At 36.3% G+C, this 214,093-nt stretch overlaps 2 protein-coding genes, 1 long non-coding RNA gene and 1 pseudogene across 8 annotated transcripts; 1 reads left to right on the forward strand and 3 right to left on the reverse strand.

The window, feature by feature from the left end:
* Positions 1 to 23,916: 23,916 nt before the first annotated feature.
* Positions 23,917 to 122,788, reverse strand: SESN1 (sestrin 1). 2 transcript variants are annotated; one of them, XM_025444971.3, is made up of 10 exons: positions 121,625 to 122,788; positions 38,494 to 38,559; positions 37,520 to 37,720; positions 36,674 to 36,856; positions 34,511 to 34,753; positions 30,692 to 30,839; positions 29,211 to 29,323; positions 26,943 to 27,133; positions 25,630 to 25,774; positions 23,917 to 25,074 (listed from the first exon to the last, which is right to left on the reverse strand). In XM_025444971.3, the coding sequence occupies exons 1-10, from the start codon at positions 121,904 to 121,906 to the stop codon at positions 24,988 to 24,990; spliced, it is 1,659 nt and encodes a 552-aa protein (XP_025300756.1). In that variant the 5' UTR covers positions 121,907 to 122,788; the 3' UTR covers positions 23,917 to 24,987. The 2 variants fall into 2 exon arrangements, with proteins under 2 accessions (XP_025300756.1, XP_025300757.1); XM_025444972.3 differs by lacking the exon at positions 121,625 to 122,788 and adding an exon at positions 45,601 to 45,747.
* LOC112658728 (uncharacterized) lies at positions 93,007 to 117,125 on the reverse strand. The gene is made up of 3 exons (XR_007401349.1): positions 117,073 to 117,125; positions 107,719 to 107,767; positions 93,007 to 106,248 (listed from the first exon to the last, which is right to left on the reverse strand). It is a non-coding gene; the product is annotated as an uncharacterized LOC112658728 (long non-coding RNA).
* A 541-nt stretch (positions 122,789 to 123,329) lies between the features above and the next one.
* On the forward strand, positions 123,330 to 192,185 carry CEP57L1 (centrosomal protein 57 like 1). Of its 5 annotated transcripts, XM_035697561.2 has the most exons (13): positions 123,339 to 123,477; positions 143,029 to 143,158; positions 163,033 to 163,115; positions 165,202 to 165,367; positions 167,591 to 167,770; positions 169,118 to 169,239; positions 179,448 to 179,564; positions 183,606 to 183,683; positions 184,458 to 184,544; positions 188,268 to 188,345; positions 188,460 to 188,695; positions 189,758 to 189,902; positions 191,754 to 192,185. In XM_035697561.2, exons 4-13 carry the CDS (start codon positions 165,205 to 165,207, stop codon positions 191,970 to 191,972), a joined length of 1,425 nt encoding a protein of 474 aa, XP_035553454.1. In that variant the 5' UTR covers positions 123,339 to 123,477; positions 143,029 to 143,158; positions 163,033 to 163,115; positions 165,202 to 165,204; the 3' UTR covers positions 191,973 to 192,185. The 5 variants fall into 5 exon arrangements, with proteins under 5 accessions (XP_025300258.1, XP_025300257.1, XP_025300259.1 ...); XM_025444473.3 differs by lacking the exon at positions 143,029 to 143,158 and having other exon boundaries at positions 123,330 to 123,477; positions 163,040 to 163,115; XM_025444472.3 differs by lacking the exon at positions 143,029 to 143,158 and having other exon boundaries at positions 123,333 to 123,477.
* Positions 186,139 to 188,000, reverse strand: LOC112658366 (ubiquitin-conjugating enzyme E2 D3-like; annotated as a pseudogene).
* Positions 192,186 to 214,093: the final 21,908 nt, after the last annotated feature.

The following is a 214,093-nucleotide window of genomic DNA, read 5'->3' on the forward strand; positions in this document are numbered from 1 at the left end:
CTTGGGTATATACCCAGAAGTGGAATTATCGGATCATATAGTAGTTCTATTTTTAATTTGGGGGGAGGAATATTTATAGTTTTTTCCATTGAGGCTGCACTGTCTTACGTTACCACCAACAGTGCACAAAGGTTCCAATTTCTTCCCATCTTTGCCAACACCTGTTATTTATGTTTTTTATAGTAGCCACCATAAGGGTATAAAGGGACATCTCATTGTGGTTTTGATTTGCATTTCTCTAATAATTAGTGATGTTGAATAATATTTTCATATTTTTGACGACCATTTGTATATCATCCCTGGATTAATGTCCTTTCAAGTCCTTTTGCCCCATTTTTAGTTGGTCTATTTGGGTTTTTGTTGTTGTTGAGTTGAAGTTCTTTATGTATTCTGGATACTAACCCTTTATCAGGTATATGATTTGCAAATATCTTCTCCCATTCCATAAGTTGCCTTTTCATTCTGTTGATTGTGCCCTTTGTTGCACAGGTTTTTGTTTTTTTTGTTTTTTTTTTTAAAGCAATCTCTACATCCAACATGGGGCTCAAATTCATGATGCCGAGATCAAGTGTCACATGTTCTACCGACTGAGCCAGCCAGGGACCCCACTGATGCATAGAAATTTTTAAGTTTGATGTAGTTCCATTTGTCTATTTTTTTCTTTTTTGCCTCTGCTTTTGGTGTTCAATTAATCATTGACAAATCCAATGTCCTGAGGCTTTTCCCCTGTTTCTCCTAGAAATTTTATAGTTTTAGTTCTTACATGTAGGTCTTTAATCCATTTTCGTTACTTTTTGTGTATGGTGTAAGATAAAAATAGAACTACTATATGATCCGATAATTCCACTTCTGGGTATATACCTACTTCATTCTTTTTGGCTGTATCTAGTTTTCCCAGCATCCTTTGTTGAAGTGCAGTCACTTCCTCACTGAACATTCCTGGCACCCTTGTCTATTGTTTGGCTATATGCATGAGGGTTTATTTCTGGACTTTCTGTTCTATATGTCTGTCCCTATGTCAGCACCATGCTATTTGAATTAGTGTAGCTTTGTAGTATGTTTTGAAATCAGGCCATGTGAGACCTCTAACTTTTTTTTTGAATGGAAGGATAGTTGACCTACAATATTATATTAGTTTCAGGTGTACAACATAATGATTCAACAATTTACATTCTGAAATGCTCACCAAAGTAAGTGTGGTTGCCATCTGTCACCATACAAAGTTATTATAACATTATTGACTATATTCCCGATGCTGTCCTTTTCATCCCCGTGACTTCTTTATAACTGGAAATTTGCACCTCTACATCTCCTTTTTAAAACGATTTATTTATTTGAGAGAGTGTGTGTGTGGGGGGGGGTGAGGGGCAGAAGGAGAGGGAGGGAAAGAGAATCTCAAGCAGACTGCTGAGCAAGGAGCCTGACATGGGGCTTGATCCCATGACTCTGAGATCATGACCTGAGCCAAAAACAGGAGTCAGACGCTTAACCAACCAGGCTACCCTGGCGCCCCACCCCCCTTCCTCCCTTTCACCTATCTTGCCTATTGCCCATCCTCACCTTTAGTAATTAATTACCGGATTATTCTCTGTATTTATTAGTCTGCTTCTGTTTTTTGCCGGCTTAATCATTTGTTTTTCGGGTTCCATTTGTAAGTGAAATCATACAGTACTCGTCTTTCTGTGTCTAATTTATTTCACTTAGCATAATATCCTATAGGTCTACCCATGTTGTTGCAAATAGCAATATTTCATTTTTTATTGCCACATAATATTCCATTGTGTATATATACCACATCTTTTTTATCCATTTGTCTATCAATGGAAGCTTAGGATGCTTCCAAAACTTGGCTACTGTGAAAAATGCTGCAATAAACAGAGGTGCGTGCATCTTTTCAAATTAGTGTTTTCCTTTTCTTTGAGTAAATACCCAGTAGTAGAATTACTTGATTGTATGGTATTTCTATTTTTAATTTTTTAAGGAACCTGCATACTGCTTTCCATAGTGGCTGCACCAATTTACGTTCCCATCAACAGTGCATGAGGGTTTCCTTTTCTCCCCATCTTTGCCAATACTTGTTAGCTCTTGTCCTTTTGATAATAGCCATTCTGACAGGTGTGAGGTGTTCCTACACAGTGGTTTTGATTTGCATTTCCATGATTAGGGATGTTGAGCTTCTTTTCTTGTGTTTGTTGGCCATTTGTATGTCCATTCTTTGGAAAAATGTCTATTCAGGTCCTCTGTCCATTTTAAATCAGATATTGTGGGGTGTTTGGTGTTGAGTTGTAGGAGTTCTTTATGTATTTTGGATATTAACTCCATATTGGATGTATCATTTGCAAGTATCTTCCCCAAACAGTAGGTTGCCTTTTCATTGTGTTCGTGATTGCCTTCGCTGTGCAAAAGCTTGTTAGTTTGATGTAGTCCAATAGTTTATTTTTGCTTTTGTTTCTCTTGCCTGAAGAGACTGATCCAATAAAAATAGTACTAAGACTGATGGCCATGAGTTCACTGCCTACATTTTCTTTTAGGAATCTTATGGTTTCAGATCTTACATTTAGGTCTTTAATCCATTCTGAGTTTGTTTTTCTGTATGGTGTAAGAAAGTGATCCAGTTTCATTCTTTTGCATGTTACTGTCCAGTTTTCCCACCCAACACCATTTATTGGAGAGACTGTCATTTCCCCCATTGTATATTCTTGCCTCCTTTGTCATAGATTGACCATATAGTATGGATTTATTTCTGGGTTCTCTTTTCTTTCTCTTTTTTTTTTTTGAAAGAGAGGATTATTATTATTATTTTTTAGATTTATTTATTTGACAGAACACAAGCAGGGGGAGAGGGAGAAGCAGAAGCAGACTCCCCACTGAGCAGGGAGCCCAGTGCAGGGGATGGGGGATCATAATTTGAGCCAAAGGCAGACTTTTAACTGACTGAGCCACCCAGGTGTTCCATGGATTCTCTATTATTTTCTATTGATCTATGTGTCTGTTTTTGTGCCAGTGCCATACTGTTCTGATTGCTTTGTAGTATAGTTTGAATCTGAAGTTCTTCTTTAGCTTTGTTCTTCTCAAGATTGATTTGACTATTTGGGATCTTTTGTGGTTCCACACAATTTTAAGATTATTTCTTCTAGGTGTGTGAAAATACTAATGGCATTTTGATAGAAACTGCTTTGAATCTGGAGATTACTTTGGGTGGTGTGTACATTTTAATAATATTTTTCCAGTCCATGAGCATGGAATATCTTTCCATTGTATATGTGTTGTCCTCAACTGTTTTTTCATCATCCTCATAGTCTTCAAAGTACATATTTTTTACCTATGTATTTTATTCTTTTTTGATGCATTTGTAAATAGGATTTTCTTAAATTTTCTTTCTGCTAGTTTGTTATTAGTGTATATCAATGCAATAGATTTTTTATTTTGTATCTTGCAATATTACTGAACTCATTTATTAGTTCTAATAGGTTTTTGGTGAAGTCTTTAGGGTTTTCTGTATATGGATCATGTCTTCTGCAAATACTGATAGTTTTACTTCTTCCTTACCAGTTTGGGTGCTTTTTATTTGTTGTCTGTTTGCTGTGGCTAGTGCTTCCAGTACTATATTGAAGGAAAGTGATGATAATGAGCATCCTTGTCTTGTTCCTAATCTTAGAGGAAATGGTTTCAGTTTTTCACCATTGAGTACATTAGCTGAGAGTTTGTCATACATGACCTTTATTATATTGAGGTATGTACCCTGTATACCTTCCCTGTTGAGAGTTCTTAATCATGAACAAATGTTGAATTTTGTCAAATGTTTTTTATCCTTCATTTTCTTAATGTGACATATCATGTTGATTGATTTGTGGATATTGAATATCCTTGCATCCCTGAAATAAATTCCACTTGATGGTGATAAGTGATCCTTTAACTGCATTTTTGAATTCAGTTTGCTAAGTTTTTGCTGAAAATTTTTGCAACTATGTTCATCAGGGATACTGGTCTATAATTTTCTTTTGTGGTCTCTTTGTCTGGTTTTGGTATCAGGGTAATAGAGTGAATCAGGAAGCATTATTTTTTGTATTTTTTGAGGATAGGTATTAGCTCATCTTTAATGTTTAGCAGAATTCACCTGTGAAGCCATCTGGTCCTGAACTTCTTTTCATTGGGAGTTATTTGATTTCTAATTAGTAATGTAATCAGACTGTTCAAATTATCTATTTCTCCCTGATTCAGTCTTGGAATACTCTGTTTCCAGGAATTTATCATTTCCACTAGTTTGTCCAATCTGTTGACATATAGTTTTTCATGATAGTCTCTAATTATCCTTTGTATTTCTGTGGTGTCAATTGTAACTTCTCTTATTTCTGATTTTATTTTTGAATGCTCCTTTTTTTTTTTTTAACTGATGAGTCTGGCTAAAGGTTTATCAATTTTGTTTATATTTTCAAAGAATCAGCTGAGTTTAATTGATCTTTTCTATTTTTTTAAGTCTCTACTTATTTCCACTCTGATCTTTATTATTTCCTTCCTTCTGTTAACTTTGGACTGTGTTCTTTTTCTAATTCCTTTAGTATGAGGTTAGATGGCTTCTTTGAAGTTTTTCTTGTTTCTTGTGGTAGGCCTAAATTGCTATAAATTTCCCTCTTAGAAATGCTTTTGGGGCATCCTGAAGATTTTGAACCATTGTTTCCCATTTTTATTTGTCTCCGGGTATTTTTTTTTATTTCCTTTGGATCCATTGACCCATTGGTTGTTTAGTAGCATGTTTAGTCCCCCCTCTTACATGTGTTTTTTCCAATTTTTTCTTGTAATTGATTTCCAGTTTCATACTGTTATGGTCAGAAAAGATAGTATTTTAATCTTAAATTTACTGAGACTTGTTTTGTGGCCTAACATGTGATCTGTCCTAGAGAATGTTCCATGTGCACTTGAAAAGGATGTGTATTTTGTATTTGGATGGAACGTTCTGTATACATCTGTTAAGTTCATCTGGTCTGTGTCATTCAAAGCTACTGTTTCCTTATTGACTTCTTTGGAACATCTATCTATTGATGTAAATAGAGCATGAAAGTCCCCTACTGTTATTGTAATACTGTTAATTTCTTTATCTCCGTTTGTTTTACATATTTATGTGTTCCTAAATATGTAGATATTTACAATTGCTTAGATATGTTACAATTGCATAGATATTTACAGTTGTTATAGCTTCTTGTTGGATTGATCCCTTCATCCTTATGTAATGCCCTTCTTTGTTATTTGCTATAGTCTTTGTTTTATTTGTTTATTTTTTAAAGATTTTATTTATTTATTCATGACATAGGCAGAGGGAGAAGCAGGCTCCTCACAGGAAGCCTGATATGGAACTGGATCCTGGAGTTCCAGAATCATGCCCTGAGCCGAAGGCAGATGCTCAACTGCTGAGCCACCCAGGCGTCCCTATAGTTTTTGTTTTAAAGTTGATTTTTTAAAATTTTTTAATAAATTTATTTTTTATTGGTGTTCAATTTACCAACATACAGAATAACACCCAGTGCTCATCCCGTCAAGTGCCTCCCTCAGTGCCCATCACCCATTCACCCCCACCCCCCCGCCCTCCTCCCCTTCCACCACCCCTAGTTCGTTTCCCAGAGTTAGGAGTCTTCATGTTCTGTCTCCCTTTCTGATATTTCCCACACATTTCTTCTCCCTTCCCTTATATTCTCTTTCACTATTACTTGTATTTCCCAAGTGAATGAGAACATATAATGTTTGTCCTTCTCCGATTGACTTACTTCACTCAGCTTAAAGTTGATTTTGATGTAAATATTGCTATGCCTGCTTCTGCTTTCCACTTCCATTTCTATGGAATGTCTTTCTCTATCCCTTTGCTTTGTTTCTCTCTCTCTTTTTTTTTTAGGATTTTATTTATTTATTAATGATAGGTGCAGAGGGAGAAGCAGGCTCCATGCAGGGAGCTCCATGTGGGACTTGATCCCTGGACTCCAGGATCAGGCCCTGGGCCGAAGGCAGGCGCTCAACCCACTGAGCTACCCAGGTGTCCCTACTTTCAGTTTCTGTGTGGCCTTAGACATGAGTCTCTTGCAGGTAGCATACAAATGGATGCTGTTTTTTGAATCCATTCAGTTTTTTGTTTGATTGGAGTATTTAGCTCCTTTACAGTTAATTATTGATAAGTATGTACCTATTGCCCATGTCGTCAATTATTCTCTGATGGTATTTTTGTAGTTCTTCTGTTCCATTTTTCTTCTCTTGTCCTTGTCTCTTGTGATTTGATGATTTTCTTTAGTCTTGTGATTGGATTTCTTTCTCTTTATTATTTGTGTATCTACTATAGGCTTTTGGTTTGTGGTTCTCATGAGGCTCATCTAGAGCATCCTCTGTATATAGCAGTCTATATTAAGTTGGTGCTTGCTGAAGTTCAAACTCATTTTAAAAACACTACATTTTTACTCCTTGCCTGTTTTATGTATATGATGTCATATTTTACATATTTGTATTTTGTGTATCCCTTAACCAATTTTTATAAATATAATTGATTTTTACTATTACTTTTTGTCTTTTCACCTTCATGCTAGTCTTATGTGATTCATCTATATCTTTATATGTTCGCTTTTACTGGTGAATTTTTTTCCTTCCATAGTTTTCTAACTTCTAGTTATGGCCTTTTCTTTTCCATTTAAAAGCATCCTTTTAACATTTCTTCTAATGGTTAGTGGTGATGAACTCCTTTAACTTTTGTCTGGAAAACTCTATCTCTCCTAAAATTTTGAATAATAACCTTGCCAAGTAGACTATTCTTGGCTATAGGTTTTCTCCTTTCAGCACTAAATATATTATGCCACTCACCCTCTTCTGGTCTGTAAGATTTCTGTTGAAAATCCAGCTGATAGCTTTATGGAATTTCCGTTATACATAACTATTTGTTTTTCTCTTACTATTTTTGTGATTCTCTCCTTTAATTTTCAGCACTTTAATTATTACGTGTCTTGGAATGGACCTCTTTGGGTTCAACTTGTTTGGGGCTCTCTATGATTCTTGGACCTGAATGTCTGCTTCCTTCCCGGATTAGGGAACTTCTCAGCTATTATTTCTTCAAATAAGTTTTCTGTTCTTTTCTTTCTCTCTTCTCCTTCTGGGACTCTTGCAATGCAAAAACATTATTCTTGATGTTGTTACAGAGGCTCCTTTATTTTTTTTTTCCAGAGGCTCCTTTAACCTATCCTCATTTTTAGAAATTCTTTTTTCTTTTTGTTTAGCTTGAGTGCCTCCCATTACTTTGTCTTCCAGATCACTAATCTGTTCTGTATCCTTTAATTTGCTGTTGATTTCCTCTAGGGTATTTTTCATTTCTGTTATTATATTCTTCAGCTCTGATTGGTCCTTTTTAAATATTTTCTATCTCCTTGTAGTTCTCACTGAGTTTGTCTACATTTCTCTCAAATCTTGTATCTCTGTGACTATTAATTTGAATTCTTTATCAGATAGATTTCTTATCTCTATTTTGCCTAGGTTTTTTGTTTTTTTCCTGAGATTTTTGTCTCATTCTTTCATTTGGAACATTTTCCTCTGTGTTGTCATTTTGTCTGACTCCCTTTGTTTGTTTCTATGTATTAGGTAGGTCAGCTACCTAATATCTATCTCCTGGTCTTGAAGGGAGTGGCCTTATGTAGACAGCTTCCTGTGGGCCCCCATTTCTCTCCCTGGTCACCAGAATCAAGTGCCTTTAAGGTGTCTCCTGTGTGGGCTCCACATGTCCTCTTGTTATGACATAATTATTATGTGCACACTGGTGGCCAGGGTTGGCTCCCAGTGTGGCTGGTTGCGATGACTAGCATGACTATTGCAGGTGCACAGGTGGGCAGAACTGCCCCTCTAGTGTGGCTGGTTGCAATGGCCAGTACAGCTATTGCAGGCAAACTGGTAGGCAGGGCTGGCTGCAATGACTGGCATGACTATTGCAAGCATGCTGGTGAGTGAGGCTGGCTCTCCCCTTTCCCAGGGAAGGATTTGTACTGCTGGGGCTGCCCACTGGATGTTGTAGGGCACTAGTGACTTTGAGGGGGATGCTGGTCCCAACTGAGGCTACCTGCCAACTGTGGTGGGGCAGGAGCCATTTTTGGAAGGATGGCTAGTGGGGTGGGTCCTCAGAGAAATGCCAGGGCAGCATGAACAGTGCTAGCAAGATAGATGGAAAACAATAGAAATGGCTCCTGCCAGTGTCTGGCCAGTTAAGCTGAAAGAAGGCAAGAAAAATTGGTACCTATTTGTATTTCTGTTCCTGGAGAAAGTTCCTGCAGATCTTTGCCTCTCTGGAACATACCATAAGATCAGTCAATGAATCTCTGTCACATATAATGTAAGCACTTTTCAAACTTCTGTTTCTAATGCTGGATCTTGGGCAGAGTCATAAGCCACTACCTCTACCTCAAAATCTTAACCTCCTATAACACTCCAGCTCTCCTGGAATTAAGCCTTACTGATTTTCAGAACCAGATATTATGGGGGCTTGTTTTCCCAGGGCAGATCTTCAGAGTCAGGACACCCAATGTGGGGCTTAGTTTCTCTGCCTCACAGGGAGGACATCTACACCTGTGATATGCCTCCTGCTATGGGTGGCTATCTTGGAGGTTTCATGCCTGACCATGTCTCTTCCTCCTACCTTTCTCAGCATGGCTTCTTCTTTATGTCTTTAACTGTCAAAGATGTGTTCCACCATTCTTCAGGTCATTTTCAGGGTGAGTTGCATTATATTAGCTATTGCCTTGGTGTGTCTGTGGGAGGTAAGCTCAGGATTTTCTCACTCTGCCATCTTCCTGGAATAAGCCAACCTTGTTCTTTCTCAAGAATGTTATAGCTTTTTGTCATCCTTTGAGACTCCATATGAATTTTGGGATGGATTTTTCTATTCTTGCAAAAAAAAACCCCAGCATTTTCAGAGATTACATTGAACCTGTAGATTGCTGTAGATATATTGACATCTTGACAATATCCTGAGGACTGTCAGTTCACGACCATGGGATGTCTTTCCATTTATTTGTGTCTTCTTTAATTACTCACAGCAGTGTATTGTAGTTTTCAGGTTACTAGTCTTGTATCTTCTTGGTTAAACTTATCCCTAAGTATTTGCTCTTTTTGGTGCTATTATATATGGAATTGTTTTCTTAATTTCCTTTCAGATTGTTCATTTTTAGTGTATACAAATGCAACTGATTTTTTTTTTGTTGATTTTGTGTCTTGTAACTTGCTGAATTTATTCTAACAGGTTGTGTGTGTGTGTGTGTGTGTGTGTGTGTGTGATCTTTAGGGTTTTCTGCATCGAAGATCATGTCACCAGGAAACAGATAATTTGACTCTTCCTTTCCAGTTTGAATGCCTTTTCTTTTTCTTGCCTAATTGTCCTGGCCAGGACTTCCAGAACAATGTTGAACAGAAATGGTGAGAGCAGGCTTGTCTTGTTCCTGATCTTATAAGAAAAGTTTTCAGTCTTTCATTGAATATGATGTTAATTATAGGTTTTTCATATATGGGCTTTATTACATTCAGATAGCTTCCTTCTAATTCTATTTTCTTGAGTGTTTTTAATCATGAAAGGGTGTTGAATTTTGTCAAGTGCTTTTTCTGCATCAATTGAGATAATCATGTGTTTGTGTGTTGTTCCTCTTCCATTCTGTTAATGCGGTGTATTGCATTGGTTATTTGTAGTATACTGAACCATTCTTGCATTCCAGGAATAAATCCTACTTCATACCTTTTAATGTGCTGTTGAATTTTCTTTGCTAGTATTTTGTTCAGGATTTTTGCATGAGTATTCATCAGGGATATTGGTCTGTAGTTTTCTTATAATGTTTTTAAATTTTTTTTAAGTTTTTAATTCCAGTTAACATACAGTGTTACTTTAGTTTCAGGTGTACAATATAGAGATTCAGCCTTCCATTACATCACCCGGTGCTCATCATGACAAGTGCACTCCTTAATCCCTATCACCTATTTAACACATCCCCACACCTACATCCCTTCTAGTAACCATGTGTGTGTTCTCTGTAATTAGGAGTCTGTTTCTTGTTTTGTCTCTCTCTCATTTTTCCCCATGCTTGTTTCATTTCTTAAATTCCACAGGCGTGAAATCATACGGTATTTGTCTTTCTCTGACTGACTCATTTCACATAGCATTATACTCTCTAGTTCAGTCCATTACACCCCACTTCTGTATCCACTCATCAGTTGGTAGAAACTTCTTTCCATAATTTGGCTATTGTAGATAATGCTACCTTAAATATAAGGATGCATGTATCTCTTTGAATTAGGATTTTTGTATTCTTTGGGTAAATACCCAATACCACAATTCCTGGATCATAGGGTAGTTCTATTTTTAACTTCTTGAGGAATTGCTACACTGTTTTCCAGAGTGGCTGCACCAGTCTGCATTCCCATCAACAGTGCCAGAGAGTTCCCCTTTGTCTACATCCTCACTAACATCTATTATTTCTTTGTTGTTGACTTCAGCCATTTTGACAAGTGTGTAATTTTGATTTGCATTTCCCTCATGAAAAGTGAGGATGAGCACCTTTTCATGTGTCTCTGGGACATCTGGACGTCTTTGGAAAAATGTCTATCCATGTCTTTTGCTCATTTTTAATTGTATTTTTTGTTTTTGGGGATGTTGTGTTATATCAGTTCTTTATGTATTTTGGATACTAACCCTTTATTGGATATGTCATTTGCAAATATCTTTTCCCATTCTGTGGGTTACCTTTTAGTTTTGTTGGTTGTTTCCTTTTCTTTCTTTTCTTTTCTTTTTTTTTTCTTTTTTTTTTTTTTTGGTTGTTTCCTTTTCTATGTAGAAGCTTTTTAGTTTGATATTTCCCAATAGCTTATTTTTGCTTTTGTTTCCCTTGCCTCAGAAGACATACCAAAAAGAATTTGCTACATTTGATGTCAAAGAACTTAATGCCTGTGCTCTTCTGTAGCATTTTAATAGTTTCCTGTCTCACATTTAGGTCTTTAATCCATTTTGAATTTTTTCATGTTTGGTGTAAGAAAGTGATCCAGTTTCATTCTTCTGCATGTTGCTGTCCAGTTTTCCCAACACCATTTGTTGAAGACATTGTCTTTTTTCCATTGGATATTCTTTCTTGCTTTGTTTAAGGTTATTGCCCCATTTAATTATGGGTTTATTTCTGGGTCTTTCTATTCTGTTCTGTTGATCTCCATATCTATTTTTGTGCCAGCACCATATTCTTCTGATGATTAGAGCTTTGTGATATAACATGAAGTCCAGAATTGTGATGCCTCCAACCTTGCTATTCTTTTCCAAGGTTGCTTTGTGATTTGGGGTCTTTTGTGGTTCCACACAAATTTTAGAATTGTCTGTTCTAGCTCTGTGAAAAATGATGTTAGTATTTTGATAGGGATTACATTAAATCAGCCCTATAGACTTAAACAAATTCATTTATTTGTTTCAAGAGAGAGCATGTGAGCATGCAAGCAGAGGGAAGAGGGAGAAGGGAGAGGGCATCCAAGGAGACTTTGCACTGAGCATGGAACCCAGTGTGGGTCTCAGTTTCATAACCCTGAGATCATGACCCAAGCCCGAACCAAGAGTTGGACACTCAACTGACTGCACCATGCAGGTGCCCCAGATAGTATAGACATTTTAACAATATTTGTTCTTCCAATCCATGAGCATGGAATTTCTTTGTATCTACTTCATCTTCTTTAATAAGTGTTTTTTTTTTTTTTAATGGTTTTCAGAATAGAGAACTAAACCTCTTTGGTTAGGTTTATTCCTAGGTATCTTATTATTTTTGGTGTAATTGTAAATAGGATTGTTTTCTTAACTTTCCTTTCTGCTGCGTCATTATTGTTGTATAGATGTGCAACAGATTTCCATAGATCGATTTTTGCATCCTGCAACTTTACTGAATTTGTTTATCAGCTCTAGCAGGTTTTGGGTCGTGTCTTTTGGGTTTTCTACATATAATATATGTCCTCTGCAAATAGTGAATGTTGTACTCCTTTCTTACCAATTTGGATGCTTTTTCTTTCTTTTTTTGTCTAATTGCTATGATAGGACTTCTAGTACTCTGTTGAATAAAAGTGGTGAGAGTGGGCATCCTTGTCTTGTTCCTGACCTTCAGGGAAAGCTCTCAGTTTTTCCCCATTGAGGATGATGTTACCTGTGGGCTTGCCATAGATGCCCTTTTAGGTTGTTCCCTATAAATCTAGTTTGTTGAGGGTTTTTATCATGAATGGATGTTATACTTTGTCAAATGCTTTTTTCTATATCCATTGAAAAGATTATATGGTTTTTATCCTTTCTTTTTATTGATGTATCAGATTGATTTGTGAATATCGAACCATCTTTGTAACCAAGGAATAGATCCCACTTTTTTAAACATATTGTTGAATTTTGTTTACTGGTATTTTGTTGAGGATTTTTGCATCTGTGTTCATCAGAGATATTGGCCAATAGTTCTCTATTTTTTTTTGGGGGGGGGTGATGTCTTTATCTGGTTTTGGTATCAGGGTCATCCTGGGCTCATAGAATGAATTTGGAAGTTTTCCTTCCTTTTCTAAGATTTTGGAGTAATTTGCAAAGCATAGATATTAACTCTTTAAATGTTTGATAGAATTCACCTGTAAAGCCACCTTGTCCTGGACTTTGGGAGCTTTTTGATTACTGATTCAATTTCTTTGCTGATTATCAGTCTGTTCAAATTTTCTATTTCTTTCTGTTTCAGTTTTGGGAGGTTATATGTGTTTCTAGGAATTTATCCATTTCTTCTAGGTTGTCCGATTTTTTGGCATCTAATTTTTCATAATAGTCTCATGATTTTTTTTTATTTCTCTGATGCTATTTCTCCTTTCTCATTTGTGATTTTATTTGGGCCCTTTTTTTTCTTGATAAGTCTGGCTAGAAGTTTATTAATTTTATTATGTCTTTATTTTTCAAAGAACCAACTCCTGGTTTCATTGATCATTCTATTGTTTTTTAGTTTCCATATCATTTGTTTCTGCTCTAGTCTTCATCATATCCTTCCTTCTGCTAGTTTTAGGTTTTGTTTGTTGTTTTTCTCTAGCTCTTTTAGGGGCATGGTTAGGTGTTTTTTTGTTTTTTTTTTTTTGTTTGTTTTTGTTTTTTTTGAGACTTTTCTTGCTTCTTGAGGTAGGCCTGTAATACAAACTTCCCTTTTAACTGCTTTTGCTGCATCTCAGAGTTTTTGGACCACTGTGTTTTCATTTTCATTTGTTTCCATGTGCTTTATTTATTTTTTCTTTTATTTCCTGATTTACCCATTCATTGTGTAGTAGCAGGTTATATAACCTTCATGTATTTGTGGTCTGTCCATATTTTTTCTTATGGTTGACTTCTAGTTTCATAGTGTTGGAATCTGAAAGATGCATGGTATGACTTCAGTCTTTTTGAATTTGTTCAGGTTTGTTTTGTGGGCTAATATATGATCTATTCTGGAGAACCTTCCATGTGCACTTGGAAAGAATGCGAATTCTGCTGTTTTAGGATGGAGTGTTCTGAATATATCTGTTAAATCCATCTCTTCTAGTGTGTCATTCAAAGCCATTATTATCTTGTTAATTTTCTGTTTAGATGATCTGTCCATTGCTGTATATGGTGTGTTAATGTCCCCTACTATTGTATTATATCGATTAGTTCCCTTATGTTTTTTTTATTGACTGTTTTATGTATTTGGGTGCTCCTATGTTGTGTACATAAATATTTACAATTGTTAGATCTTGTTGGATTGTCCCATCTATTACTATATAGTGTCCTTCTTTGTCTTTTGTTACAGTCTTTGTTTTAAAGTCTTTTATAAGATTTGCTACTCCAGCTTTCTTTTGACATCCGTTGGCATAATAGGTGTTTCTCCATCCTTTCACTTTCAATCTCCAGGAGTCTTTAGGTCTAAAATGGATTTATTCTTGGTAGCATATAATAGATGGGTCTTTTTTTCTCAAATCCATTCTGTCACCCTATGTCTTTTGACTGAAGTGTTTAGTCCATTTACATTCAAAGTGATTATTGCTGGGTATGTATTTTTTTGCCATCTTATTACTTGTTTTGTGGTCGTTTCTGAAGATTTTCTCTGATCCTTTTTTGTCTTTCATGTTTTGTTGATTTTATTTAGTATTATATTTGAATTTCTTTCTCTTTATTCTTTGCATATTAGTGTTTTTTGATATATAGTTCCTGTTAGGTTTGTATATAACCCCTTCTGCATATAGCAATCTATAAGTTGATAATTGGTTGAGTTTGAACTAATTCTTTTCTTCTCTCCTCATGTTTTAGATATGTTATTATATTTTAAATCCTTTTTTGCAAGTTCCTTGACTTTTTTTCCCCCAGAAATATTCATTTTTATAGCTTTTGTGTTTCCTACCTCTATACTGTGTCACTCTTGGTCTCTCCTTTCCACTCAGAGTTTCTTTTAATATTTCTTGTAGAGCTGATTTAGTGGCCATGAAGTCCTTTAATTTTTGCTTGTCTGGGAAACTCTTTATGTCTCCTAATCTGAATGACAGCCTTGAGGGATAGAGCATTCTTGGCTGAAGATTTTTCCCGTTCAGCACTTTGAATATGCTATGCCACTCTCTTCTGGCCTACAAAGTTTCTGTTGAAAAATCTTCTGGTAGCCTTATGCATTTTCTGTTATAAGTTAATGACTTCTTTTGTATTGCTGCTTTAAATTTGTTTTCTTTATCACTATATTTTACAAATTTAATTACCATATGATTTTGAGGTGTTTTTTATTTTGTTGTGGGTTCTCTGTGCCACCTAGATCTGGATATCTGTTTCTTTTCCCAAGTTAGAGAAGTTTTCAGCTATTATTTCTTCAAATGAATTTTCTACCCTCTTTTCTCTTCTTTTTTTTTTTTTTTCTCTTCTTCTTCTGGGACTTCTATAATGTGAATATTGTTACATGTGATGCAGTCACTGGGTTCCCTAAATTTGGTCTCATTTTGCATAATACTTTTCTCTTTGGTTCAGCTTGATTACTTTCCATCACTCTGTCTTCTAGGTCATGAATTTGTTCTTCTACTTATTCCATACTGCTGTTCATTCCATCAAGCGTGTTTCTCATTTTATTCATTGTGTCTTTTATCTCTGCTATGTTATTCCTTATCTCTGTGTTAAGGGTCTCATTCACGTCTTCTACTCTTTTCTCAAGTTCAGTGAGTATCCTTATGCTCATTGTTTTAAATTCTGTATCAGGCATGTTACTTATATCTGTTTCACTTAGATCTCTGACTGTGGCTTTGGCTTGTTCTTTCACTCAGGATAAATTTCTCTGTCCTCATTGTCTGTCTCTCTGTGTTCTAAGAAGGTCAGTTGTGTCTTCTGCTCTTGAAAGTTGTGACTTTATGGAGTGGTCCTGGGTTGCCCTGCAGTGCGGTGTCCCCTGTTCATCAGAACTGGTGTTGCAGGAGAGTATCCTATGTGTGTTGTTTATGCCCTGCTGCTGTGTCTGAGTCACTCATCCTTTCAGTGCAGTTGTTTGCACTGACTCTCTGCTTGTTGTGGGCTCTGCTTGCTCTCTGTAGCATTAGTGGGAGCCAGGCAGGCAAGCTCTGAGGGGGTGTGGCCCTTGGGTAATTGGGAACAAGGCAACAGTGTTAGCAAAATTTGTGCTAGGCCACTAGTCTCCTGGATCCCCAGGGGTGCTTTGGTGGCTGAGGGCTGTGCACCCTCAGTAAGTCTGGGCATGGTTAGCCAATGCAAGAGGGGGTTTGGGGATGCCCAGCTGGGTAGAGTGTGGCAATTGGGCACAATGTGCAGTGGCAGCTGTGCACTCAGCAGCTGGCTGGGGCACTCGTGTGGCCTAACAAAATTTGCCCTGGGCCCAGGGCTGAGAGTAGCAGACTTGGCATGGGCAAGTCCTTAGGAGAACTCATGGGCATGGTGCACTGCTGGCAGGTTAGGTTGAAAGTGTCTAGATAGCCCCCAGCTCCTGCAGGTGGCTCTCTGTTTATGCTGGGTGGCAAGGGAGGAAAATGGCACTTGCCAGCTCCCTTGTTTTCAAAGAAGTACCCCAGTGTGCTCCAGAAGCACTGTGAACTGATCTGCCTCCCATTTGCCCCCAGCATTGTGTAAACTGCTGTTTTTATGTTACCTCTCCACATGGGCTGCTGTCTCTTTAAGGGCAGTCCCAGCTACCACTTGCCCTCCTGGCTCGCCCAGTGCTGGGTCAGCTGATTTTCAAAGCCCCATGTTTCAAGTCCCACTGTTTTGTTGTTGTTTTTTTTTAAATGACCACTTTATTGTGATATAATTCACATACTATAAAATTCGCCCTTTAAAAAAATTTTTAAGATTTTATTATTTATTCATGAGAGACACAGAGAGGCAGAGACACAGGCAGAGGCAGAAACAGGCTGCATCCAGGGAGCTGGATGCAGGACTCGATCCTGGGACTCCAGGATCATGCCCTGGGCCAAAGGCAGGTGCTAAACTGCTGAGCCACCCAGGGATCCCCAAGATTCACCCTTTTGAAGTGTACAATTCAGCAATGTTTTTTTTTTTAAATTTAAATTCTTTATTTAAATCAGTGTAGCTAACATATACAGTATTATTAGTTTCAGGGGTAGAATTTAGTTTCATCAGTTGCATGTAACACCCAGTGCTCATTCTGTCAAGTGTCCTCCTTCATGCCTGTCACCCAATGATCCCTTCGCCTCACCCTCTCCTCTCCAGCAGCCTTCAGTTTGTTTCTTAGAATTCAGTGTCTCTCTTATGATTTGCCTCCCTCTCTCATCTTACTTTATTTTTCCTTCCCTACCCCTATGTTCATCAGTTTTGTTTCTTAAATTCCACATGTGAGTAAAATCATATGGTATTTATCTCTCTCATTTGTTTTGCTTAGTTTAATACCCTCTCTAGTTCCATTCGCACTGTTGCAAATGGAAGCTTTCATTCTTTTTGATGGCTGAGTAATATTCCAACACACACACACACACACACACACACACACCCCCCCCACATCTTCTTTATCCATTCATCTGTCAATGGACATCTGGGCTCTTTCCAGTTTGGCTATTGTGGACATCACTGCTATAAACATTGGGGTGCAAGTGCCCCTTCAGATCACTACATTTGCATCTTTGGGGTACATACCTAGAGGTGCAATTGCTGGGTCATAGAGTAGCTCTATTTTCAACTATTTGAGGAACCTCCATACTGTCTCCCAGAGTGGCTGCACCAGCTTGCATTCCCACCCCCAGGGTATGAGGGTTCCCCTTTCCCTGCATCCTCACCAACATCTGTTGTCTCTTGACTTGTTAATTTTACCCACCCTGACTGGTGTGAAGTGATATCTCATTGTGGTTTGATTTGTGTTTCCCTGATGCCCAGTGATGTGGGGCATTTTTCACATGTCTGTTGGCCATCTGTATGTCTTCTTTGGAGAAATGTCTGTTCATGTCCTCTGCCCATTTCTTGACTGGATTTTTTGTTTTTTTGGGTGTTGAGTTTGGTAAGTTCCTTACAGATTTTGGATACTAGCCCTTTATCTGGTGAGACACTTGCAAGTCCCACTGGTTTTACAAACTTTTGGGCTTTATTTCTTAAGTAGGCACAATGCCCAACATGGGGCTCAAACTCACAACCCCAAGATCAGGAGTCTCCTGTTCCACTGACCTGAGCCAGCCAGGTGGCTCAGTCCCTCTGGTTTTTAAAGCCAATGTCATGGGGATTAGTCTTCCCTGTGTGAGCTCTCTGGTGTGAGGGCCTGTTTCTCTGTCCTCTCTGCACACACAGCCTCCTCCCTCCTGTGGGCAGCCTCCCTCCACCTTTCTGACCTTCCTAACCTTTTGGATGCAACTTCATCTTTATGTTTAGTTGTGGAATTTGTTCTTGCCAGTCTTCAAATCATTCTCTGGTGTATTGACGTGGATGCGGATGATATCTATTTGAAAATGTGGAGAAGAATGAGCTCAGGGTCCTCCTACTCTGCCATCTTCCCAAGCTCCTCTCTTGGAGTGTCTTTGTCTGGCTCTGGTACCAGGATAATGCCAGCCCCCAAATGGATTCGGGAGTGCTCCCACCTCTCCAATTTTTTGGAAGAGTTTAAGAATTGGAGTTAATTCTGTAAATGTTTGGTATGTAGAATTTTCCAGTGAAACTGTCTGATCTTGGGCTTTGTTGGAAGGTTTTTAATGACTGATTCAGTCTCCTTACCGGATCTAGGTCTGGGCAGATTTTCTATTTCTTCATGATTCAGTCTTGGTAGGTTGTATGTTTCTAAATTATCCAATTTGTGGGCATAGAGTCGTTCACAGTATTCTTTTGTAATGCTTTATTATCGTGGTTGTAATATCCGTTTTCATTTCTGATTTTACTTGAGTCGTCTTTCTTAATCGAGTTGATTCCTCCCACCACCACCACCACCACCAATAGTGTGTGTTTCATTTATTTCTGCTCTTTTATTTTCTTCCTTCAGCAAACTGTGGTTTAGATCATTTTTTTTTATCTAGTTCCTTGAAGTGTGAAGTTTAGATTGTTGATTTGAGATCATCTTTAAGGGTTGATGGCTATAAACTTCTTAGCACTGCATCCTGTAGGTTTTGGTTTGTTGTGTTTTCATTTTAATTATTCTTGAGGTATTTTCTAATTCCTTTGCAATTTCTTCTTTGATGCACTGGTTTGAGAATGTATTTAATTTTCAGATACTTGTGGACTTTCCAGTTTTTCTTTCCACTTCTGGTTTCTAGTTTTATTCCATTGTGATCAGAAAGATACTCTGATTTAAATGAAACAAACAAACAAACAAACAAACAAAAAAACGTTTTAAGACTTGTTCCATGGCCTAACGTGTTCAATCCTGGAGAGTGATCCATGTGCACCTAAGAGTGTGAAGTCTGCTTTTGTTGCCTCGAGAGTGTTCTGTGTATTTCTGGTAGGTCCAAGTAGTCTGTAAGTATTCAAAATCCTGTCTATCCATCTTCTGGTTGTTCTATCCATTATTAAAAAGTGAGTTATTGAATCTCCTACTATTATTGTCTTGCTATCTATTTCCCTCTTGAATTCTGTTTTTGCTTCATATATTTAGGTGCTACAGAATTTGTTGCCTATATAAACTGTTGTATCTTCACAGTGAATTGACTGCTTTGTCTGATTTTAGTATAGCCACCTCTGCGCTCTTTTGGTTACCATTTACACTGAATATCTTTTTCCATTCTTTCACTTTCAGCTTTTATGTGTCCTTAGACCTAAAGTTAGTCTTTTATAGATAGTATGTAGTCAGATTCTCCTTTTTATCTTATCCATTGAGCCAGCCTGTTAAGGTCTGTTAATTAGGGAATTCAATCCATTTACATTTAATGTAAATACTGCTAGGGAAGGAATTACTATTGATATTTCATTAACAGTTTTCTGTATGTCTTACAGCTTTTTTTTTTTTTTTTGGTCCCTCATTTTCCCTTCCTTTTCCTTCGTGTTTCATTAAATTTTTGGTAGTGACAAGCTTTGATTTCTCATTTTTGTGTAAATTCTGGAGATATTTTGTGATTACCATGGAGATTATATATAAAAAAATCTTAGTTATAAAAATGTATCTTCACTGCTATCTTGAATTACATACAGAAACTCCATTCCTTTACATTTCTGCCCACCTCCACTTTACTGATGTCACAAATTAGATCTTCATAGATCTTGTGCCCATTAACACAGATTTCTATCTTTTATGCTTTTGTCTTTTGAATTCAAGAAAAAGTGGATTTATGTGCCTAAATTACAGTAATATAGGTTTGTGTATTTGTCACACATTTACTGTTATCAGAGAATTTTATATTTTCACATGGCCTTGCATTGCTCTGCAGTATCCTTTTCTTTCAACTTAAAGGACTTACTTTAGCATTCCTCATAGGGCAGGTCTAGTGAAAATAAATTCCCTCAGATAAATTCTGGGAAAGTTCTAATTTCTCTCCCATATTTTTAAAGAACAGTTTTGCCAATACTGTATTCTTAGTCATTAGTTTTTTCCTTTCAGCACTTAGACTGTATTGTTCTCCTGCTCTCTGGCCTGTAAAGTTTCGTTGGGTTTAAGTAATCTCTATGTTCAACATGGGGCTTGAGCTCATGACCCTGAGATCAAGAGTCACCTGCTCCACCCACTGAGCCAGCCAGGCACCCCTCTGGCCTGTAAGATTTATGCTGAGAAACCTGTTGAAATCTTGAGATGCTCTCTTGTACAAGACAACTTTCAGGATTTTTGTTTTGTTTTGTTTTTGTTTTTACTTCATCAGTTTGGTAATAGTGTGTTCCACTGTGGATTTCTTTGGATTTATCTTAGAATTTGTTGAGCTTCTTGAATTAGTATGCTGTTTCTTTTTTCAAATTTGGTAAATTTTCATTTCCTCTAAATAAGTTCTCTGCTCCTTTTGCTTGCTCTTTTCCAATAACATGTACATCGACCTGCTTGATGATGCCCCATAAGTCCCTACGGTTCTCTGCATTTCATTTTTCTTTTTTGTCCCCCTAACTTGGTAATATCAAATAACTTGTCTCCAGGATCACTGGTTCTTTGTTCCATCTGCTCAAATCCGATGAGCTCTGCTAGTGAATTTTTCAATTGTTTTCTTCAGCTCAGAATTTTTTTTTTTTAAATAGTTTGTCTCTTTGACAACAATCTCATCTTGTGTGTTTTCCTTCTTTTTGTTAATCTTGTTTTTAGTTCACTGAGTATCTTTTAAGGCAATTGTTTTAAATTCCCATCACTTATTTCAGAGATCTGCATTTCTTTAGGGTCAGTTTCTGGAGATTTTTGTGTTGTAGATTAGCCATGTTCCCTTGTTTCTTTATGTTTTGTGAACTTTGTTGGGATTTGGGCATTTGAAAAAGTAACTTATTCCAGCTTTTACAGACTGGGTTTTGTCATCAGCTTAGCCAGAAGTTCTGGAACCTCTCAAACCTTTTTTGGGGATGTATCCTCTGGGTTTGTGTGTATACTTTCATTCCATTCTTCCACCCTAGTCGGTCCTTCAATCTGAAGACCACTAACCCAATTCCCCTCACCCGCTATGCCTCCTCCTTCTCCATGTCACCATCTTTTAAATGGTCAAATTTATCAGTTGATGATTTGACAATTTCTGCTTTTAATGGTCTGAATTTTTCTAAGAGGCTTGCCTGTTTCTTCTCAGGACTTTGGTTTTGGTTTTTATTGTATTTGTACTCTCTTGCAACCTCTGCAGTGCCTGCAAAGCTGTAAGCTTCCCAGTGTTCTAATGTATCTGTGTGCTCACAGTGGCTTTCAACCAACATCCAAACCATGCCACCACTCCCACTAGTGCTCCAAGTAGGAGAGAGAGACTCTGGTGTGTCAAGGCAGGCCCAAGTCAAGCTAGAATGTTGGACACAAGTTCTACTTCTTTTTCTTTCTGCCCTGAGGGAGGAGCCAGGAATTAGGACTTCTCATTTGTGCCATGCTGTGCCTGTAGTAGGGAGAAGGCCAGGATGAGCATGTTTCCATGAACTTTCCTGCACTTTTTGGTACAGCTGCCTCCTGGTTTTGTGTTTGCCTGGGTGCTGTAGCTCCCCAAGTGGGCTCTAGGGTCTTCACAACGGTTATTTTGGTCCTGAGTGTTAACTCGGTGTCTCCATAGGAAATGAGGACCTGGAACTTCATTGGTGGTGTCCCTTCCTATTCACCTGGCTTTTGCTATGCCTTGATATTCACTAGTCACAAATATGCCAATAAACTTTTACGGTATCTTGATGGAAGGCATGCTTATCCAACAAATTTTATTTAAAACTAAAATATCTAAACTATTAGAAAAATAACCTCTAAGCTTTTAAATGAATTTGAAATCAGCACCATTTGTATAAACTTAAAAATTGTAAATACAGATGTGTTTGGAATTTCTTAGATACTGAATTAAATTTGGCCTAATAAAAAATTTCCCCAATTTTTACAAAAAGACTTTTAGATTTAAAAAAATGAATCCTGTGAACCTCAACCAGAAATCTTCATGATTTAATTTTCCTCTTACAGGGGAGGGTTTTGGTATCCCATAAGTATTCTATTTTACCTTCCTCAATTATTTTGTCATCTTAGTTTAAAAGATTATAGTAACATTACAAATCCTGTGTGTTTAGTTTTGAGAAAACATTCAGAGTAACAGGAAACACCTGTTCAATGAACAGTGTTGAAACATAAACTGTGTATCACAGGCCTGTCTTTGTTACTTTAGGTAGAAGCATACTTGTTGGTTTTCATTTCAACTTGTGATTTCTAAGTGATTCTATAAGCTTCAGTGGACTAAGATAATACATTCAGTTGATCTTGTTTTGTGATCATCCTATTACTTGATTAGAACCTCTATTAGAAATTTTGTATTAAGAGGAAGTGTAAAGAACCAAGAGCTGAATGAGCAAAATTTTAACCATATCCAGTGTCACCTTACTTGTTGGGTTCACCTGTACTGCTAGAACTCAGCAGAAGGCAGAAAAGGGCAAAGGCATGATGCAAATTCAAGAGGAAGGTACATGTATACATTACTGGAAGCTAATTAGAAATGGACATATGTTTCTTTAAATATAAAATATATTGATAATAATAGCCTTGTCTTCTCATCAGGGTAACTTTGAAGGCGGGAACCACTTCTATTTAAAATTATGCCTCCCTCCTCTCACCCACACATCATAAATTTGTAGGTTACTAGATTGAGCTCAAATGTTTTGATGAGTAACAGTTATTACAATAGCTTTGATTAAATTTAGAGCTTGATGATATAATTGATGTAAATTTGACAGTCTCATTTTTGTTGTCACTCTAATTAGCCTGTTTCTAATTTTTTTTAAAGTAATCGCTACACCCAATGTGGGGCTCAACCTTATAACCCCAAGATCAAGAATTATACACTCAACCAACTTTTTTTTTTAAGGGGGTAGGAGAGAGGTTTAATATATTCACCAAATTAAAGGACAGCATACTGTAGACACAAGACAATTTAGAAATCTAAACAAAATGGAGGGATCCCTGGGTGGCGTAGTGGTTTAGCGCCTGCCTTTGGCTCAGGGCGCGATCCTGGAGACCCGGGATCGAATCCCATGTCGGGCTCCTGGTGCATGGAGCCTGCTTCTCCCTCTGCCTCTCTCTCTCTGTGAGACTATCATAAATAAATAATTAAAAAAAAAATAAAATGGAAGGTAGACTAGTGAAATTTACCAAATTTTGGTTAAGAAAACTATAACACTGGTGCCTCCTTTTCTAAAAATTACAGCCTAAATAATTTAGAGAAATGAGAATTGCTGTATTTAAGATTTTATTTATTAAATTAAAGCAGGAAAAGGGCAGAGGGAGAAGCAGATTCCCTGCCAAGACCCCAAGGAGGGGCTTGATCTCAGGACCCTGAGATCATGACTTGAGCTGAAGTCAGAGGTTTAATCAACTGAGCCACCCAAGCACCCCAACAATTCGAATTTTAGTTTACATTCGTTATTAACCTGTATGAACTGTCCTACTTGGCAAGATTCACAGATTTATAGACCAATTATTTGCAGGCCTTAGCCTGCCAGGTGTCCCTCGTTTCTAATAATTATTTGAACTCTAAAACCTCAGTTCAGGGATCCCTGGGTGGCGCAGTGGTTTGGCGCCTGCCTTTGGCCCAGGGCGTGATCCTGGAGACCTGGGATCGAGTCCCACGTCGGGCTCCCGGTGCATGGAGCCTGCTTCTCCCTCTGCCTGTGTCTCTGCCTCTCTCTCTCTGTGTGTGTGACTGTCATAAATTAAAAAAAAAAAAAAATTAAAACCTCAGTTCAAAAGGAACATGACATGAGGTCATAAAATGGTCTTAGGTAAGATCATGAAGGTCCACTCTTCTTTGTAACCTTTAAAAGGGTGTGAATCTACCAGGCTAATAAAAGTAATGGTACCTCTGAAGTCATGACTTTTTAAGAGATTGAGACAGCACATAAAATTGGAGAAAAAAATGATTCTTTATTGAAAAATACCAATAATACTGACAGACTTCAAAAGCAATTCACGCTTCCAGAATACAAAGTATACTTAATATATTTTTTCAAATCTTTTCGCATTTCAAAGTTATTAGCATTTTTGTAAATCAAATTTGATAACCTGACTAAAAATATTTTCCAGCTTTATTATTTAAAGAGCTGCACAATCTTTAAAGTGGGGACCGTGAGGTGGGCAGGGACAGAATGCACCTGGGACTGCGCAGCAGTCTACAGCAACATTTCCCACAATGTCAGTGCTGGAAACAAAATACTGCACAAGACAGCTGCCCTCCAGTGTCAGAGATTTTGGGAAACAGCACATCAAAAGATAGCTAGCTTTTCTTATAAGTCATACACTTTCATTTAAGATTGCTTTTCGAGGGAAATCTTTAAGAATGCCACTGTAATTTAATTCATCCAATGAAAGAAATGAACTGTTACCATCGACAGGGTCTTTGCCGAGCTGTAATAATTCTATGCTTTTTTTTAGATGCAAAAAAATTAACACATATGCAAGTTTAATTCGAAACCACACAAATTATGTATGTAGGCTCAGATAGTAGCAGTGTTCACTTTTATTACTAATAGCTTAACTGGAACAGCCACTCTATTCATTCCACCAGCAGAAATAGCAGCACCAAGATCTAAAATTCTTTATGTATAAAAAGCTTATATCATTATCCAAGTCCCATTCTTTGCATGCTCCAATTCTTGTTATCTTATTTAACATAAAAGCAACAGGATTTGGAGAGTTACTATTTGCTGTATTAAAACAGTTGTACAGCATCTTGTACTGTCAAAAAGCAAAATACTGTGAACGGCAGCCCTTCTTCACAGCTCTACACTTGAAGCTGCCAATAAGCGTTCACTGCTCGTGCCAGCAGTGGTATTTCCACAGTAACATAGCAAAAACTAAAGAAATCATGGCACAATGGATTTCTGAATTCTTTTATCTACCATTGGTCCTGGGGCTTAGTACCATCCCCTTGTAGACTATATCTGATCATTCCATCATCTCTAATGGAGGAAAGGCATCAGGTCATATAGCGGGTAATGGCTCTCAGAGCGTAGAGGAGTTCTGCTTGCATTCTAGCTTCTATAAGAAGCAGATTAACATGAACCTAAATATAAAACACAACATTATTTAAGCATTCTCAGTTTTTCAATGCATCTAATAAACCCCCAAACTAAGTATATTTTCTGTGTGCCACTAAGTAACTTAGAAATCTTGACTTAGTCTCAAAATGAAAGTCACCCTAGATTCTTTTTGGATAGATGTTGGGCTTATATTTCAGAAAACCTAGACATTACTTTAAGTAGAATACCAACTTCCCCTGTGAAATCATTTACTAATTTAAATAATTTTAAAACGATAGCTCAAAGACCAGACATTTCTATCTATAAACAATGAAAAATGAAGGAAGAGCTCTTGCAAAATGGTTTTCTTTCTCCCAAGCGGTGACAGCCATGCCAGCACTTCTGAACTGGGGCCAGCCACCGGTCTTTATTCTTTTACTCTAGCATTATAATGAGGTTCCTTCCAGGGGATACCAGACAGATGTGCAGGTATGTTCTTCTCTGGGTTGGAAAAGGATTTGAGGGCCACAGATCAGGAGGAGAATGAGAATCACTAAGTTAAAGAGCAAAAAAAAAAAATAGGTACAATAGGTACATACCTTCTCAGAGTGCTTAAACTGCCTCCAGAAGCTATCATACATTCTTTTGGTAACTTTTTCGGGAGTGCAAACAACAGTTTTGATATAAACTTTAAAGCTACGATCCAATAGCTGGTTAATTTCACCATAGTCATAGTCGTCATATCTGTTAAGAGAAAATGAGAATTACTGTATTTTCAACATATGGTCTGTTTTATTATGAAAGCATGGACGTTAATGATAAATGCTGTATTCTTCTTCCCTGTGTAGGCATCTGTCCCCCACAATAACTGCTTTACAATGTTTAATTGGGGATGGATGAGTGAATATAAAGGGATAAGAAGCAGAGAAGTTAGGGAAATGAATAGAAAATTTGTTAGCGCCCAAGCAACAGTATGAGTATTGCTGAAATTAAGAATTTGACAAACTATTTACTATTGCATGATATATATATATATATCATAATCCACTTGAAATGACTACAATTAATCCTTTTTTTCCCCCCAGGTTTCCAGGAGTTTCTGGGATCAGATGGGGAAAAAAATAGTGGGGGAGTGGGAGACGATTATTCCAGAGGGAAGAATGATCTATAGATGGCCTCACAGAGTCTATTCAGGATAGGCTGTTCTGCTTTAAGCTGAGATGGTTGATGGTTTTTAGGACTGCCAGACACTGAAGTCTCTTATTTGGTTTTCAGCGGAAAAGGAAAAAAGCTCTTGCAAAGCTGGCTCTCCTACTATTCTGGAGGCCGAGTCAGTAGTCTGCTCACTGATAAAATGAATAGCAAGAGAAACCCTGATTCTACAGCTAAAATATAGGGTGGAGTTCGTGTGTATGTTAGAAGATGGTGGGTATGTGTATATATAATGGTTGCATTGCCTATTTAACATAATGTGGCTCAATACCTAACAGGACATGAAAGTTTTACGTTTTGATGAAGTATCACGGGAGCAGGTACTCTTCAGAAGTAGCATGAGAACAGCTAGGAGGGCGCTAGTGGGGTACTTAAGGGTACTAAGTTCCAAGAAGATAGGAGATGATGCCAAAGATGTTTGATGGTGAAATTTTCATCTATGCTCTAGGACAGCTTGCTTGCCCACCCCTTCCCTGGAGGCATCTGTCATTTAACTCTTGCCAATGTCCCTAACTCTCCCTCCTGCCTAGCTAGGAGAGAGGAAATAAACCAAGCTGCAATAAATTGATTCATAAGCAGCATAAAAATAAAACCCTTCCCCCAATAGCTTGAGTATTTGTATATGTCTGTGTGCGTGTTTCAAGCACCTGAATAATTTAGCCCAAAGGAAAATATTTCTTTATAAACAGAAGAGACTAACCTTATTCCAAACATGCAGTGAATATAGTTCCAAATAGCCCGTCTAAGCATTGAGGTATCGACATCTTTGTGCATTGCCATTGTATTATAAGTAAGATTGTAAGCAATGTGAAATTTTTCATCAATCAACTGTCCCACATCTGGATAAAGGCGATTTACCAAAGAATAACCATGGTCTTCCCAGCAATAGTCCTAAATACAGAGAATAGAACAAATGCAAATAATTAAAATGTAGCCAAGACAGTTCTATGTCTACTGCTCTGTCGTATGGGGAGTACTGCCTCTCTAGTGCATCCTAGCTCCCAGCTTCACTTGCAGTGCAATCTGATGTTTTCAGTTTCTATACTGCAGCATGCAAAGCTTTAGTAACTCAGTGAGTTTAAAAACCAATGGAATCGTTCTTACACAGAGGCCACCCATTTTCAGCTTTCACTCTCTCCTCATTCCACATCCAGAGGCAACCTATCTTGGGAGTCCTCTCTCGTTTTCCATTGCTGCAGCTATTCTGATGGTCCTCAAATTTTGTAAATTTTTAATTCAACACAACCACCACTCATTTCTTTCCCTTCTACCTCCTTTCTCTTAGGACTATTAACTGAGTTTCCTAATTAGTTTTCCTACATTAAATCTTCCTGCTTCCTTTCTATCTCAAGCAAAATAAGCCCCTACACTACTATATTGCTCTCATAATATTTTTCCTGAAACACCTCTTTGATATGTTATCACTCTGGTCTCCAAACTCTACAAACCTGACCGATTTTCAACTAGCTTCCCCCTAATCAGAAGCAGGAATTCTGTGCTTGAAGCACTCAGCAGCCCAGCCAACTTCTTTATAATCCCTTCCTTCACTCTCTCAACATAAGCTCAATTATTGCCTACAGTCTCCTCTGCTTTACACAATGCCCATGCTTTTGGACCATTAAAATCCGTCAAATCCTAACTTCCTCCATAAAATTTCCAGCCCACATGATCTCAATTCTACTTCATGACACACTTACACTATCAAGCAGAAGTAATCTATAAAACTGTTATGCCTAATTTTTGTCCCTTTATTTTTATGTTTTTTAAAAAACGTTTGTCCCTTTAAACATCTTTATCACTTGAGCAAGAATAAAATCTTACAGATCTCAAATTTTCATATTTCTGGGAAGTTATTTAACATTGGCCCCTCACAATAATTGAAGGAGTTGGAATATCAACTCATGTGAATTAAATATTTACCTATCTAAATTAAATATTTATAGAACAGACTATTTAAAAAAATACACTTAGGCTGCAGTATGTTTCTACTAATGGATTGGACTGGAAGCAGTCTTACAAAGCTTAGAGCATAGAATAAATATTTGCTAATTAATTGATGATTCTCAACTTTTAATGTGGAACCAGAGAAGATAGCATAGCTACTGTTGCTCCTGAGAGGTGTTTGCAAAGCACTTTTAGCATAGTGCCTCCTACCAAGCAAAAAAAGGAGGCTGGTATCCTACAGCCATAACTGGTATCCTAGAGGACACTGGGTCCTTAAGTTTCCATGGACTCAATATATACACAATTGTACTGAGGAAGTTTTACTGTGTATTTCAAAGTTAATGATTTGGAAGCTAAAGAAATTGGGTCTACCAACAATAATTCTATTCCCTACTTCACTAATTTTATTTACTCTAAGAAGTGCTAGTAATTTTGGAATAACATCTATATGAATCCTCTCAAGCTTTCAATTTAAAATCCTCAAAAATTCTCTTTGCCTCAAATAACATTCAGTACATATTTTAAAGGAAATTAGGATACTGTAATTGTCATTATTTATTTTCTATGCTATCTGTAAGAACTCACTCTCCCTAAAAAGAATAAAGTACATCTTTTACTTTTGATTTTTTTCATCAGCTTTCTCTCCACTCACATACATATAATGCTTGAGATGCTGGGGACATTTCTCTTGTCACTCAGGCCTGGTGTGTATCAGGGCCTCACTTTAACACTGGGGCTCAAGAGGAAAGAGGGAGAAAAACCAATGCTACATACATGCTACTATTATTCATTGTTTAGATATATTAGGAACTTGAGTTTTAGCACACTATCTGGGAACCTAACCCACCATTATGAGAATGTGTTTTGATTTCTGATCAACTGGTTTCTGAACTTTAACAATAAATATATTTAAAGGAATTGCCTGACATAGAAAAGTTATTTCTTTCTGGAACATTTTGGAATTCTCATATCCAGGGGACTTTTCCTAAGCAGTCACGTGCACAACAGTACATTGCAATTTTACCTGAACTCGAAATGTTGGAACATGCATCCCATGTCTAGAGAAATCCTTATAGCCATAACTAGTATCCTCAAAGTGACGAGATACATCTCTTGCTGGTGTGACTTCTTCATCATCTGAAATAATTAAAAAAGCCACTGAAAGCTTTTCAAAAACAGAATACTAGTTATAATTCATTTTACCTATAACAAATAAAAATAGGATAACCCTTTCTCTGATACCAACTAATCAACTGAAAGTCTTAAACCACAGAGAAATAGCTTATCAGTAAATGGAACGTAGTAAGATTCTCTGTTATAAAAAGTATTCATGGTTGAATTTTCCATGCTTTGCATTCCTTTCTTTCATATGTCCTCTGCATCCCCACTCCAATTTTGGATATTAAGTTTTATCTTAAAAGTATGCAAAGTTAAAAAAAAAAAAGTACGCAAAGTTGAACACTCTTTTGGAAAATTTTTATGGTGATTGAATAATCTATATACTTTAGCACCTGGATTATTTCTGGTTGAATATTAATGTCCTACAATATATAGTGTGATCTAACACCTCAAAGGTCCTAGAAACAATTCTGGAATGGTGAATCAATTTTAATAATGTTTCCTGAACTGCTCTAAGCCTTTCTGGATTATTTTCATGTTTGAGGAAAATAGAAACAGAAACTTTTCATCAAGGAGAAACAAGATAACATCCAACCTTCATTTATACGAATTTGATTTTTTCTTTGCTATTAGGAAATTTAGTGCTTTTAACACATATATTCTTTATCCCCACTCTGTTATCAAAATACATTTTGAGACACTTTAACTGTTTTTCCTTTAAATTACCTGGTTTATATATTAAATTCTATAGCCTGTATATAAAGGCCAAATATAAAGGATTCAAGTTTGTTGTTAGTTGTCTAATAAATAGCTCCTTTGCACAAATCATTGAATTTTTTTTTTTTTTTAATTTTTATTTATTTATGATAGTCACAGAGACAGAGAGAGAGAGAGGCAGAGACACAGGCAGAGGGAGAAGCAGGCTCCATGCACCGGGAGCCCGACGTGGGATTCGATCCCGGGTCTCCAGGATCGCGCCCTGGGCCAAAGGCAGGCGCCAAACCGCTGCGCCACCCAGGGATCCCCAAATCATTGAATTTTAAAGCTGAAAAGCAATTTTAGGGCTTTATGAACTCGATTTCCTAATTTTAAAGAGAAAAAAAAGAGCATTCATATGTTAAGTGACTTACATTCACAAGGTTTATTGGCAGTGATTTTAGTACTAAAACTCAAATGTCCTCTTTTAGTCTAGTGCTATTTATATCCTCTTCTCGGTTTCCTGCTTTATTTATAAGTAGGAATACCTATGCAATAATAGCATCTCTAAAAGGAAAAATATATTTGCACTGATGTTTTAAAACTTATTTAAATTCTTTAAATAAAAAAGTGGGCTCTTTTTTGGTAAGTAATAGAAATTTTGTTGAGTATGTAAAGATTTTTTTTTACCTGAAGAGAAGACAAACATGCTCTCCCTTTTTTCTATTTCAAAACGTGAAGCCATCTCTTCCTGACTTGCCTCTTCTTCATCTCGACATTCCTGTAACTGCCTCATCTTTTCCATGAGGGCTTCGACCTCAAAGAAGGAATCACTTACCTAAAGAGAAAATACAATTAATGTTTCATATGTCAGAAAAAGGATGACATTTAAAAATTTTCTTTTAAGATACAAATTCTTTTGAGACAGGCTTAACAATATGGGAAAAATAGATCTTATGATTTTAATGTACATGAATGAATAAAAAATAGAATTATTTTGGCCTATCACATACATTGATATGCAGATAATGAAATAAAAATGATCTTAGGAACACATTCTTCTTACCTTATAAAATTAGTAATATCATTACTGTTAATAAGTTTTAAGAATTAAAATTTAATACTAGTTGTCAATTTAAAACAGAACTGCTCAACTAAATAAGATACAAAGTGGTTTTGCATCAGCTAGGCACATTGGGCATACTGTTAACATGTGTCTATCTTCAAATTATAGTAATCATCTCTAGTTTACCAATTAAGAATGAAATGTGTCCTTACAGGGCTGGAATCTCCACCTGACCTCTGCAAATGAAACTGGCAGCTAGCTGTCACTTACTGGGATGACTACAGCAGTGACATCTGTAGTGACAGGTCTGACACAGGCGTACTGGCCAAGTGGGCTTGCACTAGCCAAACGATATATACTGCTGCATCCTTACAACGAAAGTAGCATCAAAACTGTGGAATTTATCGTAAAATAGTAAAATATCTTCCTATTTCAAGTCTCAGTGTTCAAATACAAAACTAAAGTTTACCCCGTTATAAATATCTTTGGCTACGAATGCCTCTTCCCCCTCCTCTTACACTCTACTTGGCTTACACCCTTGATATGCTTTTCCTGTTCTATCCTCCCATCCTAAATCTTGCCACCGTGTTCTCACACAGCACTCTGCTCTTTGATTCAGAGCACCAAGTACAGTTTGTCTTGTTATTGCAGGACACTGGTTTAATGCGTGCCTCCCTCAGACCGACCCTTCATAAGGGCAGGGGACTATAGGTATATTATTTAGGTATATTAATATACTAGTAAATTATTACTAGTATATGGTCAGAATCTAGCATAGTACTTGGCACATAGTAGATATTTGCAAAATACTTGTTGCAGAAGCCTCATCAAGATAATTCTATATTAAGAGACAAATAGTCTAGACTACTAGTGCTTTATATTTTCATACGATCTTAGTTACACCAAAATACCCTCTAGTAAGCACTTTCTCTCACAACTTTGTGATGGAAAGTGCTTCTATGATGTACTGAAGATTCTTCTGGTACATACATCTCCTTAATCACTCCTGAAACAGAGCTAGTAGCCAAATAAAAAAGGGCTGAAAAAGATTATGTTGCTTAAAAGAATGAACTAAGGTTAACAAAAAATAATAATCAAGGTTTCTGTCAACTCACATTACCATTCATTATACTGTTTATCTACTTCCTTCTAAAATAGACCATATTTAAGTATTCTTAAGGAAAGACAATTTTTGATATATTTACAGTGAAATAAGAGGAAAAGAAAACAAAGTATATTTCTTTTGCTCTTTGAAAAATCTTTTAAAGCTGTTAGTGTTTAAAAAAAAGGTACTTAATATTAAAATGTTAATATTGTCTGAGGAAATTCTTTGTTTTTTTTTTTAACCATTTGTATCTGAAGAACTGAGTCAGATATCTAAAATGTACCTGAAGAATAAACTATCAGCTACTGACAAGTGTCATCAGTGTAGGGTGTAAACCTTTTTAAGAATAGCCAACTCAATACCTGAGAATGGGGATTTTACTAGAGAAATTTAAAATTTCTAATTTCTATTTTACTGTTATCTCATGTAACAGAGGGATACCTAGAAATAGTCAAGTGCTTTTTCTTTAGACTTGTTTTTTATTTTTTTAACCCTTTCCCCAAAAATTTTATTAGGAGAAAACAAAACATTTACAATGTTTACAGTCACAATATGTAGTGAACTGACTCCCCAAAATATATTACAACTCAGTTTGACTTTTGTCATACTCAAAAACCTACTTCTAAGTAGTCCAGAGTATATACATACACGGTGCCAACTATATCTACATATAAACTAAAGCTACTGCTCATTCATCTATTGTCCAGGAAAGTACTCCTGCCTTTCTACACACACACACACACACACACACAAAGGAGAAGTTTTGGAATTTTCTATGATGAAACAAGGCATATATATATATATATAGTGGTAAATATCTTTTCCTTTTGTGCAGTTGAACTCATCCCACATTCAAATTCTCTCAAGCACTAATAAACAAAATACTTATTTGGTTGAAGAACATTTAGGGCAAGTTCTGGCCCTTCCAAAGGCACTGTGAGACTCCCCGACCTCATTATTTTCTTAAGCCTCGTACTAAATCAAAGGTGAGAAGGACAACAATCCAATTCCAAGCATCCTAGCAACGGATATATATACCCTCCTTTAGACCATCTCATAACCCTGTTTTAATAAACAATCAGTGGCCACAGATGGGCCTATAACATTAATCCAGGTAGCTCAATAGAAGGTGAAATTGATGGTCCTGAACTCTGTCAGCACAGCAGTGATCAACTCTGGGAAAAGGAGTTTTCCCTTCACATGCTAATCTCATAATATTTAAATAGTACTTCTTATTTAGCACCTGATAAATGCCAGCTGTATTAGGCCTTACTTTAGAGACCTTTCATTTAAACCTCAAATAATCATGTGTTTGACCTTTATTTAGACATGAAAGAACAGAGGCTCAGGGAGTTTAGATAACTTGCCCACAATCAAATATATATATATTAAAGGTAATTCAAACTTTAAATATGTTTCAAAGGAATAATATAACTGAGAAAATCTATGCTAAGTATTCAGAAGACTGTGATGCTGTTTCTGTGATTTCTCTTTGGAAACAGAAGTACACTATCACTATAGCAAAGAATACAAAGGGAATTTTGAATCATTGTATTTAGGAAATTAAAACCTGCTTATAGAAAATTCAACTTTTTTTTTTTTTAACATTTTATTTATTTATTCATGAGACACACACACAGAGGCAGAGACACAGGCAAAGGGAGAAGCAGGCTCCATGCAGGGAGCCCCATGTGAGACTTGATCCCTGGACCCCAGCCTGGGGTCACACCCTGGGCTGAAGGCGGCGCTAAACCGCTAAGTCACCAGGGCTGCCCAAATTCAACCTGTTCTAATTTATTTTAAAGGAATTACAAAATTTTGAAAATAAAAAAGTCAGAGAAGAGAAGGAATAGAAGTGAAAACATTTTAATAAATTTACATTCACTTTTAATGAATTTGTGCCGAGTTAAAGATGAAAAAGAATTTTAAAAGAAATTTCCAGGTAAGGGCTGATTTCTTTTATGCAAAAGGAAGGAAAAGAATGTGATCAGCATCAGGGAGTCTGGACCACCAAGTTGCATGGTCTCAGCCTCCCCTAATCTCATTGCAGCACCCATTCAATACTAGCTGGCTCTGATGGGGCACATGCTGGTGACTCCAGATCCTAAATTACTCAAGTGTAACCTCCTAGAGGGTCTTATATATAGCCCTTGGCACTAAACTAGTGCTAGGCATTTAGAGGCAGTCAATAAATACTTGCTGAATGAACAGAGAAAGGGGCCTAATATCTCTATGGACTTAAAAGGATGGGTTTTCTAAGAAATCACACGAAAAAATAATAAAATGGCAATTACTGTGATTAGTCTTATGATGATCCTAACAGATAATACGTACTTACCGAAACATTTCCTGCTGAGTTGACCTGCATTTCATCCATACTGTGATTGCCATTTGTAATGTCACAGATGCAGTAGTTACTAACCGAAGGAGGTCTGAAGGTATGGCCACCATCACAATGAATTTCTGGACTGATTCCACAGCCAAATGTGAATGAAGCAAGAGAATGATAGTGTGTGAGGAGAACTACTGCATGTACCAGTTCTGCAAGGGACCAGCTGTGCTCTTCAGCTTTTAAAAGTCCCTTAAGAAAAAAAGAGAACATATTTATATATTGGGTTATGGTGCTGGTAAAAGCGAATAGTTCATCTTGGTATTTAATCTATTTAAAATAGAATTAGTCACTATATAAAACCTATGGTAAAATTATAATTTAAGACATGGAGAACCAGAATTTGCTAAAATCATTTTTTATGAATTATGTATTTACAAATAGAGCTTAACATAACCTGATAATTAGATTTTCATTATTTTGATTTTCTGAAATCCTGATTTAAAAATGCAATAGAGTGCATTTTGCTTAAAGGCAGTTACCATATTTCAGACGCTGCATTATGAATGCATTAATTGTTGTTAGTTCAAAGTCTCAGTCCAAATGCATTTCAGGTGGAAGGTACTGTATAAAATATGCTTCTATTTTTCTCTATTATCAAGCTTACTCAAATAATATTAGACAGTAGTCTGAACAACTTTACTCTGAATATTCCTAAATCATCAAATTATATTTATTTTAAAAATTATCCTCAAGGTAAAGTCTTAACAAATCTGTATCCCTTCTGCTTCACTACTTGTTTTATAATCTTATGTAATTTTGTATCACCACACAATATATACATTAATCCTATTCAAATCATATCCTAACAAAGATGCTTCAATTATGTAATAATATCTAAAATGTTCTAAGAACTAGAAAGATAAACCGCAAAATATGTCGTATTTTTAAGAACTTCTACTGCATGGTAGATACTTTTAGAGAATGTCTCTACCTTTATTCTATTAATAAACAGAACCAGAAGAAAACAGTTTCAATGGGATTTTAAAAAGGCACACAAGATGCCACTTCACACCTATCAGAATGGCTAAAATCCCAAACACTGATACATCAAATGCTGGTAAGGATGTGGAGAAATAGAAATGCTCATCCAATGCTGGTGGGAATGCAAACTGGTACAGCCACTTTGGAAGACTGTTTCAGTTTCTTACAAAGCTAAACATAGGTTTACCATGCAATCCAACAATCACACTCCTAATTGTTTACTTGAGTTGAAAATTTGTGTCCACCAAAAAACCCCCAAACCTGCACGTGAATATTTATGGCAGCTTTATTCATAATTACTCAAAACTATAAGTAACCAAAGGGCTTTCAAACAAACTGTGGTACCTCCATACATTGTATTACTTAGTAATAAAGAAATGAACAATCAAACCTGGGAAATGCACAGAAGAATCTTAAATGCATACTGATAAGTAAAAGAAGCTAATCTGAAAGGGCTATACACTGTATGATTCCAACTATGTAACATTCTGGAAGAGGCAAAACTATAGACACTCAAAAGATGAGGGGGAAGGAGAGAGAGATGAATAGGAGGAGAACGAGGATTCTTAGAGCAGTGAAACTATTCTGTATGATAGCGTAAAGGTGGACAGGTGACATGCGTTTGTCAAAATCCATAGAACTATACAACACAAAGAGTGCACCCTAATGTAGACTACAAATTTTAGTTAATAGTAACATATCTTTTTTTTTAATTTTTTTATTTATTTATGATAGTCACAGAGAGAGAGAGAGAGAGAGAGAGAGAGAGAGAGAGAGAGGCAGAGACACAGGCAGAAGGAGAAGCAGGCTCCATGCACCGGGAGCCTGACGTGGGATTCAATCCCGGGTCTCCAGGATCGCGCCCTGGGCCAAAGGCAGGCGCCAAACCGCTGCGCCACCCAGGGATCCCAATAGTAACATATCAATATGGATTCTTTAATTACAGCAAATGTACTAATTAACGATCCTAGATATTAACAAGAAAGACTAGGGGGAAGTTCAAGGGGGTAGTACAAAACTCTGTACTTTCTGTGCCATTTTCTGTAAATCTAAAATTGCTCTAAAAAATAAAGTATTTTTAAAAAATCATTTTTTAAGTAACACCCTAGATACATCACATCTACTTACCTCAATATGTTCTTTGGTAATAAGCCAAGGCCTATGGGCTAACACTTTGTTAAGTTCTCCTAAATTTTGTAGTTTTTGAGGAGCATTCTCTAAACCATTAAGCCACTTGGGGTCCCCACCAACATGAAGGAAATCATTTACATGGAGGTTCACTAAGTAGGAACACTGATGTCTTGCTGCAGCCTTAAGAGAAAACAGAAGATCAATCTAACTATATATATTAAAATCTTCCTTTATAATGTGCAAAAGAGCAAGTTTTTGATTAGATTGTTTATAAGTTTTCCATAAATTACAGAAATGCGGTTTTACATAAACATTAAAAAATTACATATACCACAGAAAGTACCTCATAAAAATCCCAAGAACAAACGAAATATCTGATAAAAGTATCTGAGCCTTAGAAATTGTGTTTATATAACAACTTGCAAAAAAAAAAAACAAAAAACAAAAAATAAAACAAAAAAAAACAAACAACTTGCAGATCCTCAGATTAAAACAAACTTCAATTAAAGTGCCAACCATAAAATAATGGAGTATAATTTACAAATAAAAAACGAATAGCACCACTTATGTCAATGTGAACTACTTGTAATAATGGAATAGATCTTGTATTCTTCTTTATTCTCATTTAATGGAAAATGGTTCTGAATAGTATATACTTTTTTTTTTTTTACTGTTACACTTGAAAGTATACTTATTTAGAAAGAGGAAAACCATATCCTACCTAACAGGAATCCAATTAGAAGTCAGAATAGAAGTATTTATCCCTGTGTTTAAAGCATTAACCATCTGTTAAAAACATTAATAAAGGAGGCAGAAAGAATTTTTCACTTAATGTTTACAAACCATAATTCCGATGTAGTGCCGAAAATGTAAGGGTAATGGCCCATCCATTTGCAGTAGATAGTGTTGAGTTTTTAGAAAACTTTCTAGATATTGTGGGTGAAAAACCATCACTAATGTAATGTTATCCAAACGACCCAAAGCAGCAAAAGAATCTGCAAATAAGGAGTGCATCTGTGCGTCTTCACTCCCCACTTGGAGAATCTGTATAAAAGAGAGGAAAACCATGGTTACATAAATTGTAAATTGGTGTTAGAATGCAGTGCATACCTATTTTAAGTGTCATCTAGAAGCAGGTTAAATGTGAGTTGAGAGAGAGGTTATAATTCTGAAAATTTAACTCAACTGGTAGCAAGACAGAAGAATAAACAGTCACATATTATGTAGGAGGAGATAAATAAAAAAGCCTGAACATTAAAGGCCATCTAGATAGGCTGCTTGCAGACTTGGCCAGAATCCAAATAAAGCAGCAGATTTAGATTATCAAATTTGCAGACACTAAAGCTTTTCCCCTTTCCTTTTACCATCTACTCTCACTTATTTATAGAGAACCAAAATTAACGGCAAACAATCTTTAAAAACAAAGCATAGGAGCCTTCACATATTTAGAATTAAAGATCCAATCTTGCCTTGATACCAGCCTGTGGAGATGGCCAAGACCAAGTAACTCAGCTTATGGGCATACACCTAAACATCTAAATATAAAGGAGATGGTGTTTCACTGATCAAAAACAAGTCTGGCCTTTCCTTGATTTTAAATATGGGTGTTAGAAAAGCACCATGAAATACTAGAAATCAACATGACTATAACAGCTTTCTAATCCCACAGATTCACTGCCAGAGCATGATAATTAACTGTGATCAACTCTGTGTAAAACATGTTGTTGTCCAACAGTTGTTCAGATGCCAAGATGTGGGTCATGAAAGCTTTTCCTTAAAAGCATATGGTTCACTATGTACTTTCACAAACAACATACCTCCTTTTCTGGTATGAATCTGCTTGGTCCGTGTCCTAGTGGTCGAGGAATTCTAATTCCAAGTTCCTAGAAAAGAAAATTACACCATCTTAAGCCTCCAGCTGTAAACAACATGAACTGAGGCTACAGGAATAGGAGGGAAAAACAACCAGTTGAACAGAGACAGGCTTGTTTTGGTGGCTTGTTTTCAATGCCATATATATACACACACACACACACACACACACACACACACACCAATTCCTCTGTTTGCATCGCATAGCTGACAACAGCTTATAACAAGACTCTAACTAAAAACAATAAAACCTGTTTCACTAAAACCAGAGTTTTGCATAAAGTACTTGGCAGAAAGTCTAGAACAGAAAGTTCAGCACATAGCAACCAACCCTGTGGATTGTCAGTGATACAAAATAAGACAAATGTGTTTGTACATCCAAAACTCAACAAACCAAAACATCAATCCCTGTGTATCTTGTCAGGAAATGAGAAAGCACTAACTTTTACATAGATGTCTTAAACTGAAAAAGAGTGTAATTATTATTAGATCTATAATAACATTTCACAATAAGAGAAGAAATAATATGAAAAATAAAAAGTAGTTAAATACACAAAAGGGAAAAACAGGGCATGTTTTTCTAAACTGTGGCAGAGTAAAACAATCTTAGAGAAAGTAATTTTTTGAGTTTGCTTTAAATTTTTTACATACTATAATGGTATCAACTTTGCTTATATTTTAGAGAAACTCAACTAATTAAAAAATAAAGGTTTTCTGCCCTTTGACATAGTGAATCTAGAATCCTGTACTTGGAATCTACTAAAATCCTTTATTTTATGTGACAGCATAGCATGGTTAACAAAAACTGATAATCAAGTGGTAGGGGTCCATCTTTTCCCCCAATACAGAGTGCCTACAGAAACAAAACTAAATTAATACAACCTTTTGTTCTTTAAGGTTCATTTCTTATCAATCTGGTTTCTTAAAAAAAACAAAACAAATTCCTAGAGTTTACATATCTAAATATTAACTCTTGCTTATACAATTACATACAAATCTTATTTCTACCCTACACTGCTTCCAAAAGTCCAACAAGATGATCCTTTTAAAGCAAATAAGAGGGGGAGAAGGTAGACAGAGATGAATAGGTGTCAGCAATTCAAAAAATCTGGTCCAAGTGAATGAAAACCTTTTAAGCAGAATGGGTTTTTTAAAATTAAGCCAGCAGGACAAAACTGAAGAAAATCTTTATTGGGAGAATTTAAGACTTGGATTCAAGGTATGCTATCATTGCCAACTAAATCTATGAAATATAATTCAAACAGTCTTGTATTGGAAGTTAGTAATGTCTTATTCCACACTTTTACTGTACATAGCAATACTCTATACCCTTCATTAGAGAAGGCACTCAGTTCACTGGCCGTGTGTGTGTCTTGATTTTAACAGCCTATTAAAAAATTGCAAGAAAAAACTCCACATTCCTGCTATTCAATACATCATCTTGGCACAAATGCAGCCATTTATATAAAACAATGACTCTATCAGCCTTTCTAACTGCTGAATTTCTGATCCAATTACATAGATTTCAAACAAGATATACTGGGCAAAACATTAAGGTTAAAATCAGTATTTATTCCTTCTCATTTCTTCACTATCTTATTTAAATTAAATGGATTTTAGGAAAACACCCATTTTAAGGTTTTATTATTCATTTTATACCTAAGAGACACTACTATTCTTGACGCTTTAGTACATAAAAAGGTAGTATTTCAAATGGAGGAGAAAAAGATTATTCAATAAATAATCTTGATACAACTAGAAAATCTAAACTGCCACTCAGAAAAAAGTGAAGTTGGAACCATAAATCATACTTGACTCCACAACAAATCAGAGGTAAATGTAAAAACAAAAACAAAAAAACATTAGTGTTAGAAGAAAACACTCATGGAATGAAGTTAGGCCTAAGAGTGCCATAAAAACCCAGACGTTACACACCAGGAGACTGATAAATGTGATGACATAAAAATACTTTCACATGGGAAAAATAAACATATAAAAAGTCAAAAGCAAACAGAAAACTGAGAAATACATTTGCAACTCCTCCATCAAAAGGGTTAAATTTCTTGAATACATAAGATTCCTACAAATAAGAAAGAAAACCCCCAACAAGTTGATAGAAAAATGAACAAAGGACATGGACAGTTAAAAAAAACGAAATACAAATGGCTGAAAAATTATCACCCTCACAATAAACCTTCAAGTTAACTACACAGAGATACTATTTCTCACCCAAAAGATTGCTTAAGATCAAAAGTTTATTAACAGGCTGTGCTGAAGAGAGGTTGTGAAGTAGTCATTCATTACTTTTATGTTTCTGATGTGAGTGTACTGAATTGTGAGGAAATTCGATCAAAAAATATGTAAGTATAAACTACAACCCACAGAGAGGGCATTTTGTAATAATGATTGAAATTAAAAAGTCAGAAATCTTTTGAGTCAACAACAATGTTAACCTGTACACAGAAATGTCATATGTAAAAAGACAATCACTGCAACATTGTTTCTAACAGTATAAGATATAAAACAATCTAAGTGCTCATCAACAGGACTATTTCAATATAGTATGACCATAGACTGGAATAGCATGCAGTCCTTACAAAGAATGAAGCAATTCTACATGAGTTGGCTTTAAAATATCTCCAAGACAGATACAAATATATATAGGTAGATATAAGTGCATATATCTCTATATAAACATATACCTATATTAATTATTATGTATTATTATAATTAATATATTAACTATGTTATTAATATATCAGTCATATTATTATATTGATTATATCTATATTAATTAATTATATCTACATTAAAACATATATACACACACTGTGTGTGTGTGTGTGTAGGGAGCAAAGTGCCTAATATGTATGTATGTATTATGTTACTACCTGTAAGGAGAAGGAAAACATTAGCAATTCCATTTCTAGGATTTTACATTTACATTAGCAACATATGGATGGCATATACATATTTTTAGTAACAAGACTGATAGCACATGGGCTTCAAAACAAAAAGGCCGAATTATATTATTTGGTTTTGTTTCTATACCAAATATATATTGAGCTCAAATATATTTGAGCTATCATAAAACAATAGCTTTAGAATTCCAAGAAACTATCAGTGTTTCAAAAATGGAGTATCTTCCTATAGGTATAGCCAAGGGTCTTTCCCAATGGTCCTATGTAATTGTCAAGTCTGTAAAGTCCACCCCTACAGCCAAATTTAGTGATTATAATGGTTGTCACTGTCTCCCTATTCCTTGCTTTCAATGGGCAAAACCTTCCTTCCCAATTCCTTTAAAAATATATTCCTTTAGAATGAAAAACTATGTGTTTCAAAGAAGGATGTTAATCAAAAGCAAACATTCTTGGGAATGAATTATAGTAGACCATTATGCCAAGAGCCTCTTAGTGCTAAGGTCATATTCATTTGTTGATGAGGTATAAGTCTGGCAAGAAAGCTGGAGACAGTAAGTAGAAAAACTGAAGAAAGGAATGGAAAAAAGTCTCTGTCATTTGAGATTCTAATTTCATTATTTTCCTTAAGGCTAGTTCCAGATAAAGTTTTACCCAGCTCATACTTAGACTACCAAGGTTAATTTCCTACTAAGCTGAAGAGGTTGTGACAGGTTTGTGCTATTCCTAAAAAGGAGCAAGGGAAATGGTAGGAAGGAAAAGGAGAGGAAGTAAAAGACAGACTGGGGGTGGGGGAAGGGAGACACTGATTTTCTTAAAAAAAAAAAAAAAATCACCACGTCTTTCTCAAAAAGAGTTGATCAAGACTGATATAATGGAAAATATAGTTAGTGCTGCTCTAAACTCACATCAATTTACTCTCCTAGACTTGAAGGCTAGACTCAAAAAGATGTCCCTTGTTCTCTTTCTTACGTAATAGACCAGGTACATGAGAAGGATACAAGAATATGACTTGATGAACTCTAAGACTCCATTCCAATTTATCCTAGTCTAGATTCAGGCAGGAAAGAGATTTTATAATTTATATTTACATATATCCAATTATATATATTTATATAACATAGCTATAAAATAATTACATATGATATTTAAAAATATTAGTACATAATTTGAAATCAAGTACTTAGTTCTGTTAGTGAGTGGTGGAGAGAGAGGCCGAATCTAGGAAATCTGGTTCCAGAGTTGGTGTTTTTAATTTTTACTCTTTTGAGCCTTTTTAAGAGTTTCTGATACCTAAAAGGTCCTTCTAGATACCACTGTTAGCATGAAACAGTATTTTTGGTTCCTAAAAGGTTAAATGTTTCAGTTTTCTGAAAAATTCATTTTTGAAACACTTCTTTTCCTAGTCAACATGACAAATTAGTTACTGCTCTATTTTCTAGCAGGTACTGATTTAAAAAAGGTACGGCAGGTCTTCAATAGGGTGATCAGAAGCCAAACTAACTGTGTTTCATAACTTCAATCATGCCTTATCTGTAGCTGTTAAAGAAAATGAATTACAGACTTTGAACAAATTTTGGCCAATCCAGATTCTAAGAGGCAGAACTGCCAACAGCAAATGGCCTTGTTTAAAAAGCAGATGTAGATGCTAATCACAGCACAAACCTCACAGGCTCTTGGTGAAGGTGTGGCTGGAAAAACTAACATGGGAACTAACAGTTCTCTCTCCTCTCAACAATCCTCCTAATCAGCATTTTGAAAAAGAGAGCAACAGCCTCTGCCATGACAACACTGCTGCAAATCTGACATAATACCTATTTCTTCTTAGTGTATAATACTAACACACTCATTTTCACAATATGAAAATTCTTAGCAAATGTTGACAGTACCGCAGTATATACATATTGTATGTTTCACTGTGTGAATCAGTGTTTGTACACTAAAAGTACCGTTCTAATCATAATTTCCAAATTTACTAAAGATACATTTATGAATCTATAGCAATAACCTTAGGTGAAAGAATGAATGATTTGCCACAAGTGCAAAATAAAAGCATTTCTTGGCTTACGGTGTCTACCCACTTGCAAAACCAGTTAAGAAGTAAATACAATTGGACCATTTGAATGATCTTTCTCACAACACTTGGGCCACTTTTAAAAAACTGTCCAGATGTTTAATGCAAATAACCACAATACTGATATTTTTGTTTTTAAAAAATTACAAAAGCAGTATCGGCTTTTTCAAACAAACTTCAAGAAGACAATGATAAATTGTGTAACAAGTTAGAGTTCCCACTCCACTTCTTCCTTCTTTAGGGGAATCACTGCTTATAGCTGGGTGCTAGCCTTCTGACATTAAAACATTCTTTTTTTTTTAAATTTTTTATTTATTTTTATTTATTTATGATAGTCACAGAGAGAGAGAGAGAGAGGCAGAGACACAGGCAGAGGGAGAAGCAGGCTCCATGCACCGGGAGCCCGACGCGGGACTCGATCCCGGGTCTCCAGGATCGCGCCCTGGGCCAAAGGCAGGCGCCAAACCGCTGCGCCACCCAGGGATCCCGACATTAAAACATTTTGAAGAGAAATACAGAGGTGTAGAAGTGTTATTTTAAAAAATTCCTGTTCTAACAAATATACTGGTGCTTCTTTTAAATCTGTCATTAACTGTACTTGGGGAACTTACAAAGACTCTTTTTCTAGTATTCAGACTTCTATGAAATACATTCTAAAAAATAACCCACGGGCTTCAAATTACTGGATTTGTAAGGCTGACTTAGCCATATGTGTATCCTACACTTTAGTCGGGAGTTCCATCCCTGAAAAGTGTTTCATTTTAAAGCACCATGGTAGCTTGCTATGTGAGAAGAGTCATGTTATTGTTTTGTAAAGTGATGTTTTCCTATAAGGCACTACTTCCTAACTTATTTTCCCACATGTTGGGTGTGTTAAAAATAAAATTCAACTCTACAGATGCTTCCTAGTTTCCTAAACGCAGTCCCATAGGCACTATAATCAATGTGCAAGCTGAAATGTATCTATCTCTTTATCTTCCAGTTTACGTGGCTATATTTAGAAATTCTAAATCTGTGCAAGAACCAGGATCCTGCCCACAAATACCACCAGAAGCAGGATAACTGGGGATCACTTCTACTCAAAATGAGAAAAGACAGGTTATGGCCTGCAAACAGAAACCACGAATGCTATTTCTACCCTTGCACACATTTTTCTTTCTTTGATGGACTTTCCAAAGCAACAGTTACATTAATTACTGCATTATCTGTAAACAATCAAGCGCGTATCACCCACCTACAAATGTTAAAATCTAGAAAAGTCTGTTCTACATCCCTCCTGACAAGGTGTCTTCATTTAAGGCTACGTGAACGTAGGCGGCATGCTCGCGACGTAAGCTCCATTTACGAAAAAATACAAATCCTAAAACTGAGTCATTTAAGTGGGCAATGCTGCAGAAAAATTACTTTCCATCTAGATTTCTTGAACTAAGGCAACGCGGTGTTTCAACTCAGATTTTAATCACAGTTTCTTTCTCCTTGGTCGCCCTTTGGGTCAAAAGGCTCAAATTTTAGCTGTTAGGTTTATTAGTGACTTTCAAATGGGGCGCTATTTACAACCACTTAGAAGCCCCCCCCCCCCAGGCTACTTCAGGCACCAGAGATGCGCCGCCCCGACGTCAGGTGCTGGGGGCACACGCACCCCAGGCAGCATCGTCTCCACGGAGGCAAACAGTTTTTTTTTTTTTTTCCTTTTTTAAGTAGGAGGCAAACGGACTGAGGGGAAAGAGCGAATCCCCGGGCGGCTCCGCCGGCGGACTGGAGCTCCGTTCGGCCCCGGCTTGCGGAGACTTGCAGAGAACTCGGCGGCACGGACGCTTCCGAGCCGTGCAGCGAACCACCGGCCGCCGCCTCTGCAGCCTCAGCGTTTTCCGCTCGGGGCCGACTCGCCGTGCAGCCGTGGGAACCCCGTCCCCGCCCCCGCCCCCGCCGCCCTCCCGGGAGCGTCCTCCTCCTCCGCAGCCGCGGGGCGCCAAGGCGGGGCGGCTTCGAGGCCGGGGCAGCCCCCGCGCCCCGCCGGGTGCCCGCCCGCCCGCCCGCCCGCCGGCCCCGAGCCCGGGTACCTCGTCCTGGCCGCGGCCCCCGCCGCACTGCTTGCAGCCCAGCAGCTCCGAGACGGCCAGCGAGGCCGTGTACGCCGCGTTCGCGGTGGCGGCCAGGCGCATGTCGGCGCGAGGGCCGCTGCGGACGAGCGGGAGGGCCCGGCGGGGCGGTGCGGGGCGGTGCGGAGGCGGCGGCGGCGAGCGCGGACCCGCGGGGCTCCCGGCTGCAGCGCCTCCGTCAACGCGGACCGTGGCGGCGGCGGGGCCCGGACAAACAAGCCGCGCGGCCCCGCCCCCGCCGTCACTCCGCCCGCACGGCGGCCGCAGGAGCCAATCGCGGCCCGCGGCGCCGCGGAGCCCCGCCCCCTCCGCGCGGAGGGCGGGCCTGGAGGGGCGGGGCGGAGCCGGGGCGGGGCGGAGCCGGGGGCGGGGCCACGGAGGGCGGGCCCTGGGGGGCCTCGGCCGCGGCCCCAGCCTAGCGCAAAACCGCCGCCGCGGGCGGCCGAGCCCCCCCCAGAACCTAAGGCTCCCGTCGCGAACGAGCTCGGCCGGCGGGCACCGTGGCCGGAGGGCGCAGCGCGAGCCCCGGCGCCAGGCACAGGCGGACGTGCCCCTGCCCCCAGCATCAGCAGTCGGGAGCCTGCCCTCCTCGCACCCGCTCACGTCCGTGTACCTCGAGCCAAGGAGCATCCAGCCTCTGTGCTGACCCGGACACAGCCGGCGAGACCCAAGTTCGCTTTACGTTTCATAAACTATTGAAATCCCCCTCGTCCTGCCCCATAATGCCCAAACACTGCTGAATGGGCCCGGAATGTTGGAACAAGTACCGGACTATGGCCTATATTCAATATGAAATTAGTTTTGGCAAGCTACGTAGAAACTATAAATGTCACTCTCCTATGCAGATAATATGCCTTGGTGGCCAATCTCTGCATTTCCTTTTTCTTTTCGAGTATATTCGAAGGCTTTAAAATTTTAATGGTCTCTCATAAGTGCCCTGGGTTCTAAAGAAAGAATTTCCTCTATGAAATCTGATGAGGAACTTGAGAAAATATAGGTTACAAAGGAGCATAAATAACTGCTATTGTTGGACCCGGAGAGCGAATCTCTCAAGTCCTGTGTTAACCCTATTTCCTTACATGGCCTCATTAACTTCTTTTAAAAATCAACTAAATAAGATCTCTTTTTTTGCATGCTTGGTGTTTTCAAAAGCTTACGTGTTCAGGTTAAAAGAAAAAAGAACATTCTGACAGAAGGAAACAAGCAGAGTGTATCAATAAAAACTGACAGAGAACCAGGACTCCTCCGTGCAAATAAGTTTCAGTCTTAGAAGTGAGGTTACAATGTCTCAGAGAAGACATTGTAGCTCTTATAGCTCTTAATATGTCATTTTAAAAGCAGGTTAAAATGGTTACTTTTTTTATCTTCTCCAGATAAATAAGATAAATGCTGTATGTTCTCATAGGCTGCTTTTACAAATTGCTAAAGCATGCAAAAAGCTTTTTACTGGTCAAGAAAAGCAATTTTGGTTAATATTAACATAAAAGAAAAGGCTACAGAGGCTTCCACTCTCTCTCCCTTTGAGCACAGCCACAAAAGCAAACAGTGTAATCAAATGCCCACTCAGTCACAAACAAGTAGCAAAAATAAATGGAGTAAATCATCCAATTTGCAGCAATAGCCTCCAAGATAAACTGGTTGTAGATGAATACCTTGGAAACACAAATGGACTTGATACATGAGGTTCTGAGCCATAATGCTAGATAATGAAAGAAGTATGTGAAAATGATGGCTCCGTTTCTGTAAGAGTTGAGCTGTGATTTTTATCTTCTGGAAGGGAGAAAACAGTGGGGTTAGTTGTCTAGTAGGGCATAGCCTTGTTTATGACATTAAAATTATGTCACTGGCAAAATGGAAAATGCTTAACTTTCTATTTTTTTAATGAGAGGCAAGGGAAATGCCTGCATTTAGCTAACCCAAAAATGGTTTAAAATAATTAAATGCCAAACTGCAAACTATATATATATTTAGTAGGGTTTGATCTTAGAGCTTCATAAATATTTACTGAAGAAGCATACACTGAAATTGTATAGTAAACTGCAATTAGGATTACTTCCTCCCACCCACCCCCCTAGAAAATTTCAGTTTAATTATTTTGATGCTGCCTTGCATAAAAAGAAAAATAATTTTAACTCATTCTAATTCACTGGTTTACTGAGGACCCTCAAGTCATTAAATGTCAGGAATCTTTTATGGTATCTATAAAGACTGACTTAAGTTCTTCAGAGAGTTCTAATTTCTGCCCTTTACAATAGAGCAGTATGTTGAATTAGTCACTTTATTCTCCAACATAAAAGGGTTGTTTCCAAATAAATCTATAGTAACCAAGAATTCCAACCAATGTACTAACTTGCAAATATCATTGTGTAGATTTCACTTCTGGAAATGATTGGTTTCAAATCACTCAATAAAAAGTTTGCAATTTCCAAAGATTTTGCTTCTTGAGAAGGCCAGATGTCTTAAAGGTATTTCTCCTAATGAGAAAATAACTGATATTTTATATAATGAGAAAATAACTGATATTTTATAATCAGTTAGGGCTAGGCATGTCATAGGCATATAATAAACATCTGCTTAGGGATCCCTGGGTGGCGCAGCGGTTTGGCGCCTGCCTTTGGCCTAGGGCGCGATCCTGGAGACCCAGGATCGATTCCCACGTCGGGCTCCTGGTGCATGGAGCCTGCTTCTCTCTGCCTGTGTCTCTGCCTTTCTTTCTCTCTCTGTGACTATCATAAATAAATAAAAATTAAAAAAAAAATAAACATCTGCTTAAAAAAAATGAAATCTTGAGCACAGAACAGTAATTGGAAAGGATATTTATCACAGTTTATCATTATAGGCCAGCAGTTACTTTATAAAGTCTGCTACTTAAACATTTCAACATTTCTTCTAGGAAGAATCCTGATATCCAACCTAAGAAGTAACAGTCATTCTGAAATACTTCCTTTCCTCTAAAAATGTTTTGGTAGACTTAGCAGTATCAAGGTGAGGTTTTTGTATCTGTATTTAGCAGTAATGGTCTCAACTCTTTAATTTTCTCAAGAATGAGGTGACATACCTATGTAAAAGCAAAGTGGTATCAAATGACTTTATCTGAGCTGAGAACTATGATGTATTAGAGAGTCTGGACTTGAAGTTTTGGTATAAGACAGGCTTCCTGAAGGAAGAACATCTGAACTGGAGCTTAGAGGTTTGGTGGAGAGGTCTTGGCATGAAAATTTAGGGGGCGGACAGGAGGGAAGGCTTGAGAGTAGAGAGTTCTAAGCAAAGGAACCAGTACGTGCAAAGGCCCAAAGGCAGGAGAGAGTGGTCCAAACAGGGTCACTAAATAAAGCAAATTTATTTGGTCTGGAAGGAGGGGAGTATGGACAGAGAATTCAAGTAAAAGATCAACAGTAAGGAGGGAACTTGTTCAAGCTTCATTGAAGAATGTAAATTTCATTCTTAAGTTGACTGTGGAGTTACTGAAAGTTTTAAACAGTAGAAAAACATCAGATTTGCTGCTTTTACTAAGGTTTAGAAAAATATACTAGAAGGGGCAAAATTGTGGAGACAGAGAGATGAGCTAGTAAGGCTGTTGAGGCAGTATGGTGGGTCTGAATAATAAGAATGAAGCAAAGTATAGGGATGAAGGTGGGTTTTCTCTAACATATTTCTTGGGAAAGGAAATCATGGCTCATACTCTTGCTTTTGAAATTGAGGAAATTTCAAATTAGCTGCTGTCTGACCAACTGGGTTCCCTACTCCATTAGACTTTTAAAAATATAGTTAATTCATGGAACACGTATATTTTAGTAGAATGCTTACCAGGCCAAAAGGCATAGTCACACTTTCATGGACCACATATTAAACCTTGAATATTCCCATTAACCAAAGGAATTATATTAAAGTACTACAGATTTGTAGATCTATTCATTAGAATAGGAATTCTATTTAATAACTGGTTAGAAAACACACAATGGTTTCAGCCATTAAACCAAAGAACATCTTTTAAGAGTGGGCTTAAAGCATTCTTGAAAAATGTCCTATTATCATTTAAAACATTTAGAATAAATACTGGTTTATAAGATTACTTCTGCTTACTAATTTTGTCAAGATTTTTTTCCTGCAGCTCATATCTTCCTGTTTTTATATATATAGCTTGTCTGCTAAGCACTTTTTTCCTTTCAACATGTTTTGAGTACAGTGAGATCCTTTTAGCACTGAACTTTAATTTTACATTGTTCTCTTATTTGTCCTCTACTTTTCTCACTTCTTCAATTTAATTTTTAGAATTTATCACTTATAAAGGAGTAAGACTGTTGACAGATCTTTGCCCTCATTTTCTCCTTTGGGATTTTTTCTTTTAGAAATGCAGTTTTAAATCTCTACATAGGGCTTTAGAAACATAGGCTATCACCCATATTAGTAACTAAGCAGTATTCCAAACAATGTCACTGGTTTTAAATAAGAAAATCACATTCCCCTAAAGAATAAACATGTTAAATTGGGGTTAGATTTTCCAGGCTAATAAAACTAGTAACTTACCAACTTCTACCTATCTGTAACTGACATGTATACGGCAGATAATTATTTCTATTTCCAAATATATAAAACAGAAACTCATAAGTATGGGTAACTTGTCCAAGATTGTAAAAGTGGCAAAATGCCATCAGGGATTAGAACCCAGGTCTATCAGAATCCAGAGCAGCAGAAGCTGGGTTGCCTCTTTTAATGAGCATCTTACACATTTTGATAACTATGTATTAGTCTCAGTTCTTGATTCTGAGGACAAAAGGGAAGGCAAAAAAAGAAAAGCTTCTCTCCCTTTCTTATACTGAAGATGAGATCTGGTTAAGGAAGGAAAGGAAGAAAGGAAGAAAGAAAGAGAGAAAGGAAGATGGATGGATGGGGTGGCTCAGTGGTTGAGCGTCTAGACACCTTTGGCTCAAGTCGTGATCCTGGGGTCCTAGGATTGAGTCCCATATCAGGTCCCCCCCCCCCCCCCCCCCCCGCGGGAGCCTGCTTCTGTCTCTGCCTCTCTCTCTGTGTCTCTCATGAATAAATAAAATCTTAAAAAAAAAAGAGTGAATGAATCATGGAATGAGTGAGCTTGGTCTTTGAGAACTTCTCTTCTCTACTTCTCATTCCTCTTAGTGTGAGGCCTTTAGTAACCTCATGCTACCTACAGCTCCTCTTCTACAGAACTCACCTGAATCTATTCTAAGACTCCACCTGAGTTTATTTGGTCTGGAAGGAGGCACTCATACTACCCTTATTTCTCTTAGAATAACTGGTTAAATGCTAAGAAAAAAGGCTTCTTAAACCAATTCACACTATTTATTGTATGAAGTACTTATATCTCATACTAATTTATTTATTTAGTCTGACTGACTCCATAAAATCAGATTTTTTTTACTGCTGTATTTTCAATGCCCAAGTGCCTAGCTCACAGTAGACCCTCAATAAATATGTATTGAATGAACTCCACAGAGATATTTCTATTAAAAAAAAAAAAACAACTTAACTCAAGTGAAAGCTTAATAATGAATTTCTAGTTCAATATTTAGTTTATGAAAGATTTAGGCCATCTAGACAAACATTTTTGGAGGTTTCTGGTCTACTATACAGGCAGGCAAGACTGCTAGGGAATCAGCTTGTCCTTGGGTTGAGCTCTGCTAAAGCAACTTCTGTTTTTCATAGTCTTTCCCTATCTTCTCCTTGGGAACCCACAGATACTTCCAAGCTTTTTTAATTTTTTTTTTTATTTTTGCTTGCTTTCCTTGCACTACTAAGATAGCTATATAGGTTCAGGCAATGGTATACACGGCTCACTTGTTAGGTCAGGCAGGTATTTACAAGTCAGATACTGCCTGTATACATACCATTGTTTGACAAGATTCATTGAGTATTCTGTAACCAAGTTTGGCTTTCAACATCTTTAGGTCTAAGGTGAAACAACAGGAAATAAAGTGTCTGTTGCCATCTCGTGATTAAATGGGAGACCTCATTAAAAAATGCTACAATTTTTAGAACTGAATTCTCTGCATTATTGTTGAGTTAAATAAGAATTGGTTTAATCTGGAATAGGTTGAGGTGCAGGTAAAAAGCTGAGTGTGGTGGGAAATAGGAATTTATCACATATGTATGTAGGAGCTACTGAAAGTTTTAAAGAAGGAGAAAAAGGAAGTGATACAAACTCAAAAAAAAGGTAACTGAAGACACTAAATATATGACATATTTAAGTAGAAAATATTTCTTAGACCATGTACATATACTACTCTACTGTATAATTTTTGAAATACTTTTTGAGCTGGATTTAAACGTTATCTAAAAGTATATGAAAAAATATTTTTTAAATTCACAAAGTACTTCTGTTTGTGAGCAAGAGCACAAGGCAAGCGCACAAGGCTGGTTTTAATGTTACCTGTAATTTTTAAAAGTTTGTTTATTTATTTATTTTTAGTAATCTCTACACCTAATATGGGGCTTAAACTCATGACCCTGAGATCAAGAGTCAGATGCTTTACCAACTGAGCCAGTCAGGCACCCCTAAAATCTTTTAATGGAGTTACTTTTTTATTTATAAAAACTATCCTCACCTCCCTATCCATGCCCACCCCACCCCATGATTATTACTACCATGTAGGGAATAGAGATTTACAATGCTTTTCTTATACAGCGCAAATTCAGTTCCTCTGTGATAATCTTGAGTTGTAGGCCCTTTACTCTTTTAAATTACCTTCTTTCTTTGTCCCTCCTGAGATCTCTTGTTTTCCAAGAGGGTATTAAGTTGTAGGGCCTTAACCTGGTCACAAAGTACAAGGCCACATCTAGGGACTACCTGAATGTTATTAAGCTTCTCAGAAATAAAATGCCATTCACTGAACTTTCCCATCTGATCATCTGCTCTCCAAAATCCTCACTGTACCACTGTGGGCCATTTTCCTCTTTGTCCACAAAGTACATATACATTCAGGGCATTGCAGTTCAACAGAGATGTTTATTTTTACTTATCACTACTATCTTTTTGGTTAGCTAAAAATACTAAAAAAAAAAAAAAAAAAAGAGAGAGATAAAGCCATTTAAAAATTATGCTTTTTACATGAGCTCAAATTTTTTTTTTTAATGAACTCAAATTTGAACAGAATTCAAGATCATTTCATTTGTAGTAACAGAAAATCTGGTTTTCCTAATTTTTGGCAAATGATTGAGAAATACTCAAATAGGATTTTATTCAGATATTACAAATTGGAGAAGGTAGTATTCATTCTTAATTTGTTATAATGTTAATTTTAAAAATACATTTTGGCATAGGTTTATGTATAGATGTCAGTGCTATTTTACCAATTAACAGAAATCTTGATATAAGCATTCAATCATTATTTATAGAATTTACTGAATGCCAAATTACATGTATTTAATTTCTTAAATCCTATGAAAAAGCAGAAATATCTTGAGATTGGTTGTCTATTTTATTTAGACTTAACACCTTTCACATAAGTCACACAGATTGGCTGATAGCTTGGGACTCTGTTAGGGAGCATTAAATGGGGAGTCATCTTGGGCAGAATTGCTGCCCAATTCTGAAACAGCCAGACAAACAAAAAACAGAAACCTAGTCTGTAAATCTCTTAACAGACCTTCCAGTTTTAGTTCCCTCAAATTTAAAATGAAGGGCTGGTGAACTTTATAGTCTCTCAAACTTTATTTCAGCTCTAAAGTTCTTCTCTGTTAATATAATTCCTGATTTTTATCAAGAGTTACATGCTTTAAGCTAACTAGAATCTGACCTCCTCCTAGACCAGACTTTTCCATTACTAGAGGTTTTCAAATTGTATTCCTTAGAATCCATTTCTTACAGGTACTTTAAAGTTATGTTATGAAATATTAGATTTGAGCTTTCTTTTTCAAGGCAACCTACAAATGTATATCAACATTAAATGTATTGGAAATAACCATAATAATAATTTGTTGCCACTAGCAATTCAGTTCATGGACTAAATAAAGCTTTTTCACCATCTCTGTGAGTACAAGTTAGAACATTTTTGTAAATGTGTCAGTGATTAGGAAGGGTGTAGTTAATATGTTCTAGCCTTTAAAAGAATTCATGGCTCTCTGCATCTGCTGGAGTAAAACTATAGCAGTGAGTGGACTGCTACAGCATGTGGGTATTTTGCTGTGTGCATCCATATTTCTGGGATATTATGTATACAAGAAAATACAGAAGTAATACTGCAGCCATAACCCGTAACATCTTAATTGGTTTAAAACATAAAATATCAAGTCATTGTTTTGATTTGATAAATAATTTAACTTTATTTATTTGAACTTAAAGCTATCATTACTAAAATGCCAGTTTTAGATATTACATATATCTAAATTCAGATAAATTCTAAATCAGAATTCTGGTAATAGTAATACTGTTTGACTAAACACTATGCTCACAAAAATATTAGTGACACATTTGAATATCACTGTCTTATATATACATCACATCTGATCTGCATTCTAGAACCCACCATGGGTTTGAGGATCCATGCTAGTCTAACAGCTCCCTACATTATTCACCCAAGGCTTGGGTCTGGCTTTAAGGTTCAGAGAATGATCCAAGGATTTCTGCTGATTCCAGCAGAATGCAGGGGGGATTTAGTTCAAAGTCTCACTCCCATCAGTGTTAAGTAGAGCCTTAAAAAAAAAGGCTCTTAGAATCACAATGGTTTAGGGCAGTCTACTGAATTATAAACCAAGTTTGCCTTCCCATAGAACTTTCATTTAGCCTGTCCTGGATATGGTCTATAACTAAAAGGATAATCAATCCTTCTAGCTCTACTCCGAAAAACATGAAAAAGTCAATCCTATCCTTCAGTGACATACATGCCAGCATTAGCAATAAGAGCTTTTATTCTAAATCACAAAAATTTGACCTAAAATATGTACAATGAAGTAAAAGTACAAAGTAGTACTTTGAGATTTTTATTAACAATGAAGATATTATTGATATCCAAATAATCTTTTCTGTTTGTAACAGGTAGGTTCTTAAAGTTTGTTCTCCACAATTAGAACTTACTTTATTGTGAATTTGAAGTCAGAAACTTCAACTTTCCAGTATTTAATGAGATTTAAAAAATTAAACCACAGTACTTTAATTTGCACAAGTATACAACTAAAACCATAAACTCCTAAAATATTACACATCAAATTTACATATTGGGGGTCTGAAAAATATCTGAACTTCAAAAGATATCAGAAAAAAGTACATGGGTCAGGAAAAAGAGCAACGCAGAGTCAAAAGCAGGATGCAGTTCAAGTAGGTCACACTCAACTTTTAACTTTTTCTATGAGCAAAAAACAAGCTTAGCAACAGCTTTCAGCCAACCACAAAGCAAACAGGTAAAAGAGTCAACCATTCCAGATACCAATGAGGTCCAGCCTTCACTGTTTTTTTTTAAAAAAATTATACAGTGTCAGATCAGAGCACATTATAAAACAGGATATACTGTCCTGAGTTAAAAGTAACAAAGATAAAATCTCTTTGCCAATCCTTAAAAAAAAATCAGGTTTTAATAACATAATGATATTCTGTTTTCATCCTTGCTGTGCCAGATATCGTACATTAGTATCTTTAATGTTAGTGTAATTGTAACAAAACATAAAATGTTCTTTCTTGTTTGTGGATAGAGGACAAGGGTGGGAATATCTACAGGAAAAGATTCTTCTCTTTTTAAATTCCCTACTACTCAATTTCCAAAATTCATGGGAGGGGGGCAACAATGAAATATTATAGTCCAAATCCAAAAATATGAGTAAAAATAGTCACATACAAATATAACCTTCAAAGCAAGTAAGGAAACTAGACAGACTGCACAGTGCTATTCTGTGCAATTTTTCTTCTTTATCAGTCAATACATGTCCTTCTTTGAGAAGAAAATTTTCTAATGATTTAGGAAGGATTTTCAAGAGCTACAGATTTCATCATTGTTATGCTTAGTGCAAACCTCAGTATTTGCTCAAATTGACAGGTTACTTGCAATAGAGACACAAACACTGTGAAACAAGATTTGATTTTGCTTTTGGCTTGCCAAAGTATTCTAAGGCAGTTAACAATATTTTCTGTAAAAATCTTCAAGAACTACCTTCTGTTTTTTCTTCAAGTACTGCTTAAACCATTTGCTGGTTTTAGTTCCCTAAAAAATAATTATTTTAAGTAGATCAGCTTGACCAGTCATATCAATGATTTCCTGTACTATAAAACATAGGACATTTACTACTAATACTGTAGGATGCTGTCCAAAATATATGTCTATTTCCCCTCAATAGTTCATTATAAATACTCCAAGGAAGGGGGGGGCAGAAATTAAATAGTACTGGAGACTAGCTCTAGATTTTATTTATTGGTGATACCTTCCCTTCATCCTTTTCCTCTATCCTCAATTGTCATAAATAGCTGAGCTGTGTGGAATCAAGAAAATGGTAGTTTCAATACATCATTTGGGAAAGACACACTTTACATCAAGCTCATATTTTCCTTGGGCTCTTAAATCTCAGAATCTTTTTTAAACACAAGCCACCCAAATGTTACTGAAGGTTTTATCAGTTACTTAACACTCGTATCTATATGCCAGGGACTCATATATGTTTCTGTTAAATTCATGAACCTCTCTATGTATGGATATATTGGATCTACGTATTCAACATTCATTCAGTCAATATTAATTAAGCATCTACCATGAGACAAGTTTTCTTCCCTCCACATCTTCTTCCTTTTTCCTCCCTCTTTCTTTTTATGATTTCCTATAGTGATCCACCCTCTAAAGTCTTTTTGCAGTCTTAAAGGAGCACCTGGACTGAGAATGCCTTAAACTACAAATGCAAAGAGGTACAAAGGGCTTGGAAAGCAGGATTCTGTGTTAAGGTGACATCTGATAGTTATTGTAGCAGCTAGGTAACATGCGCCAATTGATTTTTCATCGATTTCACCAATAGCTCATATTTTTAGTCTCAGATTGGATTCTGGGAGTAGACACTATACTTCATGGTTTCAGATATGATAATATTAATAGAATAGCTAACATATTGTTGCTAGTACTTATCAGGTATTTTTCTAAAGCATTTTACATGTATTTTAACTTTATATAAAATTTTAACTCATATTTAATATTTAACTCATTTATCCCTCATAATAACCCTTTAGATAGATGCTCTTTTCATTTTAGAAATGGGAAGCAGAGACAGAGAGGTTAAGTATTCGACCCAAGGTCCCATAGCAAGCAAGCAGCTTAAGGTTAGAACTCAAGCCAGTCGGACTCCAAAGGGATGTTCTTTCTACTATACCATGATGCTGCCTGATAATGTTTTAGGTTTCTTTCCACTGGTAAGATTCTAGTGATTGTGCATCCATCAGGAAAGAGACCCAGGACCATAAACCCTTCTCTTCAACCCTTCCTATCTTAGCCTGCACTATTTTCTATGTAATCTCCTCTCTATGACAGACTGTTCATCTCACTCTCTGTGCCCCACTCCCACCACCAAAATCATTAGAACATCACTTCTCTCCAGGAAATCTGAACTTGTTCCCCACTGAGCCTACTGCCAAAATAGAAAATGATCCACAACATCTCTCAATATCCCTTCTCTCTGGCTACTGCCTTTCTTATACATTTTAATCTGATCCCAGTTTCTTTTATTCCATTTACCTACTTTTGGTCCCTCTCTGAACCTTTATTCATTTCTGACACTTGAAAACATTCTTCCCTCACAGTTTCATTAACAATATATTATAATTTCCTTCAAAGGTCTTCTAAAATATCTTCTGCACAAAATTTTATAAATTTTTTCATAATGAATGAGGAATATCTTCAACCACTTTACAGTTTACCACACTGTCTTTTAATCTCAAAAATACCATACACTATGTTTTGGATACAGTTAATAATTACTATTTGTGGATGTACTTAAGTTGTGTTCACAGTTTTAAAGTACAACCTCAGAGTATTTATATGTTCCTTTTAGCTATGTTGAGAGTACATTCTCTTTTAGATGCAAGGGTTTGGGAAGTGGAAGTGTATTAATCTTGCTTTGAAATTATAACTACTAGCACATGGAGTTAAGTATTTAAAAATACATTTTCGTTATATTATTGGGCACCCAAGAGAAAACAATAGGTTTGAGTCTAACTAAAACATCATCAAGATAGCTAAATGAGTAAAATTATCTTTTAGAATAAACAAAATGTATATTTTATGTAAAAAAAAGTGAAAACATAAATGAAGACAAATTGGCACATAGTCATTATTAAAGTCACTCTATGAACTAACTGGAATTTAAATAAAAACTTAAAAACTTTTTCAAGTAAAAAAGATAGTCACTTTTATAGACTTGAAACATTAGAAAATACCACAGTTTTTTCCTTAGTGGCTAAATATGGTATTGTGTACTCAAAAATATGAAAGAACTGAGAATGATTTAGTAGGATTAAATCCAATGCTTGCTTACACATTCTCTCTCTCTCTCATACCTTGAGATGGTTCCTCCCACATTTGAAAATTTGGCCAAAATAGTTCATTATTATAGACTGCTGATATAATAATACTTCATTATACCTGAATTGACTTTTTCGGGTCAATCTTAACAGAAACTGTACTTAAAGGAAAACCTTTGCCCACCTCTCAGAGACAATTTATTTTACTTTGTGCAAAATTATAACACGCTTATTTATCTAGTTTCTAAGCTAATAGTAATTTAGAAGGGAGTAGGGACTACTGTTTAAATTGATAGCAGAGAAAATATGATAGCCATTTAATGACAAGGGAGGAGTCAGAAAAATTCTAAAAAGCAGAAACAAGAACTTGGACAGCATAATAGTAGGAGGCCATTTACTATAAGGATACTTAGTTCTAGGCTATAACTAACCCTGATAGTACCACTTTCTGATAACTAACCTCTCTAACAGTGATCCTTACTCATGTTGGACAAACCACCTAATTAGCTGGTTGTAAAACATATGGCTGAACTGGCAAAGTAACAGAAATCCTCAGAAGTAAAAAATGACCAACAGGAGGAATCCAAAGAGATAATAATTCCTGAGGTTGGTAGTTATGGAAGCCCAGTAATCTAGAGCAAGAGCATGGGGAAGAGAAGACAAAGACTAGGACCTGGGAAATTAGGGGGTAAACTAGAGACTCAATCGTAAAGCCAAGCCCCAAAGGGCTATATACTACCAATATACACATGAGCTAGGAAAAACAGCCCATCTACAAAAGGAGATAGAAAATTTGCCTCTTTCAAATTTTTCTTGATGGAGAATTTAAGATCTCAACCCTCATTTTTTCCAGGAAGCACAATGAATCCCATGTACAATACTGAAATTCATATCTTGACATATAGTAAAACTGAAAAATTCCAAGAAAAGGGAAGACCTTAAAGGTTATCCAAGGGAAAAACTAGATTACCTATAAAGTTTAAACTGACAGTCTGGTGTTTTTAAAGATTTATTTGTGAGAGAGAGAAAGAGAGAGACAGACAGACAGACAGCAGGGGAAGGGACAGAGGGAGAAGGAGAGAGAATCCTTGGGCAGACTTCCTGCTGACCAGTGGAACCCAACAAGGCCAATCCTAGGACCTTGAGATCATGACCTGAACTGAAATCAACAGTAGGCCACTTAACTGACTGAGCCATTCAGGCACCCTTGACAGTCTGTTTTTTAATAATGGAAGTCAGAGGACCATGGAATAGTATCTTCAAAGCACTGAAAGAGAAACTGGCCACTCTTAAATTGTATTAACATATGAAACTGTCTTTTAAGACACATTTTAAGAGATAAAAAGTTTACCATCAACAGATCTTCACTGAAGAAGCTTCATTTCAAGAAAAAGCAAAATGATCCTAGAAGGAAGTGTGAAAAATACCATGTAGCCAATAAAGAAAAGGTTCTTAGTACCTGAGATTTTCATTCCATGGGTAAAATTCTTACCTATGCAGAACAGTGCATTCTCTAAGGATTTTGAATAGCTTTGTGTGAACATAAGCTTCATTTCTCTTGGTTTGGAGAGAAATAGCTAATTCCTATAATAGTTATAGCTTTAAGTTTTTAAGTAACTGTCAAACTTTTTCCACGGTGGTGGAAAAAAAATTTACATTACTACCAGCAATGTATGAGTTCCAGTGACTATATACCTTCATCAACACATAGCATGGTCAATATTATTTTAATCAAGCTAATGGTGTAGTGCAGTAGTTCTTACCTGGGGATGATTTTGCACCCTAGGAAACATCTGACGTCAGGATTCATTTTTTATTTTCTCAACTGGTGGGTAGGTGGGTTGCCACTGGCACGTAGCTGGTAGAGGCCAGGGGTGCTACCAAATATAGTACAACACATAGGGCAGCCTCTCACAATAGAGAATTATCTGGCCCAAAATATTAAGTGCTGAGGTTAAGAAGCCCTTGTGTAGTAATATCTCATTTTGGATTTAACTTGCATATCTTAGATAACTATTGACATTGATCATATTTCTAAGTGATTATTGGTCATTTATGTATTTTTTGTGAAGTATCAGTTCAAATAATTTGTCCATTTTTGAAAATTGTGTTGGCTGTCTTGTTACTGAGTTCTAACTGTACTTTATACATTTTGAATACAAGTTGTTTGATATATGTGGTTGTGAATACTTTTTATCCAATCTATGCCTTGTCATTTCATTTTTCCTAATGGTGTCTTTCAAAGATCAAGAGTTTTAAGCTTTTTAAACTTTGATGTAACCCAATTTATCATTTTTTTTCTCTAAGGTTTTATGCTTGTATAGTCTAAGAAGCCATTGCCTGCCCTAAGGTCACAAAGATTTTTTTTCCTGTTTTCTTCTAGCAGTTTTATAGTTTTAGGTTTAACATAATAAATTTTATTATATATGAAAAGCAAACTAATAAAGTGTTTCTCTCTAGGGAATGGAATTATGAGTGAATGGTATTTACTTATTTATATATCTTTTGCATTTATCCTCTGCTATCATGATTAAAAATTCCAGCTACAGATAACTTTTTCGGGTAGGGAGAGAATGGGAGGAGGGAGTATAGCTCAGACAGGGCTAATTTTGCTTTTCTGTTCTAGTGACTAGATCTGATCCTAAAGTTGGCTCCTACATTGCCAGATATGCATGTTAAATTAAGTACTCTGATAATTTTTTTTATTACATTAACCCATATAGCAACAAGTAAAGTGGTCTTTTTTCCAGAGATTCGAGCAGGCAAATACTGGAGTAAATAGGGTTAAACAACATAGGTTTACTTACAGTATGCTTGGGTCATAAAAAGGCATTTCTTAAAAACAGTATTAACTGATGCCACATGGAAAACTGGGCAGCATATATCATAGAAACAGAGAATCCTCTACTTAAAAATGATTCTCCCCCCCCCCCCCACCAATCCCAGGACCTTATACAGAAAAACAAAACAAAACAAAAAATAGTCCATGGAAGCAGTGTGTTGGGCAAGGAGATCTTCTATTATTCTTTTTAAAAGATTCTATTTATTTATTTATTTAAAGAGAGAGAGAGAGAGAGAGAACAGAGGGAGAGGGACAATCAGATTCTGCACTCAGCATGGAGCCTAATGTGGGGCTTAATCAAGGAGATCCTTTAAAAAAAAGCTGCCTTTTTTTTTAAAATATTTATTTATTTATTTATTTATTTATTTATTTATTTATTTATTTATTTATTTATTTATTTATGATAGACATAGAGAGAGAGAGAGGCAGAGACACAGGCAGAGGGAGAAGCAGGCTCCATGTCGGGAGCCCGACATGGGACTCGATCCTGGAATTCCAGGATCACGCCCTGGGCCAAAGGCAGGCGCTAAACCGCTGAGCCACCCAGGGATTCCCCCCCAAAAAAGCTTCTTAAACCATGATTATTTGTATCAATAAATAACCCCCCAAAATATTCCAAGAAGTCTGCTGCTGAAGAAATGAAAAATGGTACTGGAATTGCACAATGGTGCACACTGATATTAGAAAAGGTATCTTTGAACTAGTCTGAAGATTATCTTGAAAAATGTACATTAACTATCTCATGTAGATTTAGATTTCAGATTGTTCACTTGATAATAGTCTAAAATTCTTACAGTTTCATACCTACTCTGAAACAGAGATTTAGTGTATAATGATCATGATTTCAAGATACTTTTCTACCCTCTGTACTTAAGAAAATTGTTTATTATAGAACATTTGCAACAATGTAAGCAGTAAATGGAGGAACTTAAGTAGCAAAAACTGTCCTAAATTCTACAAGGAATTTCAGAGAGCTAACATTTATAAGAATTATAGAGCTCTGAGTCCTAGAAAGACTTTTTCCTAGCCACTGATAACTAAAGATGCTATTAGAAACAATGGAAGCCATGGTTTAAAATACAGTTATTGTACCAAAAGGTGGTTTCCAGGCTAAAGACACTTGGTTCATGACAGTTCTACTATTCTGAACAATTCTTATGGGTAGCAGGGATAATTCTGCTTTATTAAGTATTTTTCTTGAGTACAAATTATTGCCAAAAATGCTGTGAATACTGACTTTAAAAAGTTGCCATCTTTCTACCACTTCCTCTCCCCTCAATCCAGTCCTCTCCCCAATAACAACCAGATCTGTCTACTCTCTGTGTTTTTCTTAGTTAAGAAAGGAAATGTTCATTATTTTCCTACATAAATTGTATTCAATTAGTAAATTTTACTGAGCTTCTTCAGCCCCTCAGTAAGATTTTTAGGTATAGTCAAAACCTGAAGGATAACACAAGTTCTTAGATATTAAGGTAACCACCCTCAGAACGTTAAACCCCCCTTCCCTCTCACCTTGCCCTAGTACAAGTGGCAGGTAAATATTAGTAAAATGGCCATTTAACTTGGTTATAGATTTTCCTGACACATGGGAATCAGGCTCACATGTCTGCTTCCTCGAATTCTCTCCATTCTTTGGCCCTCATTAGCTTGAGCAAGACCCCTAGCTCTGGAACCTTCAGAATCTATGCTTTAGTACCTGACCAGAAGTCATTGCTAGGGCCCCCCCTCTGACCTGAGAATCTGGTCTAATGAGAGGTAGAAATAGTAAGAAGAAGAAGAATGAGTTCTGAAGAAACAAGGTTATCAGAAAACTACTTAGGACTATGAATGTCCACAGAGGCATGAACAGTGCAGAGTGTGTATATGTGTGTGTGTGTGTGTGTGTGTGTGCACGTGCGTGTGTGTGAGAGACAGACAGACAGACAGACACAATGGGGGATTTATCAATAGATGAGGCAACTGAACTTTCGTTCATGACTCAAAACATTCTTTCCTTAGCTGCCTAAGTGACTTCATCCATGAGTTTGAGAATAGGGTAGGTAGAAATAGGGGAAACAGGGAAAGAATAAACATAACCAGGACCTGAATAAGAAAGAAGTCACAGAGAAAAAATATAGGTCTGAAATTCTCAAGATCCTAAGGTCTTGGAAAGAACCATGAAATCTCATGTTATGTAATGAATAGGACTCTACATAGGAACTGTGGAACAAAGAGTAAAATGTATACAGAGTTCTACAGTTCACAAATTTCACAGAGTGACTTGTGCAATTTCTCACGACAACCTTGTGAGACAGATCTCATTATTCCTGTATTACCCAAGAAGAAATTTGTCATGCAACAGAAAAGTGGCAGAGCTACATGTCAAAAGTAAGTCTGTGTGACTTTAGGTCCAGTGCCCTTTCCTTTCCACCTCTCAGCAGTTACAAATGCAGCTTCAGGACTTCAGTGCATTGCCCAGGGTGAGGACGTGAGCTTTGTTGCTCGGGACCCAGGAAGCACTACTGGAACTTTGAGACAGCTTGGGGCTGAGACCACCAGGAGGAAAATTTTTCTTGTACACAGTCCTGACAGCTAAGGAAGGGGGCTCTGATGAGGTTTCTCCCAGAAATTTCAAAAATAGATAGTTTCTGTGGAGGAGGTCTGGTCAAGATTTATATTCTGAAAACTTCCAGTTGAATAATTGTGGGCATAGCGAGTGTCTGACCATGGAAGACAGATGTTCCCTTATGCATGCTTTTAAAAAGTCTTAATGATTATTTTCCCATGACACTGATGTGATTTAAAATATATTGAAAACTGAAGAGTAGATGTAGTTTAAATATTTAATGTTTACCAAAGGCAGTAATGTTTTTAATTTACTATTTTTTAAACTTCCTTTATTTTCAAATTCAGAAAGTATATACATGTGTTGTTCAAGTTTCACATTCATCTAGCATACTTTTTTTTTTTTTTTAGATTTGTTCATTTATTAGGAAAGAAAGAAGGAAGAGAGAGAATGCAGGAGTGGGGGAGAGGAAGAGGAGAAGGAAAATAAACTCTGCATTGAACACGGAGCAGATACAGAGCTCCATCTCACAACACTGAGATCTTAACCTGAACCAAAATCAAGAGTCGGGAGGCTTAACCGACTGAACCACCCAGGTGCCCCTGGCATACTTCCAAATTTACTTTCATTGGTTATAAAATGAGAACAAAACATGTGAGTAATCATGCTATTTTACAAATTGTCAGGAGTTTTCAGGGGAATCTTAAAATTGTCAGGAGAATCCTAAAATTTAGTCCACTTTGTTCAAAGTATCCTACACTGCTAATTTGGATGCAATTCTGTAATCTTTCTGCATGAAGATGCTATTGATTTCAGCACAGTATATATCTACATTTGATATTCCATGATTATTTGAGTAATGTTATTAAAAATAGAATAAAATGAAGTGAAATGCAGCTTATGAGGCAGCCCTCAGGGAGCTTACAATCCAGTTGATGATAAAAGATTTATAAACAGAAGACACTAATACTGTGCAATATGTAATTATGCATTAAATTACATGCCACAAACTGCAAATATTCAGGAGTATAAAATATTCGTAAAAGCTTAGAAATCAGGTAGAGAGGAGTAGAACAGAGGAGAAAACAAGGTGGGTGACCTCAAGAGATTATAAGGAGACTGCCTTGGCTCTGGCAGGGGGATGTGAGTTAGTCAAGGGTGGGAAATAGGTTAGGATCAGTTGTGGGGAGCCTAGAAACCCAGTGACAGGAGACTCGATAAAGCAGGAGGCAATAAAGGAGACCTAAAAGATCTCTCAGTGGTGGCATAAAGTGGTGAAAGCAGTGACTTTCACAAGTGTACAAGACGAATGCAGGCAAAGGAAACTGTACATCTAAGGAAGAGGTAGTGAGACTAACCACTCTCCTTCCTCTTCAGCCTCATGAGTTTACCTAACTTTGTGGTCACCCAAAGGGATCATTCTTGGACTTGTGTATATGTCTTCCCTCCAATTAGAAGTCTGTCCCCTCTGATCCTGGCCAATATCTCACCTTCAGTCTGAAGTTAGAAGTCATTGCTTTAGAGAAACTTTCCCTGGCCCCTCTCCATGGGTTAGATACCCCTTTGTATAATTCCCATTATAGCACTTCTCTCTCTGTACTGAAAGTCTTAATGGGCTAGCCAGTCTCTTTTATTAAACTCCAAACTCCAGAAATGACCCATCTTTTCCAAGACTGAATCCCTCTGGGTAAATCAGAGGAATTAATGAGGGGTATAAAATCAGGAAACAGATTTAGGGGTTACTTTCCCTAAAATTATATGAACAGGTGAGAAGACAGATACATATGTAGGCATGCTAAAATAAGTAAGACATAATTTGGAAGATGGCCTCAATCTCAGTGAAAGAGATATTTTAAGCCTTTTCTTCTATCTACCCAAGTCCCTTAATGAAGGGGAGAGTTGGATTAGGGCCATAGCAAAGGTAGGAAGAAGATAAATTTTTTATAACCACTCTAGAGGATAATAGCCTATAATTTAAAAAAAACAAACAAACACATCTTGGCCTTAAAGGGATCAAAGAATTTAACAATTTTCATTTAACAACTATCTACAGAGAGCACAGTGCTTTGCAAGAGCCATGCAAAGTATTCAAAGATGAAAGAAACAATTCCCTAAGGAACCTTATAATCCAATAAATACACATGGTGGAATTATGTTACAGGTATAAGAGGCTATGAATTCAGAAGGGAAGAAGCCAAGGGATCATAAAAAAAAATTTAAGCAGGGAAATGAAGTTACTGAGTTTTGATTTTTGAAGATTAGGAGAAATTGCCAAGATGGTCTAAGTAGCAAGGAAAAGCTAAAAAGGCAGGTAGACTATGTCTAAGAGGTAGGGGCACTTGGATGGCTCAGTAGATTAAGCATCTAACTCTTTGTTTTGGCTCAGGTCATGATCTCAGGGTTGTGGGATCAAGCCCAATATTGGGCTCCGCCCTCAACAAGGAGTCTGCTTATCCTTCTCCCTTGGCTACATCCTGCCCCTGCTCATGCACATGAGCTCTCTTCTCTCTCTTCCTCCTCTCAAATAAATAAATACATACATACATAAAATCTTTAAAAAATATATGAAAACTGCTGGAAATAAGTAACTTACAATACTGACAGTGCCAATATTTTGGCCCCTTCATACCATCAGATTGCCATCTGGATAGGTGAAAGACTCCTAATAAACAAGCATTTAGTAAGCATGGTCTCTCACAATTGATTCCAGCTGTGTTCCCATGAAGACCCAAGATAACATTCAGATACATTATACTATTAAACATTTATAAAGAAAGAGTAGTAAAGTACAATGACGAAAATCATTGTCATTTGAGTCCAACAACCCTGGGGTCCAAGAATAAATTAAATCTTTCTTAGCCTTGATGTCCTCACCTGTACAATAGGCCTAGTAATACAGCAACCTTAGAGAGCCACGGGATTACCTGAGATCAAGCAAAGTGGCTGTAGGTAGTCAATAAACAGTAAATGATCACTAAATATTAGCTGTGGGAGCTACATAGTAAGAGCTACAATACATAAAATCAGCAGCCATGGTATACTTGGAATATAAATTAAACAACTATTTAGCATAGTATTTGTGAAATATTCAATTTTACTCCTTCTTTTGGTGTTTTGGGCTTGAACAATATGTATTTAGGATAAAAATTACTAGGTATTTATGTAATTTTAAAATTTTATATTTGTGATAATTCTAATTATAGTATTTACTATGTATCTGCAAATAATGTCAACTGCAACCCAGACTCAGTGATCTTACATATTAAGTAAAATATATATTTCAAAAATAATACAACATTGAAAATACTCTAACAATTCTTTGGCTACCTTTGTATTATTGATATTTTTCCAAGAAAATTCATTAGTCAACGTGCTAGAGAGAAGGCTAATTATCCCTAGAGTCTGTTTTTATGCTTCTTCCATAGTTAATAAACCCCTAAATCTTTAGCTGGGCACACTGCCACTCAGAATAAAGATACATTATTCAGTTTTCCTTGTAGCTAGGTGTGACCAAGTTAGTAAGCTTTGGCCAGTGTGATTATAAAAGGAAATGGAGTATGCCTAGTAAATGTCACTAAAATGAGGAAGCATATGCTAAATCTCCTAGTAAATTTTTCCACTGTCTGAAATGTGGATGTTGATTCCAGAGCTGGAAAAGCCATCTTGGACATCAGTTTTAAGAGATTAAAGCCTCATCTTGAAGCTGTTTAAAAGATACAGAAGGATTTTGGGTACCTGATTGATTATATGGAGCTTCTAAACCAGTCCCAGACTGCTTTCCTTTATATGACAGAGAGAGAGAAAAAAAAAAAAAACAACTGTCCTATATAAGAAATCTTATATTGGGGGATCCCTGGGTGGCTCAGCGGTTTGGCACCTGCCTTCGGCCCAGGGCATGATCCTGGAGTCCTGGGATTGGGTCCCACATCAGGGTCCCTACGTGGGTCCTGCTTCTCCCTCTGCCTGTGTCTCTGCCTCTCTCTCTCTCTCTGTCTCTCATGCATAAATAAATAAAAACTTTAAAAAAAATTTTAGCTTTCATTTTGTCTATATTTTTTAGGATTGAATTAGATTAGGTTGTCAGTGACAGAAAACCCAATATACCTCATTATTATTATTTGTGCCTTTTGCATTGCTAAAAGCAAAGACCTTCAGATACCCTCAAAACGCTCCTTGCAATTATTTCCCAATTTTAGCCCCCATTCAGAACTTCTAACCCCTTCCTACCTCTCACTGGAACCTTACTTCTACAGTGTCTCCTGAGAGAAGAGATGCTTCAGGAGAATGAGGAGAGAGTGCAGTTGAAATCTCCAGTGAAAATTTGGGTTAATTATATAGAAACGTTGTGATAATAGAATGCAAACATCATTTATGCTATCAAATCTATAGTTCAGCAACCTCATGCAGTTAAAACTGCCTTAAAGGATGTCTTCAGGATTTGCCAGAGTGAGAAAATAAATCAGAGTTTCAAATAATTAACATGAATCTAAACTTTGTGAGACAGAAAACCTGAAGACCATTCTCTGCCTAAAATATGAAGATGGTACCACTACTGTTAGACACCAAAAAAATAAAATGTTATGGCCCCAGAAAAATGAAAACAAAAACAAAACACCAAGCAACTCAGCAACTTATGTTGGGATTTGGCCCTTTTTTGTCATCATTTTCATCTTAGATGAGGGAAAGGGTATTCATTAAATATTACTAAAGCAGTTTGACTGACATTTAGTTCTTAATACTCTATAATAACATTATGAATTTTTCTTTCTTAGATTGTGGTTTTAACACATCATAAGTAGTTTCTTTTCCTGTTAACTTTCAGACGATTCTGCTTAATCTTGAGCTAAATACCTGGAGGAAGTGCTACCACAATTTTAGCTTTCTTGTTTCCAGCTGAGCAATATTATTCTCAGCTTTTCTGCATTAGGAAAGTATCATATATTTGCTTATAGTTCTCTTTCTAACCAAATAGAAATGCTCTTGGGGCACCTGGGTGGCTCAGTCGGTTAAGTGTCTGACTCTTGATTTCGGCAGGGGTCATGAGGATCCTTAGGATCCCAGGGTCCTAAGATTGAGACCCTTATTAATGTTCTGTGCTGGGTGCTGCTTAAGATTCTCTCTCCCTTTTCCTCTCTCTCCCCTCTCCATTCTCTCTCTCTTAAAAAAAAAATGCTCTTAAAAATAATCATAGTAAGGGGTACCTGGCTGGCTCAGTTGGTACAGAATGCAATTCTTGATTTTGGGATTTAAGCCCACATTGGTGGTACAGTTTACTTAATAATAATAAAAAAACACAGTAATGAACAATTACAAATCTGAGAGAGAAAAAGAGGAACACTGCCCCATCAGTACTAGCAAAAAGGCTTACAGGATGCTTAAAAACTCTCTTTGGTTTTTGTTCAGCACCTGAATCAGGAAACTCTTATTGATCACAGTCCCTTGACCTTTTCTACAGGCTCCCTGTCTGCAACATGCAGGCAAAATGTAACTCTTGTTATATTCCTGATGTAGCATAAAAAAGCATGAAAATATTCTAGGCAGTAAAAACAATCTTTCCCTTCCCAGTGGACCATAATTCCAGAAAAACAAGTTACTTCACTTATGAACCATGTTATTTTTAAGATTCTGTGATGTAACAATATTGAAATACTATTTATATAAAAATATATTCTTTCAATTAAGATCTTAGCTCAAATGTCATACAAAAAAAGTTCCACAAATCAGGGCTTTGTCTTATTCTTTTTTTCTTTTTAAAGATTTTATTTATTTATTTGAGAGAGAGGGACAGCATGAGCAGGGAAGGAGGGCAGAGGGAAAAGGAGAGGTGGATTCCCCACTGAACAGGGAGCCCAACATGGGACTCGATCCCAGGACCCTGGGATCATGACCTGAGCCAAAGGCAGACACTCAACTGACTGAGCCACCCAGGCACTCCAGTCTTATTCTTTCAAGTTGGATTTAGGGCATATAAAAATGTATGTTTTTACTTCACACAGTAAACATCACTAGGCTCTAAAAACTATAATTCTCTACCAATTAGTATCTTTTCATAGCAATAGTTATGGCAATCTCAATTCATGGGGATGACTTTGAAGTACTGCAAGGTGTTAAAACTCCTCAAATCAAACAGTGCAATTATAGTCATTATCCAGTCCACAGGTGATGTTTAACCACAGAGTTTCAGAGCTAGAGTAATCATAAAATAAACTGAGTGAAGCTAGAATGGGAATTTAGAGAGTGTCTAAATGGCCAAGTTCTTATTCTATAGATGAAGAAACTAAGAACCAAGGTGAAACATATAGTTTTAATGTTTATGTAGTATTATAGTTTTATGAAACTTGGACATCTGTGTGTAAAATCAGGGCTAACCTTAGGATTTGGTAGAGTAGGTGGCTGTTTATTTGATGTAACTTTAGAAGTGCTATTACAAAAAAAAACAAAACAAAAAAAAAAACAAAAACTTGTCATCCAAGTTCTTCCTCAGAGATGAAAATGGTAAAAAGATATGTAGTTGTCTTTCTTTTATACATTTAGATGTCTATAATTCCATAAGCAGACTAATTCCATTATTTCCTGTTAAGATGTAAATACACTGCAAAAGAGAAAACTCACTGAATGATATATAATGGATTCAAACCTTACATAGGCATGTAGGTTAAAATCATGTAGATAAAATTATCCTTCAAAATCTCTTTGGAAGGTACCAGATTAGAGACTGACAAGCTACTTTTTAAGAAGTCCAAATCAGACATTTTGTCCTCTGGCATCAGAACAAATGAGAGTTTATTTGGTTCAGCACATGCTGGTGGGAGTCACTGGCTTGTATTTAGGAGCCTTATATTTAAAAAGCACATGTCTTTTACATCTGAAATACCCAGAAAGTGAGATGCTCACTTTATGAGAAGCAAGCAGCACCTTAGATTAATGGAAATCTAAGTGTTCTCAATGGAGAACACTACAGCTTTCTGTTTCTCATCTCACACTCACTTGGGGTATATATTCATTGAGTAGGATGTCAAGCAGAATTGCCATGATATTTACATTAAAAATATTTTCTGGGGGATCCCTGGGTGGCTCAGCGGTTTGGCGCCTGCCTTTGGCCCAGGGCCCCATCCTGGAGTCCCGGGATAGAGTCCCACATTGGGCTCCCGGCATGGAGCCTGCTTTTCCCTCTGCCTGTGTCTCTGCCTCTCTCTCTCTCTCTGTCTATCATGAATAAATAAATCTTAAAAAAATATATTTTCTGCCTCACATTTAAAATTTTTTATTGAGCGAGAATAATTGCATTTGCGTAAGCTAAGTGTATGAATGATGTTAACCTCCACTGTAGGGGTCAGTTCCTTCCTTAAAGTAGGTTTGTGTTTTTTTTTTGTTTTTTGTTTTTTTTTAAATTTTGTTTATTAGAGTGAGAGACCATGAGCAGGGGGAGGAGCAGAAGGAGAAGGAGAAGCAGACTTCCTGATGAGCAGGGAGCCCCAATCTGATCTCAGGACTCTGAGATCATGACTTGAAACAAAGGCAGACATTTAATCAACTGAGCCACCAGGCATCCCAAAGTAGGTTTTGATGTGCATCTTTTCTGATCACAATGCTATGAAACTGGGAGTCAACCACAAGAAAACATCTGGAAAGACCATAAATACAAGAAGGTTAAGTAACTGCTACTAAACAATGCATGGGTCAACCAGGAGACAAATGAAGAAATAAAAAGGTACATGGAAATAAGTAGAAATGAAAACAACAGTTCACAACTTTTGAGACATAACAAAAGTGGTTCTAATAGGGAAGTTTATAGTAATACAGGTGTACATCAAGAAGGAAAATCTTACACAACCTAACCTTGCACCTAAAGGAGCTGGAAAAAAGAAAAACAAAATCTAAAGCCAGTAGAAGGAAGGAAATAATAAAGACTAGAACAGAAATAAATGAAACTAAAAAAAAAAAAAAAAAACCACAAAAGATCAATGAAACCAGGAGCTGGTGCTTTGAAAAGAGGAAAAAAAAAAAAAAGAATAAAATTTATAAACATCTAGTCAGATTTATCAAGAAAAAAGAAAGAGAAAAGACCCAAATAAAATCACAAGTGAGAGAGGGAAAGTAACAACACAGGAATACAGTTATAAGAGAATATTATGAAAAATTATGTCAACAAATTGACAACCTAGAAGAAATGGATAAATTCCTAGAAACATATATAACTTCCCAAAACTGAAACAGAAAGAAATAGAAAATTTGAACAGACTGATAGCCAGCAAAGAAACTGAATCAATAATCAAAAAACTCCCAACAAAAGTCCACGATCAGATGGCTTCACAATTCTTCCAAACATCTAAAGAGTTAATAGTTCTTCTCAAACTATTTCAAAAAATACAAAAGGAAGGAAAACTTCCAAATTCATTTGGTGATGCCAGTATTACCTTGATACCAAAACTAGATAAAGACACTACAAAAAAAAAAAAAAAGAGAGAACTGCAGGCCAATATTTCTAAGGAACACAGATGCAGAAATCCTCAACAAAATACTAGCAAACCCAACCCAATAATACATTTAAAAAGTCATTCACCAAAAAAAAAAAAGTCATTCACCACAATCAAGTGGGATTTATTCCTGGGTTGCAAGGATGGTTCAATAACTGCAAATCAATCAACATTATACATCACATGAATAAGATAAAGGATAACAACCATTTGATTATTTCAACAGATAAAGAAAAGTACAACATCCATTCATGATAAAAACCCTTGGGCAGCCCGGGTGGCTCAGCGGTTTAGCGCCGCCTTCAGCCCAGGGTGTGATCCTGGAGATCCAGGATTGAGTCCCACATCAGGCTCCCTGCATGAAGCCTGCTTCTCCCTCTGCCTGTGTCTCTGCCTCTCTCTCTCTGTGTCTCTCATGAATAAATAAATAAAAAATCTTAAAAAAAAAAAACCTTAACAAAGTATGTTTATAGGGAACATACCTCAACATAATAAAGGCTATCTATGAAAAACCCACAGTTAACATCATCCTCAATGGGGGAAAAACTGAGACCCCTTTCCCTTAAGTCAAAAACAGGACAAATGTCTACTCTCACTTTTATTTTATTTTATTAAAGATTTTATTTATTTATGAGAGAGAGAGAGAGGCAGGCAGAGACATGAGCAAAGGGAGAAGCAGGCTCCATGCAGGAGCTTGTTGTGGGACTCGATCATCACACCCTGAACCAAAGGCAGATGCTCAACTGCTGAGCCACCCAGGCATCCCTACTCTCACTTTTATTCAACAGAGTACTATAAGACCTAGCCACAGCAATTAGACAATAGAAAGAACTAAAAGGCATCCAAATTGGTAAGAAAGAACTAAAACTTTCAGTATTTGTAGATGACATGATATTACATGGAAGACCCAAAAGATTCCATCAAAAAAAAAATGCTAGAACTGATACACAAGTAGAGTTACAGGATACAAAATCTATCCACAGAAATCTACTGCATTTCTATATACCAATAATGAAGCAGCAGAAAGAGAAATTAAGAAAACAATCTATTTATAACTGCACCAAAAACAATAAAATACTTTAGGAATAAACCTAACCAAAGAGGTGAAAGACCTATACTTCAAAAAAAATAAAACATTGATGAAAGAAATGGAATAAAAGCAAAAATAAACTATTGGGACTTCATCTATATAAAAAACTTATGGGTAGCAAAGGAAATAATCGACAAAACTAGAAGGCAACCTATTGAATGAAAGAGGATATTTGCAAGTGACATATCTGTATCCGAAATAACTTACTAAACTCAAACCCAAAAAACAAATAATCCAATTTAAAAATGGGCAGAAAACATGAACAGACATTTCTCTAAAGACATCCAGATGGCCAAGAGATATATGAAAAGATGCTCATCATCACTTATCATGAGGGAAATGCAAATCAAAACTACAATGAGATATCACTTCATACCCATCAGAATGGCTAAAATCAACAACACAGAAACAACAGGTGCTGGTGAGGATTTTGAGAAAGGGGAACCATCTTGCACTGCTGGTGGGAATGCAAACTGGTACAGCCACTCTGGAAAACAGTATGGAGGCTCCTCAAACAGTTAAAAATAGAACTACTTTACAATCTAGGAATCATACTACTAAGTATTTACCTAAAGGATATGAAAACACTAATTCAAAGGGATATATGCACCCCTATGTTTAAAGCAGCATTATCTACAACAGCCAAGATTATGGAAGCAGCCCAAGTGTCCATCAACTGATGAATGGATAAAGAGGAGGTGGTATATGTGTGTGTATATACACACACATATATATACACACATACACACAATGGAATATTATACCCATAAAATATTATATTTATAATATTATATATTAAATATTATATATAAAATATTATAGCCATAAAATAGAACAAAATCTTGCCATATACAATGATATGGATGGAGCTAGAGAGTACAATGCTAAGTGAAATAAATCAGTGAAAGATAAATACCATTATGATTTCACTCATACGTGGAATTTAAGAAACAAAAGAGCAAAGGGGGAAAAGGGAGACCAAAAAGCAGACTCTTAACTATAAAGAACAAACTAATGGTTACCAGAGGGGAGGAGGGTGGGGGAATGGGTGAAATAGATGATGCAGATTGAGTGCACTTGTGATGACCTATTTCTCTATAAAGTAGGTTTTGATGGCATTTTAGGGCAAAAGGAAAAGGAATATTCTCTGAAAGCAAGGAAGAATTCCATAGTGGGAGTGGGGAAAAACCATGGCCAAAGATAAACTTTTCCTACTTTACAAATTTGTTTAGAGTACAGATATGCATATGCTGCATAAAGCCTTTAAGTCATGATAGTTTATTAATCATAACATCCCACATTCTAAAACATGACAAGTAACAGTTTACTGTAATTTACCTTTACTTTTGCAAATAGTAACTATTACTATCAAAATATATCTTACTTCACTCCAATTCATAGTAACTTGGAGGCAAAAACACCAAACTGCAGGTTACAGAGCTACCTTATAAACTCTTCTTATTCAGTACTGCCAGAGTATTAGCTATGTTTATCTTGATGAGCACTGCTGAAGCACCTCAAGTGAAGGGGCATAGTCCTAGGTCCAGTATTAAAAATCCTCAGACACCAAATTATATAAAGACAATTTATACTTACAGATTCTAAATTGGTTGATCCATATAGCAAAATAAATTTGCTACAAACAGGAACAAATACTTTCATAAATTTACAAACTAAGTTTCTATTAAAGATGTTTCAGCTATAAATTCAGTTTTTTAAAACCCTTGTTGATATTTTTTTTTCCCTAACTACAATCTTATTCATGCAGAAAATAAATTAGTCTAGTAAATTACTGTGGGTTCAAATCTTAAAAGGAATCAGGGATGGAGAAGAGGAGAAAGCACAGTTGAGGGGGCTTTTCTCGGGCCACACACTGCACCACAGCTGTGGCTGGCCTTTCAAACGTGTGTTATGTACCATCAGTGCGTAGATGGCTGAGCTCACTTAGGAATCATGACTGGGAAAACAACTACCTGGAAACACATGGCCTATTGATACCGAGTATTATCTTTAGCATGAAACCTTCAGTCATGGGATTAGAGATTATTACTTGACTTGCTGGTCCTCAGCAAGAGCACTAATGAAAGTTATTTAATCAACAACAATAACAAAAAAGACAATTCCCCCTTTTTTAACAGAAGAAATAGTTTGGCAGGTCTCCTCTCATTTACAGGCTATCCCTTTTTATTATATTTAAATATACTTTAACTAATTAGGCACAAAAGTACCAGACTGAAGGTTTAAGGCAGCGGTGGGGGTTGAAAAAGGATGAAACGGTTGTATTTGATGTTTAGGCTTTTGATTTCTCTGTCAGCTTAGCTGTTAAATGTGGGAAAGTTATGAATTTATCAATTTAGTCATGCCACTCTATTCTTTGTGTAAACATTCGTCCAAGGACTCTTGGGGAAACTCCAGCAAATTACATCAGGTGTTTTGGTATAATGATTAAATTAAAACAGGAGTCCTTGGTATCACTTCCTTGATTTTTAACTTCTTAAAAACAAAAGTTAACCATCTACATGACAAACTAGAATAAATTTTTAAATAGTATATCCAGTCTGCAGGGTGTGTATCATTTTTAGTTGAAACATAAAAATAGCAGACATTTTAAATTTCTTCTTTCCACGAACAACTTACCGTTCACTTGTATAAATACCTGTGCCACTAACAAGTAACCGCTGAGCCAAAGAAGGGATTTTTGAGGGCAATAAGTGGTGGAAGTTTCCAGGACATAGAATCAAAGTGCAATTACAAAATTTTCTCATGTCATGGGAAAACAATAGGGCCCATAATCAATATGTGAATAGTATATTTTAATAATGTAGCAATGGTCAGTTTAGAATTGATTGTGTAGCTAAGAATCCTGGGATCTCTTCTTTCCCAAACCATGCCATAATTCTTGAAATGTTTTAAAGTTTCATAGCAAAATATTCCAACATAGCATTGAGAAATAATCTTGTAAATAACAGCAATAAGAAAAAAGGCAACAGATCTAGGGGATAAATTAATCAAATTAATACAGTCCAGCAGATAATTTTCCGTGCACTTAACATCTTTGTGCTCAAAAGCTTAAGCAAACCATTTAAAATACTGATGACAAATATATGAATGCTTAAATAGGTATATACATAAATATTTCTAGTTTTGGCTTAAGTACCACTGAAAAATGGAAAGATTCCTGGTGCATAAGATATATTTCATTAAATGTACATACTAGATAGGAAATCTATCACAAATCATATATTTGCAAGTATATGAACTCAATATCCCTGTGTCCTCCTACCACAAAAAGTTGAAACAATACAGCCACCATAAGTTTAGACTCATCTGGGAAGGAGCTTTTTCTAACAATGCTTTAGATAAATTATTATAGATGAGAAATATAAAAGCCTATTCTCTTACCCAGAGGACCAGGAAGGGGACAGCCTCACAAGACAGAACATTTTTTTAAAATAGCCAAAATACCTTTAATAAAAAGGGAGAAATTACATTAATTCCAAAACAATAACATACACATCAACAAAACATACACATCAACAAAAAACATACACATCACATAGAAAAAACATACACATCAAAAGAAAACATACACATCAAAAGAAAAAATACAATCTATAATTAGGGCCAAGGATATGGGTAACTGATTTTTGACAGAAGTCAAAAGCAACAAAAGTGCAAAGGCAATCTAACAGAGAAAGGACTGTTTAAGAAAGAGAGATTTATTTTTAACAATAGCTACTCAACAGCAAACACTACCACCACCACCACCAGCATCACCACAATAAAATTGTGGCCCTACTCCTACTTGTACCAGCCAAGGCTAAGTGGATAGACTAGGCTGTAACAGGGTACTTACCAGGCTGTAACAAGGTACATGCCAGGATAGCATCAAGAGAACGTTGAGTTCCCAAAAAATCTGGAAGTTTCATCCTCACTGGGCAGTAATGCTCCTCATCTCCCACCCCACCCCTCTGGCAATGTCAGTGTAAGAGACCACATTGGGAACCTAGGTATCCACTCATGCCAAGAAATGACAATCCCTCCTTCTCTTCTAGGGTAGGGTCAGAGAAGGCCTAAAGGAAAGTCAGGATGCTCAGCCTAGCTCAGAGGTAATGAGGTTACCTCTACTTTATTGTGCCATGTGAATAATAACAAGGCACTCCTACTTGTTAGGAGTTTCCAGCCAGGAGGGTGTTTTTGGAGGCCTGGTGGAGAGCTAGAACTTGAACCTCTTCCCCTCATCCCTCTGTTTGGGTGTTGGTGGAGGCCAAGCAGGGTCCTGGGATTTCTACTTTCACTACACAGGGGATGCAGTGTCTGCTCTTTCCTGTTCTGGAAAAATGTTAAACAAAACCAACTAAAACAATATTTAAGTAAGGTTCGGAGTTTCATAACATAATACCCCAAATATACAGGTTTTAGGAGAAAATTATTTGTCAGACTGAGAACCATGAAAGTCTAAAAACTGAGTGAAAAAAAAGACAATCAATAGATACCAACACACAGATGACAGGGATGTTAGAACTGTTTTAAGGCAGCCATCATAAAAATTCTTAAGCAATTACGAAACACTTGAAACAAGTGATAAAATATAAAGTCTCAGCAAATAAATAAAACCATAAAGAAAAATCAAATGGAAATTTTAGGACTAAAAAATATACTAACTGAAATACAAACTCAATGGATGAACTCAACAACAAAATGGAGTAGACAGAAAAAAGAATCCATGAACCAGAAGACAGAATGACAGAAATTACCTAATCTAAACAATAGAGAAAACAGAAAAAAGAGCCTCAAAAACCTGTGGATCTGTAACAAAAATCTATCATTTATATCACTGGAATTTCAAAAGAGCTAAGACAGTAGGATTGAGAAAGTGCTTGATGAAATAATGGCTGAAAACTTACCAAGTCTGGCAAAAGACATAAGCCTACAAGTTAAAGAAGCTGAGTGAACCTCAAACAGAATAAACCCAACACCAAGACACATCACCATCAATTCTGAAAAATAAGACAAAAAACTCTTGAAACCAGTAAGAGAAATGACACTTTACCTATAGGGAAAAACAATTTGAAGTGCAGATTTCTCACAGGAGCCAGAAGGAAATTATACAATTTCTCAAGTGCTGAAGGAAAAGAACTATATACCTAGAATTCTATATCCAGTGAGAGTATCCACTGGGAAAACCAAGACATTCTCAGATAAAGAAAAACAAAAAAATTGTTAATTCTGGAAGAATAAAGACAGGTCTTAAACAAAAATAATACAAGAATGAACCCTGGACTATTAGGAAGAAAGAACACAATCACCAAAAATATGGTTGTATCAGTGGGCTTTCTTTCTCAATTTTTCTTAATTATGTTAGATTGTTTGATAGAAAAATTATAACACTGATGTGGCACTAAATGAATACTGAGGGAATTCTTAAGGCAATTATAAATAGGTAAGAGAAAAAAAAACATACAAGGAGGTAGTTTTTATACTTCAAGCAAGTAAAAGGATAACACCAGTAGACTAGGCTAAGTTACAGATATATAATATAGTACTTACAACAAACATTAAAAAAATCCTATAGAGAAATCAAAACAGAATCCTAAAATAAACAGCCCACAGAAAGGCAATAAAAAGGGGGGCTCCTCATGGCACAGTGGGTTAGGTGATCGACTTTTGGTTTTGGCTCAGGTTGTGATCTCAGGGTCTTGAGATGGAGCCTTATAACTCTCCCTCTCCCTTTGTCCCTCCCCCACCACGTGCTCACTTTAAAATAAATCTTTAAAAAAAATCATTAAGATGGAAATAAAAATAAACCAAGAGAACAAACAGAAAACAAAACAAAAAAATAAAATGGCAATGTTAAGCCCTAACATATCAATAATTAGTTTAAATGTAACTGATCTGCTATACCAATTAGTAGATAGAGATCATCGGAGTGGATTTTAAAACATGACCCAACCATATGCTGTCTACACAAGACACTCACTTCAAATATAATATAGGCAGGTTGAAAGTATTTGGTTAATGCAAATATTAACCAAAACAAACCAAGGAGTTCTGAAGATGAATGGTGGTGACAGTAGCACAACAATGTGAATGTACTTAATGCCACCAAACTATACAGTTAAAAATGTTTAAGATGATCTATTTTATGCATATTTTGGCTATATTAATATCAGATACTATAGATGTCAGAGCAAAGAAAATTAGGAGTGGGGGGAACATTATCTCACAATGAAAAGAATCAATACACTGAGAAGATATTAGTAATCCTGAATGTGCATCCACCAAAGACAGATGAAAAATATATGAAGCAAAACTTGATAGAACTGAAAGCAAAAACAGACAAATCCATAATTATAGTTGGAGACCAACATTCTTTTTTCAACAATTGGTAGAACTGGACAGAAATTAGCAAAGATGTATAATGCAAAATGTGTCCTCTGATCACAATAAAATCAAAGTAGGAATAAACAGCAAAGATAACAGGAAAATGGAAACTTGGAAACTAAATAACACATACATAATTCATGGTAAAAGAAAGTATCAGGGGAAAATTTAAAAATGCACTGAGCTAAAAAAAAATGAAAATACAACATATCAAAGTTTTTGGGACACAGCTAAAGCAATGGTTGAGAGCAGCATTTATAACACTATACGCATACAATAGGAAAAAGGAGATTTTTAAATAAATAGTTTAAGTTTCTACCTCCAGAACCTATAGAAAGAAGAGCAATAAAAACTGAGAAGCAAGCGAGGAAGGGAATAAAGACAAAAACAAAATTAAGTGAAGCTGTAAACAGAAAAACAATAGAGAAAAAATGAATGACACAAAGTGCTGGTCCTTGGAAAAGAAAAAAAAAAACTGAAAAATCTCTACCAAGTGAGCAAAGACACAAATTACCAGTATCAGGAATGAAACAGAAGATCATCATTAAAGAACCTGCAGAGACTAAAGGTGGTACTATGAATAATTTACAGTCATAAATTTAACAATTTAGATGAAATGGATCAAGTTCTACTACAACTAACTTACTATGAAATAAGTCACATAAATAGTCCTATAACCATTAAGGAAATTGAATTTATGATTTTTAAAAACTTATAAAAAGTAAATTTCCAAGTCCAAGTGCTTTCACTGGATAATTCTACCAAACATTTAAAAAATTAACACCAATGGTAGTTATACTTGTGAGCATAAGGTATAGAGTTGTCCAATCACTATGTTGTACACCTGAAAGTAATTTAACATTGTGTATCAATTATATTCCAAATAAAGAATGAAAAAGAAAAAGAGAGAAGTCAGAGAAACAAATACTGCATGGTATCACTTATATATGGAATCTAAAGAAAGCCAAATTCATAGAATGGTAGTTGCCAGGGGTGGCGGGGCGAGTGGGGAAAATGGAGAGATATTGGTTAAAAGGTACTAAATTCTAGTTTTAAGTAAATTCTGGATATCTAATGTATAGTATATCTGGAACTTACACAGTGTTATATGTAAACTATATCTCAATAGAGCTGGAAAAAATCATCTTAATTAAAACCATCTTAAGAACAAAAAACGGGACAAACATCAGTTTTACACAACCTCTTCCAGAAAATATAATAGGATGGGGTGCTTGGATAGCTCAGTTGGTTAAGTGACCAACTCTTGATTTTGGCTCAGGTAATGACATCAGGGTTGTGAGACTGAACCCCAACTCACCCCAAGCTAGCATTAATACCACGAGTGTACAAAGACAGTACCAAAAAAAGTACAACCCTCATGAATATGGATGCAAAAATCCTTAAGAAAATATATGCTACAGTAATCAAGACAGTATGGTATTAGTAAAAGAATAGACACGTATCTCAGTGGAACACAGCAGAGAGCCAAGAAATAGACCCATACAAATATAGTCAACTGATCACTGATTGACAAAAGATCAAAGGTAATTCAATGAGGAAACGATAATCTTTTCAACAAATGATGCTGGAACAACTTAACATCCACATGTCAAAAAGAAAGGAAAAAAAGAAAAAAGAAAAAAAAAGAATTTAGACAACGACTTTCCTTATACTTCTCACAAAAATCAAGTCAAAATAATTTTTACTTAGGATTACAGAACCTAAAGGTAACACATAAAGCCATAAAAAATTTTATAACAAAACAGAAGATCTAGATGACTTTTCATTTGGTGACTTTTTAGATACATCACCAAAAGCATAATGCATTAAAAGAAAAAACTGGTAAGCTGGTCTATATTAAAATTAATACCTCTGTTTTGTGGCAGAAACTTAAGAAATGAAAAGATAAGCCACAGAATGAGAAAACTTTTGAAAATCACATATTTGATAAGAGATTTGTATATAATTAAAAACAACTTTTAACACTTAACAATAAGAAAACAATCCAATTAAAAAGTGGACAAAATACCTAAACATATGCCTTAATAAGGAAAATACACACACGGCAAAAGCATGTGAAAAAATTTTGCCATTAGGGAATTACAAATTAAAATAACAAGGAAGTATCATCATATACCTATCAGAGTGACTAAAAATTTTAAAAACCGACAGTACCAAATGCTGGTGAAGATGTAGAAATAGGAACTTTCATTCACTGCTAGTGGGAATGCAAAATGGTATGGCTACTTTGGAAGACAGTTTCCTAATATCTCACACACAGCTAAATTTTTTCAATCAAATCTTACCATACAGGGCAGCCTGGGTTGCTCAGTGGTTTAACGCCACCTTCAGCCCAGGATGTGGTCCTGGAGTCCTGGGATACAGTCCCATGTCAGGTTCCCTGCACGGAACCTGCTTCTCCCTCTGCCTGTGTCTCTGCCTCTCTCTCTCTCATGAATAAATAAAAAGGTCTTAAAAAAAAATCTTACCATACAATCCAGTAATCATGTTCATATGCTTTTACACAGTTGATTTAAAAAACTGCACATGAATGTTTAGAGCAGCTTTAGCCTTAACTGCCAAACACTGGAAGCAACAAAAATGTCCTTCAGTAGATGAATGAATAAACAAGCTGATGGTACAACCATCAGCGGAATATTAAGTAATAAAGAAGCTATCAAACCATGGAAGGACATGGATGAACCTTAAATATAAATTGCCAAGTGAAAAGAACCAGTATGAAATGGCTATCTACCAGGATCCCTGGGTGGCGCAGTGGTTTGGCGCCTGCCTTTGGCCCAGGACGTGATCCTGGAGACCCGGGATCGAATCCCACATCGGGCTCCAGGTGCATGGAGCCTGCTTCTCCCTCTGCCTGTGTCTCTGCCTCTCTCTCTCTCTGTATGTGACTATCATAAATAAATTAATTAATTAAAAAAAAAGAAATGGCTACCTACCATATGATTCTAATTATATGACATTCTAGAAAAGGCAAAACTATAGAAGCAGTATAAATAGTTAAATAGTATAAATAGTATAAATAGATCAATAGTTGCTAGAAGTTTGGAGGACGAGGGGAAGATTGAATAGGTTAGGTACAGGAAATTTTTTAGGTGGTGAAATTATTCTGTACGACACTGAAACAATAGATACACGACATTACACATTTGTGAAAACCCAAAGAACTTGACAGCACAAAAGTAAAACTTAACACAAATTTTAAAAAATCATTTAGAAGGTGGAGGATCCCAGGAAGTAAGGCAGATTGTGAAAAGTGAATCTAACTAAACTACAAATGTATGGAATAACTTTACTGATGGGGTGGAGGAAAAATGTGCAGGCTAAGTAACTATGAAAACAAGTAGAGTCTATATGATGAAAGCAAAAGGAATTACATGTTAAGAACTGTGTTCTCATTGATAACGTTTCTTACAGGGGTATGGGTTAACAATTCTATATTGCTATACATTTATGCTGAAATTAAGTAAATAAATGGATTGTGGATGGTATAAGCCAGATTTCTCACTGTTGGAGTGGGAATTTACAGATAAGTAAGGGTAGGAATCTAGAGTGATCCATGTAGTAATGAATTAGAGTTAGAGCAATAACAGAGTCATGCTCAGGTTAGTATAGAGATGGTTACATATAGAATATTTATAGACATATGCATATACATTGGTTAGTATACACATATATATGTCCTTGCTTTGTCTGCCAAGAGGGCCCAAAATCAATGGATGACATCCTAGTAGCAAAAAGCACACCTAAGTTGATGTTTCTCTAGCATTTTGGTACTCAAAAGCTCATTCTTAAATAGATTCTACAGGAAGTATTCTTAGAAAATAAATTCTCTGAGCTCATATATATGGATAAGTTTGTTTTTATACTTGAAAGTTAGAAAATACTTGGCTCAGTATCTTAAATATGTTGCTCTATTTTCTTCTGGTATTGCTATTGAGAAGTCTAATGCTAATCTAATTTTCCCTTTTAAGTTAGTATGACTGTGTCTTGGTAATGACTGTTCTGGGTCAATATTCTTAGGCACATATTATATTCTTTCAAGAAATAGTTTCTTCCTTTTAATTTCAGGAAAGTTTTCTTGTAGTTTTTAAGTACTCATTCTGTTCACATGCTCTAATTTTTTCTTCACTGACTTTTATTATCTGTATGTTGGATCTTCTCTGCTTATCCTTAATATGTCACTCCACAAAAATTGTTTTAAATTTTTTTGCTATTACTTTTCTATTTTTAAAGTTTTCTTCTTTTCTATCTTCAATTTCTCTTATGACATTATTTATTTGGACGTGTGCTCCTTCTAGGCTCCATTTCTTGTAATGATTTTTTTTCTTTTACTTCTGATCCTTTGCTGAGTTATATTACCTCGCTTCTGAGTTTCTCTAATTCTGATTTTTGTGGTTTTTTACTTGTATCATTTTCTTAATGCCTTTTAACTTTTTTCAAAATAGTAGGCTATAGTATTTGACTAATCTTTTAAGCATGCTTTCATTTTCTGTGGATATTATTCAACTTTTATCCTCTTTTTCTCATTATAACTTTGTATATTGCTCATTTTTATGCAAAATTAGCTTTCTTGAACCTTTTGAATGAGATAGGGCCAGCAGAGGTTTTTTTAACTTCACAGAATTCCGTTTTCTGTTGTTTTTTGTAGTATTCAAAACTATAGCAGTTTGCTTTCTGCAATTTCTTGAGCTGCATTCTCCTCTGCCATAGACTTTCTTTTCCTTTCATCTCTATTGTCCCTATTCTGCACATTTTTATTCCACTCCTATTAATTATTCCTTGAAATAGGGCCATGTCCTGGAAGGAAGTCACACAGAGGTCAGTTTTAAGAGTTCATAAAAGCTATATCACTCCAGCCTATTTGGTTCTTCTTATGGTAGACCTTTTGCACTTACCTATTTCTGAGATGCACAAAATTCCATCCAGTTTCAGCTATTGTTTGCAAATTGGCCTGCTGTATTTTCCAATGAATACCTGTTGGCTATTTTAGAGTTTTCCTCTTCTTGGGTCTATCAAACACTGGCCCATTGTTTCGTTTTTTTTTTTTTACTTCCATTTCAGGCACTGATACCATAAAGGTCTTGTCTTACTTCACTTCTTCCACAATTGACAGTGATGACCAATTCTTTTCTGAAGTCTCTCATCCCTTGGTATCTGGGATAGTATCTTCTTTCAGGTTTCATCCTCTATTTCTGGCCACTCAATATCAATCTTTTATGGATTCTTCTTCCTCTGCTGTTTTCTTATAAATAGATACTCTCCACTGTTTTATCCATTCTTAGTCTTCTTTTTATTGTGTTATCTTCTCCCTGGTGATCTCACTCTTGCATGACTTCAGCAATGAATGCTGATCAAGGCTATAATTACATCCCAGGCTTTTCTCATGAATTTGAGACCCATTTATCCAGGTAGCTAGTATAATTCACCTTGTTATCCCCATAGCCATCTCAAATCTAACACACTAAAAGCCAAACTCATGAGCTTTCTCCTCGTCATGCCACTACAGTACTTCTTTTTATATTCTCTCCATGAAGGCCTCATCATACATGTAGTTATCCAGTTGCAGAAACCTGCAAATCCTTATCTAGGCTTCCATGTCCCCTTTACTAATCTCTTGCCAAGTTCTGAATATTTCACAACCTAAAAACTGTCAAATCTGTTTCCTTACCCTCATCCCCAACCCTATCAGAGGAGTCCTTTGTCTATATTTCCCCTGGATTACAAAAAAAGAGGCAGGCAGCCTCTTTTCTCTTTGTCCATGCCACTTTCACACTGAAGCAATCTTTCTAAATTGCATATCTATGATATTACAATCCTTTGTAGGGTCTTCTTAACTTTCAAAATAAAATCCAGATTCTTCACATGGCACACAATTCCCATCTGGATCTTGTCTCTACCTACCTCTCCAATCATACTGAGTTCAACCTACAGTTTCTCAGACATGGTAACTCTCATGATTTTGTGCTTTTGTGCATGCTAATCTCTGACTGGAGTGAGCACCATATCTTCCACCTCTTTCATTGGTTACTTCTCAGGCTTCAGGAGCCAGTTGAGGCTTTTACTTTTTCTACAGAGTCTTTCTTGATCATTTACTTCCTGTGTTGCCTTATTTCCAAACGTTCAAAGTCCTGAGCAGAAGCTTCCTTCAGAGGACTTATCACTATATATTAAAACTGTCTGTTTACCGGTCTATCTCCCTTCTGGTTGTGAGCTCAAGAGTCAGGCCTTTGTTTTATCTGTTTCCCTAGTGCATGGAGTAGATAAGAAATGTCTCTTAAATAAACAAGTTAATGTGAGGCATGATATGAGGCATGAGGAAGAATTCAATGAAAATAAGAATTTGCTTTTGAATCTGTATGGACTGAAAAAGATGTATCCTATCTTTTGTTCTAAAAGAAACACCAATGCCTAAACATTCAGTAATTCACACACCAGACCACAAGAAGTAGAACATATTATATTTACAAGATTTAAAAAATCTAATTAATATTTTTACTCTAACATTCACTGGAACGGTGGCAAGAAAAACGTCCTTCATAAATGAACCCCATGTAATCTTTTGTCTTGTAAGATCATAAAGACCTAAATAAACTTTAACCACCCCCAAATGGCTCTGCTTATAGGTAATATAGGCAGTTTGCCACAGAGGAGTGATCTGTGGATCCACCATCCTGAAATATTCTTCCACTGACCTTGCCTATTTAACTTGACATCTGTACCATCAGTATGTTCCACTGGGTTTAGTCATCAACTGGCAGGACTACTTCTCAAGGTTCTTCTCTGCTGTTAAAATTTAGTGACTACCAAGGAAATAAAGCTATGATCTGAGAGACAGCCACCTTCTGTAGGCTCTTCCTTTAACACATACAAATTTATAAGATCAGATAGGAAGGGCCCCTCAAAACTTTCCACAGAGGCAGGCACTTTTAATCTCCAAGGGGAGAGAACTTCCACAGGGAATAAAGTGGTGACCAGGCCAAGAGTAACTGGCCACAAGTAGGACAATTATTTATATCAAATTTTGTACCTTAGTCTTTAATATAGGCATGCTTCTTTTTTAACCGAAAATGTCTTTAATTACTTACCAGTTAAATTACCTATCTCCTCACCAGAGCTGCCCTTCCTTTCTTCCTCCAAAGCCCATTCCATTTTAAATTCTAGGAAGGTATGCTGCATTTATTCTCGGTGAGAAAACTGCATATTTCACTACAAGGTACAAGAGAAAATCATACTGAAAAGGACACTACAACTGGTGTAGGATTGGCAGTGGTATGGTTCCAAATATGTGTTAGATAACAGCACTTCATCTAAGAGAAATTTAAAAATTTAAAGCTTCATGAGGTAAGATATGTTCCAATTTAAAACATGAAAAAATAGTACCATCAATAAAAAGGAAATCAACTTCTTAGCGTACCAAAGAGGTTATAGGGCAAATGAAGGAAATTTGCATTTGCTGACATACAAATAGGAATGTTCTACAAAAGGGACATTAATTATTAATGGAAAACTCTGCAAATACAAAATAAAACCCTAATCACTAGTCACATAATTCAAAATTTACATGTAATTAAGGCAAGGCAACAGAATCAAGTCATGGCTTGTCAAATATTTACTTCACGGATATACAGCCATGGATCCCAGGCTGTGATCGTATTCCAATTTATGAAATTGAAAGCTGTAAAAAATGAGAGAGCAAAGCACTTAAAACATTTTAACTGTTTACCTCTATTTCCTCCACTAATGAGCCCCTGTTTCTTGAGGAGAGGGGCTGGGAACATAGTATCTGTATCCCTTCTGCTTAGCACATTTTTGTGCATAAAGCTGGCTTTCAACAAACATTTGTAGAATGTATGTATATCTGAATGATTGAATGAATAACAGACAATCTCTGCAAGACCTGGAAAATATCTTGGCACATCAGAGTAGGAAAAAGTGGTATTAAAAAAGGAAGACAGGGGATCCCTGGGTGGCTCAGTGGTTTAGCGCCTGCCTTTGGCCCAGGGCGCGATCCTGGAGCCCGGAGAATGAGTCCCGCATCAGGCTCCTGGCATGGAGCCTGCTTCTCCCTCCTCCTGTGTCTCTGCCCCCCCCCCTCTCTCACATAAATAAATAAATAGATAAATCTTAGAAACGAAATAAAAAAGGAAGACAGCAAATATTATTTATGTTAATATATTACATAATAGTATATGTTGATATATCCCATATATTGCACTAAATTACATATTAACATATATTTTAATAACATAGAACTGAAAGGAAGTTAACTTACATAAAAATTTTAAAGTTTTCAAGAAGATTGCATCACATGAATCAAATGTCAAAACAAACATAAATACCCTGAGAAGAGGCAGTAAATAAAACTACATGTCTGACTTTGACTTGAAACCTAGGTAACAGCTTTAAGAAAAAATCTAAAATGAAGATTTGTAAATAAAACAGTGTTGGAAAATACAACAAACAAAAACAAGAATAAGGGAAAGGTGATAACTGATTTTTAAAATTGTATATGAAGTAAAATTATTGGCCAACTGGTTATCAGGTATCTGACTTAACTACCTTTTCAATTTACAAAAGGTTTTGTGGCATGTCACAACCTTGCTCTCATCACATGATAGAGACAGCCAGTGGAAGGGAGTAACTTCAAATCTAAATGTGCCCTCAAATAGAGTAATAACCAGCCCAACAGGGAGCTCCTCAAGGACTCACCAACTGTACTATCAGCAGAGGTGGTGTCTGTCTGCAGTAGCACCAGTTATATAGCAATAAACACATTCCAAGCTTAGAAAAGACATATGGAATTTTTTTTTAGTTACTGAAAAAAAAATTTCAATTTATAGTGAGTTATTGATTTACCATTTGGCTAAAGGAAAGAGATAAATATTAAAAGTAGACCTTAAATATATAAAAAGTATTATAAGAGGAATAAAGTTATTTGGAATAGACTTAAAAATTGATGAAATTAGCTTCCTAAGAGAAATAGACAAACAACAAAGCAGTCTCCAACTTTCAAATAACCTATTTATTCAAATGGGCAAGCAGCAGAAGTTCCCTCCCATCAACCAAATCACAAAACCAGACTTACACAATCCTTAACCAATTTCTCTAAGCCTAAGGACAAATGTTCTGTTTTCCAGTTTTACCAAAGGAAAAGCAACTTCCCATGAGAGCTACCTTCTCTTAGTAAGCATGGAGAATTAATAAAATGCTGGTGCCAACAAATAATTACTCACTACTAGCCTCCCTTTCTTTCTATATCTTCTTTCTAGTCCCTGGAACCCAGTCTGGAATGAGAAGGCAAGAAGAAAAAACAAAAAACAAAAAACAAAACAAAACACCCAGCTTCTACTGCATAGATAGAGGATATGTGTTACTTAAAATACATGTTTCTAAAGTAATATTATTATAAGCAGTAATCTGTTAGGGTAAAATTGTTCAATTAGCATAACTTCAAATAAGAATGGGCTAAATATATTTTTTGTAAGCTGATCCTGAAAGCTAATCACCAAGTATTAATACTGCTTATTCACAAAAATAAAAGCTGAGTCCAAAATAACTGATTTGCAAACTAACTTCTGGAACAAACAGGAAACCTATTAAGACACAGAGGAACTCATTTTGGAGTTAGTTTCACAGTGGTTTAAAAATGCTTTTGAAAAAAAAAAAATGCTTTTGGATCAGTAGCTTCAGAGTTGGTTTTACAAAATAGCATGGTTCCATAAAGTTTCAAAGAAAATTAGAAAGATTTAAAAGTTCTTTATTTACTGAACATTTGAACTGAGTCAGACTATAACGGTGCCAACTTTAGTGATAATGTAACAAATCAGCTGATTATTTTTAACATTAAGGGAGTTGGATAAGCTGCAACATTGTGTATTGAGTAACACTATGTGAATTGACTCTTTGAAAGAAAAAAAAATGTTACCCTTCACGGAATGTTTAAATTGGGTCCCTCTTATCACCTTTTACACTGGACTATTATGTTAAAGATAGGATTCTAAGGTATGAAAAACATTAGAAGAATTGTAAAATTGCAGAGTCTGGTAATCACAGTTACTGGTTTCCTTTTTCTCTGTAACTGAATACAAGATAAAAATGAATCACCAAAGTGACATCAATAGTTTTGAGGAAAGATGTGGAAGAGGAGTTTCAAAAAAAGGCACACAGATAGCTGTAACATCTCAGAATGGAAACTCCACAGACAGGATTTTTGCCTATTGATTTTTGCTTCACCCCCTTGGTCCAGAATAGTGTTTGGGACTTAGCAATTGCTCAGTAAATACTTGTTGAATAAATCAATGAATGAAATGTATCCTCCTGTAAATTTCAGAAATATTTAAGGAAGTTGTAAGATAATTTTTGTTAATATAAAACTAACAGTTTTGCTGTGAGAAAACAGAAAATTATCTATTCCTATAACGATATAATATCTTTATAGACATAGATCAATATTATATCTTTATAGGAATAGATCAATTAATTGGTCACAATTCTACCATTCAGAGAAAGCTACTGTTAATATGGTATACTTACTTCTAGCTTTTTTCTTATATTTTTACATAGCTGAGATTTAAAAAAACTACTTATAATAGTGTATCTAGCCTTCATTGTACATCCTTACCACCAATGGTTATCTTATAGGAAACCTTAACATTATGTATGCTGTTCTGAGAGGAGACAGGATATGTTTCTAATTCTTTCGTTTGTTCATCCACTCATCAGATATTTATTATTGTGTGTTTCAGGAGATTGGGGATAAGGGGTGACTTGGAAGTAATGTTATTTAACATTTATTGAGTACTTCATCCAATGGTAGTTAGGCCCTGTGTTGGGTACTTTACACAACTTATTTCATTTTCTCATTTAATTATCACCGTATCTTATGAGTCAGAATGAAGCCTAGACAGATTTTACAGATAAAGAAATTGAGGCTCAGAGAAAAATCAAAACAAATTACTTAAAATTATATTGCCAGTAAATAATGGCCTGGGAGGGTAACTCAGACAATAAGGCAGAGGGTGATGTATCCCACTTCCCAGCATAATTAATGCTTTGGCTTCCATATTTCTGAGTTCTTATTAATTATGGCAATAATAAATTTCATCTAGAATGTATTTTCTGAAGCAACTGAATTCTATGATCAAGTATACATTATAACAAATTTTTTTTCTATTTTCAGTTTTCTTAAGTTACTTTCACTGAAATAAATTATTTGCCCATGAATCTTATAATGAAGACTTGATTCATCTATCATGTTTTTGTCTGTATCAAATTTGATTAATTATAGACTGTCATTGTGAGTTTTTTGTGGCCATTTATTATTACGAAGTCTAATTTTCTCAAATGTGATGAAAAATTTGCTTTGCATTTCTTTTATTGGCAAAATTACTTTGTACAGTTTTAGTAGTTTTCATCTTTATTTTAGGATTATCTCTTGCCCCACTTTTCCCTTGTCAATTTTTCTATTTTTAATGTTACCAGCAAGATGTTTCTATTCTTTTCCTTAGGGATTTTTTTTTAGGAGTGGGCGTGGAGGGGTGTCCTAAAACTCTCTGCATATAATTCTAAGTTATTCTCAATTTATTTTTTTAATTATTTATATCAATGATGAACCACAAATTCACCTAAATACAGAAATAAAATTAACTCTTAAAGTTTTGTTCCTGGAATAGAATTTAAATTTCAAAAGTATTAAGATTATAAAATAATAATTTGACTAAAAACCCCCCAAATTGAGAGGTAAGAAGGAATAAGGTCATTAATATTCTTAGTTTAATAGAATATAGTCTAAAGTTCAAATATAAACAAGTTGTAAAAGATTTTTTTATATCTGATTTTTATAATCCTTTAAAAATATAATTAAAGAACTCAGAGATCTTCTGTAAAGAAACACTATTTTTGTTCTAAATGAAATTGCTGAATAAAAAGATTTGAAAGAATAATGATCTTACATAAATTTACATGCAGTATATCCTGACCTACATGAAGATTATCCCTTTTAAAAAACTGCTAATGTAGTAGGGGAAAAAAAAATCACTTAAAATTTTTCTTCTATTGCGAATTTGACCTTCTTGCAGATTTGGCAGCAATTTTACTTATAACTGATCTATTTTTGTCTTTTGATTTTTCTTACTGATTTTTAAGAGCTTTTAATACATTAAGAATATTAACTTTTTTATTATGTGATTCAACTTTTGTTTCCAATTTGTGGTTGATATTTTAATTTTATAGTACTTTTGGGTGTATTTAATTTTTACACAATTAAAACTATCTTTTCTGTTAAAAGCTTCTTCTCTTATCTCTATGCTTTAAAGGACCCTCCCTAACTAGAGATCAAATTAGTTTTATTTGTTAGTGTGAGGTAAGTTTAAACTTCATTTTCTTCCCCCAAAGTAGAAGAGCTCTTCCAGCACATTTATGGAACAAACCCCTTTACCCAGTGGGATATGCTTTTGATGCTTTAGGTACCAGTCCTCACTTCTACCACCAATGGTTATGTGGTGCTCCTTCTTCTTCCTTTTCTGCAGAAAGAAACCCCCTTCCTACCTGATCCCTGGGTGAAGATGGAGACAGTAGGATATTCTGGTTCTAGTTTCTCTTTAATTTATTCTTTGCATCCAACTCCCTCTCACTTCCTCTCCAAACCTACTAGATTCTACTCTCATGTTTTCAAGTTGTATGGTATTTTTCAGAAACGTATTTAACTCACATTAAAATGTATTGGGCAGGGGATCCCTGGGTGGCGCAGCGGTTTAGCGCCTGCCTTTGGCCCAGGGCGCGATCCTGGAGACCCGAGATCGAATCCCACGTCAGGCTCCCGGTGCATGGAGCCTGCTTCTCCCTCTGCCTGTGTCTCTGCCTCTCTCTCTCTCTCTCTCTGTAATTATCATAAATAAATAAAAAAAATGTATAAAAAAAAATTTATAAAATGTATTGGGCAGCCCCGGTGGCGCAGCGGTTTAGCGCCGCCTGCAGCCTAGGGCGTGATCCTGGAGACCTGGGATGGAGTCCCACATCGGGCTCCCTGCGTGGAGCCTGCTTCTCCCTCTGCCTGTGTCTCTGCCTCTCTCTCTCTCTCTCTCTCTCTGTCTCTATGAATAAATAAATAAATTATTTTAGAAAAATGTATTGACTATAGGGGTGCCTGGCTGGCTCAGTCACGTGGTCTTAATCTCAGGGTCATAAATTCAAGCCCCATGTTGAGCATAAATCTTACTTTAAAAAATGTATTAACTATGTATTAATACTAGAAGCACCAATGTTGTTAAAATGTCCATATTACTCAAAACAATCTGTAGATTTAATACAATTTCTACCAAAATACCAACATTTTCCACAGAATTAGAACAAATAATACTAAAGTGTGTATGGAACCACAAAAGACCCCGAATAGCCAAAGCAGTCTTGAGAAAGAAGAACAAAGCTGGAGGTATCAAATATCAGATTTGAAGCTATACTACAAAGTATACCAGTAGTAATTTAAAAAGTATGGTACTGGCACAAAGATAGACATATAGATAACATGGAACAGAATAGAGAACCCAGAAATAAATCCAGTGGTTTATTGATCAATTAATGGTCATAGGTCATTAACGGTCAGTTAAACAGTAACAGAGAAGGCAAAAATATACAATGGGAAAAAGACAGTCTCTTCAACAAATGGTGCTAGGAAAACTGAACAACATGCAAAAGAATGAAACTACACCACTTTCTTACAGCATACACAAAAATAAATTCAGAATGAACCAAAGACCTAAATTTGAGCCCTGAAACCTAGAAGAAAACATGAGCAGTAACTTCTTTGACATTGGACACAGCAACATTTTTCTAGATATGTCAAAATTAAACAATTGGGTTATAGCAAGACAAAAAGCTTTTGCACAGCAAAGGAAACCATCAACAAAACAAGGCAATGTACTGAATGGGAGAAGATTTGTAAACGAAAAATCCAATAAGGGGTCAGTATCCAAAACATATATATAAAGAATTTGTATAATTCAACACCAACACACCAAATAATCTAAAAATGAACAGAGAAGGAGCATCTGGGTGGCTCAGCTGGTTAAGCATCTAACTCTTGATTTCAGCTTAGGTCATGATCTCAGGGTAGTGAAACTGAGCCCCGAGTTGGGCTCTGCACTGGACGTGGAGCCTGCTTAAGATTCTCTCTCTCTCTTCCTCTGCCCCTCCTTTCTCTCCCCCACCCTCTCAAATGAATGAATGAATGAATGAATGCTTTAAAAATGAACAGAGGAGGGGTGCCTCGGTGTCTGAGTCAGTTGAGTGTCTTACTCTTGATCTCAGCTCAGGTCTTATCTCAGGGCCAAGAGCCCACATTGGGCTCCATTCTGGGCATGGAATCTATCTTTAAAAAAATGAGCAGAGGACCTGATAGACATTTTTCCAAAGACATACAAAAGGCCAACAGATATGGGGAAAGGTGCTCAACATCACACATCATAAGGGAAATGAAATCAAAACCACAATGAGATACACCTCACACCTGTAAGGATAGCTAAAATCAAAAAGACAAGACATAACAAGTGTGGTAATGATGTGGAGAAAAAGGAACCCTTGCACACTATTGGTGGGGATGCAAATTGGTGTAAGCACTATGGAAAATGGTATGAGAGTGCCTCAAAAAATTAAAAATAGAATTATTATATGATTCAGTAATTCGACTACTGGGCATTTAACCAAAGAAAATGAAAACAATATCTCACCTCCAAGTCCCTAACCCCTGACCACTTGCCCTGGGAAATGCCCATTGCCAGGTTATGAGCAGTCCTTTAAAGACATCCGTGACGTGAGGAACTAAGGCCTCCTGCCACTAGTTGTGTTAGCTTGGAAGCGGGTCTCTAGCTCATCCTAGCCTTCATGGGACCACAGTGCCAGCTATTATCTTGACTGCAACATCATGAGACACCCTGAGCCAGAACCTCCCAGCCAAAGTATTTTCAATTTTCAACCTCAGAAACTGTGTGAGATAATAAATGTTTGCTGTTTTAAACTGACATGTTTCGGGTAATTTGTTATGCAGCAACAGATAACAAAACAGATGCCTTAAGGTATGATAGCCATTTGGTGACCCCCAGGATGAGAACCACATTCTAAGGATGGTGGAGGTTGTTACTGATATAGTTGAGCCATCAGTTCTGGACTACCTACATTAAGATTTCTTGTCAAGGGAAATTTCTATCTGTTTAAGTCACTTACTAAAGTTTTCTGTTATTTGTAGCCAAACATATTCCTAACTGACATACTCAATTCCCAAAACCCAATTTCAGTTTCCAAAGGAAGGTTCCTTTTATTCAAGGATCTGCCTCTGCTCAGAAGCTCATACTTCTCCTATCTTCTAGAACCCAGCTATTCATTTTCTTGTATAGAAAAAATACCCAGGCTGTCCTGCAGACACTCCTGGTACTGAAAGGCAAGGACTAAAAGGACTAAGATTATCCCTTTCATTCAGAAAGCAATTACAACTATTTTAGTATAAAGCCTACTTTTTAAAAGATGACTCCCTTTGAGTACCCTTTTAAAAAAATGCATTTGGGGCAGCTCCGGTGGCTCAGTGGTTTAGTGCTGCCTTCAGCCCAGGGCCTGATCCTGGAGACCTGGGATTGAGTCCCACGTCAGGCTCCCTGCATGGAGCCTGCTTCTCCCTCTGCTGGTGGTGTCTCTGCCTCTCTCTCGGTCTCTTATGAATAAATAATAATAATAAAAAAATCTTTAAAAAATGTATTTGGCTATACTATAAAACAGAGAAGTCAGGAATGGACTGTGAACTGCATTATATAATCTACAGGGAAATAGGTATCTTGATGATACTCTGCTTTATCATATAGATTCTTGGAACATGTTTCAGCCAAAGAGCAGAAACTGGCTGTCTCTACCCTGAATGAAATACAGAAAAAGTAAGCTTCAGTTCCAAAAAAATGTCTCCTATAATCCCCACATCCCCCCTCTTAACTGCAAATCTCTCTCTAGATGCCAAAAGATGCCAGAACTGTAACGTATAACAGAAGGAAAGTTTCATTTGGCAGAGAGGTAAAAGTAATTTAGATCCAGTGACCTTGCTTTGTTTTTTCATTCCAAGTGTACAATTGCTCAGAGATAGAGGCAACACAGCCCCAGAAGAGGAAGAAAAATTACAGGAAATCCTGATCTACGTTTGTCCAAAATCATCAAACAATCTGGGTAACTGGTATTCACTCATATGATAGCTTTTAAGTTGTCAGCAACTCTTGGCAAATATAAGAATAGAAAGTAACATCAGCGACTGAGCTCTCAAAGGCTTAGTTTTCTTATGGGTCTCTTGCCCTTAGAAAAAGGTAAGGAGGGGGAGGACCAATGAAAGTAAATTTAGCCAGAAAGTAAACCTTCTGCTTTAAGAGATAATGTGATCCACGATACCAGGCACACTATATTTGAGGAAATATTAAGATAGGGTTTTCTAGAATTTATATAACTTCAAATATATAAAATTTGTAGATAACACCTTAACATTTAGCCAATCCAAGGAAGCTGTTTCTTAAAATGTAATTTTAGAAAAACTGCAGTTTAACTTCGAGATGTAAGAAAATTCTAGGATCTCTGAAAGCAGCTGGAACATACTCCTAGATTCTAATGGTAGTTTAGTTATAGTCAACCAGGCACAAAATGGTGTTCTGCAGAAATGTGAGAGTTGTTATTCCAATGATCAGATTTGCTTTTAAAGTTTACTCAATTGCACATGTTCAGAACTAATATGACATGGATTAATAAGCCTAGAATATAATATCTCTTTGATTCTAAAACATGGTCACCTCCACAATAACTACAACATATAAAAGGAGAACAGGCAGGCAAAATTTAAAATACTAGTTCCCATCTCACAGAGACCCACACAGCACTCTTTATACTTAGAGAAGCTGTCGTATTTATGCATTATTTTGCTTTTGATCTGTGGAATTTAGGATTAACTTCAGTTCTAATTTTTATCTCCCTTTCACTGCCCCACCAACCCTCCCAATAACTGACAATAACATATTGTTCTAAAAAGTTACTTATGATAATATTCCTGAGATTTTTCTGTAATTTGAGTGTGTCTTCTATTCACAGGAAGACAGGCCTAGACCATAACAATGAAAGTGAACTCCACCAGAGGCAGGACAATGTGAGTCAACTCAGGGACTTCCCCTTTGCTACACCATGGTACTCTTTGACCTACTTTGGTTTTATACAAGTCACCCCCTTAGTTCTCAGCCTAAAAACACCAGAGCTAGGCCTCTATTGAGAGCACTGTGCACTCATAAACAATAATGACAACATGCATACACATTTATATTTAGGAGTAAGCATCTAATCTGTGGAGAAAGCCAGGCTCTAAATAAAACATTAACAAATCTTAAATCATTGTTTTCCTGAAATATATTCTAAAACACTTAACAGGGGACTTTTAAGATACGTATTAGAAGAAATGTTGTAACAGCATTTTTAAACTAACACTTCACGTATGCATTCCTGATCCAGAGGAAAGCAATTACACCTTTTGTTTAAGGAATCTGTTTATAAAACTTGACAATTTCCAAATGCTAAGTCATTTTCCAATGGAAAAAGATACATTCTACCCTTTCTATGGATTAGTTCATTCAGTACAGTGGAATTTTATAAAGATTTTAGAAAAGCATCATGTGAAAATAAATATTAATGACAGTGAACTAATCTCTTTTAAGGGGAAAATCCCTTAAAGGCAAAGACAATTCTCTCCCTCCCTGCTTTTTGGGTCACAAAAAGCAGGCCATTAATGACTAAAATGAGTACAGCATCTGTAGGATGCTCCATTCTCCTTTAACTAAATGAGATCTGTACTGATTATGTCATTGAGCCACTAGTAAGTCTCTGAAAAATTTGTTACTGGAAGATAGCGATCTGTCCCCTAAGACAAGTGACCAAGAAAATCAGGAATAATCATAGGTTTTTCCTTTCCTTTTTCAGTGTCTCAGGAGGGCAAGTATATACTACACTCTAACCTTCCCTCCCAATCTTTTCATCAGAATAGAATGACTTCAAAATCAAATACATATAATAAGTGGTTAATTCAATAAATGTGTATGAGGCTTGATTTAATTTATAATTAAAATTGCTACTCAGAAAGTTAACATTTTGTTTAAAAATGCATTCAACTTTTGGAAATACTTTACACATATTATTTATAACTCAAATGTACACCTGATTTTCAAATGCACATAATCTAAAAGCAGCAAGTCTTTTCCAAATTAAAGCTCTCTTAGGAAAAAAACACATTGAACTAATATAGATACTTGTGAACCACATCTGATTCCACATATTGGACTTAAATAATTGAAAGGCTTGTTATATAAAGAAAAAAAGAGGCTTGACCAAAAAACTTTTTTTTCAACAAATTTAGTGACTTTGGAACTTTATAACATATAAAAGTGGAAAAATTTTTAAATTTTAAACTTTCAGTTATAAATATAAATTTATTTAAACAAAAACTAAATGGAACATATGAGAATTGATTTCGCCTAAATATTCTGCAGTAAACTTGATCTTCACTTTCCACTTTTAAATTAATCAATCTATTTTTTAGTTTTTACTAGGTGCCTCCTGATTGATGGAGAAATAAATGATGAGAAAGCCTGGCATGGTCTCTACCTACCTGAAGCTTTACTTTAGTGGAAGACAGACATTGATCCAAGAACCAAAAGTGATGAAAGTATGGTGCTTTGAAGAGTAGAGAGAATGGATCTAGTCAGGAAGGTCTGAGGCTGCTTACCTGAGGAAGTTACAACTGAGTGAGATTTCAAAGATGAGTAGGAGGAGTTTATTAAGTGAAACAGAGAGACGAGAAGCTCTTTCCAGGGGGAGGGAAAAGCAGGTAGAGAGACTTTCTAGTGAACAGTAAGCACTCTGAAGCACAGTACACTGGAAAAAGGAACTGCAGCTGGCCTGTGACCCTGGACCATTTGGGAAGAGTACAAGGAAGAGTACATTGCAAGATGTCAGGTCAGAGGTCACTGGCAGCCAGACCATGCAGGGCCTTAGAGGAAGGGTGACTATTCATTCTGGCTAACTCTTGTTGACCTGGCATCATAACCCATCTTCTCATAACAAATGTCCCAGTTTCAATGATAAATTAAGTGAGGCCATGTACAGAATTTTGTCCTTGCCTAAAACACCACTGGCAGTCATATAAAAGAATTTTAAAGCTGTGTGTGTGTGTGTGTGTGTGTGTGTGTGTGTGACAGAGACACAGAACAATAGCCATATTGCAACATTAATTTAAAACATGAAAGTAAATATACAATTGCTCTAGAGATCTCCCCCCCCCCCCCTGTAAACTCTGAAATGTACTTCATGGTTGGCCTCAGGGGAAAAAAAAGACATCTGAAATTGTGCTCAGTGAATGGGCAATAAAACCTTCCACCAGAGAGAAGCTGCCCTTAGGCGCTTGGTCACTGTCCCAGTTCCCCACTGCCCTTAGAGGTTGAGTGGGCTTCTGGCCTGAAGATGGGGGGACAGGAATATGTCTGTCAGCTGCGGTGGAAATGCATATACATTTATGTGAGATAGAGAAAACAACTGCCAGGATAGGCTCAAGAGTAATTGTTTAAAAAGAAACAGGCTGCAGGAGCTGTAGGGGTTGGGGGTAGGGTGAGAGAAAGTAAGGCAGAGAATGTAGAAAAGAGAAAACCTGAGGTGGTGGAAGGCCAGAAGGCTGCAGGAAGTAACAGACCAACAATGTGCCCCAAATTCCCCTTGGGCCTTACCCAGTATGCAGTTCAATGACTGCATACTCCAATGATGCAAAGGGAGGGGATGAAGGTGATATGGAAACGTTCATGAAGGAGATGATGGCAATCAAGAGAAAGTTTGGGGGACGACTGCTGAGGAATTGCACATCTTTACTGGAAACTCACTGTCATGACATTTAACAAATTCTTGAATCCTGAGATCCTTTTGAGATTAATACAATGACCACTACTGCTTTCCCTTTGCATTTCTCTGGCGTACCTTTGCTGATTCACTCTGTATCTGGTGAGTTTTCCGTTACATCTTCTTTTATTTTTTTAAGGTTTTATTTATTTATTTAAGTAACCTCTATATCCAACATGGGGCTTGAACTCATGACCCAGAGGATCAAGAGTGGCCTGCTCTTCCAACCGAGCCAGCCAGGCACCCCTTCTGTTACATATTCTAATCTGATTACCTTTCCACCCAGTTTATAAAATTTTCAGCAAGGAAGCTTTACTATATCTAGCATACCTATTTCTTTCAATTGCAATATTAACATCATTATGTTTCCTTAGTTTTAAAAAATTCATTCTTTTTAACCCTTCATTCCAATAACACTTAATTTAGTTGCTTTTCTGATGAATAAAAGATCATATAAACCCAGAAGCCTACAATCTGGATGTCCCACTGTTCAGCCTTATTCTTCAACAAAATAACTTGAACCTCAATGTCTCCCCATTCATCACAAATTCCCCTCTCATCCACAGAGATCGAGTCTACCTGGGCATAAAGGGACAGTTTCACCTTAACTGTGGGCTCTTCCGCACTGTAACCCAACTCATCTCCCTGGGCTCTCATGGCACTCTCCTTGCACAATGCCCACTTCACCATCATTGCCTAAAGCATGACTAATACGTAGCCACTGAGTGTAGAAGTTTACAAACATTTTGGAAGTAAAACAAACTACAGTATGTATAGAGTAAATCCTCTAAAAATGGATGCAATATGATTGTCCTCCAAATTCAAAGAACACAAGAACTAATGTAAATACTTCAAAGGGATCCATTTCATTGGCAGATTGTCATTCCAATGGCTATATCCTTATCTTTTTCCTCCCTCTCTCTAGACTCTCTCTTCCCTTGTTTCTCAGTACCTAAGTCACAAAAAATTCCCTCCCCCCATAACTGCTCTCATCTTGACTACTCACCAGAGCAGTTTATTTTGTAGCTTTCTTCTACCAGATTACCACCAAAGAACTACTCTTTTTACAACCCCGATCCATTAAGATGTCTTCCTAAATATAGGTATGCTAGATATTTTGTCTCTCCAGATCCTCTGACCGATTCTACCTCATTGTGTGCTTCAGAATGCTCACCCCTAGGGATTATATCATTGGGGTTCCCTTGCCATCCTGCTTATAATTAGGTTCTTCCAATGGGAGACACTAACAAATTGAAGGGCAGGAGGAAGAAGGTCAGGATATTCATTACCCCATTTTCCCCCTGCCAGGCTGTGGGCTAGTGGTGAGTATAATATTCCTCTACTGAAGGCCATAGACCCTGTTAGGCAGACAGCCTTCTTCTATAGCTGTAACTCACAGGGTTCCGGTAACTACTCCCAACCCTTGCCTCTTGAGGCTTGCATCTATTTAAGTGGTGATTTCAGGTAAGCCTGTTAGGAGACTTTTCTTTCTGGCCTACCCACATCACTTAAAAAGAAGCTGCAGTTGGTCCAGGCAAATGGGAGGGAGAGTAGATAGAAGTTGTCAGATAATGATAATAGCTAACCTTTGTTCATTCATTCAACAAATATTTATTTGGACATCTGTTTGTATATGCTACCACTGGTCTAGAGAGCCCAGCAGAGAACAAGGAAAGGTGTCCATCTTCATGGAGCTTACAATCTATAAGAGGTAGACAGAATCAACAAGAAAATAAATAATGTCAGGTAGTGTTTGAGACTAAGAAGAAAAATAAATCAAGATGAGGAGCTAGAAGGTAAGAACAGGTGTTATTTTAAACAACTGAGGCATATGCAAGGATAGATTTAGTGTTTTCTTTTGTTCACCACGTTAAGTACTAAGGCAGGCAACTGTGTTAAGTACCTTAGAGAGATAAAGGTGCTGTTATCTCAGTGACAGGAAGTGCTACTGTCTTGTTTTGCAGTTACTTAGCATCTCTAAATCTAAGAGATGCTAAGTAACTTGCCCAAGGTTAGACAGCTCGGCACAACCAGACTAGGGACTCTGGCAATCTATTACCTATATCTGTATTGATTAACTTTTACTGAGGAAAAGCACAACCCCAAAATCTGTGGCTTGCGTATGTATCTCCTCCTGCTTGTGTTACATGAGGACTAGAGCTCTACCATGCTCCCCTGGGCTCCTTGTGTTCTAATTCTAACATTCTTAAAGTGAGACTTTTTTTTTTTTTTTTAAATTTCAGAGGAAGAGATTAGTGATTCATCAGTTGCACATAACACCCAGTGCTCATTCCATCAAGTACCCTCCTTAATGCCCGTCACCCAGTTGTCCCATCCCCCCATCCACCTTCCCCGCAGCAACCCTCAACTTATTTCCTAAAATGAGTTATAGAGTCTCTTATGGTTTGTCTCCCTCTGTGATTTTTGTCTTATTTTATCTTTTCCTCCCTCCCCCTATGATTCTCTGTTTCTTAAATTCCACATATGAGTGAAATTGCATGATAGTTATCTTATATACTCAATGGAATATTAGCCATCAAAAAATGAAATTTTATCATTTGCAACAATGTGAATGGTACTAGAGGGTACTAGAGAGTATTATGCTTAGACCTGAATTTTTAAGATCTAGATTATCAAGTGTGGGTCTGCTAGTTTAGGACAAACATCACAAATAACTCAAGTACCAATACCATCAGACATACACAAGAGGGTCAGCAGACCAACAGAGATAAGCCAAAGTTGAATCAGTAAGATTTTCCTTTTGTTGGTTTAAAACTCCCAAATTTCCATCACTTAAACTTTTCTCTAAAGTTTAAGGAAGATAAGTTTAATAGTCAGTACGTCACTCTAGTGGTTCTTAATCTTTTGGGGTTATAATCTCTTTGATAATCTGATAAAACTTGGGCTCTTTCCTAAGAAAAATGCTCATTACTGTACACAATTTTGCATTCAATTAAGGGGCACACAGGCTCCTAGGAAAGACATAATCCTCAATCTGAGAAACCTTAAATTGTTGCATCTTCCAAAATCTCTGCTCTGAAAAATTCCTTCAACTCCCTGGAGAACAAGAGTGATTCTTTTTTACTAATTATTTAATTAAAAGACAGTTAACTCTAATTATTAGCATTTCAAACACAGTTTTGTTATCTAAAACAGTTCTATAGCGAGAAAAGAATAAGGGCCTAGCTATTAAGAACTACTTATTTCAGCTTCTCTAAAGGCAAGTTTTATTTATTGATTACCTGTGTATAAATTAGTCATCAATATATTTTTATTCTATGGTGGCTGATTTTCCCTCTATACTCAGTGGCTTACAACAAGAATGTCGTTCAGTACAACTCTGGTCCCTGAGAAATACAAGTATAATTCTAAATTATCTTAGGTCACATATAGCTTTTTTTTTTTTTTAGAGTAAGGTAAATTTGCCCCCACCTCCCCAAAAATCATGAAATGCATCCCTAGACTACTAAGAAATGATTTAAGGTTCTATATCGTTTTTAAGTTTCATAGTGTATTGCTGAGCTCTTTTTCTTTTAAGCAGAATACTACTAAAATATAAAACAACACAGGAGAGCAAGCAGGCAAGTAAAATAGTATCTTTTCTTTTTTGGTTTTACAAGATTTATTGAGAGAGAGGGAGAGAGTGTTCAGTGTATGAGCAGTGGCGAGGAGAGACAGGGAGAGAGAAAATTTATAAACTTCTGTGCTAAGCCCCGAGCCCCACACAGGGCTGGATCCCAGGACCCTGAGGTCATGACCTGAATCCAAACCAAGAGTTGGAAGCTTAACTGACTGTCCCAGGTGCTCCAATAATAACTTTTTTTTTTTTAATTTATTTATGATAGTCAGAGAGAGAGAGAGAGAGGCGGAGACACAGGCAGAGGAAGGAGAAGCAGGCTCCATGCACCAGGAGCCTGACGTGGGATTCGACCCCGGGTCTCCAGGATCACGCCCTGGGCCAAAGGCAGGCGCCAAACCGCTGCGCCACCCAGGGATCCCCCAATAATAACTTTTGATACATGTTACCCTAATGTTTCATAACTGAACCACAATCTGGCAGAGCTCTCATTAATACATATCCAAATTATTACAAGGCTAAGGCAAAGAGCTTTAATAGGACCAAAAGGATGCTTAAATAAAGGGTAGCTGTGTTTGTGACTTGATCTACATTACCTTGTAAGAGAGCTAAGATTATGATAGTTGACTGCAGAACCATTAAAAAAAATTGGTATTTTACACCTGAAACTAATATGACATTTTATGTTAATTATACTTAAAAAAAAACAGGTATTTAGTCAGTGTTTTTTCAATAAAAATGGTATTAGCATTTGAATTTAATAGATCTGGGAACAATTATAAATGAACAGGTAAATTTATATCATTTGTACTAACAAAATCAATAATAAAATATTCTTTAGTTTTGAAAGGCAGTATAGTGTTGAGATTAATAGAACAAACTGGAGACCAGATGCCTGAATCTGAATCCCACCTCCACTGTGTAGACAACGTAGGTGAACAGGGACAAAACAGATAACCTCTCTGTTCTTCAGCTTCCTCTTACTAAATGAGTTAATGGGTGAATGAAAGTATGAGAGGAAAAAAGTCAAAGTACTAGTAAGCTCTATGAGGGTAGATTTTTATCTTTTCTTCTAACTAATGTATGTAGAGCCTAAAAGAGTGCCTAAAGATAGCAGGTGCTCAATAAATATTTGTGAAATGACTGAGATTCTAATTCATATTAATATGGTGATTTCTGCAGGGATGGAAAAACTAAACTAGGTAAGCTCAGCTATTTAAACTTGTAAACTTTCCCTTTCTCTCCAAACTCCCTCCCTTAAAACAAAATGGAAATTATAAGTTTTCTTAAGTTGCACACCCAACTCTTCTCCTAAAGCCCACAGCACCAAAATAGTAAAAATAAACTAGTTTTCAGTTGAGCAAGAGTGCCATCTAGTGTTCATAAAAACTATAATAAACTGAAAATTTGGAGTAAATTTTCATTGTGTGATGTAGGCAAAGAAAAAAAACTCATAAATGCAAAATCCATTAGGAAAAAAATCTACTTTATCAACATCCAAAGTCTTTGAAAGAAAGGTAACTTTAAAGGAAATTAAAGAACTGCAGCTTTTAAAATTAGCATATGCCATTATTAGAACAATTCAGAGCGTATACTGAAGTTCTCTTTAACTTATGGATAACCATAAAAGTTATCCTCTTATCAATAGGAAGTGGTATTATTGGACTTATTTTCTCTTTAATGACATGTGTTTTTGGTTTTTATTAGAAGAAATAGAAGTACCCACTATAAAAATTTTGGAAAAATGTATTAAAACATAAACCATGGCCTAGAGATAACCACTGCTAGCATTTGGAGATTTTACATAAGTATATACAGTATATATATAGTGTGTGTGTGTGTGTGTGTATATATGTATATATATATATATATGGGAAAATATTTCAATTGTTTTTTTTTTTTTTAAGATTTTATTCATTTATTCATGAGACACACAGAGAGAGAGGCAGAGGGAGAAGCAGGCTCCATGCAAACGTGGGACTCGATCCCGGGACTCAATCCTGGGACTCCAGGACCATGCCCTGGGCTGAAGGCAGGCACCAAACCATTGAGCCACACAAGGATCCCCGAAAATATTTCAATTGTAATCAAATATTTGTCCAATACATTAAAAACAAATATGAGAAAATGATAAATGATTTTTTTTTAAACTAAACCAAGAGCTTTCCCTACAATTGAAAAGCCCTGGCCTCAAAAAAACAGTATTCAGTGGAGTAAAAAATTTTTAAATTGCTATCAGTTATGTAATCATTTTAATCAGGTTCTGCAATAGCCAAAATCTTTAAGGAGCTGAAGCTTATAAAATGAAAAAAGGTAAATTATTATCTATTCCCTCTCAGATACTACTAAATTGACAGGAAAGTATCCCAACTTTGGTTGGTTTGGAAGATTTGAATAAAAAAATTTGTACTTGCAATTATGCTAATCTCATTCATTATTCATTAGAGAACGCTCATAAGTTTTGGCCTTTAATTCCTTTTCTCTTCAAATCATAGGCACAACTGAGATGTGATTCATAGGTCATTAGTCACTGAATGATGAAAGATGTTTGCCACTTCCCACCTTTTAGACCAATGCTGTTTTCCTTCTAGCACAAAGAATGGGAAGCAGGGAATTGCCTAAGATTGCACAGGAATAATTGGGGGGGGGAGGCAGAAGCGTCATGGGGGACTGTGGGGATGAAAGAATATCAAGAAGCTGCTAGAGGCACTGGGCTGGCTGCTCCAACTGAGCCTTGGTGGGCCCCAGCCAGTGAAGAAGCCAGACCTGGGGAAGGGCATCCCTGGACAGACTGATGGTCTGAGGCTCCTTTAAGTGGAGAACGGTTGCAAAGTTGGGAAGCAGACAGACTCTGGGCTCATACTATTACCTGCTGGACCACAGTCTCTTTCAGGTCTTCATTAGGTTTCTGGGCATACAATCTAAATCACAACTTTCTTCACAGTGTGCAGGGAGGTCCACTCTGCCCAATCCCTCACTTCAGGAGATATGTTGTTGTGACAGGCTGTTTTAAAAATGATTCTCATTGATCCCTGTGCCTCCTGGTATTCACACCATTGTGTAATCTGCTCCTCCTCAGTATGGGCTGGATAAATGACTTGGTTCTAATGAGCAGATTAGGGCAAAAGTGATGGCATGTCTCTTCCAAGATCAGGTTATAAAACTGTGACTTCTGTCTTGCTGGAACTCTTTTGCTGGTTCTCTCTGGCTCTTCTCAGATGCCTTTTATGAAGATGCAAATGGAGAAATCCACATGACAAGGAACTGAAAGCAGCCTGCAATCAATTAGATTGCTCTCAATCCAAAAGCCTTCAAAGAATTGAATCTGGTCAACTGAATTGAATTCTATGTGTTTGGAAGCACATCCTTCTCCATTTGAGCCTTCAGTTGAGACCATGGCTCTCGCTAATACCTTAATGACAGCCTCATGGGAGATTGTGTAGCAGGGATCCTAGCTAAGCTGTAGTCAGATTCTCAACTCATACATATTGTGAGATAATAAATGTGTATTTTTTTTGAGCAACCAAATTTGTTATGAAGCAATGGATAACTAATTCAATTGGTAAAAAAAAAAAAAAAAAAAAAAAAAAAAAAAAAAGCTGCTCAAGGCCACCTGACTGACCGACCATACCCTGACAGTCTTTGCCACCATCCCCCAACTGTGGCAGTCTCCCCAGTTACTGTCAAGGCCTGTGCCCTGCTTTTCTTCTTGGCACAACTGGGCACTTCTTTTGTGGGTTTATAGGTTCTCCTTAGGTTCTCCTTAGTTCACCAGCCTGGTCTCTCTCTCCTACCCAAGAGCTTCTGTACCTTCAACATTGGAAATAACAGGGCATAGGGGAAAACTTCCTGGCTTCAGTGACCAGACCATCTTGGAATCTAAGTGCATGTGTGGGTTTCTAAGATAAGCCACCCATCCTATGTATATTAATTCTATTCCTTTTTGCAGTTTCTATTCACCATTTATCAACTGGTATAAAAATACTTCAGTATTTTAACAAGTATTGTAGTGCCAGTGAGTCCTGGCTGAGTATCAGTGCTGGTTTATGCTGTAAGATTAATTCCTCAGACAAGATTCAAGATCCTAGTTTTACTTCTTTTGAATTAGTTTTTAAATATAATTAATGTAATTTTTACAACTCTTTTGGACATCTCAATCTCTAAATTACGTGGTATGACCACGTAGAAACTGCCAAGCTGGAACTATTTATAATGCCCAACACCATAATGAGAAGGAGCTTTGACAAAAGTCATAGTTATATGTTCATACATGCACTGACAGATGGCAAAAGGAAAATAAAAAGGGGCCACAAGAGGAAACAAAAATGAGGCCAAACTTAGTTTGCAGGGAAGTAGAATAGAGCATTAATGACTTCCAGCCAGTCATCAGGGGCTTGGTTTGGGCATGCTGGAGATAGAAGGAGTGTATACTTGTGTAAACAGATGAGTTGAGGAGACAAGTTAATTATTACATTAAAATTTATATGCTCCATTAAGCTGTCTTTATTATCCTAACCCATCCTGATCTTTCTTTGCTCTGAATATAGCACTCTATATATCATATAATTTTTCCACACTTATTTTAAGTTATTTTTCAAAGTAAAAACATACCCTTGTTTCAAAAAAAAAAAAAAAAAAAAAAAAGCTATAGGAAAACAGATTAATGTTTAAGAACACAGACATTTAGGAGTCAGATATGCCTCCTGCCCTCCCAGTATTCACTACTTCAGTTATGTAAGACTCACCTCAGAGAATTGTTGTAGGTATAAAATTAGATAATGCAGAGAAATGGACCTTCAAAGAAAGTGCATAAACAGTTAGTATAAATTCTTCCAGAATGTGCATATAAACCCCAAATATAAAAAGGTGACAGTATAGCAAAAATTGAATTTTGTAGATCTGGTGTGACCAGAAAATGTCTTTAGTGGTTGTACCCCTTAGGCCTGGGAGCCAAGGAAAGCAGTATCCAGGAATACTAAAAGCACTGCTTCTTAATGAGAAAGCCTAGATTTTGAGAAGTTCTGCTTCCTTGGCCAAAGAAATCAGAAACCTATTCTAATCTTATAACAAGGGGGTGCATTCATATTTGCATGTTTGTTTTGCTTGGGGAACAGATCTTCCTCAAAACCTATAATCCACCTGAAATTTGCATGTTATAACCAAAATGCTTATAACAATGCTTAGCACATAGTAAGCACTCAGTAAAATTGAGTATTTATTAATAATTATTATAAAAAGGAAAACTAAAATTTCCAATAATCCTACTCTGAAAGAGAACTACAGTTAATAATTTGGTGCAGGTACTGCATTTGGTTCTTCTATCAGAAGTGGTGCATGCCTTTTCCCCCCTCTATAAAAATATACATATATTTGGCACCACTATAAAAATTTCCTTTCCACTTAAATAGATAATCTTTTCTAATATATTTCAAAAGAATTTTCAATAACTGTAAAATAGTCCTTTATAGAGCTATTATAATTTAATTAACCCATAATTTAACTACTGAGTATTCAGATTACCCACTTATATGAAAATACATATAGGTAATACATTTATATTCTAAATAGCACTACAGTGATTATCATCATACACAAATCTTTCAGATGATTCCCTAGATGTGGAGCCATTATGTATACATTCCTTTAACAACAGTTGCACTGTTGTCAACAAGTTATCATAAAATTTAACATTTTTAGTCACAGTCTTGATTTGCTCTTAATTTTTTTCCTCTACATCACTGATAAATTCTTAAGGGTAGTGGTTGTCTTCTACTGCTTTTTATATCCCCCACAGTGCCAGAACAGTGTCAGGCACAAAGAAAGATTCAAAATGAATTCTTACTTTAAAAAAGTATATTTATTTCAGCCTTAGATGGGGAGATAGAGGTCAATCAGAGGTGCTGTGGGGTTCCGGGGAAAACAAAGCAACCCTGTCATTAAGTATTTCAACAAAGGGAAAGTCACAAACTATCATTTAGTTTCATTCCAACCAATAAAAAGCATTTGATATAAACATGTACTAAAATAACAGAATATTTTAAGGCTTGACTCTTCACAATTTTCAACACACCAACTCCCAAATTCAAAGAATCAGCCTTTAAAAACTAATGTAGATTGGAATTAGACTCCTCTTAATTTTAATAATTACCACTAAGGAGATATTAATATAATTCACTGAAGAGAATAATAAAATAAAATCAAGATTAAAATATTCATTGTGTGTTGGAAAAGCCCAAACAACTTGGGGTCAAATTTTTGTTTAGAAAATTACTTTGATATGTCAAACTGAAGAAAGAAAGAAAGAGTTTGCCTTACATCCATCCATTCTCCAATACTCAATATAGGCCCAATTGTGCAAAGTTTATTTAAATCTTCAGCATCTAAGGAAGATGAACTAAACTTTTCATGGAGCATTTAGGAAAAAAGCAAATGGAATTACTTGTTAGTAGCTCTTACTCATTAAGGAAGTATAGTATTTAGATTTTCCATCTTCTCTGACAAGATTCATTGCCAAAATCATTTTGATTTATCTTGCTTACTAAACTTTTAGGGCACATGCCTTAGATATCAAAACTCTGACCTAAGAAGTGGTATACAAAATTATAGAAAATGCAGGCACTATTATGAATTTGAAAGTATTTTGTGCTTACCAGTATAGTTATGACAGGATTTACAATTAGAAAATATCAATGAAGTATTTTAAAATTTAATTTGCAACATACAGGCAACAAAGTTAAAACTACCTCAATAATTATGTTAATTTAAGTACATAATTCAAACTGAGTAATTTCTTAAAATCATTATATAACTTAAGTCACATCACAATTTTGGCAATTAAGATTAAGATGTCCCATTTTCATCAGATAAATGTTGAACTATGGAAAGGGTAAGAAAAAAGTACCTTTCTATACTATTTAAACATAATCCTTTATGGTTCCAATACCAATTTTCCACAATAATAGAATAAAAGAATCCAAAAGCTTTAAAGTATGCATGAAAGATATACAAACGGAAAAATGATTTCTATATGAGCTCAAACTAATGATAATCTGGGCTTGATTTCTAAGAGGACAATTGAGGCCTCTTTTCATTTTAGCTGTAAACAACTTGCTGTTATGACATGTAATGCAATACCATATTTTAGGAAATTTCAAACATTCACAATCCACAGGAAAAATACTCAACACTCCTACACTATTTTTTTTTTTTTAAGCCCACAATAGTGCAGTCTTTCAGCTACAAAGCCAAAAGCCAGTTAGAAAACCAGTACTTTTCCACTAGAGTTACTTATGGGGCGGGGAAGGGGATGTTTGACACTGCAAACGTTAGGGTCTAAAATAAGATCATTGCAAGGAGTTACTACAACACTCACACTGCCAGCACTGTCATGGCAACAATGAACTAGCTAGGAGAATGCTCTTTTAACATTCAAAGCTAACCTTGAATCTATTACTCATGGAAATATACCAAATTTTCTTTTAGGCAATTTGCTAAAGAAATCATCTTACTTGGTAATCTCCTGAAATAAAAATAAATTTTTCATATACCATATTTCCAAGATCACAGTCCAGAGTCTCCTTGGAATCAGCTGACATTTATAATGACAATATAATAAAAATTACACAGGACAATGAAACATGACATTTATCAGGTTCCAAAGGCAATTTCAAGATGGGTCAGGGTTTAAATAAAAATTTGGTGTGCAACTTACTAATGTCTAAGAATGTAGTTTCCCCTAAAAATACCAAAGTTTTACATTTCATCCTAAAGGAAAACTAATTTGGCACACACACACACACACACAAAAATAAATAGGGATGTCTGGGGGGCTCAGCAGTTAAGCATCTGCCTTTGGCCCAGGGCATGATCCTGGAGACCCGGGATTGAGTCCCACATCGGGCTCCCTGCAAGAGCCTGCTTCTCCCTCTCCCTCTCCCTCTGCCTGTTGTCTCTGCCTCTCTCTCTCTCTCTCTCTCTCTCTCTCTCTCTGTGTGTGTCTCTCATGAATAAATAATAAAAATCTTTAAAAAAATATTTTCAGGGATCCCTGGGTGGCGCAGCGGTTTGGCGCCTGCCTTTGGCCCAGGGCGCGATCCCGGAGACCCGGGATCGAATCCCACATCGGGTTCCCGATGCATGGAGCCTACTTCTTCCTCTGCCTGTGTCTCTGCCTCTCTCTCTCCCTCTCTGTGACTATCATAAATAAATAAAAAATTAAAAAAATATTTTCACTGCTAGGAGCCTTATATTAAGTTTTTATTCAGAGAGTGCAGTATAATGGTGAAAAGTATGGTCTCTGGAGTCTCAATGCCTGTGTATGAAACCTGCTCCTTTACTAGCTACAATACCTTGGGCAAGTTATTTAACCTATCTGGACCCTGATTTTTCCTCATGATAAAATAGGGATAATAATACCTACTCTTACAATGTGGTTGTCAAGACTAAATGAATTAATATATGAAAAGGGCTAAGAACTAGGCTTCCCATAAAGAATACCTATTTCTTACCACATTCAAAAGTATGCATTCTGCCAAACTAAAAAGATTAAAAGACTGCTGCAGATGACTTAAGATTACTTGGTTCCAATGCCATGACAGATTTTAAGGGGGACAGGCATGGCAGCTTAGGAGGAGTCCCAAAGACACATACCAACCACATGCAACCAAGCAAATTCAAGAAATCTAACATGGTGCAAAATCTCTTCTAGCCCCGTTACCTTTCTTGAGGTATCTTTTTGGCAAAGTATTTTTGCTCAGTTACTTTGTTTTAATCACATCTAGCTGTCTTAAGTGGGGCCAGTTACCTGGCAAGAATGAAGGGACTATTTTGGGAACTTTCAGTTTAATAATTTGTCAGGATCCCATGTGGGGAGCAGAGAAGGAACACGGATAGCGCAGCTCTAATCTTCTCAAGTAGACCTTCAAGGCTAGCAGTCCCTGCAGCAGATAACTTGCCTGAGTTATCAGCCATGAATCTACCAAGCATAGAAGATTCAGTTGCTTACTGACAACATTGGCATACAAGTCATGATTTGCTTTTCCTATATTACATGTCCCTGGAGATGTATTTGAAAGTCAAATGCTCACAAGTGGAATAATAGACTAACATGATATCAAGGGAGGAATCCAGTTCCCAGAAAGCTAAAGCTAAAACAGTATTTATAAAATCCTTAATTTGCTTCCTAGAGTTGTTTTTTCCTCTAGGGTGCTATCCTCTGGGCCAGGGAACCTGGAAAGTCGGTGAATATTTTTCTGGTTGCCCAGAAACTTGGGGTACCCTAAAAAGCATATCGTGCCAGGGGGCTCAATTTTCCATCTCTATTGCACTGTGGAGGCAGGACAGAATATTAATAGTTAACATTCACTGAGTGCTTACTGGATTCCAGTAAGCATTGCACATGTTACCTCATTTAATCCTTTCAACTCTGTGAGGGAACTGAGGTTTAAGGAGGTTATGTAATTTGCCCAAGGTCACAGAGTTTGGCAGAGCAAGACTTAAAGCCAGGTCTGACTAACTCCAAAGCCCATGATCTTGACAATTATACTCTGATCTTGTCCAAATACCAAAGCAAAGGCCTTGGCCAAGGACCTCTTCATACTTGACCACCTGGATGACACATGCAGCTGCCTACTGGCTCCCTGCTGGTGCCATCCTGACAATAGCAGAAGGGTGTTAGACTCCAAGGAGGAAATGGATGCTACAAATCTGCCATCACCACTACAGCAAATCTCTGAGCAAGCCAAACATCTACCTTGGGGCAGTGGTTGGTTAGAAGCACCCTGTGCTAAAGTTGGACATCAGCACTAATCAGCTTTTTAATGAAAATTCAATGTACAAAAGGCAATTAGGAGTGTTAATATATGTGGATACAAAGTGTGGGATATTAAAAAAATCCTGAAGTATAATGCCAGTTCGGAGTTTGACTCATTAACTAAACCACCTAAGACCAGGCTTATCACCATCATCATCACTGATATTTATTGAGCACTTACTATGTACTTCTACGCTTTACACACTCACTTAATTCTCAAAACTACCCTGAGTTTGGTATTATTATTCTTACCCTCATTTTACAGATAAGTAGTCTCAAAGAATTTATCCATAAATAAATTTGTAGGTAACAAAGTGCTTTACCAATATGATCTTTTTAATAATCAAATCATAAAGTAGATACATATGTAAATTTACAGATGAGGAAACTGAGACTACAGAGGTTTATTCATGAGCATATGTCTGGTAAAGAAAATCCAGTAAGATCTTTATTTTTTTTTTCCCAGTAAGATCTTTAAATTACTCTGAAGTAATATCTCTAGTCTTTATTTTTTTTTTCCCAGTAAGATCTTTAAATTACTCTGAAGTAATATCTCTAGTCAATGTGAGACTGTATGCTTAGAACAGAAAACAAAATAAGTCAAGAAATTTTTAAGCAGAATCATTATTAAAATTAAGTGAAACAGCCTTTCTTCTGACATGTCAAAAGGCAGATAAACATGGTGTTTGGCACAGAGAAAGTACACAACAAATACCTAATAAATGAAATGAGAAGAAATAATTCACAGGCCAAATGGTAAAATCTACACTGTCTCAAAAAAAGTTTAATTCTTGGGATGCCTGGGTGGCTCAGCAGTTAGGGTCTGCTTTGGCTCAGGGCATGATCCCAGGTCAGGGGATCGAGTCCCACATCGGGCTTCCTTGCATGAAGCCTGCTTCTCCTTCTATGTCTCTGCCTCTCTCTCTCTCTCTCTCTCTCTCTGGGTCTCTCAGGAATAAATAAATAAAATCTTAGAAAAAAAATTTAATTCTTTCTTATACTCAGAACCTCTGTCATCAACAAAACTGAATCAATACAGGTTATATTTTATAATTTAAGTCTGCCAATGCATACATTACTTGTTAGATGAAAAAGTAGACACATCTTAATTTGGTGAGGTATAATTTCTGTATCTTTGAGAGAACCCTGGTTTGTGAAAAAAGTCTCTCCCTATCACTTAAATCACTTTTTACTTTTGAAAGGCTTCTCTTAAATATGTCCTTCAGTACCACTGAACATATCACTCTACCACTATTTTGCAAGGCTTGGTCTTTATCACATGATTGGAAGAATATCTTGCTGTGTTTAGGCTATGAATAGCATTTGAAAAATTACTCAGTTATAATTATAGACAGCTAACACCTGCCAACTTGCTAGAAAATGAAATCATGTAAAATTTTAGGAGGAGTGTGCAATGCCTGTCAAACACTTAAGTATCAAAACAGTAAATGCTTACTTTGAGTGATTCTAACTAGACTTTACTGAATATTACACATACAATTGATGAACTTTTTAAATAGTATATTAACTTGTCAATTTAAATAATTTTTTAAGTTAAAACACTAATTGAATACTATTTATTTGTTTAAATGAAGAGTATTCATTTAATATGTATATATGAAAGTTGATTTGGATAACCCACAAACTTCACATCATATATTTTCTTTCCCTTTAGTATGGTTTAAAAGCTTAAGAAGTTTTAAGGTAATTTTATAATATAAATAATGTATAAATATTTCATAATAATAAATTATAATTCATAAATCTATGAAACTACCTTTTTAAATTAAAACTACCTATTTACCACATTAAAATGGGGTAAGAATAAAATATAAAACTAAAAATATCTCATTTTTCTAAGGTAGTGACATATTTCATTGTATTCTAAAAAAATTTTCTTATTTTGTTATATAAAAGAGATTAGAACATAAGACAGGTAATTGCTGTGTTGCCAAATTTCACATGAGTTTTTTTTCTTATAAATTGAAAAATGTCATAAACTGTGACAGTCTACTAGTAACACAAACTTAACAATAACAATGCCAACTGGAAAGATCCAATAAATGGTCTAAATTGTTACCCTACAAAATTCCTAAGTATTACCAGTGAAAAAGCTTTTTTAAAAAGTAAACATCTTTTAACCGACTTTTTAAAAAAAATACACAAACATTATGATAAATGTATGTTTATCAGCACTAGTTTAACTTGGTGTAGTAACCACAAGGAAAAAAGCAGCAAAGCATGAAATGTTCCCATAGTATGCCTATTTAGCTGAGGTTTTCACACTTCTATTTCTAGACTGCCCAATACCCCCAACAATACCATCATCAAATATTCTGAAGAACTCTCTGATGCGCCTGAGTACATTGTGCCTGCATAGAGTACTTGGTAATTTTATCAAGGTCAACGAAGATCTGACTTAACGTAATAAATGTGGTCTAGAAAAGTTTAAGTCCTATTTTCCATTGACTTCCATTTAAAAAGCAAGTATTTTACCATATGGCATGACAAAATAGACTGGTTTGAGAAACTGCGACAAAGAAGAGATTAAAATTGGTGGCAAAGCTCGCCTGGTGCTAATGTACCTCCAGCAGTACTTTTCATCCTTCCATGCACTTTAGGCACTGCCTCGCCCACGCCCCCAGCATTTCCCCTGTCCTTTCACAAGTTCTAAAAATGTCCTGATTTCTACGGTTCCTCCAATCCATGTTAATTTGCTTCCACATGAACACTGTCGGTTTTCAAATTTGAAAATCCTTTATGATTAAGACATGATACCAAATAGGACCTTTTTGTGTCAAAGTTTTAAATGTTTGTTAACACTTTATTATATGCAAGATTCCATGTCTACTTTCTGTCAGGTCAGCTTCAGCAAATCCATAAGCTGTTTGAGTTATTAATTTATTTTCTATTCAGATGGCTAAAAGATATCCTACAAATTTCTAATGGTCACCCACCCAAAGGAAAAAAATATAACTCTAAAAAAGAACAGCACACCTATTTTCTAATTCTTCCACTCCATGGATGATCTGAATAGCAGTTTAAGGACACAAAGTGTTTAGATGAGAAAATAATTCTAATTAAGCTGAACTATTGTTTTTCAGACAGTCCTTCCTGAAGTCATGAGCAACCCATGACCTTAAATTGGAATCTAATAAGCAAGAGTTTAACATCCCATTTTTCTACAAAACACTATATCCCATTTATAAATTAAACAGTGTGTTGAAAAACCCCATTTTTGAATTAATCATTTTGAGATTTTTTTTTTCCATGCTAGAGACCATCTGGGGCACTGTAACAGGAATTAAATATTTGAAATCTGAAAATTAAAAAGAGTATCCTTGTTAGTTTCAGTCTTTCTGAAAGTCAGAACAAAGGAAGGGGACAGGATGTATTTATATATTATAAAGAGGACACTGAGGGTAGATAGTGCAGATATGATTCATCCTGTAAGCCAGTGGGGTTAAAAAAAAAAAAAAAGATAAGCTATTACTTTGTCTGCAAACCATTTAGGGGAAAAAAAAAAGTTAATAGCTGCCTTCAGTTTCTTCACATTCTCCATCTAAAGAAACAGAGACAACCTGAGGGGAAATAGCATTCTCCACTGAGATCAAAAAGCTACTAAAGAAAGTGGTCAAAGGTAGGAATAAAGTCAGGAAGGCTTTCTCAAGGAAAGGGACTGAGTTCTCAGCATGTTAGTAAAATAAGAAATGCCAGAAAATAATGGATATAGAAGAAAGATAGTATAAATACTGAAAGAAGACTCTCATATTTGCTGTGGCTAGGAGCAGCAGTGAATTTGGTTGAGATGCACCACCTAAAACTTTTGGCTTTGACTACATATAGCAGTAAAAAAGAAATCAAAACAATTTAAAAGGCCAAATCTGCTTCTAGAATGTTCCTAATCTCATGTTACATTTTATAGCATCATTATAAATTATGTTTCTAACCTAATATAATCTAAATTATAACTAGACCAAAACAATATTTTACCTAGTGAGATATTAGATCAGTTCTAATATAGTAGCCTCTGAATAAACTTGACTGCTTTCCGTCCCCCTTCTTCCTCACCAATAGAAATTTTTTTGTTCAAGTGATGGGGGTGTCCTGGCTGTCAGGGGCTAAATGCAGATTAGTCCAAACCAAAATGAGAAACGCCCAATATCCTTGCCAATGACTAGCTTAGAAAAGGGCATGTGACTCAACCCTAGTCAATAAAAACTGACAGAAGTCGGCTAGAGGCTATGAAAAAAACCTTTCTTCCCTGATAGACACAAGTGAAAAAAACCTTCTTCTCTGTTGTAGATGGGTCATGACTGCACATGGAACCTGGAACTGTTGAGGCAACCTTTTCGCCATGAGTAGAAATAGTACTTGCTATGCTGAGGAAAGGAAAGCAGAAAGATAGAAGGTAAACAAAAAGGTAATGTACTTCGGTAATGAACCAATCAACCAACCTTGAAATTGCCCAACCTCAATATTTATTATGCTAAATAATAAATCTCTTATTGTTAAACCTACAAACTATGTATTACCCAAACTGGATAGCAAATGGATACTCTAACTACAACTCTTAAAAACTGAAATGTGCATCATACCCATTTCTCCTTGGGTGGGGGATAACAATTACTTCACTAAATGAAAGTCTCCTCCACCCCACTTAACAAAGATATATTACTATTTGTTACTTATTCTAAATTTTCTAAAGCCAAATTACTTTCAGATAGTGTTAATTGCTGGCAAGCTTATAAGAAATTTTAACAGTTTTCCTTTTTCACAGTACAGAAATGAAAATGATCAAATGACCATTCTTAGAAAAGTACTTGACTATTTTGAACACTCATAATCTTTTGATGAATATCACACAGTCACATTCCTCCCTTAATTATATGCATCATAAAGACTACAATTCATCCATAGACTATACTAATGTATCCAACCAGTTTTAATACATCTGTTCCTTTGTTTAGAGAATCAAACATATCAAAAAGGTATTAAGAGATTTAGAACAACAACAAATCCAGCATAAATAAAGCCTACTATGAGAATAGAAGACCTTCCTCAAAAGCAGGGAACGGTCTTATTGATTTTCCAGTCCACCGTACAGTGCCTGGCACAGAACAGTTCTCAAAAGTGTGTTCAATAGATATAAATATGTTGATGTGAAATCAATAAACTGAGAACAGGAATACAGAGAATGCTCTCTCTCAATGTGCCAATTTTTTTTTTTTTTTTTTTTTTTTACAGGTTTAGTCATTTTGAGTTGAATCCATCCTACCCCTGCCCTATTAACTCTTTTCCCAACTACCAGACCTCTGAGCTGATTTACAGCAATTAAGAGCAGGAACAGCTGCAGGAATTGCATAGTCAGTTCAGCTTCTAATGCCTTACTAACATATAACAGAAAGCATTATGGAGCACTACATTTTATTATTTGGCTTGCCATGTGAGGCTAGAACAGTAATGTGGAAGCCAGATGACGCTGGACATTACGTGACATTCTTAAGTTTAAATTCTATCCTCAAGGATTTTAGGCAGGAGAGTAACAAGATCAGATTTCATTTTAGATAAATGACTCTGCAGTTATGTGGAGGATGGATATCAAGGTGGAGGACGGGGAAGTGACAGATAACAATGGCAGGACTACAACTATCGTAGCAGGGGCAGAAATACCTTCAGGAGCTTTTTCTAATCAGATGTATCATAGGAAACTTAATCTCCACACATCCAAGAGAGAACTCACCACTCCTCCTAAATTGACCCTTTACATCTCTTCTGTCTCAGGAAATGACTGAACTATTCGCCAAGTAGTTCAAGCCAGAAATTGGAGAGCATCCTTGATTTTGCTATTTCCCTCATCTCCTGTATCCAATTCAATACCCTATCTTGGGGTTACTAACTCTTAGCGATCTCCCAAACCCATTCACTGTTTCCCACTTTTCCTACTATATCCTGCTCCACCATAATTTTTGCTTTGAACTAGTGGAATAACCTAACTGATGTTGCACATCCACTCTTGACCCCTGAAATTCAGTCTCCATGTTGCTCCGAAAGTAATCCTCCTAATACACCATGGATTATATCATCATCTTGCTCAAAACCCCTCAGTGGATTCCAATTGTTACTAGGATAAAGTCCACCACTCTTAACTCGGCCTACAAGATCCTGTTATCCAACTCCTGCCTATAAACAGTAAGAATTCCTGATATCGCTGAGCATTTCTTAGGTGCTAGGCACTGCACTATGTTTTGCAAGTGTTACTCATTTTATTCTCATTGTGAGCATCATCGTCATTTTGCAGAGGAGGAGACTGAGTCAAGGAGAAATTATGCAACTTATTCAACATTGTAGAGCTAATTAAGTACTGGAGCCAGTTCGCACTACAGAGAATGTGCTTAAGCTTTCACTCTCCCTTCAAAAATATGCTCCAACCACACTGTGTTACCTTTCCTAGAACTCATCAGCTCTCTCTTGCCATGAGGTCTTCACACAACTGTTCCCTCTGTGTGGAATGTCCCCCTCACAAATTTCATTTTCTGCCTGGATTATATCTATTAATTTGTCAAATCTCTGCTTAAATGTCATCTCTTCAGGGAAGTCTTCCCTTACTAAAATTACATTATTTGTTTACTTCCCTATGATCTGTCTCCAGTAAGAGGTCAAAATTGTTCATCACTGGTTCTTAGTTCTTAGAATGGCATTCACGGGGGGTTCAATAAACATCTGTTATGTGAAGGCATGCATGAATGATGTGGGGATGGAAACTCCCTACTCTGATAACTTTATTCAGGCTGATAAGAAATAAAAAGTAGCCAAATATAAATCTGTTCATCCACTGGATATTTAGTAGCTTCCAGGTCCCAGCCAGTACTCTTGAGAACTTGAAAGGCCCTCCTGGGGTCACAGACACATAAACATGTGATTATAGCACAATATAAGAGTGCCTGTTACAATAGTAACACGAATTAAGTGCAATAGATGCAAAGATCAAAAAAAAAAAAAAAAAAGAATATAAATCTATGGAGAACTTTCACAGTGGAGGGGATTCTTGAATTTTTTTCCAGGATGAGTGAATTCTGAAATATATATCACATGGTCTATGTCTTTCACTTGTGAAAAAGGAGAGAAGCATTCATTTTATACTGGGGCACTTTACATCTCATTTAATTCTCACAACAGCTCTATGTTATTATTCCCATTTTATAGATGTGGAAATCCAAGCTAAGAGAGATCAAGTAACTTGTCCAAGGTTATACAGCACATTAATAAAGGAGGAGAATTTGAGCCGAGGTCTAACTCCAGTACCCATTTACTTACCAATATACCACAGTCCTTTGACCCTGCACTCCCCAGAGCCTAATTACTTCTGTTTTCAATATAATTCTGAACTAAATTGGTTATCTGCTTTTCCATTTGAATATAAATAAGCAACAAAATTAAAGATTCAGGAGAGACCAAAGTGAAAAGTATGTGACAGTAAGGGGGAGGAACAGAAAAACTATTAAAAATCGAACACAAATATTTTTAAAAATGGATCATATAGCCCTATACACTTCACCCTCAGCTAAACAACAGTACTTGATGTGATTAATGATGATCCATAATGGTGGTTGTAGACACTGCAGTCTGAGAAATAGAGAAATAACTTTTAAGGCTTAAAAGTCTTAGGCACCTAGAAAATTAATTCCTCTCTGGTAACTCTGGACAAATGAATTGTAACGGTTGTTCCCAAACTTTGTGGGAAGAACTATCCCAAGATCTTAAACAGTCTTCATTTTATGAACATGATTATTTTTTCTGTTGCTTTAAACCAACCAAAATAGAAAAAACTATTAATCTTAGCTTATACACCCAAGTGAATTATAAGTTTTAAGAGCTTTTCATAAATGACTTCAACACGTGGAGTAATTCAGACTGACCAACAGAGTGTTACTGACCATTCTTATGATCTAAAAACAAACTTTCTCTAAACAAACAAAAAAGTCAAAATAAAACCCTTCTGATAAGTCCTCCAATAAAACTGGACAGATTGGTTATGCACAGAACAGGAGGAAAATTAACATTTTTAATCTGTTGCACTTTTTGAAAACTTAAACAGATGCCTACGTGAAAAAGAAAAATCATGCAATTGAGGCAAACACAGAGAAAACCAATTGAGTCATTTACCACGAGTGTTTCTGCCATTCTACTCAACCTGGGTTCAACTTTTCAATCTTAAAATGTTACCTCCTTTTCTAATCTAGGCTTTTATTATTTTATGTAATTCATTAAAAAAAAAAAGTCGCAAAAAGGTCGCCTCTAGAGAACAGACCCTGATTTTTTGTTTTGTTTTTAAGAACATGAGAAAACTGACCAATTATCCTGAATTTAGTGAAGGAACACTTAATACGCTTTATCATCTCAGAGGCTTGTAAGTGAGAAACCATCCACACAGAATATCGTTTGTAACGATGTGAAAAGCATCCTGGCTATCACTTTCCAACATGTAAAAATGAATGCAAGAAAAAAAAGCAAGTCTTTACTTGCGATTAACTGTAACTGTCTCATAGTTTTCCTAGAGGAATGCAGTTTCTGCTAAAAAAAAAAAACAAAAACAAAAAAAACTCTCTAGAAACACAATACTTGTTTACTCTTATTTGAAAATGGCTTTTACTTTAGTTCATCTTGTACAGTTTGGGCCCCAAATTCCACGCTTTCCAAGCCACCCCGAGCTGTGGCATGAACTCACAACGGGCTCGCAGAACCACCTACTAGGAGCCCACAATACAAAGGGAGGGTAAGTGTGCAAGGAAACCTGCACTTGCACCGGGCGGACAGTTGCAATCACAATGTTTTCTTACCTGGACGCTCTTCAAAATAAATTCACTTTTCTCTCTTACATCTTTAAAGGGACATCTCTTAGAAAGCATGAGCAGATGAGCAAGAAGTCTATTCAACCCATCCAACGAAGCCGCCGGGGGTGAAAGCCCGTCTGGTGGACGAAGAGGCGCCTCTCTCCCCCAACGAAGATCCTCGGTCTTTCTCAAGACCGTCTGCCTAATGCTTTCCAGCGCGGTCTCTCTAGTGCTCGGGTCTCTACTGCACAGCCCGTCCCATCTCACTTCACTGTCTCCTTCAGCCATGACAACCGGAGGGAGGGTCTCCTTGGGCCGCCTTCAGTTCCCCGTCGGCATGTCCCCACGAGCACTTGGTCACTTTTAAAACGAGGCACGTGAGAAGAAGAAAACCGGGGACATCGAGTCGCCGTGAAAACACAGCGGCCTCGGTGACATCTGGAACCACGAAGCGTCTTTTTGGACCGACGCGGGGCACAACTCACCCTTCTCTCCTACACGAAGGGGCAGGGCAGTCCTCTTGGCAGAGACACACGCACAAAAAAAGTTGGAAAGCTGAAACCCTGCAGCGCTGGCTTGGCCGGACAGGCCGCCTCGGGGAAGTGCGCTCCTCCGCCTCGCGGGGTCAGCGGATATCCTCACGTCGTGCAGCTGTCAAATCCCAGCTCTGCCCAGGAAGGCCGCTCGCAGTGGAAGGCGCCCCCAGCCATTCGGGGATTCTCGTCCGGGCGGCCACCGAGCTCCCGGGAGCATTCCCACCCCGCCCCTCCTCCGGCGCCAGGCCCTGCCCTCCGCAGCTCCGCCCTCCGCCTCGGCGGCCGGCCGGCAGCTGCCGGGGAAGCCTCGCCAAGCCCTCCTTGCTCGCCGGCCGCCGGGGTCGGAGACCCGGGCGCTCCTTGGAGGGGGGAGGGTGCGGAGTGCGGGTGCAGGGTGCAGGGTGCAGGGCGGGGCAGCCTCTGCAGCCGCTGCCTCGGCTGCAGCGTTGGAGGAAAGCGGCCCCGGCCCCGGCGACGCCGGAACCCCGGGCAGACGCCACTTCTTTTCCTCTACCTGCGTCCTCGCCCACCGCCCGCTAAGCCGGACCCGCGCAGGGCCGGGCCGCCGAGCTGGCGCACAAGCGAGGCCCCAGGCGCAGAGCCCGCCCCTTCGCCCAGCCCCATCGGTGGGGCTCGGCCCAGAGGGCGGGAGGAGGGAGGGGAGATGGGGTCCTCACCCCCCTGCAGCCCCTCCCCTTTCTCCGCCCGGCATAAACCAGGAGCCGCCCCTGCCCCAGCGCCCTCTTCCCCGCCCAAGCAGACGCGACCCGCGGAGGCAAAGCCATTGGAAAGAGCCCCGCCCTCCGACGGGCTACCTCCGGACCCCAAGTCCGCGCCCGGCCGCCAACTGCAACCGGCTGCTACGCATGCGTGATGGCGAACAGAGCGCATGCGCCGAACGGACTTTTTTTTTTTTTTTTTTTTTTTTTTTGCGTCGGGGGCGTTTCCGTCCCGTGACGTACGGATTCTCCCGGCTCGGAGCCGGGGAAAGAAAAGTTAAGAAGTACAAGTACAATGAAGCTATTACGGAGAGAGGCCGAGCACGGCCAAGAGGGCTTAGACACACACCTGGAGGAAACCGCATCCTCACTTAAGATCAGCTTGGAAAGAGTGACGGTGTCTTTATTACGCCAAATCCGAGATTGAAGAAGGCAGGGGTGGGGGTGGGATGGGGGGGAGGGGGCGTCGTCGCATTGGCTTCTGGGAAGTGTAGTTTTGATGTACCGGCGCGTTCTGCGGGCGATAGAAACTACAGTCCCCAGGAGCCCCTGCGACGTTGCCCGTGGTGGCCTTCGAGCCAACGGTTAGCGCGGACGGAGCTTGGTAAGCGTCGATTTGGGGAGCGCTGGGGGGTTTCGGCTGCCAATTGAGGCTTTTTTTTTTTTTTTTCCTTCGTTTCCTCAGGGATTTTGGAGATCGAGGCATCTAGAAGATGGCCTCTTAAGTCCAGGGAGTTTTGTCCGGTGTGTCTGGGAAGGAGTAGCGCGGGCGCCCCGGGCGGAGGGCGCGTTGGGGCGCGAGGAAGGGATGCGGCGGGAACGGCTGCCCCGCGCGCGGCCTCCGCTCGCACCTCTGCCGGGGGGACCCGCGAGGGCGGCCTTAGGTGACCCCGTGCGCTGGCCCTGGCGTCCGCCTTTGCGCGGGGGATGTTGTGTGTTTTCTGCGCCCAAAGGAGATCCCGAGCAGAAGCCAGTTGTCAGATTCATTTTGCACGAGAGACTAAGGGGAAAAGAAGAAACCCCAGCATCCCTGGATGGGAACGTTTGCAGGCCTTCCCCCCCCCCCCCCTTAGGTGATGCTATTTAAAAAAAAAAAAAAAATCTCCCAAGATTTAGTATGTGTTTTTTTTTAAGATATTATTTACTTAATCATGAGAGACAGACAGAGAAGCAGGCTCCATGCAGGGAGCCGGATGCGGGATTCGATCCTGGGTCTCCAGGGTCACGCCCTGGGCTGCAGGCAGCGCTAAACCACTGAGCCACCCGGGCTGCCCGATTTTATTTTTTATTTATTTTATTTTATTTTATTTTATTTTATTTATTTTATTTATTTTATTTTTATTTTAAATTATTTATTTTAATTTATTTTATTTTTATTTTAAAAGATTCATTTGCATAAAAGGTTCATGTTTGTTTGTAAAAAAGTCGTACCTCTGGAGAAAAGTCAAGGTGTGAAGGGCCGTCCGGTTCGTCAATGAGATTTTAATTCTCCGCCTGGTGGGATGGATGGCGTTTATTACACCAGTGGAGCCGTGGAGGGGCCGGGGCGGCTCAGTTCCCCGGGTGGGGAGTTCGAGCCCCGTGTTGGGTGTAGAGGCCACTTAAATAGAAACTAAAAAAAAAAAAAAAATGATAATGATAATAGTAAAGTCAAATAAGTTATTTTAGATAACTTAGTTAAATTTTAAATTATAATGATAATAGTAAAGTCAAATAAGTTATTTTAAACAGCGTACTTAAGTTTTAAATTTAAATTCCGTTTTTGAATTTTAGAAATTTCTCCTTGTGAGGTGCTGAGTATGCAACAGGGGGAAAAGCCGCAGCCCCCTCTCCAGTGATGGCATCTGGTAGTAAAATACACAATTACAGTACACAGTATGGTAGCTGGCTATCTGGGACGTCTAGAAAGAGGGTCTCTTGGCTTAATCCTGGAAAGTCAGGGAAATTCTTCATCCCAGGGAAAGAAGACCGGAAGAAGCCTATGGTGAGGCTCAGAAGGGAGAGAGAGAGACAGTACTTTCAGGAAACTGCAATAAGCCAAAATCCCCTCTATTTTGGGAAGGGTAACTTCCTGTGTGTTGATCTACTTTGAAGCCGCAAAGAGACCAGCCCTGTGAATTTTCCGGATGGTTTCTGAGAGTGACCTGACCTTGGACAGATTTGACAGTTTAAATGAATTAGTCTGATTTGAAAAGGCCTTGCTACTTTTATGCTACTTGGTTTAAATCTGATTTAAAAAAAAAAAAATGTGAACTTGTGAGTATGATTTCAAAAAATTTAAAAAGACATTCCTTTTTTGTCCTTTTTTGGGGCTCCTCCTCCTTGTCCAATGCATAGCGTAGTTTCTTAAATCTAGATCCCCTTTTGCCTGCATAGTTGAGTCTGCTCCCATCCATACACATGGTTCCACTGCCACCTGTGACTTGTAGACGTATAGCTCCATCCAGCTGTACCCATGATCTACGTAAGCACAGCCTTTTCCAAACTGCCGTAATCTGTTGCCAAGACCATTGTCATAGTGATTGTTCACTCTGGCCTTTCTCCATTAGTTCTCCACACTGGAGCCATACTGAACTTTTTGAAATGCACGTCCTGGCCAGACTTTTCTCTTAAAATCATTCATTGCTGTCTCACTATTCTTAAGGCAAAACTTGTTTGTAAAAAGCCTAATAGCCTCTGGTCTCTTTCCACCACTGCAGCCTCACTTCGTGTATCTACCACTCTCCACCTCTCGCTACTTCAGCCATACAGATCTTTCTTTAGTCGCTGGTTTTCCTATTTCCACCTAATTTCAAATTTCCAACATATCTGTTGAGTGCTATGTAATGGGACAAGTACATATGTCATTGAGCACAATATACATTGACACTTGAACAACATGGATTTGAACTGCACAGGTCTGCTTACAAATGGATTGTTTTTTGATAAATACAGTACACTAGTGTAAATCTATCTTCCTTATGGCTTTTGTAATAGCATTTTCTTTTTTCTAGCTTACTTATTTTAAGAATACTGTATATAATATGTATACAGAGTATGTGTTGCTTATGTTATCTGCAAGGCTTCTAGTCAACAGTAGGCTTCTAGTAGTTAAGTTTGGGGGGAGTCAAAAGTTCTATGGATTAAAAGTTGTGGGATTTTTTTTTTTACTTCCTGGTGGGGAGTTGGCACCTCTAACCCCCCACGTTGTTCGAAGGTCACCTGTACAAAAGTTCCTACTCTCATTGAGCTTACATTCTATTAGGGAGAGATCAACAATAAATATATAATATATGAGGCAAATGAAGACAAATGTGGTAGAGAAAAAATAAGAGCCAACCAGGAAGGGGACTATGAAGTACCAGATTGTGTGTGTGGGGGGGAGAGGGCAAGGTTCACTTTTAAATAAGGTTGTCAGAGACCTAATCAAGAAGGAGACATTTGAGGGAATATGAAGTAGAAGGAGGAATAAGCTGTGCCGAGCCTTGGAGGAAGAACGTTCCTGGGAAGAGAACAGCCAGTATAAAGGCCTCTGGGCAGGAGCAAAGAAATAGCAATGTGACTGGAGCACAGTAAGTGCAGGGGGGGAGAATAACTTGAGGTCACAGAGGAAGGAGGTCACATAGGTGGTTGAAAGGACCTTGACCTTTAACTGAATTAGGAAAGCCATTGGAGGGCTTAGAGCAGATCAGTTGCATGATCTGACTTTTCAAAATGATTACTTCTTTGAAACTGTGTTGAGCATAGATTAGGGAGAAGCGAGTGTAGAAGCAGAGACACTAGTTAGGAAGCTAAAGTGATAATCCAGGTGAGAGATGATATTGGTAGCTTGGACCAGGGTGCTAACAGTGGAGGCAATGGGAAGAGGCCCATAGTCTGGACCTGTTGTGTTTGTTTAGCTAACAAGTTTTACTGATAGATTGGATATGAGGTGTGAGCGTATAGGAGTCCAAGATGACTCCAAAGTTTTTAGGCTAAACAACGAGAAGAATGGAATTGCCATTTCATGTTGTGGGGATGTCTACAGATTTGTGTACAGAGGTAAGGAGATGGAAATCAAGAGTCTTGTTTGGCCATGTAAAGTTTGAGATGCCTCTAAGATATTCAAGTAGAGGTATGGAGTAGGCAAGTTAGGTAAAAGAGCACAGAGATGAGGTAAAAGATCTGGCTGTAGACAGAATAACTGGATTTCACAGTAGTGTTTTAATAGCAGTTAAAGCCAGCGTATAGTTGGTATCACAAAAAGAGGTACTCCGTAGGGTTTGGGTTGATCTGGAGTCATCTGCAAAGGCGACTATGCAGGAGCAGCTAGGGAACACAGGACCCACAGAGTGTGGTGAAAGTGGTCAAGGAGTACTACGTATGTGCAGTGCTGCTCTGGATCAAGTGAGATAAGGATTGATAATTGAGCACTACATTTAGGGGGTCATTGAGGATCTTGAGAGCAGTTTTGGTTGAGTAAAGAATATAAAAGTCAGGTGAGCATTTTATTTAAGAGAGAATGGGAGAAGAACTGGAGATAGTGAGTATAGAGGCAGTATGTGTACTGTGTTCTTTGTTCAGACTTCTTTAGCCTGTCTTTGACTCCCGTTCCTATAGATCTTAACTCACATACCACTTTCTCAGTTTACCTGATCTGAACAAATGTCTCTATTATAAATATACTCTTATTTTACCATATGCCTCTACTTGCGAATAAGTTACAAATGTAGTTTTATACTGCTCTGTGATAATTTTATGAAAATGTGTCTGCTGCTTTTTAAAAATTTGTTTATTATTTGAGAGAGAGAGAGTGCCTGCAGGGGAGTGGGAGAGGGGCAGGGAGGGGGAGAAAGAATCTCAAGCAGACTCCACACTCTGTGGAGCCTGATGTGAGGTTTGATCTCATGACCCTGAGATCATGAGCCGTGTTGAAATAAAAAGTCAGATGCTTAACTGACTGAGGCACCCCAGTGAGTGTTTCTAAAGCTTGAGCACAGAAAAGCAACGACAGTGCTGATATTTGCTCATCATCCCCAGCTCTGAGTACAGTGCTTGGCATCTAGTATGAACTTCGTACATATTTGGTGGATCAGGGGAAGAAAAATATGTCACAGAATTTTCAGAGGTATTGCAGTATTTACCTATTGTTTACAAAAACACAAGATAATTGGTAGAAGAAGGTACTTTATTGATGAAGACATTTTAGGAAATGTCTTTTTAAATAGATTTTAATTATTTGAGAAAGAACTCACATAAGTCGGGGTGGGGGAGGGGCAGACTCCCTGCTAAGTAGGGGGCCTGGCACAGGGCTTGATCCCAGGACCCCAGGATCATGATCTGAGCTGAAGGCAGATGCTTAATGGACTGAGCCACCCAGGCACCCCAGAAGATTTGTCTTAAAAGAGAACTTTTATTGCTAGTGAATTACAGTGCTCACCCTCATGAAATTGAATTTGCTAACATTTTTACCAGATTTCTACATGCCTTATGTTGTTGCAAGATAGTAAAATATATAAAGAAAAAGTAAAACATATATAGAGGAATTGCTGCTTTAAATGAATGGTGCATTGATCAAGGAAAAAGCTGACTGGCTGGTCTCTAAGAAGCCTTTATTATGAAATTCATTGATGAATTTACCATGGAAAAACAGCACTCCAAAGTCTTATGGGCTTAGAATCACAATTGGGCTAAGTGTGTGAGAGTTTGTGAGACATGGAAATTGTCTGTTGTGTGTGGGTGTATGTGAGAATGATGAATTTATCAGAATGCCAGTTTATTAATGTGCTTTGAGGCATTTGCCAAGTAGATAGCATCTAGATTCTCCAACCAAAGAGTTTTCTCTGTAAGAAAATTACATGAAAAGTCATCTCATTGCTTAGGAACTTGGAATCAGAACAAAGGAAGTTTACATACTGTGGTCACTTAATAGCACATATACTATATATAGCATTAAGAGGGATGGAAGCCAGATATTTGCATTCATTTGTTCAGTATTTATTGAAAACCTACTGTGGACAACTCTGTAATGGGTGATAAGTATACAGTAGCATTCTTAAAAAGCACCTGTTCAGAATTGCCCTTAAGAAGCATTCAATTTAAGTGGAATATAGACCATTCTTTGAAGAAGCTTGTCTGAACGGTGAGGGATAGACATAGGGTAGTAGCTGAAGGTCTATATGAGAGATAATGAAGAAAGAATGATGTTTAGGAGGTAGAATCAACAGAATTTAGTGACTATTTGGATATGGGAGATAAAAAAAAAAAAAGTCATGGGTTGACTACTATCCAGATGGTGAAGCCTAACTCCTTCCATTAATCAGAGTAGGGAGTATACTAGAAACACCAGTCTTGGGATGGGAAGTTACTGAGTCCAGGTTTGGACATGTTAATCATCTTTTTGAAGGACTTACAAGTCATGCAAGTGAACAGTACCTAATACTGCTTTGGAACAACTTGCACAGGAAACCTTAACTGTTGTTGAGAGGTACAGTTACATATTCAAATCGTGAACAGAGCATGGACCTCAGAGTCTCAGAATCTTAGATTTGAATTCTAAGTCTCTGTTTTGCTAAGTGTGTGAATTTGGCCAATTTTTTTAACCTCCCTAACCTTGGATGTGGGAGATGAGATAGCCTTAGTGTGATGTGTACAAGGAAGATAATTCCCTCCTTTCCAACGACTGTTGTGACGGTTTAATGAGATAGTGTATATACAGTTTTTAGATTAGCATCTGGCATATATTGATATTCAAGAAATAGTATCTTTTAAAATAACCATCTTTTGGGGTGCCTGGGTGGCTCAGTCAGTTAAGCATCCGACTCTTGATTTCAGCTCAAGTCGTGATTTCAAGGTCTTGAGATCAGTCAAGCCTTGCGTAGGACTTTATGCTGGGCATGGAGTCTGCTTAAGATTCTCTCTTTCCCTCTCCCTCTGACCCTTCTATCCTCGGCAACACTTGTAGCAAATAAATAATCATCTTTATGTAAAGTAATATTTGTCCTTCAGTTTGATTGAGATTAACAAAATGTTTATAAAGTGCTTTGTATTTGAACTTAAGAGTGCTGTTTTGTATAATCCTATCATTGCCAATATTTGCTAAGATTTTATAATGGGTCCTTGAATTATATTTCATTTTTCTCAAATTTATAATTTATTTTAATAATATTTTGTGTTTTAAGCTTCTTAATTGGGAAAAGTTATAAAAAGTAAAAATATGGTAATTATTTTTCTCATAAAATAGCATAAAAGATTGTATTTCTGAGCAAGGACTCCATATCCAGCTTTATCATAAAAATTACTAAAAACACCGTAGTTCATCAATAACATACCTGTATGATATGAAACATTTGAAGAATTATAGTTCAGGGAAATATAATTACTCACATAAGATTTTATTTAGTATGATACAGTTTTACATTGTTTAGAGTTCTTTTTTTTTTTTCATTGTTTAGAGTTCTTACTTTCATATTGCCTGTCTTATTTTTGATACAACAAATAAAAATGTTATGGAATTTAGAAGAACTGCTTTCAGTTGGTAAATTTTCATAAATACATTGAGAAGACTGGGAAATAGGATTGTACATGGCTGAGAACACATTAAGATGTTTTGCTAACTTTGGGGAGAAGCAGCATAGCAATTCCATGAGACCATTGACTTTGAAGTTAGACATTTAAATTCTTGTCTCTGTCATTTACCTTATACATATTACTAACCTTTCTAAAACCCCATTTTCTTTACCTTATACATATTACTAACCTCTCTAAAACCCCATTTTCTTTATCTATAAAACATTGTTTACCTTCTTAACCTGCATTTACAGCGATCACGTCAAACATAAGTACATATTAGTTCTCATTGTGTTACCAACCATGTGACTTGAGTTGCATATTTAATCGGGAGCCCAATATGAGGGGCCCCTGGATGGCTCCATTGGTTAAATGTCTGACTTTCACTCAGGTCATGATCTTGGGGTCCTGGGATTGAGCCCCATCTCAACTCCTCACTCTGCAGGGAGTCTGCTTCTCCCTCTTCCTCCGTCCCTACCCCTGCTTGTGCTCTTTCAAATAAATAAATACAATCTTTTTAAAAAAGCACAATATTATGAATTCATGGAAAGTGTGTACTATTACCTAGGAGATTAATAAAATCTCTAAATTTTCCATTCAATACCTCCTACTGATTTAGATTTGTAAAAGGCTATAAAGGTAATTAAATTAGATGCTAATTTGTGATTGCTGTTGTGCAGTAGTATCACAAAATCACTCCCATTTCATGGAACAAAAGACAAGAAAGGAAAATAAAGGGAGAGGGATAGAGAGAGTCTTAAGTGAAAGATCTTCTTTTCTTTTTCAGAAATTAATTTTGTAATTGAAAAATATATATTCCTAATGAATCTTTAGATAAGAAGTAAAGGAAGGCCTATGGTTACTTTCTCAGGTGATTTATTCAAAGACCTTTTTTTATTGAGGTATAATTGACATATAACATTAGTTTCAGGTTTACAAGATAATTATTTCATATTTGTATATATTGCAAAATGATCACAATAAGTTTGGTTAACATCTGTCACCATCCATAGTTACCATTTTTTTTCTTATAATGAAAACTTCTAAGATTTGAGTTTTGCCTCCAAGTGCTTACTTGGTTTTTCTTATTTTGGCTTATTGGAAAATAGCTTATCAAGTGTTATTTGTATATATTGGGCGTGTATATGGGCATGTGTGTGTTGCCCAGTTGAATCATAGACGCTTTTCAATTTGAATCTTCAGATTTTATTTTTAAGATATCGCTAACAAAATTTAATTTGAATTCTTCCCTAACAAGATCGATTTGAATTCTAATTTTTCAGCCTTTTAAAAGCCTATTTTCTGAAATGCTCTCATATATACTATTCTCAGAATACAGTTTTTTCTGTGTGTATTATTTCTATCTTTCTGCAATAAATGAATGAACCACTTATACCAAGTTAATTCTTTAATATGTTTTCCAGTTCTTCTGTCTTTGGTGTCTCCAATTTACTGTAATGTGCTTTGAATGTCTAAATCTCCAATATTTCTGGCAAATTTTAATATATTTTTAAAAATAAAATTGTTGAATGTATTTATTTTGCCCTTATTGAAAGATTTATGAGCCAGCTCTAACATGTATATATAATTTATGACATAAATTTTAGAAACCAATCTCATTGCTGGCTTCATTCTTTTTTTTTTCTATTCTGTTTTTCTTACCCACATGTTTAATGTGAATATATACATATATCGGTAAGATATTAAAGTTTTGTGTCATTTAAAAAAATATTAGGGCAGCCCGGGTGGCTCAGTGGTTTAGCACCTGCCTTCTGCCCGGAGCGTGATCCTGGAGACCCCAGATCCAGTCTCACGTCAGGCTTCCTGCATGGAGCCTGCTTCTCCCTCTACCTTTGTCTCTGCCTCTCTCTCTGTGTCTCTCATGAGTTAAAAATAATAATAATAAAAATAAAATAGTATATTTCTTGTTATTTTTTTAAACCTAGTTATCTTTATAATTTGTTTTTTTCCTTTACAGCATGGATCATCCCCTCTCCCCCACTCATTCTTTTCCCCAGACCAGATGTTTTCATTCATTTAGCTCATCTTTATTGAGCCATTAGGGAGGACATACTAGAAATACAAAGACGAATAAAATAAAGTTCTGGCTCTTGAAGACCTAATTCACTGATTTTTTTTTTTTTCCTGACTCACTGATTTAGTAGGGGAGCCATCTGTAAAGGATACCCCCTCACATCTTTATGTAATCTAGAGATCCATGATCAGCACTTTGCATTTACTTATTTAATTACATGAGAAGAATATTCTTAATGTATATTTTTATAAAGACTATTCATTGAATCTAAGATGCCAAAGATTGTAAGGCACAACATTACAATGAAAGACAACATGTTGCCAAGTATAATTTAAAGGTAAATCCTGTATGGAAGTAAAATGTATGCAGTACATTTGTGAATAAATGTTTGTTAACTGTAAGACTCAAATGTATTTTGTTTTATGTATTTCTACTACATTAATTGATTTGAGGGCAACAAATGCTTATTGAATAACTACCATATAATAAGTCCAGTGGATGAGAGAATAATGAATAAGATATGATCCTTTACTCTTGAAGAAGACAGATGTGTGCAGAAGACAGATGTGTGCAGACATTGCTTAAACAAAATTATGTTTGTTAAGACAACTAAATTAAATCACAGAAACTATAATAAATATATTAAAGATAATGCTAAATTAATGACCACTGATGGCTAAAAGTTATGCATTTCCAACTTCAAAAACCATCTATTGTTAATATTTTATTCTTTCATTGTCAGAGGCAGTTGAGGGATTAGTGGACATGAGGGAAAATGGAAAGAAATATTTATTTGGGGTTAATATATGTCTATTTTTTTAAAGGAAAGAATAGACTTTGTTTTAAAGATGTTTTATGTTTTTCTCAGTTATCTTCACAGGAGGTCTATTTCAAGGGAAAACACTTCTTTTTTAATTTTTTTATTTTTTATTTATTTTATTTTATTTTTTTAAGGGGAAACACTTCTGATAGTTGTAATGTTTGCTTTGGAATATTTACAAATTGAATTATACTCAGCCAAACATGTTTCTCTGTGCATGGATCTTTTTATACAAGGGGAAAGTCTCAACCTTAAGTTGGCTTCTGTCTGCTATCAGCAGCTGTATTGGTTGGTCCACCCACTGTCAGTGTGTGCACTTAGTGAATGAAAACTTATTTTAATTTTGCCTTAAATAAATAGCACTAAGGGGGGATCCCTGAGTGGCTCAGCGGTTTAGCGCCTGCCTTTGGCCCAGGGCACGATCCTGGAGTCCCAGGATCGAGTCCCGCGTCGGGCTCCCGGCATGGAGCTTGCTTCTCCCTCCTCCTGTATCTCTGCCCCTATCTCTCTCTATGTCTATCATAAATAAGTAAATAAGTAAGTAAGTAAATAAATAAATAAATAAATCTTTAAAAAAATAAATAGTACTAAGAAAATGACCCCCTTAGTTTTTTTTTTTTTTTAATCTGAGGCTAAGCATAGGGAAAAATTGAATTAATTATGATTTATGGTAAAAACAGTGCAGAAACAGAAAGGGCACCACATTTAGAGTCTGGAGATGTAAGTTTGAATTCTGTTTTTGCCACTTATTACACATATGACCTTAGATTATAAAAGATTGTTTTGCCCTGGTTCCCTCATGTGTTCAAAAAAGACTATAATGCTAGTATGCCACTTTGTAAGGCTAAGTTAAGGTTTGATGTATAAAGGTTTTGTAAATTACAATACTTTTCAAGTATTAGTTGATAATTTTAGATTTTGCCTTTTAGTACAGATATGAAGAATATACTGTATAAGACTATATACATTTTAAAGAATTGAGTTTAGTGGCTTTGATTTATCTGTATTTATATGAACTTTAATCAAAGAAGGATGTCATTTGCTCCCTATTAAGCATTTCAGAGGCTTTTTTTTTTTTTTTCCTAAAGAGAGGGAGGGCAGAGGGAGAGGGAGATAGAATCTTAAAGAGGCTCCACACCCAGTGTGGAGCCCAACTCAGGCCTCACATGGACTCGATCTCAAGATATGAGATTATGACCCTGAGATCACGGTCTAAGTGGAAATCAAGAGTCAGATACTTAACCAACTGAGCCACCCAGGTGCCTGCCTGTCTTCTCTGTCTTTTGATGGGCTGTAATTTGTAGCTGATAGGAAGTTTTAAACTAAAGGATAAAAGTTCGTCATATTAAAGGAGGCTAGATTTCCTAGCCAGTTTTGGTCTGGCCTGGACTGGCAGACCCAGCCAACTGTCATGATGAAATCAACATTGGAGGGTCAGCCCTCTACTTTATGGGAGGCACCAAATTTGTACTAGTTTGAAGCAAGTTCAAGCCCTGAGTTGTTTAGGATTTCATTTATTTCACCCGAAACTGTGACCTCTTCCTCTTTCCACCTCCCTCTCTTAGCAAAAATTCTGGCATATGTTAGACAGTCAGCAAATACCATTGGAACTGAAATGGAATGAAAACTGAAAATTATGTCAATTCCTAACATTAGCGTTCCTGAAAAGTCATCTCAATATTATATGAAGCAAGTTATGCAGACACAGTCACAGGCAGCCTCTGTTTGGATGCAAGGGAAGTTCTTAGGAGCAATAATGATCTTGTGTTTAGCCATCATAGGGTCTTTTCGATGCCTCTTGTATTTTGGCTGTTAGGGATATATTGGAAGGTTCTCAGCACTTTCAGCATTTGGCACAGTCAGCTAAAAGTAAAGTATGCACATTAAAAACTGCTGAAGAACTAGAATATTTAAGCAGAGGCTAATACCAATTTTCATAGGTGCACTTTAAGTAAAATATGTTTTGATTATCTTAATTAAACTTCTACCTCAGATAGGCAGGCAAATCAAGTTTTGTCCTTTTGCCCTCCATGCTATTCAACAACATATGCTGTTTCTCATGTTAATGCCTTAGTAGCTGTGCCAACAAGTCTAGTTTGAAAAAAAGTAAGGACTCAGTGGTGTCTCTTTACAGACTAACTTGTCAGCAACTCTGCCCATCAGTAGATTACTTCGGCCCTTTTGTGCACAGTTGTTCACTTCAGATATATGGATCAGAAGTTGGTATGGTTAAGATATTGCAGCTTGCTAGTAGGTGTAAGAAAGTGTATAGGTACACAAGAGGAGAGTTAATTAGCCCAGCTACAGGGAGCCAGGAAAGGGAAAGCTTCATGGACAGATTAACTGGTAAACTGTGTCTTCCATGGCAAGGATATTCTAGGAAGAGAGAACATGCTAGAAATGTGTTTGCATAGTAGAAGCAAGAGAAAGAAGCAAGGTCATGGAGAGCCTATATGCCCTAGAACATGCTTAATCGTTATTTTGGAGGCAGTGAGGAGTCACTGAAGAGTTTTAAGCATTGAAGTGGCTTAGCTGGTCATAATTTTAAGTAGATCACTCTGGAGGCAGAGTAGAGGATAGTCCAGTGGAACAAGCTTAGTAGCAGGGAAATCACTTTAGAAGGCCATTGTAGTAGTCCAGGCAGAAAAATAAGGGCTCAGTCAGTGGCGGTGAAGATGGAATAGTGTAGGTGATTCAGGAAGTGCCTTAGGTGTTGAAATCCGTCGGACTTGAGCATTGGGGAGTAGAGGAATAATAACATTAACTGTGATTAAAAAACAGTTTTTAGGGGGAAGATGTATTAAATTTTAAATACGAATTTGAGGTGCTTTTAGAACATTCAAATGTATGTGAGCTCTTAAAATTCAGACAAATGGTCATCAGTACTTGATAAAAAATTTAACCATCTTAAGCAGAAATAAAGAACAAATAAATCAGAGCAACCCCCAAAGTAGTATTGTCACTTGGGAAGAGCTGGGTATAGAGAAGGTATTAGTTATACAAGTCACTTGGGAAGGGCTGGGTATAGAGAAGGTATTAGTCATACAAATTGGGTTTGTACTGCAGCAGTGTAAAGTTACTGTGCTAAGTAGGTTAAAAATTGTGGGGAATGGAGCATTCTATTTTGTGAAAAGTCATCTTGTATGCTATTTATGGATTACCTATTTAGAGACTTTAGGATATAATATGGCCTAATAGTAAGACAATACTGGATATAATTTGGGTTTTGATAGTTCAAAAGGATTTTAGGATTTTGAGGTTTCTCAGTGTCATTATGCACAGCGGTGATTATACTGGCAACATGTTAGGTGTGATATCCAAAATATAAAGATTTTTAGATATCAGTAAAAACTAAGATTTGACAGAGGGTAGCTATAGTTGTAGTGAACATAACGTAATATATAAACTTGTTCAATCACTATGTTGTATATCTGAAACTAATGTAATACTGTGTGTCACCTATACCAAAAAAAAAAAAAAAGTCAAAACAGGAAGAAAAAATATTAACTAAGCTTTATTGAGTTCTTGGCATGAGCCAAACTATATTCTAAGAACTTTATGTTGATTCATTACATACAGCTCTCTGAAATACATAGGTAGTCTTAGTATTCACATTTGAAAGATGGGGGAAAGACAGAAATTTTAAGAAACTTGCCTCCGATTACACAGGATTCATCCTCAGGGAGTCTCGCTGCAGAGCCCACCCCTTAACCACTATGCATACTGCTTTCTCAAATAATATAGATTTCAGGTACATTTGCTTATAAGGGAGAATGGAAATATGAAAATGTATTTTATGAATGAAAGTCCCTATAAAGGTAACATTACTTGAAATGTGAAGTTGTAAGAACTTCAGGAATAGTTCATTGTCAAGAATATATATTTAATTTAACAGGAGTATTATTACAACCTAACAAGTCAGAAGCATTAGGGAAATGGAAATACAAAGAGTTGAATTATTATAGGGAGTGAAGGGAAGAGTTTATGGCAGAGATTAATATTTGTAAGGGCAAAATTATAAGGAAACAAACTCCAAGAAAAGAATGACAGTTTATTATCACTGCTTTTTCCACCACTCTGTTTACATAATACTTAATATTTTTCAAAACTAAGAGAAACAAAGTGATATAACTGGGATTACATGCTATAGAAGTGTCAGGAACAGGAAGAAAACTAAGCCTGCTGATTCAATCCACAGCCCTTTTCCATTATGTCACACTCCTTAGTGAAGCCATGCAGATGCAGTCTTATCCTCAAGTCTGTAGAAATGGAGTAGGAAATGCCTCAGCAAGAGTTAGTCTCTCATCACTAAATCCAAGAGAATAGCAACAGATTAAAGGGATGTAATGGTAGAGAATGAACCAATGGTGCTGTAATGAAAAAGATTACTATGTTTCTAGAATCTAATGAATCTTTTCCTCCGTTGCCTGCTGATCGATGTGTAGGACAGGAGAGTCGCTAAAGAAAAGTATGTAGGTATATAAATAATTGTCTTTCATTTTGATCTCAAGACACTGCTGTGGTTGTTATCTTCAGAGAGGGAAAAGCAGTAGACATGGTTGGGAATCAGCAGTCTAGGAGTAGAAAATGTTTTACTTTTATTTTGTGCTCTTCTAACTTGTTTAAGTTTTGCTACCTGCAAAAAAACATATTAATAGGGATTTCTGTATAGTGGGATTATAGACCACTTAAATTTTTTTATTGGATATTATATAGTACACAAACTATACTAACAAGTTTCATCTGAAAAGTTACTGCTAAGTAGGTTGACAGTAACAATGGATTTTCCATAGATCCACCTAGAAACTATTTGTATAACATGATTAGAACAGCAGTGGCACTATAAAACCAGTATTCCCTTGTTTCTGTGGAAAAGTGAACATTAAATTCTAGATAAGGATGTGGGATGGTTCATTTTCCACAGTCTTAGAAAATCCCTATACTCACATTTATACATACAAGCATATATTTGGTCCTGGGATAGGAAACAGTTTTCCTAAATGAAAAATGCTCTGGCAGGGTATGGCAAGAGTGGGAATCCAATTTGAATTCTTCTATTAGTTGCTTTAAACAGGACTGTAGGTAATGCTGTGAGAGGGATTTAAGGACCTTTACCCACTAAAAGCAAGGAGAAGCTAGCAGTTGAATAACTGATTTCTTTGTAAACTTTTTTTTTTATTAGGAAATCTTCACAGTAATCAGTTGGTGCTTATTGACATTCTCAAAACATTTTAGTCTTCTAATGATGTTTAGAAGATATGCTTGCTATATAATGAAACTGCAGTTTTGTAAGATCCCAAAACAGCTATGGTGTGTAATTTGTGCAATGTTTATATTACACTATCCTTGGAAAAGATGGAAAATGCATGGCTGAACTAGGAGTACACAGCTTTTCTGGAAAATTATAAAAATGCTAAAGGAATTTTTTTCATGATGTCATTGTTAAAAAGGGATTAATTTTTTTATAAAGGGCCAGAATACTCTGGATATAATGAAAATATTTAGTGTGTTTGTGGCCTGTGAGTCTAAGACTGAATACTGAGTGTTGGACTAGGACTGCAAATCATCATCCTTGGCAGGAGCAAAGTTTTCTGCTTCTCCTGTTGTGTCTGGACAGTTACCAGGTCCTCTGGTGAATTTAGCAATCTAGTTCTCGAAGTCCCAAAGAATGTTAAAGCATTTGCATGGAGTTGGGGTAGGAGTGGTCTGATCTCACTTGTTGGCAACTGTTTTATTTTGTAATTTTTTACAGGGGAGACTTTTCATATTGGGGGAATCATAAAACATGATTAAATATAATGGGAAGAAAAGGATTTTTATATCTTTTATAGTTCTTAATACTAAAAATAAATCAATACCTGTATGAAATTATCTGTGGAGTACATTTAAGAACCAGAAATTAGCCTCTCCGTCCCTGTTTTTGGGCATTCAGAATAGTTTGGTAGACATTCCATTTGTTGTGTTTCAGTGACGCTAAGACACATTTTTCACATTTAAAAAAAGTTCTGAAATAGTGATGTCTTATCATCGTTACTGGCCTGAATTAAAGTTGGATTACTTCAGAGAGGATTTGCATTTGCCTGTACCAGTCATTTGCATTACTACCAACCTGAGACCATTTTAAATTAAATTCTCTATTTAAGAGTTTGTTTTTAATCTCACTGGTAGTATGAATTCAGAATACAAAGCTGTGTAAGAATTGTCTTCGGGATAACATTTTCTCTACTTGGTGCCTGGTACTTGAAAGGTAGAGACTTTCAAATTTCCTTGCTGTCTCTTTCTGCATCGTGGATTTATTTTCCATTTATCCTCCTCTTCATCTGTAGCCTTTCTTTTGTTTTAGCTTTCCATGTAAAGTCTCCTGGGTTTTTTTTTTTCTTTCTTATGATACATAAAAGAATAATAGCTGGTGGCTTAGATTTGAGAAAAGACCCATCAGACACTTGGTTAGGCCTTCACTTACCATCCTTCTTCAGAAGTTGTTTACTCTTATGGTAGACACACTTCTGATAAACTTAATGTCATTGGTATACATTTCTTTGTTCATTCCTCATCAGTTATCTTCAAACTTTAATTTACATAAGAATCAGTTGGGGAGTGAAACCTTTATTTTTCTGGGCCCAGAGATTCTGTTTCTGTGGACCTGGGTGATGCCCTCTAATCTGCGCTATAATAAATACCTTGGGGCCCCCTGGGTGGCCCAGTGGTTGAGTGTCTGCCTTTGGCTCAGGTTGTAAGCCCGGGGTCCTGGGATCGAGTCCCATGTCCGACTCCCTGCATGGAGCCTGCTTCTCCCTCTGACTGTGTCTCTGCCTCTCTCTGTGCGTGTCTCTCATGAATAAATAAATCTTTTTAAAAAATAAAAACCATTTTTCTTCAATGCCAAATTCATCTATATACAACTGATGTGGCTCTGCTAAAGGCAGAATACACTCTGACCCTGGCTACCTGGGTTCACGTCCCAGCTCAGCCACTTAATAGTTATGTGACCGTGGGCAAAGTTACTTAGCTTCTCAGGTACCACATGTCAATGAAAGAAATTTGGGGACACCTGGGTGGCTCAGCCGTTTAGCGCTGCCTTCAGCCCAGGGCGTGACCCCGGAGCCCCGGGGTCGAGTCCCATGTCAGGCTCCCTGTATGGAGCCTGTTTCTCCCTCTGCCTGTGTCTCTGCCCCCCACCTCTCTCTGTCTCTCATGAATAAAAAAAATTTAAAAATGAAAGAAATTTGAATACCTTAGAGGGTCACCTTGATAATTCAGTGGATCCACATATATGAAGTTCTTTGACTGGAGTCTGACACATGATAAGCTTGATGTGTTAGCTGTTTGTGTTGTTATTGTTCCACAAGCCCCTCAAACATGACTAAAGTGAATCTTTTTATACCACATCCACCACCCTCCATCTGTTTTCTTCTTTGACTATAGTTTAATATCTCCCTATCGCTGATTTTCCTCATTCAGGTCATACATTTTATGAATTCAACATCCTATTTATCTCTAATTTGTCCCCTCTTTTGTTTTTGTTTTTGTTTTTGTTTTTGTTTTTAGGGAGTGGGGAGGGGCAGAGGGAGAGGAAGAGAATGCCAAGCAGGCTCCATACCCAGCACAGAGTCCAAGGTGGAACTCCATCTCATGATCCTGAGATCATGACCTGAGCTGACCAAGGCACACAGGCACCTCTTGTCCCCTCCTTTCTATTCCCACTTCTATTGCTTTGGTTCAAGTCTCTATCACCTCTCACAGAGTTTTGGAATAGCTTCCTAAATCGACTCCTAGCCTCTGGTCATTTTTCTTCTTTCACATTTCACAGAACTCTTTATCAAAGGCAGTCTGATCCTGCTGTTCCTCTGCTGGATGGCTATTATTGCCTACCTGGTAAAATCCAAACACATGTACCTGGCATACAAAGCCCTTCCTAGCTAGTTTTTGCAATACCCATTTGTAATCTTCCAGTTGTATATATTACTTGTAGTACAGTGCTCAAAACAGTAGATTCTCTCTTGCTTTCATATCTTTTCATAAATAAACAATACAGCATGGTGGTTAAAAGTGTGGGTTTGGGACCCAGACTGCCTAAGTCCAAATCTTGACTTTGCAACTTAACTAGTTGTGTGAACTTGAACAAAACACTTTTTCTGTGCCATAGTTTCCTGATCTCTAAAATGGGAATAGTCATGCTTCATACAATTGTTATGAGGATCTTACTAAGTTAATTTACATGCGTTTAATAAATGTAAAGTATCATTATTATATTTTTATTATTACCATGCTATTTCCTTTGATTATACACTTGATCTTCTCTACTACCCATTTCACTTTTGCCTATCAGATCCTACTCATTCATCTATCATATTGCAGTTTAAGAGCTACCTCTTTGGGGCATCTGGGTGGCTCAGTCAGTTAAGTGATTGGCTCTTGATTTCAGCTCAGGTCATCTCTGAAATCCCCAGACTCTCTTATGATGATCCTCTGGGTTCCTGTAGCACCCTTTATAGTATAATTAAACTCTGCTGTAAGGACTACCAGTATTTTTCATATGTATTTTTCATCTCTGAATGGCTAGTGAATGAGACTTGTTTTATTGTTTCTTATTGGCTATAAATTAAGAAACCTTATTAGAAAGGGGAATATTCTATCAGAGGCACATAAATACCTCATAAACAGACTGGAAAGCAAGAGATAGCAAAAGGTGAAAAGACAGAAAACAAAATCTGTTAAGTCTGGAACTTTCCAGTGAAGGGACAAGCAGTCCAACAAGTATCAGTTTGGTTCTGTAAGTATCATAGTATATAATTAAAGAGCTATGATAATGTCCTAAATCATCCCAAAGATTAAATTGTGTTATGTATACTTGGCCTAAAAGAAGGGAAAATAGGTTAAACATTTTAGAAATATTTCTTTTAAAACTAGTTCAAATAAATTTTGGCAATTAAATAGATGAGCTTTAGTTATTTATAATTGTCCAACAGCTCATCCCCCCTTGGGCTCCTGCATAATCAGTACACTCCATAATTCTGACTATTGAATGTGCCCAATCTGTTTATGTGAATAGTGGTAAGTGGGAGGGAGGTAATAGGCTAAGTGAATTTGTGGCAATTAATATGAGTACTGTTAATTTTAAAATTCATTATTCATTGACCCAATTTCTAAATTCTTTATACATTTAATAAGTTTGCCATCAACCTTTCTAAAGAGAAATCATTAGGAAACAGAGTTAAGTTCTACGGATAAATATAATGTTATATTGCAATATTGTAAGAATATTGAAACTCTTTCAGATTAATTTATTAAAAAGAAAGTTAGAGGGCAGCCCCAGTGGCGCAGTGGTTTAGCGCCGCCTGTGGCCCAGGGCGTGATCCTGGAGACCCGGGATCAAGTCCCACGTCGGGCTCTCTGCATGGTGCCTGCTTCTCCCTCTGCCTATGTGTGTCTGTGCCTCTCTCTCTGTGTGTCTCTATGAATAAATAAATAGAAATCTTTAAAAAAAATTAAAAATAAATAAAAAGAAAGAACTTTCTGAAGAAATGTTACCAGTAATATTTTAAAATCCTAAGCTTTTTGATTTACTTAAGTAAAATGATATTACAATAAGACTTTGTATGCAAAATATATCCTAAGTTACAATATGTAATTATTTTTAAAACTTAGGTTAGTATTTACAGAATTGTTGGGTTTAACCATAATAAACATTAGCATAGAGAAGTAGGGAAAAGTTGTTGATCTAACAAATTAGTTTCAGGGAATTCATTTTACAATTTTTTTTCTTTGATTAGGCCCTGAGGATACAATGCCCCTTTGCAAAACACAGCAGTTTGGACTCCAGGAACTTACAAAAGAAATACACATAATTGCCTTCCCTGAGTTTCTATTGATATAGGAACATAAGACCCTTAAAAATGAGATGTAAGTGCCCCAACAGATACCCATATAAATTATCAATACTGTACATCTTCAGCTGTTTTCTACCTCTGCAGAAATCTAATTAAGAGGAAACTCTTTTAGTAAAAGTACTTTATTTCTTATTATAAAACTGGTATTGTAAAGAATATATAAGAATTATTTATTGTAAAGAATGTATAAGAAGGTTGAAATAAGAAAATGAAAGTCCCCTGTTGTTCATCTATTAACATTTTATATATTTACTTGTTTTTTATATATACTTATCTTTATCCCTTTTAAAAATTGGACTGTAATTATATAATTTTATATTCTTCTTTATCCACTTTATATTAAATCAGAATTGTTTTCTCATGAACTAAATATTCAAAATAAAGTGCAGGTAAAGATGATGGGGAATCTAATCATTTAAGGTAATCTCAGACATTGTAAAGTTCTAAACTTACTAGATTCAAATTCAGTAAGGAAAAATCTAACTTTCAAATCAGATCAAGTGTTCATAAGTCTAGATATTTTAGATTCAGCAGTTGATAAGTTCCTTAGAAATCAGTTTTTAGCTCTTATTTCTGACACCGAGTTGAATTTACTGTGTACATATATTAGATGCTATATTTTAATTTACAAAATATTGTAAAAGATTGGCATTACTTTATATTATTTTTTTAAAAACCTAAGTATTGTTGTATTCATGTAATCATATTTCTCCTATCCAAACTCATTTAAGATAATGTGAGGAGAACACACAAGAACACTTCCCCAAAGCTATTGAATGGGAAAGAAAATAAGCAGGGCTGATTTTCCGGAGTTCTTACATCTAGTGGCCCTTGAAGACTGGAGTTTTAAAGGTTAGCCAGGCTTGGCTAGGATAGAGCCCTGAGGGCATCCTGAGGGCGCTGCCTTGCTCCTGCAAATGCAGGTAAACAACCCAGGGGCAGACATGTGGAAATTGCCATCTGAGGAAAGCTTGGGACACACAGTGAGGAGATTATTCACTCTTCTTAGAGTTGTCCCTGAGAGGTGTCTTCACAGAATGCCTCTCCAGGGACAAAGGAGCAGGAGCAGGTGGGCACTATTTCCCTCCCCCACTCCTCAGCATAAACACAGAGCCACCCATGGAGGGCAGCTCACCCCAACACTGGCTGCCTAGCCTGCTTGCACCAAGTCCCATATCCTGTGCTCTGGGGTGATAGCCCTTCACCGTCAAACCTCCCTCAGTCCTAGCATGGTGAGACCCTCCCCCAGATTAGCATAGGGCTCTGCCCACACCACATCCCTAAAGCTTAGCTTGGAGTCTTAAAAGTCAGCAGGCTTGGTTGGGATAGAGCCAGGAGGGCATTGCACTGCTCCTGGAGGAAAGGCAGGCAAACAACCTGGAGGCAGACAGTGTGGGAACAAGTGATCTGAAAAACACCTGGGACTCACGGGGGAGGGGGGGGAGATTATCTGCCTTTCTCGAAGTGCTTTCCTGAGAGCAACAGGTATGGAGATCCCTTTCTGGGGACAAAGGAGCAGGCGGGCACCATTTCTGTCCCCTACCCCTCAGCATGAACACAGAGCCACCTGTGGTAATCAGTACAATGACAGCACTGGCTGCCTAATCTGCTTATACCAAAACCCACACCTTTGCATTCTGTTGGTACTCTTTCTTGGCCAAGTTGGCTTCAGTTCCAGTGTGGCGGGCTTCTGTTCCCCAGAAGACCAGCATAAACCCCTTGCCCACACCATATCTCCAGCCAGTGTTCTGCATGGCTTACAGTTCTACTAGAAGTCATATCAAGTCTCATTTTACAAGCAGACCAGAGCAGACATAGTTAAAACATGCCACTTTCTGGCCAAGGACCAAACATTGCCCATTGCAGGCAAGGAGAGCCTCTGTAGACAACTGGCCTAAGGGATAGAGCAGCCAAAACATAGCAGCAGGGTGCATGCAGCACCCACTAGAAACATTCCCTGAAACACCAGGCCCTGGACACTATGTGACCTTTTCTTCATAAAACCATTACTCTCAGGAGCAGGAAATGTAACAGCCTTTTTTAACACACAGAAGAAGATGGAAACTTAGACAAAATGCCAAGACAAAGGAATTCATCTTGAAAGAACAAGATAAGGTCATGGCCAGAGATCTGAGTGAAATAGATATAAGTAACATGTATGATAGAGAATTTAAAGCAACAATCAGAAGGATACCTGCTGGGCTTGAGAAAAGAAAGATTTTAGGAAGGCCCTCCCTTACCACAGAAATAAAAGAGCTAAAAAAACAGTCATAAATGAAAAACTCAATAACTGAGATTCAAAACAGACTTGATACAATGAGCACAAGGATGGAAGAAGCAGAGGAACAAGTAAGTGATATAGAAGATTAAATAATGGAAAATAATGAAGCTGAACAAAAGAGAAATAACTATGGAACACAAAAATAGACTTAGGGAATTCAGTGACTCCATCAAACATAATAACATTTGTATTAAAGGAATCCCAGAAGAAGAGAGAGAAAAGGAAGCAGAAAATTTGAGGAAATAATAGCTGAAAGCTTCCCTAATCTGGGAAGTAAACACACCCAGATCCAGGAGGCACAGACCCATCAAAATCAACAAAAGCAAGCCAACACCAAGACATATGGTAACTAAATTTGCAAAATATAGTGACAAAAAAATCCTAAAAGCAGCAAGACAAAAGAAGTCCCTAATTTATAAGGGAAGACCCATAGGCTAGCTGCAGATCTCTCAACAGAAACTTGGCGAACCAAAAAGGAGTGGAAAGGCATTTTCAAAGTGCTGAATGGGAAGAATCTGCAGCCAAGAGCACTCTATCCAGCAAAGCTATCATTCAGAGTAGAAGGAGAGATAAAGAGTTTCCCAGACAAACAAAAAATAAAGGAGTTCATGAGCACTAAGTAATATTTTAATTGAAAATGTTAAAGGGGACTCTTTGAGTGGAAAGACCAAAAGTGACAAAGACTAGAAAGAAAGAAAACAAATCTTCAGAAGCAACAACAAAACAAATAATAAAATGGTACTAAATACACGTCTATCAAAATTACTCTGAATGTAAGTGGACTAAATGCTCCAACCAAAAGACAGAGTGTTAGAATGGATAAAAAAAAAAAAAAAAATACCCATCTATATGTTGCCTACAAGAGACTCATTATAGACCTAAAGACACCTACAGATTGAAAGTGAGGTGATGGAGAAGCATTTGTAATACAACTGGATGTCAAAGGAAAGCCAGAATAGTAATAATTCTATCAGACAAACTAAATTTTTAACCAAAGACTAACAAGAGGTGAAGAAGGGCACTATCTCATAATAAAAGGGACTATCCAACAAGAAGATCTAACAATTATAAATATTTATTCCCCCAACACGGAAGCCCTCAGATATACAAAACAATAACAAACATAAAGGAACTAAATGATAATAATACAATAATAATAGGGGACTTTAACATTCCACTTACATCAATGGACAGGTAATCTAAGCAGAAAATCAACAAAGAAACAATGTCTTCAAACAGCTTTGAAGACAGACTGGACCAGATGGACTTAGTAGATATATTTAGAGCATTCCATCCTAAAGTAGCAGAATTCACATTCTTTTCAAGTCCAGAATACATTACATACTAGGTCACAAATCAGGCCTCAACAAGTACAAAAAGATTGAGGTCATACCATGCATATTTTCTGACCACAATGCTATGAAACTAGAAATCAACCACAAGAAAAAATCTGGAAAGATCACAGATACTTGTAGGTTAAATAACATGCTACCAAACAATGAATGGGTCCACAAGGAAATAAAAGAAGAAATTTAAACAAACAAACATGGAAAGAAATGAAATTGAAAACACAATATTCCAAAACCTTTGGGATTAGCAAAAGCAGTCCTAGGAAGAAAGTATATAGCAATACAAGCCTACCTCACAAAGCAAGAAAAATCTTAACCTAATCTTACACCTAAAAAGGCTAGAAAAAGAACAACAAATGAAGCCTAAAGGCAGCAGCAGAAGGGAAATGATGAACATTAAAGCAGAAATAAATAGTATAGAAACTGAAAAAACAATAGAACAGATCAATGAAACCAGGAGCTAGTTATTTGAGATTAATAAAATTGATAAACTCTAGCCAAACTTATCAAAAAGAAAATCAAAAGGACTCAAATAAAATCACAAGAGAGGAGAAATATCAACGAACACCACAGAAATACAACCAATTCTAAGAGAATGTTATGAAAAACTATTTGCCAACAAATTGAACCACCTGGGAGAAATGGATAAATTCCTACAAACATATAAACTACCAAAACAGAAACAGAAATAGAAAGTCGAACAGACCAATAACCAGCAAGGAAACTGAATCAGTAATAAAAAAATAAAAAAATAAAAAAATCTCCCAACAATAGTCCAGGGCCAGATGGCTTCACAGGTGAATTCTACCAAGCATTTAAAGAAGAGTTAATACCTATTCTTCTCAAACTATTCCAAAAAATAGAAATGGGAGGAAAACTGCCAAAATCATTCTACGAGGCCGGCAAGATGACCCTGATACCAAAACAAGATTAAAACTCCACTAAAAAAGAGAACCATAGGCCAATAGCCCTGATGAACATGGATAAAATACTAGCAAATCAAACTCAACAGTACATTAAAAGAATCATTTACCATAATCAAGTGGGATTTATACCTTGGCTGCAGGAGTGGTTTAATATTCACAAATCAATCAACATGATACACCAAGTTAATAAAAAAGGATAAGAACCATATAATATTCTCAATAGATGCAGAAAAAGCATTTAACAAAGTACAACATCCATTCATGATAAAAACCCTCAACAAATTAGAGTTAGAGGAAACATACGCCAACATAATAAAAGCCATATATAAAAACCCACAGTTAAGATCATCCTCAATGGGGAAAACCTGAGAGCTTTTCCCACTGTTGTAATACTGCAAGTCCTAGTCTCAGCAGTCAGAAAACACAAAGAAATAAAAGGCATCCAAATGAGCATTGAGGAAGTCAAACTTTCACTATTTGCAAATGACATGATATTCTATATAAAAAAAATCCAAAGACTCCACCAAAAAAATTACTAGAACTGATACATGAGTTCAGTAAAGTCAGGATACAAAATAAATATACAGAAATCTATTGCATTTCTATACACCGATAATGAAGCAGCAGAAAGAGAAATCAAGGAATCAATCCCATTTACAATTGCACCAAAAACCATAAGATACCTAGGAATAAATCGAACCAATGAGGTAAAATATCTGTACTCTGAAAACTATAAAACACTAATAAAAGAAATTAAAGAAGATGCAAAGAAATGGAAGTGGATTGGAAGAACAAATATTGTTAAGATGTCTATATTACCCAAAGCAATGCTGTACACATTTAATGCAATCCCTATCAAAATACCAACTGCATTTTTCATGGAACTAGAACAAACAATCCAATAGTGTGTATGGAACCACAAAAGATCCCAAATAGCCAAAGCAATCTTGAAAAGAAAAGCAAAACTAGAGGCATCACAATTCTACTTCTATTAAAGGTAGACAACTAAACATTTACTTGTCTCACTTTGACTCCTTCATTACCTCTTTCTCCTACTTTTCCTCCCTATTTCTTTGATCTCCTTTGAGGTATTTCATTCCTTCATTCGCCTTCTAAATGCCAGTGGTTTTTAGCATTCTGAGCTCCACCTTTTTCTCTCTAACTTTATAATTCTTAACCTCAACGTGTCTGTGGGGCACCACAATGGATAGATAACAGTAGCTTTCTAATGGACAAAGGCATTGAATCTCAGCCACCCCATCCCATGCGCGCGCGCACACACACACACTGAAAATTGCTAAGCTTTATATTCTTCGGTGATCTAATTGATAACCAAATCTATATCTCTAGATCTAGCCTAACCTGCTTACCTAAACACTGGACCCATATTTCAGTCTGATTGCTGAATAGCTCTGTCTCCAGTACCTCAAACTTGACATATCTAAAGCAGAATTCATTGTCTTCCATTAGACTTGTATCTCCTTTTGTATTTCTTTGAGTGCCACCACCATCTCTTCACTTGCCCAAGTGAAAATTTTGATTCTTTCCTCTCCCCCATTTCCCCATTTCACATATCTAGTTGGTTCCTAAGTCCTTTTGATTGTATCTTCTCAGTGTCTTTCATGTTCATCTCATCTACTCCAGTCTTAATTCAGGCCTATATTTTTCCTTGTTTTAATTACTTCAGTAACCTCTTTGTCCCCCTTCCAAAGATGTCTTCCCCTTCCAGTCTATCTCATAGCCATCTGAATTACCTTGTCAGAATGCAAACATTATTTTCCTTTATATCGTTCATTTGCTCCTCATTGCCTGATCCTACAGAAGACAGACTCTTCACTGTGCTGTACAAAGTCCTTTGTGGTTTGGCCTTTGCATACCTTTTTAGCCACCTCTTACTGCTAACAGCTATTCACTGTGCTCCAGCCAAATTTGCTTTGGTCTGTCATGTCCCTCTGGGATTTTTACATTCTATCTTCACTAAATAAATATTTCCAAGTTTTTTTTTGTTCCTGTTAAGCACCTTGTTTGCTTGTTTTGGTCTCTTTTATATCTTTCCTCAATGTTTGGTAAGGCTTGATCAAACAACTTATATCTAAGAGTCAGTCACTAAAAAACTGATTGGAAACTCCAAGTCCATGCAATCTTTATTTTATCATCTTTAGTATCTTTGTTAACTTGGGCTAGTCGTATCCCCTTCATAAGGATCTTCCCATCTCCCCTTGGATATAATCTAGACTACCAGTGTTCTGAGAGCTGAATAGTCCTACTTTGAGTCTGGTTCCCCACCCTCACCTATGCTGAGTGTCCCTTAATCCAGAAATACTCTATAGTTCCCTCTTCATAGAAAAAATAAAACTTCTAGTCTTCCTCCCAGATAGGGGTAAAGGAGTCTTCTGGCTTCATAGAGAGATGAAGGGAGTTTGGACATACAATTTACTTCTGACCTAAACTTTCATCCTGTTTTCTAGTGTTTGGCTCTATCTTAACTATTACTTACAGAGGTGCAGCTAATTCCTGAGCTATTTGGAGATTCTGCAGAGTCAACTTAAGAGTCATTTTTCTTACTTGGGTTGGGAGACTGCCTTTTTTGCATTAGCTAAATCAATTACTATTTGTACATCTGTTTTCTATTTTTCCAAAGTTTTGTTGTCCTTGCAGGTTGATATCTTTTTTAAAAAAAATTAATATTATTTTAGAATTTTTCTAAGAGGGAGCAAAAGTTAGTGGGTATGTCCACTCTGGCATATTCACCTAAACTCCTCTTTCAAAACTGTTTGTAATTCTAAATTATTTCTGGCTTTACTTATTTCTCCATCAATCAGGAAGAGTTAGATAATATCTCTTTTGTATTCCCATGACACTCTGTGTATGCTTTTGTTACAGAACTGATCCCATTGAGTCATATCTTGTTTTTAACTTGTCTCCCCTACCACACATTGTTGTGCAACAGAACTTTCTCATCTGGGAAAACTGAATCTCTATAATTCCCCATTTACCCTTCCCTTCAGCCCCATTCCACTTTCTGTTTCTATGAACTTGACTACTCCAGATACCTCTTAGAAGGGAATCAAAAAATACATTTTTTTTGGCTTTTTTGGGGCTGGCGTAGTTCATTTAGCATAATGTCCTCAGTGTTTATCCATGTTTTAGTGTGTGTCAAATTTTGCTTAAGGCCAAATTAAATTCCATTGTATGTAAATACATTTTGTCTACTCATGAATATTTGGGTGACTCCACCTTTTGACTATAGTGAGTGATGCCATTATGACAGATATTTTCTCAAGAGATCCTGTTTTCAGTTCTTTTGGATATGCCCAGAATGTCATTGTCTTTTAAGACATTGATTTTTTAAAAAATATTTATTTATTCATGATAGACATAGAGAGAGAGAGAGAGAGAGGCACAGGCAGAGGGAGAAGCAGGCTCCACGCTGGGAGCCCGATGCGGGACTCGATCCCGGGACTCCAGGACCACGCCCTGAGCCAAAGGCAGGCGCTAAACTGCCGAGCCACCCAGGGATCCCCTAAAACATTGATATTTTTTAAGGAAAATGCTTTCCCCCTCTATAAGAAATAGAATGTTTTTCATTTGGGGCTTTAATGATGTTCTCTTATGTTGAGATTCAGGTTATACATTCCTGGCCAGAATACTGCTTAAGTGACGTGTCCTTTTCATGGTTTCACATACAGACACAACATGATGTCCATCTTCTTAGGGGTGATGTTAATTTTAATCATCCAATTAAAGTGTTATTCTGTTTATTATGCAGTTACTCCTTTTTCTCTTGAAGCTTATAAGCAACCTGTAGAGGAGATATTTTTAAGACCATGTAGATATCCCACTCCTTGTCAAAATTTCTACCTTTGAATTTAACATTAATGCTTCTTGCCTAAATTAATCTTTACTGTGATGGTTGTAAAATGATGATTTTTCAAATCTAGTAAGGATTATTTTTAAAGTTAATTATTAATTGTGGAGCAGCGCAGGTGACTCGGCAGTTTGGTGCCGCCTTAGGTCCAGGGCCTGATCCTGGAGGTCGGGATCGCGTCCTGCATCTGGCTCCCAGCGTGGGGCCTGCTTCTCCCTCTGCCTGTGTCTCTGCCTCTCTCTCTGTGTGTGTTTCTCATGAATAAATAAATAAAATCTTAAAGGAATGGAAAAAAATAATTATGAATTGTGTTAAATAGATCAATTTGAATGTCAAGTGGTCAATATATTAAATGTAAGATTTCTTACTACCGTTAATATATTATACATGATAATCACTGAATCATGATTAAACTGCTTCTGAATTTTTGGGAATGTAATAGTTATGGTATTCCTATAAGGTCATTGCATAATCTTAAAAGTTTAGGGATCCCTGGGTGGCGCAGCGGCTGGGCGCCTGCCTTTGGCCCAGGGCGCGATCCTGGAAACCCGGGATCGAATCCCACGTCGGGCTCCCTGCATGGAGCCTGCTTCTCCCTCTGCCTGTGTCTCTGCCTCTCTCTCTCTCTCTCTCTCTCTCTGTGACTATCATTAAAAAAAAAAAAAAGTTTATAGTGTGCTTTTCTTTTTTTTTTTAATTTCACCTTTTTTTGAGAGAGTGTATATGAGCATGTGTGCAAGTGGGGTGGGGTGAGGTGGCGTTTGGAGGGGCAGAGAGAGAGAGAAAGAATCTCAAGCATGGGGCTTAATCCCCAGACCCTGAGATCATGACCCAAGCCCAAACCAAGAGTAGGATGCTCAACTGACTTAGCCACCCAGGCATCCCTAAAGATTTCACTCTTAAAAAATCTTTGCACCCAACATGGGGCTTGAACTCACAACCCTGAGATCAAGAGTCACATGCTCTAGCAACTGAGCCAGCCAGACACCCCTATAGTGTGGTTTTCTTACTCTCAGTTTACAGATTATTTACCAGGTACTCCATTGTCTGAATCCTGCTAGTGAACTCTTTATTTAATTAATGAGTAACCAAATAATATTCACTTTCTGCTATTAACTTTACAATATGGAGTACCTTTGAGAACTTTAACTGAATGGAAAGATATAAACTCTTTCCTTTTTTAAAGCATAATTCTCATTCTATGTGTGTAATTAAAACTGGTTGATCTGAAGCATTTAGCATCTCTTAAATATGCCTGAGGTTGTTACAGTTTCTTTTTTTAAAAAAAGATTTTATTTATTTATTCATGAGAGACACACAGAAAGAGAAGCAGAGACATAGGCAGAGGGAAAAGCAGGCTCCTCCCAGAGAGCCCAATGTGGGACTCGATTCCAGACCCTGGGATCACGCCCTGAGCCAAAGGCAGATGCTCAACCACTGAGCAGCCACCCAGGCTTCCCACAAAGTTGTTATCGTCTCAAGCAATATGACAGATTAGATGTTCAGAGAAACCTCCTCTGGTAAAGAACACAGAAATGCTGTATAAAATGTTAAAATACCTTTTGAAAGGCATGGCTGAGTTGGAAGCAAAGCAAGAGGAAAATATGAGGCTGTATGTAATGAGAAATCCAGTTCCACAGGTATAAATGAGACCTAGAACCCATTTTATCCCTGAGGACATCTTCTGTGATCTCTCATGGCATTAAGAATCTGGGCATTAAGGAGGTGTTTCTGCTTGCATGGGGCAGGGGACAAATTTAGATGGCCATGCTCACTGGTAAGTTTGGACACTACAGTATAAAAAGCTGGGATCCCCAAAAGATAAAACCTTTGGTTAATGACAGGAAAATAACCTGCTCTTCAGAGTGACACCGTTTCATCCTTGGCTTTAAATGGAGTGGACTAAAGGAATCTCTCTTCATCATAATTCTGTTCTCTTGTGGGTTTGGAGTTGGAATTCATACTGCCAAAAAAAAAAAAATCTCAATATAAAAGTTAAGTTTAATGGTGCCTTGGGTTTGGGGTGCCCTGAAGACCCAACAGAAACAAATAGAAATCTTCTCTGAAGAAAAGTGCTTTAAATACTGGCTTTTAAGTATTTCTTTAGTTAAAGTTCCAAGCATACACATTTATTAGAGACCATTCTTGGGATCGATACATGTGAAAGAGAGAGGAAGGAAGCAGTATTAGGCAGAAAAGTCCAGCTTCAGTGAAGACCCAACAAAGGTTTCACTGATAATACAGGGAGCTCTGAAGATGAGGTGATCCTTCAGAGTTGACTTGAGTTGGAGCAAGAGGGTCAGATATTTTTACTTTCATTGAATGTGGGCTGCTCCTGGAAGGAGCCTTGACCTTAAATGAGACAGTATTCTTTAGACAGAGCAATCCCCAAAGAGGGCCAACATCCAAGAGCCACTTACTGGCAGCATTCCTAGGAGCTGTGGGAAAAGTTCACATTCCTGAAAGGGAATCCAGGCAGTGCCTCATAATGTCCACCACAATGAGCAAAGAAAACTTGTAGGCAAACATTGCATTGACTTTGTAAATCAAAGCAATATTATCTCATTTGTGTGGTTAAAATAAAAATAGAACTAAAAATTTCAGAATCATTGTATTATATGAGTCTGGAGGGGAGTGATTGGAATTAATGCCTTCGAAGATCTGTGTTCTGTGGTGGAATACTATACAGAAGTGAAAATGAATACCATATAGCTTCATGTTCCAACATAAATACCAAAATACTTTGTGAGTAAAGTATGGTTCCATTTATATAAAGTTTAAAGACTATCATCACCAAATAATATATTGGTAAGGATACATATAAATGTGATCAAACTTGATAGGCATTAAAATGAGTAACACAAAATTCAAAGCAAGAGATGGGGAAGGTGCACAGAGGGCTTCCACAGCAATATTTATCACACTTTTCTTAATCTAGGTGGAGATACACAAGAAATTTGTTTTGTTATAATTCCTTTAACTATACATGTATGTATTATGTATATGGTAAATCATTTTTAAAACACTATTAAGGTATTAAGAAGGAAGGAATCTTCTGGTCTTGGTGACCAGAGCATGTTAAAGTTACTCCTAAGTTAGTATTCAGCTGTGTTAATCTGGATCTACTGAGATTTAATCAGAAATAAATTATCAGTTATATGATTGAGTCATCTCCATTTGGTTTATCAATTTTGCCCTAATTGGGGGATGGGCTTACTCTTTAACAGGCGTTTCAGGTACGCTGATGAAATTTGAAGTTTGAAAATGATTACAAATTCTTCAAGTTTTTGTTAGTTGAATTCAATATGTAATATAATAGTTACCAATGTTCAATGCAACATCTACATCAATAAGTTAGAAGCTCTACTTTTTTTCTCCCCAAATCTGTTTAATCCATGAAAATCAGAGAAAGCAGCTTTGAATTCAGCATGATGAACTCTGTCTCTCTGAAGACCTTTAGCAGAGCTTAGATAACTTGTTAAAGATAGTGTGAGAACAAGTTTGTGTTGATAGAAACAATTAGAACAAACGGACTCTAAGATGCTCGTAGACTCTACTAAGATTACATGATTCTATGCTTGGTTCAGTGTTTCTTACCTCCCATTTCTCTCCAGAAGGCATTTTCCTGATGACTTTCCATTAGGATAGTCTCCGTTTAGATCAATCTAAATCAACCAGAGTCCTTAAGAGAGAATATTTTTCTCTAGCTTCATGGATTTTGGAGTGCAGGAAATTTGAGCTGTGTGACCTTAAGCAAATTAGTTAGTGTCTCTGGACTTTGGCTCCTATATCTATAAACTGAGAATATTGCAGCTGATCTAAATTTTAAATAGATATGAAATTTCCCCATATTTCTAGAACTCCCAAATATTTATGACTTATACAGATTGATGGTACCATGGACTTCTTAAATGTTTTGAATATAGTCACCACTGTTTCAAACTAAATAACTTGAAATATATCCTTTGCTACCTCTTAATACTTCTTGGAGGAAAATATGAGATAATGCTTTTTTAAAAACCAGACTTCAGAGGCGCCTGGGTGGGTTAGTAGGTTAAGCGTCTGCCTTTGGCTCAGGTCGTGATCTCAGGATCCTGGGACCGAGCCCCATGTTGGGCTCCTTGGTCAGTGGGGAGACAGCTTCTGCCACTCTCCCCAACCCATGTGCTCTCTCTCAAATAAATAATTTTTTTAAAAAAATGAAAGACTTTTATTTCACTGTATTCTAAAGTTACCTGAATTTGTACCTTAACCTTCAGCTCGTTATTTTGAATGTCCCTGTAATTCAAATGTCTCATATTTTTATAACTTTACAATGCTATAATTTTTCCATGACACTTTAATTCTTATCTATAGCAGTATTCTTTCATTTTAATATAAACTATTAATGGAATAAATATTTTACAGTATTTTGGGTAAAAATGCTAAAATTTGGGTAAAAAACTAATACAAATACATATAAATTAAATATGAGTCAAAAGCATGATTTTAGTTTTATTCTCCCATTTGATTATGCTGGGAAATTTTTAATTATTTTAAATTATTGCATACACGATAGCACATTAATAATTTCCTCTTCAATTTATTAAGCTTAAGAAATTACTAAAGGTCAATTATAGGGGGAAAGTAAATCAAGGCAGAGTTACATAACTTTCACATCTTATCAAGTAGAAAACTCTAAATTGCAAATAACTTTATTATGTCATCTGAATAGCATAAACCTTAAGCGTGTGTTGTTATATCCCTGTCACTATTCTTGTGTTTCATTCACTGTGAAACAAAGGTGTAAGTTACAGTCAGTATGTTAGTTTGCTAGGGCTTCGGAAACAAATATCATACCACAGACTGGGTGGCTTAAACAACTGAAATTTATTTCTCACAGTTCTGGATGCTACAAGTCTGAGATCAAGATGTCAGTAGATTGGTTTCTTCTGAGGCCTCTCTCTTTGGCTTGCAGATGGTTGTCTTCCCACTGGCTTCACTTGGTCTTTCCTGATATATCCCTGGCATAAAATTTGTATATCCAAATTTCCTCTTTTTACAAGGACACCAGTTAGATTGGATTAGAGCCAATCCTAAAAGTTTCGTTTAAACTTGATCACCTTTTTAAGGCCCTATCTCTAAATACAGTCAGTCTAAAATACTGGAGGTGAGAGCATCAACATATGAATTTTGGAGGAATAATGAATTCGGTCAGTGAAAATGTATATAATGTAGTTCCTGCCAAGAAGTTTTCAAGAATGAAAATTAATATCTGTGCAAGTGGCTTGCATGATGGGTACACTTAATTGTATGGTGACTTATGGCAGGTTAGCTCACAGGATGGATGACCTGACACAATTTATGAGTGCTGTATGATTTTAAGGCAGGTAATTGAAGTTCTCTGTAAAAGGACATCCTAATTCGAATAAAATTTCTATGTCTTTGCTAGTTTCTCTTCCTCTACATGCCATTTTAGTATGGGGCCTTTGGAACTGTCTTCAGTTCTTACATTATACCATCAGTAGTCTCTTCCTCTTCAAAATTGGTTGACTTTTTTTTTAATCTAAACTACTCCTTTGGGGATCCCTGGGTGGCTAGCGGTTTAGTGCCTGCCTTGGGCCCAGGGCCTGATCCTGGAGTTCAGGGATCGAGTCCATCGTTGGGCTCCCTGCATGGAGCCTGCTTCTCCCTCTGCCTGAGTCTCTGCCTCTCTCTCTGTGTGTCTCTCATGAATACATAAATAAATAAAATCTTAAAAAAAAAATAAACGACTCCTTCCTTCTTGAAATAGTCTCCTCTCTTCATTTCTGACATCATGCTTTTCTGATTCTTTTCCCCTTATAGGTTTCCTTTCTCTTGTTTTCCTTATCTTAAATCTTTTCTATTTATACTCTTCCTTTTTAGTGACTTCTATTTTCTATACCATCCATATGCTGATAATGCAATTATTTATATTTCTATACTAGACCTCTCCTCCAACCTTTAGACTCTTCTGTGAAACTACCTATTTCATGTCTTATCTTGGATGTCTCACACTCAGACTAGCATTTGACACATATCAGTACTATATGAGTATTAGCTATTGTCTTAGTTTTTTTTTTAAATAAATGGCACTATCATCTACCCAGTTATTTAAGCTAGAAAACTTGATCTCTCCCTTTTCCTCTTAGAGGATGATTTCCTCTAATCATCCAGTTCATTACTTACATCTTCAAGATACATCCTGCTTCTATACACTCTCTTCATCTCCATTTGTCACCACCCAAATGCAACATCATCATCTCACACCTGGCTAACTGCAAATGTCCGTAAACTCTGGGCTATTTAACATAGTGATTAAGAATCAAGGCTTTGGAATTTTTTTTTTTTTTAAGATTTTATTTATTCATTCATGAGAGACAAAGAGAGAGGCAGAGACACAGGCAGAGGGAGAAGCAGGCTCCATGCAGGGAGCCTGGTGTGGGACTCGATCCTAGGTGTCCAGGATCACACCCTGGGCTGAAGGCGGCCCTAAACCGCTGAGCCACCTGGGCTGCCCTAGGCTTTGGAATTGAAATGGCTAGGTTTAAATCCTGGCTCCACTACTTGCAAGTTGTATGACCTTGAGTGACCTCTCTGCCTCTTTATTTATAAAATGAAAATAATAGTAATAATAATACCTACCACATAGAATAGTTAAACGCTTTAGATGAGATACTGCATGTACAGGGCCTCAAATCACAGCAAGAATTCAATACAAGTTGGCCATTGTCAAGTTTGCAGAGTAGCAAGAATGCTCTATATTTAAATTGCTATTTTCTAAAATTTTTAAAAATAAAGTCAGTTATATAAAAAGATTCAAAAAAAAAAAAGAAGATTCACTAAACTGTATAACCAACACCTGAATGCCCCGCTCTAATCACCTCTTTGTACTCTCACCCTCTTAACTACCATTCTGATTTTGGTATTATCTTTTGCTTGTCTTTATACTTTGATACATATGAATATGTATGTGTAATAATTTGTAATACTATTTTTACATGCCTGATATATTGAACATATTCTTCCGCATATCCTTTTTTTCCTTCATCATGTTTTTTTTTTAAGATTTTATTTATTTATTCATGAGAGACAGGGGGAGAGAGAGAGAGAGAGAGAGGCAGAGACACAGGCAGAGGGAGAAGCAGGCTCCACACAGGGAGCCCGATGCGGGACTTGATCCCTGGACCCTAGGATCACGCCCCGGGCTGAAGGGAGGCGCTAAACCACTGAGCCACCCAGGGATCCCCTCCTTCATCATGTTTTTAAGATTTGTCCATGAGGGTACATGTTGCTGTCTAGTTCATTCTTTTTCACTACTGCACAGTTGTTCAATGAATAACTTTTGTCCCTTTTTTATTGGGTATGTTATCTTTAAAAATTTAATTTGTAGGATTTTATATCTTATTTTCTTAATTATTTGTTAGCTATATTCATGTAGATATCCTCTCTCAGGCTATGGATTTTCTTTTCACCTTTGTAATGGTATTTTATGATATATATTTTTTAATGTTAAATTAATCTTCTCACTTAATAGGGACTTTTGTTTCATGTTTTAAAAAGCCTTTGTAACCCAAGCTGTTAAAAACATTTTCTCCCAGATATACTGCTTTTTACATTTTAGTTTTTAACACATATGGATTTAATTTTTATATAGTTTGAAATGGGGATCCAGTTTTTAAATTTTGAAGATCAGTTGGCCTGATTGTCACCAATTATAGGCCAGTAATCACCAATTATAGGCCAGCTGTTCTCCACTGATACGAAGTTCTACTTTTGTCATTTATCAAGTTATTACAAAGGTTTGATCTTTTTCTAAGCTATTGTGTTCTATTAGTCTATTCATCTGTCCCTCTTAACTGTAACACCGCTTCAATTATTTTTGTTTCATGTTAAGTCTTGATAAGTGACGGGACAAATTTCTTTATACTATTGTTCTTCAAAAGTGTTCTGACTATTCTAGACCTTTGGCCTATTTTTGTGCCCTTAAAAGAACTTTGAAATGTAAAAGAATGGTATTTCCTTGTTTTCTTTTAAAATAAATATGGGTTGATTTTACCTTTACCACATGAGACACACTCTGTTTTCTACTAGGTTTAATTCTGTCCCATTCCATTATAATTCATTGGAAATATGTTTTTTTAAAATAAATATGGCTGTCATTTATCAAATACATATTTTGCTCATAGAAAGTGCATATTCTGCAGACATAAATTGAGTGTTTTATATACACTATCTTATCTAATTATAGCACCCTATGAGATACATTCTAATTATGTAGAGAAGGAAATTGAGACCCAGAAAAGTAAAAGTTTTTCTGAAAGTCAGAAAGATGGTAAGTGGCAGGTCCAGGATTTGAACTGAGGTCAAACTCCAAAGGTTACTTTTATAACTGGATATAACTGCTTTTCTTTCATTATTGCTAAGATTTATTTTTTTATTGGCTACGTTTTTCTGTAAATTGACTTGTAATCTTTTGGCATTTTTCTATTATGGTGTTATATACTAGATTTATATAATTTATTTATATAAAAGCTTTTTCTATATTAGCAATATTAACCCTTTGTCCTTCATTATAAATATTTTCTTTCTCATTCTTTTTTTTAAGATATATTAATTTGTTTTGGAGAAAGAGAGAGCACATGAGTGGGGGAGAAGGGAGGGGAGTAAAGGGAGAAGGAGAGAAAGCAAACTCCCCACTGAGCACAGAGACTGATCTTACAACCCTGAGATCATGGCCTGAGCCAAAATCAAGAGTCAGAGGGTTAACTGACTGAGCCACCCAGGTGTCCCTCTTTTGAATTCTTTTGCCTTTCACTTTTGTTTGTAATTTTTATATTTTATAGTATGAATTTTAATTTAGCCTTTGTATCTTTTATTCTTACCATAGTTTTTTTTTAAGATTTTATTTTAAAAAAATAAAATAAAGATTTTATTTATTTATTCATGAGAGACACAGAGAGAGGCAGAGACTTAGGCAGAGGGAGAAACAGGCTCCCTGCAGGGAGCCCGATGTGGGATTCGATCCAGGAACTCCAGGATCACGCCCTGAGCCAAAGGCAGATGCACAACTCCCGAGCCACCCAGGCGTCCCTATTTTTACCATAGTTTTAAATGTGAAACACCTTACTGTTTCTAAGATTATTTTAGCTATTCATTTTTTTAAAATAATTTTTGAAGTTTTTAATTATTGGCTGGCTCTATGAAATATTTGAAATTTCCATTGATGTATGGAGTAAGATAAAGGTTTAGCTATATTCTTTTTCCTAAAATTTTTCTAACATTTATTTAATCAACAAACATGGAGTAAACCCATGGAAGTATTTATGTTAAACTCTTATATGTACTAGTTTCCACTGATCAGTTGGTTTTTATATCACTGTCTTAACATTTTAGATGTATACTATAAGTTTGTAATATCTATTAGGGTATCTATAAGGCAAGTTCTGTAACCACAAATTATCCTACTCAATAGTTATAGTACTTTTTAAAGTGCTATATATTAAAAATAAAATACAGTTAGTTTAAACTTTTACTGAGTTTACTCTTAAGGTAAGCTAACCTAGATGCATACACAAAGAAAACCAGGTAAATGAAATAGCTGTTGATCTTTCTCTAGTTTCACTAAGGAAAAATCTAAACTTGAAAGAATTAGTAGTATGGGGGGGGTGCCTGGGTGACTCAGTTGGTTAAGTGTTCAACTCCTGGTTTTGGCTAAGGTCATGATCTCAGGGTGGTCGGATCGAGCCTCACATTGGGCTTTGTGCTTAAGATTCTCTCTCTTCCTCTGCCCCTATCTCACACACACATTCTCTCTCTCTCTCTCTCTCTCTCTCTTGCTCTTGCTCTCGCTCTCTCTCAAAAACAACACTAACAACAAAATTTAGCAGTATAGGAAACAGAGTACCCCATTCCTAGAACCCATTGTAGTATCTCTGTCTCCTAATGCCGCCTCTCTAGTAGTCCTATAGGTTTATGCAGAAATGATGGCATATTCAGCCACTAGCAGGAATAGATGCTGGTTGTTAAAAAGGACCATTTTGGAACAATTGCTTCTTAAAGAATGAGTTAAAAGGCTTTGCAGTACAGTATTTGTGTCTAGCACAGTTTTTTTTTTTGGGGGGGGGGGTGGTAATTCTTTATGCAGTGGCTCCTTAGTTGTAGCCCATGAAGGTATCTTAATTTTATATACCATAGAGAAAATGGGTAATTTCCCTGGTTGTATACAAGCTGTCATTAATGGTTCTAGTTATAACTTGAGTTTCCCTACACTTTACCAGATTATTGATGCAAATGAGGCCCACATTTCACAGCCTTTTGCCCCACTTGCAAATCCTCTGAAATACTCCACAAGATTTCCTGAGGTCTTTTTAATGATCTACAGCTAGGCTCCGTACCAGACATGTCAGAATCCTTGGAGGTTGGGGCTTAGGCAGCTCTCTTTATTTTCAGAATTTTTTTTCTCTAGAAATTTCTGTCATACATGCCCATGAATATATTCCTTTCAGCTGCTCTCTCTCTCTTGCTGAACAGTATGAACAATGCACAGAGACCTCAAAATGCCAAAACTGTTAGTGGTCTCTAGCAAATTTCCTCTTTATTGGAATATAGCATTCCATACAAGGCAGGACAGTTAATGCCCCAATCTTTTATAGAAATATTGGTGAAATATTTCTCAGTTTTTATTTACAGTCCTCTCCCTTCCTAACACCAACATGTGGGTCCGTGGGACTGGATCAGGGATGAATAAGAATGACCACCACGGTGGTCATCTCCTTTCCTCCATCAAGTAAGGCTTTGACTTTGGGTCAAGCTTTCTATACTTCTTCCATCTTCAGAGTGAGATTTTCTCCTAGAATGCCAAAGTTCTTTATGTAAATAAACTTCTAGTGGTCTTAGGCACTTGTTTATAACAAAGGACTAGATTGCAAGGGTTAAACTGGGACCTTTATTACAGTGACGTCCTCTGAGCATCATAGCATGTCTTCTCTCATTTCTTTACTGCTTCCTTTCTTTTTCTTCACCCACCAGTGGATTGTTATTCTGCCTATGCCCACTTTAAGATGTTTTTACACATTTAAATAAACTTTAGTCTAATTTTTAACTTATTGGCATATTATCTTCTAAGTAGTCATTTCATTTACATTAAAAACCTCAAATTTGAATTTATTTTTTAACTGGTGCAAAATCCAGTTTGTAAAACAAATATTATATTTGGTAAAAAGGAAGCAGAATCCTCCCGAGGACCTCAGGGTATAGTGACCAATGGCAAAATTTCACTCTTCTTATTATTGGAGAAACTCACCAGGAGCCGAAAACTGAGATATCTTGAGTAATTCCAGCTTCAGCCACATACCTCTTTATGAAGATGTACATCCCTGTTCAGAACCTCTGTACTTTGGGATCCTACCTCTGCTTCATTGTGAGCCAGCTGTGACTAACTTTGTTCTCTTGTTTTTCGAGGAAACAGCAACTTAGATAGATGCAGTCTCCCATGGGGAGCAGCCAGTATCTGAGCAGCAAAAACCTGGAGGGATGGAGACCTGGTTAGTAAATGGTAGATGGTACGAATAACAATAGCAAAAAATGATTGCTTCTCAAGAGCAAAGAGCATCAAATATTCTAGCAACACTTCCTAGACTATTTAACTTTTATTTTTATTTTTTTAAGATTTATTTATTTTTATTTTAGAGAGAGTATGTGTGTGTGAATGGGAGGGAGGGGCAAAGAGGGGAGGGTGAGGGCAGAGAATCTCAAGCAGACTCCCTGCTGAGCTTAGAGCTCAACACAGGGCTTGATCCCATGACCCTGAGATCATGACTTGAGCCGAAATCAAGAGCAGGATGCCCAACTGACTGAACTACTCAGGTGCCCATAGGTTATATAACTTGCAAAATAGACAAATCAGAACATCCTCAAGACAGCCAATCATGGCAGTGGCTAAAGTAGGAAAGCCTACTGAATGAAGTATATTCTGTACCCTCCCAGGAAATACAGTCATGGGAAATGTCTTTCTTTGCCTTATGAACTGGGAAGGTAGTAAAATCACTGAAAATGTGCAGTTCTCAAAAACTAAAATAGGCTAATTATATAATGGAATTCTAAATTTACATTTTAAAGATTTTATTTATTTTAGAGAAAGAGAACCTGTCCCAACAGGGGAGGAGCAGAGGGGGAAGGAAAGGGACTAGCAGACTTCATGCTGAGCACAGAGCCCACCACAGGGCTTGATCTCATGATCCTGAGATCATGGCCTGAGCTAAAATTAAGAGCCAGATGCTTAAGTGACTGAGCCACCTAGGCACCCCTAAATTCACATTTTAAAGAATTGTTTTTTGTGTGAACAATTATTACTGTTTCTTCCAATGTGGTTATGAATTTAATTAACATTGATTAGAATCTTTAAGTAGAATACATTTCTAATATATTCAATTTATTTTTATTTCATTTTTTAAGGGAGGGAGAGAGGGGAGCAGGGGCAGAGAGAGAGAGGGAGAGAGAGAATCTCAAACAAGACCCCAAGCTTAGTGCAGAGCCCATCCGCAGAGCTCAATCTCACAACCCTGAGATCACGATCTGAGCTGAGATCAAGAGTTGGACACTTAACCAACTAAGCCACCAAGGGACTCCTTTTCTAAAGTATTTAAATTACAGAAAGAAAAATAAATGATTTGGGGAAAGTTAGACAAAAAATTATCTGCTAAAACTCTCCTAAAAAATAAAAAATTAAAATTAAATAAAACCTCCCAGAATGCCAAAATAAAGCTGTTTCAGGTTCTTCAGATTTAGAACTATTCTAAACTATGATTAGAATGCTGGTGCACTGGGGCACCTGGGTGGCTCAGTTGTTTAAGTGTCCAACTCTTGATCTTGGCTCAGGTCTTGATTTCATGATCATGAGTTTGAGCCCTGCATTAGGTTCCACAACCACTCAGAGACTGACATATCCAAAATTACTCTTGAAAATTCCTTAGGAAGACAGTACATTGGAGTTCAACAATCAGTCTTGGGGATCCCTGGGTGGCACAGCGGTTTGGCGCCTGCCTTTGGCCCAGGGCGCGATCCTGGAGACCCGGGATCGAATCCCACATCGGGCTCTCGGTGCATGGAGCCTGCTTCTCCCTCTGCCTGTGTCTCTGCCTCTCTCTCTCTCTCTCTCTGTGTGACTATCATAAAAATTAAAAAAAAAAAAAATCAGTCTTCAAGGATTGGATTATATAGGTGGCCTGTGTTTCAAAGCTATGTTGTCTTTTAAAATTTATATTTTCCCTAAGAACCCTAGAGTTATACTGTTTGTAGAGAGATACTTAGATGAGGAGAGGTATATGAATTTATGATCAACTGAGAAACCAGTAAATTCACACCACCCATATAATTAGTGCTCACTCCAGAGCATGTGTTCACTGAAAATCAGCAGAATTGTCCATACTATTTATATAGTAAATAGTCATTTTTCTTCCTTGTATTGTTGAGTTATTATAGTTGAATTTGTGATGATTAATTTCATAAAGAAACAACTTCACAGTATATGATATGTATTTATGTTGTTTCACTTGAATTTTTGTCTAATATTTTTGTCATTTAAATATGAAAGAATGATACCATACTACATTAGTCCTTTATTCTCTACAGATAATGGATTCTGAATTAATGCATAGTATAGTCGGAAGCTATCTTAAACCTCCAGAAAGAGTGTTTTTTCCATCATTTACCCAGAATAATGAATCCTCTCAGACTCCCCACTATGCAAACTTCGAAGGTACCTCTCCTAAAATGCTTCATAGTCCAAATAGCCAAGGTAAGTCTAATATAAAATAATATTTAGAATTAGAATGATATGAAATATGTTATATAAAACTATGTTTGTATGTAAAAAATAATATGATTGTGTGTTTAATCTTAATAAAACTATTAGTTTAAAAAAACTATTAGTTTTGACGATGTTGATTAAAGTTTCTATAACCATGGATAAGTTGTTTAACATTTTTTATTTTGGCTTCTTGAGCTATGAGATGAGGATTAACCAGGGGCATCTGGGTAGCTCAATCTGTTAAGCATCTGCCTTCCGTCAAGTCATGGTCCCAGGGTCCTGGGATCAAGCCCCACATTGGGCTCCCTGCTCAGTGGGGAGTCTACTTCTCCCTCTCCTTGTGCCCCTCCCCTCTGCCCTCTGCTCATGCTCTCCCTCTCTCTCTCTGTGAAATAAGTAAATAAAATCTTTTTTTAAAAAGATGAAAATTAACCAACTAGACACATATTACAAATTTATCCTAAAATATCATGAGAAAATAGGAAAATACTCTTTGACCTAAAAAGTCAGATTTGGAATCCTTCTAAACTATATGATTAAAATACTAGTGAATTAAGTAAAGTTGTATCTTATTCAAGGATTAAATTCAGAAATTGCCTGTTTCCAAAATTACCCTTGAAAATTCCTTGGGAAGCTAGTACATTGGAGTAACTACAAAATACAAGTATTGTAGTGTTGAAAACATAAATTTAGGAGGATCTCAGAATTAAATTAGGAAAACATTTATAACTTCAGGCATACCTATGTCATATAAATTACCTTCTAAGATGCTGGTTATCACATTGTTTTTTAATATTCTGTAATAATGGTTAGCACTAATAAATAGACTTGCTTTGTGAAGTAAAAAATTCACAAGAAATATTCCAAATCAGCAAACCAGGTATTGCGTATCTAAAGAGCAATAAATATAATTTCTTTATCTCATTTGTAAAAAAAAAAAAGAACCAAATAGTAATCTCTAGCAAACCTATTTCTAATTGGATATAATACTCCAGGCATACCTTGGAGGTACTGTGGATTCGGTTCCAGACCAGCACAATAAAATGAATATATATCACAAGAAACTGAGACAAATGAATTTTTTGGTTTCCCAATGCATAAAAAAGTTACATTTGGACTATACTGTAGACCATTAATTGTGCAATAGCATTGTCTCTCAAAAAAAAAAAAACAATGCGCTACATATCATAACTAAAAAATACTTTATTGCTAAAAATATTAAGATCATCTGAGTTTTCAGTGAGTCATAATCACTGATCACAGATCTCCTAAGCAAATATATTAATAATGAAAAGTTTGAAATATTGCAAGAATTACCAGAATGTGACCCAGAAACATGAAATAAGCAAATGCTTTTGGGAAAATGGTGCTAGTAAATTTACTCAGCATAGGATTGCCGCAAACCTTCAATTTATAAAAAATGTTATCTGTGAAGTGCAACAAAGTGAAGCACAATAAAGCAAGGTATGCTGGCATAGGAAAATTAACCTATAACATTTACTTATATTCCATTCCTCTCTAGTTTTCTGGTTTGAAGTTATAACTGAATAGAAAGTGTTATTTGAAAATTTTATAACTCTGAACTTACCTGAATCATGATGATATTAATATAGCTAAATCAAAATCACAGTAGTATGTATATACCACTTAAAATCTTTCAAGCCTGACATGAGTTAAATCACTAGGTTATAATTTTTTTTTTTTCTGGTGGAAGAAGTTGTATTGTAACACATATGTTCTGATTATTAGTACTATATCTTAGACAAAGAAACAATAAGTGTTTGTGATTTAACTAAAACTAAAAATATCAAGAACTGAAAAACAGCTTTAACATTAAACCTAAATTTCCTTGTCAATGAGTGATACTATATCTTCATTTTCTTTATCCATACTCAGATTCTTATGACTCCTAGGCTGTACATTATTTGAAGATAGTTATTTTATTGAATTAAATTTTGATTATTAGTTGTCTCAAATCTAGAAAATAACTAAATATAATCATAAATATACTGTTTTTGGAGGATATGTTGGAAAAGTTTGTCCCTCTGTAGAGTTTTAGTGATTTGGGGAGGGGGGATATATATTGCTTATATGTTTTTCTGGCTCACTAACAAAAATATAGTGTTCACTTTTATTGCTACTAATAAGCAATAAGTGTACTAAGTGTTCACAAATTTTCACTGAAGTAACAAGCAAATTTTTTTTCAACAGCTCTTATGTTAGCCTTAAAAACTCTTCAGGAAAAGATTCATCGTTTAGAATTGGAGAGAACACAAGCTGAAGATAACCTAAACATTCTCTCCAGAGAAGCAGCAGAATATAAAAAGGCCTTGGAGAAAGAAACAAATGAGAGAAATTTGGCACACCAGGAACTGATAAAGCAGAAAAAGGGTGAGGAAATCTCATAGCTCTCACAAACAAGGAGTTATCAGAGTTTACAACTTGAAAATAATAAGCCCAGTCTAAGATTTACTCAAATTCTTTATTCTTATATATATTCAAACCTTGAGGCCTTTTTCACAGATAATTTGATATTTGCATTAAATGGATATCATTTTGAGCTTACTTCTATTACATTTTATTCCAGTTTGTAAATTCTTGAGATTAAAAGAAAAATTAAGTTTTTAGACAAATTGTGTTTAGAAATTAGAATATTTTCAGAATACCAACAAAATCTAGTTTTACCCATAATATAATTGAAATACTTTATATTTTCAGTCAACATTGGTTTTTAAAATTTGAAAATATAAAGCAACACTAGTAATTAAATACAGAAACCATAAAAATAAATAAAAACTTTGATTAACTTGAAAGATTAATTAGAGGAAATTAGAGGAAATAGTAAGTAGAGGTTTCTGTAGAATTTACAAAAAGGACATCTGGACATAAGTTTTAGAGATTTAGAACATAAGTTCTTTATATAATTTTTACTTCATAATATATGGCTTTCTTTTTCCTTTTACTACATTCATCCTGATAAATAAGGTTCAAGTTTGTGTTTCAACTTATAAATAGAGTGAAGAAATGAGAAAATTTTTTTCTGAGATAAATGGACAAAAGTGAAAGAAAGAACTAAGGAAAGTAAAAAGTTAAAGGATTAGAAAGAGGTTGCTTACAGCTTAGGAAATTATGCTGTCAATAGTCAGGAGCAGAGGAAATGGGAATGGAAGAATGCATATACCTGAGTTTCCTGAAAGAGAAAAATATATTGATAGGAAAGAGACTTTAGGTCCTCTATTTTTCCAGATGATGTCATTTCCCAAGAATAGCCAGGACTTTTATCACTCCACAAGTCACTGAATCTCACTGAAAGCAGAAGTTTGCTCTTTGAGTCTTTAGGGGAAGACAATGTTAAACTAGTTATATTCAGTTAATGAGATATTCACAAAATGTATGTCCACAGCTCTTACAGAGTCAGTACTTAGAACTAAAGAATCCGGGCAGCCCCAGTGGTGCAGCGGTTTGGCGCCGCCTGCAGCCTGGGGTGTGATCCTGGGGATCTGGGATTGAGTCCTATGTCGGGCTCCCTGCATGGAGCCTGCTTCTCCCTCTGCCTGTGTCTCTGCCTCTCAGTCTCTCTCTCACGCTGAATAAAATAAATAAATCTTAAAAAAAAAAAAAAAGAACTAAAGAATCCTTAAACTTTTAGTTCTTGATTGGATTTATATAATGTATTTCTTGTGATAACCAAATCTCTGATTTATGTGATAACACATTATTACTTTTGCTTTTTCACAGATATTACTATACAGTTAAGCTCAGCCCAGTCTCGCTGTACTCTTCTAGAGAAGCAACTAGAATATACAAAGAGAATGGTTCTCAATGTAGAGCGAGAGAAGAATATGATCCTAGAACAACAGGTAAACATATTTTCTATAGGAATATAATTTAATATTATTTTGAAGAATATTTAATGTCATGGGAAAATTGTATTATAATCTTAAGTAGGATAGGAAGTTGTATTGAGGAGATTTCCACTTACAGTGAAGCAGACTACGTCATTTGGACCAAGCTTTCTGTAGAGAAAAACAAGAAAACTAGGCAAGGTATCAAAGAGGAAGGAAGGAAAGGACACAGGGAGGGAGAAAGAAAGGAAGAAAAGGGAAAAATATATAAAGGCATTGGAGAATTAACGAAGTGATGAAAATCACCAATTCAAAATCTATGTGTGTATTTAAATCCAAAGAGATTGACCTTCAGAGAGGTTGGTTTCAGGCCCCATCTTCTTAGGGAATTTCTGATTCCAGAAGAGTCCATTGAGAAGCTAAATCATGCTTGTTTTAAAAGATTTTATTTATTTATTGGAAAGAGAAAGATAGCAGAGAGCATATGCATGCACATACGTGCATATAATAGGGGGAGGGGCAGAGAGATGAGGAGAAACAGACTTCCCACTGAGCAGGGAGCCCAATGTAGACTCAATCCCAGGACCCTGGGATCATGACCTGAGCCAAAAGCAGATGCTTAACCAACTGAGCCACCCAGGTACCCCTAAATAATGCTTTTAAAAGTTTATAGGGCTTAAGAAACTAACAGTAGATTCCAGGGTCTACCAAGAATAGGAACCCTGATAAATCTCTTGTGCTCTGACTGCTTTGTAAAGGTGATCAAGAAGGAAAACAACCCAAATTACAACTCTATCAGAGTAACCCAGAAAATCTTAGTCCCTAAAATTGGATTGAAGTGATCCTGAACAGCTAATGTTCCTGGGGACCTCAAATTATTTCTACAAACATTTCTTTGATACAGTGAGAAACTTTCAATCAGACATAACCAGGCAGAAGGAGTTAAGCTACTACAAAAGTTACTTTCTTTAGTGTTTTATGGTTTTCAGAGTACAGTTCTTTCACCTGTTTGGTTAGGTTTATTCCTAGGTATCTTACTGTTTTTGGTGCAATGGTAAATGGGATTGATTGCTTAATTTCTCTTTCTGCCACTGCTTCATTATTGGTGTATAGAAATATAACAGGGCACCTGAGTGGCTCAGTTGGTTGAAGGTCCAACTTTGATCTCAAAGGTCAGGTCTTGATTTCAGAGTTCTGAGTTCAAGCCTCACATGGGGCTCACATTGGACAAGGAGCCTACTCAAATAAAAAAAATTTAAAAGACAAAGAAATGCAACAGATTTCTGTACATTGGTTATGTATCCTACAACTTCACTGAATTCATTAATCAGTTCTAGCAGTTTTTTGGTGGCATTTTTGGGTTTTCTGTATAGAATGTTGTGTCATCTGTATTTAGGGAAAGTTTGACTTCTACCTTGCTGGAACACTGATGAAAGAAATTGAAGAAGACACAAAGAAATGGAAGGACATCCCATGTTCATTGTAAGAAAAAATGTTAAAATGCCTATACTACCCAAAGCAATCTACACATTTAATGTACACACTAACAGAATACCAACAGCATTTTTCACAGAGCTAGAATAAACAATCCCACAATGTGTATGGAACTGCAAAAGACACCTGAATAACAAAGCAATCTTGAAAAAGAAAAGCAAAGCTGGAGGCATCCTAATTCTGTACTTCAAGTTACATTACAAAGCTATAGTGATCAAAACAGTTGGCACTGACACAAAAATGGACACATAGATCAATGGAACAAAGTAGCAAACCCAGAAATGAACCCACAGCTGTATGGTTAATTAATCTTCGACAAAGCAGGAAAGAATATCCAATGGAAAAAAAACAGTGTCTTCACCAAATGGTGTTGGGAAAACTGGACAGCAACATGCAAAACAATGAAACTGGACCACTTTCTTACACCAAACACAAAAATTAATGCAAAATAGATTAAAGACCTACATGTGAGACAAACCATTAAAATCCTAGAGGAGAACATTGGCAGTAACCCCTTTGACATTGACTGTAGCAACTTCTTTCTAGATATGTCTCCTGAGGCAATGGAGACAAAAGTAAGAATAAACTATTGGGACTTCATCAAAATAAAAAGCTTTGCATAGCAAAGGAAACCGTCAACGAAACTAAAAGGCAACTGGCAGAATGGGAGAAGATATTTGCAAATGACATATTTTTTTTAAAGATTTTACATATTTATTTGAGAGAGAGAGTGAGCAAGAGAGAACAGAAGCAGGGGGAGTGGCAAAGGCAGAGGGAGAAGCAGGCTTCCCACTGAGCAAGGAGCCCAATGTAGGGCTCAATCCAAGGACCCCAGGATCATGACCCAAGCGGAAAGCAGACACTTAACCTACTGAGTCACTTAGGTGCCATGCAAATGACATATCTGATAAAGGTTTAGTAACCAAAATATATAAATAACTTATGAAACTCAACACTCCAAAAAAAGAATAATCCAATTAAAAATGGGTAGAAGACATGAATAAATATTTTTCCAAAGAAGACATCCTGATGGCCAAAACACATGAAAAGATCCTCAACATCACTGATCATCAGGGAAATACAAATCAGAATTACAATGAGATATTCAACTCACACCTGTCAAAATGGATAAAATCAAAAACATAAGAAACAGGTGTTGGGGAGGATGTGGAAAAAGGGGAACCCTTATGTACTGTTGGTGGGAATGCAAACTGGTGCAGCTACTGTGGAAATGAGTATGGAGGTTACTCAAAAAGTTAAAAATAGAACTACCCTATGATCCAGCAATCACACTACTAGGTATTTACCCAAAGGATACAAGAATGGTGATTTAAGGGGGTACGTGCACCTTAACGTTTATAGCAGCATTATCTACAATAGCCAAACTATGGAAACGGCTCAACTGCCCATCAACTCATAGATAAAGATATGTGTGTATGTATACCCACACACATACACACACACACAATGGACCATTACTTGGCCATGAAAAAGAATGAAATCTTGACATTTGCAATGATATGGATGAACTAGAGAGTATAATGCAAGTGAAATAAGCTGGTCAAAGAAAGACAAATACTATATGATTTCACTCATATATGGAATTTAAGAGACAAAAAGGGAAAAGAGAGAGAGACAGAATCAAGAAACAGACACTATAGAGAGCAAATTGATGGTTACCAGAAGGGAGGTAGGTGGGGGGATAGATAAAATAGGTTTTGGGGATAAAGGAGTACATTTGTTGTGATGAGTACCAGGTGATACGTGGAACTGTTTGGCAATCACTATTGTGCTCCTGAAACTAATGTTATGCTCTATATTGGCTAGGATTTAAATAAATTTTACTTGAAGAAGACACTATGAAAAGAAATAGCATTTATAACAGACTATGTAACCACTTACAAGTTAGTTCCAACTGGGTGCTGGCTCTGAAAGACACAATTATTCTTGGGCACCCAGGTGGCTCAGTCAGTTAAGTGTCTGACTCTTGGTTTCAGCTCAAATCATGATCTCAGTGTCATGAGATTAATTCCTGCATGGGGCTTCAAGCTGAGCATAGAGTCTCTCCCTCTCCCCCCACCCCTCCTCCCACTCTTTTTTTTCAAATCAATCAATAAATAAAATCTTTAAAAGTAAAATAAAACAATTATACTTTTTATAATCAAGGAGATAAAAAACAAGATTGGCATTTTCAGGAAAGCATTGGAAACCATAAAATGGCAAAACGGATTTGAGAAAGAATCAAATAAAAATTATGGAACTGAAAAATATAGTATCTGAAATTTAGAACTGAATAGATGACTCTAACAGTAGACTGGAAGAGATAATTAGTGAACTAGAGGGCAAAATCATCCTGCTCACCAAGAGGCAAAATGAGAGTAAATTTAGAAGAGAGAGCAAGAGGCATAAGCTAGAGTGAGAAAGTCAAACTTAAGTCTTTGGAGTTCTGATAGGAAAGGAGAGAGAATGGGACAGACGCAACATTTGAAGAGATAGCGACTGAGAATTTTTAAAAATGGATTTAAAAAATCGCACCACAGATTCAAAAAAACCAATTCTATAAAACCTATAAAACTAAATCAGGATAAATAAAAAGAAATATATACCTAGACACCTCAGAATAAATAATAAGACAAGCATAAAATCTTAAAAGATACTGGGAGGAAAGATTACCTTCAAAGGGACAACAATTAAAGTGACAGCTGACTTCTTAACTGAAAGTACTTAATTCAGAAGACAATGGGCTGATATAGTTAAGTATTAAAAGAAAATACCTGCCAATCTAAAATCCTAAACCTGGAGAGAACATCCTTTAGAAATAAAGATGAGGAGCACCTGGGTGGCTCAGTCGGTTGTGTCTGCCTTTAGCTCAGGTCATGATCCCATGGTCCTGGGATTGAGCCTGATGTTGGGCTCCCTGTTCAGCAGGTAGTCTGCTTCTCCTTCTCCCTCTGCACCTCCCACCCAACTCCTGCTCTCTCGTGGGTGTGCTCTCTCTCTCTCTCTCAAATAAATAAATAAAATCTTTATTTAAAAAAGAAAGAAAGAAAGAAAGATGAAATAAGGACATTTAAAGAGTAACAAATACTGAGATCATTTATTACCAAGAGATCCATTCTAAAGGAAACATTAAAGGACATTTTTCAGACAAAAGGAAAACTATTTTAGATGGAAGGTCATAGATGCAGGAAAGAAATAAAAGCAATGAAAATGATGTGTGTATATATATAACAGTATCAACACTGGATTTTATTTTTTTTAAAGATTTATTTTTATTCATGAAAGACACAAGTAGAGGAAGAAGCAGGCTCCATGCAGGGAGCTCAATGCAGGACTCGATCCCAGATCCCAGGATCACAACCCGAGCCGAAGGCAGATCTCAACCGCTGAGCCACCCAGGCAACCCGATAGATACTGGATTTTAATGGGTCAAGTGCTTAATAGACTTTTCAAGAAACTATAAAAATTGACTCCAAAATTCATATGGAAAAGCAAAGCTCCAAGAACAACAAAACTATTCTGAAAAATAAGGTGAAATCTTGCTCTACTACATCTTGAAACAAATTGTAATGCTATCAAAATTAACATATTTATGTGGATAGATAACCAGAATAAAGGAATAAAATATACCAGAAATAGACTCACTTACATGGAAATAATATACAGCAAGAGTGCCATTGCAGATCAGTGGGAAAGATAGACTTCAGTAAATGGTTTTGGGAAAATTGGCTAGCTATGTGAGGGGGTAAAAAAAATGAAATTGGATCCCAACCTTACATCACACAAAAAAATCAATTCCAGGTGGATTAAAGATTTACATGTAAAAAGCAAAACTTTGTAATTTTTAAAAGCAAATAGAGAACAATATCTTGATGACCTTGGGGTGGAGAAAAATTTCTTAAACAAGACATAAGTAACAAAACAGTAGAAAAATGGGCTCAATTATAAAGTGGCATTTTATAGGAAAAAAATCACAGATGGTCATACATTTATAGAAGAATTTTCATTCTTATTAGTAACTAGGAAAATGCAGATTAACAGCACAACACGGCACACATCCACCAGTTTGGAAAAAATGTATAAGGCTGATAATTTTGGGTTTTATAAGTGAGGGTACAACAACTAGAAGAGCAAGCACTTTATAAAGTTTGGTTATTTCGTCTTATAAAATAACCTAGAAATTCCTGTCCTAGCTAAATATTGTAGATCAGTGATTTTTAACAGTTTTTAAGTGTTTTTTTTTGAGATATAATTTACATACAGTGAAATGTACAGATCTTAAGTGTAAAGTTAAGTGATTATTGATAAATAAACTGATATAATCCATAGCCCTACCAAATAACAGAAATTCTCTTATATCTCTGTCAGGACATTTTCTGTTCTCTCCTCACCTCCCAACAAGGCAGCTACTATTCTGATTTATTTTACCTTAGAGGTTTTGTTTGTCCTGGAATTTTATATAATAGGATAATAGAAAATGTACTCTCTTGTTTAGCATAATGTCTTTTAGATTAATCCATGTTGTTGTATATATCAATAGTTTTTGTTGTTGTTGTTATTGTTGTTTTTATTGCTGTATAGAATTTTATTATACAGATATGCCATGATTTGTTTATTTGTTTTCCATAAAATTAGTTGGGAACAATTCCTTCTTCGGTTTTCTGAAAGATCTTGTTTAAGATTAGCATTATTTCTTCCTTAAATATGTGATAGAATTCAAATTTGACAGAAGCTATCTGGGATTGTAGTTTTCTTTGTGGACTGTTTTTAAATTATGAATTCGATTTATTTAACAGGTATAGGGCTACTTGAATTTTCTGTTTCTTTTTGTGCCTTTCAAGATGTCCCTTCTTTTGTTTCTGATATTGCTAATTTATATTTTCCTCTTTTTAAAGTTATCAGTCTACCTATCACTTTTATCAGTTTTATTGTTTTTTTTTAAAAAAAGCAGTATTTTTGTTTTTAATTTTTTTTGTTATTTCCTTCTTAATTGATTTCCACTTTATTATTTCTTTCCTGTTTCTTTCCTTTTCTCCCCCCTAGCTTTGTATGTTGGAAGCTTAGATGATTGATTTTAAAACTTTTATTCTTTCATTTAAATGTTGTATTTTATAATGAAAGCTATCAAGTTCCCTCTAAACTACTTTACCTGCATCCCACAGATTTTGATATTTTGTATTTTCATTATCATTCAGCTAAAAATATTTTCTAACTTCTCTGGTGATTTCCTTTTAAATTTTTCTTGAATTCTCCTCATCCTCTGATACTTCTCTCCTCCTCCTTCTTTTTAGTAGCTGCTGTACAGCATAGAATATGTATTCTTAACTTACCATAGTCTGCCACGAATTAGTATTAAAATATTTCAATATAATATGCAATCCTTACTAAGTATGCTTCTACTTGTCCCCCTTTGCTCTACAGTTTTCATACATTTTATTTATGTTTGTTATAAAACCCACAATACATTGCTATTCTGCTTTAGAGGGTTAATTATTCTTTGAAGAAAACTTAAAATGAAATATGTATCTATTAACATTTTTACCATTTCCAATGTTTTTATTTCTTTGTGTATGTTTGATTTTATGTCTGGTGTCATTTTCAGGACAAGTACTTCCTTTACAAGTATGCTGGGAATTCTCTTAGCATATATTTTTCTGGAAAAGTCTGTATTTCACCATTATTGATGAAGGATTTTTCACTGCATATAAAATTCTAGTTGACAACCTTTTTTTCTCTCAGCACTTTAAAGGTATGGTCAAAGTTGTCTTCTGGATTTCATGGTTTCTAATGAGAATTCTTATCTTCATTCTTCTGTGTATAATGTATCATCATTTCTCAGGCTGCTTTTAAAGTTTTCCCTTTATCATTGGTTTTCAACAATTTGATAATGATATGCCTAGGTGACATGATACTGTATATAGAAAACCCAAAAGACTCCACCCCAAGATAGCTAGAACTCATACAGCAATGTGGCAGGATACAAAATCAATGCACAGAAATCAGTGGCATTTCTATACACTAACAATGAGACTGAAGAAAGAGAAATTAAGGAATCAATCTCATTTAAAATTGCACCCCAAACTGTCAAATACTTAGGAATAAACCTAACCAAAGAGGTAAAGGATCTATACCCTAAAAACTACAGAACACTTCTGAAAGAAATTGAGGAAGACACAAAGAGGTGGAAAAACATTCCATGCTCATCGATTGGAAGAATAAATATTGCAAAAATATCTATGCTACCCAGGGCAATTTACATGTTCAGTGCAATCCCTATCAAAATACCATGGACTTTCTTCACAGAGTTGGAACAAATAATCTTGAGATTTGTATGGAGTCAGAAAAGACCCCGAATAGCCAGGGGAATATTGAAAAAGAAAACCAATGCTGGGAGCATCACAATTCCGGATTTCAAGCTGTATTACAAAGCTATGATCATCAAGACAGTATGGTACTGGCACAAAACAGACATATAGGTCAATGGAACAAAATAGAGAACCCAGAAATGGGCACTCAACTCTATGGTCAACTAATATTCGACAAAGCAGGAAAGAGTATCCACTGGAAGAAGGACAGTCTATTCAATAAATGGGTGTTGGGGAAATTGGACAGCTACGTGCAGAAGAATGAAATTAAACCATTTTCTTAGATCATCATACATCATACACAAAGATAAACTCAAAATGGTTGAAAGATCTAAATGTGAGACAAGAATCCATCACAAAGGATTCTAGCAAGAATCCTTTTGCTAGAGGAGAACACAGGCAACAACCTTTTTGAACTTGGCCACAGTTACTTCTTGCAGGATACATCTATGAAGACGAAACAAAAGCAAAAATGAACTATTGGGACTTAATCAAGATAAAAAGCTTCTGCATACGAAAGAAACAGTCAACAAAACTAAAAGACAACCTACAAATGACAGGTAAAGGGCTGGTATCCAAAGTCTATAAAGAACTTAATAAACTCAACATCCAGGAAACCAAAAATCCAATCATGAAATGGGCAGAAGATATGAACAGACAATTCTCCAAAGAAGACCTACACATGGCCAAAAAGCACATGAGAAAATGGTCTGCATCGCTTGCCATCAGGGAAATACAAATCAAAACCACGATGAGATACCCCCTCACATCAATGAGAATGGTGAAAATTAACAAGCCAGTAAACAACAAATGTTGGAGAGGATGTGGAGAAGGAGGAACCCTCTTGCACTGTTAGTGGGAATGCAAAATAGTACAGTCACTCAGGAAAACCATGTAGAGCTTCCTCAAAAAGTTAAAAATAGAGCTACGCTACAATCCAGCAATTGCACTACTGGGTATTTATCCCAAAGATACTGATGTAGTGAAGCACTGGGACACCTGCACCCCAATGTTCATAGCAGCAATGTCCACAATAGCCAAACGTTGCAAGGAGCCACGATGTCCTTTGACAGATGAATGGATAAAGAAGATGTGGGGGGAAAAAAAAAAAGATGTGGTCTATATATACAATGGAATATTACTCAGCCATCAGAAAAGACAAATACCCATCATTTGCTTTGACGTGGATGGAACTGGAGGGTATGATGCTGAGTGAAGTAAGTCGATTGGAGGACAGTCATCATATGGTTTCACTCATATGGGGAATATAAGAAATAGTGAAAGGGATTATAAGGGAAAGCAGGGGAGCTGAGTGGGAAAAATTAGAGAGGAAGACAAACCATGAGAGACTCCTAACTCTCAGAAACAAAGGGTTGAAGAAGGGGAGGTAGGTGGAGGGATAGCCTGACTGGGTGATGGGCACTGTGGAGGCACTTGATGGGATGAGCACTGGGTGTTATATGTTGGCAAATGGAACTTCAATGAACACAAATAAAAAAAAATGATGTGCCTAAATGTGGTTATCTTTGTATGTATTCTGTTTGGGTTTTTAAATTTATTATTATTAATATTGAATCTGTCAGTTAATATTTTTTGTCAAATTTGGTACTTTTTTAGCCATTATCCTTCAAATAATTATTCTTATCTGACCTCCCTCTTCTCTCCTTCTGTAACACCATTTGAATGTAAGACCACAGGTCACCAAGACTGTTTACTGATTGCTTCAGTTTTTTGTTTTTTAATAGACTTTATTCATTTAGAGCAGTATTAAGCTTAAAATTGAGCAGATAGTACAGAGAGTTCTCATATACCTCCTGCCCCCTCACAGTTGTCCCTATTATTAACTACATTGCATTAGTGTGGTGATAAATACCATTACAAAACAGTGTATAGATGTGAAAATATATGTATAGCTTTCCTTTTCTCCAGTTTCTCTATATGCTTTATTCCTCTGATAGCTGCTTTTGAATGTTATATTTAACATATTTAGAGGATAAGATAAAGTGTGGTTTCGGTCACCATACAGGTAACAGTTTATTTAATGCAGGTTTCACGGATGATGTTTTCCTTAGTAGAAATGTTATATAAACATGCATCGAAAAATTTATTCCATTTATGCTAATATAGCTCATCTTATTTGTACATTATGTTTGTGTATATATGTATATATGTATGTATGTTGTATACTATGTTCTTTAAAAGTATTTGATTTTCTTGTTTTTTACTCATAAGCACCTAAAGTATATACATGTATATACGTGTTTCTTATGACAGATTTATTATGCTCTAATTCTCAGAAATTGTATTATTCTTGAGCCGTTGGCATCACTTGCCAAATTTGGATTTTGTTTTTATCCTTTCCAGGCCCAGCTTCAAAGGGAAAAAGAACAAGATCATATGAAGCTGCAAGCAAAACTTGAAAAGCTTGATGTCTTAGAAAAAGAATGTTTTAAACTTACAACAACTCAGAAAACTGCTGAGGTAAGGTTTCACTTATTTCTTTGAAGTGATGATACCAGGAATAAATCTTTAGTGTTAAGCATTATTGGCCCTATATATGAATATACAGTAAATCTGATTTGTAAAACTTTTTTTAACAGCTCTTAGTAATCCAGATATGAATTTCTGCCCATGGAGATAAAAAGCTAATGTACTCTGTCGTGGCATGAATGAGCTTGCCTTTGATGTAAAATGGTAATGTTGGCTCCTTCTAAAATGACAGAACATTTTCATTTGTCAGATAATTTGCCTAAAGGATATCCAAAAGATTGTCTTTCATCACTTACAGTTAAGTCTATCCTTGATCCCATCCTGAAATGCTCTCCTTTTTTTCCACCCAAATTTTATCCATCTCATAGGACTTTCTGCAGGTCCTGCTTCCTATGTGAAGCCTTCCTTGAGTTCTCCAACACTCAGGGAGCTCTTCCTTTGTATAGTATTGTCCTCATGTTCTGAGCCATACCAGGATAGAAGATGAAATACTTACATGTATAAGTATATACATGTTCTGAGTCAAATTGTATTATTGTTTTTTATTATATTATTTTGTTGTTTCATGTATGTTAACTGTTTCCTTAAGTATTATATAAGCTCTTAACAAGGAACAGATCTTATGCTTCTTTTTTTTTTTTTCCATCTTTTTAAAAATTGAGATAAAATCGATACAAAATGTTATATTAGTTTCAGGTGTACAACATAATGATTTGATATTTGTATTTTCTGATATTTGTATATTTTACAAAATGATCACCACAGTTAAGCCTGCTTAATATTCATTACCATATCTTGTCACAAATTATTCTTCTTTTTTTAAGTTTTTATTTAAATTCCAGTTAGAGGGGGCTCCAGGGTCAGTCAGTTAAGCATCCAGCTCTTGGTTTCAGCTCAAGTCGTGATCTCATGGCCGTGCCATCAAGCTCTGTACTGATCTTGGCACTCAGTGGGAAGTCTGCTTGGAATTCTTTCTCTCTCTCTACCTCTCCTCCCACTCCTGCACTCTCTCTCCCTCAAATAAATCTTTTTAAAAAATAAATAAATTCTAACTAGTAAACATACAGTGTAATATTAGTTTCAGGTATACAATATAGTGATTCAACAGTTCTATGCATCACCTAGTACTCATCGCAGCAAAAGTACTCCTTAATCCCCAATACCTATTGAATACCCCCCACCTCCCTCTGGTAACCATCAGTTTGTTCTCTACAGTTAAGAGTCTGTTTCTTGATTTGTCTTTCTCTCTTTTTTCCCCTTTGCTCTTTGTCTCTTGAATTCCATATATGAGTGAAATCATAATGGTATTTACCTTTCTCTGACTGACTTGTTTTACTTAGCATTATACTCTCTAGTGAAATTTCAGCTCTTTCTGCCTTGCAAAGTAAGGTTGGAAGTCACCCATCTACTTTTCTGGTTGCGAAAATCATTGCCACCTTTTCTCAGTTATCTTCTCTCTTAGTATATTTGTCCTTTGGTATTTAAAACTTTTTTATTCCATCCATGTTGTTGCAAGTGGCAAGATTTCATTCCTTTTTTATGGCCAAGTAATAGTCCATATAAATATATATAGATACACATACATACACACACACACATCTCTTCTTTATCCATTCATCAACTGATGGATACTTGAGTTGTTTGCATAGTTTGGCTATTGTAGATAATGCTGGTATAAATGTCAAGGTGCATGGATAAAGATGTGGAATATATATAATCATATATATTAGCCATCAGAAAGAATGAATACCCACCATTTGCTTTGATGTGGATAGAACTGGAGGGTATTATGCTGAGTGAAATAAGTCAGTTGGAGGACAGTCATCATATGGTTTCACTCATATATAGAATATAAGAAATAGTGAAAGGGACTCTAAGGGAAAGGAAGGAAACTGAGTGGGGAAACATTAGAGAGGAAGACAAACCATGAGAGACTCCTAACTCTGAGAAACAAAGGGTTGAGGAAGGGGAGGTGGATGGGGAGATGGCCTGACTGGGTGACAGGCACTAAGGAGGCACTTGATGGGATGAGCACTGGAAGTTATACTATATGTTGACAAATTGAATTTAAATTAAAAAAAAAGTCAAGGTGTATGCATCCTTCTGAATTATTGTTTTTGTATCCTTTGAGTAAATACCTAGTAGTGTGGGATCCCTGGGTGGCGCAGCGGTTTAGCGCCTGCCTTTGGCCCAGGGTGTGATCCTGGAGACCCGGGATTGAATCCCACATCGGGCTCCTGGTGCATGGAGCCTACTTCTCCCTCTGCCTATGTCTCTGCCTCTCTCTCTCTCTCTCTCTGTGACTATCATAAATAAATAAAAATTTAAAAAAAAATACCTAGTAGTGTGATTGCTGGATGGATCATAGGGTAGTTCTATTTTTAACTTTTTGAGGAACCTCCATACTCATTTCCACAGTGGCTGCACCAGTTTGCATTCCCACCAGCAGTGCACAAGGGTTCCCCTTTCTCCACATCCTCACCAACACCTGTTGTTTCTTATGTTGTTGATTTGAGCCATTTTGACGGGTGTGAGGTGATATCGCATGGTAGTTTTGATTTGTATATCCCTGATGATCAGTGATGTTGAGGATCTTTTCATGTGTCTTTTGGCCATCAGGATGTCTTCTTTGGAAAAATATTTATTCATGTCTTCTATCCATTTTTAAACTGGATTATTCATTTTTGGAGTGTTGAGTTTCATAAGTTCTTTATATATTTTGGGTACTAACTCATTATCAGATATGTCATTTCCAAATATCTTCTCCTATTCTGTAGTCTGACTTTTAGTTTTATTGACTGTTTCCTTTGCTTTGCAGAAGCTTTTTATTTTGCTGTAGTCCATATCTTATATTTCTAATATGTCTACCTATCCTTCCCTCCTCCAACAACTATACCCTTAGTAATATGCACACAGTAGACATTTGTTGAGATTTGTCTGTGTTTTGTTTTGTTTTTGAAATATTTATTTATTTATTTATTCATGAGAGAGAAAAAGAGAGAGAGAGAGAGGCAGAGACACAGGCAGAGGGAGAAGCAGGCTCCATGTCGGGAGCCTGACCCAGAACTCAATCCCAGGATTCCAGGATCACGCCCTGGGCCAAAGGCAGGCACTGAACTGCTGAGCCACCCAGGGATCCCCAAGATTTTTCTATGTTTTGGATGAAACATTGAGACCCAAGACTATGATCATTTGACTTTCTAGACCTTTAGTACCCCCCAAAATTTCATCATTACAATTTTGTTGCTAGAAATTAATAATGTTTGCAGATACAGTCTTTGCTTTCCCTTTATTTTTCTTTTTTTTTTTTAATTTTTGTATTTATTTATGATAGTCACAGAGAGAGAGAGAGAGAGAAAGAGAGAGAGAGAGGCCGAGACACGGGCAGAGGGAGAAGCAGGCTCCATGCACCGGGAGCCCGACGTGGGATTTGATCCCGGGTCTCCAGGATCGCGCCCTGGGCCAAAGGCAGGCGCTAAACCGCTGCGCCACCCAGGGATCCCAATCCCTTTATTTTTCTTATATGTAATAGCAAGTAAAGAAGCATAGAAAGAAAACCAAGAAAAATCATAGCATCTTTGCTATTTCTTTTTCTTACTTTCTGCTTTAATTTACTGAACTATTAAGAATCAAGACTCCAAAGACTATTTGGGAAAAGAATAAAGGCTATTTGGCTCTAGTTTTTATATAATAATCCCAGTTTTATTATATGGTCTCATTCATTTGGGGAATATAAATAATAGCGAAAGGGAATAGAGGGGAAGGGAGAAGAAATGGGTAGGAAATATCAGAAAGGGACACAGAACTTGGAAGACTCCTAACTCTGGGAAACGAACTAGGATTGGTGGAAGGGGAAGAGGGCGGGGGGTGGGGGTGACTGGGTGGTGGGCACTGAGGGGGGGCACTTGACGGGATGAGCACTGGGTGTTATTCTGTATGTTGGCAAATTGAACACCAATAAAAAATAAATTTATTATTAAAAAATAATAAAATAAAATAAAAATAATCCCAGTTTTCTTCATTCTTTTGCAGGACAAGATTAAACATTTAGAGGAAAAACTTAAGGAAGAAGAACATCAGCGTAAGCTATTTCAAGACAAAGCATCTGAAGTAAATAGAGAATTATGTCATTTGTCACACTAAACCACATATGTTTTATTATACTTTGTTTTCATTATCTGCAGCCTATATTTTAGACTATAATTTCTGCTTCCTAGCCTGTTAGTTTTGTCTCCTTTTACTATGATAATGAGATTCTCAATAAGTCAGTCAGTATATTTATACACTTGGATGCACTGCCAAGAGAGATCTTGTAGACCTTTGAAATTATGACATATATATATGAAATAATTCCTGATATAGATTGTTTTCAGCTTGATTGATATATATGTATTAAATAATGCATTCTCTTATAAACAAAATGGTTGCAATTACCAACAGACTTAGTAGATTTCACATACAAAAATAGTATTTGAGGTTTTCTTTTCTTCCTTAAGAAGTACTTCTTAAAAAAAGATTTTTGTTATTTTATTTTATTTTATTTTATTTTATTTTATTTTATTTTATTTTATTTTATTATTTTTGATTTTTGTTATTTTAGAGAGAGAAAGAGAGAGCATGAGTTTGGGGAGGGAGAGGAAGAGGCAAAGAATCTCGAGCAAACTCAGTGCTGAGCACAGAGCCTGACACAGGGCTCAGGCTTACAACCTGAAATCATGACCTGAGCTGGACATTCAACTGACTGAGCCACCCAGGTGTCCCAAGCACTTTTGTATTCATAAACTGAGACCTAATTTCTTATTATATTGTTTTTGAAGTAGCTTGTTAAAAATTTGTTATATAAAAAAAAATTAGCTGTATAAAGCTTTGTCTTTAATATTGTAGCTTCAAACTGGACTTGAAATCAATAGAATTTTAATGTCTTCAGTAGCAAATCCAAAAAGCTCCAAGGAGAAGAAGAAATCTTTGAAGGTATGCAGAAACTTTATTCTTACTTATTAATGCTTATTTCTTTACTCTTTTAATATTTATGTCTATCCATTTCCAAAAAGAATTTGAAGATATTTATAATAAAAAGCATGCAATAATGCTATAAAATACAGAAAAAAACCTAAGTTGAGTGATGATGGTTTTAGGTTTGAGGTTAGAAAATTCCATAAAACCTAGGTTAAATAAAGTATCAGCAATTGAGCACAAAATCTAGTTTTGATTTTACTTGACAACCAAAACAAAAAGGACTATATGACAGTCAGTATATTTGTGAAATAACAATAAGCATTCCAGTTTTTCTAGAAATATAGACATTTTACTAGTACCAAACTCTTTTTTGCTATTTATGCAATTTTATTGCAAGAAAAATAAGTTATCAGGAGAGCTATTAGTTGATCACTTGTCCACTGACAACTTGCATCATTTATTCAGTGCTAATTAAACAGTGTATTGGTAGATTAACTAATAGCTCCAAGCCGCCTAACAATATAAATTTAAATGAAAATTTAAAAATATTTGAGACCCTGTTTTGGAATGCAGAGGGTATTTGACTTCCAGTTTCTAGTCTGTATAGAATAAGAATATATCATTCCTTTATTAACATGTATAAAATACATCATAGTTTCTGTTCTGCTGATGCTATAAATTAATACCAATTTTCCAGTCATATCAGTCATGAGCATAAAGTATATCATGTAACTTCAGATCTCTCTCAGTGGAAAGCTTAAAAAAGAATGGATACTTGAATAATGTTACTTCCTTTGATGTGACAACTGAGCATCCATCTCCCTTCCCCTCAGATGAATTCTTCGGCATCTTAGAACAGTGAGGAATGGTTTTCGTTTCATGGCCAAGTTAGAGTAAAGACACTGGCCACATAATACACATGCTCCATTTTTTAAAAAATTCTGAATCTTGGGATTCCTGGGTGGCGCAGCGGTTTGCCGCCTGCCTTTGGCCCAGGGCGCGATCCTGGAGACCCGGGATCGAATCCCACGTCGGGCTCCCGGTGCATGGAGCCTGCTTCTCCCTCTGCCTGTGTCTCTGCCTCTCTCTCTCACTGTGTGCCTATCATAAATAAATAAAATTAAAAAAAAATAAAAAATAAAAAAAAATTCTGAATCTTGGGGGGTGCCTGGGTGGCTCAGTTGGTTGAACATCGGACTCCATTTCACCTCAGGTCATGATCTCAGGGTCATGGAATTGAGCCCTGCATCAGGTTCAATGCTCAATGCAGTTTGCTTGACATTCTCTCCCTGTCTCCCTCAAAAGAAATAAAATAAAATATAAATAAATAAATACATTCTTTTTAAAAAATTCTGAACCTTAGGCAACTCTTCTTTTATAAATACTTTTTAGTTTCTAAAAGCAGTTATTGTCCAAAACTGGAAGAACTTGTCTTTGTCAGATAAGCATGTAAATTAATGGAGGAAAATAAACAAAAAATAAAATCTAAAAATATGAAGCCTGATAAGGGAGCAGCTAGCAGCTGGATAAGAAAATCAAAAAAAGGAAGGAATGGTAATTTAAATTTTATTCCAGCTATAATGCAGGTAATTCTGACTTTATAGTAGCATCATGTGACATATTTCTGAGTCCATTCCCAAGATACTCTATTATACTTATCTCTGTCTATTTCATAAACCCATGTAACCTTTGGCACTAGAGGATCACATAACAGTGAAAAAATGGATAAAAGAATTTTAGAAATAGTTAAAGCAGAAGATCATGATCTTAGAATATTAAGACAAATGCTACATTACTGTTAATATTTGGCTGATAAATTCTTCTTTTAAATGTAACCTTAGTTGGTTTGAAAGAGTAGACTGTAGGAAAATGAATTGTCAAAAAGAATACACCACTTTGATATCATTAGGTTGCATAATTGTCACTTGCTAATGAAACATATAATCCCCAACAGGACTTGGAGAACATTGTGCTAGAGGGTCATGGGCCAAATCACTAAGTTCCTTATTAATCCATTTCAGTGCCACAACCTGTGCTTTTTATCTGGCTCCTCACCTCAGTATGTGCCCAAAGGCTGAGCCAAAACTCTTGATTATCCAAGCACAAGAAAGGATTGTCTCTTCATCTCACATGCTCTGCCAGACACAGGCACAGAGGGATCAGGACCTCCCTCAAGCTGCCCCTAGAACTGAACTCATAGAAATAAATTCTGTAATACTTTATAAAAGAGTTACTAAATGACACAACATTTGATAACAACACAATAGATCCTAGAAGCAATTTTATGTAATTTAAGGTCACCAGACTGTATTTGTTAGAATGACAGTAGCATTTGTCTGTCAGTTCAGATCTTGGGAACACAGAAACTCCTTAGATCAAAAAAGTAGCAATTACTATTTAATTTGAAAAGTTAAATACTGGGCAGCCTGGGTGGCTCAGCGGTTTAGTGCCTGCCTTCAGCCCAGGGTGTGATCCTGGAGACCCGGGATCAAGTCCCACATCAGGTTCCCTGCATGGAGCCTGCTTCTCCCTCTGCCTGTGTCTCTGCCTCTCTCTCTCTCTCTCTGGTCTCTCATGAACAAATAAATAAAATCTTTAAAAAAAAAAAAAAAAGAAAAGTTAAATACTATCAATAAATACAATGAAAAATCAATGACAACTCTGAAGATCAAACTAAATCCAAATCTAAGCAAGGCCTTTAAGAATCTTTAAGAATTCATAAGTGGCATTTTTCTTAAGACAGAGAAGAAAAAAGATACCTGTATATCTTGCTACTTCTAATAAAAAATGAAAATACTGGGCAGTCCCAGTGGCTCAGCGGTTTGGCGCCACCTTCATTCAGCTCGAGGTGTGATCCTGGAGGCCCAGGATCGAGTCCCACATCGGGCTCCCTGCGTGGAGCCTGCTTCTCCCTCTACCTGTGTCTCTGCCTCTCTCTCTGTGTCTCTCATAAATAAATAAATAACAATCTTTAAAAAAAATTAAAATACTTATGTACTTATTTGGTCCAGATGGCTTTGCTGTCAGTGATTAAACTGTAGTATATCCATAATGTGAAATACTACACAGAAATAGAAAGAATGTATTGATATTTACTGGATCCTATTGAAGGACATTTGGATTGTTTGCACTTTTTAACTATTACAAATAAAGCTGTGATGAACACTTATGTATAGGTTTTTGCATAAACCTAGGTTTTCATTTTTCTGGAATAAATGTCCAGGAGTGTAATTGCTGGATCATATGATAAGTACGTGTTTAGTTTTGCAAGAAACTTTATTTTTTTTTTATTTCTTTTATTTAAATTCAATTAGCCAATACATAGTACATCATTAGTTTCAGATATAGTGTTCAATAATTCAATAATGTAGTGTAAGAAACTTTCAAATTATTTTCCAAAGTTGCTATATAATTTTGTATTCCTACAAATAATGCATAAGCAGTCTGGCTTTTCCACATCTTTGCCAACATTTGGCGTGGTCACTATTCTTTATTTTGGTCATTCTGGTAGCTGTATAGTGCTATATCATTGTAACTTGCATTTTACTAATGGCCTATGATTTTGCAGATCTTTCTGTGTGTTTATTGCCATCCATATGACCTCGTCAGTGAAATGTCTATCCATATTTTTGCTTATTTTCTATTAGAATGTTTACTGTTGAGTTTTGAGACTTCTTCATATCATAAAAGTCTTTTAAAACAATTTTTTGTTTACTTTTTTCCTTTGTCAATATTTAGAAAACTAGATGTTTAAAGGAACGACTACCTCAGCAAATTTATTCAAAGTCTGGATCACTGCCAATTGTGGCTAAAAAGGTGAGAGGGGGGAAAAATGAAGATACTTGTTCAGACACACTCCTTTGTTGTAAGTGCTATTTAAATGCCATGAGTCATTTGAAATTGTTCCTAGCTATTTCTTTTCCCCTAAAGTCTTCCAGTGCCAGCCATTCTGTGAATACAAGTGTGCAAAGCCTCCTGCAGGTAACACAACATTATGGGCCACATACCCATCAGAAACTTACTGAGCCTCGATGTCTCTACAAGCCTACTAGAACAACTTCCCAGGGTAAAGCTGAACCTTCTGACTCAAAACATTCCATTTCTATTGGTGACAATTTGTCTGAACTTTTGATGGCAATGCAGGATGAGCTGGACCAAATGAATATGTAAGTATTTTTATTGTTTTTCAGAAGTAGCAAGCCATATAGTATCTTTTCTCTTCTCTGTCTTAAGAACAATGCCACTTATGAATTCTTAAAGGCCTTGCTTAGATTTGGATTTATTTTGATCTTCAGAGTTGACACTAATTTTTCATTGTATTTATTGTTAGTATTTAACTTTTCTAGTTAAATATGTAATTACTATTTTTTTGATCTAAGGAGTTTCTGTGTTCCCAAGATCTGAACTGATAGGCAAATACTACTGTTATTCTAACAAATACGGTCTGGTGACTTTAAATTATAACTCACAAATGCTTTTATTTTATTTTTTTATTTTTTTTTTCACAAATGCTTTTAAAAGCAAGATTCTCCTTTGTTTTTTTATAATCCTTTTAATTAAGTGAAATTTCATTAGACAAGTAGGAAAGCAATTCCTTGTTTTCAACTCTGACTGATCTGAATGATAAGTCTTGAAGCATCCATAGTAAATAAGATTCTGAGTGGTATACATATTTTAAGCCCCAAGTTTAAGTATATATTCAATAAAAATTCCGGAAAATATGAGATTTGGGTAGCCAACTAGTTGAACTAAGACCTCTGTAGAAGGTATAACTGGTTCTCCTGACAGTATTCCTTTCTGTGGACTATCACCAAATCTAGAGACTTCTCAGGCAAATATTTTTATAGCTGCCGTTCTTCCCAAACACACTATATTAAGAATTCCAAAGTTGGAACTAAAGAGAGTCCTTTAATGCTTTTAGCTATTATTACATCAGAATATTTTATTACGTTTAGCTATGAACATTGAAAATTTAGGTTCTTTAAGACCCTAAGTCTAAAAAAAAAAAAACCCTAAGTCTAAGATATTTCTAAATTTATCTAACCCCAAATCATAAGAGCCTTTTATATTTACCATAGATTTAACTAGGTAACTCTACATAAAGAGACTATCTTTGAAAATTAATATTTAACTGACAAAAATTTATGATTGAACAGAATATTGTTTAATTATATCAAAGGCATATGGTATAAGCTATATCAGAGTTGATACTTGCTTTTCTTTCATAGGAAGCACGAAGAACTACTGAATCAAATGAAGGAAACTGAAAGTCGTTCAGTCTGTGAAGACCTAGAATGTGAACTAGAACATTTAGTCAAGAAAATGGAAATTAAAGGAGAACAGATTTCCAAACTGATAAAGCATCAAGAAAATGTAAGAAGGCTTTAGTAAAAGATTTTAATAAAAAGATAATATATCTGGAGTCAGTGTTATATATCTATATGATCTTTCAAATTTGAGGTCTGTATGTGTGGCTTAGTGAAAAGATGACAGGAGTCCCTTAAGCCTGTTATAGAGTCATCTGTCCATTGGAATAACATTGCCTCCTACATAACTCTCCAAGATAATGTAAAGTAAGAGAAACAAGAAAGTGTAGTTATGTATTCATAAATGGCTGTGGGAAGATTTTGAGGTAAACTAAATTTGCTTTGCAGCCCTCCTGGTTGCCCTTTTAAACATTCTTTCCCTTTATCTCTCCCACCCCTAATGCCTTAATGAAGCCCCTTACGCTGACAGGTCTCTACTTCAGTATCATACATAAACCTATTTCTCATACATAAACCACTATTTCTTCTTTCTCAGAACAATTAATAGTCTATTCCATTCCCTGGGGACCTGTGCTTAGCTAGCTATAGTGTGGTAGTAAGGGGGACTCTCTCCTTGCATGTGAATTCTTAATAACTATAAGAATGGCATAACAATTTTAATATTTTAACAGAAAATCAAGGAATATTACAATATTTGTCCCAAGACATTGATTCCATAGGTTGGATTATTAGCACTATTACCCTGCTGGAGCAGAAGGCAGAGAAAGTCTTTCCAGGAACCTTCAAATCACATCACGTAGCTATCTGTGGAATAATCGACATTCATATAAATTGGTGTTATGCTAACCTCACAATAAAGCCTTCCCTACTTTTATAAGAAAGTAATAAAGGATTCAGAATTTTACTGCTTTTATTCTTCTAAGACCAATAAAGAGAAAAAGAGGAAATGACACTTTTGAAGCAAATATTTTCACTTTACTGGCTTTTAAGGCTCTAGTAAGCCAATTTTTTTATATGATTATGTTAGGGTGAAGATTATTTAATTAATACACTTTCTTAGAATTGTATAGGAGAAATTTTAAGGGAGTGGAAAAATAGCCATATTTTTAATGCACATAAATCGTATTTTGAAAAATATTATTTATTTTCTATAATAGCTGTAGCAGTATAAATTTTCAAGCATTTCGTCATAAATTTAATCTCCAATTAAAATGGCTGTGGACAAATACCAGATTCTTAGCCAGTGTCTGGATCAGTTCTATAAATTGGGCCTGTACATAAGTGAAATACAGTAAGTAATGGACCAGGCTTGGCAGAAATGGATTTCAGCTAGTTATAGGTTTTATTTTGTTTAATCCTGTCTACCCAACTGTTACCAGATACTACCGAATGACACTTTTTTTTTTGTACTGGCATTCAGTAGTACTTTAAATTCAGAAATACTTTTAAGTAAAAAAAAATATATATATACATTTGACTTTATAAATTCAGTGCTCATTCCTAGCACCAAATCTTTACTTTGCTGTTAATACCACTTGAAGGGTCCTTTTTTCCCCTTTTCTCCTCCTCCAGTTTTTACTCATTTCATATCCTTTATAAATCATCCTCACAGCTTTTCATTGAACTTCTCAGCCCATATTGATCTTGTTCTACTTTAGCCTTCTCAAATAAACACCTTTTGTCCTACTCAGAATTATCCCAGCCTGAATTATTCTCTAGTTATCCTGTGTATGCTTTTCCTTCACTAATAAAAGCAATAAGCTTTTTGAGAGAAAGGATTGTTTAATTCATGATACTTTTACCTAACTAGCACAGTGTTAGGTACTCAATAAATAAATACCTAATGAACTTTTTAATTTCATGTAACCTTTATAACATCAATCCAGTCCATCTATTTTAGGGTATATTTTTAATATCTTTTTTAACTAAAATGTCAGATTTTTTTTTTTCTTTCCAGGTCCGTAAACTGCAGCAAAAAGTTCAACAGTCAAAGATGAGTGAAGCTTCAGGTATTCAGCGAGAAGATAACAACCTTAAAGGATCAAAGAACATAAAAAATAGTTCCAGGAAATGTTTGCTAACTAACTCTCTTCAGAAGAACAGCAACTTTCATCCAGTACAAGTCCATAATCTTCAAATGAAATTGAGAAGAGATGATATCATGTGGGAACAGTAACACAATAGTAAAACTGTCACCTTAAACGAACTCTGTCAGTGAGATCTTGAATTGTCTAAAGTGGTTTTAATTTAATATACCTTTATGAAATTTTGAATTATGCTTCTAGTCCCTATAAAGTGTCAAGTTGTAGTATTTTTAAATTAATGCCAAGACCTCCTAAGAGTCACAAATAATAAATGACTACTTTTCTGTTTCTCTTACTGACTGAAATACCTAATCTGTTCATGTTTTAGACACATTGTTCACTTTGCAGACCTCTTAAGCTAAGTCTAAGAAATGATACTGGATTGGTGATATTTAAAATTAAGTTAAATCTGAGATACAAGTACCATTCCACATTTTCATTTAGTAGGCTTGTAACCTTAAAACCAATGTAAAATGAACACAGTGATATAAGGTCTTTTACCTTTCATGGTGCTTCCTCCCTACCTTATTTTAAAGCTATAAAATGTTTTTCTTTTTTGGAAATGGAAGAGTTCTCTAAAGAGGCCTTTAGCCCAAGTTTTTATGTGACAATCACAAATAGGAACTTGTAATTTCTTAATTTTTAGATGACAGTAACTCAAGTGCAAAAACCTTTTTCTGCAATTCCTGTTTTCTTTTACAAATCCAGGGCTGCTTTTTAATACCAGTGATTTATCTTATTCCTTTGTAACTAAAACTTTTGGTGACTTTTAGGCTTCGCATTATATATGATCATCAGTATAAATGGAGAATGTAAATTTCCAGTACCCACTTAGGAAAAAGAACTTGGACACTTAATTACCTATCCGTAAAAATTCAGAGATATGATACATTTTTACTTTTTTATATTTTTAAATCCATGGTATCAATCGATTTCTTTGGATATGTATGTTTATAGTAAATTTACACTTGTTGACCTATCTTTTAAGACACTTATGGAAACTAGTATGACTCCTTTGAACTTTTTTGGTCTTTCACTGAAATTCTTTGAGGCAACCAAAGAATTGAAATCATCAGCTGAAGTAGAAATAGAAGACTGACCAAAAAGGCACAATAGAAGGGAGGAACTCAGAAGCTAGGGTAGCAGTTTAAAGAAGTAGTGATTCCAAAGGGACAGAATTGGAGATACATTTATCTCCAGCTGAGGGGAATGCTCAAGCTATAGGTATGAAAGAATTTTCAGGGGAAGATCTGGGGGAGCTAGGAAAGACATAGGAAATTCCCTAACAGTATGTAGGAGAAAGGAGGTAATTGTGGAACTTCCAGGGAGGGAAAAGGAAAACTGTGATTCATTCTCATTGAGAGAAGAGGTATTATGTTAGAAGACCTTTCCAAACCTAAAGTGGGAAAATAACTGAAAATGGGCAGATGGATACTTGGAATTTTCCTTGAAAGTAACTTATAGAGCTGAAAGATTCTCTGTGGTTTAAATACTGCATGTGTCCTTCACCCACCCTTATTCCCTCTCCCTCTGCAGCTTCTTCAGCCCCAGAGATGTTCCACAGAGCACTTCATCTAAATTCATTTTCATCACCTTACCTGCTTTTCAACTTTGCCTTTCCTCCTCAAGAATGTGAGTGCTGTAGTTTAACTTAGCAAAAACCTCACCAGGACCATAATGCAGCCCCATATCCTTCTGTGCCTTTGTTTTCTATGCACTTAAGAAAGTGGCTATCTATAGTAAAGTCATTACCTACAAAAATGTATTGCTAAACAAAACCAAAGTCACTTTAGGAACACTTGAATATTTCGGTTAAGAATTGAGAATTTTCTTGGAAAAATCTGTGTAGTGTAGGAGAAAAACCATAAGACCTCAGAATTAAGAGACTTGGGTTTAAATTGTGACTCTACCTTTTAGTAGCTGAGATAATCAAATAACTTCAGAGCCTCCATTTCTTATTTGTACAGTAGGGATTATGTTGTTACCTAACTCACAGGGTTGTTGTGAGGAGTAAATGAAATAACATGTCAAAGCACACAGTAGAAGGGTTGGTTGGCACTGAGTAAAAATTCCATAAATGTTAACTTTTGACTGCTCTCCTCTACCAAAAGTTGTCAGAGAACCTGAGTTGGCATGGGTTAAATCCTGAAAACAAGAACCAAAATGTATTGGTGTAATAAATGTATTACTTGGGTTTGGTGGGGTTTTTGTTTTTATTTTTGTTTTGTTTTGCTTTGCTTTGCTTTTGCTTTTGCCTATGTGTCTGGGAGGAAATGGTTTTGGCTTATTCCCTAGCTCAGATTTCTAGTTAGAGGGGTTAAAGAATATGGTCTTAACCATGGTGCCAAATTATGTAATCATACACAGCAACTTGGATTGGAAGGGTAACACTGGTTGTTGGGTAATATTAGTATGGAGAGACACTAAAGAATTGTCTCTTGTTGCTCCATCACAGCTACTGAACTAAAAATGTGTCCTGCTTGCAGACTGCTGCTTGCCAGAGCCTTTGACTCCTCAGGGGGTGGAGCAAATGATTTCCTTCCTGGACAGGGGCAATCTGTGGTCAGTGTACAAGAGTTGCTGTAGCAACCCCACAACTGTGCCCTGCCTAGCAGAAACTCGGTAGGATATCATTGATTTTGTTCACTTAAGTGAAAATCAGGTTGGTTGGTTTTTTATTTAGTCTGAAATTGAATAAATGAAATTGGAACTTTCTAGTCAAGACAGGTCTCAACTTTGATGAAACCGTGAAACTAGAAAGTTTGAGTGCTTAAAACAGCAGGTATTGTAAATATTCTAATTCTGGAAATAGTAGTTGAAATCTTGAACTACCTGTACCTGTATGGGTCATTAGCAACCTAGCCATTTTTATTAGGTTGTAGCTGAAGATAGAAGGGTTGAAGGGAAATGTTCAGTTTTCAGCAGTATGAGATGAAAGGAGATACTTAAAATAGTGAGCTAATGAATGGTGATGGTGTACTTAAAAGTTGTTTTTGAGATTTTTAGATAGAATTTTTACTTAAAAAATCCAATGTTAATTCTAAAGGAGTAGTCTTAATCTGTGATAAGACATCAAAAAATTAAATTAAAATTTTATCTGCAATGTTGTGAGAATCAAACTAAAGTAATGAACGTAATAAAAGTCTGGTTATGCACAATGGAAGGAGTGCTCACTATGGCCAAAAATGTACCAGATGCCATTATTGGTATAGAGTAAATAGTGGAACTCCTAATGGGGTTTCCTGGAACTCTATTCAGCTGTAGCTAAAGCTGTACATACTGAGAACATTTAATTGTATGTGAAGTTTAGATAAGTGCAAGCTGACTCCCAGATGTATAACAAGACAACTCTCTCTGTGGCATAATGACATCCGTGAAGGAAAACAAAAAAACAAAAAAACCTCATGATAGGTGCCATGGCAATTAAAATGAAGTAAGGGTAAATAAAAATAATACTAACTGTAATCAGTGTAAAACTAAGTTTATTTCTTGGTAATTAAATGGATCTTACCAACACTTCAACCTTTTTCTTCATAAACTATATACTTATTTTCATGTAATTTTCCTCCTTTAATTCCTTTTTATATTTTGTTATATAAGGTGAATTAGTCATAACAAAATTGTAGAGTTTGAAGTTTTAAAATACTGTCTAGGGCGGAGCTTGTTTTTAGTGTAGTTGTGAATCATTTAAAGAATAAGGTCGATTTTTTTTTTTCCTGGTGGGATTTTTGGGAGCACTCTCCTTATTGGTATAGAGTCACTGAATTCTCTTTTGCTGTAAGATCCTATTAGATACCATAGGTAATTATTAGAATTATAAATTAGCACATAATCCCAACCCAAAGAAATGTATTTTTTATTATATATGCATGGTCTATTGTATATCTCTGTGCTTTAACAGTTTCAGCAGAAAATAATACAGAAGCAAATTGATCTCTAGTTACTTTATGTTCCAAGGCAGTTTTATGACAATATAAGACTTGTTAATGACTGGTTCAGCAGTTTACAATGTTGAAAGACTGGATCCAATGTGGTTGGGGAAGGGATGTTGGGAATTATAAATTATCTGTCAAAAAAATGATAAATTCTGTGAAATAATCAGCTTTCTAGAATAATCTTTAAAAATAAGGGTAACATTATCTATTGTACTCTCTGCCTAGATTTTCCTCCATAGATATTGCTTGTCTAGTTTTCCCTCATTCTTCAGGTCTCAATTTACTGCTTCCTCCAGAAAGCCCTCTTTAAGTCTCCCCTTCATACCCCTCTCCTTAAATCTGGCTTCACTACCTCTTGTAGGCGTTTATCCTACTTTTGAACTTAGTACACTTTCTTGTTATCATTTGTCTTTCCCATAGACTGAAAGCTCCCTAAGGGCAAGATCCTTTCTTGCTCACCACTGTAGCCCAGCACCTAACACAGTACCTAAGCCCTCTCAATAAATATTTGATAATTACATGTCATGAAACTGTGTTAGCCTTCTTTGGTAGTCTCATCAGGGTAAGCATATTGGGTCAGGTACTAGGCACCAGTTTAGTTGTGCTGCCATTTCATCTTTCAAGGATATCACTGGTTGAAATATGACAGTATTTTATTGTTTATCTGTGGGTAATGGCAAAAGGCACTCAGAATGATGCTTTATTTGGTTTTATGATGTTAAGAAGAAGGGGTTAGAGAGCCAAAATGGTTCTTTATTTGTATATTGCTATGTTGGATTTGTTCAGTCAGCAATTATTTGACTGTTCTCTAATCAAGTATTTGCTGCTTTCCAAGACACTATGCTAGATGCTATGGGAAATTCAAAGCCAAATTATGCATAGATTCTCTCTTCAAGTTGCTTATACTCTGATAAGAGAAGACTATATAGAAATACAACAGAAGGAAGAAAATAGTAGGTGACATAGAGGTAATAACCATCCCAGAGAAGATGCTTAAATATTTGTCTACTAAATTTTTGTTCTTATCCGTTGATAAAGTTGACCTATTTGTTTTTCTTCATTCTCTTTTTTGATGTATATAGCTGTCATTTGCTTTTTCACCTAGTGACAGTATTGGTCTAGGATTCCTACTTCTTGTTGATTGGAAGATATCAGGTCACTTAGCATAAATTTCAAACAAGTGTTGTTCACATAACCATGTACCAAGGCATGAATAGAAAAAAATGGGTATGAAACACCTAAGTAAAATGGGAAGAGAGTAGAGAATGAGGAGGTTTAAAAAAATTAAGAAATAATGACAAACTAAAAGAGAAAAATAATTCTTCTACAGATAAGTTGTATTCTAGAAACCAGTTATTAACTTGCACAGAATTGTGCAAATGGTCACCACTCACTTTTCTTATGAATATAAGCCACTCAATTTCCTCACACTTCAGCTTCCTCATTGGTTGGATCAAGTCAGTGTTTTTCAAACTGTAGGTCATGTCCTATTAATGGATTGTGAAATCTATTTAGTGGATCACTATGAACATTTTTTAAATGATAGCTTGAAAATATCAGGGTGCATCACACATAGAGAAGGTAGTCAATGTTTTTGTGAAACTCTGTTAGTACTGGATTATAATTTAAAATGTAGTCCTAAATGTTATTTAAGGAAGAAAAAGTTGGCTCTTAATTAATGTTTAAAGGGAATGAGTTTGAAAGACATGGAGGAAAGAGATAGCCAGTTTAAAATAGGAATACTCCCAAATCCCCTATATGACTTATGGCAATCTGCTGTTTATCCCAGAAATACTATTACAAATCTGTTTTATTTATTTCACAAGTAGAAGTCCTATTTTAATACTGTTATGTTTCCTGCTCTATAGAATACTCTTTTCAAACACTAACCAGCCTGGGTTAGAGAAATGTTGCTTTTCTAATGTGGGCACAAATAAATATATTCAACATGAGTCCCTTAACATATTACCTCATTATTCCTCATCCATTGTTGCTGTCTAGTCACTGCCTCTGTGTGGAATCTAACCAAGCATGGGTCTCATGGTTAGGAAACAAATTTGTTCTGCAGGTGCTTAAGACAGTTTTAAAATTCATAAACATAGGAGATTGGTGAGAGAAAAACTGTATGCATGTCTTGAATCTGAAATGAGCAAAGACTTCTTGACAAACCTGAGCATCAACATTCAACAACACTAAGAAAATTAAAAACCTGATATACTACCAATGTGGCACTTCTTAAAATCATGTCATTTTACTAAGCACAAGACCTGCTAGAACCCTTTTAAGTGAGTGACCTTACCTGAAAAATAGCTTCATTAAAGAAAGTACCACTAAGAGGTTACATTTCTGTGACTTTTGATATCCTCCTCAGTGTATTTCTTTGTAGCCATATCAGCTCTCGATTATGGTCAGAACATAGGAAGAAGTGCCATAAGGAAGTGAAGATTGGAATCATGTTCATTATAATGGGATTCTACCCACTTGTAAAAGTTTATCCACTACAAATTATTAAAGTTGCTTAAATAAAGAAATCTTAGTCTTTATGAAAGGAGGATTGTAAAGTGACCAGACTTTCCAGCCATAGCTAAAATAATATACTCTTGACCTAATATTACTTAGCCTGATGAAGTAAATTTTAGGATAACTTCAGAAAAAACATTAGAAGGCATTTTTTGGCTAGTATTCTTTAAAGCTAATTGTACATTGACTTGTATTTCTTAGAAAAATCTATTACTGAACCAGTACAGAATGTGAATCATTTCTTGTCTGAAATAAAAGATTGATGTTTACAGGGCAGTTGTCCAGAATCTTCTTGCTGACCTGGAAAGTATTTCACTTCTCTTCACTGTAGGTCCTTTTAACTTTATAAATGTGTTATTTAAAACATAAATCATTTTAGTACACAGGAAACCCATTTAAAATTAAATTTAGAAACACTCCTGAGGATTCCATGGAATATTTATGGCTTTATAGCTTATAATTTCTATCAAAAGAAAAATATGTGTATTACCTTAAAAATATCTTTTCAGAATAGCCAAATCTAAAATATGTAATACATATGAGAAAATAGTGCTATTAGTGTCTTAACTATTAAATGCTTGAACACAACATAAAAAGCTTTATTATCTTTGTTTTCCCAAAAATAAACTAAGCTACAAATTTAAAGCTGGGAAATTAAGTACCAGAGTTAAAAGAAGTTATTTTCAAGTTCAGAATACTTTAATCTCAAAAGTAGCTGGTATTTAAAAGACTTATTCAAAAAAAAAAAAATTAAAAGACTTATTCTATGATTTTATGTATGTAACTTTTCTGATAAACTTGGAAGAATTTATATCAGTTATTATATACCTTGATTCTCTCTTATGGTATAATTTAAATGCTGGGCACCTAAGCTACATTTTCAGATAAGGTACTTTTCTTTTTGTTCTTTTACAGTATAGGTCTCAAGCAGATGGAGGGCTGTGCCTTAGGTATTTGGGTAGGATGTTTCCATGTGGTTTCATATTCTCAGAGCCACTTCTGAACATTCCTATGGATGTTCCACAAAAAGTAGAGTTTCTCTTAACCAGTCTGCTAAAATGCTATTGATTCAAACTACCACCTACTGAAATAAAACTTAAACCACTTAGAGACTAAAGCATTAGAAAAGAGAAGAGTTTATATGCAAAGAAGATCTGCAAGGGCATCAAGCTTCAGAACAACAGTCTTAACAAATTAAAAATATGACAAGCATTTAAAGGAAAAAGCAAACCTACAAACTTATCAAGATCACCAAGTTTGCATTTAGTCTCTTTAGTGCACTTTTTTTCACATAATTGCCACATCCCAAAAGGTCATCATATATCTTCAGACATCAACATTTCCAAAATCAGGGATATAGTTGTTTTAATTAGAGAGTAACTTATAGGAAAGACTCAAGATTTCATTTACTTGAGGAGCAAGAACCAGACACTGATATTACTTTATCTTAGGGTTTCAAAGTGTGTAGGAATTCCCCAAGATCACCCTTCTGTTCAGTGATTCACTAAAAGGACACAGAGAACTTAGAAAAGCTGTTATACTCACAGTTATAGTTTATTATATAGCAAAAGGATACAGATTTATATAAGCAACTGAAAAGGGACATAAGGCAAAGTCCAGGAAACACCAGGCATGAGCTTCCAGTCGTCCTCTTCCAGTGAAGTCATACAGACAGCACTTAATTCTCCTGGCAATGATGTGTGATGATACGCTTGTAATATTGCCAAGCCAGGAAGCTCCTCTGAGCCGTGATGTCCAGGTTTTTCACTGTAGACTGATCAACAAATATGGCTGACTGCCCATATGGCTGGCTTTCAGTCTCCATCCCATCCCCTCTACTGGGCAAACTGGTACTGTATGACCCAAGGTCATGGTGGACCATAAGTCACATTGTTAGTATAGACTATCCAGTAGGCCCTCAGGCCCCTAGGTGAATGAAAACATTATCAGGCAGGATATTCCAAGGGCTTAGAGGTCATCTCCTAGGAGCTGTAAAGACCAAACCTTTTTTTGGAATGTGAAAGATTTACACAACTTAGGCATGCTATGTTGACCCTTTACTGTACAGTGTTGTTTCATTTTATTTTCTGACTCTGGAATGTGATGTGCATTGTTTATGCATCTGGTTAAGGTGTAAATTTTGCTTCCAAATTTCCTTTTAAGCATGGCTTTGACCACATAAATTTGCCTAGCAATTTTATGATGGGGTATCGTTATTGTGATAGTTTGTTTTACTTGGTCAGTTTTATTATATGAATGTGATAAAATGCTGTTTAATGCACAGAGGCCCTCCTATAATCTAGTTAGTGAAACTAGAGACATGTGATACTAAAAGTTAGGGGTTATAATTATAATTGCTTTATGTGTAAGATACTGCTCTTAACTGCTCATACATCAAGTCAGGAACCAAGAGCCATTGAGTTCATCTCAGTGGAGTTTTTTGTACTTTGTTGTTTAGTAATGGGCTTGCCATACTGAATTTAATTAGATTTAAGGCACAGCCACAGACACAACAGCAATTTTTAAATTACTGTTTGGTAGGAAGGAGAACAGATTTTTTTACTGAATTTATGCAAAATAGCTACCTGGCTACCAGAAGTAAGGAAACTTAGTGTTTGTGTAATATTTAACCATTGTTACCATTTTGTGGTACACATTTATATGCCATTTTCTCCAGAACCATTATTTTTATATTTCCTTGACAATATATTACTGACAAATTATATTAAGAATTTTCAAAGAATTTTTTTTCTGGAATTCCAAAGGGTCAGTTGGAACATAATACCATATAAAGAATGTTTCTACCAGTTTATGTAAGTATAGCCAATAGACAGTTCAAAATAAAGAAGAGAGGAATTTTTTCCTGTATGTCCATTAGAAATAAAGCATTAACCATAATCAACTCATTTAGTTCTAGATAATTAATTCTTGTTTTCTGATTTTGGGTGAAGCACTCAATTTTACAAAGTCATTTGCGTCTGGGTTTAAAGAATCCTAGAAATCCTGATTCTATCTTTTGGCAGTCTGATAAGTATCTTTTTTGTCATGTTGTTATAAGTTTATACTGAAAAATCTGTTTCCATGAGTCTATGCCCTATAGAGTCAACAATTATGAGTGTAGTAAAAGTCTTTACTGAGGCTTTCATTCTTTTCATCTTTCTTCCAAAAGATTCAGTTTTTGCTCTGTAGCTTATCATGAGGACTTCAGGCAAATATAAGAAAAAGCCGTTTGGGCACTTAATACCTTTTAACTGCTTTTTGTTCAGAGTAAACATATACTCATGAATTTGTCAATTTAACAGAAAGAAAATCCAAATTCTAGTTTTACTCTTTAGGGATGCCATCCATATTTTATAGAATAGGATTCACAAGTCTTTTTCTCCATTTTATGAATAATTTCATTTTTATCTAGCTAACTTTGTAAAATAAGTTAATACATTTTTATGCTTCTTTCAAAATCATTATTTGCAGATATTAAAAGCCAGGACAAAGTCCATTTTCCTTCATACCTTCTACAACTTGTTGTATATCCTCAAATTTGGCTTTTTTTTAAAATTTTTTTTACATTTTTATTTATTTATGATAGTCACAGAGAGAGAGAGAGAGAGAGGCAGAGACACAGGCAGAGGGAGAAGCAGGCTCCATGCACCAGGAGCCCGACATGGGATTCGATCCCGGGTCTCCAGGATCGTGCCCTGGGCCAAAGGCAGGCGCTAAACCGCTGCGCCACCCAGGGATCCCTCAAATTTGGCTTTTAATGTTTTCTGTCACATTCTGGCACAATCAGACAATTTGACTTTAAGACAAAATCAATCTTTTCCCATGATAGACAAGTAAAAATTTTACTTTGCATTTATAACTCTTGACAGATTCACAAACATTATTTTACATTTCTTTCAAAAAAGAACATGTAGGGCAGCCCCAGTGGCTTAGTGGTTTAGCACCACCTTCAGCCCAGGGTGTGATCCTGGAGGCCCAGGGTGTGATCCTGGAGACCCAGGATTGAGTCCCACGTCGGGCTCCCTGCATGGAGCCTGCTTCTCCCTCTGCCTGTGTCTCTGCCTCTCTCTCTCTCTCTAATTAAATAAATAAATAAATAAATATTTAAAACAAAAACAAAAAAGAACATGTATACCAACATATCTCAGTTTTTCACATATATCTTTTCAACCTATTAAGTAATGGTCATTTACAATGTATAAAAACAAAAGGCAAGGGTATGTTAAAACTATGTTTGTTGACTATTTATTTTGTTCTCAACAAATGAGTTGCTTAGATATAATTTGTATCTAAAGATTATTAATTAAAGGAGTAACTCAATTTAATATTAGTAATTAGAAAAGTATAAAGTTAACAAACCAAAGTCTTGCATAAGTTAGAGTGGAATACTATTTTAATTCACATTGTAATTAAATCAGGAAAAAACATATAGCTGTTTTAAAACAGTATTATTAAACCAGTCTAATTTGTCCAAGATTTCTTTTTGATTGGGTATATGATTATTTAAACTTTTCTATTTTTCATACTAAATATTTAGGAACTCTTCAAGTTTTATTTAAAGTACTAAGTTTTCTATTTTTCTCTTTCCTGCCAATTTGCATTTCATTACTTACCTTGTCGACTTGTAAACAAGGTTACTTTTGTGGTTATTTTCCAATCAGATTATAGATTGAGCTGGAAGCACAACTTTAGATGCATTAACACCTCATTTTTGGTCACCCAGCTCTTTCTCACATCTTTACCTGGCTCATTCATTTATTTATGCATTCCTATTTTCTTTTGAGAGAAGAGAGAGTAAAAGAACTTTTTAGATATCTTGCAAAGGCCATGAAGCTCTAGGTGAGTCAGGAAGCAGTCATTCTCATTCCATCACAAATTCAGATTTGTCGAATAGATGTACCATTCAACCAAAACCTTCCCTAAAGTCTCTACCCCCTTTTTTTTAAGTCTCTAAAAAAAATTTCCAATTTTATTTTATCATGTATATTTTGTTCTCTTTCATGGTAAATTTATCTGTTGAAATTAGAAATCCCTATGTAGTGTGTTTGAAGGACAGCTTTGATGGCCCATTAATCTCTAATAGTGTCCCAAGGGACAGAGAAAGTTGGCTTCAGAGAAAGTTTATAATTGTAAATAAATAGACTATTATAAAAAAGCTCTGGCTTCCTTTTTTGAGGAGGAAAGAAGGCTTTTTAAAAATACCCTAAAAGAACCAACAGCTTTGGCTTTATAACATTAGCTACAGATAGATCAAATGTAATCAAAGTACAAAAAAACTCTTTGGCTTATGGTTGCAGCTCAAGATCTCCAATAGCTGCTCTTCACTCCAGTGGGCACAAAATATTTTTATCTTGATTTGAATCAGAGTGGCACACAACATGAAAAACAACATAGAGTTTCACCAATGGTAAAGCAGCAATCAAATAAATCAGTACTTGTAGAGAGTGATATGAGCAACTCTCCAACCTACTAGTGAAACCAGTTATCGGTTTGACTAAATCAAGGTCTGAAAACCTAGAAGCCAAGAAAGATATATCTCAAGTGACAAGAACTAACAGAATCCTCAAGACAAACATAAAATACAATCAAATACCTTGTCATTCGTTACCTCATAAAGACCAAACAGACCATTAAAAACTGTATTACCAACATTGCTGCCGCCAAAGGGGAAATAGTGGTTGTGTACAGATCAGAACCAACATGAAAACCAGACTTAACTAGAACATGAAAACCAAACAATCATAAGAAGAAATAGAATCAACTAGATTAAAACCCTGTTTCCACTGGAGATTCACCCTAGGACTGAAAAAAGCTATACCTCAAAAAGTCCTTGAGTTGTAGTTTACTCAAGCTCTGACTAGTGAATACACCTCTGGTAGATAAATTCAAATCTTGGTAGACTCTATAGAATTGTCAAAGAGATACTCAGAGACCAATCATTTAGTAAAGAAAAGTTTACTTTCAAGGAAAGTTTGTAAGAAACTCCCAAGTTTTAAAAGGTCTGGTTCACCAGATAAAAGAATACAAAGGGAAAAAAAAACCACAAAATTACCAAAATTATTAGCTTGTAGTTAGTCTGCTCATGGTATAAAAGATAGAAATTTTCTCACATGGTTGTCATAGCTACAAAGGTTATCACAAATCTTTAGCTATTAACATTGCAAAAGTTGATGATAAAATTGCTTTTATGAGTCAGTACTTATAAACAAAACTTAAGGATTCTTTTATTTTGGAAAAGTGAACTAGACACAGTGACTGTTTTTGTTTGCTTATTTTATTTCTCTCAGTGTGCAAGTTATTTTATTTTCTGATTATGATATATACACACTGATGCAGCAGAGCAATGTGTCAGTTTTGCTTCTATTCATGCTTCTTTTGGTCCTTGGTAGTTGAAAACCCTTTCACAAACAAATACTGAGGTAGTTATTACAACTTAGGGGAAAGACCTAATAATACAGGGAAGAAGGCCAAGTTTAAGGGAGCTACTTTGGAGGATGGATTTTTTTTTAAAGAAATTGTCATCTCTTTGTGGACAAAATAATAAGAACTTTGGGTTAATGGAATTATAATACTAATGACTAACATAAATCATACAAATTTGATTTTGCCTGAAAAAAAGACTAAAGTGGTAGAACAAAATTAAATTTGCCAAGCCTTTTGGTGAGAAGTTAATATGAATGCAAAAGCTGATTTTGTCAGACTTAAGGAAAAATACAGGCGGAATTCCATACTTCAAGAGTATGGAATACTAAGAGGATTGATGTTCATTTAATCCATATCCCTTTCATGAGCCTCCTCTTCCAAACAGCTAGACACGTTAGGTTTTCCCAGAGACCCGTTAGACCAGCTTTTCTCAGAATGGGAGCTGTGATTCATTAATGGATCCTGACATTGATTAATAGTGAGCTCTGACCAGAAGTTGTTTTTAATGAACTAGAGTAGAAAAAACATTATATATGGTATGCCCCAAGTTAGTATTGAGACTTCTATTTTAGGTAGACTTTAGTAGAAAGACCAGGCTCCCACTGAAACAGATAAATTACAAAGTCATATGTTTAAAGTTGTTGGAAAGTTGTGGACACAACAAAGCCTAGAAGAACTAAATTTCAGAGAGGGAAAAGCTCTTGTGGGTGAGTCGACAGTCCCTGGCTGTTTTAGTCTTTGGATCATTTACCAATTCTGGTCATATTGACTCTGTTTTTGGCATAGGGACTCTACTGAGACAAAGAGAAGCCAGGTGGGTTTTTGAAGACCATAAATAAGTGCAGGCATGCCAGATTTGAATCTAAAGAAGTCTGGAATATACCATGGATATATGCTGAATTTTGGAGTATAAAAGAGCCTGGAGACCTGGTCCAGAAAGGCAGAATAAAATCTTCAGTTTTATGATGCTTAGGAGATAAATTCCTTCTAGAGAGAGAGACTATACCAGACAAACAACAGGTCTCTCCCTTAAGTTTTTGCCAGATATTGAACTTGATGTTGTGGGGAGACTAAGCTCAAAATCTTTGAAGGACAGAGTTTCAGGAATGAGGACAAAGAGAAAAGCCAACCTATCAATCAAAAGCTTCAGAAGACCACACTCAAGAAGGAAACTGGATTGGAAAGGCAGAGTAAAGTCTCTCCACAATGCTTAGGAGACAGAATCCCACAAGAGACAGAAAGTCAGCATGAAACACTTGACCAGTTTCCCTCTCAAGACATTTGCCAGATTTTGAAGTGGCCTGAAGTAGGAAGCTAAGGAACTAAACTAAAACCTCTAAAGGGCAGAACTTATTCTCCCATAGTGTTTAAGGGCTGAAGGAGAGAGACCTGCCACACTATCAATCAGGAGTCCAGGTGAGCCACACCTAAAGAAAAAGAACAAAGAAAGGGTAAACTAAGTCTAAACTAAAACCAGATCTAATTCAATCCCTGATGGGATTGAGATGATCAGTCCTTCAAATTATGCATCTAACAGAAAAGAGGGAGAAACTTTATTGGGGAAAATAACATTATTATCAGTCTCATTGGTTCTTTTATTTATTTATTTATTTTTAAGATTTATTTTAGAGAGCATGGAAGGAGAGGGGCAGAGGGAGAAAGAGAACTCAAGCAGACTCCATGTTGAGCACGGAGCCCAACATGGGGCTTGATCTCACAACACTGATGTAGGAAAATATGAGTGATGAGAGAAAAGCAGAGAGTAAAGGCAGACTCATAGATGATCCAGATGTTAGAATTAGCAGACAAGGACTTTAAAATTTTATATACGTGTGTGTGTATATATATACATATATATACACACACACACGTGTATACATGTGCACAAGGAAAAAGAGGAAAAGATGGACAAATTGGATAAAATGATACATAATTTCAGCAGATTTGGAATCTATAAAAATGATATGCATTATATAGCTTTAAAATACTGGTGTAAAATTGATAATTCACTGGATAGTTGTTTTTTTTTTTTCAATAGCCTAGACTGAACAAAAAATAATCCACATGAGAACAGATAAAGAGAAAATATCCAAAAATGAGGCACAGGGACCAAAAAAAAAAAAAAAAAAAAAGCAATGAATAAAACTGAGTAAAAGAGACATGTGGAATATAGGTAAACAATCAGACGTATGTTTAATTAGAGTCCTAGAAGGATAAGAATGAAAGAGAATGGGATAGAAGCAATATTTGAAGAGATAATAGTGAAGAAATTTCTAAAACTGATGATTCACATCAGTACCAACATTAAAGGTCAGTGAACCCCAATACACAGCAAGGATATATACAAAGGAAGCCACAAATATATTACAGTTGAAACATTGAAAGACAAAGAGAAAATCTTAAAAGCAGCATGAGAAAACAAGATACATCTACTTTCTATAAGGGAGCAGTAAGACAGATGATTAATTTTCTGACTGAAATTATGGAAGGCAAAAAGAATAAAAAGACATTTAAAATGCTAAAAGAAAAAAGTTATCAATTTATACCTAATTAAAATATCCTTTAGGAATAATGGTAATATGAAGATTTATTCAGACAAAAGTTAAGAGATTCATCAGCAACAGACTCACACTACTAAAAATATTAAAGGTAATTCTTTAGACTAAAGGAAAATTAATTCAAATGGCAACATGGGTCTTCAGGAAAAAAGAGCAGTAGAAAAGATAAATATGTAATTAGGTTTTTAAATTGAATTTCAAAGCAGCAAAAATAAAACGTAGTAGAGTTTATATGCAGAGGTAAGTTAAAAAAAAACAATTGCATGAATTGTAGGAAGGAGATAAATGGACATAAAGCATTGTAAGGTTTTTGTTCTTTGGACAACGGTTTAAAAAAAATAATAGAGACACACCTGAGTGGCCCAGTCAGCTGAGCATCCAGCTCTTGGTTTTGGCTCAGGTCATGATCTCATGGGTCATGAGACCAAGCCCCATATCCAGCTCTGCTCTCAGCTGGGAGTCTGCTTGAATTCTCTCCTTCTGTCCCTCCCTCAACTTGTGTTCATACTCTCTCTCTCTAAAATAATAAGTCTTTAAGAAAAGAAACCTAGCTTAACGTAGGCTGTAATAAGCCAAGGATGCACACTGAAATCTAGAGGAATGATTATCAAAGTATAAGTATTATCAAAGTAGTAGTATAAGCATCTCTGAATTTTTTAGAAGTAACAATCTTAGTCCTCCCCCAGACCTACTAAATTATAAACTTTAGAAGTAGGGCCCAGAAATCTATGTTGGAACAGTCCTCTAGGTGATTCTGATGCATACTAACATTTGAGAACCACTGCTCTGGGTAATTACCAAAAGAAAACAGGTATAATTAAGAACCTAATAGAAGAGGTAACACAGAATAATAAAAACACGTGATTAATGCAAAGTAATGAAAGAAAGGAGGAACAAAGGAAGAAAGAGTAGATAAGACAAATAGAAAAATAAACAAAATGAATAAAATTTATAGTAAGATTGTGAACTTAAACCCATCTATTAAATGTAAATGAACTAAATGCTCCAATTAAAAGACAAGATTTTCAGATTGGACTCAAGAAATAAAAAGGCAAGGTTAATTTAAAAGGATTAAAAGGATACACCATGTAAATACTACCTCCCCACAAATGCTTGTGTGGTTGTATTACCAGTACATAAATTTGACTTTAAGAAGTATTACTAAAGATGAAGAAAGACATCATAATGACAAAAGTTTCAAATCGATAAAAAAAACCTTATAGTGCTATTAGTAGGTGGCCAATAACACTTGAAATATATAAAACCAAAATATCAGAACAAAATGGAGAAATATACAAATCCACAGTCATTGCCAAAGATTATTTAATGTACATATCTCAGTATCTCATTAAAAATCAAACCAAAAAAATCGGTAAAGATATAAAAGATTTGTACATTATGAAATAATTCAATCTGACTGACCTATGTAGAGTACTGTTCCCAACATTAGAATATATGTTCAGGGATCCCTGGGTGGCGCAGCGGTTTGGCGCAAGCTTAATATATTTTTAAAAATTGAAATCACGAAAGATGGTAGTGTAGCCAAAGTAATACTTAGAAGGAAATTATTGATGTAAAACTTCAATTTCTAGAGCTGGGAAAAGAAAAGCAAATTAAATCCAAGATAGTAAAAAGAATGGCATAATAAATAATAAATAATAAGTAATAAACATGTAAATAATACATTCATAATAATTCAATGTACTTGATATTGAATAAATTGGTATAATAAATGAATAGATGATATAATATATGAATCATAATAAATGAGTAGAAAACCATGAAAGGTAAAATGGACATAAATAAACTAGAATAAACACAATAAAACTAAATATGGCTCACATAAAAAGATTAAATTATTAAATCTCTAATTTAATAGAGATTTACACTAAAAAGATAAAAGGTTTCAAAGGACATCAAGAAAGTGAAAAGATTTCCCACAAAATGGGAGAAAATATTGTGCAGATCATGTACTTGATGGAAGACATGTATCTAGAATATATAAAGAAACTTATAACTCATCAGTAAAAAACCATAAAGTTCAACTAGAATATGGGCAAAGAATCTGAATAGTCATTTCTTCAAAAAAGATAAGCAAATGCCCAATTAGCACATGAAAAGATGCTCAGTATCATTAGCATTAGGGAAAAGCAAATCAAAACCACAGTGAGATACCAGTTCACATTCACTAGGATGACTAAAAAAAGACAGGTAATAACAAGTGTTGCCAAAGATGAGAAGAAATTGGAACCCTCATACATTGCTGGTGAGAACATAAAATGGTGCAGCTGCTCTGGAAGACAGCTGGTAAAAACTTTTACATAAAAGCATTATTCATATCTAAAATATCTACCAAATTTCCTTCAACTGATAAACCAGTAAGGGAAATGTGGTACAGCCATATAATGGAATATTATTCAGCCATAAAAATGAATGATATAACTGTATGTTAACTAGCTGGAATTAAAATAAAAATGTTTTTTAAAAAAAGGGAATGATATATAAATATGTGTGAAAACAGAGATGCACCTTGAAAACATGTGAGGGACATCTGTGTGGCTTAGTTGGTTAAGTGTCTGACTCTTCCATTTCAGTTCAGGTCATGATCAAATGGCTCATGGGATTGAGCCCCAAGTTGGGCTCTATGCTTAAGGGAGAATTTTCCTGGGGATTCTCTGCCTCTACCCCTCCCCCTACTTGCATGCATGCGCTCTCTCTCTCTCTCTCTCTAATAAATAAATGAATCTTTAAAGAAAAAAAACATGTGAAATAAAAGAAGCCAGTCACAAAAGACCACATATTATATGATTCAGTGTATATAAAATGTCTAAGATGGGCAAATCTATAGAAATAGAAGGTAGATTAGTGGTTGCCTATTGCTGGCAGTAGGGTGACTTAGAAAAATGGGGAGAAACTGCTAATGGATATGGGTTTCTTTTGGGAGATGAAAATGTTCTAAATGGATTGTGGTGATGGTTGTACAACACTGTGAATCCACTAAAAATCATTGATTTATGCATTCTAATTGGGTTAATTCAGGATGCTTGGGTGGCTCAGCAGTTTAAGTGCTGCCTTCGGCCCACGGTGTGATCCTGGAGTCCCTGGATCGAGTCCCATATTGGGCTCCCTGCATGGAGTCTGCTTCTCCCTCTGCCTGTGTCTCTGCCTCTCTCTCTCTCTCTCTCTCTGTGTGTGTGACTATCATAAAAAAAAAAAAAAAGGCTGTTCAAAATGCAAAAGGATATTATGAACAACCTTACAATAAAAAAATTATCTACTTAGATGAAATGTTCTTTTAAAATTTTGTAAACATAAAGGGAAATAGAAAATATGAATACTCATAATCTGTTAAAGATATTGAATCTATAATTTAAACCCCCCATAAAGAAAATTTCAGGCTGAGATATTTCATAGATAAATTATTCCAAACACTTAAGGAAGAAATAATACCAAAATTACTTTGATCTATGGGCTTACTCCATTTACATTTATTATAATTACTGAAATATTTGAACTTATTTCTACCATACTTCTTTTTTTTCCTCTTTCTGATTTCTATTGGATTTCTAAGACCCATCCCTACTTTCACCTACAAATACTGCTTAAGATTAGCTTGAGCTAATCTTAAATCTAAGCTCTAAGATTTTACCTCTTTTAAACAGGATTCTTGTTTATTTACAACCAATAGTTAATTAAATATACTTTTGTCTTTAAAACGCCATTGAAGTAATTTTGGGGAATCTCTTCTCCAAGACTTTAAGAGAGGGTCCAGTGCCGGCCTGATACAGAGTAGGTGCTCAGTAAATGGAGTCCACCCTGCCTCGCCTTCCAGCACACACAGTTGTTTGTCTCTTTAGCACTAGATATGAGTGCTCATCTGGCATCGATTCCCCCTGGGTTGGATCCATTTCGTGGACTGTTGTCAAAGACTGACCTCTCCTTGTGTTATTTTGTGAATATTGTACTTGACTGTGTAGTAGGCTAAACGGTGCAGGATTAAATGTTCTCATTTCTGAGCTGTGAAGTGCTGAAACTGATCAGGAAATGAAGGCAGAGTGTCCGTCCTTTGGGAGAAGAATCAGCCAGTCTATGTAGCTGCCACTCTTGGCTGCTGATTGGAATGCAGCTGTTAAGGCAGCTGTTTAACTGTTTGCCCAACTTGAAAGGACACTGCCAAGTGGCAGACATTTTTCATAACAACATTTTGCTTTTACTAAGAACAACAATGCATTTTATTGAGCGCCAGCAGTGTGCCAAACATGACAGATACATTACTCAGCATGTTCACAACCTAGACTGAGCATGAATGTTCATTTCCATTTTTAATGTTTATAAAAAGAATGAATAGGCCCCAAAGAAAGCCTCTACACAAAACATCTCTACAGCTTAATTATTTGTTGGGAATGATAGCAGATTAACTTGTGAAAGTGGAGTATCTGTAAAAGGGAAAATGGAAACCTAGAAAAAATGTCAAAGGAAGAAGGGAAGGGTTAAATAGTTTAAACCTCTCTAATGTAACCCGAGTTATTTTACTCCACCTGTCCAGGACAAGTGAGGGCAGCAGTAGCACAGAAAACGCATCATCTTCTGCAGTCCCTGCAACTCAAGGATCCCATTCTGGGTCATGCAGTTATCTATGTTGTTAATTAGAATACTGACACAAAGTACTCAGTAAACAACTGTGTTGTATGTGAACTGGATGAGGATAGGGCTGGGGGGATTATCAACTATTTTATTTAATGGTAAAAGCAGATACCAAATATAAACATTCAAAATTAAGAAAACACGTTTAAAAGCTTAAGTATAATTCTCTTCCAAACTCCAAAGTGCAAGGATCATGATCATATTAGGTTGCTTTCCATACTCAATATAGTCTCCCATAAACTCAGAAGTTTATGCCATCAAAAAGCTTATGGTAAAGTGTTCTAGGCATTAGAGGGATCCTGCACACACCTATTGTTTGTTCCGCTTGAAGTGATAGTAGAAGAAAGCCTTAACCAACATTAATAGCACTTAATGTGTAATTCCCACAAGCCTTATAAACACTAAAGCGGTTGGGCCAGAGGGATGCATTCTCATTTTAATAGACCACCATCATCAGAGTTGTTTTGCAGATGTTTCTGAACACGAACTCGGCTAAACTAAGGAATGGTCAATGGAGGTTCTAATTTCTTTTTTCCTCTACTTTTTACTAAATGGTAATTAAATCATAATGACAACAGGCTAGTCAGCCTGTTTCCCCAAGTTGCAAAAGCATACAGTTTCACAAAGTTGACATGATTTCTTGAAGGAAGACAAACAAGCTTTGTACTCTTGTTTTTCAGGGATAAAGTAGTAAATGCAAATCATGGATGAAATTTATAAGATCGCTTCCACAGAAAGGATCCAGCAGTTAGAAAAAGAACTGGCTATGCACCTGACTGACCTGAAGTCTGAGATAGAAGAACGGGAGACTCATCGAGCTTACAGGTAAATAGTAGTAGTGACAAGGCATGGTCTTCAGGGGCTTTAGTCCCCACTTTCATCCCATAATCTTCATCAGTTCCCTCTTCTTTTTATATAGACAAATAGTCTTATCTCAAGCTCAGATTTTTTTTTTAATTTTTATTTATTTATGATAGTCACACAGAGAGAGAGAGAGAGAGGCAGAGACACAGGCAGAGGGAGAAGCAGGCTCCATGCACTGGGAGCCGGACGTGGGATTCGATCCCGGGTCTCCAGGATCGCGCCCTGGGCCAAAGGCAGGCGCCAAACCACTGCGCCACCCAGGGATCCCTCAAGCTCAGATTTTATGGCTGCCTATAAGTTTTCCCTAATTCTAGAATTGCCAAGGCACTTAGAGGCAATGTCCTCCCAAAGAAAATAGAAAAGTGCTCTTACATTTCACAAATACCATTGCCTTAAAGTTCCAGAAGCTATCATATAAATCATACTCATTGAAAAGAGGTCTCATTTAATCCACAAGTATTTAATTGAATTTGACCTTGATTTTGAAGAGAAATACAGAAACTGAAATAATGCTAGGTGTTTGCTAATGAGTTCTGCAAAATGGTGTTTTATTAGGAGCTTTTGTGTAGGTAAATGCTGCCAATGATAGCAATCTCTTTTAGAGAAATAGAGTAACCAGATCAGCCCCAAAGTTGCAAGTCTAATGAGCTCAGGACCTTAAAATCCCTCCATTTCTGTTAGTGCCTCAATTGATCAAGAGGAACAATAGGAGGTCCTTGTTAGGTTGAGTAGCTGAGTAAACAGTGTGGATGATAAGGGTGGGAGAGGGAAGATCAGGAGAAGAAGCAGTAAGGAGGTGCATTACTACCTCACTCCAAAGATGATTCTGAGGAACCGGTATGAGTGTGTTTTATAATTTGGTATTTAAAGCCATTGGGTGTAGGAAGCAAATCAAAGATTTATGATGAAGTGAAAAGGTAATGCAACCATGCAAGCCATAATTTCTCTCAACTTTGGTTTCTTTCTGTGAAATATGAGGTTACAGATGTGTACCTTGCCTATCTTTTAAGGATCAAGTGAGATAATGAACATTAAAGCATTTTGAAAACTGGAAGACACCATACAAAGATCAAGTTACAGTCGCTATTGTTACATTTTAAATAACTGGTGTCAAACAACTGGCTCCTCTTTGTACATTGTCCTAAGATAGGCTTCCTGAAGTCTCTTTTATCGTTTAGAATCTCTGGATACTTGTATTTCTCTACTACCCCAAACCACTAAACATGGCCTGTGAAAGAATCTACCTATTTTTTTTTAAGATTTTATTTA

Source organism: Canis lupus, chromosome 12 (assembly GCF_003254725.2).
Source record: "Canis lupus dingo isolate Sandy chromosome 12, ASM325472v2, whole genome shotgun sequence".
Lineage (NCBI taxonomy): Eukaryota > Metazoa > Chordata > Mammalia > Carnivora > Canidae > Canis > Canis lupus.

Excerpts from the sequence above, each read along its gene's own strand:
- SESN1 (XM_025444971.3), bottom strand. The coding sequence starts at position 121,906 with ATGGCTGAAGGAGACAGTGAAGTGAGATGGGACGGGCTGTGCAGTAGA. Across the intron at positions 36,857-37,519 it reads GGCACTACATCGGAATTATG|GCTGCAGCAAGACATCAGTG; the intron begins GTTTGTAAACAT and ends TTTTCTCTTAAG. Across the intron at positions 25,075-25,629 it reads AGTTTAAGCACTCTGAGAAG|GTTCATGTTAATCTGCTTCT; the intron begins GTATGTACCTAT and ends TTTTATATTTAG.
- CEP57L1 (XM_025444473.3), top strand. The coding sequence starts at position 165,205 with ATGGATTCTGAATTAATGCATAGTATAGTCGGAAGCTATCTTAAACCT. Across the intron at positions 169,240-179,447 it reads ATATGATCCTAGAACAACAG|GCCCAGCTTCAAAGGGAAAA; the intron begins GTAAACATATTT and ends TATCCTTTCCAG. Across the intron at positions 188,696-189,757 it reads GAGCTGGACCAAATGAATAT|GAAGCACGAAGAACTACTGA; the intron begins GTAAGTATTTTT and ends TTTCTTTCATAG.